The following is a 262010-nucleotide window of genomic DNA, read 5'->3' on the forward strand; positions in this document are numbered from 1 at the left end:
GAAGTCATACAAACTATTGCACGCATTGAGGGCGCAGTGTCCGTGTAGTCCAAGACACACACGCGCGTCGCCACGGAAACCGCGGAGACGCGACGTGTAATACACGTGACACATGTGCGCGCCGCGCTGGAACGCAGACCAGCGAACCGGCCAATAGCAGGGAAGACAACCCGGCCAATCACAGGAGAGGTCAGCATAATGTGTATACAGGTCGGCGTCGTGATGTCATCACGCTGCGCCCTCACAGTGCGTTCCATGTATGCCATTGGCCCGCATAAGCAGATCAAAGCAATCGTGGACATCCGACCTACAGTTTGAAGGGAAATGACCTACGCGTGCCCAGGCCAATTAAAGCTGGGTACATAAAGGCTGTGCGGCATCATTGCTATTATTAACAATCTATATATAATACAATAATTAAAACCTTTGTAAATAAACAAAAACTGTAAATAAAAAGGTAAATAATAAAACCATACATCGACTTACTATGCAAATGCAGGGGGATGGATGACTAAACTTATACACTAGGGGAAATGTGAAACCATACCCTAGTCAAAAAAAGGGGATAAGAATACAGTGCAAAACTATGATTTATTAATAAAGGCATTGATATCCCACTCTATATTGAGTCCATGGGGGAAAAAACAACGTAACTGATATATCCAGAACATCTCGAGCTGGGACACGCCCCTGATCTTGGATTCGCCCCTCCAATGGGGGGTAAATTTTCCAATAATCTGGAAGCTTGTCCCCTCTGGTTTTTTGTGGTGATGTTCCAGGTAATGTTTGGGCACACTGTGATTAGTTTTACCTAATCTAATCCGTGTTATATGTTCGTTTACTATATTAGCAAACGTACGTATAGTCCTGCCCACGTATTGTTTCTTACATGGACAAGTAAGAAGGTAAACGACATAACGTGTGTCGCAGGTTACAAAATCCCTCATGTGATAAATGGTGGATGTCACCGTAGATGTAAAACTGTCTATCCTTCTGCTGGTAAACGCATTCAAAAGGCAGACATTGCATCTCCTACATGCATGAAAACCTTTCATTTCTGGAAAGAATGATGGTTTAGTGGGAGGGTCTGATACATTAGGGGCAAGCTTGTTCCTCAATGCCATGGCTCCTCTAAATACTACTCCAGGTCTATCAGGAAGTGCAGGCCCTAAAAGGGAATCGCTCTTTAATACATTCCAATGTTGGTTAAGTATACTCTTAATCCGTTTATGTTGAACCGAATACTGGGTGGCAAAAGCCCATTTGAATCTGTCATCTGGGGGGCGTTTCGGTTTTTCTACAATTAGAGAATTTCTATCAGTCTTAAAGACTCGATCGATATCCTCATCCACTTTGGCCGATGAATAGCCTTTTTCATAAGCAGATAAGCAAATTTGACCTTTAGGGACTCGGCTTGTGTGACAAAATCAGACAAGTTGGTGCAGTTCCTTCTAATACGAAGCAATTGGCTGAAGGGTATAGACTTCAGCCAAGAGCTGTAGTGGCAGCTGTCGGTGGGGATATACCCATTCCGATCCGTTGGCTTGAAAAATGTTTTAGTAACCAATTGGTTGTTGTCCACTGAAATTTCAAGGTCAAGGAAGTGTATAAGGCTGTGGCTGAGATCGTATGTGAGAACAATGCCCATCCCATTGTCATTAATGGTGACCATGAATTCATGGAGGGATTCCTCGTCACCATGCCACAGGAGGAGGATGTCGTCTATGTACCTGGCCCATAACAGGACCTCGGGGCGGTGGAGGGCATAGACGACATCCTCCTCCCATTGGGCCATGTACAAGTTCGCCAAACTAGGGGCAAACTTGGCCCCCATTGCAACCCCCTTGGTTTGAAGAAAAAAGAGCTGGTCATACCAGAAATAGTTGCCCTGTGTGGCAAATTGTAATAAGTCCATGATAAAATTCTGCTGTACAACCGGGAGTGTACTGTCCCTGGAGAGGGACAGTTCTACAGATTTAAATCCTAACTTGTGTGGTATGCATGTATATAAGGACATAACATCCGCAGTTACAAGTAAACAACCCTCGGGAAAATCCACTGCCTGTAGTTTGCGAATGGTGTCACCTGTGTCCTTGAGAAAAGACGGCACAGCACGCACCAGGGGTTGTAGGAAGAAATCTATATACCTCCCGATACGGGAGGTTACAGAATTGGCCTGGGCACGCGTAGGTCATTTCCCTTCAAACTGTAGGTCGGATGTCCACGATTGCTTTGATCTGCTTATGCGGGCCAATGGCATACATGGAACGCACTGTGAGGGCGCAGCGTGATGACATCACGACGCCGACCTGTATACACATTATGCTGACCTCTCCTGTGATTGGCCGGGTTGTCTTCCCTGCCATTGGCCGGTTCGCTGGTCTGCGTTCCAGCGCGGCGCGCACATGTGTCACGTGTATTACACGTCGCGTCTCCGCGGTTTCTGTGGCGACGCGCATGTGTGTCTTGGACTACACGGACACTGCGCCCTCAATGCGTGCAATAGTTTGTATGACTTCCTGATTGCCGCATTCCCAGCTCCATCAAGGGCAGACATGATGCGGTTATGACGAGCCAGGTGCTGTGTTATGGGCGGAAGTGACAGACGCTATGTGCTGTGTTGGGGGCGGAAATGACATGCAACGTGCCCCGCCTGGATGCTTGGGCAACCAATGGTGGTTCACTATAGTCATACAGGAAACAGCTCTGCACACTGCATAACGTCCTTTGCTGACAGCAGTGGGCGGTATTAGATGAAGAGGTCTGTGATTGGTTACACCCCCCCCCCAGCAGTCTCAGCTGTTCCAGGCATGGTGTCATCATTGCTTATTTTGTAAGGCATAAATAGATGGCGTTGGGCACATGTATGGGATATGCCCCAGTTGAAGAGCTCGTTTGCTCGAAACATGTCGGGTACATAGCCCATACGCTATCAACTCAAGACGCCGTTTTTTAAATACGTGATCACTTGTACTTGTCCTTGACCCGGCTTGTACTATTTTTTATCTACCAATTTTTATATGTTTTGTATCCAGTTTTCTGTTTATTTGCTTGCCTTCAATGTCTAAATAAAAGGCTTTTTTAAGGATTTACCGCACCATGTGAGTCACTTTTTTCTTTACATGATTCCGTGACGGCTTTGCTCACTGCATATTTATGCTTGTGAACTCCTCCTGCAAGATTTGTTTGTGAATCTCTCCTGCAAGATTTGTTTTCTGCCGCTTGGATTCTACCGACTCCCGGGGATTAAAGTTTGACATATTGGAACGTTTCCCATCAACACCATCTTTGCCTAGGAGTTCGTGCATGCCTGATCGACATACCGTCGCTGACGTGTATGTCCACATATTCTGGTAAGAGTATCCATTTATTTATCTTTTTGGATATCACTGTGAATCGTCGATGAGGTTTTCACCATCTACACTGATCGTCTGATCGGCATACCAGAGAGTACAATCTTACATCAGTTCTTTTTGAGTGGCCGTTTTGTTTTTCCTTCATAAGAATTTCCGACCAATTCCATCTCTCAAAGACTGTACATATCAGTCCGATATCGGATTGCCATATATATACATTTTTTGCTTGGACTTTGTGGTTCACCCCATTTGTTATCACCCACAGGTGTCACATCACCCACTTTAGTGTGTTGCACACATTTCCTACAGGAACACCACCTCCTAGTGGCTTTCCACACTATTACATTGTTTCAGATATTTTTTTCCCTTTTTTCACTCACCATATCATCTGGTGAATGTCTCCTGGGTCCAATTCTATTTGAATTGTTTCATCGAATTGTACTACTTACCGTATTGTTTGAATCCCTTCACTCAATATTTAGCGCTGCACTTTTTCTTTCTCACCTTTCGTACACAACATTGTTTTTTGTTGGTGCTGTCCGCTACAGGTTTCACATTATTTATGTTTAGCGCAATTTTTCCACCAATTTTCATTTTTTCTGTATGACATCATTGTTGCAGCTTAACAGTAATTTTTCACTATTCACCATTTATTTGGTTGTTTATAGTATTCACTATGGATGTCTTCTACTATAGATCCACCCGCTCTTTAAACACTGAGGGTGTTTTTACAGTTACTGGCACCAGTGTAGAAATTAGTGGGGTTTTCATGAGACTTAAAAATCTCATGACCACCGAAATCCACTTACAATGGGACATAGCCTTCTTGGATCAATACCAAAAAGAGAAGATAGTCCCGAGAGGATTAAGGTGGGATATTCACCCACAACAAGGAGACGAAGAAACCCCGACGTGGTCCAGTTATTTTAATGAGGCTGGTCTGAATCTTCTAAATTTCCTTACAGGGAAAAAGAAGGATAAACTAAAGGCCATAGACGTAGAGATCAAGGCCCTTCGTGAACAACTCCTCCCACATAAAACATCCTCGGATTATATTTCCCTCTCCTCTAACCTCCAAAGTGTTTTGGAAAAGGAGGAGAGAGACCAACGTCTTAAAAAACAAAAAAAATATATCCGGGATACCAACGATTATAAAGTTGGTTCAGTCTTTAAATGGCAAAAGAACGAGTCACTTGTGCCATCAATTGAGGTGATCTCGACAGAGATGGACACAACGGCTCCTCAGACTAACGTCTCTAGAGTTTTGGCTCCTGTTTCCATCCCTCAGGCTCCTCCGCTTAAGAAATCAGACCCTCCCGGCAAGTTTTCCATCCCTAGTAATCACATCAAAGGTCAATCCAGGGGGAGGGGTGGACGTGGGAAAGAAAGGGGCAGCTACCAAGCTCCCAATGATCAGGGTTCTGCCTACTACCATAATAGAGACAGATCCCCTCAAGACTTATACGCTAGAGATAGATCTCCCCATCAGTCCAACACGAGAGACAGATCCCCCCGTGACTCTTATGATAACCGTGGCAGCGGGTACCATGATCGGTCTTACAGAGATCATACCCCGGTATATACCCACAACAGGTTCTCCCCATTGGGGGACTCACGACCCCATGGTGGGTCCAGGGGATACTATCCCTACAGTGAGGGGGATCAAGACTCCTATAATAGGTCGCCCTATTCCTACAATCACCCACATCCTGAACCCTCCCGTGAGGGGGATTTTCCCAGGGTCCGCACGGGCTCCAAAAGGGGCATAGAACAAAACGGGGCACCTGAGGGGGGAGGAGGGCAAGGAAAAAGAGGCAGACGGTGAAAGGTAGTGGCATTTTCCAATTTGAGCAAAGTGGAGTTCTCTAAAGCAGAACTTACTACTTTGGACAAAGGATTAAAGTTCGTGCCATCGAAACAACTTAATAAATTCGACACCTTTGTCGATATCCACAAATTCACCCGAAAATTAAACATCCAAAGATATTTTTTGTCTAACCCCTACAAGCCCAAAAATTCCTACACACCCCTTGGAGAGGTAGTTCACTCAGGAATGTCCAACCCGTCATTGTTCAATCCTCCAACCACTACAGCATCTTCCATCAAGGTGTTCCGAGACCTTGTACTTAAGGATCTTGAATCTATACCCAAAAAACGCACCTACGATCACCCCAACATCAAGTCAGGCCTCAGGTCCCTCTGTGAGAGAAAGGACTTAATAATCCGGCCTGCGGATAAAGGGGGTGGTTTGGTCATCATGGATAAGGCTGACTACCACTTGGAGATGTGCCGCATCCTAGATGACACAAGCACCTATTCCCAGTTGACTTCCGATCCCACAAAGACACTTCAGAAATCTCTTTTGGGTTTAATCAACAAGGGTTTTACAAACGGAATCCTGGATAAAAAAGAAAAAGATTATCTTATACCCACCGTTCCTCGCATCCCAGTTATGTATTTCCTCCCTAAAATACACAAAAGTGTCACCAAGCCCCCAGGTAGACCCATCGTTAGTGGGATAAATTCTGTAACCTCCCGTATCGGGAGGTATATAGATTTCTTCCTACAACCCCTGGTGCGTGCTGTGCCGTCTTTTCTCAAGGACACAGGTGACACCATTCGCAAACTACAGGCAGTGGATTTTCCCGAGGGTTGTTTACTTGTAACTGCGGATGTTACGTCCTTATATACATGCATACCACACAAGTTAGGATTTAAATCTGTAGAACTGTCCCTCTCCAGGGACAGTACACTCCCGGTTGTACAGCAGAATTTTATCATGGACTTATTACAATTTGCCACACAGGGCAACTATTTCTGGTATGACCAGCGCTTTTTTCTTCAAACCAAGGGGGTTGCAATGGGGGCCAAGTTTGCCCCTAGTTTGGCGAACTTGTACATGGCCCAATGGGAGGAGGATGTCGTCTATGCCCTCCACCGCCCCGAGGTCCTGTTATGGGCCAGGTACATAGACGACATCCTCCTCCTGTGGCATGGTGACGAGGAATCCCTCCATGAATTCATGGTCACCATTAATGACAATGGGATGGGCATTGTTCTCACATACGATCTCAGCCACAGCCTTATACACTTCCTTGACCTTGAAATTTCAGTGGACAACAACCAATTGGTTACTAAAACATTTTTCAAGCCAACGGATCGGAATGGGTATATCCCCACCGACAGCTGCCACTACAGCTCTTGGCTGAAGTCTATACCCTTCAGCCAATTGCTTCGTATTAGAAGGAACTGCACCAACTTGTCTGATTTTGTCACACAAGCCGAGTCCCTAAAGGTCAAATTTGTTGAAAAAGGCTATTCACCGGCCAAAGTGGATGAGGATATCGATCGAGTCTTTAAGACTGATAGAAATTCTCTCATTGTAGAAAAACCGAAACGCCCCCCAGATGACAGATTCAAATGGGCTTTTACCACCCAGTATTCGGTTCAACATAAACGGATTAAGAGTATACTTAACCAACATTGGAATGTATTGAAGAGCGATTCCCTTTTAGGGCCTGCACTTCCTGATAGACCTGGAGTAGTATTTAGAGGAGCCATGGCATTGAGGAACAAGCTTGCCCCTAATGTATCAGACCCTCCCACTAAACCATCATTCTTTCCAGAAATGAAAGGTTTTCATGCATGTAGGAGATGCAATGTCTGCCTTTTGAATGCGTTTACCAGCAGAAGGATAGACAGTTTTACATCTACGGTGACATCCACCATTTATCACATGAGGGATTTTGTAACCTGCGACACACGTTATGTCGTTTACCTTCTTACTTGTCCATGTAAGAAACAATACGTGGGCAGGACTATACGTACGTTTGCTATTAGAGTAAACGAACATATAACACGGATTAGATTAGGTAAAACTAATCACAGTGTGCCCAAACATTACCTGGAACATCACCACAAAAAAACAGAGGGGACAAGCTTCCAGATCATTGGAAAATGTACCCCCCATTGGAGGGGCGAATCCAAGATCAGGGGCGTGTCCCAGCTCGAGATGTTCTGGATATATCAGTTACGTTGTTTTTTCCCCCATGGACTCAATATAGAGTGGGATATCAATGCCTTTATTAATAAATCATAGTTTTGCACTGTATTCTTATCCCCTTTTTTTGACTAGGGTATGGTTTCACATTTCCCCTAGTGTATAAGTTTAGTCATCCATCCCCCTGCATTTGCATAGTAAGTCGATGTATGGTTTTATTATTTACCTTTTTATTTACAGTGTTTGTTTATTTACAAAGGTTTTAATTATTGTATTATATATAGATTGTTAATAATAGCAATGATGCCGCACAGCCTTTATGTACCCAGCTTTAATTGGCCTGGGCACGCATAGGTCATTTCCCTTCAAACTGTAGGTCGGATGTCCACGATTGCTTTGATCTGCTTATGCGGGCCAATGGCATACATGGAACGCACTGTGAGGGCGCAGCGTGATGACATCACGACGCCGACCTGTATACACATTATGCTGACCTCTCCTGTGATTGGCCGGGTTGTCTTCCCTGCCATTGGCCGGTTCGCTGGTCTGCGTTCCAGCGCGGCGCGCACATGTGTCACGTGTATTAGACAACGCGTCTCTGCGGTTTCCGTGGCGACGCGCGTGTGTGTCTTGGACTACACGGACACTGCGCCCTCAATGCGTGCAATAGTTTGTATGACTTCCTGATTGCCGCATTCCCAGCTCCATCAAGGGCGGACATGACGCGGTTATGACGCGCCAGGTGCTGTGTTATGGGCGGAAGTGACAGACGCTATGTGCTGTGCTGGGGGCGGAAATGACATGCAACGTGCCCCGCCTGGACGCTTGGACAACCAATGGTGGTTCACTATAGTCATACAGGAAACAGCTCTGCACACTGCATAACGTCCTTTGCTGACAGCAGTGGGCGGTATTAGATGAAGAGGTCTGTGATTGGTTACACCCCCCCCCCAGCGGTCTCAGCTGTTCCAGGCATGGTGTCATCATTGCTTATTTTGTAAGGCATAAATAGATGGAGTTGGGCACATGTATGGGATATGCCCCAGTTGAAGAGCTCGTTTGCTCGAAACATGTCGGGTACATAGCCCATACGCTATCTGCTCAAGACGCCATTTTTTAAATACGTGATCACTTGTACTTGTCCTTGACCCGGCTTGTACTATTTTTTATCTACCAATTTTTATATGTTTTGTATCCAGTTTTCTGTTTATTTGCTTGCCTTCCATGCCTAAATAAAAGGCTTTTTTAAGGATTTACCGCACCATGTGAGTCACTTTTTTCTTTACATGATTCCGTGACGGCTTCGCTCACTGCATATTTATGCTTGTGAACTCCTCCTGCAAGATTTGTTTGTGAATCTCTCCTGCAAGATTTGTTTTCTGCCGCTTGGATTCTACCGACTCCCGGGGATTAAAGTTTGACATATTGGAACGTTTCCCATCAACACCATCTTTGCCTAGGAGTTCATGCATGCCTGATCGACATACCGTCGCTGACGTGTATGTCCACATATTCTGGTAAGAGTGTCCATTATATATACATTTTTTGCTTGGACTTTGTGATTGGTACACCCCATTTGTTATCACCCACAGGTGTCACATCACCCACTTTAGTGTGTTGCACACATTTCCTACAGGAACACCACCTCCTAGTGGCTTTCCACACTATTACATTGTTTCAGATATTTTTTTCCCTTTTTTCACTCACCATATCATCTGGTGAATGTCTCCTGGGTCCAATTCTATTTGAATTGTTTCATCGAATTGTACTACTTACCACATTGTTTGAATCCCTTCACTCAATATTTAGCGCTGCACTTTTTCTTTCTCACCTTTCGTACACAACATTGTTTTTTGTTGGTGCTGGCCGCTACAGGTTTCACATTATTTATGTTTAGCGCAATTTTTCCACCAATTTTCAAGTGGAACGGAGACCACAGAGATGCTCCTCTAATGCAGGAATACTCTGCAGGAACAAACGAGTCAGGCAACATGGAAGGTTGGAATCCATAGTTCACCATAAACGGGAACAATTGGGAAGCAGAATTCAAGGCACTCTTGTGAGCAAACTCCGCCCACAATAATAGGTCTGGCCAGTTGTCATGATGGTCAGAAATATAGCAATGTAGGAATTGCTCCAAGGACTGATTAGCTTGTTCTGCAGCCCTATTAGACTGTGGGTGGTACGCAGAGGAGAAAGCAAGCTGATTTCTCAACTGTGCACAAAAGGCTCACCAAAACTGGGACACAAACTGACTACCCCTGTCTGAGACAATCACCTTGGGTAGCCCATGTAAGCGAAAGATCTCCCAAGGAAAATTGGAAGCCAGTTCCTTAGAAGTGGGCAACTTCTTAAGTGGAATACAATGAGACCATTTCGAGAATCGGTCAACCACCATAAAGATAACTGTGTTGCCCTGGGAGTTGGGTAACTTCACAATGAAATCCATAGACAGGTGGGTCCAGGGCCTCTCTCCATTGGGTATGGGTTGTAGGAGGCCCACTGGAAGGTGTCGTGGAGTCTTACTCTGAGCACACACGGAACAGGCAGCTACGAAGACGGTTACATCAGCACGTAGACTAGGCCACCAGAATTGTTGGGAAATGGCCCAAAAGAGTTAATTCTTCCCAGGGTGGCCAGCAGCCTTGGAAGAATGGTAAGTCTGGAGCACGACAGTATGGAGACTCTCTGGGATGAAGCAGCGGTCACAAGGTTTCTCAGGAGGAGCATCGACCTGAGCAGCAAGAATTTTGTCACCCAAAGGAGACTGGTGCAATCTGTAGCCAGAATACGATCAGGAGGAATCACAGGAACCGGAACCGACTCCATTTTGGAAGTGGAGGAAAATTGTCGTGACAAAGTGTCAGCCCTTACATTCTTAGTACTGGGTAAGAATGAGACAATGTAGTTAGAACTTCAAAGAAAAGAGCCCATCGCACCCTTCTGGGAGAGAGGCGTTTAGCCTCAGACAAGAATGAGAGATTCTTATGGTCAGTAAGAATGAGAACTGGCACAGTGGTACCTTCAAGGAGATGTCTCCATTCTTTCAGGGCTAAAATGATCGCCAACAGCTCTGTCACAAATCTCGTAAGTGCACTCCGCCGGTGACACTTTCTTGGAAAAGTAGCCACACGGATGCATAGCGCTCTCAGAGCTAGGACGTTGAGACAGAAGGGTGCCAACTCCAGTCTCAGAAGCATCAACTTCAAGGATAAAAGGCAACGTAGGATCAGTGTGTGCTAATACAGGAGCAGAAACAAAGGCAACCTTGAGACTCTCAAAGGCCTTAATGCACTCCGGAGACCAACTCTGTTGGTTACCATCCTTTCTGGTTATATCAGTCAGGGGCTTGACCAGTGACGAGAAGTTACGAATAAACTTCCGATAATAGTTGGCAAAGCCAAGAAAACGCTGCAGAGGATGTTAACCAACAGGTCAAGGCCACTGTAGGACTGCTGAAAGTTTGTCTGGGTCCATCGAAAAAAACAGCAGTGGAAATGACAGGAATGACAGGAATTTAACCTGTTCAAGATGGAATTCGCACCAATTTACAATAGAGATTGTTCTCTCTTAGTTTCTGAAGCACATGCCAGTGTGGTGGCTCTCCATGAACTTGGAAAATATGAGGATATCATTGAGATAAACCACCAAACATAACTGCAACAAATCTCGAAGGACATTGTTAATAAACTCCTGGAAAACTGCCGGAGTGTTACAAAGGCCAAAAGGCATTACGAGATACTCATAATGACCTGTTCTGGTATTAAACGCTGGTTTTCACTCATCACCCTCCTTAATCCTCAGGAGATTGTATGCCCCTCTCAAATCAAGCTTCACCTAGGCAGGATTCTTCATTTGAGTATCCTCTTTTTCTTTACACACACAAATAAGGTACCCACGTGTCCCGGATTGCCCGGGATTATCCCGTAATTAACATCTTTGTCCCGTGTCCCGGGCACCTTCATTTCAGGACAATACAGTGTCCTGGAATTAAACTGACAGTCTGGGAACAGGGGTGGACCGAGCCGCCAAAGCGCTGGCTCTGGCTCCACCTACTCCTGATCACTGGTTACTATAGCCGCTTGGCGTCTGGCACAGTGTTGCCAACCGTCAGTATTTTTACTGGCAGCCAGTAAAAAATGGGCACTTTTCTCCTGCCAGTAAATGCCAGTAAGAGGAAAAGTAAAAAATATGGCTGTGACGCTCAGCTCGGAACTGCGCATGCGAAGCTCAGGCCTGGAGCCGACCGAGACCATCCAAGTGCCTGCTACAGTGTGTTTGGGCGGAGCCGTCAGGGCGGGTCTGGTGGAAGCGGTGTCTGAGCATGTCGTGTGATGTCATGGCACAAGGGAGTGGCTGGATGCCTCATGTGCAGGTCTGCATGATGGGATTAAGGCAACCCGGGAGCGGGACTGATAGTGCTGTTTGGACTGGAGGGGACTGAAGGGACCACCTGGCATGGAGAGAGACTTTGGCCCAGATTCACAAAGAAGTTACGCCGGCGTATCTCGAGATGCGCGGCGTAAGTGTATATATATGCCGGCGTATCTATGCGCCGTACCCACAGAACCAGATACGCCTGAAAATAGGCTTCTTCCGACCGACGTAACTTTTCTACGCCGGCGTAGCTTGGGCGCATATTTACGCTGGGCGCATCTGGCGCTCACATTGATTTTGTATTCAAATATGCAAATGAGGGAGATACGCCGATTCCCGAATGTACATACGCCCAACGCAGGCTACTCGCGGTGCGTGTAAGCTGTACATCCGGCCTAAAGTTACCCCTCATAAAGCAGGGGTAACTTTGCACCAGACGTGTGCAGGTCAGCTGGAGAGCAGCTTGAGCAGCACCGTTACGGACGAGCTGAGCAACCACACTTGCAGGACAACACATACGTATGCCAACATGCCAGGGGCAGGCATGGTCATAGCACTACTAGTGTGTGCCCAGGCGCGTAGGAGGGCACAGGAGAGGATATACCGAACGCGCATGAACGTCTTTGGCATGGGGGATTCGGAGGTGTATCGCATCTTACGTATGTGATCGGGATGGATCCTGAGGGGCTGGAAGAGATGGGGCTTGACGTCCGCGGCGGCTCAGCCGAGAGAGAGGATTCCTCCAAATAGAGGCACACCTCCTGACCCATATGGACCGCATCATCCTCAACCACCTCTTCATTTTGGAGGTCTGGGCACTCCCCTTCACCAATGTCTCTTGGCTTCCCAGGGGGTCAGGGGCATGATGCTCAGGGGATGATGGTGTGGGACGGGCAGAGGCAGATAATGGCCCAGCTTCCTCCTGGACATCTGTGGATGACACAAAACATTCACATGTTGGAGGACCCACACACTTGTCACATGTTCCCTTCCACCCCCTCACATGCTACACACCAGATAGGAGAAAAAACACACTTACCTGTCCTCAAGGCCGGCTCAACCTAATAGTAGAGGCTGGTCCACCTCCAGTGGCGCTGGCATGCCTCCTCATCTTGCCCAGCTTCTCCTTGACCTTCCTACGCAGGTCGTTCATTTTTTTTAACAATGTCCTTGGGCCTCCTCACCTCATTCCCAAGGGTATTGACCTGGGTGGTGATCCTCATCAGGATCTCATCCCTATTCCCCTTGCTGGTGTCTTTACTTTGTGCCCCATGGAGGCAAGCATCATACCTCTCCATGGCCGATATGATAATGGCCCTCTCCTCTGGGGAGAAGTTTTTCTTCCTCCTATCACTGCGACGAGCAGATATGGCACAAAGGAAGACAGCAAAAGCACTTACACCACTAACAAACAGACAGGTGTACTTTTGCACTCAACGAGCGCATGTCTGGGCGTATTTATGCCCTGGGCGTAAATGGTGGGCCGGCGTATCTCAGGGTTTACGCCGGGCGTAGTTGTGAGCATGCGCAGAGGGGCACGGGACATACGATCACGTCACGTTCGTTCGGCCCTTCATTTGCATGGGGTCACGCTTCATTTAAATGGATCACGCCCACTTCCTTCCTACTTTGATATACGCCAGCTTACGCCATCGAATTTGCGTTACGCCGGCGCAAAATTGGACGCATTTGCTATGAGAATACGGATCTTACCTCTCTAAGTTAAGTCGGCGTAACGCATATGAGATGCGCTACACCCGCATAAAGATGCGCCGATCTACGTGAATCTGGGCCTGTGTAACTCAGGAGGGGGCGTTTCGTGTTGCTGATCTGTACTGCTGCTCACTTCTGTCAGTATCACTGTGAGAGTGAATTGTTATGTCTGCATCACCCATTCTAATGTATTGCCCTCCGGACCTGGAGGGCCTGGTAATTGAATTTGGGGGGACCCCCACGCATTTTTTTTTTTTATGAATGACTTTTCTCTGTATTGCTGGGAGCCGACAATTCATTGTAGCCGCGAGTGATTTTAAATAACTTTTTTTCCTTCAGAAGTGACACTTTGTGCAGGGACAGGTCTAAGCATGGGAAACAAGCGCTGCTTTACAGGCATACTATACACTCAGGTGATGAGCGCAGACTGCAAATTTAACGGTGAATAACAAGACAGTCCATAGGGACTGATGACAATCTATTTATAAACCAAATCAAAAAGCTGTGTATCAAGGTGAAAAAACACCCAAATAAAAAACTAAATTCAATAATAAAGTCCAAAATTTAAAGTGAATAAAAGTGCTATATCAAAGATGGACAAGTCTTCTGTCCTTGGATCATCAATGTGAAAAATCTGGATACACTTCGCTAAGCCTGGGCTCACAGAGCGCTTACCTCCAGTCACTTGGTAATGTGCATCAACGAAATCCTCCAAGGCATGGGGCAGGATCCAAACAGTGGGTAACTCGTATTCCACAGAGTCTTCCAAGTGCTGAGGTGAAATCCAGGAACGTTCTCTGTGTCTACTGCCAGTACAGGTCCAGGCTAAAAGCGAAGTCAACTCAGCAGGATAGCCACACCATATATCAGGAGCAAATATGGAAATAAAAAGCTCTCATAGTGAAGTATGTAAGCACTTGTATGTTTAATAAAGGTAAAAATGTGCTTACATCAAGAAAAACAGGTAAAAACGCCAAACAGCAGCACTTCCGGTGGACGGTCAGGGTATTGCGTCACTTCCGGTCACGTCTAACCTTACGCGTTACGTCACGTCACGTGACTTCATCAGAGGTTACTGAGTGACTATCGAATGCTGTCTTTTATAGGTACAAAGAGGAAATGGATCCGCGGCCATTTTGGATTACAAAACGCCATATGAACAATACTAAAATGCGGCCATTTTAAAGAAGGGCAAAGAGAAGGGAAAGGATTTAATCCATATTTAAATCGGTTACCGTAAAATTAATACGGACCAGAAAATATTAGATTAAACGAGCAATCATCAAAATAATTAAATAGAATATCAAAATGCCAAAATGTGTATTGAATGTATAAAACATATTAAAAACTTGTCAACATAAAAATATTAATATGACAAGATAACAGACTACGGATAATTGCAATTAATTAATAAAGGTAACTAAACCAATAATTGACAGTATCCTAAAAGTATGTGTATAATTAATTAATAGTCTGAATTTTAGTAACCTTTCAAGATAAAATTTAAAACATTAAAATGTTAAAAAATTTTATAAAATTAATGAATGTGACCAAATTAGGTACTGGACTAGACTGGAGTGAGTGATATCCCTTACGTTTACATCACAAATCAAAACCCCTCCAATCCATTAGTCATACAAATTCATTATATATCAACACATAGAACATTAAAACACTAAAAATTGCTTAAAAAACAGTTCACGTCGAACTCTACATTTAACCCATTGGGCACTAATGTGTTTAAGGAGTGGATCCACTGAGATTCCTTCTGGCTAATAGTCCTAACCAGATGGGCTCCTCTCCAGGGTTTTTTAAATGTATCCCCAAGAAGAACAACGGAATACCAAAGATCCCCAAGAAGACCTCACAACGAAAAGGAAACCCGAATTCCCAAAGAAAACAGGGTTGTAGAGGAGGAAAGAGATCCAAAAAGGAAAAGAGTGGAAAAGGGGAGGGGGTCTTCAACCTAAGTGGCAAGGAACTCACTCCAGAAGAAAAAATGGTACTAGAGGGTGGCCTCAAACATGCACCTGTGAAGAACCTAAATAAATTTGAAACCTTTATAGGCATACAAAAATATATTAGGAAAATGAACATTAAAAAGCACTTTTTAGGTAATCCAATCAAACATGGATCTTCCACATTGACATCCATAAATCCCATTCAACATAGTACACTGCGCAACAACTCTGTGTTTAATCCACAGGTCAGCAATAATCCAAATATTGAAGTTTTTAAAAAACTAGTCTTACAGGACCTTGATGGACTAAAGCTGAAAAAAGCAAGTGACCCCATACATCTCAAAAAGGGAATGCAGTCCCTGAAAAAACGCAAAGACATTGTAATTAGACCTGCCGATAAGGGAGGAGGAGTTGTGGTTCTATCCAAAGAACAATGCAATACAGAACTCCTGAGACAATTGGAAGATACTGAGACCTACACTAAACTATTAGGAAACCCCACCTCCAAATACAAAGAACAATTGAAACAGCTTATCCATTTGGGGGTCAAAAGTGATATCTTGAACAAAAAGGAATCCGTATTCCTTTTGCCGGAAGTCTGTAGAATACCGATAATATATATTATTCCGAAAATACATAAGGACAAGGTCAACCCTCCTGGTAGACCCATAGTCAATGGTATTGACTCATTTACAGCTAGGATGGGTCAATACCTTGACCAATTTTTGCAACCAGCCATCCAGCAAACCAAAGCCTACTTAAGAGACACCAAACATGTTTTGCAACTATTGGAAGAGGTACCCGTTGTGGAGGGACAAACGTGGATTGCCACGGCGGATGTATCCTCTTTATACACAATAGTAAAACATCACCAAGCTTGTAGTGCCACTAAGTGGCTTCTAAGGAACTATACTATGCTGATCTGCAAGCAACGCAAGTTCCTCATCAAATGCTTGGAATTCTGTTTGAAGTCTAACTATTTCTGGTACAATCAATCGTATTATAACCAAAGAACTGGCATAGCCATGGGCGCAAAATTTGCGCCCTCAGTTGCTAATGCCTTTATGGCACAGTGGGAGGAGAGTGTTATATATTCAAACACCCCCACTCAATTAGTATTCTACAAAAGATACATTGACGATGTGCTCATGGTTTGGAAAGGTACCAAGGAAACTTTTGAAGATTTCTGTGCAGAATTAAACAAGAACGATCAAAACATTAATTTGGTGTTTAGTATTAGTGATCAACCAGTAAACTTTCTAGATCTTGATATTAATATATCATCTAATAAATTGATTACTAAAACACACTTTAAAAGTGTTGATTCTAACAGCTATTTGTCAGTAAATAGCTGTCACCATAAATCATGGTTGCTTAATATCCCTAAGGGGCAGCTGGTTTGTATTAAACGGAATTGCACAAATAATACAGATTTTTTGACTCAGGCAGAATTTATAGGTGCAAGATTCAAAAATAAAGGTTACTCAGATAACTTTATCGATGAACAAATCCAATCTGTTGCGGGTCTAGATCGAAACATGATGCTACAGGGAAACATGAAGAAACAGCGGGATATGATGGCCCCTGCCATCATTTTGGATTATAATATTCAGCATAAGGATGTGGAAAAACTAATTAAAAGACACTGGCATATTCTGAAAGGAGATAGGCATTTAAAATCTATACTGCCAGAAAAACCTAATATTGTGTATAAAAGGGCTCCCACTATAAGAGACATCTTGGTAAAGAATGTGGTTGACCCTCCACCCAAGAGTGGTTATAAGTTTTTTAACACTAAGGGTTTCGTTCCCTGTAAATATTGTTATGCCTGTAAACATTCTAAAGGTCCTCAAAAGAAAAGGACTGAGTTAATTTCTACCCACACAAATGAATGTCACACTATAAATGACTTCATCAGTTGTCATACTGAAGGGGTGGTTTATGTTCTGCAGTGTTCCTGCAATTTACAGTATGTAGGAAGAACTAAGAGAGCCTTAATGGTTCGAATAAAGGAACATGTTGTCAATATTGAAAATGGCTTTCCTAAGCACAACGTGAGTAGGCACTTTGTGGAGAAACACAATAAAGATCCTAAACAGTTATCGTTTTGGGGGATAGATAAATTTAAAAAACCCTGGAGACCAGTGGATCCACTCCTTAAACACATTAGTGCCCAATGGGTTAAATGTAGAGTTCGACGTGAACTGTTTTTTAAGCAATTTTTAGTGTTTTAATGTTCTATGTGTTGATATATAATGAATTTGTATGACTAATGGATTGGAGGGGTTTTGATTTGTGATGTAAACGTAAGGGATATCACTCACTCCAGTCTAGTCCAGTACCTAATTTGGTCACATTCATTAATTTTATATAATTTTTTAACATTTTAATGTTTTAAATTTTATCTTGAAAGGTTACTAAAATTCAGACTATTAATTAATTATACACATACTTTTAGGATACTGTCAATTATTGGTTTAGTTACCTTTATTAATTAATTGCAATTATCCGTAGTCTGTTATCTTGTCATATTAATATTTTTATGTTGACAAGTTTTTAATATGTTTTATACATTCAATACACATTTTGGCATTTTGATATTCTATTTAATTATGTTGATGATTGCTCGTTTAATCTAATATTTTCTGGTCCGTATTAATTTTACGGTAACCGATTTAAATATAGATTAAATCCTTTCCCTTCTCTTTGCCCTTCTTTAAAATGGCCGCATTTTAGTATTGTTCATATGGCGTTTTGTAATCCAAAATGGCCGCGGATCCATTTCCTCTTTGTACCTATAAAAGACAGCATTCGATAGTCACTCAGTAACCTCTGATGAAGTCACGTGACGTGACGTAACGCGTAAGGTTAGACGTGACCGGAAGTGACGCGATACCCTGACCGTCCACCGGAAGTGCTGCTGTTTGGCGTTTTTACCTGTTTTTCTTAAAGTAAGCACATTTTTACCTTTATTAAACATACAAGTGCTTACATACTTCACTATGAGAGCTTTTTATTTCCATATTTCCAAGGACAGAAGACTTGTCCATCTTTGATATAGCACTTTTATTCACTTTAAATTTTGGACTTTATTATTGAATTTCGTTTTTTATTTGGGTGTTTTTTCACCTTGATACACAGCTTTTTGATTTGGTTTATAAATAGATTGTCATCAGTCCCTATGGACTGTCTTGTTATTCACCGTTAAATTTGCAGTCTGCGCTCATCACCTTTTATTCATACCTTTATTTGTTGTTAGCACATTTTAGATTTGAGCAGCATTTTGTTTTTATTTGTTCACTGGTTATATATTAATTTTCACGGTTGGCTAGCGCTTTAGTTCACCCCCTTTTTTCTATATACTATACACTCAGGTGTGAAATTTCAAGGAATATTTTACTTTTATTGTTTCACTTTAAGCATTATTAAAATCACTGCTCCCAAAAAAACTGGAGTTTTTAAAACTTTTTTTTGCATTGATACATGTTACCTGGGGCAGGACCCGGGTCCCCAAACACTTTTTAGGACAATAACTTGCATATTAGCCTTTAAAATTATCACTTTAGATTTCAAACATTCGAGTCCTATAGACTTTAACAGGGTTCTAAAGTTCACACAAACTTTTGGTCTGTTCACAGGTTCTGGTGCAAACCGAACAGGGGGGTGTTCAACTCATCCCTAGTTGAGAGCAATGGCCGATGCAATATTCAAAAAAATGCAAAAGGGTATATACCGGTCCGTGGCTAAATGGAGGGGCTATGTGACGGGATCAAAACAGATTATAGCACACACATGCAAAAATGACATTTATCCTGCAAGGCATTAAAAAAGAGAGAGGCCCAGATTCTCAACCGACATACGACGGCGTATCTCCAGATACGCTGTCGTATCTCTGCGTTGAGCCGTCGTATCTATGCGACTGATTCGTAGAATCAGTTACGCATAGATATCCATTAGATCCGACAGGCGTAAGTCTCTTACGCCGTCGGATCTTAAGTGCATATTTTTTTTGGCCCGCTAGGTGGCGCTTCTGTCGAAATCCACGTTGAGTATGCAAATTAGCTAGATACGCGAATTCCCGAACGTACGCGCGGCCGACGCAGTAAAGTTACGACGTTTACGTTAAGCTTTTCCCGGCGTAAAGTTGCCCCTGGGTCTATGAGGCGCAGCCGATGTTACGTATGGCCGTCGTTCCAGCATCGAAATTTTTAAAAATTACGTCGTTTGCGTAAGTCGTCCGTGAATGGGGCTGGAGGTCATTTACGTTCACGTCGAAACCAATGACGTACTTGCGACGTCATTTGGAGCAATGCACACTGGGATATTTTACGGACGGCGCATGCGCCATTCGTTCGGCGTGGGGACGCGCTTCATTTAAATGATACACGCCCCCTATCCGCCCAATTTGAATTTACGCTACGCTGCCGCAACTTTACAGGCAAGTGCTTTGTGAATAAAGCACTTGCCTGAAAAACTTGCGGCAGCTTAACGTAAATGATATATGTTACGCCCACACAATTTTGCGCCGATCTACGTGAATCTGGGCGGGGGGCTCCATATTTACCTTTCGGCAGCCCCTGTTTTGAAATGCCAGTGCAATGCTTCTCTTTTAGATAGATAAAATATCTTCACCTTTTGCTGCCTGCTGTAGTTAATCCCAACATCTTGTACATCATGTAGCAACATACAAACCAGTGGAAGAAACCATTGCATGCAGCGTTATTTTAAACATCAGAAGTGTGGAACTAATACAGCCCTTGGTATTGTGGTATTTCAACACACATGTAGTTGGAAAAGAGTATAAAAAAGTATAGAAAAGCATAGAGCCTCTAGAGCCTTTTCTTGTGAAGGCTCTCTAAAGTTAAAGTGATTGTAAAGTCTTTTTTTAAAAATAACAAACATGTTATACTTACCTCCTCTGTGCAGTTGGTTTTGCACAGAGCAGCCCAGATCCTTCCCTTCTCAGGTCCCTCTTTGCTGCTCCTGGCCCCTCCCCCTATCGAGTGCCCCCTCAGCCAGCAGCTCTCTATGGGGCACCTGAGCCGAGTCAGAGCTGTGTGTCCATTCAGACAGGGAACCCCTGACCCAGTCCAACCCCCTCTTTCCCCTGATTGGCTGACTGACTTTGATTGACAGCCGCAGATTCCAATGGCGACATTGCTGTGTCTCAGCCAATCAGGAGGAGTGTCTCGGATGGCTTAGGCACTCGTGGACATCGCTGGAGAGAGAAGGGGCTCAGGTAAGCAATTCAGGGGCTCAGGTAAGCATAACCTGCATTGAATACATGAAGGCTGACAGTGATTGAATTAACCATGAATGTGCTACATTGTTGCATCTCAATATTCAATATCAGATGCTTGATATTTTATTGAACCATTGGAAAACCTTGGGCTAAGCGCTCTATTTCAGCGGTGCTATATGGCTATAATAGGATGGATTTTTTACAGTTCTCTGCATGAATGATATGTTTATGGACTGACAGTTTTGACCTACAGCTGTATGCAAAAATTTAGGAATCCTGATAATTTCCATGATTGTCATTTATAAATATTTGGGTGTTTGGATCAGCAATTTTATTTTGTTCTATCAAATAACTGAAGGACACAGTAATATTTTAGTAGTGAAATTAGGTTTATTGGATTAACAGAAAATGCGCAATATGCATCAAAACGAAATTAGACAGGTGAATAAATTTGGGCACCCCAAAGGAAAAATCACATCACTATTTAGTAGAGCCTCCTTTAGCAGAAATAACAACCTCTAGACGTTTCCTATAGTCTGCAATGAGTGTCTGGATTCTGGATGAATGTATTTTGGACCATTCCTCCTTACAAAACATCTCCAGTTCAGTTAGGTTTGATGGTTGCCGTGCATGGGCAGCCCTCTTCAAAATCACCCCACAGATGTTCAATGATATTCAGGTCTTGGAACTAGGATGGCCATTCCAGTTCATTGTACTTGTTCCTCTGCATAAATGCCCAAGTAGATTTTGAGCAGTTTTGGGTCATTGTCTTGTTGAAATATCCAGCCCCAGCATAACTTCAACTTTGTGACTGATTCCTCAACATTATTCTCAAGAATCTGCTGATTTTGAGTGGAATCCATGCGACCCTCAACTTTAACCCAGTACCAGCTCTGGCCACACAGCCCCACAGCATGATGGAACCTCCTCCAAATTTAACTGTGGGTAGCAAGTGTTTTTCTTGGAATGCTGTGTTCTTTTGCCGCCATACGCCATAACGCCCCTTGTTATGACCGAATAACTCAATCTTTGTTTCATCAGTCCACAGCACCTTATTCCAAAATGAAGCTGGCTTGTCCAAATGTGCATTTGCATACCTCAAGTGACTCTGTTTGTGGCGTGTGTGCAGAAAAGGCTTCTTTCGCATCACTCTCCCATACAACTTTTTCCTGTGCAAAGTGCGCTGAATTGTTGAAGGATGCACAGTGACACCATCTGCAGCAAGTTGATGTTGTAGGTCTTTGGAGGTGGTCCATGGGCTGTTTTTTTTTTTAAAGGGTACATTTTATTGTACATATTATCAGTATCATACATTGACATATTACAGTACACATTTTTGTACATTATATTTCACTTACATCAGCAAACAAATTCAGGATTATGCAATTTCAGCATGTATCTGACATCAAACTACACATCCAGAAACCGTTAACAATAAACAGAAACAATAATGAAGAACTATCACCCATCTCTTATAGGGATGAGCCGAACACCCCCCCCCCCCCCGTTCGGTTCGCACCAGAACCTTAGAACGGACCGAACGTTCGCGCGAACATTTAGAACCCCATTGACATCTATGGGACTTGAACGTTTGAATTCAAAAGTGCTCATTTTAAAGCCTAATATGCAAGTTATTGTTGTAAAACATCTTTGAGAACCCGGGTCTTGCCCCAGGGAACATGTATCAATGGAAAAAGAGTTTTAAAAATGGTCGTTTTTTCAGGAGCAGTGATTTTAATGATGCTTAAATAAAAAAAATAAAAAATATGAAAAATTTCTTTAAATATTGTACCTGCTGGGTTTCTATAGTATGCCTGTGAAAACGTCTTTGAGAACCCGGGTCTTGCCCCAGGGAACATGTATCAATGGAAAAAAAGTTTTAAAAACTCGTTTTTTTCAGGACTCTTGAAAAAATGACCGTTTTTAAAACTTTTTTTCCATTGATACATGTTCCCTGGGGCAAGACCCGGGTTCTCAAAGACGTTTTCACAGGCATACTATAGACACCCAGCAGGTACAATATTTAAAGGAATTTTTTTTTTTTTAAGCATCATTAAAATCACTGCTCCTGAATCTTTAGGTGCAAACTACAGAGCACATGGCCAGTACACACCAAGTAGCTTTAGGTGCAAACTACAGAGGACACAGGCAATAAACCACGTAAGAATACTGCAACTAGCACAATCACCTGCCTGCCAGTAAATTAGGAAGAACTGATCTAGCTAAACTATACAGTGTATAAATATGCTGTATGTACAACACCTGGGATGTATATATATCCTCTACACAATAACATTAACTGACTAGCCTACCTGCCTGCCTGCCTGCACTATCTACCTGCAAAAAATTACACTCTCTCTGTCTAGTGTGGGGTGTGTACTAAACCCCCTGAGCCATAATTGGCCAAAGCCACCCTGGCTTTGGCCAATTATGGCTCTCCGTTTTTTGCAAGCTGTGATTGGCCAAGCATGCGGGTCATAGTGCATGCTTGGCCAATCATCAGCCAGTGATGCAGCAGTGAATTATTGTCTGTGAAACGTAACTCGAATTTGGCGCGAACGACCCGTTTTGTTTGTATTTCGACGAACGATCGAACATACGATGTTCGAGGCGAACATGAGTTTGACTCGAATACGAAGCTCATCCCTAGTCTCTTATGTCACCTCCGGTGTTCAACCTAATTTAACAGCCCCTCGTCCAACTCGACAGCATATCTCTACCCACAACTCTTGTCGCATCTGATCTGTTGTCCCTTACTTCACCGCCTCTTCTACCGATACTCTCTCCACCCATCTGGCCCATACTTTATCAAATATTTTAGGACACCCTCTAGCTATGTAGGTTAGTTTATACATTGGTAAGGCCCTGTTCACTAGTTCCACCCAACCTTGCAGAGATGGGGGTGATGGATTCCGCCATTTAAGGGCCAGCGCCTTCTTAGCATAACAGAACAGTACTCTGAGCAAAGTCTTCTGTGAAGTCAAGATTTCCTCCTCTTCCAGGTCTCCCAAGAGACATCTGGCTGGGGAGTAAATATTCGGAAGCTCCAGGGTGTCCTCCAGAAATTTTAGTATTGCCCTCCAGAAGCTCTCCACCCGGGGACATAGCCACACCATATGGAAAAAGTCACCCTCCGCTGCGTGGCAGCGAGGGCATTCTGATGATTCCCTTCTCCCCATTTTATGTAATCGCTTGGGAGTATAATATATTCTATGAAGATAGTTAAACTGAGTCAACTTGTCTCTGGCTGAGATCATTGAGGGCACCAGTGTATCCAGAGCCTCTGACTAAGTGTCCTACGCGAGGGATGGTATATCAGCCTGCCACTGTGCCGAAACCCTCCCCATTCTAGGACAAGAAACTGTTAACAGCATGAAATAGTATTTGGAAATCAGCTGTGAATGATCCCCATCAGTTATTTCCTTTTCCATACTGGAGGGGGAGAGCGCCACCACCCCCCTGGAGATAACGAAAAAAGAACGTCTTGGGGATTCCATATTCAGACTTTAAATCTACGAAGGTCCTAAAGACCCCATCCCTAAACATTTGATGAGTGAATCGCCTCTGGAGGCTCTCATGTCATACTCAGACATAGAGAAATTGGTCACAGTGTTCTATACACGCCTACAGTCTGTGGGGGTTGAACCATTTCAAATTGCCCAAAGAAAGTGGGAGGTGGATATTCCGGGGCTGTCCGAGGAGGGATGGGAGGAGGCCTCGGAGGCGTGCTTCCTTGATCTCATAGGCTCTAATGATCAATACATACAATTTAAGTTCATCCACCAGTTGCACTATACCCCTGCCAGGTTGGCCCGTATGGGTCTGAATCCCAGTGCTTCCTGCCCCAGGTGTGACTCCACGGAGGCCAACTATTCACATATGTTTTGGTCATGTCCAGCTGTTTCACTATATTGGAAGGAACTATTTTCTTTTTTTAAGGACACTTTACACATCTCTGTTCCCCTCGCCCCGGAGACCGGATTGTTGGGGGTGCTAAATGACTCTGTACCTACCACCCATGCTCGAACTTTAATACGAACTGTTCTATTCTATGCCAGGAAACTGATTTTGTTACATTGGAAAAGTGCCTCTGCCCCGAATACCCAAATGTTGTATCGTATGGTGAATAAGGTATTACCTATGTTTAAGTGTATATATAAGGGAAGGGCCTGTCCCAAGAAGTTTTACAAGATTTGGCAGCCCTGGTTGGACATAGCGGACTCCTTTTGGGGGGACACCCCTCTCTCTCAGCCATAACTGGCTGTGGGCGGGGGGGGGGCTCCGGGCGGCCTGGGCTGGGGTGTATGGGCGTGGGGGGTGAGGGGCTACGAGGTCAGTATGGATGAATGTGGGTGTGAGTTGGAGTGAATGTCGGAGGTGTATGACATGTTACGTTTCTATCTGTTCCTTTGGCTGACTGCCAAATGTTTGTGCCGGTGTACCAGCTTGGGCTCAGGCTGGGTCACCTGGCGACAAAGTACCCCTCCGTTGAGGGATTGGTGCAGCTATGCTCCGGGAGGGGATGGGGCATGGGGGTTTGGAATGTTTGTTTCTATGCCACCTCATGCTGACTTTGTGACATCTAATGTTCCCTTTCTTCCTTTCCGGAAGTGTATGTCAATGTAAAACCAATAAAAATTGTTTTAAAAAAAAAAAAAAAACATTTGATGAGTGTACTTAACCCCATATGCTGCCCAGCATGACCTGTCCGGTACCTTGAATATCTCGCAAAGTTGGGGATTATGCCACAAAGGGGCATTGGGGGAGGTCGCCAGATCAGTCCCGCCCACCTTGGCGTTACAGGTATGGAATATTTTGTACGACAATTTCAATAATCCTGCTCCCCTCTCCGGGTAGGGTCCATTCCTATAAAGGACATTAATCAGTCCCTCATATGACTGGAGCTGGACCGCCTGGGTTGCTATAGATGCAAAGTTCAGGTTAGGGAAACCCCACCAGTGTATATGTGTCAGTTGGGCAGCCATGTAATAGCATTGCAGGTTTGGTAGGGCCAGTCCACCCGCTTGCACAGGCAAATAAAGTGTGTCCAAAGTCACTCTAGCGGGTGACCATGGGCTGTTTTTGACCGTTCTCACCATCCTTCGCCTTTGCCTCTCCAATATTTTATGTGGCCTGCCACTTCTGGCCTAACAAGAACTGTGCCTGTGGTCTTCCATTTCCTTACTATGTTTCTCACAGTGGACACTGACAACTTATATCTCTGCGATAACTTTTTGTAGCCTTCCCCTAAACCATAATGTAGAACAATCTTTGTTTTCAGGTCATTTGAGAGCTGTTTTGAGGCCCCCATGTTGCCACTCTTCAGAGGAGAGTCAAAGAGAACAACAACTTGCAATTGGCCACCTTAAATACCTTTTCTCATGATTGGATGCACTTGTCTATGAAGTTCACGGCTTAATGAGCTCACCAAACCAATTGTGTGTTCCAATTAATCAGTGGTAAGTAGTTACAGGTATTCAAATCAACAAAATGACAAGGGTGCCCAAATGTATGCACCTGTCTAATTTTGTTTTGATGCATAGTGCGCATTTACTGTTAATCCAATAAACCTCATTTCACTACTGAATTATTACTGAAAGTCTTGTAGTTATTTGAAAGATTAAAATGAAATTGCTGATCCAAACACCCAAATATTTATAAATGCCAATCATGGAAATTGTCAGGGGTTCCTAAACTTTTGCATACAACTGTATATTCATTAGCTGTGCACTGCATCCAATGGTGCTATATTATTACTAAGGGCAGTAAGGCATTAGTCATGATATTGAAGGGTATATTCTACCATAGACTATTGCATATCCTTTTGCTGTATGCTTTACTTAGTGGTAACATACCACAACTGCTGACAGTTGCTGATTAGCTGCATATACACACCTTGGAGACAATCCAGCCCACAGTCCTCACTAGGACGGGATTTATACATGTGATCTGTTGCAGCCAACAGCTTTTATTTATCAGGACTGCTTCTATTTCCATACACTGGGCGTTCCACTTTCCTAGACAAAGAGGGGTCTATATTTGAGTTTTCATTCAGGTATAGAGGGGCATTCATCTCATGTCCACTTTTTAACATAACAACATTGTTCTTTTCATTGTATGCAATGTTTTAATAGATAATTGATACTCTGGAGGAACGTGTCTCATCTGGGGGGGTCTGAGTACTGCCCCAGTGGGATTTATTTATATTTTGTGTGCATTCATCAATAAAGTCTATTCATATTTCTGAATTATACTGTGGTTGATTCTCCCTTAGACTATAATTTGAGACTCCTTTTTATCTCAAATCTCCCCTCTTTTTCATTAGTTCCTATTGTCATTAGGGAGGTATCCCGTCTTATGTTATATCATCGAAGCTTGGATTCCAGTATTTTTATTATATTTAAAACAATTCAGGGGTGTAGGGGGGGGGGGGCAGCTGCTACACACAAAAGTTTTTGTTTATCTTAATGCTTTAGGATTAAAAAAAACTTCTGCCTTTACAACCCCTTTCATTTACTTTTCTGTTTTCATCTTGTAGTGACACTGTGACAGGGTCACTTTGAGATGAAGAAAGATTTCCACATAAGAGCCAATTCTGGAAAGTGCTGACAAGGCCTAGATCCATATCTTCAGAATAAAATTAGGTAAGATTCTGTAATAAAGTTTGTTGTTAATTAACAATACATATTGTTTAGCCGGAAGAGAATGGTTTTCCCACCAAAGCTAGAATTTTGCTTTAAAGTGCATCTGCAACCAAGTCAGAATGTTCTCTTCTCACTCCCTGTTGGGTCTTAAAGTGGAGTTCCAACCACAATTAGCATTTTTTAAATGTATGTCCTTTCATCCTGCATTTTTATAATATAAATCCGGTCACTTACTATTTTACAATCCGCCGCCGATCCGCATAGATATTCAAAAAAGACAGGCCCAGATTCAAGTAGAATTGCGCGATATTTGCGGGGGAGCAGGGCAACGATTTTGCCCTGCGCCCCCGCAAATATTTTGCGCTGCCCTCGATTCACGGAGCAGTAGCTCCGTGAATTGCGAGGGCGCGCCGGCAAATTTGCCCGGCGTAAGCGCGCGCAAGTTAAATGATCCCGCCGGGGGCGGGAATCATTTAATTTAGGCACGCTCCCGCGCCGAGCGTACAGCGCATGCTCCGTCGGGAAACTTTCCCGACGTGCATTGCGGCAAATGACGTCGCAAGGACGTCATTTGCTTCTAAGTGAACGTGAATGGCGTCCAGCGCCATTCACGTTTCACTTACGCAAACGCCGTGAAATTCAAATTTCACGGCGCGGGAAGGCCGGCTATACTTTAGCATTGGCTGCCCCTACTATTAGAAGGGGCAGCCTTGCGCAAAAAGTAGCCGTACGGAAACTCCGTACCTGGCTTGCGCGGGCCCGCGCAAGCTTGTGAATCAGTGGTAGTATGCAATTTGCATACTACACGCTGATACACAATGGGAGCGCCCCCTAGCGGCCCCCGCAAGAATGCAGCCTAAAATCTGCGAGGCATAAGAGCCTTATGCCGCGCAGATTTTAGCCTGCAGTCGGTGCAACAAGGTTCCTGAATCAGGAGCACTCGTTACACCGGAGCAAGTAAGCACTTGCGCTGCGTAACCTATGGTTGCGTGGGCACAAGTGCTTCTTGAATCTGGGCCATAGTTTATAAAACTATGCCTACACCGTTGTCATTTTGCTTGTGGGCATTGTGAATCCTACAAGCACTTACTTTCTGGAAGTCTTGGCTGGGGAGTGATAATTGGACAGTGCACTGCATCCTGGGAAATGATGACACACATTTCCCAGGAGCATTAGAGGGAGATGATGTCAGAATCCTAGGTGGTTTCAAAGGCAGATTTCGTGGGACTGCATAGCAACAGGCATTTCCAGATGAGTAAAAAAAAATGTTTTATTTTTTTTACTTTTTTAGGTCTAATGAGCACAATAATGAAAAAAAATATTTGGGATGGAAACTCCACTTTAAGGATAAGGAGTGAAGGGAAATCTCTGTGAATGCACACAGACAGCAATAAAAAAAAGTTCCTCAATCAGCCATTTGTAATTGTTTATGGTCATGGATGTAAAAAAAAAAAAAAAAAGTTTTTTTTTTTTTTAAAGTCTGACTTTTCATTTAAACCAATTAGTATTTCATATTTATAGATCCTTTAAAACAAAGATACTTTGTGGACATGTAGGCAATATTCCATAGACACGAGTATTATATTTGTATTTTCTACATAATAGTTCTTATGAGTCGTGAAAGGCCATATCTATTCTTGTTTGTCAACACCTCCAAAAATAATGAATATTTTTATTTGTATTATTAGTTTTCTTTCACCTCAGGGTACTGACTCATGCCCTTCACCATACTGACTATTCCATTTTCCGCTTTATTTATCATTTGACCATTTAATAATCCACATTATCTACTTTGCTTTTCACAGAATTCTACAATATAATTAATGTGTTTGCATTGACTCTGAACCTGAATTTCTTGTAAACATTTTCTAGAAAGCAGTGTGCAGTACACTGGAAGCAGAAGTCTCACCAGTAGTCTTGTTCCTTCTGTTGTTGTTCAGATGTGAATTAGTCAACTTTTTATGTGTCATCCCACTAATTAAGATGGCTCCTAGTCAGAGATCAGTAAATTTTCCCTACAAAAAGGAACATGCTGTCTTTCTAAATATATAAGACACTTGAGCTTTGTGGGAGTTTGGACTCATAGCTGGGAATAAACCCAGAACATTTACAATTCCAAGAAGCCTATATTAACATACTGGTTGACTAAGACTCCCCTCTGTTCATATAAGAGCAGATGGTGGTGGCACTCTCCTTGTTATCTCTCCATATACATTTGTTGTGTTCTCATTTAAAGAATTGTTCTGATCTCTCCATATACATTTGTTGTGTTCTCATTTAAAGAATTGTTCTGATCTCTTCATATACATTTGTTGTGTTCTCATTTAAAGAATTGTTCTGATCTCTCCATATACATTTTTTGTGTTCTCATTTAAAGAATTGTTCTGATCTCTTCATATACATTTGTTGTGTTCTCATTTAAAGAATTGTTCTGATCTCTCCATATACATTTGTTGTGTTCTCATTTAAAGAATTGTTCTGATCTCTCCATATACATTTTTTGTGTTCTCATTTAAAGAATTGTTCTGATCTCTTCATATACATTTGTTGTGTTCTCATTTAAAGAATTGTTCTGATCTCTCCATATACATTTGTTGTGTTCTCATTTAAAGAATTGTTCTGATCTCTCCATATACATTTTTTGTGTTCTCATTTAAAGAATTGTTCTGATCTCTCCATATACATTTTTTGTGTTCTCATTTAAAGAATTGTTCTGATCTCTTCATATACATTTGTTGTGTTCTCATTTAAAGAATTGTTCTGATCTCTCCATATACAATTTTTGTGTTCTCATTTAAAGAATTGTTCTGATCTCTTCATATACATTTGGTCTGTTCTCATTTAGGGCCAGTTCACACCAGCCGTGAAGCCGAAAGCTGTCACGGCCGGGTGCCCACAGAGTGAATGGAGGCGCCGGCAAAGAAGGGGGAGAGAACCGGAGCTCCGGATGGCCACGTCGCTGGACCGTGGAGCAGGTAAGTGTCTGTTTATTAAAAGTCAGCAGCTACACTTTTTGTAGCTGCTGACTTTTAATAAACCTAAAAAAAAGTCTGGAACTCAGCTTTAAAGAGTACCACACTTTTGTTGACCTTTGTACATTGCAAGGGTTTTAACAAACTTTGTTGCAGAATCCTACCTTTTGTTATTCTGAAGAAATCCCTGTGTGTTTGTCTGAGTCCATGTGGAAACTGAATCTACTAGGACGTGGTTTCATAATTAGCAATCAGCTTGTGCATCTGCAGGGCTCCAACGAGGAAAATCGCTGGGTTTGCATCCCTTTAGACGTGATTTCCTACTCTGAGTATCTCACCAAAAATGACATTTTTGTTAGAGTGGAGGCCTGAAATCTGACTTGTATTTTAGTGCAGACGTCTGCGAAAATCAGTGAGCCAATCACATAAACAGGAAATTATGTTTTTGTGTACAGAACACCTCCAGGTAGCCATATTGCATTGCATTTTACAGAAAATTACAGAGCTGCAGCTTGAAAAGGAAAAGTATTTTTTAATAACATTCAATTACAATATGACTTGTGTCACAATTGTATATGCTATATTATTCTTTTTTTTATCCATTTTTTCCAATGAAAGTGGAGTTACCCTTTAACTGTATAAAGCTCTGCTTTATAAGAGTTTATTGTCTTACCTGACACTGTGTTACAATGTAAAGTAGTGAATGTACAGCTTGTGTAAATTTGCTGTCCCCTCAAAATAACTCAACACACAAGTGAGTACGCCCGTAAGTGAAAATGTCCAAATTGGGCCCAAAGTGTCACTGCCTTAACCCTCTTGGGCATGGAGTTCACCAGAGCTTCACTGGTTGCCACTGGAGTCCTCTTTCAATCCTCCATGATGACATCACAGAGCTTGTGGATGTTAAAGACCTTGCGCTCCTCCACCTTCCTTGAGGATGCCCCACAGATGCTCAATAGGGTTTAGGTCTGGAGACATTCTTGGCAGTCCATCACCTTTAACCTCCTTCTTTAGCAAGGCAGTGGTCATCTTGGAGGTGTGTTTGGGGTCATTATTATATTGGAATACTGCCCTGTGGCTCAGTCTCTGAAGGGAGAGGATCACGCTCTGCTTTAGTATGTCACAGTACATGTTGGCATTCATGGTTCCCTCAATAAACTGTAGGTCCCCAGTGACGGCAGCACTCATGCAGCCACAGACCATGTCACTCCCACCACCAAGCTTGACTGGAGGCAAGACACACTTGTCTTTGTACTCCTCATCTGGTTGCCGCCACACACGCTTGACACCATCTTAACCAAATAAGTTTATCTTTGTCTCATTAGACCAGAGGACATGGTTCCAGTAATCCATGTCCTTAGTGTGTTTGTCTTAAGCAAACTGATTGCAGGCTTTTTTGTTCATCTTTAGAAGAGGCTTCCTCCTGGGATGACAGCCATGCAGACCAATTTGATGCAGTGTGCGGCGTACGGTCTGAGCACTGACAGGCTGACCCCCTTCAACCTCTGCAGCAAAACTGAAAGCATACTTCAATTTCCCAAAGACAACCTCTGGATATGACGCTGAGCATGTGCACTCAACTTCTTTGGTTGACCATGGCAAGGCTTGTTTTGAGTGGAACCTGTCCTGTTAAACCACTGTAGGGTCTTGGCCCCCATGCTGCACCTCAGTTTCAGGGTCTTGGCAATCTTCTTATATCCTAGGCCAGTGATGGCGAACCTATGTCACGCGTGCCACAGCCGGCATGCCAAGCCCTCTCTGTGGACACGCCTGCAAGAAGCATACAATGACCCCCATCAAACTAGATCTCCCACAGGCTTCTAGGGCCAGAGGGGATGTGTCCGAGGTGGGCGTGGCTGAGAAAAAGCAGCATCCACAAGGCTCTGGGGCAAGGGGTGACGTGCGGGTGGGAATCCATTCACAAGCTGTCTCATCCACACCGCAACCCCCCCCCCCCATATCAAACTACATCTCCTACAAGTCTCTTGGGCCAGCGGTAAAGTGTCTGGGGTGGGCATGACTGAGAGAACACACGGTTGCGAACAGGGGTGATGTGCAGGTGCGAATGAGCTGCTGGATTGGGAGACACACAGACACTGCAGACAGGTGAGATGTTTAATATGGACATTATGGGGTTGATTTACTAAAGTCAAATAGAATGTACACTTTGCAAAGTGCAGTTGCTCCGAAGCTTAGTAAATGAGGTAAAGCTTCACTTTGCAAAGAATACCCAATCACATGCAAGGAATATAGAAAAAATAAAAAAATTTCTTGCACATGATTGGATGATGGAAGTCAGCAGAGCTTCTGCTCATTTACTAAGCTCTGGGGCAACTGCTCTTGCAGAGTGCAACTGCAACTTTGCAAAGTGCAGTTTATTAGCCTTTAGTAAAGCAACCCCTATGTGTTATCGTTATCTCATCGCCGCGTACACACGATAATTTTTCGGGTTGTAAAAAAACGACGTTTTAAAAAAATGTTATTTAAAATGATTGTGTGTGGGCTTCAGAGCATTTTTCGGGTTCTGAAAAATGACCAAACAAAAATTCGAACATGCTCTATTTTTTCACAACGTTTTAAATAATGTAATTTTTCGGGTTGTAAAAAATGATCGTGTGTAGGCTTTAACGACGTGAAAAATCCGCGCATGCTCAGAAGCAAGTTATAAGATGGGAGCGCTCGTTCTGGTAAAACTACCGTTCGTAATGGAGTAAGCACATTCATCACGCTGTAACAGACAGAAATGCGCGAATCGTCTTTTACTAACACAAAATCAGCTAAAGCAGCCCAAAGGATGGCGTCATCTGCATGGAACTTCCCCTTTATAGTGCCGTCGTACGTGTTGTACGTCACCGCGCTTTGATAGAGCATTTTTTTTAAACGATCGTGTGTGGGCAACGTCGTTTTAATGATGAAGTTGGAAAAAACTTTGGGCCAGATTCACAGAAGAAATACGCCGAAGTATCTACTGATACTCCGGCGTATTTTCAAATTTGCCGCGTCGTATCTTTAGTTTGAATCCTCAAACCAAGATACAACGGCTTTTGGCTTCGATCCGACAGGCGTACGGCTTCGTACGCCTTCGGATCGTAGGTGTAATACTTCGGCGCCCACTGGGTGGAGTTTGTGTCGTTTTCCGCGTCGGGTATGCTAATTAGCTGTTTATGGCGATTCACGAAGGTACGCGCGCAGCCGTCGCATTCTCTTACGTCGTCGCTAGTCGGCTTTTCCCGGCGTATGGTTAAAGCTGCAATTTCTTGGCCTATCTTTAGACTTGCCATGTTAAAGTATGGCCGTCGTTCCCGCGTCAAATTTTAATTTTTTTTTTTTTGCGTCGTCCGTGAATAGGAAAGGACGTAACTCACGTCAACGTTCAAAAAATGACATCGGTGCGATGTCATTTCGCGCAAAGCACGGCGGGAAATTTCAAAACGGAGCATGCGCAGTACGTTCGGCGCGGGAACGCGCCTAATTTAAATTATACACGCCCCATTTTAATTAGGCGGGCTTGCGCCGGACGGATTTACGCTACGCCGCCGCAAGTTTACAGGCAAGTGCTTTGTGAATCAAGCACTTGCCCGTAAAACTTGCGGCGGTGTAACGTAAATGCAATACGTTACGCCGCCGGAATACTACCTGAATCTGGCCCTTTTTTCTAGAGGCTGAAAAACAACGTTTTTTTACAAGCCGAAAAATTATCGTGTGTACGCGGCATAATACTTATGACAGTGTGAAAATGTAAAGCTAGTTGACATAGACTCTCTCTCTCTACTTTTGGAAGTTTACAGTATTTCATTAAACAGATACTACTTCAGACTAAAATCTGGTGACTGACCAAGTCATTGCATTTAGGAGAATTTACTGTTGTGGTACTTAAATCATTCCAGACACCTTGACGCATATAGGGCATAAAGTACATCAGTGTTAAATAGGCATTTTACTAGTAAGGTTACAGAATATCACTTGAAGGATGGCAAACAGTTAAATATCAAGAGAATTAAGGTTCATAACTTCCTACTCTTATTGTTCTGAAACCACGTAAAAAAAATACTTATTGGAGCACAGGGTCGGTTTGGTGATGGCCTATATACAGAGCTGGTTGCTAAGGGCCCAGAGTACAACAGTTTTGCAGGGTATGGAGAGGGGATATGATATGGTTATTAAAACCATAGTTCATTTTATTATTATCGTAATGTGCACATTTTGACTTGTGGCTTTTCTAAAAATGATTTATTTATGTTTGTATGATTAAATATGAAATGCCTCAATGTATTTTTATTGTTTTTAATAAACATGGTCCCTCTGCCGGATGTTTTCCTATAGTCACAGTATGACAAGGTGTCGTTCTCCTTTTTTAATTCTTCTGCACCCCCTGTACTGCTTCTTTCATCTACATCCAAGGCCTCCATTCTCTTCTCTGCTCCCCCCTTCTCTCATCTGCAGCTACAGTAGTTCGTCCTATACTTCTCTCATTTACCTTGGGTGCACCTCCTCCCCATATTACTTCTTTCTGCTTGTGCCCCCCTGTTCTGCCAATATTCTCCTCATCCAGCACCACCTCAATCATCTCAGTACTGTACCTCTCGTGACTTTTTTCCTTCCCCTATCCCTAACTGTGCTTCTCCTTCCACTTTAGTGCCCTGCCAGGGAAAAGGCAAATTGAAAACCACAAGACAAGAAGACTGATCCCCCGTACACACGATCGGGATTCCCAGCAGTAAAAAGTCAGCCGGGAATCCTGGGGGGGAAAACCGAGAACCTGCTCGGTCTCTTTCCCTGTGTACTCACCAGAGGTTTTTCCATCTGGAAAACTGCGATGAGAGCTTTGGCCGGGAATCCCGACCGTGTGTATGCTCCACCGCAGTGTTTCCCATAGGGAAACTGCCGGGAAAAAGACTACCGGGAATCACAGCAGGAAAAAAGAGAACATGTTCTCATTTTTCCTGCCGCGATTCCCGGCATTTTCCTGTCCGGAAAACTGCCATGGAGCATACACAGGGCCAGTTTTCCCGGCCAAAAGCTGTCATGGCAGTTTCCCCGACGTGTGTACGAGGCATTAGAGGTTTTCTTGGCAGCAAGTAGAAGTATAACATGAAACATCTAAATGATGCATCAATATCAGGTTTACTGGTGCTAATAACTATTTTTTAAGGTCAGGATATTTCATGACCCTGAAAAATATAGTTATTACCACGTGAGGGCAACTTATGGTATCTTGTCAGTATCAGCTAAGTGAGTCAATTTTTTAAATCTTACACATTATTCAACTTGTATTCGGTGCAATATACTGCAGTAATATTTATTTTGTTGGTAGAATGATTTCAAGTGTTTTAATGTGGGTATTATGTGTCAATTTTTTTAAATGGCTCTGTGGAGGAGGTGGATGGCCTTGTTGACTGGACATTTTGAGAGGTCTGTCATGGACATGCAATAATGTCTGGCAGCTTACCTTCTCCTCATGTGTCCATTAGAGGCCTGACCCTCTTCTGGCTGCCATTTTATCATCTCTCCTTCCTGTATGGCCCTACCCCAGGCCATCCCAGGAAGTCTATATTAACTGTTGCACTGCAGGTCTGCTTTGCTGTTCAACCTTGTTGTTAGCTTAAGTTCCTGTCTGCAGTGTGCTACGTTACCTTCCTGTGTACCGTTTTTGGCTCGTCCCTGACTTCTCCTGTTTGCCTGTGATCCTGACCTTTTGCCTGTCCCTCGGTTACCCTTGTCTGTTTCCCTGACCTCGGCTTACCCATCACTATCGCTTGTCCTGGTTGCTGCTTCCCCTCGCTCCCTGCGGAGCGTGACCTAGGGGATCCCAGGGGTTGCGACCTAGATCCAGCTGCAGCGAAGGTCATCCTCACCACTAGAGGCTCTGGTGAACACAAAGCTGGGTCTTAGACTCCGCGCCCTGGGGAATCTTGGGCTCACGCTTCCTCTCTGATTGCAGCAATCGGCTATAGGGTTCACTACCCTGTGGTGCATCCCTGACCCCAACGGGGTGCACTTGTCACCTGGCCACAGGTGACCTGACAAGGTCCTTATTATGTGATTCTGAAATTATTGTGGCCCCTGTTAACATGCTCCTCATCTTGGAAGAATCACTCTTCATCTTGCTTCTTGCATGTGGCTTTTTGGTATTACAATTTTGTCAAATAAAAATGTTGTATGTAGACAGTGACAAAAAGATTATTTCATCAAGTGGTAAAAGTATAATTTTGAATGGAATCCAATTTGCTCTATTTGCTGGAGGACCACAAGTAAGCCTTTTAGCCAGATTCACGTACGGCGGCTTAAAGTTATGCGGGCGTAGCGTATGTAATTTACGTTACACCGCCGCAAGTTAGAGAGGCAAGTGCTGTATTCACAAAGCACTTGCGTCCTAAGTTACGGCGGCGTAGCGTAAATGTGCCGGCGTAAGCGTGCCTAATTCAAATTGTGAAGAGGTGGGCGTGTTTTATGTAAATAAAGCATGACCCCACATAAATGACGTTTATGGACGTCCGTGGACGTATCCCAGTGCACATGCTCCAAATTACGCCGCAAAGACTCATTGGTTTCGACGTGAACGTAAATTACGCCCAGCCCCATTCACGGACGACATACGCAAACGACGTAAAAATTAAAAAATTTGACGCGGTTCCGACGTCCATACTTAACATTGGCTGCGCCATCTTTTTGGTGGTTTATCTTTACGCCTGAAAACGCCTTACGTAAACGGCGTATCTTTACTGCGACGGCCGTGCGTACGTTCGTGAATAGGCGTATCACGCTGATTTACATATTCTAGGCGTAAATCAGCGTACACGCCCCTTGCGGCCAGGGTAAATAGACAGCTAAGATCTAAGATACGACAGCGTAGGAAGACTTATGCCGCTCGTATCTTAGCAACATTTAAGCGTATCTCAGTTTGAGAATACGCTTAAATATACGACGGCGCAGATTCAGAGTTACGACAGCGCCCTACTGATACCCCGTCGTATCTCTACCTGAATCTGGCTATTTGTCTCATTCTGCTTAAGGCTCCAAGCACACTAGCATTTTATTAAGCTCCTAGAGCAGGGGTGCAAAACCTTTTGAGGAGTGAGGGCCACTTTAGCGACTTTGTAACCGGTCGTGGGCCACAATGAGCATAGCGGGCAGGTGGCAGGTATGTGTCCACTCTGCATATGTAGAGCAGACACAGACGTAGCCCGCTCTACCCTAAGGGCCCTCCACTCCACCCAGACAGAAGGGGACAGATCCCCTTCTGTTTTTTTAAGCAGATCAGAATGCAGATAGGCGGGTGTAAACAGACACAAGTCTGTTTACATCTGCCACTCTATAGAGGTGAATGGAGTGTCCGATTGGGTCCTGTAGACAGTCAGCAGGCACATTGGTCTATCAGACGGACGTGTGCCTGAGAGCTCCTCTCACCTGACCTCCAGTGACTCATCCTCCTCGCACAGCAGACAGCTAGGCAGGCAGGCAGGTGTTTCTTTTCTCCTCCAGGACTACGTGAAACAACTCCAGCTTCCAGCTCCCAGGATTAACCACTCGTTTTCTCCTCCCTTTGGACCCCTTCTTCTCCACAGTCTCCAGGGAGACTAAACAGGTAGGCTCCTGTTGCTCAGGGCCATCCACCTCCCCTGAACCGTTTGGCGGCCGTCCTTTTCAGGACAAGCTGCCGGATCGGCGAAAAACACTGCGGATCTCCCCCCTCTTTTCTCACCCTTACATCACCATCCCTGACCACAATCGAGGCATCCTCCCTTCGCCAGCCTTGCCAGATTTGCGGCAGCCACGCCTTAGGAAAGACCGCGGCTTCATCCGCGGCCTAGCGGCACACCACACCCACACCCAGCAACACCCCCAGAACTGCCCACTATACCCCCCTCACCCCTGGAGGACCCCATCCACCCCCGGCTTATCAAACCAGTCGCTTCTCTGGTGCCAATCCACCCAGCTGATAGCCCCCAGCCTGGGTTCTGTGTTTCGGTCGGCGGTCGGTCGGCGGCCATCTTGGTACACCCCCCAGCAACAGAGATATCTCTCACCCCCCATTCCCTCACAATCCACAGTTACTTGATCCAGGGTCTCGACCGATCGCCTTCAGGGATCAGGAAGGAATTTTTTTCCCTGCCCAGCACATTGGCCTAGCTCGGTCAGGGTTTTTTTGCCTTCCTCTGGACCAAGCCTGGCAGTAATCCACAAGACTCACCTTGCAATCACCAAACCAGCCCTTCAAAACCCTCTTCCATTCATGGAAACCCTTACTCTGCAACTGCAAACAAATCCCCAGCAGACTGTTCGCATTCTTCTCTGCTATAGACCACCCGGGCCAAAATCACAGCTTCTACCATCATTGACGGAGTTTATCTCCACCTACACCCTTAACAGCAAACATCTTTTGCTGCTCGGGGACTTCAATCTCTGGGCCAACTCCTCACAGGATCCCGTGGCCGACGCTTGCATTGACCACCTGGAAGGATTAGGGCTACAGCAACTAGTATGCGGGCCCACGCATGCTTCAGGTGACACGCTTGACCTAATTTTCAGACAAGATATGGAAATAAGCATTTTGGAAAATGAACCATTGCCATGGACAGATCACCATGCAATTAAATTCATAATTTCCAAAATCCCCCCATTGATAAAAACACCTAAGTCGGTGACAACACACTGGACTAGATCTCAGAAGAAGCTCCACTCGGAACTCTTCAAATCTACCTTAGGAAATAAAATGAAAACAATTCAACCACTTCTAACAGCCTCAGAAACACTGGATGCCATAAATGCAGCCCTATTACAGTCAGCCGACTTAGTAGCACCGAAACGCAAAGTCCGTATACGGAAAAATAAGTCCAGCTGGTTCAACAACCAGCTGTCGTTGCTGAAGCAAGAGCGCAGAAGGGCGGAAGCCGCCTGGAAAAGAAGCGCTTCAGAGGAGAACCTCATCATCTACAAAGAAATAACAAGAAAATACCATAAAGAAATTTTCAAAGCCAAGAAATATCATTTTTCCAAGGCTATCAACAGCGCCCTAAATCGCCCCCGCAAACTCTTCAAGCTGGTCACTCAGACCATGAATCCAGGCTGTCTTGAAGCCCCAATTCAGACACCCAAGATTTCTTCATCAATAAAATTGAGAGAATCCGGGAAAGCATTCAGCAAAACAATACCCCCCTCAATCTTTCACACAACACCCAGAGAAATTTTCTACAATCAACAAAGTTCACTCTGGAACCCATCTCCATCGATGCCACTAAAAATGTCATCGGTACCTTGCGAAACAGGCATAGTGCCCTCCCTGCTGAAAGAGGGCACAATCCAGCCCATCTTGAAGAAACCCACCCTTGACCCCAAGGACCCAACTCACCGCCGTCCCATAACAGGCCTAAACACTCTCTCCAAGGTAATGGAGAAAGTAGTGGTACAACAGCTGCAACAGCATCTGGATACCTATAATCTACTTGACCCATTTCAATCAGGTTTCCGTCCCGGACACGGGACAAAGACAGCATTGCTCAAAATATGGGACGACGCCCTTGAGGCCGCAGACGAAGGAGAATCTTGTCTCCTGGTTCTGTTGGACCTAAGCACAGCCTTCGACATGGTAGACCACAAACTGTTACTGACTCGGCTGGCTGAGGTAGCCAGAGTCGCAGAAGGTGAGTTATCATGGTTCTCCTCCTTTATGGAAAACCGATCACAAACAGTGAAATTCGGACCTTTCACTTCTGAAAAATGCACGGTATCATGCGGAGTCCCTCAAGGATCTCCCCTGTCACCGGTACTTTTCAACATCTATCTTCGCCCTCTTTTTAAAATCATTAGTAGCGAAAAACTACTTTATCACTCATATGCAGACGACACGCAACTGTATTTTCGCATCTGCAACAAAAAGGATCATCATCTCAGTTTAGAGAAATGTCTCTCTTCGATGGAAAACTGGATGACAAAGAGTTATCTTAAACTCAATAGTTCCAAAACAGAACTTCTTCTGTTTCACGCCAGTCGTAAGAATCAACTGGCAACAACCTGGACACCTCCGCCCATACTGAGCCAAACCATCACCCCTAGCTCCAAAGTCAAAAGTCTCTGTGTCATTTTCGACACCTACATGACAATGGACGCACAAATAGGGTCAGTAGTCAGCAGATCTCACCATCTGCTGTGCCTACTACGCAGACTTATTCCATTTATTCCTAAAGAAGACGTAGCAGTAGTGGTAGGAACAATTGTGAACTCCAGACTGGACTATGCAAATGCCCTTTACCTCGGACTCCCAAAGTACCAGATTGCTCGTCTGCAAGTCGTTCAGAACACGGCCGCCAGACTTGTGACTGGAAAAAAAACATGGGAATCAATCTCACCTTCGTTGAGAACCCTTCACTGGCTGCCAGTAAAGGACAGAATTGCTTTTAAAGCACTCTGTCTGACGCATAAGTGCATCCATGGGAAGGCTCCGCAATATCTATGCGAAAAAATAAAAGCCCACAATTCCAATCGCGTTCTGCGATCCACCGACCAAAATCTGCTCCAGATACCCAAAGCCAGATACAAGTCCAAAGGAGAAAGAAGGTTTGCGGTACAAGGTCCTAGACTATGGAACGCTTTACCAGCCAGCATTCGGTTGGAGGAAAACCACCTAACCTTCAGAAGACAGATCAAAACTCTGCTCTTTTGATGTCTAGAAAGATAGAAACAACGAGCGCCCAGAGGCGATTTAGTTCGCATGCGCCGCGCTATATAAGTTTTTCATTCATTCATTCATTCACCTGAAAAACACAGGCAGACCCAAACAGACCGATCTTGTGAAAGAGGCCTAAGGCTGCTTTCACACTGATGCACAGCGCTTTACCTGCACCTCAAATGACCTCGAACTTCACTTCTTCCTCAGGATTCCTGCAGCTTGTTGCTGCTGTCCCCCAGGCGGATATGACTGGTGGCTGCTGCTGGCTGTCCTCCAGGGCTGGTACTGCTGTTGGGTACTGCTGACAGGTACTGCTGTTGGGTACTACCTGCTGGTACTGCTGGCTGGTACTGGTACTACTGGCTGGTACTGGTACTTCTGTTGGGTACTGATACTGCTGGCGGTTACTGGTATCGGTGACTGATACTGATGGCTGGGGCTGGTACTGCTGGTGGGTACTGGTACTGCTGGCGGGTACTGCTGGCTGGTACTGGTACTGCTGGCTGGTGCTGGTGGGTACTGGCACTGCTGTCTGGTACTGGTACTGCTGGTGGGTATTGGTACTGCTGGCGGGTACTGCTGTCTGGTACTGGTACTACTGGTGGGTACTGATACTGATTGAGGGTACTGATGACTGGTACTAGTGACTGGTACTGCTGGTGGGTACTGATGACTGGTACTGCTGAGGGGTACTGGTGGCTGGTACTGATACTGCTGGCTGGTGCTGGCCGGTACTTGTACTGCTGGCTGGTACTGGTACTGCTGGTGGTACTGGTACTACTGGTGGGTACTGATACTGCTGACTAGTACTGCTGGCGGGTACTGGTACTGTTACTGATACTGCTGTTATTGGTGTCAGTGAATGCAATAATATTAACCCACCCCACATTGATGGTCACGAACACTAAAAGTTAACCCTCCTCTCCCTCCCAGCATTAGTGGTCATGGCAATAAAAATGTATTTTCCGTCACCCTCCCCATTGGTGATTATGGCAGTAAAGATTAACCCCCGCATTGGTGGTCATGGCAGAAAAAGTAACCCCCTTCCTTGCATTGGCGATCAAGGCAGTTAACGTTAGCCCCTCTATTGTCCTTCCTGCATTGGTGGTCATGGAAGGTAAAGTTGAACCCTTCCCATTGGTGGGCATGGCAGTGAAAGGTAACCTCCCATTTCCCCTAATTGGTGATCACTTACCTTTCACAGGCACCTGTTCCGCTTTCTCCCTCTCCCCAGACCGGGACTTTACTTGCCCTGCAGGTGCAACTCCACTCGCAGTAAAGCCTATCTTTCTGTGTTGGGTGCTGTAACACCTTGCCACCACTCTGCTATAGATATGGTGCCAAACAGGTCACACACCAAATGACAGAGGGTCACAAACGGCCTGTAGGTCTCCAACATTTTATTAATTGTCTTCTGGTCCAAAACTCTGTATTGTAAATTTTATGGTAGCACAAGCAGAATTAAACCACTGTAAGTCACCATGTATTATTTTTTACATTTGTGGTCCTTCACTCTGCATAAATCAAGGAGGTACAGGGTGTTTTAAATTGTAGATGCAGTAACATTTTTCAATTAAACAATCACACAGCAGTTAATAAAAGGATACGGTTTGTGGCAAATTTGTTATCTAAGGAAGATACACAAAGCTTCAGCTATGAAATAACTGAGCTAGCTACAAGTGTAGGGCGGGGTATTTTCAATTCAAATTTTTTTTAGGAATGAATGAGCAACCAAATGGCTATTCAGAAAATTTTGTTTTATTATTATTCTTTGGTGATTGTTTTTTGGAGACACTGCCATATAATGCATTCATTTTTTTGTTTCTCCTTTTCTTCCAGTTCAATGTTCCCTGAAGCCCTACAAGTTATAATGGGTTTATAAAACACAATAGCAATAGCCCAAATCAAGAGTCTCTTATCTTGAGCTTGAACCTTGAAGCTGTTAGCTGTTTATCAACAAGATGCACACTAAAGCCATGAGTATAAAAATAGCTCTGCTTTGAAGCATTTCAGAGCTGAGGCAGTATATAGTTAATTCTGCTGTATACTAAGCTCTTACCAAATATGGATAAAACGCAGAGAGTATGCAAAGAAGCAGCCGTCATTCACAAAACACAGTGTCGTCATTCCAACCTACATCTAATTATCCTTTCAACAATAAAAGGGAGAGAGGGAGATGGAGGCATAAATATATAGAAAGACAGGAAAATCAGGATCAGATACCTATTTACAGCTGGTGGAGAAAAGCAGGGGGTGAAACACTGCTAAATTAATCATATCCTATGAAAATATGCTTCTTATAACCAAATCTGGAAAGCGTGGGCTGCAAGATAAGACAGAACTCAAAGCCAGTGTTATTCAAATGAGGAATACTCATTCTTTAAAAAAAGGAAAAAATATGAATTTTCGGCAGATCTATCAATAGGCAATTCAACTCACCATCCTGTCTGATTCTATTCAGTTTTCAGGCACATTATTCACGTTAAGACAGCCTACTGAAATCCCCAGACTCAATCTAAAATCTGCAAGATTTATTAGAGGATTCTCATACAGAGCTTTAATTTTGAATGCATAGCTACAGCAGTGATACGTTACTAGTGTTGGTGTTTTACTATGCCCTGTGATGGCATCTTTATGGGAATATAAGGTGCTCTCTATTCTTATAATGGATAGTTCATATAGAAAAACATATACAACATGAATTCTGTGTGATATAAATCTAAATTGTCTACAGAATTTGAGGAAAATTTAGTATTTTCAAGCTCATATCTGCAGCTCCCTGCAAATTGGGTACAGAATGTGATATTTGGCACTTTGCAGAAATCGCTCTCTCCAGCTCCCCCTCCCTATACTCTACCCCTCCTTCCCTTTCTCTCCCGTGGCTCAGCGTCATCAGTAAGAGTTGATGACGCTTGCCTGTAACAGCAGAGAAAGGCAGTTCCCTAACCATGCAACCCATTGATGATAAACTCCACTCTCCCCTCACCCCCCCCTGCATCTCACCTGCCCACACACTCTTCAGTTACTATATAAAGAGAGCCACAAGCTACAGTTCTTTAAATCAGAACCCAGAGACAGTCATCAGGAGAACAGAACAGGAATACCACATTATTTGGGAAAAGAAGACCTCCAGTAGATTGGAAGACGAAGACGAGAAGAGGAAAGAAGAACGGGGCTCTCTGGACTGACTTATTCAGCACCCCAGGGACCCCATCCAAAATGTATCGGTCTACGAAAGGTGCTTCAAAAGCCAGAAGGGACCAGATTAATGCAGAGATTCGAAACTTGAAAGATCTTCTTCCTATCTCTGAAGGAGACAAAGTGCGACTATCTTATCTCCACATTATGTCACTTGCCTGCATTTACACCAGGAAGTCTGTTTTCTTCTCAAGAGGTAAGATCAGAAAGATGTTGAATTTCTGATTTAGTAGGTTCTAGTGGTATGGTCTTGATGTTGCCATAATGCCATATTTAGAACAGCTTCCTTTCTTTGGAAACTTCCCCTCTTTTCAGTTATATCTTTGTATTTAAGAACAGTTTTTTTTTTATGAACTTTGTGTTTCACTACAATGCTGTTCGTGTTTGTATTTGTTACTAATATATTTCTTGCTACTAATACCCATTGTGATGTAGGTATATACTAATTTAGTTAAGCAGTATTTGAGCCATCTAGCTGCTGTCCATGGTGCTGAATCATAACATAGTTTGTTCAGTCATTCTCCAAGGTCCTGCACAATGATTCTAGATGATTCTTAGTTCTGTGTAAAACCCTTTAGCCCTTAGTAATGTTACAGTGTAACTAAAGGCTCAAATAATTAAAATTTACCAATATCCAATTTATTTATCAGCTCAACAGATGCATGAGTTAGAAGGTCTTCTGTCCAACCAAGACATACAAGATTTTGTCCACAACCTTCCAGGATTTCTACTAACCTATACAAGTGAAGGAAAGCTGATATACGTGTCAGAAAACGTGACTGATCACCTAGGACATTCAATGGTGAGTTAACACTGCCTATCAATGTACACTTCTTACTGGTACATCTTGTGCTCTTTAATACATTACACACTAAGGAAACAAAATACAGAAAACATTATTTAAGGTTAATATATAATTTAGCCTTTATTTTAATAACTTAAAAGCTTCTTCGTCTGAAATGTAACAGACTACAAATATGTTATATTCCAATGTTTTTATATTTATAATTCAAGCTGTAACTACACTTTGGAACTGACTAGTGTCTACACATTTCATACATACAGTACATATTCGGTATATCTTAATGAAGCCTCAGAATGTACTAGTGCTCATGATGTAACTAATACATCCTTGTTTGCTTTCAAACAGGTTGATCTGGTTGCTCAAGGAGACAGCATATATGACATAATTGACCCCTCAGATCATTTTGTTATGAGGAATCAGCTGGCTCTCCCATCATCTCTTGATAGTGGTAAGTTTTTAAATTGGCAAAATAACAGATCTTAGAGTACTCTGATTTTACCAGTTTATTAGCTTAGTTTCCAAGACCTAAACATTAGAAATGGGTCGTATGCATTTTCTTTGAGCTTGATGGTTATATCGATTTACTTTTCATTGTTAAAGTGCCTCTAAACCAAAGAACAAAAATGTAGTATATTGTAGCTTATCAGTCCTTAGATGTGGTGACTGTTCTAGTTTGCTTTTTTCAGACCTTTTTTCCTTTAATTTTCACCCAGTGATCCTGCCAGTAACACACCTCATGTCCTAGGGTGACAACACTCTGTATCAGTGGAGGAGCAGTGTTATCACCCTAGGACACAACTACAGAACACCCCGCTCCTCATCTTTATAACACAGAGGGATGTGTTCTCCAGTGTAAAGAATTAACTGGGCAGGGTTAACAACACCTCTAACTGATAACACTGCAGAGACCATAGAAAGTTACAAGCTGAGAGGATTTCTGGCAGGATCAACATATATTTTCTTATATGTCAATTCCACAATAATTTTAGTTTAATTAGTATTATGCATTGAGGTTTATATGGTGTACCTTTTATTTTTTCAGAGAGAATGTTCAGGTGTAGATTCAATACCTCAAAGACAGCCAGAAGGCAGAGTGCAAGTAACAAGCTCGTCTTGATACGAGGAAGATTTCAGCCATCCCCACCTGGCACCTACTGGTCTTCAAATCCTGTCTTTACAGCCTTCTGCATTCCTCTTGACCCAAAGCCCAGAGTAACAAATAACTATTTCTTAATGGACTTTTTTGAGAGCCGCCATGCCAAGAATCTTTCCCTGCTGGATGTTTCAGAGAGGTAAATATTATATATGCCCTCAATTCTATACCATCCTCAAGTGTAACCAGTTTAATTATGTTTAATCAGAACTATGGAAAGAAGACAGTGATAACTAAAATGTTATTGTTTTTTCCTCCTAGTTCAGAGCTGCACTTAGGCTATGACAAGAATGATATGATCTGCAAGTCGTGGTACAACATCATTCATCCTGAAGACCTCACCCAGCTGTCTACACAACATTACAAGCTATGTAAGTTGGCATAATTGAATGCATAAGCACAAAGGGGAATTGTGTTAGCTTACTTCATCACTGAGGTGTTAATAAATATATCAGGTAGAGATACAGTAAATCATTTTTGCAAAAAATCTAAAGTGACAATAGAATTGCATTTATGAAGCAAAATTCACTGAAAAGGCTAAAAAAAAGAAAACATATGACATTATGAAATGGGGAAAATATAGAAAACAACAAAAAAGGGATGTATATAGAATAAGTAGAAGATAAAATAAACCATAGCTGAGGAAGCACATAAAGATATATTCTTGCCTTTTCTGTAGTTTAACTAACTTTCTCTTCTTTCTCTTTGTAGTAAATGACACAAGTGAATGCAGAGCAGAAGTGGTGTTACGTCTGCAGAGAAAAGATCTTCAGTGGATATGGGTGTATTCTCTTATGCTTCTTGAAAACACAGAGGCTCCAATCACATCCTATAATTATATTATAAGGTAAGGATTTATAGATAAACATACAATGTAATGTAGTAAATAATCACATACGTCCTTTTGCGAGAATTCTAAAGCAAAGTTTGTACTCTTTCCACAGTGAGGCAGAAGCCTGGTGCCTGAAACAACAGCTAACTACAGAGGAGTCTCCACTTTCCTTCTCAGTGAGTGGCCCTCCATCATATCAAGAGACCCTCCTCTCCCCAGGAGACCTTTCCAGCCCTGATCAAGTGTTCACTCCCCTTGCGAACACACCTACAAGTATTAGTCAAACCTTTGAGTTTTCAGAGCCTGTTCCAGTCAGTCCTGAAGACCCTGTTTTGTGCCAGAATACTGCACCAATTATGGAAGACTCTGTTGCGACTGACAGCCAAGTAGAAAATCAATCTCTTTTTAGCCTTTATCAGTCAACACCATATGATCAAAGCTTTAGAAGTGAACAAGCTGGAACAACACTTCCCAAAGACTTTACCTGTACTCCTCCATATACCCCACATCAGAACTGTAGTTTCCTATTTGGGGTTCCAGAAAGTGCTCCACAAACATCTTCTGAACAGGACTCAACTACCTTAAATCCAGAAGTGTACTACTCCTACTGCAGCTCCCTCTATGAGAAGCTGCCCCCAACTCCAGATAGTCCTGGGGAAGGTGGAGACTGCACAGTTATGACAGTACCAGAAATCCCAGGCCCTCTTTTTGTGGATCTGCCAATGCTTCCTGAGGGGTTAGTGACTCCTGAAACTTCACCAATTAATCAAGTCATCTTCAGGTATTCAGAGCAAGAGAAGAATGAGATAGACTTGTTGGTCAAACAGATTGGCTCCTTAGCCAATGTGTTCAGTAATGTGGCTAATAAGGAACTCCCGTGCTCTGAGAGCATGATTTTGAGTGGCCATGGACTGGCATACCGAAGTATTTCTCTCCCTGCCAGTCTTCCAGAAGCTGATTCTACTCCTAACTTTCCTCGATCCTGGAAGAGCATAGACCTCTCTCTTTTCTTGACATGTCAAGAACAACCTCTCTCTACTGCTAATCATACAGTTTGCAGCCTTTTCAAAGACTTTCCTGACTCTCCACCCTTTGCACCCATGGGGTCTCCTTGCAGCCCCTTGGAGGAGGATGAAATACAAGGGGACCTCTCTGTATCTCCATCCATGATTTCAAACGCGACAACTGATCTGTCGCCAGAAGAATGTAACTTCTTAGAGGAACTGATGTCCTACAAAACAGACCTTGAGGCAGGTGCCTCAGAGATTCAATGTGACCGGTATAATGATGAGTTGTATCAACTCCAGCTTCAGCTACAAGACGGCTTCCAGCAAGGTATGTTACTAATGATAGTGCTAAAGAAAATTGATGGACAATTAATGCATGCAAACCAAACACAGTTAAAAGCCTAAACAATTAGATAATATACAAATCTCACACCCTCATCTGCATAATAGATTGAATAACCTACCCATTGAATGACACTATAGTGGGCAAACAAAATGATAAGCTAAGAAAACATTGAATCTGCTGTTGTTACCTGATGTCGTTGAAAGTGTGTACTAATTATTGCTTTTAATTTTTCCCCTACAGATGGAAGTGGAAAACCTTCGTTTTAAAATAAGTCTGTGACTTGCTTCGATATGTATGGCATATTGTCATATCCTGAGCAGAATTTTTCTGCCTTATTATGAACAAAAGAAGACGCACAAAATGGGGGAGAAAACGACTTTCTGCGTCGTCAATCTCTCCTGTTCATCGCATATCTGTTTTGTTCCCTTTTTCTCTTTCATTCCGCTACTCTCTTTTTTATGGAATTTGTGCACGTTTACATAATGCAAGAGACCTCTTTTGTTCTCATTTGAAAATAACATTGAAAATAATGGCCCATCCTTTGAAGTTACCTTTGTGTATTAAGCCTGGACACAGAACACATATACAGATAAAAACGATCCTGATACTTTTCTTTAGTATTTAAACACATGTAAAGAAAATATTTTCTTGCTAAAAGCATTTGTTTAAACTTAGAAATGGGATGGGCCATTGTTACAAAAACTTTGTACAACCTGTCAATTTATACAAAAAAAAAGGGTTTGCAGAACTGAATAGAAAGAGAAAACAGGAGGGTATTGTGTAAGGAAGTTGTAAGTAGTCTTACATAAAACAAAAATGTATTCACTCGTAGTGAAACTAAAAAACAATATATGGTATTTATTTTTGCCTAAATTGCGACCAGTTCAAAGGTTTATTTCCTGTCTAGCATTCAAAACCCTTTAACCATGAATGTGGAACTATGCCCTAAAGATTCTATATAACAAGCATCTGTAAAAACATTTAAGACATTTACTGTACCAAAACCCTGCAAAATGTCAATTTTTAACGTGATTGTGCTGTAATCCAAAGCAACTAAATCAGTTAGCAGCTTTCATCAGTCTCATCATAATAGGCTCTTAAAAGCTGATTAGTGCTGTGAATTATAGACCTTCTTGCATTACCACTTAGGAGCTTATTTTTTTTTCTCTTAAATTAAAAGAGAATTAAATATGTCTTAAAGTTATCTCAAATCACATCTGATAACTTATGAAAAGTGTTCTATCTAGAAAAGTCAACATAGGCATGCCAGTATGTATTACCTTTGCTGTTTTTTTTACATTGCAAGAACTAGGTTTGATGGCAGCCAGTCCCTAATAAGCAACTGAATCTATGACATATTTTACCAAGTAAGGTAGTATTAATGTATATATATATATATATATATATATATATATATATATATATATATATATATATATATATATATATATATATATATATATATATAAAAGTTTCAATGCCCCAAAAGTGTTGGAGATATTTCACATTGTTTTAACATTTACTGTGCTGGTAGGGACTAATTATTTTCTAATCTAAGTATCAAACTTTTCAGCATAGGGCAAAGATAACTGCAGTGTCTTTTAGATCAGATAACTGGCAATAAATCAGTTATGTGTGGGAATTTATTGCCCATATTATAACTTTATTTCTGATATCTGCAGTTGTCCTAGCAACTTTTATATATGACACACAGCTCTTTTATAAATAAATATATATATATATATATATATATATATATATATATATATATATATATATATATTGTTTAGGGTTTACCAGTCTTTTCATCCCAGTTGCATTCTATGCAAAGGAGGATGCTACATGTTTAACATGTCTTTTGTTATTACAGATTTAGTTATTCATACTGCACCATTTTGCTTTTGTGCAATATTATTCAGTTAAGGTATAAATGTACAAAAAAAATATTTCTACAAAATAGAAAGCTACAATTCCTACTCACTGGTACAGACTGGGATTACATTAATCCCCTATATTTATTAAATGCAAAATGTTAAATATATTGGGTTATATTGCTATTAATATCCCCTGTATGTTTCAGATGTAATATAAAAGACCAACATTATTCCACAGATAATAGCAGTATGTCCCTAAAATGTATATGCATTGCATAGAACAGTGCTGATTCAAATTTTTTTGATAACTACCAGTTATAACTTTCTTTATCGGATGCATTTGGTAGTAAAAAAAAGAACATACATTAACCCAAAATTATGGTATTATGGCTAAATAGTCCATATTGAAAATATTGGTACACAGCTAAACTGTGCCTTTTTATTTAAAATATATATATATTTTTGGGGTTATTGCACCTTTGAAAAAGAAGGGATTGTATTTAAAACACAGTCTCTGAATTAAATGTGATAACAGTGCTTACTAAGAAGCAAAGTAAAATAAACTATATATGTTTCAAAATTATGGTGCTGTGGAGTGCCATAAAAGATGACGTAGGATTTTGCTACGATTTAAGTATAAGGATATTTTTTCCTGAACTGCTGTTTTTCAAATGTTTGAGAGAAATGGTGAAAAAGTAAAAAAAAATAAAAAATAATATATGAAATGTACATTTATAAATATACATATTTATAATTTTTTAATGTGTATGCAAACTGACTTGTGTTGGGCTGGTGATGTAAAGTCCTGGTCTTGTATAAAGTGTTTTTTATTAATATCATAAAGAGATATATGAACAAAAACGTGTTTGAGTTTCATTCCAAGATTGGAAAACAACAGCTCTATTGAGTAGTTCAGTTCTGGCAAGAAAATGGGATGGCTCCTTTGGATTACTTAGCCTTAGACGGCTCTTCAAAACATAGATATAAACCCTGTATCCTGTGCATATAATGCACTTCTAAGCACACTGAATACAAAACGGATACCATATATCCTGGGTTTTATTGACCAAGGCATTTTACTCAAGTGCTGGTTAAGAAGGAGCAGGGCCAAAACTCAAAATGTATGCTTGCTGATCCATGACAAGTATGTAAATTAGCATACTTTCCTAATCTTCGTGCTTGTCCTGGGTCTTTGTAAGTATTAAGTTGTTAAGTGCCAATACTTTGACAGAGAGGCCAGAAAAAGCGACCCCCATATTTATTTTAGCACATATTTCCCTTAACTGCTTTGTTGAAATAAAGCCCATTGTTAACAGAGTTAAAAAGCTAAAGCTCAAAATCAAACACATAGCTTTACAAATCAGTCAGAGGAGTGACCCCTGCTCTGTAGGGCTCTGTAATGAATTTAAATTAAAGCCAGTGATAAGTGAAGAAACTACTGCTCTTTAGAGGTTCAAGCATCTCTCATATGGAGGAACTCACTTCCACCATTTAGAAAGCAATGATTTCACTGGACAGAATTCCATTATTCTGGAGAAGGTGGGGCCATCCTGAGACCTGATTACATTTGGAACTCATACAACCCCAAACAGAAACCTTTGTTGCTGATTTAGAAGATAGGTAGAGAGACTAGCAAACCAACCCCCTTCATCCTAAACTTATGCTGGCCATACACTCCACGAAAAATCGTCCGAACGAACTTTCGAAAAACAAAAGTTCGGTCGTGAGCGCAAACGATAGTGCCATCATGTAATGACCGATAAATTGTTCAGTGGACATAAATTTAAAAAACATTTTTTTTTTTTTACATATACCTAGTGCAGAAAGTTCGGACGGGAAACACATTAACCTTCCGATATATCGTTTGTTCGGCAGAAAATTTCCAAACTTGTCCTTCGTTTTTTTGGCTAAAAAATGTCCAAACGATTATCAATTTTGTGCTCATTAACTGTTCGAAAAACTGAAAGATCTTTCTTAACGACCGAATGTCGGCCGAATTTTCGTATAGTGTATGGCCAGCATTAGTCCTATCATTTTTTGTCTTGCCTAGTACCCCTACTCCTTCCCTGACCCACATCCCCCTCCTTTTCTTTTTCGTGATCACCTAATTTCAATAATCAGCTTTTGGGAAACATAAAAGGCTATGCATGTAAGTAATAAATATATAAATTTAATGACACAGAATGTAAATGTCTTGGTTAAATCAGATGCTTACAATTGTTAGCTTTTATTCATTTATATAAAACCTTTATCCCAAAAGGAAAATAAAATTGTTGCTGCAACTGTCTAAGGCTTAGTATACACATGTGTTGAAATAAAGTAGTTGAGGAGCAGTAACTTTGTTACATGTCACCCATTCAAGGGAATGGGGCATGCTGCAACTGCAAGGAAAATAGTGGACTCGTGGCTGCATTGTGGTATTTCCATTCAAAAACCCTGTGTGGCTGTCAAAAAAAAAACAGGCATTCATGAGGTGTCAATATCACCCCCTAAATGCCTGCCAGCTGCTCTTGTATCCCTCTCTGAAATGCCCTTTTTAGAGAATGCCACAAGATTAAATGAGCCCTTAAATTGTTAGCTGGAGTTCAGCTTGGTTAGAAAAGTCTATCTAAATTTGCTAGCACACCTATCACTATCTCCACAGGTTGACAATGCCGCTGTGAAATAAATCATGAAGCCTGGATCTACAGCTAACCTGATATTCAGTAAATGTCCACTAAAATAATTGCACAACCAATAACCATATGAATACACATATGGCGCACTCCGCGTGACCAAAAACTACATGAACAAAAGGAAGGAAATAGATCCTGCCAAGAAGGTCGCATCTGCAGAACATCACATAAAATTATATTTAATGTAGAAAAAGCACCATAATTGATAAACAGCAAGAAAATCCAACAAAAACTTCCAGTGAAGATATCCTCCAAAACTACGGTAAGTAAATTAAAAAGACAACGTTGTCTAGGGAAAGGTTGCAGCTGTACTCGCATCCATTCAGCCCAGCAGTCACACTAATAAATTATCTTCAGAACTCAATATTAATTATATTCTCTACAGTCCAAAGAGGATTCCATGGGACCACTATTAATGGTATGTATATCCACTGGTATGGGTGCAGGGACTAAAAATGTGGCTTCCATATTAGAGAACAGTCCAGAATTGATATAGATTGGGTAGTAGGTTCATACAGATACTTCCTACTGTCCTGGAGCTATACTCTTGAAGGCGTTTAGGCAATGAATACAGGCCATGCCTGATGGATCAGAGTTAAGCACGGTAAGATCACCATGGCGCATGAAAGTTCCTTGAGGATAGTTGAAGGGAGGATGGTGGGAAATTTAGAGGTCTTGTAACGTGAGGGGGAGAAGAAAACAAGACCATTCTGATTTACAGCATAATAGCCTCTAATAACATCCTAGATTGTGCATATAGGAATTCACTGACATCTTACCTCCTCTGCTGTCTCCATTTGATCATCCACCTGTCACTCCCAGCTCCTCTATGTAGATTGCAGATAGACATTAAAGGGTTAGTTAAGGTTTTTTTTTTTTTAAATAACAAATATGTCATACTTACTTCCACTGTGCAGTTCGTTTTGCACAGTGTGGCCCCGATCCTCGTCTTCTGGGGTCCCTCGGCATCTATCTCGGCTCCTCCTTGCAAGAGTTTTTTTTTTTTTTTTTTTTTTTTTTTCCGCCTCAGAGAACTATCAGGATATTCAATCAGTTTGCGTTCAGTTCGCAGTCTCCTTAGTTCGCATCATGGTTGGAAAATTTATTTATCTATCCATTTCATTCCCCTCTTTTTTTTTTTTTTTTTTTTTTCCTCCTTAAACATATATCAGTAAATATACAGAAGCAGAAAAAGGAAAAATGCTTAAATACATAAATAGATACATTGGTTTCCCCTAGCCGAACCGCCCCTCATCCCACCCTCAAGCCACCCCCAGCCCTTTTCCCCTCCTTCCCACCTTCCCCTATCTCCGGAAATCTGTCTCATATTGAATCACTCTTTGCCCATTAACCTTACTACTCTATATCAATCATCCTATCTATATACCTTGGTGCAAGTTTAAAATTAGCCCAGTCCTGCCATTTCCGTTTAAATCCGCCTTCTCCTTCCTCTCCCATGTACCTGAGCTGTTCAGCATAATATATATCATTGATTCTGCGAAACCAGCTCTTCTCTGTCGGGCTCATAGGGTCCTTCCATTGTTTGGGAATCAAGCTCTTTGCTGCATCTAGTACGTGAGGAAGTAAAGTTCTCATGTACTGTTTAGTAGACATTTCTGTCCCATGGAACAAGCAGACCCATGGGTCAGGAAGTATTTTAATTCCGGTTATCTCCTCAATTACCAATAAAACGTTATTCCAGTATGTTTTAATTTTTGGGCAGGTCCACCATATATGTGACATAGTTCCAACTTCAAGACAGCCCCTCCAGCAATATTTGGAGGTGTCGTCTTGATAACGGTATGCTATGGCCGGAGTTATATACCATCGTGCTAAACACTTAAAGTTCATTTCAATCAATGCACAATTAAATGAAGTCGTATGCGTCCTTTCTAATATTTTCCTGACCTCTGTCTCGGTTTTACCCGTTCCCAATTCCTCTTCCCATTTATTAATATAAGGGGGGAAACCGGGGTCTTTCAATCCCATCAATATCTTATATATTGCGGCAATCGCTCCCCTTCCCTCTGGAGCCAGACACAGACGCTCCAAAGGAAGCAAGTGTCTATCTGACCTCAGGGGGGAGGGGAGGGAATCTACAAAATGCGTCAACTGCAAATATCGCCACCTGTTCAAATCAAACAATTCTTTTTTTTTACTTAGTTCCTGGTAGGTAAGAATTTTGCCATCTTTTAATATGTCTTTTAGTTGTGCATCTGGTTTTTTAATCCAGTTACCAAACAGGTCCATTTTCCCTGGTGCAAAAAAATTTGTGTCAAATAAAGGGATTAGTGGGGAGTTATAGCCCCATCTATGTTTTTTGTGTGCCCTATCCCATATAGATATGGATGCCAATGTGATTTTGTGCATGTGCAGATTTATTTGTCTAAAATGTGGCGGTATCCAGATCTCTTTTCCTAACCGTGATTTATTTGAACAACTTTCTATTCTCACCCACCTTTTCTCTTTGTTATCTCTGACCCAATCAATCACCCGTGCCATGTGAATAGCCCTATAGTATGTGTAAATATCCGGTACCCCCAAACCACCTTGTTTCTTATCTCTAGTTAACACCTCCATACTTATGCGCGTTTTTTTATTCCGCCATATAAACCTATTTAGTAACTGTTTTAGTATTTTAAAATAAACACCCGGTAATACGATAGGTAACATTTGCATTATATATAATATCTTAGGGAGAGTAAACATTTTAAAACAATTTATTCTCCCTAGTAGGGATCTTTGTCTCAATGCAATTCTCTTTAAATCTTTTTTAATATCGTTTAATAATGGTATATAATTCTGCAGGTAAATTAGGTCAGGGGATGATGTGATATTGACTCCCAAATATTTTATCTCGGTATCTTTCCAAATAAATGGGAACTCTTGCTTATATCTCCGTACGTCCTGTGCGTTCACGCTAATATTGAGGATTTCTGATTTTAGAGGATTGATTTTAAAATTAGAGACGTCTCCATACAGTTTGAGGGTTTTTAATAGGTTCGGGAGTGTTATAGTTGGATTCGTTATAAATAATAAGATATCGTCGGCGAACGCTGCAAGTTTATGTTCTCCATCATTTGTTTGAATCCCCCTGATGTCGGGGTTATTTCTAATCCCGGCCAGCAATGGTTCCAAAGATAAAATAAATAGTAGAGGGGACAGGGGGCATCCCTGTCTAGTCCCATTGAACATTTCGAATGTCCCTGACAATGTCCCGTTCACCTTAACTCTTGCCGTTGGGTGTTTATACAGAGCACTTATCCACCCCATCATTTTTGGACCGATCCCAATAAACTCCAATGTGTTCAATAGAAATCCCCAGTCTACCCTGTCGAAAGCCTTTTCGGCGTCTATAGACAGGAGTAGGCCTGGGGATTTACTATCTTTTATTATCTGTGTCAACAGAAGTGTTCTGATGCTATTGTCCCTACCTTCCCTCCCGGGGACAAAACCTACTTGGTCAGTATGTACTAAATCTTTCATGATTGTTTTCATTCTCCCTGCTAAGATTTTGGCAAATAATTTTACGTCTGCATTTAATAGCGAAATGGGTCTGAAACTAGAACATAAGGAGGGATCTTTACCTATCTTGGGGATTACTGTAATTGCAGCCTCCAAAGCCTCTTGACGAATATCCCAATTTAAACCGATACCATTTATATAGGAGCACATCCTGGGGATCAGAATGTCACTGAACTTTTGATAGTATGCAATTGTTAACCCATCGGGGCCTGGGCTTTTCCCCTTTGGCAACTCCTTTAAATTATTACGGATTTCCACTTCCGTTATAGGTTCTTCTAAAAAACTAATTTTGTCATCTGGTATTTTATTTAGACATGTGTTACTTAAAAAATTTTTTGTATTAACACTTCTCCTTTTTGTTTTTTCTGTGGTGTCCCCTTGCGATATCGAATACAACTTCCCATAGTATTCTTGAAATACTCTTGCAATTTCTGATGTTGTATGTACCTTACTCCCTTTGCCTGTTTGAATACTTTCTATAAAATTACCCTTAAATTTGTTTTGAAACACTTTTGCTAGGTATTTACCCGACAAGTCGCCCCATTGATAGTTCTCTTTCTTACGTCTGTAAGATGCCGCTCTATTATCATATTCAATGAGATCTCTTAATTCCTCTCTTTTTAAGATAACGGTGCGCTCCGCTTCCTGCTCTCCTGTTAATTTATGGGTCTGTTCAAGATCCAAGATAGTTTTATATAACTCATCATATTTTTTCTTAGTTTCTTTTTTTTTTGCTGAACCTATTGCAATCAGTATGCCCCTGATATAGGCCTTGTGAGCCTCCCAAACTAATGATTCCGACATGTGTTCGGAACAGTTGGTCTTGAAATACCATTCCAATTCCTGTTTTATCCTTACTACAACCTCTTCGTCTTGTATTAAGTCCTCGTTAAATCTCCATTTGATATTGCTTTTGGGAGCTCCCTCGTTTTTTAAGTTGATTGAAACTGGCGCATGATCCGACAGGGTGGTTATCCCAATTCCCGAACTTGTCACCACATCTAGTGAGCTATGATCCACTAAAAAAAAGTCGATCCTAGAGTACGTCCCGTGCACAGCGGAGTAGAATGAGTAATCTCGTGTTTTCGGATGCTGAATTCTCCAAACGTCTATCAATTGGAGTTGGTGTAATTTTTTTTTAAGTGATTTTCTTTGTGCATCTCCGGTCCGCTGTGCACGGGACGTACAATCAAGGTCCAGGTCCAGGCAGAGATTCATATCGCCCGCCACAACTGCCCTGCCTATCCTAAAGTCCATAAACATCTCGATGACCCCCTTAAGAAATCTCATGGAGTTCTTATTTGGACAGTAAATGTTTGCAATAGAATAGTCTACTTCGTTTATTTTTCCTCTAAGTAGGAGATACCGCCCCTCGGGATCTACTTTTCTCTCTACCAGGACGAATCTCACTTCCTTGGCAAACCCTATGGCAACCCCCTTTGCCAGTTTAGTCGGTGAATCTCCATAGTACCATAGTGGGTATTCCGGTGAGCTTATTTTAAGATTTGATTCCTGCGAGATATGTGTCTCTTGTATGAGTACTATATCTGCTTTAAGATGTTTGATTTCTCTTAAAATATTACCCCTTTTTAACGGGGAATTTAATCCCCTTACATTATATGAGAGTATTTTTAAGGTTCCCATAGTTCTACCAAGTGATCCCTCGCCCCCGGACCACTCCCGTTACCTTGTTATTATTATATTCGGTTGTTATGGATTGATTCATATCGCTCATCATCTTACATAGACAGGATTTCCAATAAGCATCAGGGCAAAGCCAAAACAGGCAGCTTATTTCTGATACTGATAACCAGAGATACTCCCCCCCAAACCCTCTCCCACTCCCACCCTCCACCCCCCATCTACTCTGTACTATGACCCCTGTATTCTCCCTAACCCTCCCTCCCTTCCCCCACCGATAGGGGCAATGCGGCCTAGAAATAGGCACCTGGATCCGTGGCCAACCTGCTCCACCCGGCCCACGGTTCTCGCCCCAGAGGTTGAGCTCTGCAAGTGTGACTACATCCCGAACTGCCCCCGCCCCCCCCCCCCCAACCGAAGGCTGAGGGTGGGTGAGTAGCCCCGGGACTCCAGGACTCCCCAGGCTCCCACCAGCCGCTCTCCCCCCCATCCCCCCCCCCCGTCACCCCCCCTTTTATTCATCTTATGTGGATTTTTTCTTAATTATTTTCCTCTTTTATTTCCTGGGATGAGGTTCCATGTCTGATGGCCCGGTATAGGTGTTATCTTCTCTTGTGGTTCATTCCATCCAGGTATCTCTATCAATGGGATGTCCAGTCTCTTACAGAACTTAGTCATCTCTTCAGGGAACCTTAAGGTCGCGGACCTGCCCTCCTTCTTCCCGATTAAACACGCTGGGTAACCCCAGGAGTATTGGATACCATGTATTTTTAAATGTTCGAGTAGCGGTTTTAATAATCTCCTTCTAGAGAGGGTCTCGGTGGCAAGGTCCGGAAAAATCTGTAATTCAGTCTCATTGAATGTAACCGGTCTGATGGTTTTAAGACGCTGCCATATCTGTTCTTTATCTTGGAAATTATGAAATCTTGCGATCACGTCTCTGGGTATTCCAGCTGCCAATTCCGCCGGTTTTCTAATCCGGTGAATTCTTTCAAATTTAATTTTTTCCGTTTCTGTTTTACACAAAATGGGGCCGAATAATTTATCGAGTTTTACTTGGAGGTCTTCTCCTTCCAGGTCTGGTAGACCCCGGATCCTCAAATTTTTCCTCCGGTTCCGATTTTCTTGATCTTCCATACGATACCTCAAATTCCTTTGTTCTATTTGTAATTCCTTCATTTGCATTTTTAACTCTGACACCTCAGCTGCTTGGCTGTCCAGTTTTTCTTCAGTTTCTTCCACTCTTCTCAATAAATGACTCATGTCTTCGTGTACAATCGTTATCTCATTTTTTAACGAGAGCTCCATTCGTGAGATTGATAATTCTAGTCGCGAAAACATCTCTAATAGCTCTGTTTTTGATGGGGGTAAGTCTTTATGGGTGGCACCGTGTGGTTCCGCAACATCCTCCTCAGACTCTCTGATTGTCACTGATTCAGAGTACCTTCTCTGTCCATTTTTATGTTGCCCCAATGATAGTCTACTTTTGGCCCCAGATGTTTCGCTAGGACAATCTTTGGAAGTGTCTTGTGTCATGTATTTTTTTATGGTGCCAGGGCTGGCACTTATTTTGGGGGCGTTAGCCACAGCGCCCCTTACTGGGCGGCCTCTCATTTCCTGTATTATGTTAATCACAAAACAAAAAACACAAAAAAGAAAAAATAATGATCGGGGGACTCCCCAAATACCCTTATCACTTCCAATTGATCAACAATAAAGGCTTTCAATTCTGAATAGTTTTCCACTAATGACCCCTCAAACAACTCAACCGTTGGATAGCGGATAGGAGGTGGGGCTGTTGTATCACTTCGCTTGTTGCAATCGGTTACTGGAGCATTTGCCAGAACTAACGTTAAGACTATAGTTACCAGTTGATGAGCCTCTGAAGGTAGAAAGGTGTCCTTTGTTTTCTTTAATTTTTCTCTTTCTCCTTTATCTCATGTCTCCTGCTCAGTCGTCTCCCATCCTTGTATAATTAAAGTGTGGTGAGAACCTGCGGTCTGTGAGAGCAATGTGAGTTGGTAGGTGAGCTTGAACTTGAGCTAAATGGTAGTAGGGGGCAGGGAAAGAAAACCACGCTTCCCCGCACACAATTTTGGCACGCTATTCCCCGCACCCCCCACGCCCCTTGTAATCCCTTAAGATGGCGATCCACTATCCGCTATCCGCTTTCAGCTTCAGCCTCGCTCACTAACGTGCCCTGTAGTGCGCTGTCCCCTAACACGCTAATCACAACTACATCGCCTATGGTTGTAATCATTTGTGATGACTTATAGTTACTTATAGCTACATACAGTTACTATATGATTAGCTTATAATTAGCTGATAATTAGTATTTATTTAGAATTATTTAGCATTTAGTTAGTGACAGTTCTCAATCGGCCAACCGCTTCAACACTTATCATCACTTGCTGTGGTGAAATTTTATAATTGACTGATGGTTAGCGTTTAGATAGCAATAGATAGCGTTAGATAGTGTTGGGACAGTAACAGTCTTCTATCGATCCTCCTCTACCAGTAATCTGCTGCCGCTGTAGCCACATTCACTGAGGTGTCTTTATAAAAGCCTTATATGCCTTATATGCCTTTGTATATTTAGCTGATGCCTTTGTATATTTAGCTGATGGTGAATGACATTAGGTAGCATGTAGGTAGCATATAGGTAGCATATAGGTTTTATCAATGAAAAAAAAATGATAGTGGTAATGAAGATCACAGTCTTTCTGTTAGACTACCACTAGATTATTGATTGTGGTCTATCAGTCAATCAGTCCAACAGTCTAACAGTAGTCAGCCGTCAGCTGCAGCCTCATTCACCGAGGCGCTCTGCAAGCTGGACCGTGCCGACACGCCGACACGCCGACCACTCACACCGCCCAAGACAAGACACACGAATCTGACCGCTCCTCTGCTCCTCGGCACCGCTCTGCGCAGCGCGCCCAGCACACAGCACACAGAACCCGAGCCCCTCTGCTCCTCCAGCTCCTGCGAGCGTCGGGGCTCCGTCAACTCACGTATCCACGAGATCCTCGCGACCACTCTCCACAGCGCGGCTCCAAGGTACCGAGGCAGCACGGCGGCAGCACGGCGGGACGAGAGGTGGTGGATGGGGGGAGCGGGGGAAGAAGCACAACGGGGGGGAAGGGAAGGGAAGAGACGCAGCCTAGTGCTCGCCCGAGAGATCCATGGAGCCCACGGAGCTCCTCACAGCTAGCAGCGTGTCGTGACGAGCACCCTCATCAGGCCCCTCCTTGCAAGAGTTAACCCCCTTCTGGGAAGCGCTCTCCCAAGGGAGTTAGCTTGCGGGCATGCTGCCGTGTAATACAGTGGCTGCTATAGCCGCCAAGTGTATCACTCGACCCCGCCCCCGGCGAGCCACTTCATTGATTTGATTGACAGCAGAGGGAGCAAATGGCTGCACTGCTATCAATCATCCAATGAAGAGCTGAGAACAGCTGAGAAGACCGGGCCGAGAACCCATCGCGTTCACGGGCTCAGGTAAGTAAACAAAAGGGCTGGGGGGCTTGTAAGTGTGTCACTTACTGGATAGATCACCAGGTGAAAATAAAGGGGGGAAAAAAATGTAAAAAAGGATTAGTAAGCTGCAATATATTACACTTTGTTTTTTGGTTTACATATGTTTTTAGCTCACAAAATAAATCAACTTACAAAAATACAATTCTATGAATTAGATTTTGCAAGTGTGAATGTTCATTTTAGTTTTTCATTTGCAATTCTATACAAGCACACCCTAAACTCGTTACATTTGTATGCCAAACTTGGATTACACTGACCTTTGATACAGTGTTGAAATCACATTACACCAGAGAGTAATACACAGCGCTATCATCATAAAGCAAGGAAAACATATACCTTTGCTACATGGAACAAATCCAGCACACTCACTGAAATACTTTCCATTGTACAGACCACTGCAGCGATAAAACTGGCATAAACACATATTCCATCCAGTGTATGCTAACACATTCTCATGTTTAATCTGCCTACACATGCTAAAGTAATTCAACTTATTATAAATATTAAGCTGAAAGCAGTGCTGGCTTATGAAATAGGTAGGGTAGGAACTGGCCTATGGACCCCGTGCTGTTTAAGGGCCCTGCAACAACAAATTAAAATAATATTGATTTAAACTAGAAAAAAATTAGCAATGAAGCTTATCTAAATAGTGTACAAAAGAGGAAAAAGAAATGAAGACTTTACATTAAAACCTCTATAGAGAATATACTGTATTAATGTAATGTACCCAATAACAATTAAAAGTAGATAAACCATAGACATCAGGTTCACGTTCAGAGGCTTAACTAGAAACTTCTGGGCCCCGGTGCAAGAAGTCCCCGGTGCAAGAAGGCCCCCCCCCCCGAAAAAAAGAATGATTTTGATACTTTTTTTTGAGGGGGGTGGCAGCAGTGATGTTTAAGGGGGATGGCAGCGGTGTTACTTGAGAGGGAGGTGACAGTGGTACTTGAGGGGGGTGGCTACGGTGGCAGTGGTGGTGCCATCCTCTCCCACCACCATCTGTGCCTCTTACTGATCCCATCCTCCCACCACTGATCTCATCCCTATCCCCCCATCACCTCTGTTGTAGAATTAATGGGGGGGGGGGGGGTAGGGGTGAGATCAGTGGTGGGGGGATGGGATCAGTAAGAGGCACAGGTGGTGGAGGTTGGCATCGATTGCTCAGCTCTGCAAAATGTCACTTACCGTTAATCAATCGATTCCCCGGGAATTCCGTTTTAAGGGTCATGGTCACCGTGCCTTCTAATCTCCCACCAGGATGCCTTCTTGCCTCATGGATAGACGGTACAGGTACTCCGTGCAGAGAGGAAAGCTCCTCCCCCACCTTCTCTCATTGGTGTCAGCAGGTCTGCTGACTTAATTTTTCAGTGTCCGCCCTTAGTCTCAGCGCTGCCTCTGTTCAGGCCCAGATTTACTCCCTTTGCCGCCCCGAGGCCAGGTCCTTCAATGCCACCGCCCCCCACACACACACACACCATCACACCTTACACCGGGGCCCCAAGAGAGCCTATCCTTACACCGGGGTCCCCAGAGAGCCTATCCTTACACCGGGGTCCCCAGAGAGCCTATCCTTACACCGGGGTCCCCAGAGATCCTCCCCTTACATCAGGGTCCCCAGAGAGTCTCCCCCTACATTAGGTTCCCCAGAGAGCCTCACCTTACATCAGGATCCCCAGAGAGCCTCACCTTACACCAGGGTCCCCAGAGAGCCCCTCGCTTACACCAGGGTCCCCAGAGAGCCTCCCTTACACCAGGGTCCCCAGAGAGCCTCCCTTACACCAGGGTCCCCAGAGAGCCTCCCCTTACACCGGGGTCCCCAGAGAGTCTCCCCTTACACCGGGGTCCCCAGAGAGCCTCCCCTTACACCAGGGTCCCCAGAGAGCCTCCCCTTACACCGGGGTCCCCAGAGAGCCTCACCTTACATCAGGGTCCCCAGAGAGCCTCACCTTACACCAGGGTCCCCAGAGAGCCTCCCTTACACCAGGGTCCCCAGAGAGCCTCCCCTTACACCAGGGTCCCCAGAGAGCCTCCCCTTACACCAGGGTCCCCAGAGAGCCTCCCTTACACCAGGGTCCCCAGAGAGCCTCCCTTACACCAGGGTCCCCAGAGAGCCTCCCTTACACCGGGGTCCCCAGTAAACCTCCCTTACACCGGGGTCCCCAGAGAGCCTCCCCTTACACCGGGGTCCACAGAGAACCTCCCCTTACACCGGGGTCCCCAGAGAGCCTCCCCTTACACCGGGGTCCCCAGAGAGCCTCCCCTTACACCAGGGTCCCCAGAGAGCCACTCCTAAACATAGATCCCCCTCTCCATAAGCATAGATCCCCCTCAGTGCAGCCCCCCTCCATAAACATAGATCCCCCTCAGTGCAAGCCCCCTCTCCATAAGCATAGACCCCCTGAATGCAGGCCCCCTCCATAAACATAGATCCCCCTCAGTGCAGCCCCCCTCCATAAACATAGATCCCTCTTAGTGAAGACCCCCCTCTCCTTAAGCATAGACCCCCCTCAATGCAGGCCCCCTCTCCATAAGTATAGACCCCCCCTCAATGCAGGACTCCTCTCCATAAGCATAGACCCCCCCCCCCTCAGTGCAGAACCCCCTTCTCACCTCCCATAGCAGCCCCAGGCTAAATATATATATCTACATATATATTATCTACATATATATCTACATATATGGTCCACCCCCCCCCCCCCCCCAGACCAGCACAGGCTATGCACTGTGGCGTACCGACACCATGGCAATCTCCCCCTCCTCTCACCTCTGGTCGGCGGCGGTCACCCCTTAACATTCGCTGACACCCTCCTGGCGCTCCCGCCCATTACAGCAGCAGCTTGGGTCCACGCAGACACACGTCCCGGGCGGCAGCTGGAGAGATGAGAACTGTGTGCAGCCGCGCCGCCCGGTGTACAGGCACACGTGAGACAGGCTTAGCAGGGAAGTTGGAGGCACCAAGACAGGAAGGACACGCAGACAAGGAAAACGCGGCTGCGGCGATATAGATGTTTGGCCAGGACCGTCACCCTCCTCACCATCAGAAGAGTCAAGATGGTGTCACCCGGTGCGGAGCGCACCCCGCTAGCAAAGCCGCTGACTGTATACAGGGGGCCCTCGAGGGCCCCCTGCAGCAAGGGGCCCGGTCGCCATGGCGACCTCAGCGACCCCTATAATTCCGCCACTGTTCACGTTACAGTATGTGTCTTAAAAGCTCATCTTTTCTCAGATGTCAGTTTGTAAAAAAAAAAAACTTTGGTGAAATCTATAAACGAATAATGTACAAGTGATAGTCATCTTCACCTAGCGGACAATGTGCACCCTACTTAGTTTAATGTTGTTTCACTCCATAAACCTGCAATGGGGGCCCAAGGTTTCCACCCCATAGGTGCCTCCAGAGAGTTTAATCTGGCACTACCTTAAGTCCTAAGTAAAAATGTCACACATTTAGCCTGTGGCTACACAGGCTACTGATGAAAGGAAGCATATGATTCACACATGTAACCAACTGGGATATGTTCAAATGATTTCCTAAAAAAAATCTACACTTTATATTTTAATATTAGACCTAGAAGCTATGTAAATCTTATGGGCCAGATCCACATAGAAATAGATAGGCGCAGCGTATCAGAGATGCGCTACGCCGCCGTATCTTACCTGGCTTTAAGTCGAATCCTGGAAGAATTTGCGCCGAAAGTTACGGCGGCGTAGTGTATTTCTGGCAGCGGAATTCAAATCGGCGATTAGGGGGCGTGATTCATTTAAATTGCATGCTCCGTTTCGAAATTTCCCGCCGTGCTTTGCGCGAAATGACGTCGCAACAACGTAATTTTTTTAACTTAGACGTCAGTTACGTCCATCCCTATTCACGGACGACTTACGCAAAAAAAAAAAAAATTAAATTTCGACGCGGGAACGACGGCCATACTTAACATGGCAAGTCTATCTATACGCCGCAAAATACCAGCTTTAACTATACGCCGGAAAAAGCAGACTAGAGACGACGTAAGAGAATGCGACGGCCTCGCGTACGTTCGTGGATCGTCGGAAAAAGCTCATTTGCATACCCGACTCGGAAAACGACGCAAACTCCACCCAGCGGATGCCGAAGTATTGCATCTTCGATCCGAAGGCGTACAAAGCCGTACGCCTGTCGGATCGAACCCAGATGCCGTCGTATCTTGGTTTGAGGATTCAAACTGAAGATACGACGCAGGAAATTTGAAAGTACGCCGGCGTATCAGTGTATACGCCGGCGTACTCTCTCTCTGGATCTGGCCCTATGTTTTTAAAGTATACGTAACTGGCAACATATCGAATTGTGTTTTTTTACAGCAAAGTGGTTCCTAAAACCATGCAAGTTGTACTACAAATAGTGCAAAAATGTTGATGGGCCTTTTAAGGTGCCAATATAAATTTAGACCACAGAAAACATATAAAAACAAATCTTAAAAACTCACTTGATCTTTAAAACACATTAATTTTAAGCCTTCACAAAGCTGTTATTATATTACAGCACAGGTTCTTCAACGCATACATTTATAACTTCACAATCTGACATACTGCATGTCCATATAGTTTCACAGAGCCTGAAGAAGTGGGCTTCATGGCCCATGAAACACGTTGTGTATAATTATATTATAAGACTATTTATAATACGTGTAAAAATGTTGAAGGTAATCATGGCAGGCTGCAAAGTTTTATATCTATATACAGTGAGGTTAGCTGCTTCCAGGTAAACGGGCTGTCAGGACCTGGGTCTGAACATGCAAACTCTGCTGTGTCTGGCGATATCTTTTCTGGTTGAGCCACCTGGGATGCTGAACAGCTCCCTAGACAATTCCTTTAATGATCTTGCCTTAAACCCTGTTTTCTTGAACCTTGAACTTTTTGCTTCTCCCATGAACTTCCTGATTTAAGTCATGTCTCTGCACTTCCTGTTTGCCAGATCATTGTGCTCTCTCCAGCCATTATCTCACTCTTGCTACTCCTACTGTCATTCATATCTTTTCTACCTACTCTTTACTGACATTTGGCTTGTTCCTTGACTACGCTTCTGCTTGATCCCAAACTGCAACCACTTGTTATTGACCTTTGGCTTGTTTAATGACTATGCTTCTGCCTATCCCTACCTGCTACCTATAGTTCCTTTTAGGGTACTTCTGAGGACCGCAACCTGGTACTAACATGCAGACAAAACCATCTCCACCATCAGGAGCTTTGGTGAACATCTGTTAGTACTTAGACTCTGCACCTCAGGTGAGTCTGTGTCATCTGCCTTGGTAACCTGCTTCTGTACTTATCCAGCTGGTCAGTGGGTGCCTATCTATTGCTATAGCTAATGGCTGACTCCAGACCTTGACACGGACTCTCAATTCATGCACTGCTGTATATGATCCATAATTGAGCAATACATTTGGTATATGTATTTACTCTCGTTTAGATAAGATACAGTCGTATGCAAAAGTTTGAGCACCCCTGACAATTTCCATGATTATCATTTATAAATATTTGGGTGTTTGGATCAGCAATTTTATTTTGATCTATCAAATACCTGAAGGACACAGTAATATTTCAGTAGTGAAATTAGGTTTATTGGATTAACAGAAAATGCGCAATATGCATCAAAACGAAATTAGACAGGTGCATAAATTTGGGCACCCCAACAGAAAAATCACATCATTATTTAGTAGAGCAGAAACAACAGCCTCTAGACGCTTCCTATAGCCTGTAATGAGTGTCTGGATTCTGGATGAATGTATTTTGGACCATTCCTTCTTACAAAACATCTCCAGTTCAGTTAGGTTTGATGGTTGCATGGACAGCCCCCTTCAAATCACCCCACAGATGTTCAATGATATTCAGGTCTGGGGACTGAGGTGGCCATCCCAGAACATTGTACTTGTTCCTCTGCATAAATGCCCGAGTAGATTTTGAGCAGTGTTTTGGGTCGTTGTCTTGTTGAAATATCCAGCCCCGACGTAACTTCAACTTTTTGACTGATTCCTCAACATTATTCTCAATAATCTGGTGACATTGCGTGGAATCCATGTGACCCTCAACTTTAACCAGATTCCCAGTACAGGTACTGGCCACACAGCCCCACAGCATGATGGAAATTCCACCAAATTTTACTGTGGATAACGAGTGTTTTGGAATGCTGTGTTCTTTTGCCACCATGCATAACGCTTCTTGTTATGACCGAATAACTCAATATTTGTTTCATCTGGCCACAGCACCTTATTCCAAAATGAAGCTGGTTTGTCCAAATGTGTTTTGGCATACCTCAAGCGACTCCGTTTGTGGCATGTGTGCAGAAAAGGCTTCTTTTGCATCACTCTCCCATACAGCTTCTCCCTGTGCAACGTGCATGGAATTGTTGAAGGATGCACATTGACACCATCTGCAGCAAGTTGATGTTTTAGCTCTTTGGAGGTGGTCCGTGGGCTGTTTTTGACCATTCTCACCATCCTTTGCCTTTGCCTCTCCAATATTTTATGTGGCCTGACACTTCTGGCCTTAACAAGAACTGTGCCTGTGGTCTTCCATTTCCTCACTATGTTCCTCACAGTGGACACTGAAAGCTCATATGTCTTTCCTAACTTTTTGTAGCCTTCTCCTAACCCATAATGTAGAACAAGCTTTGTTTTCAGGTCATTTGAGAGTTGTTTTGAGGCCCCCAGGTTGCCACTCTTCAGAGAAGAGTCAAAGAGAACAACAACTTGCAAATGGCCACCTTAAATACCCTTTCTCATGATTGGATCCACCTGTCTATGAAGTTCACGGCTTAATGAGCTCACCAAACCCATTGTGTGTTCCAATTAATCAGTGCTAAGTAGTTACAGGTATTTGAATCAAGAAAATGACAAGGGTGCCCAAATGTATGCATCTGTCTTATTTCGTTTTGATGCATATTGCTCATTTTCTGTTAATCCAATAAACCTATTTTCACTACTGAAATATTACTGTGCCCTTCAGTTATTTGAGAGATCAAAATGAAATTGCTGACCCAAACACCCAAATATTTATAAATGATAATCATGGAAATTGTCAGGGGTGCCTAAACGTTTGCATATGACTGTATTTGTACATATATGAGCAAGGATGTTTTTATAATGGTTTTTTTATTCGCTTAATATCTGGAGACTTTTTTTGTCACAACTTAGCCAGGAATAGTCCCTGCCTGTGCAATTCCTTATCTCCTTTGGTGCTCCTTAGTCCTCTGATTTCTTTGCATGTGTTGTTGGCTTCTGCGCTCACCTATGAGAATTACCTGCTATTCTCTAGGGGGGTAATCCACAAAGATCCGGCGTCACGTAAATTTTCCCATTTAAGTTACACTGCCTTAAAATTTCTACCCAAGTGCCCGATCTACAAAGCACTTACCTAGAAATATTTGGCTGTGTAACTTAAATTCCGCCGGCGCAAGGTGTTCCTCTTTTCATGGGGGCGATTCCCATTTAAATTAGGCGCGCTCCCGCGCCGGCCATACTACGCATGCTCGTGACGTCATTTTCCCCGACGTGCATAGCGCAAAATTACGTTACGCCAAGCTTTGTGGATCGCGACGGGTCAATAAAGTTGCGTCGGGAAAAAAAAAAGATACGGCGAAAAAAAAAAATTCAAAACAAAAAAAAAAAAACGCGTCGCTGGACAGAAGAGTCTGCTTTTACATGGTGTAAACAGTTTACACTTTGTAAAAGCAGCCCTAATTTTGCGTTTGCAAACTAAAACTTACGGAGAAAAAACGAAGCTGAAAAGCTTCGTGGATCTCCGTAAGTGCTAATTTGCATACCCGAGGCGGCATTTCGACACAAAATGCCCCCAGCGGCGGATGTGGTACTGCATCCTAAGATCTGGCAGTGTAAGTCCCTTACACATGTCGGATCTTCTGCCTAACTATGGAAAACTGATTCTGTGGATCAGTTCCATAGTTAGAAACAGGGATACGACGGCGTAACAGCAGTTACGCCGGCGTATCCCTTTTGAGGATCTGGCCCTAGGTTTTTATTTACATGCCTTCCATCCCTTCATGGCACACCTCCCAGTTTGCTTCCCTATATACACATGTGCTCAGTCCAGCCCACATTGCCTGAGCAACTTCACAGATCTCTGAGCTCCCTTCTGGGTCCTTCTTATGTTTCTTATCTGACTACCGGTGTTCTGATTCCAGCTTTGTCTACTGTCTAGGTTTACCTGCCACCCACCATGGCCTTGGCTTGTTTCACAGTTTTCCCTTCAGTCTCCTTGCTGATGTACTCTGGACTCGCTAAGTGGTCTCCGCATTCTCAGCTGGGCGTACCTGAGTGCAACAACCTGGTTCCAACTTGCTGTAAGGCCATTACCACTATCAGGGGCCCTTGTGAAGAAGCAGGGTGGGGTTTAGACTCTGCACCCTGGGGAACTGCGAGTTGGTGAACTACAAGGGCTCGCTATCACAGACGCCTGAAATTTTATCCTTTGGCAAGGCTTATGCCTCGTACACACGACCATTTTTCTCGACCGTTTTTCACGGCCAATATAAAAAATGGCAGTTTCCTCGTCGTGAAAAACAGTCGTGTGTACAAGGCATAACAGTCGGTATGATATCTGCTTAGTTTTGTGGCCCCAGAGAAATCGAGTAAATTACACATTTGCAGCTCGTAGGAAGGTTTGCGGCACAGCCACCAAAAGGGTCTGCAGGAGGTAAAGCAGCCCTAGCAGAACTGTAATGTTCAAAATACTGTTCCTCTTGAACCATGTTGATTGTTGATACCAACATTTAAGATCTGACCTTGTTAAAGGTAATCAGTGGGGAAAATACCCAGTTAAACATTTGGAAGAGACAGAGTTAAGTATATGCCCAGATATTTGATTTATTTATTTGTTTGTGCCTAGGAGAAAGGGAAATAAGTCTTAATGCATACATACAGTATGAATCTCCTTCAACAGAAACATTTTCTGCCAAGATGTGGTCATCATCACATCATAAAGGGAGATTTTAATAATTTAATATGAGAGTTGTCCCACCACTTTTAAAATGGGAGTTTATTCTTCAAAAACATAATTTTTTAACATGGTGAATGTTGAGTGTAATTGATGTTTGGAGTCTATTCCACCCTATAGAGGGGGAATTTACACATTTTTCTCACATTCATGAATCACTGTCCAAGTCCACTGTCCTGTGTACATCTCAATGTTATTCAGAGTGGGAACAACCAAAATTCACAAGATGGTAATATCTGACCATGCACCCGTTTCCTTGATATTCTCAGATATGGTACCTAGAGGCAACATTAGAACGTGGTATGTCCCATTTTATTTGTCTCAAAGTAAAGGTTTTCAACAAATAGCAAAGGAAGCATGCTCAGACTGTTCAATACAGTGTCAAAAAAAGTCAAATTTTCTGTGGTCTCTATTTTGTTCTGTATTATTTAGGGATGAGGCATTGTGTATCACTTTTTATGTCCATGATAGCCATGTCATGGTGACATTGTTTATTAATGGTCAGACTATAAACACTGTACTGTAGCTTATATGGATCCCAACTTATTTTGGGAGATAGGAAAGGCATTTATTAGAGGCAGAGTTATTTCATAAGTGACAGCATATAAGAACAGTTTTAATTACATGAAGCTCAAGGTAGGCTAAATTAACCGCTTGCCGACCGCTGTACGACTATTTACATCGGCAGAATGGCGCAGCTGTGCATATGGACATACATGTGCGTCCCCTTTAAATCAAGTGATTGTGGTGGCGCAAGCTCCGTGAGAGTGACTGTGGGTCCCGCAGACTCGATGTCCATTGGGTGCCTGTGACCATGTAACAGAGCTGCAGAACAGGGGGATGCTTGTGTAAACAATAGGGTTGTCCCGATACCGATACTAGTATCGGTATCGGGACCGATTCCGAGTTTTTTCGGCGGTACTCAGACGCCGATACCCCGCCCCGATACATAAATAGAATACTTGCCGCCGAACGCCGCCCGCCGCCGAACAGCGCCCGCCGCCACGAAACGCCGTAATCCGCCGCTTCCCCGCTGCCGCCGACTGTGTAATACGGGCGGGAACATTACAGTTTTGAATAGCTGTAATGATTCGCACCACGCATAGACACTCCCCCTCGCTCGGGTGAACTGTCCAATCCCGAGCGAGGGGGAGTGTCTATACGCAGCGCGGCGCCAATCATAACAGAGATTCAAAGTTGTAATGTTCCCGCCCGTATTACACAGTCGGCGGCAGCGGGGATGCAGGTAAGCGTGACATGGCTGGATGGGGGGAGACGCTGGATGGGGGGAGACGCTGGTTGGATGGGGGGACGCTGGCTGGATGGGGGGACGCTGGCTGGATGGGGGGTGATGCTGGCTGCATGGGGGGACGCTGGCTGGATGGGATGTGACGCTGGCTGCATGGGGGGACGCTGGCTGGATGGGGGTGACGCTGGCTGCATGGGGGGTGACGCTGGCTGCATGGGGGGTGACGCTGGCTGCATGGAGGGTGACGCTGGCTGCATGGAGGGTGACGCTGGCTGCATGGAGGGTGACGCTGGCTGCATGGAGGGTGACGCTGGCTGCATGGGGGGTGACAATGGCTGGGGGAATACATTGCTGGATGGGGGGTGACAATGGCTGGATGGGGGGATACATTGCTGGATGGGGGGTGACGCTGGCTGCATGGGGGGTGACGCTGGCTGCATGGGGGTGACGCTGGCTGCATGGGGGGTGACACTGGCTGCATGGGGGGTGACAATGGCTGGGGGAATACATTGCTGGATGGGGGGTGACAATGGCTGGATGGGGGGTGACAATGGCTGCATGGGGGGTGACAATGGCTGGGGGAATACATTGCTGGATGGGGGGCGACAATGGCTGCATGGGGGGAGACAATGGCTGGTTGGGGGGTGACGCTGGCTGGTTGGGGGGTGACGCTGGCTGGATGGGGGATGACGCTGGCTGGATGGGGGGTGACGCTGGCTGGATGGGGGGTGACGCTGGCTGGATGGGGGGTGACGCTGGCTGGATGGGGGGTGACAATGGCTGGATGGGGGGTGACAATGGCTGCATGGGGGGTGACAATGGCTGGGGGAATACATTGCTGGATGGGGGGAGACAATGGCTGGATGGGGGGATACATGGCTGCATGGGGGGAGACAATGGCTGCATGGGGGGTGACAATGGCTGGGGGAATACATTGCTGGATGGGGGGTGACAATGGCTGGATGGGGGGATACATTGCTGCATGGGGGGAGACAATGGCTGGGGGAATACATTGCTGGATGGGGGGTGACAATGGCTGGATGGGGGGATACATTGCTGCATGGGGGGAGACAATGGCTGGGGGAATACATTGCTGGATGGGGGGTGACGCTGGCTGGATGGGGGGTGACGCTGGCTGGATGGGGGGTGACGCTGGCTGGATGGGGGGTGACAATGGCTGGGGGAATACATTGCTGGATGGCGGGTGACAATGGCTGGATGGGGGGATACATGGCTGCATGGGGGGAGACAATGGCTGCATGGGGGGAGACAATGGCTGCATGGGGGGAGACAATGGCTGCATGGGGGGAGACAATGGCTGCATGGGGGGTGACAATGGCTGCATGGGGGGAGACAATGGCTGCATGGGGGGAGACAATGGCTGCATGGGGGGAGACAATGGCTGCATGGGGGGAGACAATGGCTGGATGGGGGGATACATGGCTGCATCTGTGGGGGGACATCGCTGCATTTGGGGACACATTTTAAAAAAAGTATCGGTATTCGGTATCGGCGACTACTTGAAAAAAAGTATCGGTACTTGTCCTAAAAAAGTGGTATCGGGACAACCCTAGTAAACAAGGCATTTCCCTGTTCTGCCTTGTGACAGGACACTGATCTACTTCTCCCTGTCATCTGGAGCAGTGATTAGTGCCATGTCACATGTAGCCCAGCCCCCCCACAGTTAGAATCATTCCCTAGAACACACTTAACCCCTTCCTCACAGTAATCAGTGTGTTTATATAGCACTGATCGCTGTGTAAATGACAATGGTCCCAAGATAGCATCAAAAGTAGGGGTGCAACGGATCGTCACCGATCCGTGATCCGAACGGGTCACCCCGTTCGGATCGGCACACCCTGCGATCCGGAGCCTCGGCCTAGGAAAGTCCCCGGCTTCGGACGGACTGTTTTAAAAGCCGCAGCAAACCTGCTGACCTTACATGGTTGCTAATGTGACAGAACAACTCTGATATTCACATTTAACTAAATCTGAAAATCAGAGGTGTTCTGTCACATTAGCAAATAGCAAAAATGTAAGGTTTGCTGCTGCTTTTAAAATTTAACATGTAAACAGTCCGTCAGATTTACATATACTGTATTTAACCACTAGCTGACGGCCGTACGACTTTGTACGGCCTCAGCGCGGCTCCCAAACTCTAGCAGGCCGTCTTTTTACGGCCGCCCCTTTGCACGTTCCCCGCACGCGCTCCCGAGCGCGCAGCGGGGAACTGCTGTGCTGGCCGTGTCCCTTGGACACAGCCAGTCACAGATCGCCGTGAACGGCCAATCGGAGCGGCCGTTTCCTAGGCGATCTGTGCGGCCAATGAGAGATGATCTCATATGTTTACATATGAGATCATCTCTCATTCCCGGCTCTCGCAGACAGCGGTGCTGTCAGGGGAGAGAGGAGACGGATCTGTGTCTCTTGTACATAGAGACACAGATCGGTCACCCCCCCCCCAGTCACCCCCCTTCCCCCACAGTTAGAACACTAATTAGGGTACACATTTAACCCCTTCCTCACCCCCTAGTGTTAACCCCTTCCCTGCCAGTCACATTTATACAGTAATTAGTGCATATTTATAGCACTGATTGCAGTATGAATGTGAATGGCGCCAAAAATGTGTCGAAAGTGTCCGCCATAACGTCGCAGTCCCAATAAAAATCGCAGATCACCGCCATTACTAGTAAAAAAAAAAAATAATAATAATAATAATTCTGTCCCTTATTTTGTAGGCGCTATAACTTTTGCGCAAACCAGTCGCTTATTGCGATTTTTTTTTTTTTTTTTACTAAAAATATGTAGAATACGTATCGTCCTAGACTTAGGATAAAAAAAAAACGTAAAAAAAAAATTTAGCTATTTATTATAGCAACAAGTAAAAAAATGTTTTTTTTTTTTCAAAATTGTCGCTCTATTTTTGTTTATAGCGCAAAAAATAAAAACCGCAGAGGTGATCAAATACCACCAAAAGAAAGCTCTATTTGTGGGGAAAAAAGGACGTTAATTTTGTTTGGGAGCCACGTCGCACGACCGCGCAATTGTCAGTTAAAGCGACGCAGTGCCGAATCGCAAAAAGTCCTCTGGTCAGGAAGGGGTTTAAGTGCCCAGTAAGGAAGTGGTTAAGCAAATAAGCTCCGTTTTGTGATGAAAATAACTGAATCTAAAACTCTGTTGGATGTAACAAGATTAGTCTTTTTTTTTCTTTATTGCTGATCCGAAAAATGATCCGATCCGTGACTCCTGATCCGAGGATCGATCCGATCTGTGAGTTTTTTGATCCGTTGCACCCCTAATCAAAAGTGTCCAATGTATCCGCCATAATGTCGCATTCACAATAAAAAAAAAATCGCAGATCACTGCCATTACTAATACAAAAAAATATATAACAAAAATGCTATAATTCTATCCCCTATTTTGTAGACGCTATAACTTTTGCAAAATCCATTCAATATATGTTTATTGCAATTTTTGACCGAAAATATGTAGAAGAATACATATCTGCCTAAACTGAGGAAAAACATTTTTTTTTTATATATATTTTTGGGGGATATTTATTATAGCAAAATTGTCGCTCTTTTTTTATTTATAGCGAGAGAAAAAAAACGCAGAGGTGATGAAATACCACCAAAAGAAAGCTCTATTTGTGGGGAAAAAAAGACGTCAAATTTGTTTGGCTGCAATGTCGCACGACCTTCGCAATTGTCAGTTAAAGCGACGCAGTGCCTAATCACAAAAAATGGCCCGGTCATTGGGCAGCCAAATCCTCAGGGGCTGAAGTGGTTAAAGCGGAGGTCTGCCTAAAAAAAATATTTTAAAAGCCAGCAGCTACAAATACTGCAGCTGCTGACTTTGAATAAATGGACACTTGCCTGTTCAGGGTACCCGCGATGTCAGCAGCCGAAGCCGAGCAATCGCTAGGCTCTCTGCTTCCCCCGCCGCCATCCTTGGTGAGGGAATCAGGAAGTGAAGCATTGCGGCTTCATTTTCCGATTCCCTACTGCGCATGCACGAGTTGCGCTGCGCGTTCTCACTGGTCCCCGCTCTCTTCTGGGACCTGTGTGTTTCCCAGAAGACAGTGGGGGGGGGGGGGGTGACGTAGACCCCCACAGATTCTGTGGGGGTCTGTGCCCGGAAGTGGGTGCAAATACCTGTATTACCTTCCCCCTTAAAGGTGCCAAATGTGGAGGGGCGGGGAGGGTTACGAAAAGCGGAGGTTCACTTTTTGTGTGGTCCTCCGCTTTAAGCAATTACACTGGAAAAGAAGAATAAATATCTTTCTTCCAAAAGATAGTTTGATATCTGGGCAGATTGTCTGGAGCAACTGCATACTGTATATATGAATGTGCAGTATCATGTAAGGATGCTAGCTAGTCTGTGTAAGTGGGTTGGTCATTTCACTTGTATATCTAAACTGAAGGAGGACTCAGGTACCTATTCAAACTCCCCTAAAAAGATTATGCATATTCTAGAAAAGTATTATACCTCACAATATTCACAAGATGAGTTAGAGCAGTGGTCTCCAATCTGTGACCCTTTGCTTGCTTTCATCTGGCCCCTGAAGGGGGAAGGGCCAGATGTCCACTGAGGGGTGCAATTTCTCCCAATGACACCAACTATTGGGCCCAATGACGGCGTACAATTCCTCCCAATGACACCATCGATGTGGCACAGTTCCTCTCACTGACACCAAAGACAGAGCATTGTTTACTCCCACTGATGCAGGGACATTTTCTACTCCCGATAGCCATGGTCCACCCCCTCATGTCTGAAGGACAGTAAACTGGCCCTTTGTTTGGAGATCTTTGAGTATAAAATAGGGGAATATTTGGCAAATATACCATTGTCAAGGGTTCACCCCTCTAAACTGGAAAGATTAAATAGCAAAAGGAGTAGGAAGCAGAAGTTAAGAGTACACTTAAATATATGTTTTTTCTCTTGAATTTTTTAAGACGATTCTAGAAAATATTGTTCCAGTCTTTACTCTTCTGTATACTATGTGGGAGGGGCTCCATATTTGCATTCTAGATTGGAAGCCTTCATACTTCATACATCATGTGTAACTCACCTTAGAACAAAGCTGGTCTTCCTTCCCGGGTTCGCGGACCCCAGCCATGTGAGTGGCCGAGCCATGATGACATCACTCCTGTGCATGTGTGCGGGAGCCGCAGTTTACGGCATAGGACTCTGAAGGAACTGTCTCGGTGGTTGTTCCTTCAAAGTGCCTATGCCGGTGACCTTACCGGCTGCATGTACAGTAAATATCTCCTAAACAGTGCACATGTAAGAGATACTTACAGTACCTGAAATTAAGCCTATAGGTAAAGTTCATGTATGGGAGTTTACTCCCACTTTAAATGTTTGTGCAAAGTTATGGCTACTATGGGCTTTTCTGGTAATACCTTGGATTTCATAAAAAAAAATGTATTTCCCCTCAGCTATGATGTACACTATGAATTATCACAAGCACTTCATCACTTTTATTTTACATTGCTATTGAACCCCATATAAATATCTACATCTCTAAAGATAATAAAAATAGGAAAAATATAGATTAAAACTGCACTATTCACAAATAATTTATTAATTTTCCCATCACAGTATAAATTTTCCCCTATACATCTATACGTTATAGAAATTGGGTACAAAATACTCCTTTCACAGTAGTGAAGGAATATATTACATATTTAGGGATAAAAATTGGTAATACTTCATCCTCATTGTATGCGTTGAACTATCCACCATTCATAAGTAAAATAGTTAAAGAATTGGAAATGTGGGAAGATCTTCCCCCTTTTTTTGGGGGAGAAGCCATCTTATTAAGATGGTGAGTTTAGCTCATCTTCTCTATCCCTTACAAACATTACCAATTCTTCCTAAAGTTATTGTAACGTCTTGTTTTTTTCCCCTATCAAAACAACAAACATGTTATCCTTACTGGCTCCTCCCTCCTGTTCAGTGCCCCCACAGAAAGCAGCTTGCTATGGGGATACCTGAGCCAAGTCACAGCTCCATGTGTCCATTCAGACAAGGACCCCTGACCCGGCCCCGCCCCTCATCCCTGATTGGATGACTTACTTTGATTGACAGTGTTATGGGTTGTGAAGAAATTAATTCAACTACAGTGGAACCTCTGTTTAAGAGTAACTTGGTTTAAGAGCATTTTGATTTGCGAGCAACTTTTTTTTAAAATTCTGACTCGCAAGACAAGCAGAATTTAAGCAAAGTAAGCCTGCAGTACCTCATTTGGCCTGAGGTACAGGGCGCAGAAGCCAAGCAGAGCCGAAAATAGGCCTGCAGTACCTCATTTGGCCTGAGGTACGGGGGCACAGGAGCAGAGAAAAGCCGAATATTGACCTGCAGTACCTCATTTGGCCTGAGGTACGGGGATGCAGGAAACAAGCTGAAGTGTCCTCAGGCCTTTACAGACGTTTTCGGCACTCTCTGGCGCCCCCACCTCTGCCCGCATTCGGTATTGCATCTCATTGAAGTCAATGCGGAACAAATTATCTTCATTTTCATTGACTTCAATGGGGAAACTCGATTTGATATGCGAGTACTTTGGATAACGAGCATACTCCTGGAAAGGAATATGCTCGTATTTAGAGGTTCAACTGTATTGCTCTTTTGAAAACACGAGCTCATGTTTTTCCAAGTCCTCAATGCATAAACCACTAAAACCTTTACAAGCCTTTTTTTGAGACTACTGGAACAATGGTAACTTTCGTCACCAAACAAGAAGATTTGTACTTATCTTTGCTGGATAAACAGTAGTGACAAATACAGCCATCGAGACAAAAAGTTATACAGGCTGCTATCACATAGAACAAACCTTATCTAGCGAACCCCATTGTTATGAAAGTATAGGATTTATATGAACAAGCTGAGTCATCTTCAAAACATCCATTGGACTGCTCAAAGTCCATCTCAACACATGGTGTAAAAGATTTGAAGTTATGCAAGCCAGAAACATTTTAAAAATACCTACATGTTATTTATAAATCATTCAAATTATCTATGATATTTTCGGTCACAGAGATGATTATAATTTTAGTATCTGATGACCTAAGAACTTTGTTATAAGAAAGAAATTATATATATATACAGTACAGACCAAAAGTTTGGACACACCTTCTCATTCAAAAAGTTTTCTTTATTTTCATGACTATGTAAATTGTAGATTCACACTGAAGGCATAAAAACTATGAATTAACACATGTGGAATTATACATAACAAAAAAGTGTGAAACAACTGAAAATATATTTCATATTCTAGGTTCTTCAAAGTAGCCACCTTTTGCTTTGATTACTGCTTGGCACACTCTTGGCATTCTCTTGGTGAGCTTCAAGAGGTAGTCACCTGGCGCAGCACCCCATCACTCTCCTTCTTGGTCAAATAGCCCTTACACAGCCTGGAGGTGTGTTTGGGGTCATTGTCCTGTTGAAAAATAAATGATGGCCCAACTAAACTCAAACCGGATGGAATAGCATGCCGCTGCAAGATGCTGTGGTAGCCATGCTGGTTCAGTATGCCTTCAATTTTGAATAAATCCCCAACAGTGTCACCAGCAAAGCACCCCCACACCATCACACCTCCTCCTCCATGCTTCACGGTGGGAACCAGGCATGTAGAGTCCATCCGTTCACCTTTTCTGCGTCGCACAAAGACACGGGGGTTGGAACCAAAGATCTCAAGTTTGGACTCATCAGACCAAAGCACAGATTTCCACTGGTCTAATGTCCATTCCTTGTGTTCTTTAGCCCAAACAAGTCTCTTCTGCTTGTTGCCTTTCTTTAGCAGTGGTTTCCTAGCAGATATTCTACCATGAAGGCCTGATTCACACAGTCTCCTCCTAACAGTTCTAGAGATGTGTCTGCTGCAAAAGCTGGCTACTTTGAAGAACCTAGAATATGAAATATATTTTCAGTTGTTTCACTTTTTTGTTATGTATAATTCCACATGTGTTAATTCAAAGTTTTGATGCCTTCAGTGTGAATCTACAATTTTCATAGTCATGAAAATAAAGAAAACTCTTTGAATGAGAAGGTGTGTCCAAACTTTTAGTCTGTACTGTATATATATATATATATATATAACCTGTGTCATTCCTAGACAACCAGTTTAAAAGATAAACACTTATACACAAAAAAACATTGTTATGTTATGTCTATAAATCAAAATTATACTGAGCGTATTTTATAGGTTATTCTTCTCACCATTATATAAAATAATACACATTATGAAAAATAAAATATTAATTAAAGCGATAAACTCAAAACACATGTGAGACCCCTGGTGGTTAAAGGTGATATTACCTGAAAAAACATTGGGCTCCCGGAAAAAGTTAATGATTAGGTCCTGCTTACCAATGAAGAAGGAACACATACAAAAATGAGATAGACACGAGCAGGGACACACCCTGGGGGGAGGACACTGGGAGATGCACACACTCCCAGACAAACTGACACTCGCACCCTGAGATACACATGCACCATTACATATCTCTACATTCATGAAGATTCTTAACCACTTAACGACCCGCCCATAGACAAAAGATGTCTACAGGGCAGTTTGTTAATCGCGCTCCCACTCGCCCCCTTTACCGTCAAATGACAGAGCGATCACTTGTAAACAAACCGGCGTCATTTGATGACGCCGTTCCTCCCTCCCCTCTCTGTACTGATCGGTCAGTCGTATCTTGGACAAATTCTTGCGTATCTGATTCTTTGAATCAGGCGCATAGATACGACGCCTCACATTCGGACTTACGACGGCATATCTGGAGATACGCCGTCGTAAATCCTTTGTGAATCTGGCCCATTCTGTTTAAATTGTCATTTTCACAAGGTTATTGATTGTACCGAGAATTATCACAGTGATATTAAGTCACCGGTACTACATGCCCATTTTCCTTTTTTTTTTTTATGGATTTTCAAGACATTCATGTAAGGCAATCAGTATTTTAAATTTCATGTAAATATTTGTTTTTTGTCAACCAATAAATGTAACTATTTCATATGATCACAGGTCACCGTGGATAAGTTTCAAATGTATGTATGTGTCATATAGATGGTTTTGTATCTTAAAAATATCCTTGTTAAAAAATACTCAATAATAAAATACTGTGCAGGAAAACCATCCTTAAAAAGCACAACAGCAATGGGAGCCAATGGTGCCGCTGCTGTGTCTCAGTCAATCAGGAAGGAGAGTCTCGGACGGCTTAGACACTCGTGGACAGCGCTGGACAGATTAGGGGGGCTTCATAGAATGCCTTAACATAAAAAAATCTTCTGCCTTTACAACCCCTTTAAGCATAAAAATGTGAGTCTGATCATGAAGGCTGTGACTAGGTTTTTGTGGCATGGGAAGAGACCACAAGTGTCAATATTTACTCTCTAGTTGCCGAAGAATAAAGGTGGTCTTGGTCTTTCGAATACTGGACTTTACAATCTGGCTTACTTATTGAAACATGCCTCGGATTGGCTAACATAGTCATCAAGGTATTCTAATTTAGATATACAGTGGGGATCGAAAGTTTGGGCACCCCAGGTAAAAATTTGTATTAATGTGCATAACGAAGCCAAGGAAAGATGGAAAAATCTCCAAAAGGCATCAAATACCAGATTAGACATTCTTATATGTCAAAAAAAAGTTAGATTTTATTTCCATCATTTACACTTTCAAAAGTTACAGAAAAAAAAATGGCGTCTGCAAAAGTTTGGGCACCCTGCAGAATTTATAGCATGCACTGCCCCCTTGGAAAGCTGAGACCTGCCAGTGTCATGGATTGTTCTCAATCATCGTCTGGGAAGACCAGGTGATGTCAATCTCAAAGGTTTTAAATGCCCAGACTCATCTGACCTTGCCCCAACAATCAGCACCATGGGTTCTTCTAAGCAGTTGTCTAGAAAACTGAAACTGAAAATAGTTGACGCTCACAAAGCTGGAGAAGGCTATAAGAAGATAGCAAAGCGTTTTTAGATGTCAATATCCTCTGTTCGGAATGTAATTAAGAAATGGCAGTCATCAGGAACAGTGGAAGTTAAAGCAAGATCTGGAAAACCAAGAAAAATATCAGACAGAACAGCTCGCAGGATTGTGAGAAAAGCAATTCAAAACCCACGTTTGACTGCACGATCCCTCCAGAAAGGTCTGGCAGACACTGGAGTTGTGGTACACTATTCCACTATAAAGAGATACTTGTACAAATATGGTCTTCATGGAAGAGTCATCAGAAGAAAACCTCTTCTACGTCACCACAAAAATCAGCGTTTGAACTTTGCAAATGAACATATAGACAAGCCTGATGCATTTTGGAAACAAGTTCTGTGGACCGATGAGGTTAAAATAGAACTTTTTGGCCGGAATGAGCAAAGGTACGTTTGGAGAAGAAAGGGCACAGAATTTAATGAAAAGAACCTCTGTCCAACTGTTAAGCATGGGGGTGGATCAATCATGCTTAAGGGTTGTATTGCAGCCAGTGGCACAGGGAACATTTCACGAGTAGAAGGAAAAATGGATTCAATAACATTTTAGCAAATTTTGGATGGTAACTTGATGCCATCTGTGAAAAAGCTGAAGTTGGAGAGGATGGCTTCTACAAATGAATAATGATCCTAAACATACCTCAAAATCCACGGGGGATTACATCAAGAGGCGTAAACTGGAGGTTTTGCCATGGCCTTCACAATCTCCTGACCTCAATATAATTGAAAATCTATGGATAGACCTTAAAAGAGCAGTGCGTGACAGACAGCCCAGAAATCTCAAAGAACTGGAAGACTTTTGTAAGGAAGAATGGGCAAAGATACCTCAAAAAATAATTGAAAGACTCATGGCTGGCTACAAAAAGCGTTTACAAGCTGTGATACTTGCCAAAGGGGGCAGTACAAGATATTAACTCTGCAGGGTGCCCAAACTTTTGCAGACGCCATTTTTTGTTTTCTGTAATTTTGAAAGTGTAAATGATGGAAATAAAATTTAACTTTTTTTTGACATATTATAAGAATGTCCAATCTGTAATTTGATGCCTTTTGGAGATTCTTCCATCTTTCCTTAGCTTCGTTATGCACATTAAAACCAATTTTTACCTGGGGTGCCCAAACGTTCGATCCCCACTGTAGAGACATAACAAGCCTCCCCCTAAAGTCTTTCTGCCTTAGGCAGGCCATACGTTCTTCATTTTCTTTCGTACAACCAACGGGTTGAAGGAAAAAATAAATAAATAAATACATTGATTCCCACAACCACACATTTGAGGTGGATGGGGGAATCCCTCCTGCAGAGCTATTGTGTTCTAACAGTAGGGAGGCTTCCCCACCATCAGAATACACTCATAAGCATCACAGGCTATATATCAGGCGGCACCAATCAATCGAAAAATTTCAGGCTTGATGTACAGAAGTCGATTGAGAGATCGATTTCTATACATCCAGCCTTCCCATAGTTGAATCGAAATTCACCCGGTCTCTTCTGAACCAGCCAAATTTTGTTTCATCTATGGCCGGCTTTAACCACTTGCCGACCTCCTCATGTACATATACGTCGGCAGAATGGCACGGACAGGCACATGTACGTACCTGTACGTGCTCTGCTTGACGTGGGTCGGGGGTCCGATCGGGACCCCCCCCCCCCGGTACATGCGGCGGTCGGTAAGCCTCGGGGAGCGATCCGGGACGACGGCGCGGCTATTCGTTTATAGCCGCCCCGTCGCGATCGCTCCCCGGAGCTGAAGAACGGGGAGAGCCGTGTGTAAACACGGCTTCCCCGTGCTTCACTATGGCGGCGCATCGATCGAGTGATCCCTTTTATTAGGGAGACTCAATCGATGATGTCAGTCCTACAGCCACACCCCCTACAGTTGTAAACACACACACACAGTGAACCCTAAATGTTACAGCGCCCCCTGTGGTTAACTCCCAAACTGCAGCTGTCATTTTCACAATAAAGAATGCAATTTAAATGCATTTTTTGCTGTGAAAATGACAATGGTCCCAAAAATTTGTCAAAATTGTCCGAAGTGTCCGCCATAATGTCGCAGTCACAAAAAAAAAAAAAAAATCGCTGATCGCCGCCATTAGTAGTAAAAAAATAAAAATGCAATAAAACTATCCCCTATTTTGTAAACGCTATAAATTTTGCGCAAACCAACCGATAAACGATTATTGCGATTTTTTTTACCAAAAATAGGTAGAAGAATACGTATCGGCCTAAACTGAGGGAAAAAAAATGTTATATATGTTTTTGGGGGATATTTATTACAGCAAAAAGTAAAAAATATTGAATTTTTTTCTAAATTGTCGCTCTATTTTTGTTTATAGCGCAGAAAATAAAAACCGCAGAGGTGATCAAATACCACCAAAAGAAAGCTCCATTTGTGGGGAAAAAAGGACGCCAATTTTGTTTGGGAGCCACGTCGCACGACCGCGCAATTGTCTGTTAAAGCGACGCAGTGCCGAATCGCAAAACCTGGCCTGGGCATTTAGCTGCCTAAAGGTCCGGGGCTTAAGTGGTTAATAGATGTTTGTCACCAGGTATGAAAACAAATCTTTCTAGGAATTGGGGGGGGGGGGGTGGGGGAGAAACACAAGGTACATCTCCATATGTTTCAAAGTATTTTTCAAAATCCACGATAATCCATGACTCCTACATCTTGCCCCCCCTGCGCCAAAGTACCCCCCATTTTCCTGACATGCATGCTTGGATAAGGGTCTGATATGGATTTTGGGGAGGACCCCACAGCCTTTTTTATTTAATTTTGGCATGGGTTCTCCTCAAAATCCATACCGGACCCGAAGGGTTTTTTTTTTTTTTTTACATTCAGCTGTCAGCAGGGAGAACTCATTGGTTGTCAAGGACGTGGTGGGCTGCTTCCCATCCCACTCTTTAGCAACTCGCTATTTACACAAAATGCATAAAACAGCATGCAAAAAAAGCACCTGAAAACAGCATCAACCACATAGATGTGAACCTAGACTTAGGGTCTTGTTTTAGTTACAGGAATTATGTTTTAGACGCACTTGACAGGAAGTGGCGAGTACTCTATGGTGTTGATTTAATAGAACTGCAGAGTGGAAAATGTAGTGCCGCTCTGTCTAGAAACAAATCAGCTTCCAGGCTTTTGTTTGTCAAAGTCAAATTGAACAAGAATTTAGAAGCCGACTGGCTACCATCCATGCCCAGTTGCACCAGATTTTGTACTCTCCAGTGTTAGTCAATCAACCCCTATTTTGGATATACATCGGCGACACTTTTTCTTAGGCACTTTACACTGTGATTGGACACAGCTGATCACATGGTGTAAACAGGAAAAGCCATGTATCAGCTTTTCCTCCACTCGCACTAACAGGTGCGAGTAGAGGCGAGCCGATTGGCTGCTCTCCTGACAGGAATTATCAGTGCAGCGCCCCTGAGGATGCTCACCCATGGCCACCAGGGATGCCAATCAGTGTCCATTAGGGATGGCACTGTACCCAGTGATCCCAGCCAGTGCCTCCTGATCAGTGCTGCCTATCAGTGCCAAATCAGTACTGCCTCATCAGTGAAGGAGAAAATGTACTTCTTTCAAAAGTTTTGCAACAGAACCAAAAGAAAAAAAAATTATATTTTTATTTGTAGTGAAAAAAATAAGACTCCAGTGGTGACCAAATACCACCAAAAGCTCTCCTCCCCCACCTATACAGTCTCCCTGATCCTGCGTTGTGGGCGAAAAAAGGAATCCTCACCCTCCGGCACGTGATGCCGAACGGCAAGGTGATGACGTTCCAGGAGCTGAAGGCGGCCTACCGCCTTCCAATTTAGATACTGCCAGCTCAGGCATGCCCTCGCCTCACAGTTCACGGCTCCTGTGACCCTCGAGCCTGATTCAATTGAGCGCCTCTTGATCTCGGGGGTGATGGGGAGTCCTTTGTCCTCCCTTTACCTCCGACTCACGGTGGCTCATGATGTGGACACAGCTGGGGCTTTGGGCAAGTGGAGTGCGGACATCCCTGATATTGACGAAGAGGTGTGGGAGGATTGTGTCTCCTCTTATATCCCCTCTATGACAGCTTCCAGAGACCGTTTCATCCAGCTGAAGTTTTTGCATAGAGCATACTACACACCGCAGAGGTTGGCTGGAATGTTTCCCTCTAGGAGTCCGCTTTGTACCCGATGTCTGACTGACACTGGGACGTTTTTCCATATGGTTTGGTCCTGTCCGAAACTACACACGTTTTGGAGAGAAGTGGCTGACACTCTGTCCGAACTCTGTGGGGTGGACTTGGCTATGGATCCTCGCATATTCCTGCTTAGCTATTTGGGTGAGATTGAGGGCGATAGGTACGTCAAGCTTTGTATTACTTTTGCTTTATTTTATGCTAGGAGGGAGATTCTTCTACGTTGGAGAGGCCCGGAGCTCCCCACAGTGTCTTCATGGCAGGCAGCGATTGAACGGGTCCTCCCGCTATACAAGATTACATATGAAAGCAGAAACTGTCCAGCGAAGTTTGATAAAATCTGGTCCAACTGGGTCGATGCCTCTGGCTAGATGCCCTCCTCCACCCCCCCCCCCCATGGTGATGGTGTCCCATTCCCCCCCCCCTACATGTGTGGGTGTATCCCCCTTTTCCCCGGCTCCTATCCCCTCCTTGTGGGTGGCTCTCCTCCTGGTTGGTCCCCCCCCCAGGGGGTGGGGGTACGTAAGCTCGTGAAACGACGACTGGGGTGATCTGTTGACTTGAACCCCCCCCCTGCTTGATCCTACTGCTTTGTTGATTTAGGTTCGGCTCACCTCTCTATTGGTCTGTGGCCCTTACTATTGCATCTGCCTCTGATTCCCCTACTTGAATTGTTAATGCAATCTTGACTGACTGTGTTCATGATGCTTTCAACTGTCATTGCTTCCTGTCACTTGTTAATTTTTCAATAAAGAGAAAACTTTTTACTGTCAAAAAAAAAAAATACCACCAAAAGTAAACTCCATTTGTGGGAAAAAATAAATGATAAAAATGTAGTTTGGGTACAGTGTTGCACGACCGCGCAATTATCATTCAAAACGTTATGCCACTGAAAGCTGAAAATTGGTCTGGGCCCTGTAGTAAAGTGGTACAAAAAAAAAAAAACACCACGCCTCTAACTGAACAGGGTTACATGATCTCGTGAACACCATCCAGCCTCTTGCAGTTGCTATACTAGTGGTTTTAGTTTACTTTTATTAAAACAGCACAAGTAACAATTTTTAGGACATAGCAAAGGTTCGCAGCATATGATGCCTCTTTTTATTACACTAGAAATTAAGTATTAATACCGGTTTCATGCCATCTTCTTTACAATATAATGCTGTACAGACACTAGGCTGCAATTTGTACAAAATTATTCACAGCAGCAGGGAACATAACACAGTACTTGAGTTCAACTTCTCTGGTCACATCACTTCTTCTTTGTTGCCACAGCTTCCGCTAGTCGAGCTTCTGCAGCAGCTTGATGGACAGCTCGACGCTCCTCTAGAAACTTTCCATACTCTTCTGGGCACAGGCTGTGGAGGCAAACATCAAATGAAAGACTGATATAAAAATGTCTGAATAATAATTTTACATATTTGTTTCAGATTAAAAGTATTGAAGCAAGTCAAAGTGTGGCAGGCACCTAGAATTTTCAAAAGGAAAGGTAAGCAATGACAGCCTTCATGTTTCTTCAATGAAAGTTTTTTTTTTTCCCCTTCTTCTTTTAAACAAATGGGATTAACAAATATATCACTGATTCCCTTACTCCTTATCCAACCATACCTTTAGCATTACCTACAATTCTACTCCCTCCTCTCATTTTTTTTTCTCTCTCGGGGTCCCTCAAGATTCTGTTCTTGATAGTGAAACATGTTTTTATTTATATTAGTTAATTATATGTGTGTGCAGCCATCACTATTTAGTCATTTAGGCCCCATGCACACGAGAGGCTATTACAAACGCCTCTAATCTCAGCTTTTCAAAGGCAAAAACCGGCATTTAAAACGCCCGTTTTTGCCACGAATTGCGCGGCGATTTGCCGCGATTTGCAGCGTTTTACCGTGATTTGCGGCTGTCAGCATTTATCCCCAAAACACTGTAGACCCTCCCCAAGCTCAGAATCAAACTATTTGTGCCGTGTTTTGCCGCGATTTTCGTCTAAAACGCAAAAGCTGAAAGCTTCTGAACCCAAAATTTTGGGTTTGGAAAAACGGCCCTAAACCCAACTGCTTTGAAACGCCAAAAAACGTGATCGTGTGCATGGACACATAGGATAACATTAAATGTGTTCAGGGGCAGTTGAAAAAAAATGCCCAAATGCCTCTGAACTCGAGTTTACCAGCGTCTCGTGTGCATGGGGCCTTATATTATCATATTTTTCTGACACTTAGCACAACCATTTTTGTTCTTTAACAAAATGAGTTTAATTTAAAGCTGAATTCCGAGATTTTTTTTCTACATCGTTTTTTTGGTCCAGCTTGGACTCATCACATGACCCAGGAAACAGAGGCTCACTGTAGTAGCGCTGGCTACTACAGTGGTTCTCTGCTTCCACAAGAAAAAAAATAGGTGTGAAATATTTATACTTACCAATGGACCAATAGAAATACGTGGACATTTTTTTTAAATAAGAAAATACCTGCAATTTAGCTTTGTACGTGTTTGTTTACGTTTACAGAAAATCTGTAAAGGTGACCTAGCACCAGACCCTCTACTCACCCCCCAATCCCTGCTGTACTTACCTCTTGAGATCCTGAGCAGTAAAGGCTCCCGCAACGCGCTCCAACTGGAATTTTAAATCCTTGCAGATTTCTCTCCTCTCCGTCAATCACTGCCAGTACAGACCAGAGGAATTCTAATTTGTCAGCATAGTCACGTGGACAGCGCTGGCCAATCAGAATCCATATGGTCCATACTGGCAAAAGAACACGTTGACCTGTAGATGTAGCAGTTATAGGCCTGAGACAAACCGTTTACTACTGACAGGGGTGTTTACAATGCTCAACTTTTATGTAAAATCTTTATCCCAAAAGAAAAAAGTTTGTTGTAACCGATTCCAAAGTGCTAGCTAAAGTTTTGCCCATCCATCAGTTCACTCTCCATTGGGGGAAAGCCAAAAATCAGAGCTGTGGAAAGTCTGTCAGGAGAACTACAATTCACATCAGATGAAATAGTTTTTTCAGTCTGTAAATCTTGCCTTTTCCATGCTTTATTACAGTAGCAGAGTGTTGCCGCTCTAAATTTATATTTGGGGTACAATGTTTGTATAAAGAATATCAATACTATATGTTTACACATTGTTTTGGTATTATTTTTACCCCTCTTGTTTTACTGAAATTTTATTAAAAGTTTTTAATATAAGAAATATGCATTTCAGGTACAGTAATAATAAATTGAGGGTTAGAGATCCGGGCTCGAAGCGTAGTGCAAAGGACAGCCAGGATAGGTCTCTGCCCTGTAGTACCTAGCTTTCCACAGCCATGCCGTTAGAGCCAGCGATTATAAAGCAGGGTAAAAATTGGACCTTGGTAAAGAATGTCAAGGTGAGGAGGGAGACTTGGCATGTGGGCTCCAGTGGTGGAGGGGGATCATGAGAGAGGTAGCCGTTAGAATGGATAAATCTCCAATCAACATCCTTACATCCTGATGACTGCTTGCACCTGCTCAAGTGACCCAGGAAATGGCAGCCATGGAGTAAGGGAAATCCCCCAGGGACATCACTCACAGACTGCAGCAAAGGCAAGCTGTCTCCAGGTGATGCAAATGCCTAAGATGTTGATTTGGGCATCACTGGCAAAGCTATGGCTCCATAACCGATCCATTATACAAATCCACTGGGGGAGCAAAACCCTCCAGGCTCCGCCATTACCAGCAGAGTAGTTGCAGCTGATCCTGCTGAGGAAGAAAAGTGCAGTGCTGGGAAGATTACCAGGATCTGGCCCGTCACCCAGCACCACAGTTACAAAAAAAAAAAACCCACACACATTGGCCCAGATTCAAGAAGCGGTTGCGCGGCGCAAGGGCTTACTTGCTCCGGTGTAACGAGTGCTCCTGATTCAGGAACCTCGTTACACCGACTGCAGCCTAGGATGTGACAGACATAAGCCTCCTTATGCCTTCACATCCCAGGCTGCATTCTTGCGTTGGCCGCTAGGGGGCGCGGCCATTGTGATCGGCGTATAGTATGCAAATTGCATACTACCACCGATTCACAAAAGTTGCGCGGGCCCTGCGCACGCAAGGTACGGAGTTTCCGTACGGCCACTTTAGCATAAGGCTGCTCCTGCTAATAGCAGGCGCAGCCAATGCTAAAGTATAGCTGCGCTTCCCGCTCGTGAAATTTAAATTTCACGTCGTTTACGTAAGTGAACCGTGAATGGCGCTGGACGCCATTCACGTTCACTTAGAAGCAAATGACGTCCTTGCGACGTCATTTGCCGCAATGCACGTCGGGAAAGTTTCCCGACGGAGCATGCGCTGTTCGCTCGGCGCGGGAGCGCGCCTAATTTAAATGATTCCCGCCCCCGGCGGGATCATTTACATTAGGCGCCCTTACGCAGGGCTATTTAGCATATCGCCCGCGCAATTTACGGAGCAACTGCTCCGTGAATCACGGGCAAAGCGCAATATTTGCGTGGGCGCAGAGAAAAATTTTTGCTCTTTGCCCACGCAAATATTGCGCGATTCTACCTGAATCTGGGCCATTGCTGGTATTATCATCTTTACTGGCCAAATGTCGTGGCCACTCTAAGAGCCGGTACACACAGGGGAGGCACGACTTTTGAGATCGCCTTACCGAGTCGACTTCAGAGGCGACTTGCAAAATGACTTCTGTATCGAAGTTAATGCAAGCCGCCCCAAAGTCGTACATGAACCTTTTTCTAAGTCGGAGTGACTTAAGTCGCTCCTATTAGTACGGTTCCATTGAATGGATCAAAGCGCGACTTGTCAGGCGGCTGAGTCGCCCCTGTGTGAACCAGCTCTTATTGTCAAATTGCATTCCCACATAAAAAAAAAAAAATTAAGAAAAAATAAAAGTAGCAAGAAAATTTCTCTGTCCTACTTTTTGAGCATTAGACAAATAACTGAGAGGTGTATTGCACATAGGGATGAATAGCAAAACCTGGAGTGCGTTTTAATCTTTTGCTTGTCCCTAGAGTCCAACTCCTGCAGGTTGCACAATACTCATTGGTCTGATCTAGCTGTGTCCTTCAACAAAATAACAATAAAACCATTTCATTTGTAGCCTGGAAAAGCCTAAAGAAATATTTTGTGTTCCAGCAACAAAGGGAAGTACAGCAGTTCTTCTCCATGTCAGTTTGCTCAACACCAGGGCCTTTCCTCTCTTGTGCCACGTACACTTGTTAAAGTGTCATATGCCTGCCCCCTTCACTGGTTAATAAAAAGTGTAATGAAACACACTGATATTCCTGCATACCTGAGACAGCCCCCGAGAGTAGATAAAAAGAAAATAGCGCAAAATAATATGCAACAGTGCCTAAGCAAAAAGGTTTTGGTTAGTCTTTATTATCTTCTATATCCGGTTCTGAGCGATAGGTACACAAGCCTGTCCTCCTGCCTAGGCTGTGATATGACGGTCTGCCTTCTGAATGCCTTAAGCACTTCCCTACCGGCCCATAGTAAAATGACGTCCACAAAGAACCTCTGCCGTTCAGAGTGGACGTCATATGACATCCTGGGCTTTGCAGGGGGATATCTGAATGATGCCTGCAGATAGAGGCATCATTCAGATATCCTTCTCTTGTGCCGACGATTCTGCACAACGTAAGAACGATCATAGCGGCGGTTCCGCCGCTAGATCGTTCTTACAGGCGGTGGGAGGGGACATCCCCCCCCCTCCCGCCGCCATCCGGTGCTTCTCCGGGCTCTCCCGTGCCATCGGGGGCCCGGAGAACGAATCGTCCGGCTCTCGCAGGAAGCATAGAGATGACTGGTGACCAGATGGTCACCAGTCATCTCTATGACCGTCGAGGACCCGGGCGCGATGTGATGACGTCACGCCCGGGTCCCCGTAAGTAAACAAAGCCGCGATTGCGGCTGCTAAGCAACAGCAAGCATGAGATCGGTGAATTTTTTTTCACCGATTTCATGCTTTCCAGCCTGGAGGAGAGATGTGGGGTCTTATTGACCCCGCATCTCTCCATAAAAGAGTACCTGTCACACACATTCCTATTACAAGGGATGTTTACATTCCTTGTAATAGGAATAAAAGTGATCAAAAAAAAAAAATTAAAAAAAAAAAAAAGTGTAAAAAAAGAAATAAATATATATATATATATAAAAAAAAAAGAAATAAAATAATTTTTTTTAACGCCCCTGTCCCCGGTAGCTTGCGCGCAGAAGCGAACGCACACGCAAGTCCCGCCGACATATGTAAACGCCGTTTAAACCACATATGTGAGGTATCGCCGCGTGCGTTAGAGTGCCAGCAACAATTCTAGCACTAGATCTCCTCTGTAAATCTAAACTGGTAACCTGTAAAAATTTTCAAATCGTTGCCTATGGAGATTTTTAAGTACCGAAGTTTGGCACCATTCCATGAGTGTGCGCAATTTTAAAGCGTGACATGTTAGGTATCTATTTACTCGGTGTAACATCATCTTTCCTATTTTACAAAAAAATTGGGCTAACTTTACTGTTTTTTAATTCATGAAACAATTTTTTTCCCAAAAAAAGGCGTTTGAAAAATTATTGCGCAAATACCGTGCAAGATAAAAGGTTTCAATGACCGTCGTTTTATTCCCTAGGGTGTCTGCTAAAAAAAACATATATAATGTTTGGGGGTTCTGCGTAATTTTCTAGCAAAAAAATTATGATTTGTACATGTAGGAGAGAAGTGCCAGAATAGGCCTGGTATGGAAGTGTGTATAACTGCCCTGTATGGAAGAGGTTAAAGCAAATTTTTCATGTCCGAAATATGTTAAAAATGCTGCCATCTCCTTAAATGAGACTTGCTTGGCCGTCAGTCAGATTTCCGCTTTCACAACTTTGAGTCGCTGACACTGAACAAGCACATAGATGTTGAATTCCAACTTTTGATTCTGCAGACAGTTTTTTGCCCATGACCAGAAGCTACACACTGCCCTCTAGTATTTGCAGAAGGTGTTTAGCAACAACAGTCTTTGTATGCCTATCCTGACAGATATGCATTGACTTTCTGCCTGCAATATGATTCTACCTGAATTCTGCTTTTTTTAATCATCTGCCAATTTTTCTTTTGCAAAGGTCACAACCTGAAAGTATCACACAGTAAGATGCAGCCTGCTTTCAGGGATTATGGGGAAGAAAGGGCACTTCTTATGCCTCGTACACACGACCATTTTTCTCGGCAAAGAAAATAAATAAAAACACATTTTTCCCAACGCGATTCCTCTCCAGCCTGACTTGCATACACACGTTCATGCAAAAAAACTTCCAACCAAAGCGCGGTGATGTACAACGATACTATAAAGGGGACGTTCCTTTCAAATGGCGCCACCCTTTGGGCTGCTTTTGCTGATCCTCGTGTTGATAAAAGTTTGGTGAGAGACGATTCGTGCTTTTCAGTCCGTTACAGCGTGACGAATGTGATATCTCCATACCAAATGCTAGTTTTACCAGAACGGAGCGCTCCCGTCTCATAGTTGATTTTGAGCTTGCGCGTTCCCCCCCCCCCCTCAGAAAAGCATACACTCGACCGTTTTTCGCAACGAGAAAAAGACTGACGGGAAACACGACGAGAAAAAAAAGAGAGCTGGTTTAAATTGTTTTGCGGGCAGTTTTGTCGTCAAGAAAACTGCTAGGGAGCATACACATGACCGGTTTTCATGACCAACATAAAAAAATGGCAGTTTTCTCATCGTGAAAACCAGTCATGTGTACAAGGCACTAGGCTTCACATCTTGGGGTCACGTAGGGCGGCTTTACGTTGTGCGGGCGTAGCGTACTTATTTACACTACGCCGCCACTACTTAGAGAGGCAAGTGCTGTATTCACAAAGCACTTGCGTCGTAAGTTACGACGGCGTAGCGTAAATCGGCCGGCGTAAGCGCGCGTAATTCAAAGTAGGCAGGTCGTGGGCGTGTTGCATTTAAATTAAGCGTGTCCCCATGTGGATGCATGGCCGAACGGCGCATGCTCAGCATTTACGCCCAAAGATACGCCGGCTCAATGCCTGTGACGTCAAAGGAACCTACGCACAGCCCCATTCACGTACGACTTGCGTAAAAAGATACGCTTGTTCCGACGTCCATGCCTTGCACGGGCTGCGCCACCTAGAGACCTGCTTTATCTTTACGCCGGCCTTTGTCTTACGTAACTAATTGCGACGGGCGTACGTACGTTTGTGAATCGGCGTATCTTGCTCATTTGAATATTCAACGCGGAAAACAACGGAAGCGCCACCTAGCGGCCAGCGTAAATATGCGCCCTAAGATACGACAACGTAGGAGACTTACGCCGCTCGTATCTTAGCCAAATTTAAGCGTATCTGGTTTCCAGAATACGCTTAAATATACGACAGCGCAGATTCAGACTTACGACGGCGTGTCTACTGATACGCCGACGTAAGTCTCTGAGAATCTGGCCCTTGGTGTTCTTTCATAAAACATACCATGCAGGAAAATCACACTGCATCACCGACATATGTGACATCCCTTCTACTACTTTTTTTTAGAATTGTGTTTTTCAAACTCTAGTAAACTAGCTGGCTACTAACATCTTCAATTTGTATCTGGTACTTGTATACTCTTGTGTTTGCATGTTGCTAGTTTTTGCAGCTGTACAATGTATGAAGGAGAAAAAAAAAAAGAAGAAACCACACAGAAAATACAACCAATCTACCTCTCCATTATTTGTTCCTAGAGAATATACTTACTCCCTGACGACTTTGATTCCCAGTGAACAGGCACTGCCATGGAGACACTTTACCACTTCTATCAGTGGCATATCCCGGAGAATAAAGGATTCATCTTTAGATTTCACCAGTGCTATTTCATATAACTGCTTCAAGGTCAACATCCCTGCAACTTCATGACCTAATGACACATGAGAAGAAAATAAATTAAAATTTCTGTACTCACCAAAAAATCCTTCACAATGCCAGTAACCATTTAAGCAGCAATAACAGCGTGTAGCCTTAGTACCAAACAGGGGAAACCTCAACCTAGCAAAGGTCTTCTATGTACTCTTGCAACAATGAGGCTTCAAAGAGTGGGTCTCAGCTCTGGTCCCGATAACTCCATAAGGATACCCTGTACTGGCCTGACTGGAAGTGGAGTCTAATCAGAACACAGAGATTGGTCCTGCCGACAGCAGGACCATCGCTGAAAGACCACATTATATTAAACAACTGGAAAACTTGCACTTCCAAACTGACTGGAGAATCAAAGAACTCAGGACTGTCCCAGAGAAAGACACTAGTAGTAATGGATTGGAAAAACATGCGATTGTTCGCCGACAGCAGAGACTTGCAGCATTTTTCCAATCCAGCATGAATCTACAAGCAGTTGTCGATCATTTGCAAAAATCTTCCAAAACTTAAGCTGGCCATACATTAGAGCTGCACGATTCTGGCAAAAATTATTTTGCTTAAAATGAAGATCACGATTCTCTAAAAAAAAAACGTTTTTATTAGAAAAATTGACAATGTGTGTGTGTGTGTGTGTGTGTGTGTGTACGTACGTCCCCTTTAAGAGCCCAGCCGTGGGTCGTGCGCACAGGACCCGGTCCGAAGCTCCTTGACATTGCTCCCGTGGGACCCGATCGTCACCGGTGTCCCGTGATCGGTCACAGGAACTGAAGAACGGGGAGAGGTGTGTGTGTGTGAACAAACCTTCCCCGTTCTTCACTGTGAAAATATCAGTGATCGTTTGTTTCCCGATATAGGGAACGACGATCACCGACGTCACAGGTCCAGCCCCGCCCCCCCACAGTTAGAAACACACATGAGGTCACACTTAACCCCTAGTGATTAATTTCTTCACTGCTATTTTCACAGTAAACAGTGCATTTGTATAGCACTTTTCGCTGTGAAAATGACAATGGTCCCAAAAATGTGTCAAAATTGTCCGATGTGTCTGACGAAAGAAAGAAAAAGAAAGAAAGATTTAAAAAGAAAGAAAAATCGCTGGTCGCCGCCATTAGTAGAATATTTTTTTTTTATTATAAAGATTCCATAAAAACGACCTATTTTGTAAATGCTATAAATTTTCCACAAACCAAATCGATAAACGCTTATTGCGATTTTTTTTACCAAAAATAGGTAGGAGAATAGGTAGGAGAATACGTATCGGCCTAAGCTGAGGAAAAAAAAAAAAAAAAAAATTTTTTTACATACGCCCGACTCCGTAAAGATACGCCGTTAAGAAAGAAAGAAAGAAAGAAAGAAAGAAAGAAAGAAAGAAAGAAAGAAAGAAAGAAAGAAAGAAAGAAAGAAAGAAAGAAAGAAAGAAAGAAAGAAAGAAAGAAAGAAAGAAAGAAAGAAAGAAAGAAAGAAAGAAAGAAAGAAAGAAAGAAAGAAAGAAATCCCCCCCCCCCCCCCAGGAAAAATCCTAGCGGAAACCGTTCGTCTGTAATGCGCATGCTCAGAAGCATTGAACTTAATTTTCTTGGCTCGACGTAGTGTTGTACGTCACCGCATTCTTGACAGTCAAAAGTTCACCAAACTTGTGTGACCGTGTGTATGCAAGGCAGGCTTAAGAGGAATTCCGTCGGATTTGTGGGGAGTTCCACCACCAATAGTACTAAATATCTCCATACAAAGAAGACAGAATTTGTTCACAAAATCAAAGCCGTTTTAAGACTGAACTAGAAATTACATTTTATACAGATTATTTAATTACAATAGAGCTTATGTAGCAATTACTGTTAAATGTAGAACATGTACAAGAGTGGAAGCTCAAGAAAAATATAGCAAATGACAGTTATAGATTCTCCTTGTTGTTGATTGTCCCATTGGGAAAGTTTTTGGGGATCACTTCCCTATAAGGAGGGAGGGGTGGGGGGGGGGGGGAGAAGATTTCTTCTACCTGGTTTAACAGCATCTCCCAGCGATAATATGACTCCAGGCTCTCCCTGTGTGTCATCTCAAGTGGGCGGGGGCCGAGATTACCCTGCCGACATCAGCTAGGGATGCGAGGAGCATAGAGTCACGTGATCGCTGGGAGATGCTGTTTTTTTTTTTTTTTTTTTTAAATTTTTTATTTATACAAAATAGAAGACCGGCCCACAAGGACCACAGCAAATAAACAGTACAACAGTTGTCATATGGAGGCATACATATAAGACATGGCAGTTACATGAGAGGAAAGTTTCGTAAATACTCTAAAACTGTCCGTGGAAACATCTCCCCCGGCTGGGTGTGGCAGCGCACGGCACGGAAGGCTATATGCCACCCGCCCCGTATCACCGCCCCCAGTTCCAAAGCTAGCCCCCCATCTCCTTCTGTGCTTTCGTGGTGTCTTTCTGCTGCCGGGAACTATGGAACCGTGTGCCAGTCCTCCACCATTTCCGTTTTCTAAGTGTAGTAAAGCATAGGAAAATAGAAATAGAGATCTGGGTGCTGCTCAGCGAGCAGTCCCGAGACAAAGAAGGGAGAGATAGAAAAGTACAGGGGTAGAGGGTGAAGAGAGGTATAAGGATAGGTATTTCAGTATTGGATCAGGGAGTGTGGGGGGGGGGGGGGGGGGGGGGGAGGTTCGCGAGCATGGACCAGCATCTCTGTCCATCGGTTTCTTTTTGTCTTGGCGGTTTTTGCCGTCAGGGTCGCGTGTCCAGGTGTGAGGGCAGGCTCTGATCAGGGGGTGACAGCGGTTCTCCTCTGAGGGCCTGGCCCTCTTCGGAGTATTTAAATATAGCCCATAATTGCCAGGTCTGGGAGTAGAGTTCACCCCTATCTTGTTTTGACAGGACTAGATCTTCCATCCGCCCTATCTCATCTACCTTCCGCAGCCACATGGCAACCGTCGGTGGATTGGAGGATTTCCAGCATAGGGGGACACAGGCCTTAGCTGCGTCTAGTAGGTGGCGCACCACCGACTTTTTGTATACCTTCGCTGGGGTAGAGGTTGCATGGAGTAGGAAGTACGCTGGGTCATCTGGGACCTCGCGTTCCGTGAATCTTTGTGTAATTCGTCTTACTCCCTCCCAGAACGACTTGAGGAGTGGGCAAGACCAAAAGATATGCATTAGTGTCCCCTTGTCTGATCGGCACCTCCAGCAGAGGTCCGATGTGTCCGGGAAGAGTTTGTGCAGTAGGTCTGGTGTTCTGTACCACCTTGTCAGCAGTTTATAATTGGTCTCCTGGACTTTGGTGCAAATTGATGACTTATGTGTAAATGTGAGTATCTGCTGTCTCTTAGCGGGTGTTAGCTGATAGCCCAAGTCTTGTTCCCATCTGTCAAGGCTAGGAACCTGATACCCTTCTACGGGGGTCACCAGCAGCGTATGTAGTAAGGACAGGGCGTGGGGTAACACTCCTGACTCCTCGCACAACTCCTCCAAAGTCGTAAGAGTCTGTCCGGTGGGTGGTGGGGGGATGGTTCTGAGGAAGTGGTCCAGCTGGCCTGCTCTCATAAAGTCCAGCTGATATTGACCAAACTGGTCCATCAGCTGGGTTGACGACTTCCACCTACCCATCTCACTGAAGTGTGCGGCCTGAAAAGTCCCCGAGTCGCGGAGTGCAACAAATTTGGCGTCTCTAAGTCCCGGTGTAAAGTTTGGGCTGCCCAAAATTGGGCGTAGCAGTGAGGTCTCCGTTGTCAGGTGGTACTGCTCTAACAGCCTCGCGCATACCTTGATGGTATTCCCTATCAGTGGATGATGCTGTATGTCGGTTTGTTGTTGGGCACGGCACCACGGAGCACGTCGTAGCATGATGCTACTTTGTGCCTGCTCTAATTGTGGCCACAGTTTGAGCGAGCTGTGTCGGTTCCAGTCTATAAGACGGTTTAACTGTGCTGCATGATAATACGTACGTATGTTTGGCATGGCAAGGCCACCACATAATTTAGGTAATGAGAGGACAGCTTTGTTTACTCGGGAACGCTTCCCTGCCCATAAGAAAGTCCCAAACGCGGCCTGTGTTTGCTTAAAAAACTCTGAGGGGACATGCACAGGTAGGGCTTGCAATAAGTACACAAATTTGGGCAGAATGGACATCTTCAGAATGTTGCACCTACCGAACCAGGAATGTAATCCAACGGTCCAGCGGTTCAACAGTTGTTGGACTGTCTTAAGTAAAGGAGGGAAATTAAGTTGGAATATGTTAGATAGTCGTGGCGGGATCCTTGTTCCTAAGTACGTTAGTGCTATGTCCGTCCATTTTAGGTGAAAGCTTTGTTTGAGTCGGGTCAGTAGTGGTTGAGAAATTCCCACCCCCATCGCCTCTGACTTTGACAGGTTAATTTTTAGGTTCGACAGCTTGCCATATGATTCAAATTCACACATCAAATTTGGAAGGGACGTCGACGGGTTAGTCAGGGAGAACAGCATGTCATCAGCATAGGCTGAGACTTTGTATTGGTTGTTTCCAATCTCTATTCCCGTGATATTTGGGTTCCGCCGTATTTGCCGTAGGAAGGGTTCCAGCGTCAGGGCGAATAGAAGGGGTGACAGCGGGCATCCCTGTCTGGTCCCATTCGCGATCGGAAACGGGTCCGACTGCGTTCCATTTGCTCTTACCCTGGCCGTTGGTTTTGTATAGGCCGCTGTAATCCATCTCATCATTTTCTGGAGATGCTGTTTTTTATATAGATATTATATATGGCACTAGCACACAGAGAAGAGAGAAGGAGGAAGGGAGGAAGGACAGAGGGAGACAGTGGAGATCTGCAGATAGCAGCGTATGACAGAGGCATGTGCGCCGACAATGGTGTCAGGGCTCAGCAGCCCTGATATAGCAGAGTCAGCGTACAGAGGGGAGGATAGAAACTGGCAGGGTCAGCCAGGTATTTCAGGTGCTATAGGGGGGAAAAATAAAGGAACAGGATCTTAAATTTTTGGGGGTTAAAACGCCATTTTCCGTCCAAATTAGTCAATTCAGCCACCCCCCCCCCCCCCAAAAAAAAAAAAAAGGGAGCACAGACAGCATTCGGGCTCGTTCACACTAGTGCGATGACTGGCATTTTTTTTTCCACTGGAAGACGCCAGGTCACCATTAGGGCACATAGGAGACAACTGTTTTCTACATGCACTTTCCCGCAGGCGCATTAGAGTCTACTGTGAAAAAAACAAAGAAACAGACAGGAGCTCACATTTCTCTACTCTCAGAGGGGAAAAGAAAACTTATTTAACTGCAGATTTAATCCTATATCAAAGTCATCTCTGACTCCCCTCTTCCTGGCTCAAGTTAAAGGGTCACTAAAGGGAAAAAAAAATTATATAGTATAGAGACATAAAAGTTAACTGATTCCTTTAAAAAATGATTAAAAATAGATAAAAATCAATCATATAATGTGCCTCTAATTTCACTTTAGTTTTTAAACTGGTTTCATGTTTCTGTGAAGTAAAGAGACCCACAGAACAAAAACAAACAAATCCAGGGCAGTGTTTTGTTTTTAAAATGAATCTGATTGGTTCTGAGGAGTTTTAGACACACAGCTTGGACCACAGTGAAAAGCTGCCATGAGATTTTTCATAAGGAGCCAGACAAGCAGGAAGTGTGGAGATCAGAGCAGAATTACAGCTACTTCAAAGCAAAAACGAACAATGAGGACATGAAACCAGGACTGCAGTAAGGTAAAGGAAGCTATTAAGCTAAAAAAATATTTTCCTTTAGTGATCCTTTAATCTACATTTTTACAATCACTATAGATTTGTAGTCATCACAAACCTGTCTGTGAAGCACCCTTTTCAACGCCAGCAGCAGCTTTGAGGAAGTAGGACGTAGGTGGCAGCCCAATCTTTATTTGGTATGTTCGATCAGGCTAAAAAAAATAAAAAAAGGTCACAATAGGTTTTTATTACCTTAACCACTTACCCCCCGGACCATATTGCTGCCCAAAGACCAGAGACCTTTTTGCGATTCGGGACTGCGTCGCTTTAACAGACAATTGCGCGGTCGTGCGACGTGGCTCCCAAACAAAATTGGCGTCCTTTTTTTCCCACAAATAGAGCTTTCTTTTGGTGGTATTTGATCACCTCTGCGGTTTTTATTTTTTGCGTTATAAACAAAAATATAGCGTCAATTTTGAAAAAAAATAATATTTTTTACTTTTTGCCATAATAAATATCCCCCAAAAATATATAAAAAAACATTTTTTTTCCTCAGTTTAGGCCGATACGTATTCTTCTATATATTTTTCGTAAAAAAAAAAAAAAAAACGCAATAAGCGTTGATTGGTTTGCGCAAAAGTTATAGCGTTTACAAAATAGGGGGTATTTTTATGGCATTTTTATTAATATTTTTTTTTACTAGCAATGGCGGCGATCAGCGATTTTTTTTTTCGGTACTGCGACATTATGGCGGACACTTTTGACACATTTTTGGGACCATTGGCATTTTTATAGCGATCAGTGCTATAAAAATGCATTGGATTACTATAAAAATGCCACTGGCAGTGAAGGGGTTAACACTAGGGGGCAGGGAAGGGGTTAAGTATACCTGGGTGTGTTCTTACTGTGGGGGGGGGGGGTGGACTCACTAGGGGAAACACTGATCCTCTGTTCATACATAGTGGCGGCTCAAAGTGCCGACGTAGAGCGGCTCTCGCCCAGGAGAGCCGACCTACCGCCGTAGAATGACGGCGGCTGGTCGGCAAGCAGTTAAAGTGATTGTAGACACAGATGAGCAAATTTCACAATATCATTCGTATTAATCAGCTCTCATGCCTGTGTAGTTATTTTTTTTTTAAAAAACGAAAGTACCTCTTTGGTTGCCGATGTACAGCCGTCATGTGACATTTTCTACTTGCTAGCGTTCGCTCAGGGAGACATCTGGGAAGTGCTTCTGATCCTCTCTGACGCATGTTCTTTACATCAGCAGAGGGAAGCATTAACAAAAAGGAGGGGAGGAGTTGCAGGGGAATTCCCTGCGATTCAAGGCAGAAGGGATGGGTAAAGGCTGTGGTTTTGTACAGGCCATGGAACTACACAGGCATGCACAATTACAATACGAGCAGGGCCCTCCTGTCCCTACTGTATAGCTTAAAATCAGGGGAGAGGTAGTATGAAACGTAATAGCTGCGGGGGGATGGTCTGGTGGAGGTGGCTCAGGTACAGTTCTTAGGTGGGTGTGGGGAATCCTTCCCTGAATAAATGCCTTTTCTGGGATCACCTAAAGGCGGACAGGGTAGGGGCTGACCGGACATCCCAGGGCAGGGAGTTCCAGAGGCTCTAGAGAAGTCCTGAAGGCGAGCATGGGAGGAGGCAACAAATGAGCTAGAGAGCAGGAGGTCTTGGGAGGAGTGGAGGGAACGATTGCAAAGTACATGGATAGTAAAGTAGTAAAATGTATGTCAAAAAGATTTACATTAACAAAGATCTTCACACGCAAAGGGACTCCTTCAATTAAGTCTTTGGTCTTCTCATTAAACTCTTTACAAAACTGTCCAATTGGTATGCCTCTCTGGAAAACAAAGGAATACAAAGTCAAGAATTTCAGAGACATTTGAAAAAGTTTCGTAAATGAGCATTAAGGCCTCATTCACACTATACACACAGAAAAAAAACTGATGGAAACTGATGTGCAGAGTTCACTTGCAGAGAACTTTTATTAAAAGTCAGCAGCTACACTTTTTGTAGATGCTGACTTTTAATAAACATTAAAAGGCTGGAACTCCCCTTTAAGCTTAGTCAAACTGCCACATGCATCCCTGCAACACTATGGGCCAGATCCACATAGAAATGGATAGGCGCAGCGTATCAGAGATACGCTACGCCGCATCTTACCTGGCTTTAAGTCGAATCCAGGAAGATTTTGTGCCGTAAGTTACGGCGGCGTATTGCATTTCTGCCAGCGGAATTCAAATTGGTGATTAGGGGGTGCGATTCATTTAAATGTAGCGCGTCCCCGCGCCAATTGAACTGCGCATGCTCCGTTTCGAAATTTCCCGCCGAGCTTTGCGCGAAATGACGTTGCAACAACGTAATTTTTTGAACTTAGACGTGACTTGCGTCCATCCCTATTCACGGACGACTTACGCAAAAAAAAAAAAAAAAAAAAAAAATTCAAATTTCGACGCGGGAACGACGGCCATACTTAACATGGCAAGTCTATCTATACGCCGCAAAATAGCAGCTTTAACTATACGCCGGAAAAAGCCGACTAGAGACGACGTAAGAGAATGCGACGGCCGCGCGTACGTTCGTGGATCGTCGGAAAAAGCTCATTTGCATACCCGACGCGGAAAACGACGCAAACTCCACCCAGCGGACGCCGAAGTATTGCATCTACGATCCGAAGGCGTACGAAGCCGTACGCCTGTCGGATCGAACCCAGATACGCGGGTAATTTGAAAGTACGCCGGCGTAATCAGTAGATACGCCGGCGTACTCTCTCTCTCTCTCTCTCTGGATCTGGCCCTTAGTATTCAAATAGAGAACCAAAATTAGATAACCAGCATCATTATTGTTCATAGTAATCCCCATACCACCAGATACACAACCTTGATAGAAATGCTAGAGGAGTTCTATAGTCACAGCATAGACTTTCATTTCATAACTTCATTCTCTGCACGCTTTGAGGCTCCTATTCTGCCGTTTCCTTTCAATTTCTAAGGACTACATATCCCATGGTACCTTGCTGCCTGCAAGCAGTGCTTCCTGTACTGACTTTACCTCCTGATACTCCTCTCAGCCCCACTGTAGTTCAGGAGGCAGGCTCTGTGAAATGTGTGACACAGCAGTGCCTGCTCACAGGCCATAGTGAATATGTGCATTTTAAGAAAGTGGCGGAACGAAAACAAAATCACCAAAATAATAGCCCAGGGCATAATCCCATGTACTCAACTAATATATATATATATATATATATATATATATATATATATATATATATATATATATATATATATATATATATATATATATATATATATATATTACACACCGTATACAGCCCACTTCCTGTTTCTTGTCTGGTAAAAATCTTAGGCTTATGACATTATGCACAGCTCTCTCTCACTTACTCTTGTGAGAGTTTACCAGGAAGGGGGGGTGGGGTCATAAGTGGGCCAACAAGAGCTGGAGGTGTGCGTCCACACCACAGCATCTTGCAGCGGCATGCTATTCCATCCGGTTTGCATTTAGTTGGACCATCATTTATTTTTCAACAGGACAATGACCCCAAACACACCTCCAGGCTGTGTAAGGGCTATTTGACCAAGAAGGAGAGTGATGGGGTGCTGCGCCAGGTGACTACCTCTTGAAGCTCATCAAGAGAATGCCAAGAGTGTGCCAAGCAGTAATCAAAGCAAAAGGTGGCTACTTTGAAGAACCTAGAATATGAAATATATTTTCAGTTGTTTCACACTTTTTTGTTATGTATAATTCCAAATGTGTTAATTCATAGTTTTTATGCCTTCAGTGTGAATCTACAATTTTCATAGTCCTGAAAATAAAAACTCTTTGAATAAGAAGGTGTGTCCAAACTTTTGGTCTGTACTGTATGTAAACTAATAAGTAAAAGAGGAGTTCCGCCTGGGAAATAAAATAAATAAATGTCAGCAGCTACAAATACTGTAGCTGCTGACTTTTAATATATGGACACTTTCTTGTCCAGGAAGTCCGCGATGTTAGAACCCCAGCTGATCGCCTGTCCGGTGCTGCCGCCACCATCTCCACTAAGGAGATGGCTGGCTACGCTTTCTAATCGGCCAGGCAGCAGAGGAAGGGAAATGGGGGGCGAATTTCCGAGGAGGGGAGGCTGTCTCCTGGAAGTGGGGACTGAGACCCATCAGGAACAAGTTCCCGTTCCCTCTTCTCCCCCCTAAAGGGTGCCAAAAGTGGCACCGAATGGGGGGATGGAAACAATAAATAGAAGTTCCACTCTTGGGTGGAGCTCCGCTTTAACTTGGGTTTATGCATTTTGTGGACGACACCACTTAGTCAGGACCTAAAACACTGGGATGTCCGCACATCCCAGTCTTGTGACAGGGCTTTCCAAATCCAGAAAATTTTCCCGGTTTTACCATCGTAGTAAATAAACCATGCCTACGATCTTAAAATTTACAAAAAGGCGTGGTAAAAACTATATTCAATTAGGCAAGACTATCTGCTTCCTTCCATCAATATTTACACCGCAAGCTATGCAGTACAGCGTGTGGATTTTTTTCGAATTATTTTGAAGCGGTAGTAACCCGCTGGCTTTTTACTTTATTTAAGCCCACAAGGCAATGTCATAATTTTATAACATTAAGTGAAACTTACTTTAGAACAAAGCCCTCTAGTGGCCCGCTATCACTGCTGAAGGCACTTCCATCTTCACAGACTCTGGTTGTGAGAGTGGCCGGAGCTGTGATGATGTCACTCCTGCGCATGTGTGTGGGAGCCGCTGTTCATGGCACAAAACTCCGAAGGAACGACACGGATATGCCATTCCTTTAGAGTGCATGTGCCGGTGAGGCCACCAGCTGCATCTACAGTAAAATGCATACATGGGAGTATACTCCTACTTTAAGCTAAATACTTTATTTCACAACGCCGCTGTGCAGTCACATGACCTCCTGGCTTACATCAGAGGGGAATCTTAGCCCCTCCCGCTGTAGTCCTTAGATCAAGGAAGGAGAGTGGTGGGAGGTCATGTGACCACACAGCTACACTGTGAAATAAGGTATTTAGCTTTATAATTAAAAAGACAAAAAAAAAAAAATGGAGTTACTTACCGGTAACGTCCTTTTCCAGGAGTCTTTCAGGACAGCACCTTAGAGAGATCCTGGCTCCTCCCCTTCTAGGAAACACCGCCTTCCTTCAGACTTTAAAGCCTCATCCTCCCTCTGGCCCTTCAGTTCTTCAAGAGTACCTCCGGCCAACTGGGGAGACACAAGACAACGTCATACAACAATATCTTATCTTACCTGACGTCCTTATGTGATGAGTTCTCCAATCTTCAAACCCTGGGTGGGTAACGGTGCTGTCCTGAAAGACTCCTGGAAAAGGACGTTACCGGTAAGTAACTCCATTTTTCCCTAGGTCGTCTTTCAGGACAGCACCTTAGAGAGGATAAGCGAGCACCTTACCTTAGGGTGGGACTACTGCCTGTAACACTTTACGACCAAAGGCTTGGTCTTGTGCTGACAGCAGGTCTAGTCTGTAGTGCTTTACGAATGTAGCAAAACTTGACCAAGTCGCTGCTCTACAGATCTGCTCCGGAGAAGCACCAGCCCATTCCGCTTGCGAAGTCGCAACTGCTCTGGTAGAATGTGCCCTGACTCCCACTGGAGGCTCTAATCCCCCTATCACATAAGCCTGACTAATAGCTGCTCTAATCCAACTTGCTATAGTACGTCTGGAGGCTCTAGAACCCTTTCTGGCCCCTGAAAATAAAACAAAAAGGGAGTCCGACTTCCTAAACTGTTTGGTGCACTCCAAATATTGAAGGACGCACCTCCTTACATCTAAGTTGTGAAAAACAAATTCTTTTTCCCTCACCGGGTTTGAACAAAATGTAGGTAGAATAATTTCCTGGCCTCTGTGAAATTTTGAGGCCACCTTTGGCAAAAAGGCCGGATCTGTCTTAAAAACAATACGATCCGGAAAAACTTGAAAAAACGGAGTTCTAATTGAGAGGGCCTCGAGTTCACTTACTCGTCGTGCCGTCGTAATTGCTACTAAAAAAGCCGTCTTGAGAGTGATCAACCTCAAGGTGCAGGATCCCAATGGTTCAAAAGGATCACCTGTAAGGGCCTGCAAAACTAAGGAGAGATCCCACACGGGAAAAGAGGCAACACCAACTGGCCTCTGCCTACTCAAAGCTTTAAAAAATCTCACTATCCAGGGATCCGCTGCAAGATTTTTCTCCAAAAAGACACTCAGGGCCGACACCTGTCCCTTTAAGGTACTGAGAGCTAATCCCTTATCCGCCCCAGCCTGAAGGAATTCTAGTACCGCTACAGAACTGTGAACACTAAAGGAGCTTTCTGAGCACCAGGAGTTGAACCGACTCCACACCTTACGATAGATGTTTTGCGTTTCTTTTTTCCTACAATTTAGGAGAGTCGCAACCAGGCGATCTGAAAACCCTTTGCCCCTTAGCAGTTCCTCCTCAGAAACCAGGCTGCAAGGTTCCACCTGTCCACATGAGGGCAGCAGACTGGACCCTGAGTGAGAAGGTCGTCTCGAACTGGTAGAAGCCAGGGGGGTTCTACAGCCAAGTTCTTTAGAATTGAAAACCACGGTCTCCTGGGCCAATGTGGGGCAATTAGAATTAAGGTTGTGTTCTCTTGTTGAAACTTCCTCAACACAGCAGGAATTAGAACCAGAGGGGGGAAAGCATAGCACCTGGAAAATGTCCATTTCTGAGCTAGTGCATCTATCCCTAAAGCTCCATCGTACCTGCTTAGAGAAAAGAAGAGGTCCACTTTGGCATTCTGTTTGGAGGCAAATAGGTCCACGCATGGTAACCCCCACCTCTGGACTATCACCCTGAAAATCTCCTGATTCAGGGACCAATCGCCCTCCCTCAGCGTTGTCCTGCTGAGGAAATCTGCCAACAGATTTTGATCCCCCTTTAGATGCAAGGCTGTCAGGGACAGGACATTGATCTCGGCCCACCTGAGAATGGTTTCCGCCAACAGCCAAAGGGAGCAGCACCTTGTACCCCCCTGTCTGTTGACGTAGGCCACTGCCGAGGAGTTGTCTGTACGAATTCGTACATGGTGACCCTGAAGTTCTTTCTGGAACGAGACCAGGGCCAGAGAAACTGCCCTCAACTCTCTCCAATTGGAGGACTTCACTGCGTCCACTGTTTCCCAGGTGCCCTGCACCCAGCGGGAACCCAGGTGTGCTCCCCAACCTGTGCTGCTGGCATCGGTTGTGACTGTTCTGGAAATTGGTAGCACCCACTCCAGGCCCTGGGATAAGTTTGCTCCCCTTCTCCACCACCAGAGAGACCGCTTGACCTGACTTGGAACCGACACTAGGGAATCCAGTGACTCCTGACTGTGGTCCCAGACCTTCAAGATAAAAAGTTGAAGAGGACGGAAATAAAGACCCGCCCACTGCACTGCTGGAAGAGTGGAGGTCAGCAACCCCAGGGCGGACATGGCCTTCCTTATAGAGACCTGGCCGCTGCCCTGCAAAAACAGCATGGCCTTGTCCACCTTTTGAACTTTTTCTGGAGGAAGGAAAACCCTCTGTTCTGTCGAATCCAAAACAAATCCCAGGAAGGACACCCTCTGTGACGGGATTAGGTTGGATTTCTCTGAATTTATGAGCCAACCTAAGTCCTCCAGAATGTCTCTGGTTGACTGCAAGTCCCGGTTCAATTGCTCTGGGGAAGGAGCGAATAAGAGTAGGTCGTCCAGATATGCGACTATTAGGATTCCCCTGAGTCGCAGGAAAGCCAAGACCTCTGCCATCACCTTGGTGAATATGCGGGGGGAAGATGACAAGCCGAAGGGAAGGGCTTTGAATTGTAGGTGCAGTACCTCTTCCCCTGTGTTTATAGCTAGCCTCAGGAACCTCTGATGATCCTCCGCTATATGGATGTGCAGGTACGCATCCTTTAAATCTATCGAAGCCATGAAGCAGTTTGGCGGGAGAAGAGTTTTTACCGAATAGATCGAATCCATTCGGAATCTCTTGTACCTGATCGAGACATTTAGGGGTTTCAGGTTGAGGATAAGCCTGAACTTCCCCGAGGGCTTGCGGACCACAAAGATGTGGGAGTAAAAGCCCCCGCCTATTTCTTTGGTCGGTACTTGTACCACCACCTGCTGCTCTTCCAATTCCTGAAGGGAAGAGAGGAGGGCCGAAGATTTTTCCGCGCACTTTGGAAGATTGGTAACCAACAGTCTGAGGGGGGGAGGGGTCGAGAATTCCAGCCTGTAACCCCTTCGGATGATTCCCAAGATGTACTGATTGGAGGAAATCATCTCCCATTGCGGGAGGAAGACCCCCAATCTTCCTCCCACTTTTGGGTTGTCACTGGGTCTTTTTGGGGGGTTCAGGAGGGCGAAAAATAGCCCCTCCTCGGCCCTTCCCTCTCTGACCCCAACCTCTCTTTTGGAAAGATGACCTGGGTGTTTCTTGTTTCCCTCGAAAACGAAACTTCTTTTTAGATTGTTCCCCAAATTTCTTTTTAACGGGGAACGCCTTCTTTTTGTCGGCAGTCCGGTCTAGGACTGCCTCCAAGCCAGGCCCAAACAGCAAATCCCCTGTAAGGGGGATACCACAAAGCTTGACTTTGGAAGCACTGTCTCCCTGCCACGTTTTGAGCCATAAGGCTCTTCTAGCAGAGTTGCACAGTGCTGCAGACCTTGCGGACATATGTATAGATTCCGCCGAGGCGTCTGCCAAATAAGCCACCCCCATTAGGATAGTGGGGAAAGAGGAAAGAATCGTCTCCTTTGCTGTACCCGCCTCGATGTGCGCCTTGATTTGAGTCAGCCAATACTCCAAATTGCGGGCTACCACTGTAGCCGCCATAGCGGGCTTAAGATTACCCTGAGAAGAATCCCAGGTCTTCTTTAAAAGGGAATCCATCCTCTTATCCATAGGATCAGAGAGTACCCCCATATCCTCAAAGGCCAGGTCCGTATGTCTAGAGACCTGGGAAAAAGCCGCATCAAGTTTAGGTGACTTGTTCCAAATTAGAGTTTCTCCCTCTTCAAAAGGAAATCTTCTTTTTAAAACCTTTGAGAAAAAAGGTTTCCTTTCTGGGTCTTGCCATTCCCTCTTGATGGCGTCGACCAGAACGTCATGGACTGGGAACACTTTTCTTTTTTGTTCCCCCAAGCCCCTGTACATTTGATCGTGCAGGGACAGCGTTTTCCTTTCCTCCTGAATCCCTAGGGTGGTGTGGATAGCTCCTAAGAGCTCCTCCACCTCCTCCAGAGATAGCTTGTAACGAGAGGATTTTGTGGACTCCCCGTCCATCCCCTCTCCATCCGATTCTTCTTGAGAATCAGAAGGAGCGCTGCCTGCTTCTTCCTCCTCAACTTCCTCTGCAGACCCTACCGGTTTCTCCGCACTAATGGTGAGGGTTTCCGGTGGATCAGGTGAAACCGCCTGTTGCACTGGGGGAGGGGTGCTCTGGGGCAACTGCAAATTAGTAAACAGGGATTTGAACGATTGAAAGGTGCTTGAAAGCTCCTTAACTGAGGCCGCCAGATCTACCCCCTGTTCTGCTGCCTGCTCTCTCATTACTGTATCCATACACCCCCTACAGAGAGTTTTGTCCCAAGTCTCCCCTAATGTGGTTCTGCAGACAGGGCACTTTTTCCTGCCATGGAGCGATTTGCTGGTGTATTTCTGAAACCAGAGAAAAAGAAAAAACAGAGAGCAGCAGCGTTAGTCAGAACCCCCCAGCTAAAATAACAGGGGACACCAGGAGTGCCTAATCCCCAGGACCGACCACCACCAGGGACCCACTCCACCCCCACCGACCACCAGGCAGGGAAAAAACACCTCTGTGGAGCTAACAGGGGTTTTGTGAGTCAGGGAGCACCACCCGAGGGATCCACTGACCTTAGCTTGGCTGGTGTCCTTTTCTCCAGGAGCGGTTTTAGAAGCCTCTGCCTCCGACATCCTCCCGCAAAGCAAACGGTGGCCTCCGGTCTGATAAGCGCTGTCCCTACAGCAGAATCGGTGACCGCACCAGCCAAGTGCGCGGTCCACCTTTCTAGGCCGCGTCCGGAACCGGAAGACGCGGCCTCGTGTGTCAGACCCGCCTCCTCCGCCGGAACTGACGTCACCCGCCGTCCGTCGCAGCCACTGAGCTCCAGGCTGAAGTGGAGGAGGAGTGGATCCAGCACACAGCGCCACCCTAGGCGCGCGAAAAAGCGGACCTCCCAGCTGCCATCTTTCCCCAAAGTGCGCTTGGGATGCACGGCGCCTCTACAGGTAAGCAAACACACTTGTTTCTACCTGGCGCCAAATTCGAAAAAAAAGGATGTTTAAAAAAATGAGAATATAGAGCATAAATACCAGGCACCTCCTGGATCCTGCCCTTCTCTGAAAAACTGCCTTAGCCTCCCCAGCTAACAGCCCTGGTTCCCCAGCGGTGTCTCCCCACCGGAGGAAACACCATAACTGAAGGGCCAGAGGGAGGATGAGGCTTTAAAGTCTGAAGGAAGGCGGTGTTTCCTAGAAGGGGAGGAGCCAGGATCTCTCTAAGGTGCTGTCCTGAAAGACGACCTAGGGAAAAACACACACACACCATTGTGCAACAGTGAACTGCCGTCAATATTTGAAGTTAAGTCATTGTGTCCATTGGTAGAATTATGGGGTTATGTACAAAATTATCCTATGCAATGAACAACTCTCATCTGAGCTGTACTTACCTGTCCCAAGATGGGTCCTAGAGGGGGTCCTGGTGCAGCCTGTCCAGCACCTAGGACTGCTCGAATCACACCAGAAACATCTATTTTCTTTACAGATTTAACAGCCCGGGAAGCTTTAGACATGGCTATGAAAATAAACAAAACGGGAGATAAGTCAGCTGTGTCCTCCTATAATGTTACCTGCCTTGTTAAATTAGTAAATGTATATGCAAACCTCAGAGGACAACCTCATTTACCTGTCACTGCCACTGTTGGGAAAAAATAATCCTTTACTACCTGCTGTACAGGTAATGGTCAGCAAGCAGGCTACAAAAAAAAAAAAAAAATGCCCCACCCTGGACAGGCTGGAACAAACAGGTGAAGACTACATCCATCTAAAATCTGTATTTATCATTCACGAACAAGAAATAAAAATGTATCATATGTATATTTTTATAAGAACTACTCCCAGGTATGGCATTTTTCACATAGTTACATTGCTCTAGCTTACACACCATACCTGTGAGATCGCTCTAGAAGCGGAGAATCACTGTAGTAGACGCCACTACTCCAGTGATCTCCATTCGTTTCTGAGTTCTATGCTGAGCAACCTCCCTGTAGCATTGTGAACAAAGGGTATGATATATGCATAGGGGTTGATTTACTAAAACTGAAGAGAAGAAAATCTGGTCCAGCTCTACATAGAAGCCAGCCAGCTTTAAGGTTTTTTATTTTGTCAAAGCTTAAATGAACAAGCTGAAGGCCCCTTTCACATTGAGTGGGCTGTGTCCGTGTTGGCTTTGCATATGCAAAGTAGGCACGGATCCGTCATCCGCCCACTCCATTCATTGTGGACCGCAACTGGTTACCAACCGCTCTTCAAAAGGTTGGGCACTCCTGCGCTAAACATTGCCTCAATGTATACCATCTGAGATTCACTAATAGGATATTACTTTTGAAGGAATCAAAATGTACAAAGGGCTTAGCATTTGTCCCCAATGTGTTAGTTTGAAACCTGATTTTGGCTGCGCAGGTAGAGTAAAAACAGTTTCAGCACTATGGAGAGCTCCAGCCCGCACATTCACCGGATTAGCATCTTACTGAAAATGACACATTTGCTACCTCTCACATCCTCCATGTGCCCCGATAATGTGCAGTGAATGCTTTTGTGCTACAAAGCAATTACCAAAAAAAGTGCCATTGAACACTCTATAAATATGCCCCCATACCACACCGCAAAAAGTATTATAAAAAACAAAAAACACACGTCAGAGCTTTTGCAGGACCTTTCCATGCGACAGGGAAGTGCTGAACTGTGGAAGCAAGTGGTAATATCTCACATTCCTGCATAAGAAGTACTAACATTTCCGATGCCAAGCAAAGAAAGTAAGAACAGGTAACTAACAAATTTGGTCATAGATGGGCGAGTGTAAGACAGGCAGGGGGGCTGGCATCTATCTATATATCTATATATCTATATATATATATATATATATATATATATATATATATATATATATATATATATATATATATATATATATATATATATATATATATATATATATATATATATATATATATATATATATATATATATATATATTCCACTATAAGTTATGGTGAAGTCAAAAGTAGTAGGGAATTGGAAACTGTCATAGAATTTAGGGGTCCTGGCTACATGCAAGCAATGTTCTAGCAAACCAGGGTCATGCACTGGGCCCTTGGATTAAAAGTCAAAGTAAAGAGCAGGCTTTTTATTAAGTGACAACATTCTTAGGAATATGCCTCCTGTTTGGGGAAAACAAATTATCAGGGCTTAACTTTTTATCTGGGGGGGAACCTGGATGCAAAGATCAAATTCTTAATAAATATTAAAACCTTGTGGTACTTTCTTATGACTAGAGTACGTCAAGATGATGCACATTATCCTGTCCAGGGCATCCCAGTGATGCACATTATCCAAAATAGGGGATAGATTCATAGCTTTTTTTTTTTTACTAGTAATGGCGGCGATCAGCGATTTTTTTCATGACTGCGATATTGTGGTGGACATATCGGACACTATTTTGTCACAATTCACATTTATACAGCGAACAATGTGACTGCCAGGGAAGGGGTTAACACTAGGGGTGATCAAGGGGTTAAACGTGTTCCCTGGGGAGTGATTCTAACTGTAGGTGGAGGGGACTGACCGGGGGAGGTGACCGATCGGTGTCCCTATGTACAAGGGACACACCATCGGTCTCCTCTCCCTGCCAGGAAGTGGATCTGTGTGTTTACACACACAGATCCACAGTCCTGTTCAGTTACTGGGCAATCGCGGGTGCCCGGCAGACATCGCGGCCACCTGGCACGCGCATCGGGTCCCCAGTGACGTGGCGGGTGCGCACCCCCTAGTGCATGGGTCTTCAAACTACGGCCCTCCAGTTGTTCAGGAACTACAATTCCCATCATGCCTAAACATGTCTGTGAATGTCAGAGTTTTACAATGCCTCATGGGATGTGTAGTTCTACAACAGCTGGAGGGCCGTAGTTTGAGGATCCCTGCCCTAGTGGCTCGGGAAGGTAAAGACGTCATATGACGTCCACCCAGAACCAGAGCATTATCGTCCCGCCGTCAGGCTAGTGGTTAAAGTGATTGTAAACCCTTTTTTGTTACATCTACCTATAGGTAAGCCTAAAATAAGGCTTACCTATAGGTAGTGGAAATATCTCCTAAATGTGCGCCATTTAGGAGATATTTCAATTGTAGTCCGCCGAAAATGTTCACGGCGCATTCGCTGGGAAGAAATTAAACTCCGTGACATTTCTTCTCTAGCTTTTGCCGTTATCGTGCACATGCGCGGGAGTGACATCACGCGGCTCCGACGAATCACAGAGCCGGTCCAGAAGGAAGAGGGGCGAGAATATGAACGCAGCCTACACAGGGGACAGCGCTGGATTCTTTTGCAGGCAAGTGTCACATAATGGGCTAGTATGTGATGCATTCTAGCCCATTATGCTTTTAATTTGCAGGCTTTGAAGGGAGCAAAAGAGGAAGTAAAACCCATCAGGGTTCTCTTTCTCTTTAAAAAGCAGTCCTTTGGTTTTAAAGAGATGCTAAATAGGAAATCTACAGAAGTGGTGGCTACCTTAATAATAGAGGGCCTCAAGCGTCAGACAGCCCATTTAAAGATGGATGGACTATTCTGACAATTTTGGTCCTGCTGCATTTTTTGCAGTGTACAGCAATACACAATAGATAGAAAATTTGAGTGATCATTGGTGTCAGTGGGTACAATACCCCCCAGCATTGATGTCAGTGGGTGCAACAACAACTCCCAGCATTGGTGCAAGTGGGTGAAATAATAACTTCCAACATTGGGTCAGTGACCTCAGTAATGAGATTCAGCACAGGTGTTGGTGACTACAATAATAATCTGTCAAATTGCATGAAAAGTAGCACCGGTGTAACCGGGGGCCCAACAGGGATAACTGTCTGACAATTTATTTAAGTATTGGGTGTAGGAATGCAGAGAGCGTTTCAGTGCCCGGCACTCTCCTGTCACTCTGCAAAGTCTGTAAAGATGTCAAAACCCACATAGAGAGCCAGTGGGTGGCATGTGGCCTGCGTGTTGGGTTCCAAGGATCTATATGCTATGTCTGTTCTTGCCAATCCAATACAAAAAAACATAGTATCAAGCGCTCTCCCCATTAATATCTCTATAGACCATAAACAAAGGATAAAGGTTGGGAACGATAGAACTTCAAACTAATTATGTGGAAATTAAAAAATGAAGAATATATAGTGCTCATATGGAATTACTATAGTCCATCAATTAAAAAGTCCACAGCACTGAATAATAAAACGATGCTTTGCTTAGATGGCTGCCAGCTGACAGATGAAGCGATCTGTGAAGCAACAAGAAAAGAGACACAAAGCAGCGCCCTCTGAGCGTAGCAAGTGTGTTTAATATTGGGAATGTTTAAAAAACATATGAATCACCTACTCACATGTCTGATGTAGGTAAACAGCATAGTACATTGTAAGGGGTTCATCCGCGGGGGTCCCGGAGAAGACGAGATGTCCTCACGCTGACATGTGGTGTCCTGATCCGTACTGCAGCGTCGATGGGAACCAAAAGAGCCCTCGGAACTGAAGTGCGCAGTGCAGGTCTCCACTGTGTGCAGCTGTGGCTGCCGACTTCACATCCGGGCGCGGGAGGTGCACGCGTTCGAGGCTTTCCAGTCTCTTCTTCAGGCATAGTAGTGGCCATCTTTCCGGAGCTCAATATGTATACAAGGGAAAGACCGCCCTGAGTACTCCGATTGGCCAGATCTTGATTACGGAACATCTAATACCCCCCACGAGACTTATATACAAAAGTACCATTAAAAACAGCATTTATATAAAAACATTTATACGAAAAATATATATATATATATCTCTCAGTTGATTAAGACAGCGGCGGTTTGCCTAAGTAGTCATAAAATTAAAATTAAGAAGGCTTTATATTAATACGGTAATAATATGATGGAAATTAATAAATAATATAATATAATAATAAGAAATATATATAAGTAAATAAGTAGAAACAAATACAAATTGCTGCACAAAAATGCTGCACAGAAGTGCTGCACAACAACTACCGCTGTGTTAACCTCCCTCATACACACGGCATATAATATATATACTGCCTAACTGGGGGTTACATATAGTAATTAATATACATATATAAAGAATATATATATATATATATATATATATATATATATATATATATATATATATATATATATATATATATATATATATATATATAAAAAATATATACATATATAAAAAGAAAAGATTATTAAAATATATTAAAATATTAATATCTAAAAATGTTCTAAAGTGAGGAGGGGGGAGGGAAAAGGAAGAGGGAACTATGGCGTTGACGTCACCTATAATCACTCTTAAAGTTTTATCTGAATCAGGTATATTCTGATGGACTTTATATATTATCAGCTATATTGTATTGATAGAATATTGTAATCACATTCTAGATCACACTACCCCAGCATCACAATACCCCAGCAAAATATATTCATAATAGAATATTAATCTCTATACCCTCGTTTAAGCCTCCAGGTGAGAGGCTATCGAGGGTAAATATCCAGAAATTCTCCCTCTCACATAGACGCTTATAGCGTTCAGCTGGGGGGAGGAGTCTGGATATTGCCTCAAGGACCCATACACGGAGTCCCTCAGGAGATTGTTCATGATGTTCCTTAAAGTGGCGGGCTACACTGTACTTATCCAAGCCTTTTTCTACGGTGTTTCTATGTTCACCAAACCTCTTTCGTAGGGTGCGTATAGTACGTCCTACATAAAACAGCCCACAAGGGCAAGTTAGACAATATACAACGAATTCTGAGCCACAATTGAAGAATTCGGGTATAGTGTATATTTTACCTTTACATGTAAATTGTTTTTGTCTATGGTTTACAAACTGGCATGTGAGGCACCGTGGTTTTTTACACTGGTACATCCCTTTGATTTGGAAGAACGTCAGTGGGGCACTAGCTTGGGGTTTTTGTTTTTTCATTATTTTGCTCGGGGCTATCAATGTCTTGATGTTCCTGGCTCGTCTATAGCTCACCAAAGGTCTATCGGAAATGGCCGATTTTAAATGGGGGTCTTCCCTCAAAATGGGCCAGTGCTTCCGTAAAATTTGTTCCATTCTACGATATTGGTTGTGGAACTGGGTGGTAAATCTCACTGGTTGTTGTTGATTATGATGCTTTTTGTCACTTTTTTGTAGAACTTCTGTATGCAGATATCTCTGGAAAGCTTCTTCAACTAGGGGTTCCGGATAATCCTTGTCCACAAATTTATTTTTGAGAAGGCACCCATGTGTAATATAATCCTCCGTACGGGTACAATTATGTTTCAGTCTACAAAATTGACTCTTGGGAATATTGTTTACCCAACTCGGGTGATGACAACTTTGATAGTGCAGGTAAGAATTACCTGCCATGGGTTTAATGTAATTTTGGGAATGAATAACATGATTGGAGTCATGGGATAGTTCAAGGTCAAGAAACACTAGGGACTCTGTGTCTGTGACAAAGGTAAAGGATAGTCCCATCGTATTGGAGTTGCAGTGCTCCACAAAGGGTAAAATGGAGCATTCCGGGCCATCCCAAATAATAATAATGTCGTCTATATAACGACCAAAGAAAATTAGATGTTTCGCAAATGGGTTGTTATTCCAAATATTTTGTTTTTCCCAGTAGCCCATAGTAAGGTTTGCATAACTGGGGGCAAAATTAGCCCCCATAGCAGTCCCTTGTGTCTGGATGAAGAATTCCTTGTCTAATTCAAAATAATTGTGGGTAAGACAGAATCTGAGGAGATCAACAAGAAAATAAGCTTGTCGTCCATTTAATATAGGGTCCTCATTAAGGTAGTATTGGGTGGCAGAAAGGCCTATGTCGTGTGGAATTGACGTGTATAACGATACAACGTCTAGTGAGAGCCATCTATAGGTGTCTTCCCATCTATAGTTCTTAAGCGTGTCAAGTAATTGAATTCCATCCTTAATATGTGATGGAAGGTTTGTAACAAGAGGTTGCAGAAAGTGGTCAATATAAATAGACAAGTAACTAGTCACACTTTCCATGGCCGCAACAATTGGTCTACCTGGTGGATTTTCAGAGTTCTTATGAATCTTGGGCAGGTGGTAAAAATATGGGGTTTTGTAAAAATCATGAACTAAAAATGCGAACTCGGTTTTGGTGATCAGACCATCTATTTTGGCTTTACCAACTAGTTCACGTACTTCCTGGGAAAAGTCAGGGAGGGGATCCTTTTTTAATTTTTGGTAGGTATTGCTATCAGATAACAACCGTTTGCTTTCTTTGATGTAATCTATCGAGTTCTGGACTACTATGCCACCCCCCTTATCAGCCAATCTAATGACTATATTGATGTTGTCGGTAAGTTTTTTCAGGGCTATCGACTCAGCTGAAGTTAGATTGGACGAAGGTTTATGTAATGACACCTCCTGACACATTCGCTGGATCTCGGTATGTACTACCTGATAAACGTTTTTATCAGGTAGTACATACCGAGATCCAGCGAATGTGTCAGGAGGTGTCATTACATAAACCTTCGTCCAATCTAACTTCAGCTGAGTCGATAGCCCTGAAAAAACTTACCGACAACATCAATATAGTCATTAGATTGGCTGATAAGGGGGGTGGCATAGTAGTCCAGAACTCGATAGATTACATCAAAGAAAGCAAACGGTTGTTATCTGATAGCAATACCTACCAAAAATTAAAAAAGGATCCCCTCCCTGACTTTTCCCAGGAAGTACGTGAACTAGTTGGTAAAGCCAAAATAGATGGTCTGATCACCAAAACCGAGTTCGCATTTTTAGTTCATGATTTTTACAAAACCCCATATTTTTACCACCTGCCCAAGATTCATAAGAACTCTGAAAATCCACCAGGTAGACCAATTGTTGCGGCCATGGAAAGTGTGACTAGTTACTTGTCTATTTATATTGACCACTTTCTGCAACCTCTTGTTACAAACCTTCCATCACATATTAAGGATGGAATTCAATTACTTGACACGCTTAAGAACTATAGATGGGAAGACACCTATAGATGGCTCTCACTAGACGTTGTATCGTTATACACGTCAATTCCACACGACATAGGCCTTTCTGCCACCCAATACTACCTTAATGAGGACCCTATATTAAATGGACGACAAGCTTATTTTCTTGTTGATCTCCTCAGATTCTGTCTTACCCACAATTATTTTGAATTAGACAAGGAATTCTTCATCCAGACACAAGGGACTGCTATGGGGGCTAATTTTGCCCCCAGTTATGCAAACCTTACTATGGGCTACTGGGAAAAACAAAATATTTGGAATAACAACCCATTTGCGAAACATCTAATTTTCTTTGGTCGTTATATAGACGACATTATTATTATTTGGGATGGCCCGGAATGCTCCATTTTACCCTTTGTGGAGCACTGCAACTCCAATACGATGGGACTATCCTTTACCTTTGTCACAGACACAGAGTCCCTAGTGTTTCTTGACCTTGAACTATCCCATGACTCCAATCATGTTATTCATTCCCAAAATTACATTAAACCCATGGCAGGTAATTCTTACCTGCACTATCAAAGTTGTCATCACCCGAGTTGGGTAAACAATATTCCCAAGAGTCAATTTTGTAGACTGAAACATAATTGTACCCGTACGGAGGATTATATTACACATGGGTGCCTTCTCAAAAATAAATTTGTGGACAAGGATTATCCGGAACCCCTAGTTGAAGAAGCTTTCCAGAGATATCTGCATACAGAAGTTCTACAAAAAAGTGACAAAAAGCATCATAATCAACAACAACCAGTGAGATTTACCACCCAGTTCCACAACCAATATCGTAGAATGGAACAAATTTTACGGAAGCACTGGCCCATTTTGAGGGAAGACCCCCATTTAAAATCGGCCATTTCCGATAGACCTTTGGTGAGCTATAGACGAGCCAGGAACATCAAGACATTGATAGCCCCGAGCAAAATAATGAAAAAACAAAAACCCCAAGCTAGTGCCCCACTGACGTTCTTCCAAATCAAAGGGATGTACCAGTGTAAAAAACCACGGTGCCTCACATGCCAGTTTGTAAACCATAGACAAAAACAATTTACATGTAAAGGTAAAATATACACTATACCCGAATTCTTCAATTGTGGCTCAGAATTCGTTGTATATTGTCTAACTTGCCCTTGTGGGCTGTTTTATGTAGGACGTACTATACGCACCCTACGAAAGAGGTTTGGTGAACATAGAAACACCGTAGAAAAAGGCTTGGATAAGTACAGTGTAGCCCGCCACTTTAAGGAACATCATGAACAATCTCCTGAGGGACTCCGTGTATGGGTCCTTGAGGCAATATCCAGACTCCTCCCCCCAGCTGAACGCTATAAGCGTCTATGTGAGAGGGAGAATTTCTGGATATTTACCCTCGATAGCCTCTCACCTGGAGGCTTAAACGAGGGTATAGAGATTAATATTCTATTATGAATATATTTTGCTGGGGTATTGTGATGCTGGGGTAGTGTGATCTAGAATGTGATTACAATATTCTATCAATACAATATAGCTGATAATATATAAAGTCCATCAGAATATACCTGATTCAGATAAAACTTTAAGAGTGATTATAGGTGACGTCAACGCCATAGTTCCCTCTTCCTTTTCCCTCCCCCCTCCTCACTTTAGAACATTTTTAGATATTAATATTTTAATATATTTTAATAATCTTTTCTTTTTATATATGTATATATTTTTTATATATATATATATATATATATATATATATATATATATATATATTCTTTATATATGTATATTAATTACTATATGTAACCCCCAGTTAGGCAGTATATATATTATATGCCGTGTGTATGAGGGAGGTTAACACAGCGGTAGTTGTTGTGCAGCACTTCTGTGCAGCATTTTTCTGCAGCAATTTGTATTTGTTTCTACTTATTTACTTATATATATTTCTTATTATTATATTATATTATTTATTAATTTCCATCATATTATTACCGTATTAATATAAAGCCTTCTTAATTTTAATTTTATGACTACTTAGGCAAACCGCCGCTGTCTTAATCAACTGAGAGATATATATATATATATTTTTCGTATAAATGTTTTTATATAAATGCTGTTTTTAATGGTACTTTTGTATATAAGTCTCGTGGGGGGTATTAGATGTTCCGTAATCAAGATCTGGCCAATCGGAGTACTCAGGGCGGTCTTTCCCTTGTATACATATTGAGCTCCGGAAAGATGGCCACTACTATGCCTGAAGAAGAGACTGGAAAGCCTCGAACGCGTGCACCTCCCGCGCCCGGATGTGAAGTCGGCAGCCACAGCTGCACACAGTGGAGACCTGCACTGCGCACTTCAGTTCCGAGGGCTCTTTTGGTTCCCATCGACGCTGCAGTACGGATCAGGACACCACATGTCAGCGTGAGGACATCTCGTCTTCTCCGGGACCCCCGCGGATGAACCCCTTACAATGTACTATGCTGTTTACCTACATCAGACATGTGAGTAGGTGATTCATATGTTTTTTAAACATTCCCAATATTAAAACACACTTGCTACGCTCAGAGGGCGCTGCTTTGTGTCTCTTTTCTTCTTGCCAATCCAATATAACCTTACTTGAAAATCTCATTCCATGCTGCGAGTACTGCCTGTCAGCTGGCTTTCTCTGTCTACAACTTTATGGATTCTCTGCATGCTTTGCAGCTTTTTCTCTGCCGTTTCCTTTCAATTTCTAAATACTACATTTCTAAGGACTCCGCACCTCTGTAGTTCAGAAAGCAGGTTCTATGAAATGTGTGACACAGCAGTGCCTACTCACAGAGCATAGTGAATATGTGTCTCAAGATTACAGGTAAATGTGTGGTGATCTTCACAAACCAATTTTACAAACTTCAAGATTGTTCAGAATAGAAGTTGGCTAGTAATAACAAATAAAATGTAAAAAGTAAAATGGATTTTACATTTTGACCATAGATGCTTTATTTCCAAGACATACCTGTAGGGTGTGTGCAGCCTCACCCCAGCCTGTGCACAAAACTCCTAGAGTGGGCAACCCTTCCTCTGCTACCTGTTGGAGGCACGGCCCCATTAGTGCACAAATAAGAACTCTAATGCCTGCGTACACACGGTCGGATTTTTCGATGAAAAAAGTCAGATGGACTTGTTTCATCGGAAATTCCGATCGTGTGTGGGCCCCATTGTAAAAAAATAGAACATGTTTAACCACTTGCTTACTGGGCACATATACCCCCCTCCTGCCCAGGTGAAATTTCAGCTTTCGGCACTGCGTCGCTTTAACTAACAATTGCGCGGTCGTGCGACGTGGCTCCCAAACAAAATTGACGTCCTTTTTTCCCCACAAGTAGAGCTTTCTTTTGGTGGTATTTGATCGCCTGTGCGGTTTTTATTTCTTGCGCTATAAACAAAAAAGTGCGAAAGTTTTGAAAAAATACAATATTTTTTACTTCTTGCTATAATAAATATCCCAATTTAAAAAAAAAAAAACATTTTTTTTTTCTCAGTTTAGGCCGATGCGTATTCTTCTACATATTTTTGGTAAAAAAAAAAAAAAAACGCAATAAGCGACTGGTTTGCGCAAAAGTTATAGCGCTTACAAAATAGGGGACAGAATTATTTTTTATTATTTTTTTTTTTTTACTAGAAATGGCGACAATCTGCGATTTTTATTGAGACTGCGACGTTATGGCGGACACATCGGACACATTTTTGGCGCCATTCACATTTATACTGCGATCAGTGCTATAAATATGCACTAATTACAGTATAAATGTGACTGGCATTGAAGGGGTTAACACTAGGGGGTGAGGAAGGGGTTAAATATGTTAGCTATCAAGTGTTAAAACTGTAGGTGGAGGAGGGGTGACCGATCTGTGTCTCTATGTACAAGAGACACAGATCGGTCTCCTCTCCAGAGACAGCACCGCTGTCTCTGTGTAAAACGGCAATGAGAGATGATCTCATATGTTTACATATGAGATCATCTCTCATTGGCCGCACAGATCGCATCGCAAACGGCCACTCTGATTGGCCGTTCGCGGCGATCTGTAATTGGCTGTGTCCAAGGGACACGGCCAACACAGATTTTCCCCACTTGGCTTTTGGGATCCGCGCTGTAGCCGTCAATTGACAACAGGCGGATCCCAAGTAGTTAAAATTCTCCGATGGAAAAAAATCAGATGGGAAATTCCGATCATCTGTGTGGAATTCAGTCAGAGAAAAATCCACAAAAGCTCAGAAGCATTGAACTTCATTTTTTTTCTGCTCGTCGTAGTGTTTTACGTCACCACGTTTTGGACGGTCGGAATTTAGTCTGACAGTGTGTATGCAAGACAGCTTGAACGGAATTCCAATGAAAAAATCTATCGGATTTTAGACCATCGGATACTCCGATCGTGTGTACATGGCATAACTCGCTCAAGACCTGCACTTTGTGAGCTCAGTGTTGTGCGACAGGGTAGGGTGCACTGCACAGGTTTTGAACAAGCTAAAGCACCCAATCTTGGGCTGATTGGGCCGTGTGTGTCCAAAGGCAGGATGGGAAGGGTCGCCCACTCTAGGTACACATTAATGTGGTGCACTTTTGGCATGTCGTGTTAAGTGGGCTACCATTGAACTCTATAGAATGCAAGTGCATCAAAGATGCACATGCAGGACTTTCATCAAAGCATGCATTCAATAGAAGTCAAAAACACGTGTAAAAACGCACCTCACGAAAAACGCATGGCACAGATGTGAACCAGTCCTAAGAACTGGGGAGAGGCCGTACACTGCCTGCAGCTTTACCTTGAAAATTCAAGCAGAAGTGCACGCAAAAGGGGAAGTTGACTTTTCTGCCTCCTCCTTTTTGACAATTTTTTGGGGGTTTTGGAGAGATTTGCCATACCTAGTTTTGATAGGTACCCACTCCTGCTTGGATCGCCTAGTCCAGGCATGTCCAAAGTCAGGCCCGAGGGCCAATTGCGGCCCCCTGGTGATTTAATATGGCCCCCCTGGGGATTTGAAGATAGATAAATAGATAGTTAGATATTCAATGCAGCCTCACATGTGCCCTGTGGGCCACAAAAGATATATACCGTATTTATCGGCACCGCTTCAGAGGGGACAGGATGTGCGCCGGTTTACTTAGCGGCATCTGTAATAGGAAGTCCCGTTTCCTGGGATGCCATTGGATGACTTATGTTTATCATAGAAGGCTAGACTTTGTATTAAAGAGGCCACGAGTAAACAAGAAATTGTCCTGTTTGTAATCTGACGGCACTTGTCTGTCCCCTCCGAGGCTGCAGATGGGCATCAATCAGGCTGCACTGATGGCAATGGTAAGGCTGCATTCAGGGCACATGTGAAGCTGCATTGATTGCAATGGTAAGGCTGCATTCATGGCAATGGTAAGCCTGTGCGTGTTATACGCCGATAAATACGGTATATCCACATAACACGCCCAAGCTCATCCTTAGTCCTGAGCAGCCACAAGAGATATATAGAGTGGGGTAGATTCAGAAAGAGATACGACGGCGTATCAGGAGATACGCTGTCATATCTCTGAGATCCGACGGTCGGATCTATGCGACTGATTCATAAGAATCAGTTACGCATAGATCTCCCTTAGATTCGACAGGTGTAAGTGACTTACACGGTCGGATCTTAGGCTGCAATCTTCCGCTGGCCGCTAGGTGGCGTTTCGTGTTTTACTTGCGACGAATTTGCAAATGAGTAGATACGCCGATTCAGAAACGAATGCCCGTCGCTTTTTTTTTTACGTCGTTTGCGTTCGGCTTTTTCCGGCGGATAGTTACCCCTGCTATATGAGGGGTAGCTAATGTTAAGTATGGCCGTCGTTCCCGCGCCAAGTTTTTAATTTTTACGTAATTTGCGTAAGTCGGTCGCGAATACGGATGGACGTAATTTACGTTCACGACGAAACCAATGACGTCCTAGCGACGTCATTGGGAGCAATGCATGTTGGGAAATTTAGCCGGCAGCGCATGCGCATTTAAATTGGCGCGGGGACGCGCCTGATTTAAATACTACACTCCCCCTAGCCGCGGAATTTGAATTCCGCCGGGGGATTTACGATCCGCCGGCGCAAGTTTCGAGGTAAGTGCTTTGTGAATACTGCACTAGCCTCTCAAAATTGCGCCGGCGGATCGTAAATCAGATAGATTACGCGGATCTAAAGATCCGCTAATCTATCTGAATCTACCCCAGTATATCCAAATAACACGCCCAAGCTCATCTTTTCACCACACACAGCCACAAATGCAAGAGAATTCTTGTTAGGCAGTGTATTGGTGCTCGGACGAACACACTTAAACCAAATTTTAATGGTTCAAAGACTGTCAGGTAAAACGGTCGGACCTCACGCATCTTCACTTTATCAAATGTGGCCCTCTTTAAAAAAAGTTTGGTACTCAACCCATGGCCTTCTAGCTGTTGTAGAACTACCAGTCCCATCATGTCTCCGCCTTTGGGTGTCAAGCTTATAATGGTCAGTCTTGCATTGCCTCGTGGGACTTGTAATTACACAAAAACAGCTGGAGGGCCACGGGTTGAACACTCATGGCTCAGGCAATCCAAGCAGAAGTTTGCCGCTCCCCTTGCCCGTAGCTTTCTGGGACACATCACAGGTCAAGTGCAGTGCAACGCCCCAAGGAATTACAGCCGGCATTCTGTAGATTAATGCAGATCATCGGATAATGCCTCCGACGGATAGGCGCATGCTCAGTAGTGATGTCACTCCAGCTCATGTGACATTAACACTGCGCATGCACAGATCATCAGGGGCATTATCAGCAAAGCACGGAGGCAGAACCTGATATAGTCAGATTCTGCCTCGCTCTCTCTACGAGAGCTGTGTTGCAGGATTTGACAGAACACTGGCCAGAACTGATACAATATTTCAGAATGGAGAGAAGCCTCGTAGTGAGGGCATGGGAGCAACGTGCCAAGTTTTGAAGTATAACGAACCCGGCCAACACGGTTCACGTGTCATCACTCAACCAGTCCTAATATATACTGGCCTCCAGCACCATGTATATACACAATAATATTAATAAAAAGGACCTTATAAACAGCAAACACACCACTCAGAGAGAGCGGGACAGAATCGAACTATCAGATTCTGCCTCCACGCTTTGCTGATCATTGGAGAATGCCTCTGACAAGCTGTGCATGCGCAGTGTTGACGTCACGCTAGCTGATCAGCTGGAGTGACGTCCCTACAGCACCGATTGTTGGAGGCATTATCCGACGATCTTCATTAGAACAGAACACCGGCTTCCCAAAGTAAACATGTCGCCACCAGTAGGGTTGCCACCTCATCCCTTTAAAAATGAACACATATTAATTACACAGGTTCTGTGGCTGATTAACCACTTCCATAGTGGGCACATATACCCCTTCCTGACCAGGTGAAATTTCAGCTTGTGGCACTGCGTCACTTTAACTGACAATTGCGCGGTCGTGCGACGTGGCTCCCAAACAAAATTGACGTCCTTTTTTCCCCACAAATAGAGCTTTCTTTTGGTGGTATTTGATCGCCTCTGCGGTTTTTATTTTTTGCGCTATAAACAAAAATAGAGCGACAATTTTGAAAAAAAAACAATATTTTTTACTTGTTGCTATAATAAATAGCCCAATTTTTTTTAAAAAACATTTTTTATCTCAGTCTAGGCGATACGTATTCTTCTACATATTTTTGGGGAAAAAAAAAATAAAAAATCGCAAGAAGCGTCTGGTTTGCGCAAAAGTTATTGCGCTTACAAAATAGGGGACAGAATTATTATTATATTTTTTTTACTACTAATGGCGGCGATCAGCATTTTTTTCGACATTATGGCGGACACATCGGACACTTTTGACACATTTTTGGCGCCATTCACATTTATACAGCGATCAGTGCTATAAATATGCACTAATTACTGTATAAATGTGACTGGCATTGAAGGGGTTAACACTAGGGGGTGAGGAAGGAGTTAAATGTGTACCCTAAATTGTGTTCTAACTGTAGGTGGAGGGGGGGTGACTGGGGGAGGTGACCGATCTGTGTCCCTATGTACAAGGGACACAGATCGGTCTCCTCTGTCCCCTGACAGGACATGGATCTCTGTGTTTACACACAGAGCTCCACGTCTTGTCCCTGTAGCCGCCGATCCCGAGTCCCTGGCGGACATCACGGCCGCCAGGCACGCGCATCGGCATCTCAGCGATGCGGCGAGCGCGCGCAGGCCGTGTTTTTACGGCCTGTTAGAGATTCAGAACCACCCCACGGCCGTATAAAGTCGTACGGCCGTCCGGTAGTGGTTAAGGAGGTAAATAAACTCACTTGGTGCCTTATCTGCATTAAATTAGCCCCAGAACCTGTGTAATTTGTTTGGGTTTAAAGGGATGAGGTGGCAACCCTAGCCACCAGGGACCCCAAGACCAGTGGTGAACTGTCCCAGACTAGGAAAGCGCTGGTTCCCTGGACAGGTAAGTGTCCTTTTATTAAAAAAAAATCAGCAGCTGCTGACTTTGTTTGTTGAGGTGGGAGACTGAAGATCACTACCTGAGATCTGCTATTTAGTATACAAAAAGAAGCTAGAATGCATAGGTGAGTATAAAGGCGAACCAACCCCGAATTAAACATGCACCTAAATATATTTCATTGGGTGTTTCCATCATCTTTACCTGTGGAACTTTGATGCGGTGACATATCTTCTTAGCATTACATACAGTTGGTACATTATCAGTCTGTAGACTGCTTTTCATGTAATGGACTCGATTCTGCGCTGTAAAAGAAAACATTTTTCCTAAACGTGACCTACCTTAGTTCTAAAAGCCCGGGTCTTGAGTAGGACCCCCCGCCGCTTCCCTATCCAAACTTAGGCTGACACCTCTCCGACCTTCACCGGCATATGCCACAGAGAGCCAGCGCTGAGGGGACCGGAAACCAGCATGAGAACGCGGCTCACTCGCTCTCTAGGAAAGGTGTACGGAGGCGGGGCTCGCACACTTAACTCCGATAGGACGATCCATCCATCATTCAAACCTCTAGCGCCGCGCCTCTGATTCATGGTATCTCATATCAGAGTGTTGATTGGTCATGGGATGTCACAGGAGGATGTGACTCAGATTGTGAGGGAAGGATATTTGGTATTTTTGTGTCTTCAATAGAGGCGCCATATTGTCGAAGCCTAGCCAGCTTTTCTGTGTATAGATCAGGAACCATGAGGCTTTACTGCATTTTACAAAGTTAAGTGTATTATCAACAGCAAGCAATTAGTGCTTTTGCACACAACAGCAAGCAATTAGGGCTTTTGCACACGGACTAGCTGAGTAAGTTCAGTGTAATAATTGTAGAGATAGCCCTGGTGAAGCATGCAGCCTGCAATTGGCATGAATAGCTGTGCAATAGGGTTGCCACCTCATCTTTTTAAACCCAAACATACATCAATTACACAGGTTCTCTGGCTGATTAAAGCACAACGGCTGGACTTTTTCTTTTAAACCCTGCAATGTAAAGGCATAATGTGCTAGTATGCATTGCATACTAGCACATTATGTTAAACTTACCTTTAAGGGAAACTCTCCCATGCCGAGATCTCAGAGCTGCAGTGGGCTCCCATCTTCGCCCAACTTGCTTCCGGCTTTGCGGACTCCAGGTCTGTGACTGGCTGCAGCCGCGATGACGTCACCAATTACGGCACAGGGCTCGGCTGGCCGTTTCTTCAGAGCATGTGCGCCAGTGATGTCACTTGCTGCCTGTAATGTAAATATCTCTTAAACGATGCCCATTTAGGAGTTATTTACACTACCTATAGGTAAGCCTTATTATAGGCTTACCTATAGGTAAAAGTAATGTGTGGAACTTTACATTTAGGTGGATTCAGAAAGACTTAGGCCGGCGCATCAGTAGATACGCCGGCCTAAGTCTGAATTTGCACCGGCGCTAATTTAAGCGTATTCTGGAAACCAGATACGCTTAAATTAGGCTCAGATACGAGCGGCGTAAGTGTCTTACACCGTCGTATTCTAAAGTGTAATTTTTAGGCTGACCGCTAGGTGGCGCTTCCATTGCGGTCGGCGTAGAATATGTAAATCACTAGATATGCCTATTCACGAACGTAAGCCCGGCCGACGCAGTACAGATACGCCGTTTACGTAACGCATTATCAGGCCTAAAGTTATTCCATCGAATAGCTGGAATAGTAATGTTAAGTATGGCCGTCGTTCCCGCGTTGAAATTCGAAAATTTTACTTCGTTTGCATAAGTCGTCCGTGAATAGGGATTAACGTCATTTACGTCCACGTCGAAACCAATAGGACTGTGCGGCGTACTTTGCCGCAATGCACACTGGGATATGTAGGCGGACGCCGCATGCGCCGTTTGTAAAATACGTCAATCACGTAAGGTCACCCCCATTGCCATAAAACACGCCCCCTCAGCTAAATTTGAATTAGGCGCCATTACGCCCGCCCGATTTACGCTACGCCGCCGTAACTTAGCGGGCAAGTACTTTGTGAATCATGTACTTGCCTCGCTAACTTACGGCGGCATAGTGTAAACATGATACACTACGCCGCCGCAAAGTTAGGGTGGGCTTTCTGAATCCAGCTATTAGACTTTAAGGTGGTAATTAAACTCACTTAGGCCCATTTCACATTGGGGCGGGAGGTGCGGTGGCGGTAAAGCGGCGCTATTTTTAGAGCCGCTTTACCGTCGGAATTGCGGCGGTATTCGGCTGCTAGCGGTGCTGTTTTACCCACCGCTAGCGTCTGAAAAAGGGTTAATACCCGCCGGCAATGTGCCTCGGCAGAGGCGCATTGCCGGCGGTATAGCCGCGGTTTCCCATTGCTTTCAATGGGAAGGAGCGGTGGAGGAGCGGTAAACACCACTCCAAAGATGCGGCCCGAAGATTTTTTCTCAACGTTTTTCACATCGTGAAAAACGGTCGTGTGTAGGCTTTAACGATGGGGAAAAAAACGTGCATGCTCAGAAGCAAGTTATGAGAAGGGAAACTTGCATAATCAGCCCAAAGGGTGGCGCCTTTCGAATGGAACTTCCCCTTTATAGTGCCGTTGTACGTGTTGTACATCACCGCGCTTTGCTCAAGCATTTTTTTTCACGATCGTGTGTATGCAAGGCAGGCTTGACAAGAATCACGTCGACAAAAACGTTGTTTTTTTCCATGACAATAAAAACAGTCGTGTGTACGCGGCATTAGAGCTGGTTCACATTAGAACCTGGTGCAGGAACGGTGCATTTCCCACACTGCACATGAACACACCGCACTTACAAGACATGCATGCGTACCATTCATTTTTACGAACCATGTGGTTGGGTGTGGCGTGATTTAGAGCTGCAATCATTATCGCGATTTTTTCACCGTTGCAATCGTGACACAGTATTTCACGATCTTTCTATGCAGAGAATTCTCTCTGCTCAAGAAAGGAAGAAAAAATCAGAGCAGTCTGCCAAGAATCAGAACATTCTTTAGCAGTGGAACGTTAAGGTCTCTTTCACACTGGGGCGTTTTTCGAGCGTTATTCGAGCGAAGCCTCATCTGCAATCCCAATGTGCTGGTAAAGCACCGCTAAGACCCTAACGTTTTAGGGCGTTTTTGCAGTGCTTCAGTATGAAAGGGTAAGGCGTTTTTACAGCGCTTTCAATTCATTTCAATGGAGAGGGGCGTTTTTGGCGCTTTTTTTTCAGTGCCCAAAAGCTGCTCCAAAGATGCTGCTTGCAGGACTCATTTTAAAAGGGTCCATTGAGATGCATGGAGAGCGTTGTATGAGCGTTATAATCGCGCTATTTTTAACGCTAAACCGCTGTAAAAACGCTTCAGTGTGAAAGAGGTCTTAGTCTAAACATTGTATCAATTTGTCTTTTACATCAAAGGAATAGACTTCTGTTTGTAAATTAGGAAAGTTTAAACACTAATCCTTTTTTTGACATTTTTTTTTTTAAGTTAAAATCATTGGGGCAGATCCACAGAGCGAGTACGCCGGCGTATCTACTGATACGCCGGCGTACTTTCAAATTACCCGCGTCGTATCTTTAGTTTGAATCCTCAAACCAAGATACAACGGCATCTGGGTAAGATCCGACAGGCGTACGGCTTCGTACGCCTTCGGATCGTAGATGCAATACTTCGGCGTTCGCTGGGTGGAGTTTGCGTCGTTTTCCGCGTCGGGTATGCAAATTAGCTATTTCCGACGATTCACGAACGTACGCGCGGCCGTCGCATTCTTTTACGTCGTCTCTAGTCTGCTTTTTCCGGCGTATAGTTAAAGCTGCTGTTTTGCGGCGTATAGTTAGATTTGCGATGTTAAGTATGGCCGTCGTTCCCGCGTTTAATTTGATTTTTTTTTGCGTAAGTCGTCCGTGAATCGGGATGGATGTAATTCACGTCTAAGTAAAAAAAATGCGACGTCATTTAGCGCAATGCACGGCGGGAAATTTTGAAACGGAGCATGCGCAGTTCATTCGGCGCGGGGACGTGCTTTAAATGAAACACGCCCCCTAATCGCCAATTTGAATTCCGCCGCCAGAGATAGACTACGCCGCCGTAACTTACGGCGCGAATTCTTTGGGGATTCGAACTGGGCAAAAGTAAGTTACAGCGGCGTAGCGTATCTCACATACGCTGCGCCCATCTATTTCTATGTGGATCTGCCCCAATTTTTTTGCTAGAAAATTACTTAGAACCCCCAAACATTATATATATATATATATATATATATATAAATATATTTTAGTAGAGACCCTAGAGAAAAAAATGGTGGTTGTTGCAATATTTTATGCAGCAGTCTTTCAAATGCAATTTTTTGGGAAAAAAATACTTTAATGAATTTAAAGAAAAAACTGACCATTAAAGTTAGCCCATTTTTTTTTATTTTTTTTTTGTATAATGTGAAAGATTTTACGCCGCGAGAATCGTGATCTTTATTCTAAGCAAAAAAAAATTCTTATTTTGTCCAGAATCGTGCAGCTCTAGTGTGATTTATAAAAGTCATGCTTGCGCAACTTTTTGAATGTTGCCGTGCGTTTGCCGACCCATTTCAATAATTGGTGCTGCAAAAAAACATCCCATTTAAATGGTCTGCATAATGTACCAAATAAAAAAAAAAGCTGCATGCCGTGTTATCACAGCTCACAACACAAATTTTGGCTGGAGATCAGAAACACTGAGACACAATACGAGTCAAAGGGTGAAGAAAAAATGTTCTGATAGAATAAAAACTATGATTATAATACGCAATGCTTTAGATAACTGAATGTCATCCAATCAGGGATTAGATCGTCTCGTCCCATTGTATCACACAAGTGTACTGCCACTTCCTGCTCACTACTAGCCAATTCCCCTCTACACTGACAAAGACGCTCATTGGATCCTGTCTATAAATTTCCAATTCCACAATAGGTAGCAAAAACTGTCAGTCTCACGCAACTCTCACTCATTGGCTGAACGCAACCTGCCTCGCCCCCTAGATACTCTTTCTCCTATATGGCTACGGAACACCACGCCCCTTTACTTTCATTGACTGGGACGATCTCTCTGGTGCCGCTGGTTGGTTGGAGTGTAGAGCTTGGTATGGGGGCGTGGCGCCGATTGAATAGCGGCGTAACCCGGATGTGGCTTTACTTTAGCAGCCTCATCTGGGACAACAGCAGGTGAGTGAGAGAGTATTGTGAATGGAGCGATGGAGGAGATCTCGTGGAGCATGTGCTATACAAAGCATCGTATCGTCCTAGCAGGACAGGAGTGCCAACGATTTGTAATATTATGCTAGAGATCTGACAACATGGTTCCATTCATAAGCAGGGTGATGGGGGGATGGTTTTCAGCGCTGTGTTATTGGAATGTCGTTTTATATTTGGTGCTTATCTATCAGGACTTTACCACTTGCCTACTGGGCACTTAAACCCTCTTCCTGCCCAGGACAATTTTCAGCTCTCGCACACTTTGGATCACAATTGCGCGGCCGTGCAATGCTGTACGCAAATTAAAATTGTATCACTTTATTCACACAAATATAGATTTCTTTTGCTGGTATTTTAATTACTGATGTTTTTTTTTTATTATTTGCTAAAATTAACTGAAAAAAAAAACGGTTTCAAAGTTTGTTATAACATTTTAAAATACATTTTTCTCCTTCATTGATGTACTGATGGTTGGCACTAATGGTGGCACTGGTAGGGGACACTGATAGGCAGCACTGGTGGGCACAGATGAGGCAGTTGTGGTGTCCTATTATTATGGTAGTATTATCAGATAGTGCCCGGGCTGGACTGCGCATGCGCAATCAGAGATCACGGAAATCTCTGAGAATGAGCATCTGTTCCATCAGCTGTAGTTGGAGCATGCGCAGTTAACACGTTGGTCGCTCCCGATGCTTATTAGATGGAGGGGATCCATGAAGATAGAACAGCGCTGCCCGCGCTCAAATACAGCAAGGGGCGGATGTTTTTTTCTAAGGGGCGGGTGTATTATGCTTATCCACACCGCTCGCTGATAGAACAGCGCTGCCCGCGCTCAAATACAGCAAGGAGCGGATGTTTTTTTTTCTAAGGGGCGGGTGTATTATGCTTATCCTCACCGCTTGCTGATAGAACAGCGCTGGCCGCGCATTTCAGAAAAGCACCCGCCCCTTTTAGGCTGGACATCATAATTTTTTTTCTATTCAGTGAGCGTGGCCTCTTATAATCATATCCGCACTGTTGATAAAAACCATCCGCCCCTTGCTGTATTGAGTGAACGCGGTCAGCGCTGCTCTATCAGCGAGCGGCGTGGATAAGCATAATACACCCACCCCTTGGAAAAAAACATCTGCCCCCTTGCTGTATTTGAGCGCGGGCAGCGCTGTTCTATCTTGATGGGTCTCCCGTCTAATAAGCAGCGGGGGCGACCTAAGTGTTAACTGCGCATGCTCCAACTACAGCTGATGGAACAGATGTTCAGTCTTGGAGATTTCCGTGATCTCCAATTGCGCAGTCCAGGCTGGGCACTATCTGATAGGGGACCCATATTGTTAGAACAGGCTCTCTGTGTGAGGGACCGATGCCCGGCTTCTGCCAGGAGGGACAATCTGCTTTTTTTTTTTTTTTATCCTCACGCTGACCGCATGAGGGAAAAAAAAAAGATTAGCGATCTTCTGTTTACATCACATGATCACTAAGGATGAGCTCAGGCGTGTTCACACAGTCCACCTGCAGAGCCCGACAGGAAGTCAGCGCTGCGCTAATCACAGGCAGGGAGACATTGTCCCGATGCTCGGCTGCCAGGCCCATTACTCCGATCTGTGATCAGCCCAGTCTCAGACTCTGTGTTCAGCCCAGTCTCAGACTCTGTGTTCAGCCCAGTCTCAGACTCTGTGTTCAGCCCAGTCTCAGACTCTGTGATCACAGGGCGCGCAGGCAGCTCATATGCACAGGAGGACATCATGACGGCCTACCAGAAATTAAGGCCTGCCCTGTGGCCGTCATTCGGCTATAGCACAGGCACGAGGTGGTTAATCAAAGTGACCCTAGGTTTTACCTGTGCAGGGCTGGGAGCCGATGTCACAAGGTGCCCACTCTTACCTACATTAATCGCTTGCCATCTGGGGCAATGTTGACATTTCTCGCTTACACGTTCACATCTTCATTTTCTTGCTAGAAAATTACTTGGAACCCCCAAACATTATATATTTTATAAAGGCAAAGGCCCTGGAAAAATAAATGGTGGCTCTTGCAATTTTTTTTTTTTTTGCCACACAATGTTGGTGCATTTTCAGGGAAAAAAATACAGTTTTATTTTATGGCCTAAAAAACGCAATATAATACCCAAGTTTTGGTGAAATGTCAAAGATGATGTTGGGCCGAGTAAACAAATATCAAACATGTCAAGATTTTAAAATTGTGCACACCTGTGAAATGGCAACAAACATCGGTACCCAAAATGATCAATAGGTGCTGCTTTAAAAGCCTTTACCCTTTTACCCAAAAGTAGAACTTCTGCTTTAAGGCCTACTCCTGTTTGGGAAACTGAGCTTTTGGGGAGGGGAGGGCAGGTACCCAAATTTGACAGGTACCTGATCCCACTTCTGTCCTGGTCGCCTAGGCGACTGGAAGCAGAAGCTCTCCCTCTCAAAGTCTTCTGGGACAGATCCTAGAAGAATTCGGGGGCAGTCAGAGTGCAGCGCCGCTCGCGCATGCGCAGTGGGCACCCAGCTGTGAAGCCGCAAGCTGCCCATATTAGAGATGCCGGCGTCCCCAAGACAGGACACGGGAAGAACGTGGCTGTGGCGAGTACACCACTGGACCACGAGACGGGTAAGTGGCTGTTTATTAAAAGTCAGCAGCTACGCTTTTTGTAGCTGCTGACTTTTAATAAACAAACAAATGACTGGAAGTCCACTTTAATGTAGAACTATAGGCAACAAATGAAGAGAGACTCAACTACTCACACTATGTATGAAAGTGTGGAGTGAGATAAGGGACTTTAAATGTGCTGTATGTTTACATAACAGAAAAAAACTGTTGTAAAAATATAAGCTTTAGGACTATTGGATCCCGTGATGATCCGTTCCTTAAATATCCGCTTGCTCAGTGGGGATCGCTCTGTTGATCCCCGCTGAGCCGGCAGATGACAGTGTGGTCCCCGCACTCCTCTATGGGGGGATCGGATGAACACGGACTGTCTGTCCGTGTTATCCGATCCGCAGACGGATGGAAAAATCGGGTTTTCCTCCATCTGCAGAATCGGACCATAGCGTGGACTGATGAGATCGGGTGTCAGTAGATGTTCATCCGCCGACACCTGCTATCCCATACAGATTAATGTATGTCCGTATTTAATCCGAAAATGGATGGATGAAATACGGACATACTGTCCGCATGTGTGAAAGGGCCCTTATTCTATTACATAATAAAATCTAAAGATTAAAAAAACACAATCTCAAGTAATGTTCACAAAAAATAGGCATGCAGGATTGACGTGTTTCGCTTTTCAGTGCTTCATCAAAATCAATGCCAGCGATAAGAAAAAGGTGCAGCCAAATATAATGGCATCAATAACCACTAGGGTAACCGAGAGCAATGTTATAGGGGTCGCTTCACAGGCAAGCAGTTAATTGTTAAGAGATCAAAGCTATGATATTTTTACCTATAGAGCCCACACATTTTAATGGTCAGAGTTCAGAGAAAATTACCCTGCAGATTATAGCTGGAATCCAATGGATCAACAACTGGAAAAGGCACCCCGCTGTCCACGCTCCACTACGTCTGTTGTAATTGGACGATGGAGCATGGACAGCAGGGTGCCATTTCCAGTGGCCCTTGTAACATTGCTTTCGTCTACCCTAGTGGGGTTATTGATGTTATTTTATTTGGCTGTACTGATCCTTATCACTGGCATGGATTTTGATGAAGCACTGAAAAGCGAAACACGTCAATTCTGCATGTGTTTTTTGTGAACATTACTTGAGCTTGTGTTACACATTGTAATGTGGTGTTTGAAAGTACTGAGTCCTGTATTTATCAAACTCTATGCTGATATTTTTAATCTTTAGATTTTTATATGTAATAGAATAAAGCTTATATGTTTTATAATTGTTTTTTTTCTGTAATGTAAACATGCAGCACATTTAGGCCCAGTTTAAAATCGGGCGGCTTCAAAGTCGCCCAACTCTGAAGCTGCCATGCACAGTGTGACCTCAGCGTTGACTTTAATAGAAGTCAATGCAAGCTGCTCCCAAGGAACTCTTTCCTTGGACCCCTTTCACACTGCCGACGCCCATAGCGTCGGCGGTAAAATAGAGGTAAAATGCTGCTGTTTTACCGTCGGATTTGCGGTGCATTTTGGCCACTAGCGGGGCGCTTTTAACCCCCACTAGCGGCTGAGAAAGGGTTAATACCACTGGCAATGCACTGCGGGGGTGCTCATTGATTTCAGTGGGCAGGAGCGCATTAGCAGCGGTGAGTTCACTGCTACTAATGCGCTCCAAAGAAGAAGCTGGCAGGACTTTTTCTGATGCCCTGCTAGCCCACTGCTCCAGTGTGAAAGCCCTTGGACTTTCATACTGGAGACAATAGAGCAGGGGTCGACAAATCCCGGGAGCCAGGTCGCCATGGCGACTAGAAATAGGGTCCTGGCGACTTGGCTTGGAAGGGGGGGCAAAAAAAAAAAAATTTTTATTTTTTTTTTGTGAGCTGGCACCATCTGGTGGTGAGCCGTTGGTATTACAAGTTATTACCACCAGATGTGTAAGCTGGCGCCATCTGGTGGTGGCCGTTGGTATTACAAGTTAAGCATTACAAGTTAAACAGCAATTCTAATGTAATTTTTCACTATTTTCACTGCCATCTTCTTCCCTCTAATTAGAACCCCCAAACATTATATATATTTTTTATCCTAACACCCTAGAGAATAAAATGGCGATCGTTGCAATACTTTCTGTCATGCCGTATTTGCGCAGCGGTCTTGCAAGCGCACTTTTTTGGGGAAAAAATTACACTTTTTTTAATAAAAAAATAAGACAAACAGTAAAATTATCCCCATTTTTTTTAATATTATGAAAGATAATGTTACGCCGAGTAAATTGATGCCCAACATGTCACGCTTCAAAATTACGTCCGCTCGTGGAATGGCGTCAAACTTTTACCCTTTAAAATCTCCATAGGCAACGTTTAAAAAACTCTACAGGTTGCATGTTTTGAGTTAGAGGAGGTCTAGGGCTAGAATTATTGCTCTCGCTCTACCAATCGCGGCGATACCTCACATGTGTGGTCTGAACACCGTTTACATGTGCGGTCGCTGCTCACGTATGTGTTCACTTCTGCGCGCAAGCTTGTCGCGACGGGGCACGTTTTCTGGCTCCTAACTTTTTTAGCTGGCTCCTAGATTCCAAGCAAATTTGTCAACCCCTGCAATAGAGCAGCAGTTTAAGGTCGGATTGCAGGCACTATTTTTGGGGAGATTTACTTTCACTTCCTGTTTCATAGCCAAAATCAGAAGTCAGGGGAAATCCATGCAAATTAAAGTGGTTGTTAACCCACCACTGTCACTTTTCACAATCCTCTCTTTATTCCTGTAATGGCCCCCTGTGACTGTGCTATATGAAAATAACGCTGTATATACCTTGTATATTGAGCGCTGATCAATGCTGATTGACCCGCCACTTTTCTTCTCTCTCTTCCTGACACAAGCAGTGGGCGGGGCCAGGGATTCCCTGCTGATGTCAGTCAGGAGGGGAGGAGGAGAGAGCCCGTACACTGCATCTGTCGGACTGTAAGAGGAGAGAAGCGGCCGGTCAATCAGTGCTGATCAGCTCTCAATATACAAGACATTAATTTGAGCAGCAGGACAGAAGGGGGCGGTGCGGCCAGGGAGCTGTCAGGCAGGGGAGGGGAAGAGTATACAGGAGAGCGCGCTGCGTATGACGGAGACACGCACAGACTACGGTGTCAGGATTCTAAAGCCCTGCTACAAGGGAGTCGGCACAGAGAGGGGAGGGTAGAAACTGGCAGGATCAGCCAGGTATTTCAGGTGATACGGGGGGCCAAATGACACATTAAGGTAAAAAAACACCTCACAGTGTTCGGCCCCTCCGTTTTACTTACCTGAGCCCCGAATTTCCATGGGCGCTATCCCGCTTCGCTATCTCCATGGGTTCTCAGCTCTGCATTGGATAGATTGATAGCAGTGCAGCTATTGGCTCCCATTGCTGTCACTTAAATCCAATGCCCCGGGCGCCTCTGGATGCAGAGTGTATGACTCGGGAGCACACCCGCAAGGTAACTCCCTCGGGAGAGCGCTTCCCAGAGGGGGCGATTTAATGCGGGGAGGAGCCGCGAGAGCCACCGTGGGACCCCAGAACAGGTGGATCGGGGCCACTCTGAAAAATGAACTGCACAGTGGAGGTAAGTATGACATGTTTAAAAAACAAAACAAAAAACGGGAATCTTTAAAGTGGATGTAAACCCATCCCCCCCCCATACACTCAGTAAAGTGAACAGCCTCAGATGATACACAGAGATTAACCAAATCTCCCTACATAGGCCCGGATTCACATACATTGGCGCATATTTATGCCGGCATAGCACATCTAATATACGCTACGCCGACATAGCGCAGAGAGGCAAGCACCGAATTCACAAAGCACTTGCCTCCCAAACTGTGTTGGGTTCCCTCGGCGTAAGCCATCATAGGTGGAAGTGGGCGTGAGCCATGCTAATGAGGCGTGACCCCATGCAAATGATGGGCCGAGTACCATACAAGTACTTAAAACGAACGGCGCATGCGCTGTCCCGTGGACGTATCCCAGTGCGCGTGCTCAGAATCACGTCGGAACTACTCCCTAAGATACAATGGATCACTGCCTACGACGTGAAGGTAACCTACGCCCAGCCCTATTCACGTACTACGTAAACGATGTAAAATACGACGGCTGTGTTCCCTGGTCCATACCTTAGCATAAGTTGCGCCTCATATATGGGGAATAACTTTACGCCTGACGTACGACTTACGCAAACCGCGTATATTATGCGCCGGGCGCAAGTACGTTCGTGAATCGGCGTAGCTCCCTCATTTGCATATGTGCATAGAAAATCAATGGGAGCGGCAAATGCGCCCAGCGTAAATATGCGCCCACGATACGACGGTGTAGGCAAGTTACGTTGGTCGGATGAAGCCTATTTTTAGGCGTATCTCAGTTTGTGGGCATGGCGCATGGATACGACGGCGCATATTTACACTTGCGCGGCGTATCTCGAGATACGTCGGTGTAAGTACTTTGTGAATCCGGGCCCCAGTGTATATCTGCTGTCTTCACATTTATATACTGTTTTGAAAGTTGAGATCCTGTTAGGAGATTTTCTCCTCCTGGTTAACAGTGTGTGATGTCTGGGCATACAGCCAAGATGGCTAATATTGCTGATTGGAGGAAAGGCACACACCCCCCTCTCATTATAGGCAGAGACTCTCAGAGCTGTTTTGTAATAGGAGCTGCTCTCTGCTACTCTATTTTAGCAACCTCCTTTGACAAAAGATTCAGGCTGCTTTTGTCTAAAAAGTAAAAAAATATGTCGGGAGTTCTCATGTTGATAACAGATGAACCGTTCAGAAGAGAGCTATAAGACTTGGCTCTTTGAAAAGAGATAACAAAATGGTGCAGATATATGTGCCCAGCTCAAATTTCATGAATCGGGTTTACATCCACTTTAATATCACTTTAAGGGAATCTCTTGGGAACCCCCAGGTCACCAGAGCTAGTGTCCCCATTTTGAAGTTTTCCCCTCTATTACTTTTCCGGGGACAATCCTAAATCTGTGTTTTACTTTAAACGATAATAGTAAATAGGACAAATAGAGAGGGTGAATCTCCCTAACCAGGACACAGACGGCATTTAAAGCACTGGCTAGGTGTTTGAAAACAAAAGAAGGAGGGGGGTGGGAAGGGAAGGAAAAACACAAAACTAGGGATGATCAGAAAGGAAAAGACAAAGGAAAGAGGGAGAGGGAGGGAGGACAAGATACACAAGGAAAGCACTCACATTAGCCGCATCCATAATGATAAGAATATAGAACAGTACCCCTTCAAGAAGAGTGGGCAAAATCGGACTTTGAGGCTCGTGGAAGTATAAAAAATATATATTTTCTTACATAAAATTACAAAATGTACACTAACAATGGTATAATGGAAAGCAACTGATAACAATCACAATACAACCATTCAGAACAAGAGAATAGTGAAAGAATCCTATTGAAGTCGCCTACGCGTTTCACCGTGGGGCTTCTTCAGGACGAAATGAACAGGATTATTGCTACTATGTAGCCATGCTTTTCACAATCTGTGAATAGTACACATCATATTAGTACAGCATAAAAAATGATAATGATGATATTTACATAAAAGAAAAAATTCCTAAAACATATATCTTTATCAATTGATTAAAACCAGTGAAAAAACACACACATTTTTGCAATACATATGGGTTACAACATGTGGCTACATCACCTGATACACAGCGGTGGATATAATCATCCAGGAAGATTCCAATGATGGATGAAATATATACCGATGGTAGTAGATAGTACAAAAAATATGTTTAGAGATCGATGATCTGATAAAGAGGGGGAGGAAAAAAGCAATAAGCGCATATTTACGCTAACAATATATGTATATGTGTATAACCCTAAGCATTATAATATACGCCTATATATATATGTCTACATGCGTATATATGTCCATGGAGAAAAAAGAGAAGTAAAGAAAATAAATTGCAAAGTCTTACATCCTATAATATATAATAGGGCAACAAGTAAACCATGTTGATTGGAAACATACCGCAGGTCCAGGCCAAATATGTCAATAATGACATGAGCAAATAAACATTACAGTCCCCAGGCAAAAGAAGACGTGTCGGGGATAGAGATGCAGGTAACCGAATCCCTATTCAGAGTGGAAAGGCAACACATGGATGCACATGGATCCTTTTTTCTTTGCATCCATGTGTTGCCTTTCCACTCTGAATAGGGATTCGGTGAAACGCGTAGGCGACTTCAATAGGATTCTTTCACTATTCTCTTGTTCTGAATGGTTGTATTGTGATTGTTATCAGTTGCTTTCCATTATACCATTGTTAGTGTACATTTTGTAATTTTATGTAATAAAATATATATTTTTTATACTTCCACGAGCCTCAAAGTCCGATTTTGCCCACTCTTCTTGAAGGGGTACTCCCTTCAAGAAGAGTGGGCAAAATCGGACTTTGAATAATTTTAGCGCCAGAGCTCACGTTTAAAGTATAATTTTTTTTTTTTACATTTTGGATGGAGTGGAGAGGGATTAGAACACCTAGCCAGAATATAGAACAATATGTTCTATATTCTGGCTAGGTGTTCTAATCCCTCTCCACTCCATCCAAAATGTAAAAAAAAAAAATTATACTTTAAACGTGAGCTCTGGCGCTAAAATTATTGCTTTTACTCTGACAGTTGTGGTGATACCTCAGATGTGTGGTGCAAGCGCATTTGTGAGGTCAGGCACTGATGTACGAAAACGCCTGGCTCACAGTCTGCGCTCTAATTCATCCCAAAGGTGTTCTATCGAGTTGAGTTGAGGTCAGGACTCTGTGCAGGCCAGTCAAGTTCCTCCACCCCAAACTCGCTCATCCATGTCTTTATGGACCTTGCTTTGTGCACTGGTGTGCAGTCATGTTGATTTAGGAAGGGGCCATCCCCAAACTGTTCCCACAAAGTTGGGATCATGAAATTGTATATTGTCATGTCTTGGTATGTGAACACCCATGTGATCCGATTTCTGCACCATTTGACAGTTCACACTGCGATCTGCGGGTGTCATTAACTTTGTATTGACAACCACGGCGGTTTGCATAGGGCAGTGTGAACTGCTTGCCAGAGACATGCGATGCAGGAACACGCACTGGAATCGCACTTATTCCCACATCACAATAGTGTGAACCTAGCCTTGGGGCTGGTTCACACCACAAAAACACACTCCAGATCTGTTCCGGATGCTTTTCTGCGTGTGCATTTTTGACGCACTGGTGCATTTGATGCATTCCGGATGCTTTTTTGTTCTTTTTTTTCCTGGTTTTCTTTTCACTGTACTAGGGTCCGGTGCATTTTTGGTGTGTTTTTTGATGCGTTCCAGTGCATTCTGGTACGATCGGATTCCAGTGCGGACCAAAAAAGGGTCCTGCACCATTTTGGTCAGAATGCTAATTCAGCCATACAATCTGAATTTGCATCGCACAGACATTGCATGTGATCTGCACAGCAAAACGATGCATATCACATGCGATATCTGACATCGCTATATTGGGAATCCAGCCGAAATAAAAATAAAAAGAAGACCTTAGTATCACTTTAAGACTTGGGACTGTTGAGCAAGAGAGGAGAGGGCGTCCCTACACAGAAGATTTTACAGGATCTAGCTGCTTGCACAACATGGGACATACTTTATTATAGGTAAGTTTGGTCGATAAAGCTATATAGATTTTTTTTTTTTTTTTTTTTTTAACCTAAACTTCAGCCGTGGTTGTAAAGCTTAAACATTTTTTACGTTTATGCATTCCTTGCATTAAAGTGTATGTAAACTCTCACATATACCCAGCGAAGTGAACAGCCTTGGATGATGATACACAGAGATGAAACAAATCTCTTTACATAAGTTTTTCATGTATATCTGCTGTCTTCAGCTGTATATATCCTTTAGAAAGTGCACATGGTGTTACAGATTTTTCAGTACACAATCCCACTCCACACAGGCAAAGGAAGAAAGGAATGTGCAGAGCTGTGCTCTGACAAGTCAAGCTGTCTGTTAAAGGGGTTGTAAAGGTAAATGTTTTTTCACCTCAATGCATCCTATGCATTAAGGTGAAAAAACATCCGATGGTACTGGACCCCCCCCCCCCCTGAACCCCCGTCTTACCTCACCCCTCGAAAGTCCCGCGCGCGTCCTCGTGATGCTCTTCGGTTCCCAGCATGGCTGTTGATTGGCTAGGCTGGACGGATTGATAGCAGCGCAGCCATTGGCTGGCACTGCTGTCAATCACATCAGATGACGCGGCGTGCCAGGGGGCGTGGCCGAGTGCCCCCGGGCAATAGGAGATTATGGGGCCACACAGTATACACACACACAGTATACACACACAGTATACATACACACAGAATACACATACACACACTGAAAAGGTACTGGAGAGGCGGGGCAGCTATAATCTTTTTTTTTTTTTTTTTTTTTTTTTAAACCACAGATTTTTACATACTGTCCCTGGTTTTACTGAGGCTGGCAACCCTGATGGGGGGGGGCCCCCTAGTGTCATGGGGCCCTCGGGCAGTGCCCGAATGGTCAGTCCGCCCCTGCTCAGCACACAACGTCAGTCTGCCATGGACATGTGTGGCAGCTGAACGTTGAAGCCCACCTTTTTCTGCTGTGGCATACATGCATTATGTGACCTGCAAGAGTTTAAGACTCCTGACAAATAAACTAGACAAGACAGTTAGGAAAAGTTACTGTAGTTGACTGACTGCACCTCAAAAACCTACAAGGTAGCAGAAAGCAGGTAAAAACCCAAATTGAGTTGAGAAATATGGGCCAGATTCACGTAGAAGTGCGGCGGCGTAACGTATCGTATCGTAGATACGTTACACCGCCACAAGTTTTCATCGCAAGTGCCTGATTCACAAAGCACTTGCAATGAAAACCTACGCCGGCGGCCTCCGGCGTAAGCCCGCGTAATTCAAAGGGGCGTGTGCCATTTAAATTAGGCGCGCTCCCGCGCCGGACCTACTGCGCATGCTCCCTTTTGAATTTCCCGCCGTGCTTTGCACGAAGTGACGTCATTTTTTCGAACGGCGACGTGCGTAGCGTACTTCCGTATTCCCGGACGTCTTACGCAAGAAGGAAACATTTTTACATTTCGACGCGGGAACGACGGCCATACTTTATACAGCACATACGTGTGCTGTGTAAAGTTAGGGCACCAAAAACGACGACTAACTTTGCGACGGGAAACTAGACTAGCAGCGACGTAGCGAACGCGAAAAACCGATGTGGATCGCCGTAACTCCTAATTTGCATACCCGACGCTGGTTTACGACGCGAACTCCCCCCAGCGGCGGCCGCGGTATTGCATCCTAAGATCCGACAGTGTAAAACTATTACACCTGTCGGATCTAAGGGCTATCTATGCGTAACTGATTCTATGAATCAGTCGCATAGATACTCTGAGATACTCCGTCGTATCTCTTTTGTGAATCTGGGCCTATGTCTTTTACATATACACAGATTGGATACTGCAATCTGCAATTTTTAGAGAAAAGTCTGTTTGGGCTTGTTTGTTGCCTATCGAGTAGTACCAGGTTTTCCAGTCTTTAAAAATGGATTGAACAGAAGGCAGTAATGTGTTTGTGAATTTGAAGTACACTCCTAGTTACCCAATACATGGCACGCAGTTACTGGCAGTATCCACCCTTTGCCCAGACTAAGTGGATAATTGGGTGGCGTTTGCATGGGTGCTGTTGTACGAGGCACAACTGATTAGCAAATCGGATGTTTCAGCAGCCCTTCTTAAATTTCCCTAAAATATCTGTGAGGGATCATACAGGATTCCTGGTCAGTGTGCTGGGAGAACGCAGTACAGTAAGTACACTCTCAGCAGACAACCTCAGTCTGCCATGGACATGCGGCAGCTGAGTGTTAAAGCCCACTTCTTCTGCTGTTGCATACATGCGTTATGTGATCGGCAAGCGTTTAAGACTCCTGGCAAATAGGCGAGACAAGACCGTTAGTAAAAGTTACCGTAGTTGAATGTACCGTATTTATCGGCGTATACCGCGCACTTTTTTGCCCTGAAAATCCGGGCAAAATCGTGGGTGCGCGGTATACGCCGATACCCGCTTTCTCGCGCCAAGTTTTGAATACTGTGCCGACATATACCGAGCGCAGTACACTCGGGTATAGTTGGCCAGTCTCGGCTCCTTCCGCGCTCACGTCCTTAGATGTACATGACGTCAGCGCAGGTAGCCGAGCATTGCCGACAATACACGAGTGTACGGCGCTCTGTATATGTCGGCGCAGTATTCAAAACTCGGAGCGGCCAGGACGCCGGACCCGCCGAAGAAGACACCGGACCCGCCGCAGAAGGGCACCCGAAGCCGCAGAAGGACGCCGGACCCGACGAGGCCGCCGATGGACGCCGCGCAAGACGCACAAACTGTAAGTACAAAAAAAACTTTTTTTCCACAGGAAAAAGGGGGTGCGCGTTATACCGCGATAAATACGGTACTTGAACAACCTACAAGGTAGCAAAAAGCAGGTGAATATCCAAATATCCGAATTGTCTTTTACATATAAGATTGGAGACTGCAATTTTTAGGGAAAAGTCAGAGACTTTAAACCAGATTGTGTATGAAAACTCTAACAATACATTTCAATTTTTTTGGTCTGTTATACATACCATTGAAAGCATTTTAAAGTGATTGTAAAGGCTTGTCCCCCCCCCCCCCCCCCCCCCGCCCCCCATAAAAATAGCAAACATGTTATACTTGCCTGCTCTGTTGCAGGTGGATTTGCACAAAGCAGCCCGGATCCTCCTCTTCTCAGGTCCCTCTTCCTTGATTCTGGCCCTTCTTTCCTATTCAGTGCCCCCACAGCAAGCAGCTTGCTATGGAGGCACCCAAGCTGAGTTGCAGCTCTCTGTGTCCATTCAGACATGGAGCCCCAACCTGGCCCTTCCCCTCTCCCTTTATTGGCTAGCTGACTTTGACGTCAGTGGGAACCAATGGTGCCGCTGCTGTCTCAGCCAATCTGAAAGGAAAATCTTGGACGGCCAAGGTACTCGTGGACATCGCTGGATTGATAGGGACCTCAGGTAAGTGTCGGGGGGGGACTGCTGCACACAGAAGGCTTTTTATCTTAAAGGGGTTGTAAAGGTTTGTTTTTTTATTTTCTAAATAGGTTCCTTTAAGCTAGTGTATTGTTGGTTCACTTACCTTTTCCTTCGATTTCCCTTCTAAATGTTTTTTTCTTTGTCTGAATTTCTCATCTCCTGTATCTCCTCAGTAAGCTTGCCCCCATCATCTGAGCCGTTCTGGCTTTAGAGCTGTTATTTATTTCAAAAGTTTTATGTCTGTAATGTGGTTATGACTAAGGCCTTTTAGGCTGAAACGCGTCAACCGTTTTCACCTGCGTTTGTTAATAAAAACAAAGATATTTTTAACCGCTTAAGGACCGCCGCACAATCATTTACATAGACAGAATGGCACGGCTAGGCAAATGGGCGTACAGGTATGTCCCCTTTAATTTGCTGCCGTGTAGTCGCACGCGCTTGGGACCATGCCCGCGGACTCGATGTTCGCCAGTGTTCCACAATCATGTCACAGAGCTGAAGAACGGGGAGATGATCAGTGTAAACACAACATCTCCCCGTTCTTCATAGTGACATGTCACTGATCAAATGCTCCCTCTCATCGGGAGCAGCGATCAGTGACGTGTCACTCATAGCCATGCCCCCTAACAGTTAGAATCACTCCTTGGGACACACTTAACCCCTTCAACACCGCTACAGGTTAACCCCTTCACTGCCAATGTCATTTTTATAGCACTGATTGCTGTAAAAATGACAATGATGTCAAAAGTGTCTGATGTGTTTGCCATAATGTCGCAGTCACAATAAAAATCGCTGATCGCCACCATTAGTAATAGAAAAAAAAATTATTAATGAAAATGCCATAAAACTCCCCTATTTTGTAGACGCTATAACTTTTGTGCAAACAAATCAAACGCTTATTGCGATTTTTATTTTTGGTAAGAAAAAAAAAATGTAGAATAATGCGTATCGACCTAAACTGAGGAAAAAAAATGTTTTTATATATTTTTTTTTTGGGCATATTTATTATAGCAACAAGTTAAAAATATAGCTTTTTTTTTTTAAATTTGTCACTCTATTTTTGTTTATAGCGAAAAAAAATAAAAACTGCAGAGGTGACCAAATACCACCAAAAGAAATCTCTCTTTGTGGGGGGAATAAAGGACGTCAATTTTGTTTGGGAGCCATGTCGCACGACTGCACAATTGTCGGTTAAATCGACGAAGTGCCGAATCGCAAAAAGTTGCCTGGTCTTTGGCCAGCCAAATAGTCCGGGGCTTAAGTGGTTAAGAGTGCGGATCACTTTTCCTACATTACTTTACTCAGCCAGCGACACTGGATCGAGCACCCGGGAGCTCTGCTATCTATGTGTTGTATGGGTAGTAGCACTGACTTTTCTGTTTTATAATAAGTGTATTCATGTACCAGAGGAAAATAAATGCAGTTTCCAATTCTTGAAATTGGTTCTTTATATAAACTTAAAAGTCATGGTTTGATTTGGATGCCCCTCATACATACCTGGGCTGTTCTGGGGATGGGGGGGATCTTTAATCCTTGACTCCCCATACACACACTTTTCTTGATCCCGGTCTTCATTATCCCTTATTTATTTTCCCTCTCCGTTCCTTTTCCCTTTTTCTTTCTTTCCATTTCCTTTCCTTTCTTTTTCCTTTTTTTTTCCTTTTCCTTTTTCCCCATCTTGAATCTATGTTCATTTCCTAGTCTACCAGCCATAAGAGACCGTATACATATGGATCCTTTAGTATCAATTCACAGGCTTGAGCACCTTGCCAGAATACACTGATATGTATATTGATGTATGGTCTAAAACAGGGTTCGACAAATTTCCGGACGCCAGGTCGCAATTGCGACTAGAATTAGCGCCCGGGGGAACCTGTGTCTCTGTGCGTCCCCCCGCGCAATCGCATCAGGCCGCTAATTAAGGCCACGGCCTATGCTTCCCAAGGGCGTACCAAGGGGACTGGAGCCCAGCGAGCTGCCGGCCGGGATGGATCGGATCATCTTCGGATGAGAGAGCATGCAGACTGTCTGTCGTGGAGCCGCCGCCATCAGCTGTGCCTATCTGTGTGAGGGTCGAGGATGATGGCAGCAGAGAGCACAGACATAGGTGGCAGGTACTTTTGCCTCCGGCCGCCTCTCGCCCTGGGGATTGGGGAATTCTGCTGAGGGGGCGGGGCCACCTACGTCGCTGCCACAGGGAGTCACTCGGTAAAGGAGCTGCCTGGAGGCTGTAGACAGTGCAGAGTGCACACGTCAGTCACGTGACATCACACACAGAGCGCGAACAGCGGTCTTAAGGTAAGAGAGAGTGGCAAAATGCAGCCACTAACCATTAGTGTTGGAATGTTGGCGTCTATAGATGCAGGGATATTAGTTTTAGCATGGACTTCCATTTTAATGGTGTGCTGGGTCTTTCACCAATACCAAGCTCCATGTTTTAACGCCATCAATACCAGCATATTTTTTTTCCCATTTCCCAAAAAACTTCTGAAAAAATTGCACCTTGGGGTGTCCACTTTGCAAAAAAGGGATCATTTTTGGGTGTTTATACTGTCCACTCTTTTCGATATAAGGGAAACATTTTCAAAGTTGTAGTCCTTTTTCTGTTCAGTAGTAAAAATAAAAACCCAACCGGTATTCATTTGTGTACAGTGTTGCATGACCCGAGTAATTTCCAAACCATGACCGCACTGAAAACAGACATAACGGCCTGGTAATGAAGCGTCATATACAGGGGAAGTACTGAAGTGGTTAAACATCAAACGCAACCACTGTGCCCCATCAAACGCAACCACTGTGCCCCATCAAACACAGTGTACCAACAGTGCCGCCTGTCAGTGCCCATTAGTGCAGCCTATCAGCGCACATAAGTGAAGGAGAAAAATAACTTATTTGCAAAATTTTATAACAAATAAAAACAAATTTTGTCTTTTGAAATATTCTGTCTTTTTTTTCTGCTTAGGATCAGGCGTGAGCAATTCTTATTGCCCAACGACCCAGATATGCAGTTCTGGGCGCTGGGCAGCAGATTTAAAAAACTGGCTCCTAACTTTTTCAGTTGGCTCCTAGATTCTAAGCAAATTTGTCAACCCCTGGCTCTAAAATATATATTCCTTTTATAATTTTAGCAGATTTTTGCCTTTATGTTTGTTTGTTATGAATCTGTGTACAACTATTTCTGGGTGTACCTTTTTTTTAAAAAAAAAAAAAAACCTTCGATAAAAACATTGAACAGGAAATTATGTTATACACCAAATTAACCAAACTGTAATGGGCACATTTTTTCTAGTCTATATATGAAGATTTTAGTATGCTGTATTCAGTGGCACATTTTGATATTATTTAGTTTTGGTGTTCTGAAAGAAGAATTGTCATACACCTTCTGTATTGCTCCATAGCAACAAAATATATTTCCTCTTTGAACCTATTGTGAAATTTCATATTTTGTAATATTTATGGTAACCAACATGGGTTGTTCCTCAGAAATTAAAAACAAAATGTCGTCATTTGTAGGATGCTCAGTATAGCCTTGCCTATAAGAAAATAATATAGTGAATCTTTTTTATTATTTTTGCTGGCCTGAGATTCTTTTAAAAAAAATAAAATTAGACATGTGAAGCAGGGTTTTATTCAATAAACTGTAATATGTGCCCGATCTTTACACAATGGCAGATCCATGTGTGTGTTTTTTGCTTAAAAATGCAACAATGGTTTACTAATGCAAAACAAAGTATAAGAGCCGGTTCACACTGGGGCGACTCGTCAGGCGACACAGCCGCCTGACAAGTCGCGTCCCATTGTAGTGAATGGAACCGTTCTAATAGGAGCGACGCAAGTCGCTCCGACTTAGAAAAAGGTTCCTGTACTACTTTGGGGGCGATTCGGGGCGACTTGCATTGACTTCAATACTGAAGTAATTTTGCAAGTTGCCTCTCAAGACGCCTTGAGATCGCCTTGCCGAATCGCCTCCAAAGTCGGGTCGCCTGTGTGTGAACCGGCTCTAAGAAATCCTATTAAAATTTGCAATAATCCTTAAGGCCCAACTCCATGAAACCTAATAAACCCTACCTTGCATTGGGGCTGCACCCGCACTGCAAGAGTTAACTGCTCATTTTAGTGTAAGGGGGTGAAAATAACTTTTACCTGATCCTTTGCCCTGGCAGTCGGGGGAACTACACTTTAGCAGTGGATTGTCGCGCTTCTTCCTCACTTTCAGTACAGGGCTATGATCCCTGGCATCAGTCCCGATGATGTAAGAAGATTTTAGACCGCCAGAGCATAGGGAAGGAGAGGCTGTGGGGACCGATCTAATGGTGCAGGAGCAGAGGCTCAAGTAAGTAAGGGGTCGAATTTCTAAATAATTTTCTTTCGAAAATCTTATCTTAGAATTTTCGTTCGTATTTCGCACCATTAATGGGCTGCAGCAACACCAGATTTTGGTACAGCCATCAAATTTGAGTAATCGGCCATTTTGGAACTTTTTTGAAAAAGGATAAATTTTTTAATCGATGATGGGAGAATCGTGCGAGAAATGTAATAGAAAAAGAAATGCACATGTGCAAGAAAAGAAAATTCCCGGAAAGAAAAGAAGATTCCCAGCCACAAAAATTATTTTCTGTAGCAACAGGAGGTGAAATTGGAAAAATTTGAAAGGCTTGGTTGGCCGAATTTCGAAATCGATGGTGGCGTCATCGGATTTTCTGACTTTCAACTGAATTATTTTGAAATTCGATCATGTATGGCTGCCTAGTTTTTAAAATAGGTTCCTTTAAGCTAGTGTTGGAGTCGCCAAACTTTCTAAGCAAAGGGCCAGTTTACCGTCCTTCAGAGTTTACGAGGGCCGGACTGTGGTCAGTGGAAGTCGAAAAGGTCCCGACGTCAATGGGGAAAAATTAACACCCATTGTTTGTTTCAGTGGGAGTAATTGTGCCCCGTCATTGGGTCCCATTGTTGGTGTCATCACTGATGTCATTTTGCCCCATTGTTGGTGTCATTGAGAGAAACTGTGCCCCACTGTTGGCGTCACTGAGAGGAATTGTCCCTTATCTTTGTCATTGTAAGGAATTGTGCCCTGTTTTTAGTGTCATGAGGATTTGTGTCCCATAGTAGGTGTCATTGGGCCTCATTGTTGGTGTCATCACTGATGTCATTTTGCCCCATCGTTGGTGTCATTGGCCCCATTGTTGGTGCCATTGAGAGAAACTGTGCCCCATTGTTGGTGTCAGTAGGAGAAATGATGCCACATTGTTGGTATCCGTGGATGAAATGGTGCCCCAAGGCCCGCATAAAAGTAAGCAAAGGGCCGCAGTTTGGAGACCACTGAGCTAGTGCATTGTTGGTTCATTTACCTTTTCCTTCGATTTCCCTTCTAAATGTTTTTTCTTTGTCTGAATTTCTGACTTCCTGTTTCTCCTCAGTAAACTTGCCCCCATCATCCAAGCTGTTCTGGCTGGGGGTTAGTCAGCCAGAACTGCTTACTGAGGAGGAACAGGAAGTGATAAATTCAGACAAGGGGGGGGGGGACATTTAGAAGGGAAATCGAAGGAAAAGGTAAGTGAACCAACAATGCACTAGCTTAAAGGAACCTATTTAACAAACCTTTACAACCCCTTTAAGAGTGCTTTACCATGGAGGGGCGCGGCATGCGAGAAGAGTGCTTTTACCATATCACCCTGACCTAAACAAATAGTTAACTGGTACACTGCAGGTGCAAACCCTATGCAAGAGAAGATATTTTTAGATTTCCTCATGAAGTTCAGCTTTAAAAATGCTTCCATGTACTTTATTGTTACTATGTACAATAATTATTCCTTCTTTTACTTCAGGAAGAACATCTACAAGCAACATGGCGCCCCCATCTCAATATGTCCTCCCTAACGATCTGCCAGTTGCTTTGTTGGATTGCGAGGAGGCCTTCTCACTCCTTTCATCAGAGGAAAAGCTTTATACCCATTTCATGTCTCGGGCATCATTTTATGGTGGTTTAATAGTTTTGTTTCAGACGTCGCCAGAATCCCCAGCCATATATATTCTGCTGAATAGGATTTTCAGGGCTCAGAAGCCTTCAGCACTGCATGAAGTGGCTCTCGCCCAGGGACTAACTGAGGATGAATTCCAGGTATACTAATGTTGTGCACTGCCTGATTAAGCAATCATTTCTGTGACTTGACTTTTTTCTTAATGGGTATGCCTGACCAGACTTGAGGGATAAATGAAAATACATTTGGGAACAGTCATAACTTCAGAGATCCTTTAACTACTACTACACATGTACGTGCAATATTCTTGCAAGTCGATCAAACGATCAACTTGTTTCCCATAGGAAAGCAGTAAGCAAATAATACATTATATTCAAGATAAGCACATCTATAATTGATTTTAAATTGTGTGTGTGATTATATATTTTCTGATGATTAAAATAGGGTTTAGAAAGAGCAAATTTAGAGTGTAAGTAGATCTTTAAACTATAGCACTTGTAAGATAATATGCAGTTAAATCTAAATCCTATTTTTTTTCTTATATATAACTGCATACATATATACTTTTTTTTTTTTATCCTTCTTCTTTTTTTCTTTTTTTTTTTAACAGTCACGTTTTTATTTATCTCCAAAAGGAGAAATAATCAGTGTACACAAAATATAACTTGAAAATTTAACATTACTGAGTACAACAAGGCACGTAGTTCTATTTAGTACAAAAAAAAATCTTATTATACTTGCATCAGTATTAGATGCAATAGTTCTAGAAGAATTTTCCAATAGCTTAGTAATTTAGTTCTTTCTTTTATCTGGAATAAATTGACCTAATCATGTACCCCTGGAGTGTGAGAGGAGAGGGGAGAGAAAGGGAAGAGGAGTAGGGGAAGGGGGGGGGTACAAAAAGTGGGGGGAGCCAGGCATGTGTTAATAAAGGGGATAGATAAGTATAGTTATCTCTCCTCATATATTCACTTTCTTGGTCAGAGGTCCTCAGTTTTTCAAACCTTTAACTCTTAGGCCTCGTACACACGTTAGGTTAACCGATGAAGCTGACTGACGGTCCGTCGTGCTTACACACCATCAGTTAAAAAAACGATCGTGTCAGAACGCGGTGACGTAAAACACGACGACGTGCTGAAAAAACAAAGTTCAATGCTTCCAAGCATGCGTCGACTTGATTCTAAGCATGCATGGATTTTTAACCGATGCAAGTGCCTACTAACGATTGTTTTCTTCCCATCGGTTAGGAATCCATAGGTTAATTTTAAAGCAAGTTGGCTTTTTTTTATCCTAAGGTTAAACAACCTATGGGCTTACACACGATCGGTTTGGACCGATGAAAACGGTCCATCAGACCGTTGTCCTCTGGTTAACCTATCGTGTGTACGAGGCCTTAGACCCAATCACCCCATATTTTTTGAAGACATTTGCGGCTCATGTATGTACGTGTTTTTAAAGTGGTAGGATAGAATCAATCATAGCTCTCCACTGCGAAACCATGGGAGGCTCGGACTGCTTCCATTTAATCAGGAAGGCCTTCCTGGCATAAAATATAAACAACCGCTTGCATGTATTTGGTGTGATAGTATCACAAATACACAGAAGAAGGGTAATAGGGTCCATACCCACTGAGTTTGTGGTAACCACTTCTGTCCAAAACTGCTGGATGAAGGAGCAGGGCCACACGACATGTAAGAATGTACCCAATTCATTAGCACACTTGGGGCATCTATCAGTTTGAGTTGGGTACATCCTTAAGAGTCTCTGAGGAGTATAGTATGCTCTGTGGAGAAACTTGAGTTGGATATATCTGTCCCTAGCCTATATCCTCAATGGGATATATTGTTAGATCCCCTCCTCCCAGTCTTCATCAGCAAGGCAAGTATATCCTCCTTCCATTTATAAAAACAATTTAGTCCCTCTGCCTGAATCCTCACAAGATATCTGAAGATATAGCGAAGAAAGGATTATTTCCGCACTATTGGAAAAAGAACTACATACACATACTCAAAGTGATTGTAAAGGTTTTTTTTTTATAACCACTTGCTTACTGGGCACTACCTACCCAGACCAATGTTCAGCTTTTAGCACTCACTCTTTGAATGACAATTGCGTGGTCATGCAGCGTTGTTACCAAATAACATTTTTATCATTTTTTAGAGCTTTTTTTTTTGGTGGTATTTAACTGTTTCATAGTTTGTAACATTTTTGAAAACAGGTAATTTTATTTTTTCTCCTTCATTGATGTGGCACTGATAAGGTGGCACTGATGGGCGTCACTAATGGGTGGCACTGAAGGGCACTGGTGGGTACTGGTAGGTGGCACTGGTGGGCACAGATGAGGCAACCACAACTCTATATGAGGGACCGATGTCCTTCTGACAGAAACCGGTGATCATGAGGGGGGGAAAAAATAATTACCGATCTTTTGTTTACATCACGTGATCAGTTGTCATTGGCTGACAGCTGATCATGTGGTAAGGGGGTGGGATCGGCCCCTTACTCCGATCTGTGATTAGCAGTGTCTCATGCACAGGAGAATGTCATTTGATGGCCTCCCGGCAATTAACCACTTGCTTACCGGGCACATATACCCCCCTCCTGCCCAGGTGAAATTTCAGCTTCCGGCACTGCGTCGCTTTAACTGACAATTGCGCGGTCGTGCGACGTGGCTCCCAAACAAAATTGACGTCCTTTTTTTCCCACAAATAGAGCTTTCTTTTGGTGGTATTTGATCACCTCTGCGGTTTTTATTTTTTGCACTATAAACAAACAAAAGCAACAATTTTGAAAAAAAAAATCAATATTTTTTACTTGTTGCTATAATAAATAGCCTAATTTTTTTTCCAAAATTTTTTTTTTCTCAGTTTAGGTCGATACGTATTCTTCTACATATTTTTGGTAAAAAAATTTTTAAAAAAATCGCAATAAGCGCTTACAAAATATGGGACAGAATTATTATTATTATTATTATTATTTTTTTATTTTTTTATTTATTTTTTTACTAGTAATGGCGGCGATCTGCGATTTTTTTTTTTTTTTTTTTATTGGGACTGCGACATTATAGCGGACACATTTGACACATTTTTGGCGCCATTCACATTTATACAGCGATCAGTGCGATAAATATGCACTAATTACTGTATAAATGTGACTGGCATTCAAGGGGTTAACACAAGGGGGTGAGGAAGGGGTTAAATGTGTGCCTGTATTGTGTTCTCACTGTGTGTGGAGGGGGGGTGACTGGGGGAGGTGACCGATCTATGTCCCTATGTACAAGGGACACAGATCGGTCTCCTCTCTCCCCTGACAGGACGTGGAGCTCTGTGTTTACACACAGAGCTCCACGTCCCTGCTGTCACCGCCGATCGCGGGTACCTGGCGGACATCGCGACCGCCAGGCACGCGCATCGGCATCTCGGGGACGCGCCGGGCGGCCGCGCCGGCACGCTTGCGCGCCCCCCAGTGGCCGGAGGAATCCAGGATGTCAATTGACGTCCTGTTGGATATTTGGAGCCACCGTGAGGCCGTCATTTGACGATGGCCCGGGGCTCAAGTGGTTAAGGTCTGCGCTGTAGCCATCATGCGGGAAAAGGTTACATAACAAACATGTCATACTTACAAAACCCTTGCACAAAGCAGCCCCAATCCTCCTTACTTTGTCAATACTTTGTAAAACCCCCTTTCGCTGCAATTACAGATGCAAGTCTTTTTGGGGATGTCTCTACCAGCTTTGCACATCTAGAGAGTGAATTGTTTGCCCATTTTCTTTGCAAAATAGCTCATGCTCTATCAGACTGGATGGAGAGCGTCTATGAACAGCAATTTTCAAGTCTTGCTACAGATTTTTTCAATCTGATTTTTATTGAAATTTTCATAGTTTTGCAATATAAAATGAACCCAATTTGAACATATCTGGAGAGATCTGAAAATGGCTGTGCACTGACACTCCCCATCCAACCTGATGGAGCTTGAGAGGTCCTGCAAAGCAGAATGGGAGAAACTACCCAGAAATAGTTGTGCCATAACTTGTAGCATCATTCTCAAAAAAAGGCTTGAGGCTGTAATTTGGGCCAAAGGTGTTTAAACAAAGTATTGAGCAAAGACTGTGAATACTTATGTACATGGGATTTTTTATATATATATTATTATAAACGTTTGCAAAGATTTTAAACAAACTCCTTTCACATTGTCAATTTGGTGTATTGCTTGTAGAATTTTTAGGAAAATAATTAATTTATTCAATTTTGGAATAAAAGGCTGTAACATAAAATGTGGGAAAAGTGAAGCGCTGGGAATACTTTCTGGAGGCACTGTGTGTGTGTGTGTGTGTGTATGAGATTATATATATATAATATATATATATATATATATATATATATATATATATATATATATATTATTGTATATGTTTTGTATTCACTTACATTTTTACCATTAATTCCACAGGCTCTGTTGGTATATGCTGCTGGATTCTTTGCAAACATGGGAAACTACAAGTCCTTTGGCGATACTAAGTTTGTCCCCAACGTCTCCAAAGTAAGTTCTTGTTTCATTTTATGTTAATCATAAGTTTTCCACAGACTATGAAAAATGTATATTTTTTTTCAACTTTTATAATTGACTGTTATTTGCCCTCAGGACAAATTGGAGAAGTTACTACGGGCAAGTGATGCTTTTGCTAAGGATCCGGAGGGAATTGAAAGCCTTTGGAAAATTGTTGAAGAACATATGTACTCACTAGAACCACGTGAGAGGCAGCTAGGACTGGGAGACCAGGTTAGTACCAGGATAAAGCACAGCAATATAGTGTGTGCATTTTCTTCTCTGTCTTGTTAAAAAATAAATTTCTTGTGATGTGTAGTGAGTGATATAATGTATAGTGTCCAGTATATAATTGATATTTAGATATTAGTATGATGACTATAAATTATGTTCCGCAGCAATACCCACGTTCTCCAGAGTGCATTTGATTTGACTTCCAATACAGAACAAAGTCCACAGACGATACAAATCGTGTGTGACAAGACTGACCTCCAAAATTATATTGCCTATCCACTGAATGGCTGAGCAATTTGATTGGCCGTCTTTGATCTACATCCTGTCTTTCAGAGTGACAGATAATGACCCCAGCCGGACACATGCCCTAATTTGCATTCTTGCATATTAACAATCTTCCTCTGATATATGTAATTAGATTACAGATCTGTCCCCTCTGATATGTCTAGTAAATCTTGTTTGGCCACTAACCCCTTTTGATATGTGTAATTAGATTACAGATACCAAATGTGGCCTGAGTACAGGTTTGATGTGTAAAATGGACTTATCCTGGATCTTTGCATATTGACAATCGACAAGCCTCTTTTGATATGTGTAATATGTAATTATTTTAACAGGTACCAAATGTCAACTGAAATCTAGCCTGGTCAATTTTGGACTTATAATATAATATCCCACATAAATCGGCCAACATATTACAACATGATGGACGATATTTTTGGTGTGTGGAAACATACTTGTGTTTCAATGCTTGGGGATGTCATTGCATCCATTTTCTGCATGGCCTAAATAGCCATGCTCTGTACCTATGTCAAATATGTTGGAGAGATGGTGTGCTGGCTCTTCAATATGGGTCGATGAGGCTTCAAAGTACATTTTTTAGACAATGGTAAGGTGTGGACCAAAGCCCCATTGAATTTATGGCTCCTTGTGCAACTCAGGGGACTGCTTAAGTGTGTACATTAGCAATTTAAAATGTCATAGCTCACTACAGTTTATTATTCATATAATTTTGAGATCATTTGCTGATAAAATGTGTTCATTCTAGCCCCTAAGTTGAAAAAAAAGTCTAGATCAGTTTTGGAAATGTAGGATAGTTACAATTTCAGGTTTTAGACTAAGCATGAAGGGCATGACTTAACTGCAACTATTGGTAGATTATATTGTAGGGAATATGAAATTCCATCTACAAGGTTTAAAAAAGCTTTTATAGTGTGTGTGTGTAAAATATATATATTATATATATATATACACACACACTATAATGTATGTATGTTGCTTACTTATAATTGCAGTATCCCTGAAAAGTTTTTTTCATTTCATAACAATGGAAATGATGGACCCAGGACTGTATTTCTGTAGTTGTATTTAACCCTTCTACTTTTTTTTTGTGGCTCTTGTACCAGTGGAATTTACTAACTTTAAAGTGCAACTTTTGTTTGAAAATTTAGTCCTGCTAGATCACTTCAGGCTGGCCCCTTTTGCAGGTACAGTACAACCTTGGTTTGAGAGTAACTTGGTTTGAGAGCGTTTTGCAAGATGAGCAAAATGTTTTATTAAATTTTGCCTTGATATACAAGCGATGTCTTGATATAATTGTAGCGTCATGTCACAACTGAGTATAAAAGAGAAGAGAGGAGCCTCTAAGTGTAGCAATATGGTTACATTTAATGATGGTACAACATTTAGCAACTTATTGCTACACTTAGAGGTGTCTCTCTTTTATGCCCAGTAAAAAAAATGCTTTGATATACAAGTGCTTAGGATTACAAGCACTATTCTGGAACAAATTATGCTCGCAATCCAAGGTTTTGCTGTATAGCTATGTAGCATGGTTTTGTGAGAGTAGGTCAATTTCCAGGCTTGGCTGGCAGCCAAGCCTGGGTGTGTTTTGATCTGGGTTGGGAGTGACTCAAAGTAGAGCTGGTTGACTAATAGGCAGCATCACAAGATCTCCCACTTCTTTCCAGAATGTTCTGGCGTTTTCTGGAAAGAGGTGGCGAGGTGGAGCTGCTTGGGGTGTTCTGAGGAGCTCTGACCAATCCCAATCTGGCAGAGAGGCAGGCCTATCTAAATACCCAGGGTCAGCCCAGCCGGGGAGGAGTTGTTCGAGAGGAAGCTGGAGATGGAGTGCTAGGCTGTTGCTGCCTTGGAGGGAGCTCCCCAATCTGGGGGGAGGGGGGTAGGCCTTGAGCCTGGAGCTCGGGTGCAGACAGGTCCCTTCTCATGACACACGGAGGTGTCCTGGACAGGTAGCACTGGAGCAAGAGAGGACCAAGGAACAGGTCGCAGCCAAGAGGGCTGGTGAGTGACACAGAGTTGTGAGAGGACTGGGGAGGTGTGCCTGAAAGGGAGGGAGGTGCGCATGCGTGGAAGCATTGAACTCGCGCGATAGAGAACGTCGGTGTCGTCTACGTCACCGCGTTCTCTGTCCGTGCGGATTTCGGTTTGATGGTGTGTACAGCCATCAGACCGAAATCTCCCAGCGGACATGTCCGATGGAAACGGTCCGGCGGACCGTTTTCATCGGACTGTCCGCTCGTCTGTACGGGGCCTTAGACCACGTATCATTTTTGCTACACTAAAGGGACCCGTGGTCCCTGCCTGCAAAGGGCATCTGCTTTAGGCCTGTATACCAGAGTTGTATATACCGTAGGTGTATATAGTCTGTCCCATTATATATTGTTCTTCAATCAGTTTGGGCTCATGAGTATCCCATCCAAGTTTATTCCCCTCAGTAAAAATACAAAACAAAGTTCAAGGGCTGGTTTTCTGCCTGAGGGTAATTGAGAATTGTGTGCCTGGCAGAGCAGGGTGGCAGACGGACCACAACACTCAGTAGCCCCTACACGGGTAAGGCTACAGCTATATAAAACATAAAAAATAAGTACCTATACGGTTTAAAATGCAATAATACACTGTCTCACCCTGCTCTGCACATGCTCATCTGCTGTCTGCCTTAAAACCAAATTCAACTCTCCTATGCTTTACAGCCAAGGAAGCTGATTCTATTTGATCTGCAACTACTATGGTGCTGCACATGTGATCAGTTATGACGCCAGCCATTTGGTGGTTTGACAGTTTGGTTGAGGAAACAAGCAAATATGACAGTTGGTAATCCCGACATTCCAGGAATATGTAGCTGTTTTGTGAAACTGTTGAATCGATGGGTTTAGTTCCACTTTATGATTTATTTCTGCTCAGGGGCTGTGGGCTTCAGCAAAATGGCAGCCTCCAGCAGGAAGAAACAGAAGCAATGCTGATGGAAATTTGTAGCATATATGAATTTTTGGTAGCATAATTATTAATGTGGAATGTATGTTCCTTGCTGAAGAACTTTACCCATAACAACCCGATAAAAAAATAAAGTTCCACTTTGAACGCTTACCTATAATTATTGAGATAATATTGGAGTGGAGTATTTATACAGTGTGTATCCCTGACTGGTTTGTGCCTAGTTCACACTGGCAACGAAAGCAGGCATTTTCAGACAATATAGATACAATAGTTTTTATATTAACAAGTGGGAATGTACAAGAAGTCCAGCGCTGCCAAGAGTTGCTCATATCATTGTGGACTGGGCAGAAATTACTCTGGCCTCTCTCAGCAAATCACCGGAAAGGAACAAGGAATACCCCAGCGGACTTCCTCCAGTCTTCTTCGGATGTTGCAGGACAAATGGTCTGGTTCCTCAATCCAGAGGTTTTCTCCTTTCTGGTTGATCTATGAGGGCAGCCAGAAGTAGATCTTTGCCTCCAAAAAAATCAGGAAGACAGGAGAGAGAAAACAGCCTTTCTCCCCGTATAGACTAATTCCAAAACTAATACAGAAGTTTCTGCAGGAAAGAACAAATCTCATCCTGATAAAGCCTTTTTGGCCAAAGAGACCATGGTTTTCCCTTCTTCAGGCCATAGCCACAGTTCATCTGGTATTCCCTTCCTTTAAAGCGAGGACATGTTCTCTCAAGAACAAATAGCCACCTTAAAGCTGGGGGTGTGGTTTCTGAGGAACAAATTTTAAAGTCTCAGGCTCGTTGCACACCTGATTGAGGGTGGAATCGCCACTATTCTGCCCATTATTTCCAATTGCTGCAAAACGCGGGATATGTTTGTGATACCATTACATTTAAATTAGTTTATTTTGGGCGCAAGTGTCATGCGTTGCGACTTGCAATGCGACAATCGCATTAGAAGTGATGGCACCACAAACGCGTCCCATGTTTGCTGCGATTTTAAATTGCGGGCAATATCGTGTCGATCCCGCCTGCGATCAGGTGTGAATGTAGTGCCAAGGTTTTTCAGGTAGCGAAATTAAAGACGCTGTTGAACTATTGTCAGCCGGTCACTATGATCTTCTATAAAAAGGTTTGGGACAGATTGAATTTTGTGGCTGGCAGAACACCATTTTTAGTTGGCTTCCATTTAATCTATCCTGAAATTTTTAGACGATGGTGTGGAGCCAGGTCTAACCCTCAGCATCTTGAAAGTACAGGCAGCGGCTCTCTGTGATTTTTCCACAACGCTCCCTGTTGGAGGATCCAAAAATTTCCAGATTTTTCTGAGCTGTCTCGAGAAAGAGACCAGTAGTTCCTAGGACTTGTTTTGCCTGGGATCCATCCTTGGTCCTTGAGACTTATTTCCTTGCCCCTTGTAAGCCTTTTTGAGATTCCTCAGTTAAAGTGGAGGTTCACCCTTTAAAAAAATTTCTGACATCACACGGAGTCGCGCCATCCTACCGACAGAATGCCGGTGTTTTTTTTTTTTTTTTTTTTTTTTCTCAGCACATACCTCTTAATCCCGATTTTCACCTCACGGCAATCCCGCGGGAGTGGGCGTTCCCAAGCACTGCCTGTGATTGACAGGCTTCCGAACGGCGCATACTGCGCGTCACAGGTTGCCGACAGAACCCGAACGTCGGTGCGCAGGCGCCGTATAGAGCAGCACAGACGTTCGGGTTTTTTCGGCAACCTGTGACACGCAGTATGCGCCGTTCGGAAGCCTGTCAATCACAGGCAGTGCTTGGGAACGCCCACTCCCGCGGGATTGCTGTGAGGTGAAAATCGGGATTAAGAGGTATGTGCTGAGAAAAAAAAAAACCCACCGGCATTCTGTCGGTAGGATGGCGCGACTCTGTGTGATGTCAGAACTTTTTTGAGGGTGAACCTCCACTTTAAGCTTCTTATCTTGAAGACATTTTTTTACTAGCACCATTACTTTGGTCCAGAGTAATGTGGATTACAGACTCTTTATATTACAGAACACTTTCTCCATATTTTTAATCGTTCTAAAAACTGACCCTGATTTTCTACCCAAGGTTGCTTCTTCTTTTCATAGATTTTAGGATATTGTATTACGACTTTCTGCAATTCTTCTTCTGGAGACCGACAAGGGTTTTAACTTGATAAATGTTCAGAGATGTCTTCTAGCTTATCATGACACTACTAGTCATTTCAGGAGATCGGAAGCCCTTTTTGTTTGCTTTGCTGGTGCCAATGAGGGGATCCAAGCCTCTAAATCCTCTATAGCGAGATGGATCAGACAGGACATATGCAAAGCATACCGGATTATGCAGCCAGCATTTCTGTTAATTAAGGCTCCTTCAACTAGAGCCTTGTCCACCTCCTGGTTAGAGAGCGCTAGTGTCACACCAGAATAGATTTGTAAAGTGGCAATTTAGTCCCAAGTTCTTCACCTTTGTGAAACTACAATTTTTGGACCCATCATCAAGTGGGGCAATGCGTTTCCTGTCCCGGAGGGAAGAGCTTTATTTCCAGGACTGTTGTGGAAGACTACTGGAAATACTTACTGGTAGGTTCCTTGTCCCATGAGGTAAATCACATGGGGGTTGATTTACTTAAACTGAAGATTGGGAGATCTGGTGCAGATATGTATGGTAGCCAATCACATTCCAAGTTTCTTTGTAATAGCTTAACCACTTAAGACCCAGACCAAAATGCTGCTAAAGGACCCGGCCAGGTTTTGCGATTCGGGACTGCGTCGGTTTAACAGACAATTGCGCGGTCGTGCGACGTGGCTCCCAAACAAAATTGGCGTCCTTTTTTTCCCACAAATAGAGCTTTCTTTTGGTGGTATTTGATCACCTCTGCGGTTTTTATTTTTTGCGCTATAAACAAAAATAGAGCGACAATTTTGAAAAAAATTCAATATTTTTTACTTTTTGCTATAATAAATATCCCCCAAAAATATATATATATATATATATATATATATATATATATATATATATATATATATAAAAAAAAAAATTCCTCAGTTTAGGCCGATACGTATTCTATCTATTTTTGGTAAAAAAAAAATCGCAATTAGCTTTTATCGGTTGGTTTGCGCAAAATTTATAGCGTTTACAAAATGGGATAGTTTTATTGCATTTTTATAAATGAATTTTTTTTTGTTTTTTACTACTTATGGCGGCGATCAGCAATTTTTATTTTTATTTTTTTTTTTTTTTTTTTTTTCATGACTGCGACATTATGGCGGACACTTCGGACAATTTTGACACATTTTTGGGACCATTGTCATTTTCACAGCAAAAAATGCATTTAAAATGCATTGTTTATTGTGAAAATGACAGTTGCAGTTTGGGAGTTAACCCTGTGGGGGCGCTGTAGGGGTTATGTGTGACCTCATATGTGTTTACAACTGTAGGGGGTGTGGCTGTAGGTGTGACATCATCGATTATGTATCCCTATAAAAGGGATCACACGATCGATGACGCCGCCACAGTGAAGAACGGGGAAGCCGTGTTTACACACGGCTTTCCCTGCTCTTCAGCTCCGGGGATCGATCGCGGGACTCCAGCGGCAATCGGGTCCGCGGGTCCCGGAGCTTCGGACTAGGTCGTGGGCACGTGCCCGCGACCCACGGCTGGACAACAGCACAAACAGGTACGTGCATGTGCCCAGCCTTGCCATTCTGCCGGTCCTTAAGTGGTTAATTGAACGAGCTGAAGTAAGAAGCTGAACTGTGCTGTATCACATGGAGTTGCCTTTTAATCCCTGTGTAGCCAGGATGCATGGTAATATTTTTTTTTATTTGTCATAGGGAATTTCCACCTACTTCTCTGGAAATTGCACTATAGAAGATGCAAAGCTGATTCAGAGTTTCCTCGACTCAAAGGTATACAGTTACAATTGTGCTTTTTTTTTTTTTAGTTGATGCCAATCCAGCTCACATTACCATTTTTCTGTGGGTAGGTTTTTAAAATTCATTCTGTTCATTTTTCTTTTTCTCTCCAGAATCTTAGTGCCTACAACACTAGACTATTTAAAAATCAAGATGAAGGAGGCAGGACTAAGTATGAAGTTCGACTGGCATCTGTTACCAAAGAAGGTGGGAGTTTCATGAATATTGTTATATTGTTTACTCTAGCTGCTGAATAGAAATCCTCTTGATTTCAAGATATCCAAACATGGTGCAGCATTGCTACATAATTGATCAATACTTTTCCAGGCATAGTGTGGATGACCAACATGTTTTATTTGTACTTTACTACATTTTTCTTTGTACAAACTCACATTATCCTTATGTCATAAACCAGGAACTGCAGATAAGTCTTCTGATCTATCAAGCCTTTTGGGATCATTTGAGTTTGAGGGCCATGAGATTGTTGTCACAAGGGGCGATTACTCTGCCTTACTACTTCGAGTGAGGGAAAACCTGGAAAAGGCAAAGGTAATCACTATTATTTCTGTGTAAAAAGGGTGTGAACTGTGGAATTTTAAAGGATAATCTTTTAAATGTAAACAGACTAAATAAAAGTTGCATTATAACTGTCAACATATTGTAGAAGTACAACTATCTTGCTGCCAAATTTAATTTGTGATCCTTTTCCAAAAGAATGGTCCATATCTATATACTTGTCCTCAAGTACCCCCAACAGGCCATGTTTGCAGGTTATAAACCCTTTAAGGATAATTGACCAAAAAAAAAGGTTAATTATATCCACAAGGACTTTTTTTTTAACCACTACTATTCCTTTATATTCCAGATATAGATCAGACCAAAATGAGGGACAAATTAGGGGTGAAGAGGACATTTCTCCAAATCAAGGACAGTCCCTCGAAATCGGGGACAGTTGAGAGCTATGTAATTAGCAGTATAAGAACTAGAAATTCCTATTAGAGGTTGACCGATATTTGGCCATTTTGGAGAAATTGGCATCGGCCGATTTATTATCAAAATTAGGCCGATATTGAACACTGGCTGCACTTCTGCCAGCAGTGTGGAGAAGGAACGTGGGGTGGGGCTCCTCCCTTCTCCACGATCTGTTGGCAGAGCAGCGCCACGGCGTGTGAAACTGTATGTGTGAGATACTGTATGGAAAGAGAGAGAGGAGCTGTCATAATTTAAATTGGATGTCGGGGGTGGGCGGGACCCAGCTATCCAACACCAGCCAATAGGATGGTATCTGGGCGGGCTGCTAAGTGTATGTGGCCCCGTCCCTTTCTTAAATAGCTGGATAGAAGCTGGGTCCCTCCGACATCACGCTGAATTTGTCAGTCTCTCTCTCTCTCTCTCTCTTCACGCGCTGCAGAGAGCTATCGGCTGTGAAACCTGCCAATCGGTGCCATCCAGTGCCACTTGTCAGTGCCTGCCCCTGCTACCTGGCAAAAATCGGCATCATATATCGGCCGCCCCGATTGCTAAATTTTGGCCTGAGAAAATTCCATATCGGTCGACCTCTAGCTCCTATCCCTGTAAAAGACCATTAGCTGGAGGTATAAAGGTCCTTTGGCTGGATAGCAAATAGATTTCTCACTGAGCTGGCTAGTTCCTATCCTTTAACACAACGGTAGGCAACCCATGGCCCTCCAGCTGTTGCAGAACTACAAGTTCCATCATGCCTCTGGAAGTAATTGTATCTTCCAGCCTTGCAATGCCTCATGGCAAATGTAGTTCCACAAAAGCTGGAGGGCCCCAGGTTGCCTACCCCTGCTTTAACAGGACCTGATAACTATGGAGCAAATGATAGTTTCGCAGAATAGGAACTAGCTCCCCCACTGTGAACAGTCTAGTAGTTCCTATCCCTGTAAAGCAGTAGTTCTCAACCCTGTCCTCAAGTACCACCAACGGGCCATGTTTGTAGGTTTTCCTTTATCTTGCACAGGTGCTTTAAATCAGAGTAAATGGCTTGGTATTTTGGACAGCTATTTAATCTCAGTGAAATACCCAAACCATGGCCTGTTGGGGGTACTTGAGGACAGGGTTGAGAACCACTGGTCTATATGATTATAAGATAAAATGTCTGTGTCTACTGTGAAATCCAGTCCTAAAATCATTATTAATCTTAATAAAATGCAACAGACTATATGTGGCTAGCCTAGCTAGTTCCTTCTTTTATGGTGCCCCCCCTCGAAACAAGTATATTCATTTTGCACACCTTACTGAAAATGACCAAATGGTTAAAGGGGTGCTGCAATGACTCCTGATTGGTCATGGTTAATGACATAGATAAGATATGTTGTTTGCACACCAACAAGGTTGTTTCTTCTTTATTACATGATCACATATAAAGACGTTTTGGGACCTCACGAGACCCTTTATCAGGAAATAAAGATTGTCACGCATGGTTGGAAACTTTTCAATCATCTGCGCACTTTGGTGTGTCATTTGGCTTTTGCAATCCTCATTATTTCAGGTTTTCTTTTTAATTCAAAATCCTTAGGCTTATGCTTCCAATGATAACCAGAGAAAGATGCTGGAGGAATATGGACGCAGTTTTCAGGAAGGATCCATCCAAGCTCATAAGGAAGGGTCCAAACACTGGGTGCAGGACAAAGGACCAATAGTGGAGAGGTGGGTACCTGAGGGCCAAGTAGACTGAGGGCTGAAAGGTCGCAAATGGTCATTAAAGGCCATCTTTGGTTAATTGTGCGAGTTTTAAAGTATATGTATAGTTAGGTTTTTTTCTGTCAAGGTATTATTTGTCTTGAAGACACAACAGGGGTTGAGAGGAAGTCTCCCCCCCAAATGCAGCCATGTCTCCCCCCCAAATGCAGCCATGTCTCCCCCCCCCCCCAAATGCAGCCATGTCTCCCCCCCCCCAAATGCAGCCATGTCTCCCCCACCCCAAATGCAGCCATGTCTCCCCCCCCCCCCCCAAATGCAGCCATGTCTCCCCCCCCAAATGCAGCCATGTCTCCCCCCCCAAATGCAGCCATGTCTCCCCCCCCCAAATGCAGCCATGTCTTCCCCCCCAAATGCAGCCGTGTCTCCCCCCAAATGCAGCCGTGTCTCCCCCCAAATGCAGCATTGTGTCCCCCAAATGCAGCCTTGTGTCTCCCCCCCAAATGCAGCCTTGTGTCTTCCCCCCAAATGCAGCCTTGTATCTTCCCTCCCCAAATGCAGCCTTGTATCTTCCCCCCCCCAAATGCAGCCTTGTGTCTCCCAAATACTCGCGCAAATGCTCTGTATCGATACCGATACTAGTATCGGTATCGGGACAACCCTAATAATAACTCGGCAGAGCTCTATTTTTTTTCCGCTTGAATGCACAACCTGCAAGCTGTAAATATGAATGTGCAGTGTTTCATATTTTCCTGATTAAAACAAATACAACAATTTTTGAAAAATGTTTCTTAAAAAAAAAAAAAGTTTTCAAGAGGTTTACATGTAAAGTACACCAGTGACAAACCATCAAAGCCAATGCCTATATGAGATTTGCGTGTTCCATAAAATGATACACCTAGGATAAAATGTGGAGTAGTTCTGTCTCGTTGGCAATACTATGATCTAAATACATTTATCCTCAGTCATACAGGGTGTGGAAGTATAGGTCACTGTGACCATATGGATCGCTAACTATTTACAGCAGGGGTCTCCAAACTTTTGAAACAAAGGGCCAGTTTACTTCCCTTCAAATTTTATTGGGGCCGGATTGTGGCTAGTTGGAGTAAGAAAATGCCAAAGGCTTGGTGGTCAGTGGGGGGAAAAAATTCCAGATAAAGGCAAGCAAAGGGCCATATTTGGGCCACAGTTTGGAGACTCCGATTTGGAGGGTAGAAAGTGAGGAAGTGATGGTTACATTATTGACTACAACAATAAAGAGGGAAACGTAGGCTCCACCGCAGTTTTTCCCATAGGAAAACTGCCGGGAAAAAGACCGCTGGGAATCCCGGCAGGAAAAAAGAAAACATGTTCTAATTTTTCCCGCCGGGATTCCTGGCTGTTTTCCTGGCCGGAAAACTGCCATGGCGCATACAGACGGACAGTTTTCCGGCCAAAAGCTGTCATGGCAGTTTCCTTGATGGGAAAACTGGTCGTGTGTACGAGGCATCAGGCTAGGAAAATGGAGGCCTGGATGGGCAAAAATAGAAATTCTTTTGCAAAAACAACTCTTAAATGCGTATTTTGATCATGTGTTTAGCTATTTGGTTTGCCTAAACTTTGGCTGTAAACTTGCTTTTATATAGAAATTATAAGTGTGAGCTTCTAACCCACAGTCGGTATTTCTTGGAAAATTTGTGTTTTCACAGTACATTTTTCTTTTCAGTTACATTGGGTTCATTGAGAGCTATAGAGATCCATTTGGTTCCCGTGGAGAATTTGAAGGTGAGTTTGCAGAAGGGCCCCCGGATAACATACCGCTTAGTAGAACATTGGTGATTTTCTTAAATAATTGGGATTAGCCAAATAGAGGCAAATACCATTTGCTTCAGTAGGCTGTAACTGTCAGTCATAGGTTTGCAGGTTTACACCAACACAATAAAGGCTAAAATGGATTACAACACTCCAGTTGTATAGTAAAGGAAATGCAGGAATGATTTGGTGAATGGAAATATTTAGTATAGTCTTGCATCAAATAAGCACCTTCAGTCACAAATCTGCTGCTCAGGAAATGTATCTGCTAGAGCAGTGCTCCCTAAATCCGTCCTGTCCCACAATTGGATAATGTTTTTTGGACAGCAACATGGTTATAGCATATACCATGGGTATCTAATTAAAATGAATGGAGGTTCGGACAGTAAAAAAAAAATCCAACAGAGGTCAGAATCACATTTTTCTGTGATGATCCTTAGCATTACAGACCTCTCTTCATATATCATAATCCCGTTCATACATTAGTGTCCTCAGCCCCTCGCATACCAGTCCCCCACTCCACATGACATTTTCCCTTTCACAGTACTGTTCTCAGGCCCCCTTTGCACCCTCCCACACCCCTTTCACAGTAGTAGAAGTTGGAAGGATGGACAGCTGCACCTCCAAAAAAAACCTTAGGTTGTCCTTATTTAAATAATAGGTGGAAAATGCACTACAAATAACAGCAAAGGGTGGAATACAGCCTACGTGTTTTGCACTGCGTTCAGTGCTTAGTCCTGACTAAGCACTGATCGCAGTGTGAAACGCGTAGGCTGTATTCCACCCTTTGCTGTTATTTGTAGTGCATTTTCCACCTATTTTTAAATAAAGACAACCTAAGTTTTTTTTTTTTCAAGGTGCGGCTGTCCATCCTTTCAACTTCTACATTTTGCCTCATGCATTGCCGGCACTCCTGGCCTCCTGAGCAGCTACTGATTGTCCAGCAGACCCACCTTGAGCGGTAATTTCTCTTTCCCTTTCACAGTAGTGTTGTGAACCTCCTTTATTCACAGCAGTGTCCTTAATCCCCTTCAATCAATCATTACCCCCACCACAGTAGTGTTCTCTGCCCCCTTCACATCTTGCCCCCACAGTACTCTCCTCTGCCACACACACACACACACATATATACATACATACATACATACATACATACATACATACATACAGTAGTGTCTTCTGCCCCCATTTACATCATCCTCCTCCCGCCACAGTACTGCCCTTACCCCCCCCTTCACCTCACCCCCACAGTAGTGCCCTTTGCCCCTTCAAATCACTCCACCCCCCGCCACTGCCCTCCTTTGACATCACCCCTCCCCCCACAGCTACCTTCCATATCACTGCCTGTCCCCCTTTCACATTATCCCCACCCACCCAACAGTTGTGTGCTCTGCCCCTTCACATCACCCCCACCCCCCACCCCGTCCACAGCACTGCCCCCCTCCAAAGCCCTACAGCCTAGCAACCAATCACCTGCTGGTTAACTTTAAAAGTTAACTCAGGTAGCTCCCGCTCTATGTTCAGTGCTGCTGGGCTTTCCACTTTTGATTTTGAATTGTCCTGCCACCTGCTCTCCACTCTGTGGTGATGATAACCGTGGTGGCGGCTGGGGGAAACGGCTCCTAAATGGCGCAAACGCAGGTCCAGATGGGACAGTGGCTCAGTCCGGATCTGGACCATGGTCCGCTTTTTAAAGTGGTTGTAAAAGCAGAGGGTTTATCTTAAAGCGGTTGTAAACCGCATATATAATTTTTTTTTTCTTTTTTTTTAAACCTGCAAGGCAAAAGGCATAATCAGCTAGTATGCACCGCATAATAGCTGATTATGAAATACTTACCTCGGAACGAGGTGAAGAACACTTACCTGGTTCACGCCGAGCGAGATGTCATCTTGCTCCGGCGTGTCTTCCGGGTATTGCCGCTCCAGCGCTGTGATTGGCTGGAGCGGCGATGACGTCACTCCCGCGCGTGGGAGATTTAAAATCGGCAAGGTCCGGCGGCTGCCGGATCTTTCGCCGTGGATTCCCCCTGCGCATGCGCCACTGCAATCAGCGGTGCATTGCAAGGGGAATATCTCCTAAACCGTACAGGTTTAGGAGATATTCTTTATACCTACAGGTAAGCCTTATTATAGGCTTACCTGTAGTTAAAAGTGAAAAATAAGGGTTTACAACCGCTTTAATGCATTCTATGCATTATGATAAAAAGCCTTCTGTGTGCCGCAGCCCCCCTCAGCCCCGCTGATGTGTACCTGAGGTCCCTGTAGATCCATTGGTTTTGCAGGAATGTCTCGGCTACTCTGGACTCCCCTCCTCATCGGCTGAGGCAGCAGCGCAGTGCCATTGGCTCCCACTGCTGTCCTTAAAAGTATGACGTGTTTGGTATTTAATTTTTTTTTTTATGAGACTATACAATCGTGCAATGATGGAGTGTCGTGCTCGCCCCCTCCCTTGGACTACAGGAGAGTCAGGACGCTCTCTACATTGCAGATAAAGGAGCTGTGTGTTAGTGGGCGTCCTGACTCTCCTGTAGTCCAATGGAGGGGGCGAGCATGACACTCCACACCAGGGAGAAAGCCTTGCATTACTGTGTGGAGTTACAGAAGAACAGGAAGTGTGGATTTCTCAGAAGAAATAAGTACATTTAAAAGCAAAATGGAAGGATGAGGTAAGTGAAGGAGGACTGCACTAAGGTAAAGGAAGCTATTTAGGGGAAAATGATTTACCTTTACAGCCCCTTTTAAATTTGGAAGGGAATCCTTTTATTGTGCAACGTTTATTTATTTCTTCCTTGTTGGTAACAAACACTTTTCTGTATTCACAGGCTTTGTAGCAGTAGTTAACAAATTGGTAAGCGCTCGCTTTGCTCAGCTTGTGTCGGCAGCAGAGAGCCTTGTGGCAAGCCTTCCATGGCCATCTCCATATGAGAAGGATGCTTTCCTCCGTCCAGACTTCACCTCCTTGGATGTTGTAACATTCAGTGGAAGTGGCATCCCAGCTGGAATCAACATACCCAATTGTGAGTTTCTAAACTTCTGCCAACAGTATCTGCTTAGACCTCAGAGCATTATATGGTGAATTAAAGATGGACAGAAATTGTTAGTAAGTTGGTTTTCAGTGCTGAAAACCTGCTTTTGCGGCATGCTTTAACCCCTACCCTTTACTCTTCAACTGACCTTAAAGAATAAGTTTGCCTTTCTGAACATGTTACACCTGTATTTGGGGTGTAACATGTTCAGCACCCCCCTCTCTGCACCCACTGTCACTATTTAAAGTGGTTCTAACCCCAAATTCAAGAATGTAATATATTGCAGCTTACCAATAATTAGATGTGGTGGCTGCATTCTTTTTTCTTATTTTAGTATTTTTTCCTCCTGTTGATCTGGCCAGTAACGCACCCCCTGTATTGGTGTGCCTCCACTCTGGATGAAGGAGCACAGGAGGGGGCACCTTTGAATAGAAGTATTGTCAGTCTGGGGGGAGAGGAGTGTTGGATATACTGGCAGATTGGTTCCACTAATACAGGAGTCTCCAAGCTTTCTAAAAAAAAGGGTCAGTTTACGGTCCTTCAGACTTTAGGGGGGCCAGACTAGGGCCATTGGGAGTAGAAAATGTCCAAGTGTCCAGTGGGAGTAAATAATACCATATCTTGGTGTCAGTGGGAGGACTAGTGCCCCATCGTTTGTGTCAATGGAAATAATTGATGGTGTCAGTTGGAGGAGTAGTGCCCTATTGTTGTCAGCTTTAAGAATTATGCCCCATTGGAGCTGGATGGAATAGTGTCCCAAGTGCGGCATTAAGACACGCAAAGGGCCGCATCTGGCCCCAGGGCCACAGTTTGGAGACCCCTGCACTAAGAGATTAAAGCCAAACTTCAGACAGCACTTTATAAGAAGTTGCAGTTAAATTTTTACATAAATAAAAGCTGATCATTGTACGCACCCCTGTCGGTGGTAAATGGTTTGTCTCATCTCTATAACTGATACATTCTTTTGGAGAGCTTGTTCTTTTGAAAAAACAACAAGCTGACTGGATCTTCAGATGAAAATAGAAGGAAAGAGGCCTAAAAATGAAAATAAATGCATCAAACGTAAAGTGCAATTTAAATGTTTGCTTTTGGGTTTAACACCACTTTAAAAACAGCATGGCTACAGCCCCAACGTCGGAAGCTTGGAAAGTTTTTTGATTAATAGGTCTCTTCCCTTTTATAAAGCAACTTATTCCAATAGAGGTGTACCCCATAAGTTTGATGTGTGTGTGAGGGGGTCCTCTCACCGCCTCTGACTTTGTTCTTCCTTTACCACTCAAAGTTTATTGAATATTTATTTGAACTAAAAATGTGTTTTTTCCTTTTTACCGCCTGGATTATCCAACTGTATTCGTTTTTTGTTTTTCTCCATTTATCATCATAAGAGCTAATGTGTGGAGTGTATCATTATGTTGCCTCTGTCTTTTGTATCCTGGATTCTCCTTGTATGTAGAGAATGCTGTCTTGGTCACAGGCAATGTTTTTTTGTTTGTTTTTTTTTCTCGGTTTTTCTTAGTGAAATGCTGTTTTGTTTTTGTTTGTTTTTTGTTTTATACTGCCTGTAGTGTTTTGTATTCAGTTGCTGTTTTTGTGCCTTTATTGCTAAATCTGAATAAAAAGAATATTCAAAAAAAAAGAACAGCATGGCTGTGCAGGGTTCCGCACAGAGTCCTATGAATGAATGAACTACAAGTCCTGTTTCCACCACTGCAGACAGTTTGTAGTTTGCGAATTGCAAAGGCGCTGGTGAGCGCTCTCGTAGTTCACTGATTCCTCCCCAGCTTTAGTAACTGTCTTGTCCGTATGGGAGGTACAGACAGACAGCTGCACTGTGAGCTTGCAGGAGCCTGATATGCTCTACAGGCTCCTAAGAAAATAAATAGGCATTTTATTACTTGCAAAAAATGTGCATTTATTTATTTTTAAAGTGAACTTATCCTTTAACACACAGCCCTCCTCTTTTCCCAGCCCTAAAACATAACCACATCATTTTAGAATTAACAGTTAATATCTCTCTAACACTTAGAGCCCTTTCACTCGGGAGCGTTTTGCATGCGCTATAGCGTTAAAAATAGCGCCTGCAAAACGCCCTTAGACCCCTTTCATACTGAGCCGCCCATAGCGTCGGCGGTAAAACTCCTCTATTTTTTTACCGCTGACACTATGGGCGGATTTCGGCCACTAGCGGGGCGGTTTTACCCCTGCTAGCGGCTGAGCAAGGGTATAGCCGCGCTGTCTTATTGATTTCAATGGGCAGCAGCGGTGAAGGAGCGGTAAACACACCGCTCCAAGGATGTGGCTAGCAGGTCCTGCTAGCGCAAGGGCTTTCACACTGAAAACAATGGAGCAGCTGTTTGAGGGCAGATTCCAGACGCTATTTTTAATGCCATAGCGTTAAACAGCTGCACCATTCATTCCCGTGTGAAAGTTTTTATACTGGAGCGGTGCGCTAGCAGGATAGTTAAAAAAAGTCCTGCTAGCCGCATCTTTGGAGCGGTGAAGGAGTAATGTGTTTATTGCTCCTCCACCGCTCCTGCCCATTGAAATCAATGGGACAGTGCAGCTATACACAGAAGTTCCTAGTTGTGATTTACTACACTGACGTTTTGGGAATCCTTACAGTGACGCCAGTGCAGGTCTCCCCATTGCCTGGGTGCTGCACTCCCGATTGGCCACCAGTGTCACATGAGTATTGAAGGACGGCGTCTGGACACCGCTTCCTTCCTCCTCTGTGACGCTGCGGAGATCCCGCCCTTCATTGCCTTGACAGACGCGGCTGTGTCATCGGCTCGGCTGCGTCGTATCCAGGCTTCCTCGCCGCTCCTCATCGCGGCTGTGAGGAGGATCCCGCCCTCATTGGCCCTTTACCACCATCTGGGTGAATTTGCAACCCCTCTTGCATCGGAGCCGCACTACATCACAGCGCTACTGACAGCTCCCAGCGTGGAAGTGCTTCTTCAATTGCCTGAACCATCTCCTTGTATGGATTCATGAGAGCCGCTGTGGAGGTATTGTACCATCTCCCTACACTACAGTGTGCTCACTACTTGGAAGTACATTTAGTCATCTCCCCACAGTGATTTTTGGTTCCAACTATACCATCACTATGCCACTTCTGTGCATGCATTGTGGACTGTAATCAGATTTTACCCATTCATTTAACTCTTTGCTATTATTGTGACATTTTTATCTGTTTATGTTCATCCTTTCGTTTTTAATATTTCCAGACTATAAAGTGCCATCAACTTACCTCTGTGCGCTGTATTCTTTGTTTCTTTATCGTACATCACGGGACACAGAGAAGCATAGTAATTACTATGTGGGTTATAGAGAGTACCTTCAGGTGTGGACACTGGCACGCCCTTAAGGCAAGAAGTTCCCTCCCCTATATAACCCCTCCCATACCGGGAGTACCTCAGTTTTTTGCCAGTGTCTAAGGTGTTGGTCACGAGTGAACATGTGCTCCAAGGAGCTCCACTGGAGGGATCCATATTGGATGTAAAAAGCCTCCATGAAATCCGGATCCGTCCAAAGTGCTTCTGAGCCAAAGTGGACGGTACCCGGGCCCCGGTTAAGAAGAACGGGGTTTGGCCTGTAATGCTTCTCTTTGAGAGCTGGATCCTGGTTATTCAGTACTTTGGTCAATTTCCTAATACCAAAAGTTTACTGACAGGGTGCGATATGGGTCCAGGGGTGTGGTGTTCCTGTCCATGGACCCCGGTCCCTGAAGGTCTATAGACGCTGCTCTCCGTGATGGGTGAAGATTGGACTGTCTGTTTATGCAGAGTCCTGCAGCGTTGGATCAGGTAAGTGAAGGTGCTTCAGGACTTGGTCCTAGGAGTAACCTTCCTTTATTTGAGCCATTATGTTTGCCTAAAGCTATCTGTCTGTGCTTCTCCTATATGGTCCTGTGTGTTGTGGGGAGGAGGGGTATCTCTAGTCAGGTAGTTAGCCCCTCCTGTGCAGGTTAAAAGCAGAAAAAAGTTGTCCAAAATGTTTGGCTTCACTTGGCTTACCTGGTCCTCACATGGAGCTGTGGTGTTCCATCCTCATGCATGAGCGCGTAGCGTCATGCGCGCGCGACATTGATGTGTCTTAGGCGCGCGCGCAAATGAATTTTTTGTACGCTGCTTCGGTGCGCACGAATGTGCGCGGCGTGCTCCGTGAGATGCGTGTGACGACATGTGCGCGCGTGCGGCTACGCGTGCGCGCGTAGCCTCGTGGTGCACGCCTAACAGCGGCGCGCGCATGCGCGCAGGGGGTCTATCTCAGCTGTTCTCTATGAGACTTGAGATTACAGGACAGAGCAGGTCAGGTGATTACACCTAGTCCTTATATGCTCCAGTCCACCTAACTGGTTCTGGCTGACGGTGGACACAGAGATCTTGTGCACATACTTTCAGTATTTAGTACTGGTGGTGGACAGTGACATCTGCTTAAGGCGCATAGTGGGCTCTGCACCTTGCCAACCATCAAATAGCAGCGTCAGTGCTGGTCTATAGGTTCGCAAGTAGTTGCAACTATTGTGAGTACCTCAGCTTTATCATGGCTAAAGGCTCAAGGACTAGAAGCAAAAAAGCAAAGGGATCGCCATCTGGCTCAGAGGATCTCGGGCATGCTCCTGCGGCTGCTTCCTCTCCTGAAAAATTGAAGGAGGCCCAGGGTGAACCATCAGGGCTGTCAGATGCCTGTTCTGCCCTTGTCCCACCTGCTCCAGTTTTTGTGACACAGGAGGCTCTGGCCTCAGCTATGGGGGGTCTGGAGCAGAGATTAGCGACCTTGATTGCATCCTCTCTCTCAAGGGAAAATCGCACAAGGTCCCCCTCTCCCTCTGAGGAGTCCCTCGATTTGGGGCATGCATCCTCAGAAGAGGTTGATTTACCCTCTGGAGATCTGGCAGAAGGTCAGCTGGAAGTAGTGCACTCTGAGGATTCCACTTTGGGAGAACCCTTTTCGGCGTCGCAATCCGAAAAATTGTTGGTCCAGTCCCTCACTGAGATGGGCTGTTCGGCCTTCAAGTTGCCACTTTCAGAGCCAGCTTCAAGTGCAGTCTCATCTTTAGGCTCCTTAAAAGCTCCTCAAGCTAATTATTCCTTCCCGGTTCACCCCCTGCTGGAAGGGCTTATCTACAAGGATTGGGAACATCCAGATAGATATTTTCTTCCTCCTAAGAAGTTTTCGGTTTTATACCCCATGGAGGAACAATTCACTAAAAAATGGGGCATCCCCAAGGTTGACGCAGCTGTGTCCTGCGTAAACAAATCTTTGACCTGTCCAGTAGACAACGTTCTGGTATTCAAAGATCCGACAGACAAGAGATTAGAGACTTTATTAAAAACCTCTTTTGCTTCGGCGAGAGGAATAACCCAGCCTGCAATTGCGGCTATTGGGATTTGCCAGGCCTTGAAAGACCAGTTTAAAGGGGTCTTAAAGGAATTGCCGGCACAACAGGCCCAGAATTTGGCTGAGTTTCCCAGAGCATTATGTTTTGCCATAGATGCTATTAAGGACTCCATTCAGCAGTCCTCACGTCTCACTCTCTCGCTAGTTCATATGCGCAGGTTACTCTGGCTGAAGAACTGGTCTGCTGAAGCCCCGTGTAAAAAATTACTGGCGGGGTTTCCCTTTCATGGAGAGCGTTTGTTTGGGGAAGATCTGGATGCTTATATTCAGAAAATTTCCAGTGGCAAAAGTACACTGTTGCCAGTAAAGAAAAGGTTTAGGGGTTCCCCCTCCTTTAAGAGATCCTCCTCTCCTATCCCTAGTACTTCCGGTACCAGGCAGTTCCGACGGCCTCCTGGACGATTCAATGCAGGTGGGAAGCCACAGGGCCAGCCTCAGGCTTCCAAAAAGCCTTGGAACCGTAAGCCACAGGCCAAGCCAGCATCTAAGTCAGCATTATGAAGGTTCTCCCCCACTCAGCCGGGTGGGGGGAAGGCTTTAGCTGTTTGCGGAGGCTTGGCTAGACAGGATCCAAGACAGGTGGGTCCTCTCTACGGTCTCCGGGGGCTACAAGCTGGAGTTGAGCGAATTTCCTCCACCGCGCTTCTTAACCTCGAACGTCCCAAAGGACCTCGGCAAAAGAAGGTCCTTAGCATTGGCCTTAGATCATTTGTTATCCCAAGGGGTAATCAGAGAACTGCCAGTGGAAGGACAAGGTTTGGGGTTTTATTCCAATCTCTTCACCGTCCCCAAACCAAACGGGGATGTAAGACCCATCCTGGACCTCAAGGCCTTAAACAAGTTCCTAAAGGTCCAATCATTCCGGATGGAATCGATCAGGTCAGTGGTGGCCTCCCTGCAAGGAGGGGAACTACTAGCGTTCATCGATATAAAGGACGCATACTTGCACGTTCCTATCTTTCTCGACCATCAGAAGCTGCTTCGCTTCGCGGTAAATCAGCGCCACTTCCAGTTCGTGGCCTTACCTTTTGGTCTGGCCACCGCTCCTCGTGTTTTCACGAAAGTATTGGCTCCACTGTTAGCCTATCTAAGGTCTCAAGGCATATCCATAGTAGCCTATCTAGACGACCTATTGGTAGTAGACCGGTCAGTGGCCGATCTAAACTCAGCGGTACACAGAACCGTAAAATTTCTGGAATCCATGGGTTGGGTTCTCAACCTGGACAAGTCAGCCTTAATGCCTGTGCAAAGGCTCGAATATTTGGGTCTACTCATAGACACAAAGCTAAAAAGGGTCTTCCTGCCCCAAAGGAAGTTCGAGGCTCTAAGAGAACTAGTTCAACTAGTCAAAGCAAAGCGTCAGCCTCCCATTCGCCTCTGTATGAGGTTACTGGGAAAGATGGTAGCCTCGTTCGAGGCCGTCCCATTTGCGCAGTTCCACTCAAGGGAGCTTCAACATGCCATTCTGTCCGCTTGGAACAAAAAGGTTCAAGCCTTGGATCTCCCTATGTCTCTCTCCCGGTCAGTCCGGCAGAGCCTTTGTTGGTGGCTGGTTCCCCGGAACCTGCTAAAGGGGAAGTCCTTTGTTCCCGTGACATGGCAGGTTGTGACCACGGACGCCAGTCTGCTAGGCTGGGGTGCAGTCCTGGGAGGTTTATCTCTCCAGGGGAAATGGTCAGCCTCCGAGAGGTCTCTACCCATAAATCTGCTGGAAATTCGAGCAGTCTATCTAGCCCTGTCAGCTTGGTCAGACAGGTTGAAGGGTCTTCCAGTCAGGGTTCAATCAGACAATGTCACTTGCGTGGCATACATAAATCACCAGGGGGGCACAAGAAGTCGTGCAGCCCAAAGAGAGGTGAATCGAATCCTGACCTGGGCAGAGAAATATGTCCCATGCATATCTGCAGTGTTCATTCCGGGAATAGACAATTGGCGAGCAGACTACCTAAGCCGCCAACAGGTGCTTCCAGGGGAATGGACTCTTCACCCCGACATCTTCCAGAGCATTTGTCAGAGGTGGGGAACACCAGATGTCGATCTCTTTGCATCGAGGTTCAATGCAAGGGTGGGCAACTTTCTGTCCCAGACAAGGGATCCACTTGCTTACAGCACGGATGCACTGGTGTTCCCATGGGACCAGTTCTCCCTAATGTATGCGATCCTCCGCTGCAATTATTACCCCGTCTTCTTCGCAGGGTGAAGTCGGAAGGAAGACCAGTGATTCTGGTGGCTCCAGCGTGGCCCAGAAGGGCCTAGTTCGCGGACATTGTAAGGATGTCCGTGGGGCAACCGTGGTCCCTTCCGCTTCGGCCGGACCTATTGTCCCAGGGGCCTATATTCCATCCTTCCTTACCGTCTCTCAATTTGACGGTTTGGCTATTGAGTCCCATATCTTAAAGAAAAGGGGTCTCTCTAATGCGGCGGCATCTACTTTGATTAATGCCAGAAAACCGGCATCCAGACTCATTTATTACAGAGTCTGGAAATCTTATGTGGCCTGGTGCGAGACCCTGGTGGGGTTGGCATCCCCGGAGGTATCTCATTGGCAGAATTCTGGAGTTTCTGCAGTTAGGGGCAGACATGAAGTTGGCCCTAAGCACCATTAAGGGCCAGATCTCAGCCTTATCGATTTTTTTCCAAAGGCCACTAGCTACACATTCCCTGATCAAAACCTTTTTGCAAGGTGTGATCCGGCTTAGTCCACCAGTCAAGATTCCCTTGTGTCCATGGGATCTGAATCTGGTCCTTTCTGTCTTACAGAAACAACCATTTGAGCCCTTGGCTCATATTCCTTTGGTCCTTCTGACCAGGAAGGTGATATTTTTGGTAGCCATAACCTCCGCCAGGAGGGTTTCGGAGTTGGCGGCCTTGTCTTGTAAGGAACCGTACCTTATATTCCATAAGGATAGAGTGGTCCTACGGCCCCACCCGGCTTTCCTACCTAAAGTTGTTTCAAAATTTCATTTGAATCAGGATCTTGTTCTCCCGTCTTTTTTCTCAGAATATAGTTCTGCAAGGGAGAAGTCTTTACATACGCTAGACGTATTAAGAGCAGTTAAGATCTATCTTAAGGCTACTGCTCAGGTCCGGAAAACTGATACATTGTTTATCCTGCCAGAAGGTCCCAGATGTGGGCAGGCAGCGTCGAAGTCCACTATCTCCAAATGGATTCGGCAGGTCATTACTCAAGCCTATGGCTTGAGGGGAAAGGTTCCCCCGTTTAAGGTTAAAGCACATTCCACTAGAGCGGTGGGTACTTCCTGGGCAGTGCATCATCAAGCCTCCATGGCTCAAGTCTGCAAGGCCGCGACATGGTCGTCTGTCCATACTTTCACTAAATTTTATCAATTGGACATAAGAAAGAATGAGGAGAGCGCCTTTGGGCGCAGTGTGCTGCAGGCTGCAGTTTGATTCCTCATGTCTGATGGCGCCCGGCTTATTTCTTGGGGTCTCCCTCCCCTCATAGCATTGCTTTAGGACGTCCCACATAGTAATTACTATGCTTCTCTGTGTCCCGTGATGTACGATAAAGAAAATAGGATTTTTATAACAATGCACTGCTGCAGCAACGTATTGGCAGTAGTATAGAAAAAAATAGGATTTTTATAACAGCTTACCTGTAAAATCCTTTTCTTGAAGTACATCACGGGACACAGAGCACCCGCCCCTCTTTTTGGGGTATTTGGGACACTTATTGCTTGCTACATAACTGAGGTACTCCCGGTATGGGAGGGGTTATATAGGGGAGGGAACTTCTTGCCTTAAGGGCGTGCCAGTGTCCACACCTGAAGGTACTCTCTATAACCCACATAGTAATTACTATGCTTCTCTGTGTCCCGTGATGTACTTCAAGAAAAGGATTTTACAGGTAAGCTGTTATAAAAATCCTATTTTTTTCTATACTACTGCCAATACGTTGCTGCAGCAGTGCATTGTGGGTGGTTTTAACCCTTTATCGGCCGCTAGCTTTTACCGCTTTTACCGTGTGAAGGGGGTCTTAGGAGTGTATTTATATAAAAAAAAAAATCTCTTAGTTTGAAATGGTTTGTTTGTTATAATATGCTGAATGTCATGGGTGCTATTCCTTTTTTTGTTTCAGATGATGATATCAGGCAGAGTGTTGGATTTAAGAATGTCTCTTTGGGAAATGTTTTATCAGTTGGATCAATTACTCAGCGCGAAAAGCTAACGTTTTTATCAGAGGAAGACAAGGTGCAGTATACAGACATATTGATTTCAAATGGGAAACAGTCTAGAGTTCTGCTTTTATTTGTATGTTAAATGTGTATGTATTTTGTGTAAGGTGAAAGCTATACTGATAAGGCCTCATACTCACTGAATGTTTTTACAGCTGCTGTTTTTGGCTTCAGGGTTTTTTTTTTTTTTTCTGCAGCCAATCAACTCCCCAGCATGTTATCCTATGTGTCTATGTACACATAGGCTGTTATCAGCTTTTTTGGGCAGGGGCATTTTCTGCCTGGGGGGAAAAAACAGAACTAGTGGGTTTTGAGAGAAAAATGCTCTAACTCTGAAAAACGCTGAACGCGGCTTTTCTGTGTTTGAGTCTTTTTGAATAATAAGCTTTTGTGGGAATATAGTTTTGCTAAAAAATTGCTGCTGCAAAACTCACTCTACAGCTTTCTACAGCTAACTCTACTGGCATAAAGTCCTGTGTGCATGAGGCCTCAAGGATACCCAAGAGAGATGGTTGGTGTACCCAAGAAGTGTAGTCTGACGGCCAGTTCTCTGTAGAGTCTGGGCATCATGGGGCAGACCAGACCTGGGAATTTAATCTGCAGAACTGGAACCACGCTGAAGGACTCTGAGAGAAGTTGGTCCATTGTAAAAGCAGGTGACCCAGGATTGCCCAGGGCTTGAAGTCAAAGGGTAGCCTGTTGAGGCTACCCTCAGGTTCACCCTAATTTAAAGGCTAAGTTCACCTTTTGGAACATGTTACATGTGCCACCTATATTTATGGTGGAACTTGTAAAAGGTTCCAGCTTCTGCCTCCTCTCCCCCTGATTCCTCTGTGTTGACCCTTCTCATGACAAGCTAAATGGAAGCTTTCCTGGTTTGCTTCTGAATGAGCTATGTTGTCAAGTAACATAATCTAGTAGAGGAATTGAGCTAAGAGATATCACTTGTAAGGGCTTGTGTCAATGGGAAAATGGCAGCTTTCTTTAGATATCAGGGTGAAATGCTTCTGATATGATTTCCGAATTAGTTTATATGGCTGATTTAACTGCCTTTTAACCTGCATTTGACATGTTTGAGCTGCATCTGCACTGCATTCCAGTAGACTTTTTTGTGGAAAGAAACAGTGCTGATGTGAACAAAAGCCCATTGACACAGGTCCTAAGGGTGTTTAAACGCTACAGTTTGTATATTGTTGCTATCTCATTGCAATACAAATAAGGAACATTAAGGTAAAAGTGTAATATTTTGTATTATAAAAAATGGTGGTATTTAGTTTAGCAGTTTCCATTTTACCATTATACAGTACCTTGCTTTTTACCTGGACTGGAATTACAGTCTTTAAAATGTTGCATCATAGTGGTGTATTGTAAATCATATTGGGTGAGAGAGGCAGGTCTCCCTCCTGAACACGTTTTGTGGAGAAATGTCACCCTGCCTTTGTTGATACGCCTGCTGCTTGTGCTGTGTAACATGCTTTAATTGCACCAATGTACCATACCTGTGAAGGCTTTAATTGTGTGTCCAGTATCTTTCCTGCACTATATATTATAGCTGGTATGTTGACCAGTCAGGGGTCAACTCACTAAAGGATATCGCATTTTATATTTGAGTCATGTATCCAAATATTGCATGGAAAAATGTTAATTCATTACAGGTTCATGCAGTATTTACAGCAAACCTAAGAAATGTTCGGTAAATATCACCTATTAATACAGGGATCGACAAATCCCGGGCGCCAGGTCGCCATGGCGACTAGAAATAGTGTCCTGGCGACTTGGTTTGGAAGGTGGGCAAAAAAAAAAAAAAAATTTTTTTTTTTTTGTGAGCTGGTGCCATCTGGTGGTGAGCCGTTGGTATTACATGTTATTATCACCAGATGTGAGCTGGCGCCATCTGGTGGTGAGCCGTTGGTATTACATGTTATTATCACCAGATGTAAGCTGGCGCCATCTGGTGGTGGCCGTTGGTATTACAAGTTAAGCATTACAAGTTAAACAGCAATTCTAATGTAATTTTTCACTATTTTCACTGCCATCTTCTTCCCTCTAATTAGAACCCCCAAACATTATATATATTTTTTATCCTAACACCCTAGAGAATAAAATGGCGATCGTTGCAATACTTTCTGTCACGCCGTATTTGCGCAGCGGTCTTACAATCGCACTTTTTTGGGAAAAAATTACACTTTTTTTAATTAAAAAATAATACAACAGTAAAGTTATCCCCATTTTTTTTTAATGTTATGAAAGATAATGTTACGCCGAGTAAATCCATACCCAACATGTCACTCTTCAAAATTGCGTTTGAACACCGTTTACATATGCGGGCGCTGCTCACGTATGTGTTCGCTTCTGCGCGCAAGCTCGTCGGGACGGGGCGCGTTTTCTGGCTCTTAACTTTTTTAGCTGGCTCCTAGATTCCAAGCAAATTTGTCAACCCCTGTATTAATAGATAATCCTATCTAAAAGTCTAGCCACGCACTATTTAACAAATATACTCAATTACTTGCTGGTTAAAGCGGAGTTCCACCAAAATTATATATATATATATATATATATATATATATATATATATATATATATATATATATATATAATATTTTTTTTTTTTTTTAAGTCAACAGCTACAAATACTGCAGCTGCTGACTTTTTTAAAATATGGACACTTGCCTGTCCAGGGCACCCGCAATGTCGGCACCCGAAGCCGATCTATCCCTCGGCTCTTGGGTGCTGTCGCTGCCATCTTCGGTAGCTTCATTTCCTGGTTCCTTACTGCGCATTCGCGAGTCCTCCTGTCTTCTGGGACTCGCGTGGCTCTGTGTCTGAATGGACACATACAGGAGTAGAGGGTCGGCTCAGGTGCCCTCATAGCAAGCTGCTTGCTGTGGGAGCAGGAGGGAGGGGCCAGGCATGCCAGTGAGGGACTCGAGAAAGGGGGGGGTCCTGGGCTGCTGTTTGCAAAACCACTGCACAGATCCGGTAAATATAACTTGTTTAATACTTTTTTCTTTGATTTAAAAAATATATATATATTGTTTCTTTATTGAAAATCAAAACTGAAATGTATCCATTCACAGATCATGTGCAGCAATAAATTCCATTACAGTTGGGGATATAATGTATAATGTATATACCTCACGAACAGTTTAAGGATATTATCATACCGAGTGTGCATACTGACACTTCGTTACCTGATGCTGCATAGTTTTACATCATTAATGTATAACTATTCTAACCTGTACGTCTGTAACTGTAAAGTGTACAGGGGGAATTATAAAAATGACCACGGGAAAGAGATAAAGCAAACATATTCTATACCCAGGTATAGCAGAAGTTTCTATTATTCTGTTATCCACCACGTCTACCCCGGCAATTCCTGCATCGGCCAACAAGTTTTCCTTCTACCTCTACTTCCACTAGTTCACATTTGCAATAGTCTGTCTTTCACGAACTGGGTTGGGCCTAGTCTAGGAGTGTCGAGCCATGGTTGCCACAGGGAGTAGATTTTTTTTTAAGGACATTTCTTTGTTAAGTACGTTTCTTTATTTTTTTTTTTCGCGTATCAGCGTGCTGTTTACCACCTCCACCCATTATTCTTCTGTTGGTAACCTCGGAGTTATCCAGTGCTGTGCGATTATTTTGCGAGCTATGTACAATAGATGCTGTAACGCAGTATGGCTGTTCGGCGAAAGTGAGGGTATCTCCAAGCAGGCACACAAATGTAATACTTTAATTAATTCTCTGCATTAAGGTAAAAAAAAACGTCTAATATTAGACACACATGTGCCCTCCTCGGAGATGGAGGAATATCTATCGCCACCACACACTTAGTACAGATGGGTACTCGGGCAGACACCAGGTGTGCGAGAGATACTGGATTGACACATTACAATGCTTGTGCCCCCCCCCCCCCCCAATGATGCTCCCTGTGGCCAGAAATGCTGTTCAGTTTGATATGACATTTTGTATCCTGTTCTGTTTTTTGCGACGGCCCATGTGAGCCTCTTCCCTGCTATAAATAAACAATAAAAACAAACAAAAAACTTCTATTGTCAGCCCTAGTCCCCTAAAAACGTACCCGAGCCCGGTCTCGATTCAGCGCTGTGCCCGAGAACAATGTCCCCCTCTCCCTCCCTGGACTCGGTGAGAGCAATGGAAACCATTGGCTCCTGCTGTTAATCAAATTCAGTGATGAGGAAGTGGGGGACGGGGCTGAGCCGCACAGTGTGTGTCTATAGAAATACACAGCCTGGCTCAGGATTAAGCCTGCTCATGTGCCACCATAGGAAGCTGTTTCCTATGGTGGCACACGGAGAGGAGGAGGAGCTAGGAGCCCCTATGGGGGGACTCGAAAAGAGGAGGATTGGGGCTGCTCTGTGCAAAACCACTGCACAGGGCAGGTTAATAGAACATGTTTATTATGTTAAAAAAAAAAAAATACTTTTTAATCTCAACTCTTAGTAAATAAAGTCCTCAGTCTGACTCTCAAAATAGTATACAGATCACAATAGGTATGATACCAAATCCTCTATGCAAGATGTAGCCTATTAAAACTCCCCCGTAACACCACAGAAAACCGCCGGAAATCCCTGTTGCATCATAGGGGGCAGGGTCACCCATCCACGTCACGGGTGGCCCCGCCCTCGGTTATATAAGAACTGTCAGACGGGTAGCGTGTCATTTGGCTGGGAGCCTCGGAGGAGGCTGTATCGTTTATAGCGGCGGGTCCGGGTCGTAGAAGGATTTACAGTGCTGGAATTTTTTTTGTTTTATTAAAGGACTTAAAGGTCCCAAGCTGTGTGTATGTGTTTTTTTTTTTTTATCCTTTTTTGTCTTTTTTGGGTGAAATGATAGGGGTACAATGTACCCCGTTACCAATTCACATAGGGGGGGCCGGCATCTGGGGGTCCCCTTTGTTAAAGGGGGCTTCCAGATTCCGATAAGCCCCCCGCCCGCAGACCCCCACAACCACCGGGCAAGGGTTGTGGGGATGAGGCCCTTGTCCCCATCAACATGAGGACATCCTCCCCATGTTGAAGGCATGTGGTCTGGTACGGTTCAGGAGGGAGGGGCGCCCTCTCGTCCCCCTCTTTTTCTGCGGCCCGCCAGGTTGCGTGCTCGGATAAGGTTCTGGTATGGATTTTTGGGGGGAAACCCCACACAATTTTTTTTTTTTTTTTTTTTTTTTTTTTTTTTTCCATTTTGGTACGGGTTCCCCTTAATATGGAATCTGGAGGGTACCCCCACGCTTTTTTTTTTTTTTTTTGGTTCAGGGTTCCCCTTAATATTCATACCAGACCCAAAGAGTCACAGGGGGAACTCCTGCTGTTTTTTTTCCCGTGACTTTAATCTGTATTGCCGGGACCCGACAATTCATGAATAGTCGCGAGTAGTTTTTAAATAACTTTTTCTCTTGTGTTCATGGACGGACACAGCAGCATATTCTTGACAGTAGGGTATTGGCATTCTATTAGAAGAGGACTAGGCAGAAACATGTTAAAGTGTTAAATCAACATTAAACTGTACAGTACTGCCCAGGGGGAAGTCCCTCTGGGTACAACCCCTCTCCCTGCATCTGGTAGCTCAGTTTTTTTTTTTTCTGCCTAGCATAGGAGAAGGACCTGGCTCCCTGGGGGCCCATTAGGTCCTGGAGATTTTTTTTCTTCCCACTTTGATCCTGTGATCTACTTTCAACTGCCGACTAGGCGACGGGCTGGATGTCCTAGATCCTTGTAGTCTCCCTAGTTTTGGCCATCGAGCGTGTGCAGACCTTTAGCTACGCGCTGGGTCGGCCACGACATGCCCCGTTTGCTCCAGGGGTGGCCGGTGAGCTATACGCCCCCCGGGGCACACATATGACCGGGCTAATTTCTGTCCGTGTCAGTGTGCCGGGCCGGCAGCAACCCCGCACTACTCGGGTGGTGGATCTGTCAGGGATGCTCCAGCTATCCACGCAGGACGGGTAAGTAGCAGTTCCCCCCTGCTTCGGCAGGTTGGCATGGCTGGGCATTCCCGAAGAGGTCGACTAGGATTTTTCTTCCCACCCTTCCTTTCTTCTCTCCCCTCCTTCCCTCCTTCCTATGCTCTGGGAGCTAGGCTTGCTGTGTGTGGCTGGGGGTCTGCCTGGGGGGGGGGGGCTCCATTCTCTAGTGGGGGGCTGTGCTGTGGGTCCGCTCTCCTGGGGGTGCTGTCCGGCTGTCATGTGTGGGGAGGCCTCCGTTCGGGGGTCTCGGGTGTTCGCTGCCTGTTTTGTGTACTTTCTTTTTTATTCCATGTTTACGGCAGCCATTTTGGCGGTGTCCGCCGCTATATTACTGGTTCTCTCGGCGGCGATTTTCTTGTAGCCCGCGTGCTCTTTTTACAGGGAGGCCGACTGGGGGCCATCTTGTTGTGGATTTTGACCTCTAGCGGTGGCATAGGTATCTGAACTGCGCAAACAGCCTATTACACACCTCAGGGAGAGAGTGACTTGTGCGGGGAGAGCACCTCTAGAGAGACCTTGCGGACAGCAGCTGTACAGCACCTGGCTTGCATGGTGAGTCTTCTGGGGGGGCCTCGGCATCTGTAGCAGCTAGGAGGGTGGGCTGTGTGCCTTGCTTTACGTCCCTAAGGGTGTCAGGCGCGTGGGTCAGCATGGTGTCGGAAGCTAATGCTTCTTCCCCAGACATACCTGTGTTAGCAACTGGTGTGCCCCTGCACCTGCTGTTTCTGTGGACTCTATGTCGGCGGTCCTGGAGGCTTTCGTTGCCAGCAGTGTGTGGGCAAAAGGGGGGTAAAAAGTGCCCCCTCCCCCCACCATCTTCCTGGGGCATCAGACTCGGATTCGGGCCCGGCTGCTGCTCCAGGTACTGGGTTGAAGTGTCAGAGGATGGAGACCATGACCGTTCGGACAGGGAGGATGACTCCCTGTCCGGGTCAGCGCATGATAGGGCACTTGTTGGAGCACTTATCACCGCGGCGTGGGATACTCTTAAATGGAGGATAAGGCGACGCATCTACAGAGATGTTGGTCCCTTTTGGGTTCCGTAAGCCGACCCGCACTGAGGTGTTTCTTTGTGTACCATAGCTTGATAAACTTTTGTACAAGGAATGGGAACGACCGCAAAGGGTCTTTTCGGTCCCAAATGTATAGCGGTCCATTACCCTTTTGAGGAGAGTTTCCTGAAGAAATTGACTTCTTCCCCCATAGTGGACCCTCCTTTGTCCAGATTGAACAAAGTGACTACGCTTCCGGTGGGGGGGGGGGGGGCTCCTGCTTTTAAGGACCCTGCGTATAGGAGGGCTGAGGCTGTGGCTCGCTCCCTGTTCACGGTGGTGGGGTCAGCAGTGCATCCGGCTGTGGCTGGGGCCTTGGTATCAGACACTGAATAGGCAAAAATGTTGCACCATGAGCTGAAAGAGCAACAGGCTCCCCCAGCCTGTGTGGAACTTACCGACCAGTTGGTGCAGGGTCTTAAGTTGGTTTGCGAGTCGGCTTTGGATACGATTCCCTTGTTGTCCAGGGCCTTGGTCTGTGCGGTGGTACTGTGCCACCTGATCTGGCTGAAATGTTGGTCCGCAGACCAAGCTTCTAAGAAGGCTTTGCTTGATTTGCCTTTTAAGGGTGAGAGGCTTTTTGGAGCCTCACCGAAAGACCTTATCAAGGATGCCAGTGGAGGTAAGAGTACTCTGCTCCCGCAATACAAGAAGGTTAAGGAGCCACGTCATAGGCATGGGCCCTCCTCCGCTCATAAGCAGTTTTTTCGTCCGCCCGGAGCTGCAGGTAAGCACTCCCAGGCCGATGAGGCACCTGCTGAGGGACAAAAATGTCCCTGGTTTCGCAAGCCCAACAAGCCCGCGAACAAATCTGCTCTCCAACCGGTGAGTTTGTGAAGTAGTTTCCTCAGGGTACAAGATAGTTTCTATCTTGCCCACCGAACAGATTTTTTCTCTCCAACCTTCAGCTTCCTCCGACTCATCGAGATGCCCTGTTTTGGGCAGTGCAGGATTTGCTGGTGCGCGGGGTGATCATACCCGTGCCATTGCAGGAAAGGTTTCCAGGGTTTTTATTCAAATTTGTTGGAAGTCCCAAAGAAGGAGGGGGTCCGACCAATCCTGGATCTCAAGGCCCTCAACTGCTTTGTAAAGGTTCAGGATGGAATCGGTGCGCTCTGTAGTCACGGCACTCCATCCGGGGGATTTTCTGGTGTCCTTGGACATCAAGGACGCATACTTTCATGTCCCTATATTTGTCAGGCATCAGAGGTTTCTGCTCTTTGCGGTCAGAGATGACTACTACCAGTTTGTGGCTCTCCCTTTCGGCCTGGCATCGGCACCAAGGGTTTTCACCAAGGTTCTCACCCCGATTTTGGACTTATTGAGAGGGTGAGGAATTGCTATCTTGGGCCACCTGGACGACCTTCTTCTGAGAGCTGTTTCAGATTTAGAATTAGAGGGGGATGTGGCGATTGCCAGCCAGACCCTTCAAGAATTTGATTGGGGGCTGAACTTCCAGAAGTCGGTGTTGGTGCTGACTCGGCGCCTGGAATACCTGGGCCTGGTTCTAGACGCCTTAAAGCGTGAGTTTTCTTCCAGTGGACAGATTGCAGACTCTTCTGATGGCGGTGAAGCTGTTGGCATCCCGCAGATGGTCATCACTACGCTTTTGCACGCGAGTACTGGGTCTCATGGTAGCCTCCTTCGAGGCGGTACCGTATGCTCAATTCCACACTCGAGTCTTGCAGAAGGAGATCCTGTCCAAATGGGACAAATCTCCATTGTCCCTGGATTGTCAGATCCGGGTGAGCCAACTAGTCAGGGCTTCCCTGGTCTGGTGGCTGAGATCTCCAGCCCTGCAGTCCGGGAAGTCGTTCCTTCCCTTTCACTGGGCGGTGATCACGACGGACGCCAGCCTGACCGGTTGGGGCAGAGTTTGGGGTGTTCGGTCGACACAAGGTCACTGGACGCAGGAAGAATCCCGCCTGCCGATCAATTTGCTGGAGCTTCGGGTAATCGGGCATTGCCTCTCCACATGGTCACAGAGGCTACAGGGGCTTCCAGTCAGGATCCAGTCGGACAACGCCACGGCAGTGGCATGTGTCAACTATCAAGGGGGAACGAGAAGCTTGGCTGCAGCTTCGGAGGTCGCTCACATCCTGCGGTGGGCAGAGCGGAGCGTGCCGGCTCTGTCGGCCGTATACATTCTGGGCATAGAAAACTGGCAAGCGGATTACCTGAGTCACCAGATGCTGGACCAGGGAGAGTGGTCACTACAGGAAAAAACAACAAAGGCGCACCAGCCTAGTGTATTACCGTTTTGACAGATTTTATTAAATTCAATATAAATAAACCTACTCACAATTGTGGTAGAAAGGTTCGCAGTAAGGAAGTCTTTCAATAAATGGCTGCAGTATATAGAACCCGAACTGCACTCTAAATGGTCATGGAGGAAGTGAAGAGGGTCACTATCAGCTGACTCGTTTCAAAGCACTAAACTTCTTCATCAGAGCCCAGCCGAGTGGTCGCTACACCCAGATGTGTTTCAACTAATTTGCCAAAGATGGGGCATGCCAGACGTTGATCTCCTGGCTTTTCGACTCAATCGGAAGGTGTTGAAGTTTGTGGCCAGGTCAAAAGACCCCTGGGCAGACGCGACAGATGCATTGATAGCTCCGTGGGGGCAGTATCGGCTACTTTATGACTCCTGCCCCCCCCCTCTAAAGCTTCTCCCTCGTCTACTTCGCAGGGTGTGGACCTGGGGATTCCGATGATCCTAATTGCTCCAGATTGGCCGCGGCCCTGATACGCCGACCTAGTGCATCTGGTGGAGGATCCTCCTTGGCGACTACCGATGCGAGAAGACCTTCTGTTGCAAGGTCTCATACTTCATTCTGCTTTACAGTCGCTGGCTTTAACGGCATGGCTATTGAAAGCCATATGTTGAGGGACCGAGGCCTGTCTGATTCGGTGATTTCTACCATGCTGAGGGCATTGAAATCCTCCTCTCAGAAGATTTATCATCAAACGTGGAAGGCTTACATCTCCATGTGTGAGGAGATGCGGTTGTGTCCATGTGCTTATTTGGTTTCCAGGATCCTGCTGTTTTTTGCAGCGTGGAGTGGACCAACAGCTTGCCTTAGGTACTATTTTTAAGGGGCAGATTTCAGCCTTGGCTGTCTTCTTTCAATGACATTTGACACTGGTGAGTACGTTTGTGCAAGGGGTTTGACATGTGGCCCCTCCGGTACTTCAGGAACCGCCGTTTGAACACAGAGAGATTCCCTTATTGACGCTCTCTCAGAAAGTAGCCTTTTTAGTGGCTATTACTTCGGTCAGATGGGTTTTTTAGCTGGCGGCCTTTTCTTGCAAGGCTCACAAGGATAAGGCGGTGCTGCTCCCGCAGCCTTCGTTTCTTCCTAAGGTAGTTTCGGCTTTTCATATCAATGAGGACATTGTACTTCCGTCCTTGCGTCCTCGCCCGTCACACCCTAAGGATTCAGGCTTATGCCCTACGAGGGCGGGCGCCTCCCTTTCCTGTCACGGCGCATTCCACCAGGGCAATAGGTGCCTCTTGGGCTTTCCGACATCAAGCGTCTGTTTCCCAGGTGTGTAAGGCGGCGACCTGGTCGTCCGTTCACACCTTCACTACATTTTACAAGGTTGACGTGAGTGCATCTTCGGATGCTTGCTTCAGCCGCAAGGTTTTGCAGGCGGCTGTTTAAGGTTGTAACTCCTTCATTGAGAACCTCTGGTTGTGTTTGGGGTGAAGTTTGTTTGATGCTGTCCCCACCCTTCGTTTTTTTTTTTTTTTAACACTGCTTGGGGCGTCCCTACTGTCCGTCCATGAACACAAGAGAAAATAGGATTTTTGTACTCACCGTAAAATCCTTTTCTCTGTAGTTCATGGACGGACACGGCACCCACCCCTCCTTGTTTTTATGTTTGTACTGCTTTTTGACGAACTGAGCTACTAGATGCAGGGAGAGGGGTTGTACCCAGAGGGACCGTCCCCTGGGTGGTACTGTACAGTTTAATGTTGATTTAACATGTTTCTGCCTAGTCCTCTCCTAATAGAAGGCTAATACCCTACTGTCAAGATAATCCTGCTGTGTCCGTCCATGAACTACAGAGAAAAGGATTTTACGGTGAGTACAAAAATCCAATTTTTTTTTCCTTTTAGAAATGACATTTTGTGCAGAGACAGTTCTAAACACTGGAAACATGCGCTACTTTACAGGCATACTATAGACACCCCAGGTACGAAATTTAAAGGAATATTTCACTTTTATTATTTCATTTTAAGCATTATTTAAAACCATTGCTCCCGGAAAAAAAAACTGCAGTTTTTAAAACTTTTTTTTTTTTTTTGCATTGATACATGTCCCCTGGGGCAGGACCCGGGTCCCCAAACACGTTTATGACAATAGCTTACATATTAACCTTTAAAATTGTGACTTTTGAGTTTCCCATAGACTTTAACAATGTTCACGTATTCTTAAAAAATGTTTTGCCTGTTGCACCCCGCGGTGCGAACCGAACCGCGGGGTGTTCAGCCCATCCCTAGGGGTGTCTGTTAAAAAAAAAAAAACATTCTCTTGATCTACATTTCCAGTCCCCACTCTTTGCTTTCACACTCCTTTTTCTGCAATGCAATGGGATAGTGACAGAGTATTTTTTCTTTACAGGATGTTTTCATCGAGTATCGTGGACCATCTTTTGAAGTTCAAGTTGGTCTGCATGAATTACTCGGTCATGGCAGTGGGAAGCTTTTTGTTCAGGTATGTAAATAAAGGCATATTCTTCATGGTCTCACACACCACATGTGTTCATCTAGTACATGAATCCTGTAAGCAAATTACATGTGATATAATCAATAATACCGCCTAAAAGATTTGATTAAATTACACATAAATTAGTACTTGTAATTAGTATTGAAATCGTTGTAGGAACTGCTACAAAATGTTAAACCGTTTCTTTACATTGCACATGATTTATAGTACATTCAGGGGCACAGGACTGTAGCATTCTTTGAACGTGCGAGTTATACTGTTGCTTTCAAGAGGTTTGGACACAGAAAAAAAAACCCTACTTGTAGTCCACTGGACTGGTAAGTGGTATGTGACCTTCACTCACTGATTTCTTAATTTTAGCACTTCCTAGACCTCTGTGTACTGTTGGCTGCAGGGTGCTCTCAAAGTATAGAGCTATGGCATAACCTACCCTGTTACTTATTTGGCATCAACAAAAACTATTCCGAAACCTGTGTTCACTTGCCACTAAAATTCAGTACATACGTAGCTCTTATTTTTCTCCAGAATAACAAGTCCAAAGTAGAGACCTTCTTTGAAAAATGTTCTTAATAAATACTCCCGTGCTCTATCCCTAGACATTTTTACAAAGCCTAACTCCATGTGTACTTACACTTTAAATAGGTTGCTTGGGCCGAGTTGTCCGTTCTCTAAAAACTGCATGTAGCCTGAGCTACACTCAGTATGCAGTGCTGTGCTTGGACAGTGGTATACAGGCACTTCTGTCTGATGCCAGAACAAAACTAAGCACATCAAGGCTTCCTCTAATTGGCTGAGGTAGAGATTGTCATCCTCCTGCCTCTCCACTTCAGCCAACCAAAAGAAGCCTTGTATTCATTGATAGAAAATACAAGGCTTCTCATGAATGGCTGAGCAGTGTTATTTTTATTTTTTTCCTGCAGCAGAGAGGAAGGCCAACACACATCCGTCACATACTGTATGTAGCTGATGCTATAATCCATTTATACAGAACTGGCAGAAGCCCCATCAATTAGTAAGGGAAATATTTCCCTTACTAAGTTCCTTTTCCAGTGTGGCCCAAAAGATATATTTAAAGTGAAAGTAAACCAGGAGTTAGGCTTTGAGGCCTGAACCCTAGGGTTCCTCCAAAGGTTGCAAGGGGTTTGTTGAGCCAAGTAACCACTGACCCCAAAAAGCGTTTTACCTGTCTGTAAAGAGACCTAATCCCACTAATGTAAGGAGCACTCTTTTTATTGACCGCCAGTGTAATGGGGACCTTGCCTCACAGGTTCTTCCTTTTGACCACCAATTTATAGAGGCTGTTCTCTCATTGATCACCAGTCTTAACAAGGTCCTTCTCAATTGACCTCCAAAGTATTTCATTGTCTATTAATGTATGGCACTACACTGACTAGTAATGTACGGGACCATTTCACTGACCATAAATGTAAAGGGTTACTTTTACATTGGCTTTCATAGTAAGTTAACATTTCTCTCCGACCACTGATGTGAACAAACATTACAAATTTCAGCATTTATTTAAGCCACAGTAGAGAACCAATTGTCAGAAGTAATGGTTCACTGCTACAGAACACCACCTCTCCTTATATCTTCATAATTTACAGGGGGGTTGTTCTCTAACCCATAAGAGAGCTGTTAATAATGCAGGCAGTGAGCGCAGGAAGTTATAAATTAAGATTTCTAGCTAAATCAACATTTTTTTTTTTTTTTTTTTTGCACTTATTGAACAGACATATCAAAACACTTTCAATGGTATATTTAACAAACCAAATGCGAGCAATCTGAGTTAATTTTTAGGCTTGATATTTTGCAGGATACAAAAGGAGGATTCAACTTTGATAAAGATCATGTTATCAACCCAGAAACTGGGGAATTGGTAAGTATAAGGTTTGAGAAACTTTTTTTATTTTTTTAAATGCTAAATGCAGTTGAATTTTAGTTTGTGTGAATGTTCCAGCTCATCTCCAGCAGTGCCTTGAGTCTTACACAGTTGTACAGGTTCATCTCCTGTACTGAAATTGAGATTTCACTGCAGAAAGTGGAATATGGCCCTCCCTGTTTATAGGTTGGTGGACTTCCAACAGTGTCAAGCTCTTTCCTCCCCAGCCTTACTGTCCCTGGCCCATCCCATTTATTGGATTTTATTGAAGGCCCAATATCACAAATGGATCAGGATTGACATCTGTAAATCAAGGGTTTTTTATATTTGTAAAATTCCTCCCAAGAGCTAACTCACTGTTTGCATCAGGGCTCAGAGCTCTTGAAAGGTGTAACATGGAAGGGTGCTGTTTTCAGAAAACTATTTACAGCACCTTCCCTACCAGCTAAGATATGCCTGCATTGTATAGAGAACCACAAAGATCCAGTAATGTCTAAAATAAGGTATGTTTTATTTTAAAACTTTTGTGGATGTAAACCCTCACATATAACCAGTGAAGTGAACAGCCTCAGATGAATCGGAGATGAAACAAATCTCCCTACATAAGTTTTACATGTATATCTGCTGTCTTTACCATTTATATATTCTTTAGACTGTTCACTTAGGCCCCGTACACATGACCAAACATGTATGCTGAAACTGGTCCGCGGGCCAGTTTCAGCATACATGTTCGGTTGTGTGTAGGCGCGAGCGGGCCGAATTCCAGCAAACATTTGCCCGCCGGGCCTTTTCCCAGCAGACAAATATTCCTGGACGTGTTTTAAAACCGTCCGCTGGAATCCTGACCGCTCGGACATGTACGGTCGTCAGTACAGACCTACCGTACATGTCCGAGCGCCCGCCGTCCCTCGCATGCGTCGAATGACTTCGACGCATGCGTGGAAGCCTTTAAATGGCAGGCCCACCCACGTCGCCACGGCGATGACGCTGACACGCCCCGCGTAGTGTTTACGCGCGGACTTCTGTACGATGGTTAGTACAACCATCGTACAGAAGCCCTCTGGCAGGCATGTACGGTGAAAACGGTCCGACGGACCGCTTTCATCGTACATGTTTGCTCGTTAGTACCCGGCCTTAGAGTTAGAGATTTTCTCTTCCTGTTCAGCAGAGTGTGAAGTCTGGGCAGAGACTCTTGGAGCTGTTCTGTGAATAGTTTAGCTCTCTGCTAATCTATTTTATAGCAGGATCCTCTACAGAAATGTGCAGGGACCGCCCTGTCATCCGCCAGCTCAGCGGGGATCAACGGAGCGATCCCCGCTGAGCAAGCGGGGGTTCACGGGGCAGATCATTACTTATCCGCCCCATGTGAAAGGGCCCTAACAGTGTTTCTGAGAAAAATGCAACAAACATTGAGTAGGCAGAGGGATTTGGCAAACATACAAGTGTCAAGCTGTATAGTTGGGTATCCTCAAAGTGCAAAAACTGTTACCTTACCGCACTTCTTTTTCGGTCATCATGTTTTTTGTTAAAATTGGAAAATAGGAAAGAAGATAACTGGGCAATACTGTGTAAAAAAATAAAATAAAAAAAAATTAGATGGAAGAGGAAAATTTAAAAGTATAAAAAAACAAGGTGCATTAGGGACCCCATGCGGTCTGATAACAGCAAAGAGTGAAATCTTGGCAAGCTTCCACCCAGGTGCTGCTCCTGTACGCCACTCCAGCCATCAGCCCTTTGTCCTCCTTCGAGAATAGAAACACATATGCCAGAGCTGCCAAGTTTTGAACAAGGCTTAGGAAGCAAAACATGACTCCAGCCCTCTTACACCATCACTCACACAGTAAAACTCGAAAAAGAAAATATGGACGACCACACACCACAAAACATTTGAAAGGTAGCCTTTAATGGTAAAAAAGGAAAAAGAGCAGTGGGTTCAGTGCTTAGTCATAGCTATTTTTCGAGTTTTGCTTCGTGCATTGCCGGCACCCACGGTTTCGGAGAGGACATTGATTGCTTAGTGCACTCACCTGGAGTGGCAGTTTCTCCTTTCTCATCACTCACACAGTAGCAAGTGCTGGCCCTATCCGCAGTAATCTTCATGTAACAAAAAAAAATATGGTAGTCCACACATCCAATAAATTCACGTCTATTTAATGATGAAAAAATACTTCCACGATGAGAAATACAGCAACTCCCGCTAAGGCGCTTCATTAGTGCTTGGTCAGAGCTATAGTTGGAGTTGCTGTATTTTCCATCATGTTTTTTAAGTGTTTTTACATGAAGAATCATTTAATAAAGGAGATTTTAATGGATGTGCGGCCAACTATATATTTTTCTTTGTTTTTGAACAAGGATTCCTGTGTTCTTTTAAGAGTGAGTCAGCTTTTTCATTCTCCTAATGTTCTTGACCCACTGAAGCCACATTTAGATGGAGATTTAGGTGGAGATTCTGATTTCCAGCACGCAGGAATGGATAGAATCATTCTCCAGTATCTTTTCACTGGGATGGAGTTGTAATGAAGGAGGAAAATAGCTGGATCTTTGGGTAGTGTGAAGTATGTAAAACAATTGCTGTTTTTTTGTACCCCATCCCAAAAAGCTGTGAGTTGGGGGGGCAGTCCCAAAAAATATGTAGTAGGGTTCCATTAGCAGGTCTACATCTCCAACAGTACTCTGGAATAGAGGACCTACATTTTATGAAGTAGAGATGGTGTCCTATACCACCTAGTATTAATTTTTCAATTGCTTTCCTGTATTTTGGTACAAATCAATGATTTCAAGATATATTTTAGATATATTTTATGGAGTTGGTCTGAAAACAGGGAGATATTCAGATCAGGTTCCCATGTATCAATGAAGGAAGGTCATCAGAGTGTGGCATCATCAGGGAGGAGTAAATATGCGATCAAGAATTAAAAAGGGGGGAAAGGGTTGGGACTTTGAATGAGGCATATGATAGACACTACCACAGGTCTTCATCCCTGTAAATGTATAAAAAGGGAGGAGAGTTGGGACTTTGAATGAGATGTGTTTTTAGCAGTATGCGATTTAAATAAATATATATATATATATATATATATATATATATATATATATATATATATATATATATATATATATATATAGAATATAAAACATGTTTCCATAGTAGCCAGGCTATAAGAGCACTGGAAAAACAAAAAGGAATGCAGGAGTGGAACCAAACATGCCTACCAAACCAAAATACCACCAGACTAAGTGCGGACCACATCAAACTGGGTCAGCTAGTCAAAAAATGACAATGCATAAGTTAACTGTTGGTGGTAGATCTGTGGAGGCACTCTATTCCACTCCTGAAAACGCATCTCCATCCCTGAATAGTATTAAAAAGGGGGGATAGCATTTCTTTTGTTTTTCCAGTGCTCTTTTTTGCCAGACCAACTATAGGTAGGGGCGGGTTTAGGTTATCACCTGCCCCCTATCTATTGATTAGCATGCCTGTGCTCCTTTTTAGGAGACTTAGAAAATTTATAGCTAAGACTGCAGTACACTGAGTGCCTTGACGTTGGCCTGCAGCTTACACAGGTATTTGCAAATACATGCAACTAAATCTCTGTTTTTAATTACATACAGTTAGACAGATTAATTTGGTTTAGTGCTCTTTTGGTTGGCAACTTTGAGCCTGGCTACTATGGAAAAATGTTTTATATTCCATATATGTATTTAATTGCATACTGCTAAAAACGCATCTAATTCAAAGTCCCAACTCTCCCCCCTTTTTATACATTTACAGGGATGGAGGCCTGTGGTAGTGTCTATCATATGCCTCATTCAAAGTCCCACCCCCCCCCCCCCCCTTTTTAATACTTTTCAGGGATGGAGATGCGTTTTCAGGAGTGGAATAGAGTGCCTCCACCGATCTACCACCAACAGTTAACTTAACATCTCATTCAAAGTCCCAACTCTCCCCCCTTTTTATATATGCGATCAAGAATGCCTAAGCGTGCCCTCCCCAGTGCTCATAAGTTCAAAATCAGTGAGCCTACGGCAAATTCAGTCGGACGTGGCAGGAAAGGAGAAATTGGTGTAGTTGGAAGGCATTCCAGAGTGGAAGGAAGAATCTGTCCTTTGAGGACTTCAAGTGAAACTGGGTGGGCCAATCTGAATCCACCAAAGTGCACATTTCCCTGAGTATGTTTAAAGTGCTAAAGAGTTTGCAATTCTGTACAACCAATGCTGTGATTTACACACACTTTTCCACACTACCCAGCCAACACATGTAGTTCCTAATTAGTAAATTTGTCTTGCAATTTCAGAATTTCAGCTTCCTATGTCACCTTTCTGCTATGAGTCTCCTTATTGACCAGTGAATCAGTATGATAACCTCTGTCCTGGAAGTTGACACAAATAGCAGAGGGGACTTACTAGTAAACAGGTGTGTGTAACACACAAATTACAAATCATGTGGCAGCTCAAACAGTAAACTCACATAGACTTTACAACCATTTAATTTCTATATCCTTTTTTTGTGTCTCTAATATTGCCTTTCTACCTTCAGGTGAAGAGTTGGTATAAGCCAGGTGAAACTTGGGATGGCAAATTCTCAACAATTGCCTCTTCCTATGAGGAATGCAGAGCAGAATGTGTTGGCCTTTATCTGTGTGTCAATGAAGAGGTGCTGCGGTAAGGAAGTGGACCACTATAGTGAATTTTAAATGTGACCCCCCCCTACTCCAACCGCATTGATGTGCTGCTTGCACGTGATAAAGCTTTAGCTTGCTTTCATGCTCATGACAAATATCCATGTAAAGGTTCCTTTAAACATTTTGCACCAACAATAATCCTAAAATACATACATTGCAAAAAAAATTACATTTCTGGCCTATTTTAACCAACATAATTTTATTTATTTTTTACATACAAATAGGATACATCATTTTTATTTTATAAACCTGATTTACAGCTATTGTATTCCAACACACCCTGATCAATATCACTTGCATTCTCTATTCTTGTTGGAACTCAATAATACAATTCAAGATGGCTCTGGCAGGGTGAGATGAAATGCAAAAGCTGTGAAATAAGTTTATGAAAAGAAAATTGTGTATCCTAGTAACAAAATAATTATGTTGGTTGAAATAGACCAGAAATGTTATTGTTTTTATGAATACAATAAACTTATGTATTGAGGAGTATTGCTGGTGTATAATGTTTTTATAGGCATCTTTACTAAGGCTGCATTGACACCTGAGCGTAGCATTTTGTGGCGTTTTTTGCCGCGTTTTGTTGCGAATTTGGACAGGTCTAGTGTCACCAATGTTAAAAATAGAACAACGCCCAAATCTGCCTAAATAAAAGTCCCAGAACTTGTTTGAGCTTCAGGCGTTTTTGAACTTCTGGCTTCAGGCGTTTTGTAGTGGACATGTGAACCATCTGCATAGAGAATAATAGATTTTTTCCCCGCCAGAGTTTTGTAGCTTGAGGCTTCAAGCTACAAAACGCTCAGGTGTGAATGGGGTCTTAAGGCCCATATGCAAGGTATTGGTTGGTTGTTTGCTCATCACCAACAATAGTCATATTGTGCCAAACATATTCATGCTTGCATTGCCAGTAGGGATGAGCCCGATGTTCGCAGAATAGCGAACAATTTGGGGTGTTCGCGGCAAATTTGAAAGCCGTGGAACACCTTTTAAAAGTCTATGGGAGAAATCAAAAGTGCTAACTTTAAAGGCTTATATGCATGGTATTGTCATAAAAAAGTGTTTGGGGACCCGGGTCCTGCCCCAAGGGGACATGTATCAATGCAAAACAAAGTTTTAAAAAGTCAGTTTTTTCGGGAGCAGTGATTTTAATAATGCTTAAAGTGAAACAATAAAATCAATGAAATACTATAGACACCCCCCAGGTATGAAATTTAAAGGAATATTTCACTTTTATTGTTTCACTTTAATCATTATTAAAATCACTGCACCTGAAAAATGGCTGTTTTTAAAAGGTTTTTTTTTTTTTTGCATTGATGCAGGACCCGGGTCTCCAAACAATTTTTTTGACAATAAATTGCATATTAACCTTTTAAAATGAGCACTTTTTTCATGTTTGTGTCCCATAGACTTTAACGGTGTTTGAACAAATTGTTTACCTGTTCGCATGTTCTGCTGTGAACCGAACCGGGGATGTTCAGCTCATCCCTAATTGTTCCACACACTAGCACCCGCACATTCAGTACTGAAACTGCCCAGATCTGAATCGTACACCACAAAGCTGCTATATAGTGCATGCATACATGTGGTGCCAGGCAAACCATCCCAAAAGTTCTAGTGCCCTAAAACTCTTGATTAACTCTCTGCACACTGCTTAGCACCTTATGTATTGGATTCTTGATTTGTATACATTGCACTACATGTTCAGGCTGACCAACTGCATCAGTGATCTTTTTCTGGCCTTACTGCAAAATCCAAAATGCATACTTGCTCAAAGCATGCTTTAATGGACATATAGGGGTTAAATGATTAAAACTTCAGAGTGCAAAATCTGGTGCGGCTCTGCATGGATACCAATCCGCTTCCTGTTTTTTCTTGTCAGAGCTTAATTAAACAAGCTGAAGTTAGAAGATGATTGGCTACCATACACAACTGCACCAGATTTTTCACTCTCCAGTTTTAGTAAATCAACCCCGTAGTGTCCATATACGATAAACTGGCACACTTGGAGAAGAGCTACAGACCCATCTGTTAACAATATTGTTTGTGCAAACCACAGGATATTCGGCCATGAATCTCAGGAGGCACAAGATGTTCTGTATGTTAACTGGCTTAACATGGTGCGGGCTGGATTGATGGGACTGGAATTCTACACACCAGAGACTGGGCGTTGGAGACAGGTAAATACATTCTTACTGGGAAAAAAATCACATAATGGGGGAAAGAAATATCACAGGCAGCTTGCAATATTTGCCCATCTTAAAATAAAAGGGTGCGTCTTACTCATTCCGATTATGCATAGTTTTGGACAGTCTGGTTCTATTCTTTCTGCAGTCTTTGTGAAGCCAGGAGGTGGCCAGACTGATGAGCAAAAAGGTAGTTTTGCTCTGAAGCCTTCTAAAAACCCTGATGAGCTGTCTACAAATGGGTCACTGGAAAATTGAATTTTTTTTAATTAGTTTTGTGATCCAGACAACATGGCCAAGTCCCACGTTCCTTAACCACTTCCTTACTGGGCACTTAAACCCCCTTCCTGCCCAGACCAGCTTTCAGCGCTGTTGCATTGTGAATGACAATTGCGCGGTCATACAACACTGTACCCAAATTATATGTTTATAATTTTTTTTCCCAACAAATAGAGATTTCTTTTGGTGATATTTGATCACCTCTGCGGTTTTTATTTTTTTGCACTATAAACAAAAAAGACAGAAATTAAAAAAAAAAATTTTTTTTTTACTTTTTGTTATAATATCCCATTTTTTAAAAAAAAATATATATATTTTTTTCCTCAGTTTAGGCCGATACGTATTCTTCTACATATTTTTGGTTAAAAAAAAAAATAGCAATAAGCGTTTATTGATTGGTTTGCGCAAAAGTTATAGCGCCTACAAAATAGGGGATAGATTTATGATTTTTTTTTTTCTAGTAATAGCGACGATCTGCGATTTTTGTCAGGCCTGCGATATTGCGGCGGACACTTTTGACACCATTTTGGAACCATTCACATTTACACAGCGAACAGTGCTATAGTAATGCACTGATTACTGTATAAATGTGACTAGCAGGGAAGGGGTTAACACTAGGGGGCGAGGAAGGGGTTAAATGTATTCCCTGGGAGTGATTCTTACTGTGGGGGGAGGGGATTGACTGGGGGAGGTTACCGATTGGTGTCCCTATGTCTCCTCTCTCCCTGACAGGACGTGGAGCTCTGTGTTTACACACAGAGCTCCACGTCACTGCCGATCGCGGGTACCTGCCGGACATCACAGCCGCGCTCATCGGCATCTCAGCGATGCGCCGGGCACAGTTTTTCCCTGCTGCGCGCCCCCAGCGGCGCGCGCGGGGAATGAAAATAAAAGGACGTCCAGGGGCGTCCACCCGGCAGTTGAGAGCCGCGCTGTGGACGTCCTTCTTCTACTTTCACACTGAGGCGTTTTTGTGCTAAATTTTTTTCCTGAAAAGCACCTGTAAACTGCTTCTTCTGTAGTCCCAGTGTAAGAGCCCAAGTGCTTTCACATTGGGACGGTGCGCTTGCAGGACAGGAAAAAAAAGTCCTGCAAGCAGCATCTTTGGGGCATTTTAGGAGCGGTAAATACAGCACTCCCAAAATGCCCCTGCAATTGAAATCAATGGCCAGCGCTTCGGCAGCAGCGCTTTTAACTCTTTATCGGCCGTTAGCGGGAGTTAAAAGCGCCCCACTAGCGGCCGCAAACACTAAGGTAAATCGCCACTAAAACTAGCAGCGCTTTACCGCTAACATGGCCGCCGCTTCAGTGTAAAAGTGGCCCAAAACTTTTCTGTAGACTAAGGCTGGCCATAGACAGTTTGAATCTTGGCCGGTTCAGCAGGAACCAGCAGAGATTTATACAGTGTATGTGCAGGCTGAATGTACCAAGTTGATCGATCAACTTGGGTACAACCAGCCTGCTGGATTATACTTGCAATTATCACTAGCAGCTGCTATATCCGCTTGCAATAATCACTGTCTTCCTCCAACGGGGACGGCTTCCACCGATATTGCAAAGAGCAGGCAAGTATAACTTTTTGTATTTTAAGCAGGACTTTTTTTCCATGGGGAACTTGGGGGAACTCAGTTCCACCACCTCAGGTTCAGACCCTTTGGTGCCTGCTCACCACAATTACTTGTAAACACAGAAGTCTGGTTTCTGTGTTTACAAGTGACAGCTCTGCACTTTGTGTGTAACCAACTGAACTCTGCATTCTGTATGTAATGCAATCCTGGTATTTAATGCCCCTTTAAGACCCTTCTACTGTTTGTGAAATCTGAACGGGGTCGAGGTTGAGTTCCTGCACCTATTTTCTGAGAAAAAAAGCTCTGATTAAGTAAAAGAAAATCTTGCCTTTTACAATAAATTACAATTTGTTTCACCCATTAATCAAACTAACAATGGGCCATTCAAGCACACATGCAAACTTCTTATATACCACAGTATCTGTCAGGGATGACAAACTGTGCACTTCAATATACAGAAAAACACTGACCAATGCAACTATGTTCGCAGTTCCTGCCAGATCACCAGATACATCCGCATATGCTCTGACCCAGAAGTCATTAATGAACATCTTACTAACAGAATTCTGAGTGCAACAGATATGAAGAACAGCGAGCGCATCTGAGTGTAGTGGCTATTAAAAACATTGATTTAAGTAGACAATTGGCAACTTGCACGATACACATGGTGATAACAGGCATGTAAGTGTAAGCACACATATATCAGCCGCTGGGGATGAATCTTCTCACAGCAGGACTCTTGGCTCCTCCGGGAACAAGAAGGGCAGGCTGGGTTCCACAGCGGCTAGGTTCCTGTAGATCAGTGGAAGCCTTGGAGAGCAAAGGACAACCAGAAGTTGGCTGGTGGTGGAACGAACATTGCTCTGGAAGTGACGTCATTTGGTGGGGGCTTGGTTACGTGTTTTAGGGTGTGCCGACTCTTTCTTAAACCAATGGGACCTCAATGATGAGACCGACTCATCCATTTTACCACAAGAAACCTAGCTGCATTGTTTTCATTGTATAAATAGATCTTCAAGATCTATGTTATGACCTTTATTTGAAGTTCAGAAAAAGGTATTGACGGTAAGTACAGAAAAACTGTTTATGCACAATGTAGTGTATACTCCTGGCTCCATGTGCAGGAATTAAATTGTGTTTCCAACCAATGACCATAGAGCAAAGATGCCAGCAATAAAAATACCAACCGAAGGCTGCAGCAGCATTGACGAGAGTGCATTATTGTACAGAATCAGTTAGTTCTTTTTAGATCCTCTTGTCTCCACTAGTCTTTCATGTCTGATTTCAGAAATGAAGCAAAGATAAAATAGAGAGAGGTTGGTGCTCTTATCCTTTTGTAAAGAGGTCCTTGTTTTTCAGTAAAATGTAAGGTATGTTAATTTTTCTGGAAGCCTGGCATGGCTAGATTTAGGGCCCTTTCACATGTACGGACAAACGGTCCGTTTTTTACAAGTGCGTTTACGGACTTGTAATGTATCCCTATGGGATTGCAGACGTTAGCGGATGATGCATCTGCTAACGTCCGCAAAGATCCGCTTTTGCGGACGGAAGAAAACACTATTTTTCTTCCGGCGGAACGGATCGGATGAATACAGACACACGGTCCGTATTCATCCGATTTCCCATAGGGGAGAGCGGAGGAAAGACAGGGCGGTCTCTGCACAGTGTGCGGGGACCGCCCTGTCCGCTGACAGCTCAGCGGGGATTTACGGATGATCCCCGCTGAGCCGACGGACACACACGGGGCGGATCAATACGGATCCGCTCTGTGTGAAAGGGCCCTTAAGGTCATTACTGTACACAATTTAAATCAAGCACCACTGTTGGTAACTGTGTCGGTCAGGAAAATGATATGTGTCACAGCTTGTTGTTTAACTTTTCCAGGCTCACATGCAGGCTCGGTTTGTCATTCTTCGTGTCCTCTTAGAAGCTGGAGAAAATTTTGTCACGCTCACCCAGAAAGTTGGGAGTGATGGACGACCAGATGTACAGGTGACACTGGACAGAAGCAAGATTATGAGTGTGGGCCGACCGGCAATCCAGAAATTTTTGCAGCGTTTGCAGGTGTGTGTGTATATATTATCACAGTATGAAAACGAATAACTGTAAGCGTGCCCAAAACCATAGAGAACATTCCTCTCCATTGAGTTGGAGAAGAGACCAGCCCTGCTGGGAGGCACTGTTTGTCAGGACAGAACACTGGGGTAGATTCAGGTAGATTTGCGCAGTTTTTACGTAGGTGATCATTTAAATTAGGCGCGTTCCCGCGCCGAGCGTAGTGCGCATGCTCCGTCGGGAAAATTTCCCGACGTGCATTGCGGTAAATGACGTCGCAAGGACATCATTTGCTTCAAAGTGAATGTGAATGGCATCCAGCGCCATTCACGATTCACTTACGCAAACAACGTAAATTTCAAATTTCGCGACGCGGGAATGACGGGTATACGTAGCATTGGCTGCCCCTGCTATTAGCAGGGGCAGCCTTATGCAAAAACCGACGTACGCAAATGACGTAAACTGCGTACGCAGGGCCCGCGTAGGGTTGTGAATCGGCGTTAGTATGCAATTTGCATACTATACGCTGACCACAACGGGAACGCCACCTAGCGGCCTGCGTAAGAATGCAGCCTAAGATATGACGGCATAAGGAGCCTTATGCCAGTCATTTCTTAGGCTGCAGTCAGCGTAACGAGGTTCCTGAATCAGGAGCATTCGTAACGCCGGCGCAGGTAAGCAATTGCGCTGCGTAACTATGGTTACGCAGACGCAATTGCTCTTTGAATCTACCCCACTGAAGACTAGGGCAGATTTCTAACCTCTTGAACAGTTGTTTCCAAGTCCGCAATTAACAAGTGAGTTCAGGGAAATTCCGTGGATATCTTATTTAATTTCCGTTAACAGCAAAACTATCTTGTGTCTGCTGTTCTTACAATAAATATTTTGTTTCACTGGTGTGACCCAGCATCTGAAGACTCGCTTTGGGAGCAAGGCGGGTTGGGCTAATGCACCAGGAGCTACCTCACTGTGGCACTGTTGCACACCGCGACTGGTTTTATCCTGGTAAGATTGAAGGCTTATGCCCTGTACACACAACGGTTTCCTGATATGCCAAAAGCCGACGTTTTTCGGGACGTGATTCCTCTCAAGCCTGCCTTTGCATACACACGTTCAATCAAAAAAAACGCTTGACCAAAGCGCGGTGACGTCCAACATGTACAACGGCACTATAAAGGGCACCACCCTTTGGGCTGCTTTTGCTGACACACAGTCTACTCCTGTAAAAGCTGTTTGAGTCACCTGCAGATTACTCAGGTTTACAAGGGTTTGTTTCTTACCTGACTTATGCAGTATGCATTACCCTTCATATAGTACAAGGATCTGCAAACTATGGCCCTCCAGTTGTTCAGGAACTACAATTCCCATCATGGCTAGTCGTGTGTGAATGTAAGAGTTTTACGATGCCTCATGGGACGTGTAGTTCCGCCAACAGCTGGAGGGCCGTAGTTTGAAGATCCCTGATATAGAAGATCAGCCTGCTGTTTCACATTCAAGGTGTTTTAGAGCTCCTACAAATTCAAAGATCTTTTTGCTTTATTTTATATTCAAGCCATTCCTCTGTGAGAACTGGAAACAACCTGTAGAATCCTGGGGCCCTTAGAATGTTTTAGAGTTTTGCTAAGTGGTCATTGCACAATGTAGACGTTCCAGTGAGCCACCTTAACCACTTCATCCCCGGAAAAAAATTTTTTGTTATTCGGCACTGCGTCGCTTTAACTGACAATTGCGCGGTCATGCGGCGTGGCTCCGAAAAAAAAAAATGATGTCCTTTTTTTTCCACAAATAGAGCTTTCTTTTGGTGGTATTTAATCACCTCTGCGATTTTTATTTTTTGCGCTATAAACAAAAATAGAGCGACAATTTTGAAAAAAATTCAGTATATTTAACTTTTTGCTGTAATAAATAGCCCCAAAAAATCTATAAAAAAAAAAAAAATTCCCTTAGTTTAGGCCGATACGTATTCTTCTACATATTTTTGGTAAAAATAATCGCAATAAGCGTTTGGTTTACGCAAAAGTTATAGCATCTACAAAATAGGGGATAGTATGTGTATGTATACATATATATGTGTGTGTGTGTGTGTGTGTGTGTGTGTGTATGTATGTGTGTATATATATATATATATATATATATATATATATATATGTATGTGTGTGTGTGTGTGTGTGTGTGTGTGTGTGTATATATATATATATATATATATATATATATATATATATATATATATATATATAAAAATTAGTCTTGTCATAAATGATGTAAGAAAATGACCGGACCCCAGTGCAGCTGCCAACTTCTGGAGAAAAGTAGACAAAATGGCTACAAAGAGCTACAACCTGGCGTCCTGGATGGCACTCTGAGTGACGTGCACTAATTCCAAAAACCGGAAGCGGAGGTCAGGGCCGGAAGCAAAGAGTACCCAGGTGATGGCCGGATCGCAGGCTCGTTGTTGCGGTGGCGACCGTGACTCGACCTTGGCAGCAATGCTGGCAGCACTCGTATGTCTGTCTATTTCCCAAAGACAACTTCTGAATATGACGCAGAGAACATGCACTCAACTTCTTTGGTAGACCATGGCGAGGCCTGTTCTGAGTGGAACCTGTCCTGTTAAACTGCTGTATGGTATTGCCCACCATGCTGCAGCTCAGTTTCAGGGTCTTGGCAATCTTTATGTAGAGCAACAATTCTTTTTTCAGATCCTCAGAGAGTTCTTTGCCATGAGGTGTCATGTTGAACTTCCAGTGACCAGTATGTGAGAGTGATGACACCAAATTTAACACACCTAAGACCTTGTAACACTAATGAGTCACATGACACCGGGGAGGGAAAATGGCTAATTGGGCCCAATTTGGACATTTTCACTTAGGAGTGTACTCGCTTTTGTTGCCAGGGGTATTTAAACATAAATGGCTGTGTGTTGAGCCATTTATAGTGGGACAGCAAATTTACAATGTTATATAAGCTACACTCACTACTTTACATTGTAGCAAAGTGTAATTTCTTCAGTGATGTCACATGAAAAGATATAATAAAATATTTACAAAAATGTGAGGGCTGTACTCACTTTTGTGAGATACTGTATCAGTAGTTCAGTTCCCCTTTATAATATTCGATATACACAACAAAGAGTAGCCATTTGTAAACATGTTTGCACCAAATCTATCTTTTTTTCTATTATAGACAGAACTAAACTAGACATGCATAATTTGAAAACACTTTAAATCAGAGGTAGGCAACAATCCTGTAAGCTAATTGGTTTCTATACAAAGCTTCACTAGATTTATTTTGCACTCTCAAATTTTAGTAAATCAACCCCAAAATCTGCATTTGAGCATTTTATATGTTCATAAGGAGCATGTTGGCATCAATCTAATGTATAAGCAGCAAAGATGCAGGCATTGAGGGCTGTTGAGGCAATTTGTAAACACACTGGGGTTGATTTACTACAGGCAAAAAAGGCTGTTGACTTTTCAAGGGAGGCTGCCTTTTGCCAGGGAGTTTTCCATAGAGCTTACTTAAAGCGGGGTTCCGGGCATCATTTTTTTTATTTTTTTTGCAAGCTAAAATTAATCACATTAAATAGTCCCTAAAACATATTAATAGCTCCCCAATCGTTCCAGAAATCATTGCAAACACTTGCCTTATATCCTCCAGCTCATGTTGTGGCCGTATCCATCATATGTGTGGGCATGTGAAGCCCAGTTCCTTTTACTTCCTGGTTTTCAGGGAGAGGTGCATGCTGGGCGATTTTTAGGCATAGCAATGTCCAGAGACTCCTGGGAAATGAGTGTCATCATTTCCCAGGAGGTAATGGTGTCTTAGGACAGGAAGTTGAACCACCTAGGACCAGGTACTACGCAGATTACAAAATCCGCCTAGTAACAGCCAGATAGACGTGAGTAAAAAAAATGTAAAACATTTTTTTTAGGGTGGAACTCCGCTTTAATGTGGTGAAATTTAACTATGCAAAGAATACTCAATCATGTGCAAGGAAAATAAAAAAAAACTGCGTTTTTCCTTGTACATGATTTGGATGATGACGGTCAGCAAAACTTAACCTTATTAACTTGCCAGGTGCAACCTCCCTTGCAAAGTGAACAGTCTATTTCTCTTTAGTAAACTCTGCTGTCTCTAAAATGGAGCAACAGAGGAGCTGATACAATTGATGATAACCTTCTTCTGAAAGAGCTCACATATTCAAGATCATCATACTTTTTTATCTCACATGAACTTCTATATAAATGTTGGTCACATTTTGTTGCCTTTTTACCCACATTATAATTATGTTGGCTTCAAAAACCTTGTCTAGCTGGCAGATGTCGTGTCTCTTATGCCACCTCAGAACTGCCACAACTGCCTTGCTTATGGGTATTTCCCTGGTGACACAGTAATACATATTCTGGTATACTGGTATCCGCGTTACCACAATGGTTGTTTTCTTTAATATTTTTTTTAAATAAAAAAAGGCACATAAATAAAATGGGTTATAGTTTACATCTATATTAATGTCTATTATTCCACATTACCTCTGATTTTCATAGGTATATAAATCGACAGCCGACGTAGACCGGGCACGTGAGATGTATGATGGATACTCCAAAGTTACAGACTCCAAACCCTATGAGTTTCTTACACTGCGAGACATTGTAATCTTAAGAAAAGAGGAGCGCAAATCATTTGTACAGATAAACACACGGTTGACAGGTGAGTAATGCTAGGGCTGTAAACTCCTGGACACAATAGAAATGCCTGCAGGCTTATTAAATAGAATAAAGTGCAGTCAGCCATTGCAATCAGCTAGATATCAAATAACCATTGTGAGATAAAAATTGTTATTAATTCTCATAGGGGGTGATTTACGAAAGGCAAATCCACTTTCCACTACAAGTGAAAACTACACTTGGAAGTGCAGTCGCTGTAGTTCTGAGGGGGACATGCAAGGAAAATAAAAAACAGCATTTTTAGCTTGCATATGATTGGATGATAAAATCAGCAGAGCTTCCCCCTCATTTCAGATCTACCCGTCAGATTTACAGTGACTGAAATTTCAAGTGCACTTTTTACTTGCACAAAGTGGATTTGCCCTTCGTAAATAACCCCTATTGTCTTGTTATCTGCACCACAGTAAGAGCTTCCCACCAGAGTTCCAGGCTTCAGCACCTGCTTCAACAACCGGTTTCTGCCAAAAACTGAGATGTCAGTATTGAGCGGATTCACCTTTAACCACTTCAGCTCCGGAAAGAATTTACCCCCTACCTGATCGGGCCCATTTTTTGCGATGCGGGACTGTGTCGCTTTAACTGACTATTGCGTGGTCGTGCGACGTTGTACCCAAACAAAATTGATGTCCTTTTTTTTTTGCCCGCAAATAGAACTTTATTTTGGTGGTATTTGATCATATCTGCGGTTTTTATTTTTTGAGCTATAAACAAAAAAAGAGCGACAATTTAAAAAAAAAGAAACACTATTTTTCTACTTTCTGCTATAATACATATCCCAATAAAATATATATATAAAAAAAAAAAGGAATTCATCAATTTAGGCCAATATGAATTCTGCTGCATATTTTTGGTCTCTTTCCCATGCGTGCGCCCGCAGTACCACATGTACAGGTACGTCGGTTTGCGCAGCCGAGCCGCAGTATATTTGCAGAAGGTGGTCGGCAAGTGGTTAAATGTCTACCGCTTTTAGAATATTCTGATAGCGGTAGAGACTGATGTAAGTGTTAGCACTGGTTTATATGCGCCCCCTGCTGCTTGATAAGCTCTTAAGGTTAAGATCAATGCACCTGACACCGAGTCCTCTGTGGGTAATGTTATATTTTTGGCTAAATGGACCACTGCTACAACAACTACAGGTGGTGTGTCCAAAGTTGTAGAATCTGCCTCAGCCAGTGGATAGAATTTGTTCCGTCGATTTAGAGAAAATCTTCCTCCTCTATTAGTTCTTTGAGGAGAAAAAAGGAGTGATGCTTTTTCAAAAAGGGGAAAGTATCCTCTGGTCTTCTTGGGGGACTATTCAGTCTCCTCCCAACCACTGGTATGTTTTACTGCCTGAACATAAAGCTGCACCAGGGAGAAAAAAAAAGCAATTTTAACTTATTTTTTTAATAACAATAATGGCATACTTGCCTGCTCTCTGCAAATGTTTTGCACAGGGCAGCCCCGGTCATCCTCTTTTGGGTCCCTCGCTGGCGCTCCTGGCTCCAGCCACACTAAGGCGAGCCACACTAAGGGAGTTTTTTACTAAAGGCAAATCCACTTTGCACTATAAGTGCACTTGAAATTGCACTGAAAGTTCACTTGGAAGTGCAGTCGCTGTAGATCTGAGGGGGACATGCAAGGAAAATAAACGGCATTTTAGCTTGCACATGATTGGATAATAAAATCAGCAGAGCTTCCCTCATTTCAGATCTACCCGTCAGATTTACAGCGACTTGTCAGTTTATTTTTCTATGTTTGAGTGTATTGCCTAACGTTTATGACCAGGTTGTCTGGAGTGTTTTTTTTGTTTTTTTTTTTGTATGTTTTTCTGTTTGTTGGTTTGTCTTAAACCTAATAAAAATATAAAAAAAAAAAAAAAGATTTACAGCGACTGCACTTCCAAGTGCACTTTGCACTTGTAGTGCAAAGTGGATTTGCCTTTAGTAAATAACTCTCTTAGGCCCCTTAAACACTGGGGCGGGAGCCGCGGTGGCTGTATAGCGCCGCTAAAAATAGCGGAGTTATACCGTCGGATTTGCCGCGGGATTCGGCCGCTAGCAGTGTGGTATTAACCCCCGCTAGCGGCCGATAAAGGGTTAATGCAGAGGCGCATTGCGGGCGGTATTGCCGCGGTTTCCCATTGTTTTAAATGGGAAGGAGCGGTATACATACCGCTCCTCTCACCGCTCCAAAGATGCTGTTTGCAGGAGATTTTTTTTTCTCCTGCCAGCGCATCGCCTCAGTGTGAAAGCCCTCCGGCTTTCACATTGAGGTTGCTGGGCAGTAGTTTTTCAGGCGGTATAGCAGTGCTATTTTTAGCGCTGTACCACCTGAACAACTCCTCAGTGTGAAAGGGGTCTTAGTGTGGCTCACCCCTGCCCTCACCTCATGGTCTGTATTTGACAGCAGACGCCATGTCCAGTAAGGAGAGAGAGCGGAAAGAGACACTGCTCTTGGGCACAGCGCTGGATCAAGATCAGGCACTGATACGTATTTAGGGTGGCTGGGGAGCTGGACAAGGACGTTTTTTTTTACATTTAGTGCATAAAAAGCATTAAGGTAAAAAAAAACTTCTAACGGTTCCTAGTTGTTTTTGTTTTACTTCCTTTTATACTTTTATAAAGCAGTATGTGACTCCCTGTGTTTCTCAGTGCACTCTAAGAAAATAATTTTATTGTCGGTACAAAAATGCTTTTTTATTTTTTTCTACAGGGGCAGCTGTAGAAGCCCTGCGGTATGACAGCAGTCCTTCCGGTCTGATCCAGTCTGTTATAGAGCGATTCCCTGATGATGAAGAGGAGCTGGAGTCCTTAATGCTAGCAATGAGCTGTGCAGATGCCCATTTCTGGGGGAAGGAGTGCAGTAGATGATTACTGTGGCTTCTAGATCACATTCTGCAGGGCTTTGTCATGGATGGATTAGGCAGTACTCTGCAGGTGTTCAGCTTGGATTGGGTGTAATTGGCAATATGGCAGATCAATGCAGGGAATGGGTTTGTGAATACTCATTTTAATGATTATGGGGGAAAAAAAATTCAGGATTTTAATTACTAAAAGTTCCTTAACCACTTAAGCCCCGGACCAATATGCAGCCTAAAGACCCAAGGGGTTTTTACAGTTCGGGACTGCGTCGCTTTAACAGACAATTGCGCGGTCGTGCGACGTGGCTCCCAAACAAAATTGGCGTCCTTTTTTCCCCACAAATAGAGCTTTCTTTTGGTGGTATTTGATCACATCTGCGGTTTTTAGTTTTTGCGCTATAAACAAAAATAGAGCAACAATTTTGAAAAAAAAGCAATATTTTTTACTTTTTGCTGTAATAAATATCCCCCAAAAACATATATAAAAACATTTTTTTTCCTCAGTTTAGGCCGATACGTATTCTTCTACCTATTTTTAGTAAAAAAAATCGCAATAAGCGTTTATCGATTGGTTTGCGCAAAATTTATAGTGTTTACAAAATAGGGGATAGTTTTATTGCATTTTTATTTTTTTTTATTTTTTTACTACTAATGGCGGCGATCAGCAATTTTTTTCGTGACTGCGACATTATGGCGGACACTTCGGACAATTTTGACACATTTTTGGGACCATTGTCATTTTCACAGCAAAAAATGCATTTAAATTGCATTCTTTATTGTGAAAATGACAGTTGCAGTTTGGGAGTTAACCACAGGCGGCGCTGTAGGAGTTAGGGATCACTGTGTATGTGTTTACAACTGTTTGGGGGTGTGGCTGTAGGAATGACGTCATCGATCGTGTCTTCCCTATAAAGGGAATGACGCGATCGATGCGCCGCCATAGTGAAGGACGGGGAAGCCGTGTTTACACACGGCTCTCCTCGTTCTTCAGCTCCGGGGAGCGATCGCGACGGAGCGGCTATAAACAAATAGCCGCGCCGTGGTCCCGGATCGCTCCCCGAGCGGACCCGACCTCCGCATGTAGCGGGGGGGGTCCCGATCGGACCCCCCACCCGCTAATAGGGGAGGACGTACCCATACGCCCATGTGCCTGTACGTGCCATATTGTGGACGTATATGTACATGGGCTGGTCCTTAAGTGGTTAAGGAAAGAGTGACAAGGACATTCTATGCGTTGCAAGTGGGTCATGTAGGTCTGAAAAGTACAGGTTTTTGTGGCTCAAAGGTGAGATAAGAACTAAAACTGAATGCATTAAAAAATTAAAATAATTTTACCAAACCCGACTCTGTTATTTTTTTTTATTATTATTGCTTGCTAATAGTTGCTGTGACCTTCTTGGTAAACAAGGTGATGCAACAGAAATAATCCTTTTATGTTTAAAGGCCTCTGCTCTGTGAATCGAGCACTTTTAATACACATAGCAAGACTAGCTGAGATAGCCATGACCTGCATATTACATTGAGAGGGCGCCTCTCTCTGTGTAATCTTCCCAGTTTGGCTAGCTGTTTTACACCTAGTCCAGCTCTTTGAATAAGTCAGAATTCATCTTTATAATACTGAACCCTTCTATGCTATGAACTAGCATACCAAAATAAAACCCCAACAGCTGCAGTACTAAAGTACCCATAAAAAAAAATTGAAAAGTGAAGATAGTGGAACTCCAAAATCATCAACCAGTACAGCCCCATTTTGGAAAGCAAACACCCCAACATATATTCTATTAGGCATTATGAGTCTTTTGAACATGTCTTTGTCTTTTTTTTTTTTCACAAGTTTTTGGAAAATGTGGAAAGGAAATTTAAAACTTTTTTTTTTTTTTTTTTACACAATTATCTGAAATTTCTAACACATAGCATGTACATGGCAAAATCGCACCCCAAAATTCATTCTGCTACTCTTCTACTTCTCCTGAGTATGTCACTACCACATATATAAGACTTTTACACAGCCTGGCCACACACAGAGGCCCAAAATCCAAGTAGCACCCTTAGGCGTTCTAGGAGCATAAATTACACATCTAATTTTTTGGCTACCTATCACACTTTTGAAGTCCCTGGAGCACCAGGACAATGGAAACACCCACATTTTGGAAAAGAAGCACCCCCAATGTACACGGAGCAAAATTATAAACGCAACACTTTTGTGTTTGCCCCTATTTATCATGAGCTGAAGGTCTACGAGTTTTTCTATCTACACAAAAGGCCTGTTTCTCTCAAATATTGTTTGCAAATCTGTGTTAGTGAGCACTTCTCCTTTGCCAAGAAATGCCAGGTGGATGAATTATCAAGATGCTGATTAGACAGCATGTTTATTGCACAGATGTGGGGGGGGGGGGGGGGAAAAACCAATCCGTATCTGGTGTGACCACCATTTTTCTCACGCAATGCAGCACATCTCCTTCGCATTGAGTTGATCAGGTTGTTAATTGTGGTCTGTGGAATGATGGTCAGTCCAAGCAGCAGGCAAAAAACATAGTCGATTTTAACAGGCTGAGGTCAGTGCACGTGGAAGGCAGAAACGTGGTTTAGAAACAATCCATACAGCAGGCAGAGGCTCAATAGAGAGCCGGTCACATTCTTCTGCTATGCAAATCCGCATGCAATTTACATAGGTGTGAACCCAGCCTAAAGGTGTTTGGGTATCTATGCGAAGAACCGATGGGTGTAATGGGATTAGCAACAATTTATCCCAATTAATGAAGATACTGGAGTATCGATTGAACTGATCAAAAAGGGCCAACGCTGCTCGAAAAGATGAGGAGCCGTCCGCGAGATAAAGCAGGGAGTTATCGGCATACAGTGACAACTTTTCTTTCAACGGTCCCACCACTATGCCTTTAACCTCCGGGTCTGCCTTTAGGAGAATAGCCAATTATTCCAGGGCCAAGGCGAATAGTCCCAGAGAAAGTTTACAGCCTTGGCATGTCCAACATCCTAGGGGGAAATATTCAGAGAGGGTGACTAGCAGGAACTCACGCCTAAAGACTAGCATAAAGTAGCCACAACCATGACAGAAACCGGAGTCCGAACCCAAATTTTGCCAGAACCGCCCATAAATATTCCCACTCAACAGTGTCAAAGGCCTTCTTGGTGTCGGGAGGCCAAGAGGAGCAGCCAAAGCAATGTGAGTGTAGAGACGTTGGCTGTTGATGTCTGTGCCATGTCCAGGCATAAACCCTGTCTGATCGGGATGAATCAGTGCTGTTCTAACCACATTTAAACAGTTGGCTAGGATTCTGGCTAGCAGTTTGGCATACCCCTTTAAAAGGGAAATAGGATGATAAGATGAACAGTTAAAGGGGTCCTTCTCCAGCTTGGGGATCACCAATTTTACTGCTTCACTCATGGAGTCAGGTAACCTCTCTGCCTCCAATGATCTCGCCAGCACTGCCTGCAGTCTAGGAGCCAGATTTTCCACATATATCCTAGAGTTTTACCAGGCTGTAACATCACTAGAGCCCTCTATATCTCTTTTAGTGTGATGGGCAAATCTAGTTTTGTTTCGGTAGGTCGAGGGAGCGGTATAGAGTGTGATAGTAGTAAACAAAGCACTTGTTTATCTCGGCAGCAGCAGAGAGATGAGTCCCTGAGGAACAAAGGATATGTGGGATGCGAATTCCACCCGTCTGCTCCCTAGAGAGCCAGGCCAACAGTCTCCCCATCCTCTCCCCCTGCTCAAGACTGGTAGAGTAATTTTTTTCTCATCAATGCTGTTCTCAAGAGGAGCACTTCTTTAGTCAATGATTGTAATTGGGTGCATTGCTGAGGGTCTTGGGACCTGATATAAAGGGCTTCCTGCCTAACTGCCCTTGCCTCCACCTCATTCAATTCCACCTTCCGCTTCCTTCGAAACCCTGGCAATAATGGTCTAGTATTGCCCACGGGTTAATTACTTAAATGCATCCCACACTGCCATCACTGAGGCTGATCCTGGGTTTACACTCCAATAGGTTGCTGACTCCCCTGAAAACCGAGACCCCACCGCCTCATCTGAGACCCAAAATCTAGAAAGCCTCCAGAGTTTGTCTGAGGGGCCAGCGGAGACGTCCAGACTTAATAGCATCAGGGCATGATCTGATATACCCCTTGGCAAACTCCTAATGTCCCTGACTCTAGGCCAGACCCCCCCCCCCCTGCATAAATTAAATTGATGCGAGAGAAGGTCTTATGGGATGCTGAGTGGCAAGTGAAAGCATAAGAATAAGGGTGTCTCCACTTCCACACATCCGTCAGAGCATATGTCTGAGCCCAGGCCGCTAGATTAAAGTCTGAAGCTCCATCTGACATTAGTCTATCCATACCCAAGTCAGGAACCAAATTAAAATCTCCCAGGTGGACAATGTTATTAGATGCAAATCTGGTTCAATAGTCTTATCGAGGCAGGTGTGGACATATAAAGGCCAACTATAACCATTGTCAACTAGTGGATCTGCACATGTATGACAACATAACGGCCATCCGGGTCTAGAGCCAAATCCAGCAGTTTGAAGGGAAGTGACTTGAGCACCAGAACACTCACACCCCTAGCAAAATTTGAGTAGGTGGAGTGGTAGTGGTATCCAACCCACGTTTTTTTAAGACTAAAGCCTTGTACTTTTTCATGGATTTTTGTCTGAAGGGAGTTGGCCAGACACACCCATAGCCTACACACGGCAGGACTTTCCCGCAAACTTTCCCAACATCACGTGGTTTTTCTGCTCTTAACCGCCACCCTTTGGTCAACTTCTGCTATTGTTGGTTGATTTTAACATTGGTTCTGGACATGCGTATTTGTACTTCGGACAAAAGTCCGATGGATTTCTGTACACACGGTCGGACTTTGCACCATCGGACTTTTGTTGCCGAAAACTTTGTCTGTTTGCAGAACAAACTTTTGTCCGATGAAAAGCGAAAAAGTTTGTCCGATGGAGCATACACACGGTCGGATTTTGAAGTTTGTTGGCATAAAGTCCGACCGTGTGTATGGGCCTAAAGAGTTCTGCTGCCTATTAGATGTGTCTCTTGAGGTATGCAAATATGGGGGTTAGGACACTCTATATCTTGCTGAATATTCTCCACTCCAGACACCCACCTCTCCAACTCTGTGACCTGCTCTCGGAAGTGATCCATATCTCGGAGAATAAGCTCGACATCAGCCTGCACAGGTCGATTTTCATAGTGCGAGTTCCCTGCATAAGGGTACCAAATCAAGCTTCGGCAGCCAGAGCCTCGTCACTCACAGGAGGATCTGTCTGAGATGTCATGTCTTTGGCGGGAGGACAAGAAGGCCCAGGCTTATCCGGAGATCTTGTAGCATCTGTATTACAAAATTTTGAGCTGGCGTTTCTGCCCCTTGTCACCAACTGGGCAAACGAAAGGAGGTTGGGCGTATGGAGCATCGAAAAAGAAGGGTCCTGCACCTGGATATACACAGGATAAAGTACCGGAATCAAGAGCTCCTCTATAACGCGTTTGCTCCCAGTGCCATCTCGGACATGCCCCCACCCAGTCTAGCCTTTAGTCTTTGTTTTTTTCTGAGCTTTCAGGGTTTCGTAACTCTTGCCTAATAGGCTAGGCGATGACTCCAGCTTAATATTTATCGATGTGGTTGTAAAAACAGATTTTTCTAAAAATGTTATAATGCAGAAGTAAGACTGATACTATGGGACGTGGCCTTTGGATTACCTTGAGAAGGCGTTGTAGTTTGCAAGTTTGTGTTTTCTCGCTAGTTCAACAATATTTGGGTGTTATACCCCCAATCAATTCCTTATGTATTTTATTGGTAAACCATTGACTATCAATTCAATGCGGTTTTGCGTAGAAGCCTTAGCATTACGTCTAGATCACTTGCATATTTCTTCACACTCTAGAGACCTAATTCTCTTATTTAATTTACAGGTACATTATGCAACATCTGGATTATTGGCCACTCGTATGTCTTTTAGGCTCAACGAAGAGCAAAGTATAGAATATATGGTCCCAATCTGGGTTTTTGCCAAATTTAAAGTTCATTGGTACAGTAGAAGAGGTATGAGATGGAGTGAATTACGTCAGACTTTGTTGGTTCTATCTGATCGTTGGCCTATTCCACGAGTAATTCTAGTTTATTTAGCAGGAAATTACATCAGTCAGCGTAATACATTGGAACTGATTTCTCAAATAAAATTAGATATTTTATGTCTTCATACAATTCTACTATAGTTTTTTCGGGGGTAATCCCTCGCCTTACCTGGCTATTGTGCCCTGATATTAAATATATTGAAAAAAAAAATGAAAACTTGTTAATAGGACAATCGCTAACTTTATGCCATTAGTCCATGGATTGTCTTTGATAGGTGGACCATGAAGGCAAATTGTCAGGTTTTTACGGACCTGACAATGTGTACCTGACACATATAGCCCTTGATATATTTAATTAAAATTTACAAACCTGTGTTAAATTGACTGTTGTTCTGTAGGGGTGCCAGGCTAGTTAAAAAGAGCCTGGTATGTTAAAGCTTATGTGAAATGGTTAGCTTGATCTTAAATAGCTGAGCTATTTGATTATGAATAACATTATATAGCTATGTTTTGAGTATTTTTGGATTTATCTGTGGTCATATATAATTTTTTTTATTTAATACCTATAATAAAGGCCCACGGCCTATTCAATCCACAGTTTTTTTTGGTCATGTGTGATCATTTATTAGTAATTATAAATTCTGCATACAATCCTATACCTGTCATGCTGGTCATACACTAGGTAATTGTAATAAAAAAAAAAAAAAATCAAACCATTTTGAACCAGCTTTCAATCACAAAAACGAACCCTGGCACCCTATCAATAGTTTTGATCAGTTTTCAATTTCTTTACAAAGCCGTGGTGGTTGCAGCTGGAAGCTCGTTAAATTGCCACACTATTATACAGTGCTGGCAACACACTAAACATAATGGAACTGGACTGCTTTCTTTCTCGTTTCCATTCGCTAAAAAACACAGAATAAATGCAGGAATTACTAGTTTCACGAATAAAGTTATTGGAGAAAAAAATAAACAAGATGAGTCGTTTTGGGACGTGACGTTAACGTTTATCTGTCAGGACTGTCCAATCACCGTTCTGCAGTGGGCGTGTATATGAGGGCTTGATGATGGCTTAACCGTTGTCATGGCAACCGCAGCGCGGGCAAGTGAGAGTACAGTTATTAGTAAACCGGAAGGATTTTATTGATGTAACAGGTGAACGTATTTTAAAACGTACAGCATGCGAATGTTGCTATTAGTCTGGGAGTGTATGTAGTCTGGCATTCTGGGAGAATATAACGATCCTCACTCAGCGACAAGAGCAAGCATCTTCTACTTCTTAGCGCCCTATAGCTGGACGGTCACGACTATTTCCTATTTAGTAGAAGGACCCTTTCCTTTCTCTGGATAGGAAATAGCTTGCCGAGTGTGAGTGAACTTTCTCTTACCCTACTAAAAGGACCTTTTAGCCTCCTTGTGGTCAGGTCCTGTTAAAGAATAGGAACTAGTCAGCTCACAGTAAGAAATCTAGTTCCCATCCAGCCAAAGGGCCCTTTATACCTCCAGCCAACAATGCTCCTTTAGAGGGATAATAACTAGACCGTTCACAGTGATAAAGTTAGTTCCCATCCAGCCAAAGGACCTTTATACCTCCAGATAGCAATGGTCCTTTACAGGGATAGTAATCCCTCTTCTAAAGGACCTCGTTAGCTTCAGCTCACACGGGTCCTTTACAGGGATTAGGGATAGGAACTAGAAGGTTCACAAGTGGCAAACCTAGTTCCCCATCCAGCCAAAGTACTTTTATACCTCCAGCTAACAGTGGTCCTTTACAGGGATAGTACCTAGCCAGCTCACAGTGAGAGAGCTAGTTTCTATCCTACTAAAGGACCTTTTGCTCCATAGTGGTCAGGTCCTGCTAAAGGATAGGAGTTGGCCAGCTCACAGTGAGAAATCTAGGGCCTGATTCTCAAAAGAGATACGCAGACTTAACTGCTGTTCAGCCTGCGTATCCCTGTGCCTAACTTTGGAAACGATTCTCAAAAGGCTTTTTCCAAAGTTAGGCAGAAAATCTGACATGTGTAAGACACTTACACGGTCAGATTTTAGGATGCAGTACCGCATCCGCCACTGGGGGCATTTCTCATTGAAATGCAGCTTTGCGTATGCAAATGAGGACTTAAGCAGATTTTCAAAGCATTTCAGCACTGTGATTTCTGCGTAAGTTCCGAATTTGCCTGCGCAAAACTAGGGCTGGTTTTATAATGTGGAAAGTTAGTCACACATTGTAAAGGCCCATTCCAGCGACGGCATTTGGTATGCATTCCTGAGGGAGAACTCCACGGCAATTTTTAAATTCAAAACCGGCATGGGTTCCCCCCCAGGAGCATACCAGGCCCTTAGGTCTGGTATGGGTTGTAAGGAGACCCCCCCACGCCGAAAAATTGACGTAGGGGGTCCCCCTACAATCCATACCAGACCCGTATCCAAAGCACGCTACCCGGCCGGTCAGGAATGGGAGTGGGGACGAGCGAGCGTCCCCCCCCCTCCTGAGCCGTGCCAGGCCGCATGCCCTCAACATGGGGGGGATGCGTGCTCTGGGGCAGGGGGGCGCACTGCGGGCCCCCCCACCCCAGAGCACCCTGTCCCCATGTTGATGAGGACAGGACCTCTTCCCGACAACCCTTGCCATTGGTTGTCGGGGTCTGCGGGCGGGGGCTTATCGGAATCTGGGAGTCCCCTTTAATAAGGGGGCCCCCAGATACCGGCCCCCCACCCTAAGTGAATGGATATGGGGTACATCGTACCCCTATCCATTCACCTGGAGGCAAAAAGTAAAAGTTAGTAAACACACAACACAAGGCTTTTTAAAATAATTTATTATTCTGCTCCGGATGCCCCCCCTGTCTTCGTTATTAGCTCAATTACCAGGGGGGGCTTCTTCTTCCGCTCTCCGGGGGTCTTCTCCGCTCTCCGGGGGGGGTTTCTTCTTCCGCTCTCCGGGGGGGCTTCTCCGGACTCCGGGGGGCTTCTTCCATCTTCTCCCCTCTTCCGCTGTTGACTCGGCGAACCCCGGTTCTTCTGCAGCTCTCCGGTGCCTTCTTCTTCAGCGCTGGCTGCCTGCTATGTTTGTGTGTTAGCTCAATTAGTAACAGGCAGCCGGCGCGGTCTTCTGTGACGTCAGGGTCTTCTGTTCTTCTCCCCTCTTCCGATGTTGACTCGTCGCCTGTTGTCGCTGTAATGATGGAAGCGCGCCTTGCATCACATTTATATAGGCATCACCGTCCCATCATGCTCCGGCAGGTACCCACGTGGTGGGTGCCTACCCACGTGCACCCACCACGTGGGTACCTACCGGAGCATGATGGGACGGTGATGCCTATATAAATGGGATGCAAGGCGCGCTTCCATCATTACAGCGACAACAGGCGACGAGTCAACATCGGAAGAGGGGAGAAGAAGATGACGTCACAGAAGACCGCGCCGGCTGCCTGTTACTAATTGAGCTAACACACAAACATAGCAGGCAGCCAGCGCTGAAGAAGAAGGCACCGGAGAGCTGCAGAAGAACCGGGGTTCGCCGAGTCAACAGAGGAAGAGGGGAGAAGATGGAAGAAGCCCCCCGCGGAGTCCGGAGAAGCCCCCCCCGGAGAGCGGAGAAGACCCCCGGAGAGCGGAAGAAGAAGCCCCCCCTGGTAATTGAGCTAATAACGAAGACAGGGGGGGCATCCGGAGCAGAATAATAAATTATTTTAAAAAGCCTTGTGTTGTGTGTTTACTAACTTTTACTTTTTGCCTCCAGGTGAATGGATAGGGGTACGATGTACCCCATATCCATTCACTTAGGGTGGGGGGCCGGTATCTGGGGGCCCCCTTATTAAAGGGGACTCCCAGATTCCGATAAGCCCCCGCCCGCAGACCCCGACAACCAATGGCAAGGGTTGTCGGGAAGAGGTCCTGTCCTCATCAACATGGGGACAGGGTGCTCTGGGGTGGGGGGGCCCGCAGTGCGCCCCCCTGCCCCAGAGCACCCAACCCCCCCATGTTGAGGGCATGCGGCCTGGCACGGCTCAGGAGGGGGGGGGACGCTCGCTCGTCCCCACTCCCATTCCTGACCGGCCGGGTAGCGTGCTTTGGATACGGGTCTGGTATGGATTGTAGGGGGACCCCCTACGTCAATTTTTCGGCGTGGGGGGGGTCTCCTTACAACCCATACCAGACCTAAGGGCCTGGTATGCTCCTGGGGGGGGGGACCCATGCCGTTTTTTTCTTTGAAAATTGGCATGGAGTTCTCCCTCTCAGGAATGCATGCTGAGCGACGCTGTCATTTTTTTTTATAATTATTTGTTTTCCCGGCGCGTCTTTTTTTTTCACCCGTCGCAACTTTAGTGTCCCGTCGAAATTCTCAAAGCCGCCCGGCGTTAATTACGTTCGCGCGCTGCACGTCGGGAAAATTACGTCACACGCATGCGCAGTACGGCCGGCGCGGGAGCGCGCCTCATTTAAATTTAAAACGCCCCCAGGAGAGGAGGACCGCCTTACGACGGCGGCACTTAAGTTACACGGCCTGAAATTTCTACCTAAGTGCTTTGACGATCGGGCACTTAGGTAGAAATTTTAAGTCAGTGTAACTTAACTGCTGAAATTTAAGTTAGGCAGACTTTTTGAGAATTTGGCCCCTAGTTCCCATCCAGCCAAAGGACCTTTATACTCTCCACAAACAATGATCCTTTACAGGGATAGGAACTAGACTGTTTACAGTGAGAAAGCTAGTTCCCATCCTGCCAAAGGACCTTTAAATCTCCAGATAGCAACGGTCCTTTACAGGGATAGTAATTTCTCTTCTAATGGATCTTTATACCTCCCAAGTCACTTTACAGGGATAGAAACTAGACAGTTGACAGTGGGAAATCTAGTGGTTAAAGGACTCCAATATTCTTCCATCTGTCCCAGACTCCTAGTGTACTCTCACCTTTAACCTGTGTGGTCTGTGAACAGCAACGCAGAAAAAAAATATATAGCCATTTGACCATTTTTTTTATATTCTACCTTGCAGGACATTTAAAAATACAAAACGGTACTGGTTCCCACTACTTTTGGACTTGTCCACGCCACCACTGATTCTCAACACAGTCCTCAAGGACCACCAAACAGTCCAGCATTTAAGCTAAGGTGTTTTTTGTTTTTTTTTTACAAACAACGTGGTGCTTTATTGAGAAGGGTAAAGGCAGTGGACAGTATTTGCAGTTGCAGACTCGTAACATGACAAAAAAAAGGTACATGAATGGGTCATACATGAGATATAAAAGTATTGGTGTTCCATACACATTACTACCATACAGGGGTTAAGTGGGTGAGTACACAAAACAAAACATTATGGGAGCATAGTCTAACGAGCTTGTAGGCCCAGCTTAATATGAGGAGGGAATATAAAAACGGTGTTTTTAAAAAAAAAATATTAAAATAAAACATACACAACTTAGACACAACTGGGTAATCCCTAAATCCTGGACTGGTGGTCCTTGAGGACAGTGTTGGGAACCAGTGCACTACACAATTCTCAGCGGGCAACATCTTATGCCTGTGCTCTTATTTAAATAACCACATCCACTACTATGTGGACTTAATCTTTTCAACAAATCTACCTATGTGATTAAAAAGCTATTGTTTGGTTGTAAAAATGAAATAGGCCAGTGGCGGCTAGTGACATTTTTTTGGGGGGGCGGCAATCCGTCTGCCGACACATCCCCCCCAGTTGATACCCACACCTACCCTTATGTAGGTCACAGGCTTCACCCTGCGTCTCCTCCTTCCACGGCTTCACAGCGCAGTTTCCCCTGCCATCTGCTCCCTCATTGGTGGTCAATAGGATCACTTCTCCTCTCGGCCAATCAAGTCTCAGAACCAGCTTCCTGAGTCGGCTTTTTTTGAGCTCTAACCATCTGCTTTGAAAAAAAAAAAACATTGTAATCCAATGCATCAAATGACCCTCATGTTGATTAGTGGGCTGGACGCATGGATGGGGGGGGTGTGAGTGTTACATGTGTACCCTGCATTACAGGCCGCCACTAAGCGAGACACGGTTTCCCACAGGAGGAGAAAACAGTAAAAGCATTAAGTTAGATGAACAGGTTTTATTTCAAATTGTATTAAAAGTGAGCATGGGACTGAGAGGAGGCTAGGGAAGGAGGGAGGAAGAAAAAAAAATAGAATTTTTTGTACTCACCGTAAAATCATTTTCTCCGAGTTCATTAACGCAGGGGTCGACAAATCCCGGGCGCCAGGTCGCCATGGCGACTAGAAATAGGGTCCTGGCGACTTGGCTTGGAAGGGGGGGCAAAAAAAAAAAAAATTTTTTTTTTTTTTTTTTTTTGGTGAGCTGGCACCATCTGGTGGTGAGCCGTTGGTATTACAAGTTATTACCACCAGATGTGTAAGCTGGCGCCATCTGGTGGTGGCTGTTGGTATTACAAGTTAAGCATTACAAGTTAAACAGCAATTCTAATGTAATTTTTCAATATTTTCACTGCCATCTTCTTCCCTCTAGCTAGAACCCCCAAACATTATATATATTTTTTATCCTAACACCCTAGAGAATAAAATGGCGATCGTTGCAATACTTTCTGTCATGCCGTATTTGCGCAGCGGTCTTGCAAGCGCACTTTTTTGGGGAAAAAATTACACTTTTTTTAATTAAAAAATAAGACAACAGTAAAATTATCCCCATTTTATTTTTATATTATGAAAGATAATGTTACGTCGAGTAAATTGATACCCAACATGTCACGCTTCAAAATTACGTCCGCTCGTGGAATGGCGTCAAACTTTTACCCTTTAAAATCTCCATAGGCGACGTTTAAAAAAATCTACAGGTTGCATGTTTTGAGTTAGAGGAGGTCTAGGGCTACAATTATTTCTCTCGCTCCACCAATCGCGGCGATACCTTACATGTGTGGTTTGAACACCGTTTACATATGCGGTCGCTGCTCATGTATGTGTTCGCTTCTGCGCGCAAGCTCGTCGCGACGGGGCGCGTTTTCTGGCTCCTAACTTTTTTAGCTGGCTCCTAGATTCCAAGCAAATTTGTCAACCCCTGCCCTATATATATATATATACATATAATACACCCCTCATACCCCCTAATTATACATATAAGTCACACCCACTGCTACATACACTAACCACTCCCTGCCAACAGATCAAAAACAAACAGGCATAGCTTTCAGCACAGGCCTGCCTAAATTTACCTGCACCGACAGAGCCTCAAACACTACACATCTAGCACCTACCTATGGTTAGGGTTGCCACCTGTCCAGGATTCACCCGGACAGTTCGGTTTTGGAATCATGTGTCCGGGTTTCAAACTGCCTGAAACCCGGACACATTATTCAGACTAGACTATGGCTTCCCAGCAGGGTTGATGGCTGCAGTTGTCTAACCTGAGAGTGTCTGTAACACTCTCTTTCACACTGCCTAAAGCCAACACTAACAACCCCCCCACATACAGACAGGAGAGGAGAGAGGGCTCGATCTGTTCCTCTTCCTCCTGCCCCTACCCCTCTGTGTCTGCCCACCTTCCAATCCCCAGTGCTGTGCCTCAGAAAAGTAAAGTGGGGGCCGGAAATTTGAAGTCCAGCAGCTTCAGATACATCTGGATGAGAGGTGCTGACTGCCAAGGGGTGAGTGAGCTCACCATCCATCCCTGTCTGTGACTGAAGACTCCCACTTACCTCTTCTGTCTCTGAGTGAGTACACTAAGGTAAATCAGGGTTCTCAGAGCATCCCTTATGTCAGAGTCCCCAGAGTTCTCCCTTATCAGAGTCTGCAGAGTCCCCCCTTACAGTGTAAGGGAACTCCGGGGATTTAGATGTAAAGGGGAACTCTTGTTATTAACTTCATATGATTAGAAATGTTATTTAATTGCAAAATCTATGTATAGTTTATTCTATAATAATAATTGTTGTGCGCCGCTAAAGTTTTCGGGATTAACTTGAAGAAAAGGTATCAACTCTACCTATAGTAGAGGGTGCTACATACATATAATACACCCCCCCATATATACATATAATACACCCCCCCCCCCATATATACATATAATACACCCCGCCAATATATACATATAATACACCCCCCCATATATACATATAATACACCCCCCATATATATATACATATAATACACCCCCCCCCATATATCCATATAATACACCCCCCATATATATACATATAATAAACCCCCCATATATATATACATATAATACACCCTACACCCCCCCCCATATATCCATATAATACACCCCCCCATATATATACATATAATACACCCCCCATATATACATATAATACACCCCCCCATATATACATATAATACACCCCCCCATATATACATATAATACACCCCCCCATATATATACATATAATACACCCCCCCCCATATATACATATAATACACCCCTCCCCCCCCCATATATCCATATAATACACCCCCCCATATATATATACATATAATACACCCCCCCATATATACATATAATACACCCCCCCATATATACATATAATACACCCCCCCCCCATATATACATATAATACACCCCCCATATATACATATAATACACCCCCCCATATATATACATATAATACACCCCCCCCCCCATATATCCATATAATACACCCCCCCCATATATCCATATAATACACCCCCCATATATATACATATAATACACCCCCCCCCCCATATATACATATAATACACCCCCCATATATATATATACATATAATACACCCCCCCATATATATATACATATAATACTCCCCCCCATATATATATACATATAATACACCCCCCCCCCCAAATATACATATAGTACTCCCCCCCAAATATATACATATAATACTCCCCCCCATATATATACATATAATACACCCCCCCCCCATATATACATATAATACACCCCTCCCCCCCCCATATATACATATAATACACCCCCCATATATACATATAATACACCCCCCCATATATATATACATATAATACACCCCCCCATATATACATATAATACACCCCCCCCATATATACATATAATACACCCCTCCCCCCCCATATATACATATAATACACCCCCCATATATATATACATATAATACACCCCCCCATATATACATATAATACACCCCCCCCCCCATATATACATATAATACACCCCCCCATATATACATATAATACACCCCCCATATATATATATATATATATATATATATATACATATAATACACCCCCCCATATATACATATAATACACCCCCCCCCCATATATACATATGATACACCCCCCATATATCCATATAATACACCTATCTATCTATCTATCTATATCTCCAGAAGGTAAAAAAAAAAAAAAATTATATATTTATTATATATATATATATATATATATATATATATATATATATATATATATATATATATAATTTACCTCCTGAAGATAGATCGATAGCTATCTATCTTCAGGAGGTAAACAAAATATATTATATATATATATATATATATATATATATATATATATATATATATATATATATATATATATATATATATATATATATATATATTTTACCTCCTGTAGATATATATCTCTATCTCCAGGAGGTAAAAAAAATGTAAATAATATATAATGTGTGTATATATATATATATATATATATATATATTTATAAATTATATATATATTTTTTTACCTCCTGGAGAATATATATATATATATATATATATATATATATATATATACACACATACACTGATTCAGTCACTAAGGGGTTAATAAACAAAGTGACAGTTAGGTCAAGTGAGCTGGAATGTTCTGTTGCCATGGCGACCTATCTGAGCTGTGTTGTGTAACGGCTGTTGTTGCCATGGTGGCATATCTGCCACTGTCTGTGACTTTGTGACATCATCATCTGAGCCTTTATAAAGAACTCGCAGAGAGGATCTGTCATTTGAGATCAAGACTCTGAGAAGATCAGAAGTGTTCTGACTGCTCTGAGAATTCTCATTCGATTTAGAAGCGATTTATTCAGATCTATCTGATTAGATAAGCGAATAATAATAATAATATATTCATTTCCTTGTCACATTTCTATATATCTTTTCGTGACAAATTTTGGAAAAATGAGCCTTTGGAAAACGCTTGCCGTTTTCTGCCTTCTTCTGGCTCTGGGTGTAGAATATTCTCACGCCCGGCCAGCGTACACCCGTCTGGATGCTACAGTTGGCTCTAATGTAGCGATCCCATGTAAGGTCCGCACCGATCTTCTATCTGGTGCAAGCAGTGTTAAGTTGGAGTGGGGAATGACTCCGGACGCAGGAGGTCTCTACACCCCTCTAATGTACGAAGATGTGAAAAACCTGCAGAAGGATTATGTGGATTGTTCTATTATCATCGACTCGATCCGGTATAGAGACAGCGGAACCTACGAGGGCAGATTCATCATGGACAACGTCCCGTATCAGCCATTCAAGGTGGTCATCATTCATGTGACTGGTGAGTGTTACAGCTTTTGGTTTATTGTTCATTCTATGGGGGGGTCTACTGTGGGGGGGATCTACCATGGGGGGGGTCTACTGTGGGGGTGGGACAGGACCAGGCTGGCCAGGTCCAGCTCAGAGGGACTTGTGGGCTTCTGGGTAATTTGTTTAACCCTTTCCTTGCCAGTTTTTTCCCCACACAATACGAAATCTTATACCCAGAAATCCCCCCACACAGGAGACATCTGGTGATTACAATGTGATGTATTGTATCTCATCATCACTTCTCACACTATACAATGATATTACATTTAAAGCGGAGCTCCACCCACTTTTATAACTCCTCCTCCTCCTCACCCCTCACTAATCTGTGCACTGGAAACAAATTGGATACTTTTTTTTCCAGCACTTTCTGTGTAAATTGAGTATTTTTGTTTTTTCCCTTCCTCCTCCTCCTCCTCTCGCCATCATTTCCGGTTTGCAATGCCTCCTGGGAGATCATGTGTGTCATCAATGGGGCGCCGCGTTTTTTTTCTGTGAACCAGAAATGACGCGATGCACATCCGGCACCATGTTTGAAAAGGGCAGCCAGGCTTTTGTTGCCATTGTTACACAAAACTTCTTATTCACAGTGATGGGCGATGGGGGGCTGGAGAATCTCAGCTCTGATTACATACAGAGCCCGGGGGAGGGGACACACACACTTATTTACAGTAGAGGAATATAATTGGGAACATTTTGATTGGGCAGTTTAATAGGGGCAAATTTGATAGGAGCAGTTTGCTGGGGACAGTTTTGATGGGGGCAGAGGGACATTTGGAATGGATTTATAGTCATGAATGTAAACTGGTTTGTTGAACATTATAGCTCATTATTTGGACATTTAAATTAATTTCCTTTGTTTTTATTTCATCAGATCCCACGTCCACGGAGACCGCTGATACCGAGACATTCAAGAAGCACCAAACAAACCTGAAAACACAATGGAAGATTCCTTCAGTCGCTTCCACTGAGACCGCTGATACCAAGACGGTCAGGAAGCAACAAAGAAACCTGGAAACACAAAGGGGGACCCCTTCATACGCTTCCTCTGAGACCGCTGATACTGAGCCGGTCAGGGAGGACCAAAGCCACCAAGAACCACAATGGGAGACCCCTCCAGTCACTTCCCCTGAGACCGTTGATACCGAGACGGTCAGGGAGGATCAAAGCCACCAAGAACCACACTGGGAGACCCCTCCAGTCACTTCCCCTGAGACCGCTGATACCGAGACGGTCAGGGAGGACCAAAGCCACCAAGAACCACAATGGGAGACCCCTCCAGTCACTTCCCCTGAGACCGCTGATACCGAGACGGTCAGGGAGGACCAAAGCCACCAAGAACCACAATGGGAGACCCCTCCAGTCACTTCCCCTGAGACCGCTGATACCGAGACGGTCAGGGAGGACCAAAGCCACCAAGAACCACAATGGGAGACCCCTCCAGTCACTTCCCCTGAGACCGCTGATACCGAGACGGTCAGGGAGGACCAAAGACACCAAGAACCACAATGGGAGACCCCTCCAGTCACTTCCCCTGAGACCGCTGATACCGAGACGGTCAGGGAGGACCAAAGCAACCTGCAAATACAGACGGAGACCCCTCCAGTAATTTCCACTGAAACCGCCTATACCGAGACGGTCAGCGAGGACCAAAGCAATGTGGAGATACAGAGAGAGACCCCTTCAGTCACTTCCACTGAGGAGGTCCCCATGATGTCTCCAACAATGACAATGACAACAACAACAACAACAGAGACCAGTACTTATGATACAGGATTAGTATTCATCGATTTATGTGTTGAACTTATCACAAAGACCTTCTATCAACTGAAGAGAAATGGCTACCTTCCATTAGCATTCATCTTAGCTGGAGTCGGTCTTCTAGTACTCATCGTCATCATTTCGATAGTTATGTAAGTTATTGCAAATTCTTCATAGGTTTTCTCCATTACACTTCATGCTATCACCCACTGTATGAGCCCTCCCCCTCCCAATATTTACCACTTTTCCTATAGGCGAGCAGTTGATCAGACCGAAGCGGTGTGTTTTCTGTACTTATTTTCCGGGGTTTAGCAGCACAAGCCCCTCACTGGTCATAATGCACCTCTTATGCCCCATACACATGATCGGATTTTCCGCCAGCAAAAGTCCGATGTGAGCTTTTGGTCGGAAATTCCGACCACGTGTATGTTCTTTCGGACTTTTGCTGGTGGAATTTCCGCCAGCAAAAGATTGAGAGCAGGTTCTCTATCTTTTCGACGGAAAAATTCAGATCGTCTGTGGCAATTCCGACGTGCAAAATTCTGACGCATGCTCGGAAACAATTTGACGCATGCTCGGAAGCATTGAACTTACTTTTCTCGGCTCATCGTAGTGTTGTACGTCGCCATGTTCTTGACAGTCAAAAGTTCAGAGAACTTGTGTGACCGTGTGTATTCAAGCCAAGCTTGAGGGGAATTCCGTCGGAAAATTTGATTGTGTGTACGGGGCATAACATTTTGTTCTATGGGGGAGGGGTGAATGAACGGAGGCTGCTGGTAACAGTAACAAATGGGGTGATGGCGTGTGACTATTTGTTTTCGATCAAACACAGATTTAAGTGGCATCAGCTATTAATTCTGAAAATTTCTGCTGGTTTATGGAAACATTTTTATATTTTTTATTTTTACATTTTCTTTCTTTATCTCCACAGAATTTGTTACTGCAAGAAAAGACGCATCATGATGGAGCAAAGCAGAGATGTGGAAAAAGGAATCACTGAGAGGAACAAAACGCAAACACAGCTGACTGAAGTGTGCATAATAAAGGAAAAAAGACACACATTGACGGAAGAAGTTTCAGCGATGGAAGAAGAACTCTCAGTGACTAAACAAAAACTTGCAGAGGTGCAAGAACTCGCAGTGAGGAAAAAAGAACAACTCGCAGCGAGGGAAGAACAACTTGCAAAGATGCAAGAAAAACTTGCAGAGACGCAAAGACTCGCAGCGAGCAAAGAAGAACTCGCAGTTAGGGAACAACAACTTGCAAAGACGCAAGAAAAATTTGCAGAGACGCAAGAACTGACAGTGAGGAAAGAAGAACAACTTGCGGTTAGGGAAAAACAACTCGCAATTAGGGAAGAACGACTCGCAGTGTGGGAAGAACGACTTTCAAAGATGCAAGAAAAATTTGCAGAGATTCAAGAACTTGCAGTGAGGAAAGAACAACTCACAGTTAGGGAAGAACAGGGCTGGCTGTCCTGGCTTTTCAGCGGCCCTGTTGACGAACAACCACAATGGGAGACCCCTCCAGTCACTTCCACTGAGACCGCTGATACCGAGGCGGTCAGGGAGGACCAAACCCACCTGGAACCAGTGAGGGAAGAACAACTTGCAAAGATGCAAGAAAAACTTGCAGAGACACAAGGAGAACTGTCAGTGAGGGAAAAACTTGCAGAGACGCAAGGAGAACTGTCAGAAACTAAAAATGAACTGGCAGTGAAGGAAAAAAAACTTACAGAGACAAAAGAAAGATTGTCAGGCCTACAAAAAAATCATCTAGAAACACTCATGGAGATGGAAGAAAAAGTCACAGCCATGGAAGGAGAACTCGCAGTGACGAAAGAACAACTATCAGCGACTAAAAAAAGGTGTGGTAAGGGAACAAGAACTCGCAGTTCAAAGATGCAAGAGAAATCTGCACAGACAAAAAATAAAAAAAAAGAACTGCCAGTGAAAAAAGAACTCGCAGTGAGCAAGAAGAAGAGGGAAGAAGACCAAGACTAAAGCGGATGCCCGCCAAATTTTTTTTTTTAAAGTCAGCAGCCACAAATACTGCTGCTGACTTTTTAAAAATAAGGACACTTACCTGTCCAGGGCGCCCGCAATGTCGGATGCCGCCGCCATCTTCGGAAAGGGAAGCGGCTTCATTTGCTGGTTCCCTGCTGTGCATGCGCGACTCGTGCTGAGCGATGTCACTGGTCCCTGCTGTCTTCTGGGACCTGTGTGTCCTAACAACTAATGACTCATCAGCTGTCGGCAGGTTTCCCGCTGACATCTGAATGAAAACCAAAGAATTGCCAGCAATACAATTTTAAGATAAATCAGCATGGGGTTCCCCCCAATCCATACTATGTCCATCAGGTCTGGTATGGATTTTAAGGGCAACCACACGCCAAAATAAAAAAAAAATAATGGTTTTGGGGTCCAAAATCCGACCTTTATCCGAGTATGCAGCCTGGTAGTCCAGGAAAGGGGGGGAGGGGGACGAGTGAGCGTCCTTTCCCACCTACCTCCTGAACCATACCAGGCCACATGCCCTCAACATGGGGGGGTGCTTTGGAGTAGGGGGCTCCCCTCCCCCAGAGTGCCTTGTCCGCATCAACATGGGGACAAGGTGCTTTGGGGGAGGGGGAGGGGAGCCCCTCTACCCCAAAGCACCCTCCATGTTGAGGACATGTGGCCTGGTATGGTTGGGGGTGGGGGACTGGGCGCTCGCTCGCCCCTCCCTTTCCTAGCCTGCCAGGTTGCATGCTTTGATAAATCTCTGGTATTCATTTTGGTGGAACCCACATAATTATTTTTTACATTTTGGCGTGAGGTTCTCCTTCGAATCCATACCAGACCTGATGGGCATAGTATGGATTGGGGGGAACCCCATGCTGATATATCTTCAAATTTTATTGCTGGCAATTCTTTTGTTTACATTCATTTAGGCATGCACCAATACCATTTTTTAGGAGGTCACAGAACAGGGGGTTAGGAGAGCACAGTAAGGGGGTAGGAGGGCACAAATGGACAGAGCATGCAATTCCTTCATCCTCAAATCGGGAGGACCGAAATTTTTGACCGAAGGCAAGATGAGTTTGGCTACGTGCCCCGGTAAAAACAGGGGGGGGGGGGGGGGGGGGGTTGAACCGAAAACCCATCCCCCCTCAACAACTTTAATGGCATGGAAAAATAAATTGAATGAATGTCCCACGGTTGCATTTTGAAAAGTTGGGAGGTATGGGACAGAGCATGTGATTCCTTCATCCTCAAATCGTTTTTTTTTACCAGAAGGCAAGATGAGTTTGGCCACCTTCTCCGCATGCTACGTAGACTCATCCCCTTCATCCCGGAAGAGGATAAAGCAGTAGTGGTTGGTACAATCATCAATTCCCGACTCGACTATGCAAACTCCCTCTACTTAGGACTACCCAAATACCAGATTTCGCGTCTACAAGTCATCCAGAACACGGCAGCCAGACTGGTAACAGGTAAAAAAAACGTGGAAATCTATCGCCCCGGTCTTGAGGTCCCTCCACTGGCTAGCCGTAAAGGATCACATTCAAGACACTCTGCCTCACTCCCAAATGCGCACAAGGAAGCGCTCTGCAATACTTAAACGAGAGAATTAAATCCTACGTCACCAATCGGGTGCTCCGATCAACTAACCAAAACCTTCTTGAAATCCCCACAGCCCGCTACAAATCTAAGGGAGAACGTAGATTTTCAGTCCAAGGACCTCGGCTTTGGAATGCTCTACCCACGACCATTCGCATGGAAGAAAACCATCAGGCTTTTAGGAAAAAAACTAAAGACCCATCTCTTCTTAAGAATCAGCACGACTCTGGATACAAGCGCCTTGAGGCGATTCGGTTCGCATTTGTCAGCGCTATACAAGTTACTTACTCACTCACTCACATGCCCAGATAAAAACAGGACAAACATTTATTTACTGACACACACTGGACAACATACAATGACTGGCATGCACTGACCTACACAAACAGAGGACGTCCAGATGTACATAAACTGACCGCTCCATGCTTTAGACAGATGCACACGCACACACAACCAAATAAGGAGAGATTATAGGATGAGGCCGTACTACAAACATACACCCAACATTAGAAAAAGGATGACTAGCATCCAGTAGGGTAGCTTAGTGTAGGTCCTGCCCTAGAAGAGTCTACCTTGCCGTGGTGGGCAGGCTTGGAATCTCTTGGTCAAAAGTGTGTCAGTGAATGGGCGAGACGATCACTAGATCTTCACTTCTGGCCAATTGATTTTACTAAAGGACTCTTGGTTTAATCAGAGTATATATAGTTGGAAAAGGAAAAAAATGTGTTTAGGTCCATAATTATACTTTCATAGAACACCCAATAAAAATTTGGTATATTTACATTTGAATTGCTTCCTCTTTTATTTAATCCTTTCATGACCGGAGGTCATTACCACTTGGATGCACAGGCCACATTTGCAAGGCTGGAAGGGGCTCTATGGCTTCTTCTATTAGGGGTGCGCATCTTCACTGGTCTCACGATTCAATTCGATTACGATTATCCTGTCCACAATTCGATTCCATTCCGCGATGCATCACGATTAGTACCCAAGTGCCCGTGGTTTTCAACTTTTCATCAAAAAATGTATTCAAGCATTTAGAAAATGAAGAAAGATGTTTATTTTTATCTGCTATTTAAAAAAAATTACACCGTATTTGTGAAAAGATCACTAAAGCCCTGTACACACAACCGGGATTCCCAGAGGTAAAAAGGGGGAAAAAAACGAGAACCTGCTCAGTAACTTTCCCCCTGTACACACCAGAGGTTTTCCCGTCTGGAAAACTGCGGTGAGAGCTCTGGCCGGGAATCACGGCCGTGTGTATGCTCCATCGCAGTGTTTGCCATAAGAAAACTGCCGGGTTAAAAACCGCTTTGAATCCCGGTGGGGAAAAAAAGAGAACCGGCTCTCTTTTTTTCCTGCCGCGATTCCCAGCGGTTTTCCCGTCAGGAAAACTGCCATGGAGCATACACACGAGCAGTTTTCACGGCCAAAAGCTGTCATGGAAGTTTTCCCGACGGGAAAACTGGTCGTGTGTACGAGGCATAAGACAAGACATAAACCATTAAAAACTAAAAAAAAGGTATTGTAATGTAAAATTAATTTTATAGAATGAAATATATTATTATTATAATTGCATTCACTTACTGAATAAAATATATGTGCGCCTGCGCTGCCGCCAACCTGAGCCAATATATTATTGACACAAATGAAATGACAATGTATTCCATTTATTATGATTTTATGACTATATGTCATTGTCTTAGTGATTGATTGACATCAAACAACTTAATTGATACCTTTTTGTATGATTTTAGCTATGGTTTTGCTCACCATCACACTGCCTCACACATGCACAGGGCTGGACTGAGACAAAAAATTGGCCCTGGACTTCATCCAGAGCGGCCCACTTAAAGTTTGAGTGTCCCCATCAGCAGCCCCCTTACATTAGAGTGCCCCATCAGCAGTTCCTTACATCAGAGTGTCCCCATCAGCAGCCCCCTTACATCAGAGTGTCCCCATCAGCAGCCCCCTTACATCAGAGTGTCCCCATCAGCAGCCCCCTTACATCAGAGTGTCCCCATCAGCAGCCCCCTTACATCAGAGTGCCCCATCAGCAGCCCCCTTACATCAGAGTGTCCCCATCAGCAGCCCCCTTACATCAGTGTCCCCATCAGCAGCCCCCTTACATCAGAGTGTCCCCATCAGCAGCCCCCTTACATCAGTGTCCCCATCAGCAGCCCCCTTACATCAGAGTGTCACCATCAGCAGCCTCCTTACATCAGTGTCCCAATCAGCAGCCCCCTTAAATCAGAGTGTCCCCATTAGCAGCTCCTTACATCAGAGTAATGTTAAATTGTGACTGTATAGAGCGGAATGTACAGCGGTGGGTAGTATGTACAGGAGAGGAGTGTATGGCAGTGGGTAGTATGTACAGGAGAGGAGTGCTGAGTGTTTGGCAGTGGGTAGAATGTACAGGAGAGGAGTGCTGAGTGTATGGCAGTGGGTGGTATATGCAGGAAAGAAGTGCGGAGTGTATGGCGGTGAGTAGTATGTACAGGAGAGGGGTGTGGAGTGTATGGTGGTGGGTAGTATGTACAGGAGAGGGGTGTGGAGTGTATGGCGGTGGGTAGTATTTGCAGGAGAAAAGTGTGGAGTGGATGGCAGTGGGTAGTATTTGCAGGAGAGAAGTGTGGAGTGGATGGTGGTGAGTAGTATGTACAGGAGAGGGGTGCGGAGTGGATGGCGGTGGGTAGTATGTACAGGAGAGGAGTGTATGGCAGTGGGTGGTATATGCAGGAGAGGACTGCAGAGTATATGGCAGTGGGTAGTATTTGCAGGAGAGAAGTGCAGAGTGTATGGTGGTGAGTAGTATGTACAGGAGAGGGGTGTGGAGTGTATGGTGGTGAGTAGTATGTGCAGGAGAGGGGTGTGGAGTGTATGCTGGTGGGTAGTATTTGCAGGAAAGGAGTGCGGAGTGTATGGTGGTGAGTACTACGCCAGGGGTGTGGCGTGTATTGTGGTGGGTAGTATGTACAGGAAAGAAGTGCGGAGTGTATGGTGGTGAGTAGTATGTACAGGAGAGGTGTGCAGAGTGTATGGCAGTGGGTAGTATGTACAGGAGAGAAGTGCGGAGTGTATGGTGGTGAGTAGTATGTACAGGAGAGGTGTGCAGAGTGTATGGTGGTGGGTAGTATGTACAGGAGAGAAGTGCGGAGTGTATGGTGGTGGGTAGTATGTACAGGAGAGGTGTGCAGAGTGTATGGTGGTGGGTAGTATGTACAGGAGAGAAGTGCGGAGTGTATGGCGGTGGGTAGTATGTGCAGGAGAGGAGTGCGGAGTGTATGGTGGTGGGTAGTATGTGCAGGCGAGGAGTGTGGAGTGTATGGTGGTGGGTAGTACGTACAGGAGAGGAGTGTATGGCAGTGGGTGGTATATGCTGGAGAGAACTACGGAGTATATGGTGGTGGGTAGTATGTACAGGAGAGGAGTGTGGAGTGTATGGTGGTGGGTAGTATGTACAGTAGAGGAGTGTGGAGTGTATTGCTGTGGGTATGTGCAGGAGAGGAGTGCAGAGTGTATGGTGGTGGGTAGTATGTACAGGAGAGGAGTGTATGGCGGTGGGTAATATTTGCAGGAGAGGAGTGTATGGCGGTGGGACAGGAGGGAGGTAATGAGACTGGAGGAGGGGCAGTGAGACTGGAGGAGGGGCAGTGGACAGGAGAGAATGTGCATGATGGTGAGGTGACAGGACAGTTAGTAGTGATAGAAGTAAATGGAGATGGAAAGGGTGGCTCCCAGCTGATGGTGGCTCACTTGTGGATTTTCTGAACAGAAGTGGATTCTTTGAACAAAAGTGGTTGAGTTAAAAAACAGGAGTTTTAAACAGGAGTTAAGACAGGAGTTTTCATTATTTTTATCAATCACTGACCCAGAACAAGCTTGCAGCTAGTAAAGTCAGAACTCTTGATATATAGATTCAGCGGTGCAGCAGACGCTCTCACCTTAGTCTGCTCACCCCAGGGACAGTGAGAGCAGGACGCTCTCAAACGAGTCGGCTCTCCCCAAGGATAAAGCAGCCAGGCAGGGTCCTCCCAGCTCTCGGCTGCTGCAGACACAGCACAAATAACCAGGACTCCCATAGTTTAACACAGGGGTACGTATAATATGCGCTTTGGTCAACACAAGATCGGCAGTAAAACACTGACTTCTTGTCTATGATTTCATCCTTCAACACGATCTAGACTGCCTCTTCATCACAGAAAGCTGGCTCACAGCTGACTGCAACACCATTCTAACAGAATTGGTGCCAGCAAACTATGCAAAACAAAGTGAGGCAAAGGGGGGGGGGCCTGGCGGTAATCCACAAGACTCACCTCTCGATCACCAAACCAGTCCTTCAAAACTCGCTTCCATTCATGGAAACCCTCACTCTGCAGCTGCAAACAAATCCCCAAGATACGGTCCATATGCTACTTTGCTATAGACCACCAAGCCCAAAAATGCACCTTCTCACGTCGTTGACAGAAATTATTTGTCAACCTCTGGGCCAACTCCTCGCTGGACCCCGTCGCCGACGCCTGCATCGTAGGGTGACCACATTTCCATACAGCCATTCAGGGACACCCCCCCCAGCAAGCAGCGGTCGGTGACATCACAAGGAGACAGTGCCGCCATATGACGTGGCCGAGAGGCCCCGCCCCTTACCTATTTAAGCATTTGTTTCATGTATGGAAGACCAACATTGCAGCTGCAGGCAGCCACTTAGATTCACAGAGTGTAATTGTTCTTGCGATGTTGGGCTAACATACATGAAACAAATGCAGTTTATCTCTAAGGAACTAAAGTTGTATATAAAACCCAGTACTTTATACCACAAATGAAATACAAATGACACAAGGGATCTGGGGTAAGAACTGCACATACACTGACCTACCCGACTACTACACTGACCTACTGTACCTGATCCCTACACTGACCTACCTGACCACTACACTGACCTTCCTGATCCCTACACTGACCTAATTGATTGCTCCATTGAAATACCTGACCACTACACTAACCTGATTCCTACACTGACCTACCTGATCATTACACTGACCTACCCGATTCCCACCCCGTCCATTGGGGGAGCATGTCAGATCCCTGAGCTCTAAGGGACTAATGCTGGGACCTGTAGTCAGTGAGGGTGAGAGAAGGGGTGAGAGAGAGAGAGAGAAGGGGTGAGAGAGAGAGAGAGAAGGGGTGAAAGAGAGAGAGAAGGGGTGGGAGAGAGAGAGAGAGAGAGAGAGAAGGGGTGAGAGAGAGAGAGAGAGAGAGAAGGGGTGGGGGAGAGAGAGAGAGAGAGATAGAAGGGGTGGGGGAGAGAGAGAGAGAGAGAGAGAGAAGGGGTGGGAGAGAGAGAGAGAGAGAAGGGGTGGGAGAGAGAAGGGGTGGGAGAGAGAGAGAAGTGGTGGGGGAGAGAGAGAGAGAGAAGGGGTGAGGGAGAGAGAGAGAGAGAGAGAAGGGGTGGGAGAGAGAGAGAAGGGGTGAGGGAGAGAGAGAGAGAGAGAGAAGGGGTGAGGGAGAGAGAGAAGGGGTGGGAGAGAGAAGGGGTGGGAGAGAGAGAGAGAGAGAGAAGGGGTGAGGGAGAGAGAGAAGGGGTGCGGGAGAGAGAGAGAGAAGGGGTGCGAGAGAGAGAAGGGGTGAGGGAGAGAGAGAAGGGGTGCGGGAGAGAGAGAGAGAGAAGGGGTGCGAGAGAGAGAAGGGGTGAGGGAGAGAGAGAAGGGGTGGGAGAGAAAGAGAGAGAGAGAGAAGGGGTGGGAGAGAGAGAGAGAGAGAGAAGGGGTGGGAGAAAGAGAGAGAAGGGGTGAGGGAGAGAGAGAGAGAAGGGGTGGGAGAGAGAGAAGGGGTGGAAGAGAGAGAGAGAGAGAGAGAGAGAGAGAAGGGGTGAGGGAGAGAGAGAAGGGGTGGGAGAGAGAGAAGGGGTGAGGGAGAGAGAGAAGGGGTGCGGGAGAGAGAGAGAGAAGGGGTGCGAGAGAGAGAGAGAAGGGGGGGAGGGAGAGAGAGAAGGGGTGGGAGAGAGAGAGAGAGAGAGAGAGAGAGAGAAGGGGTGGGAGAGAGAGAGAGAGAAGGGATGGGAGAGAGAGAAGGGATGGGAGAGAGAGAGAAAAAGGGTGAGGGAGAGCGATAAGGGGTGCGAGAGAGAGAGAGAGAAGGGGTGGGAGAGAGAGAGAGAAGGGGTGAGAGAGAGAGAGAAGGGGTGAGAGAGAGAAGGGGTGAGAGAGAGAGAGAAGGGGTGAGAGAGAGAGAGAAGGGGTGAGAGAGAGAGAGAAGGGGTGAGAGAGAGAGAGAGAGAGAGAGAAGGGGTGGGAGAGAGAAGGGGTGGGAGAGAGAGAAGGGGTGAGAGAGAGAGAGAAGGGGTGCGGGAGAGAGAGAGAGAAGGGGTGCGGGAGAGAGAGAGAGAAGGGGTGGGAGAGAGAGAGAGAGAAGGGGTGCGAGAGAGAGAGAGAGAGAGAGAGAGAGAAGGGGTGGGAGAGAGAGAGAGAAGGGGTGGGAGAGAGAGAGAGAGAGAAGGGGTGAGGGAGAGAGAGAAGGGGTGGGAGAGAGAAGGGGTGGGAGAGAGAGAGAGAGAGAAGGGGTGCGGGAGAGAGAGAGAGAGAAGGGGTGCGGGAGAGAGAGAGAGAAGGGGTGCGGGAGAGAGAGAAGGGGTGAGGGAGAGAGAGAAGGGGTGAGGGAGAGAGAGAAGGGGTGAGGGAGAGAGAGAAGGGGTGAGGGAGAGAGAGAAGGGGTGAGGGAGAGAGAGAAGGGGTGAGGGAGAGAGAGAGAGAGAGAGAAGGGATGGGAGAGAGAGAGAGAAGGGGTGGGAGAGAGAGAGAGAAGGGGTGGGAGAGAGAGAGAAGGGGTGCGGGAGAGAGAGAAGGGGTGGGAGAGAGAGAGAAGGGGTGAGGGAGAGAGAGAAGGGGTGAGGGAGAGAGAGAAGGGGTGGGAGAGAGAAGGGGTGGGAGAGAGAGAGAGAAAGGGTGAGGGAGAGAGAGAAGGGGTGCGGGAGAGAGAGAAGGGGTGCGAGAGAGAGAGGGGAGAGAGAGAGAAGGGGTGAGGGAGAGAGAGAAGGGTGCGGGAGAGAGAGAGAGAGAAGGGGTGCGGGAGAGAGAGAGAGAAGGGGTGCGAGAGAGAGAGAAGGGGGGGGAGAGAGAGAGAAGGGGTGAGAGAGAGAGAGAGAGAGAGAGAGAAGGGGTGGGAGAGAGAGAAGGGGTGGGAGAGAGAGAGAAGGGATGGGAGAGAGAGAGAGAAGGGGTGGGAGAGAGAGAAGGGGTGGGGGAGAGAGAGAGAGAGAGAGAGAGAGAGAGAAGGGGTGGGAGAGAGAGAGAGAGAGAAGGGGTAAGAGAGAGAGAGAGAGAGAGAGAGAGAGAGAGAGAGAGAAGGGGTGGGAGAGAGAGAGAGAAGGGTGGGAGAGAGAGAGAGAGAAGGGGTGGGAGAGAGAGAGAAGGGGGAGAGAGAGAGAAGGGGGAGAGAGAGAGAAGGGGGAGAGAGAGAGAGGGGTGGATGAGAGAGAGAGGGAGATGGAAGAGAGAGGGGGATGGAAGATGAGAGAGAGAGAGGGGTAGATGAGAGAGAGAGAGAGAGGTAGATGAGAGAGAGAGAGGGGTAGATGAGAGAGAGAGGGATGAGAGAGAGAGAGGGGGATGGAAGAGAGAGAGGGGTAGATGTGAGAGGGAGGGATGAGAGAGAGAGGGGGATGGAAGAGAGAGAGGGGGATGGAAGAGAGAGAGGGGGATGGAAGAGAGAGAGGGGGATGGGAGAGAGAGAGAGGTGGATGAGAGAGGGGGATGGGAGAGAGAGAGGGGGGGGGGTGGTGAGTGAAATTGACCCCCTAAGCTGGCCTGCAGTCCTTCCTGTACACCCTGTCCCAGCCCCTGTCTGTGGGTAGGTGTGTGTGATGCACCTACCTCCAGACTTTCCTCTGTCAGCCTGTGTTTCTTGTTGATGATAGGCACAGCTGGAGCAGACGTTGGGAGAAGGTGTGCAGGCTCTGGGAGGATGTCACTGCTGGAGCAGACGTTGGGGGAAGGTGTGCAGGCTCTGGGAGGATGTCACTGCTGGAGCAGACGTTGGGGGAAGGTGTGCAGGCTCTGGGAGGATGTCACTGCTGCTCAGGTCTTCTCTCACTCCCTCTCGTGCTGTTCCTTCCAGTCAGCCTCCTGCTTCTCCCCGGGGCCCCCACTCTCTGTTCTTCTCAGATGATGCTGCTGCTCTCCCTCTCAGATCAGAAGCTGTGTCCCTTTCTGGTATAAAGGGCAGCCTCGGAGCTCAGCTGCTTTGGGTCCCAGGAGGCAGACAGAGCAGAAGCGCGGAGGTTGGAGGAGGAAGTGAAATCCTCCCGCGCTTTCAGCTCTGAACAGAGGGGGTGCACTGCAGCCGTGATGTCACTGGTTGCTACACGCCAAGCGGCTGTAACAACCAGTGAGCACAATTAAAATCAGGTGGAGGTGGTTCTGCATGCTGCAGACAGCGCTACCGCGGCTCAGACTCTGCTGAATTCATAATGACTTTACCCAGTGCTTCATTCCGGGACATTGTATTGTCCCGCAATGAAGGCATCCGGGACCAGGGACACAGATGCCAATTAAGGGACAGTCCCGGGCAATCCGGGACACGTGGGCACCCTACTGCATCGACCATCTGGAAGGATTAGGTCTGCAGCAACTAATACAAGGCCCCACTCATGCCTCAGGCCATACGCTCAATCTCATTTTCAAACAAGATTTGGAAATTGACGTCCTGGAAAATGAACCGCAACCATGGACCGATCACCATGCCATTAAATTCACAATCACCAAAAACGCCAGCCCAAAAAAAACTAGAAAACCGGTGACAACTTACTGGACTAGATCTTAGAAGAAGCTCCACTCGGAACTCTTCAAAACACTAGGGAACAAAATAAAAACAACCCAACAAAAAACAAACAGCCACAGAAACACTTGACGCCATCAACAAGGCGCTACTACAGTCAGCTGACTTAGTAGCACCAAAACGCAAAACTTGCATCCGGAAAAACAACTCCAGCTGGTTTAATGACCAGCTGACGTTGCTAAAGCAAGAGCGGAGAAGAGCAGAAGCTGCGTGGAAAAGATGCTCTTCAGATAAAAACCTCACCATTTACAAGATAATGAGGGTGCGCTAAATAAATATAATAATAGTATTAAACAGTATTAAAAACTAGATATAAATACTAGACATCAAAAAGAAACAATGCATCGTGATAAATCAATATATCCAGTCCCTGGATATTATTGGTATTATAGTGATAATCAAAAGTGAGTCCACAAAAATGGTGATAAACAAAAATGAGTCCACAATCAGAAAAGTCCAGTGATGACGTTTTTAAAGCTGGAAAATTGAATTCCCATAGGTGATTTCTTAATTGAAAGAAGTATTGTGTTTACAATCAAAGTTAGTATGATCCACCTTCACCGTGATTTTGTCAAAACACCCAATGTGAATGAATAGGCAGGCTCCTTACCAGATGGAATTGCCCCCAATTTTGATATCAAAAAGGGAGGACAATTAAGGCTTTGACAGGATCACCTGTATATGAATGGGATACGTCCTGACAGCAGTGATGGAAACAGTCATGGATTCTCGGATATGTGCATGGAAAATAAATGGTGGCAAAACATAGTGTAATTCGTTTTAATATGGTATAAAAACATATACTTAAGGGAGCCAAGTGGCCGCTTACTTTGTGAGTGCCTTGGACCCGGCACTGAGGCTATAGTGATTTGAAATCAGCTAAGGAAGATCCTGGATGCTGTGAGCTGCGAGATGTCCGAATCCCCGGAGCGTGCGTTCCACGGCCGCAGCAGTGTGGAGCCAACAATGCAGGAAGTGACAGGGTACTGGAGCGTACAATTGCGTGGTTGGGTGCCGCCCCGACGTACGTTTCGGAAAGATCGTCTTCCTGAAGACGATCTTTCAGAAACGTACGTCGGGGCGGCACCCAACCACGCAATTGTACGCTCCAGTACCCTGTCACTTCCTGCATTGTTGGCTCCACACTGCTGCGGCCGTGGAACGCACGCTCCGGGGATCCGGACATCTCGCAGCTCACAGCATCCAGGATCTTCCTTAGCTGATTTCAAATCACTATAGCCTCAGTGCCGGGTCCAAGGCACTCACAAAGTAAGCGGCCACTTGGCTCCCTTTCCGTGCAGGAAGTGACAGGGTACTGGAGCGTACAATTGCGTGGTTGGGTGCCGCCCCGACGTACGTTTCGGAAAGATCGTCTTCCTGAAGACGATCTTTCCGAAACGTACGTCGGGGCGGCACCCAACCACGCAATTGTACGCTCCAGTACCCTGTCACTTCCTGCATTGTTGGCTCCACACTGCTGCGGCCGTGGAACGCACGCTCCGGGGATCCGGACATCTCGCAGCTCACAGCATCCAGGATCTTCCTTAGCTGATTTCAAATCACTATAGCCTCAGTGCCGGGTCCAAGGCACTCACAAAGTAAGCGGCCACTTGGCTCCCTTAAGTATATGTTTTTATACCATATTAAAACGAATTACACTATGTTTTGCCACCATTTATTTTCCATGCACATATCCGAGAATCCATGACTGTTTCCATCACTGCTGTCAGGACGTATCCCATTCATATACAGGTGATCCTGTCAAAGCCTTAATTGTCCTCCCTTTTTGATATCAAAATTGGGGGCAATTCCATCTGGTAAGGAGCCTGCCTATTCATTCACATTGGGTGTTTTGACAAAATCACGGTGAAGGTGGATCATACTAACTTTGATTGTAAACACAATACTTCTTTCAATTAAGAAATCACCTATGGGAATTCAATTTTCCAGCTTTAAAAACGTCATCACTGGACTTTTCTCATTGTGGACTCATTTTTGTTTATCACCATTTTTGTGGACTCACTTTTGATTATCACTATAATACCAATAATATCCAGGGACTGGATATATTGATTTATCACGATACATTGTTTCTTTTTGATGTCTAGTATTTATATCTAGTTTTTAATACTGTTTAATACTATTATTATATTTATTTAGCGCACCCTCTTTTTACACATACACTGCATAATCTTTGATTATTTTGGGTAGCAGCTCACTTTTAGTTTAATACTTTTGGCGCGTAGTATTCCCATTCCATTTACAAGATAATAACAAAGAAATATCACAAAGAAATCTTCACGGCCAAAAAAAAATATTTTCTCCAACATGATCGCAAATGCCCTAAACCGCCCCCGAGAACTCTTCAAGCTGGTTACTCAGACTATGAATCCTGCTTGTTTAGAGGCCCCCAATTCTGATTCACAAGAATTTTGCAATGAATTATCGGATTATTTCATTAATAAAATTTAAAAAATCCGTGAAAGTATTCAGCAAAATGGAACCGTCACCAACTCCCCCCAAATCACAAATCAAATACCCACTTAAATCCGCCGCAATCACCAAAATTCACTCTAAAACCCATTTCCATCGATGCCACTAAAAATATCATCGGGACTCTGCGTAATAGCACAGCACCCAATGATATCATCCCCACTAAACTGCTGAAAGAAAGTGCCGATATACTGGCACCAGCTATCACGCAGCTCATAAACCAATCATTCAAGGAGGGCATGGTGCCCACCTTGCTGAAACAAGGTACAATAAAACCAATTCTAAAAAAAAAACACCCTTGGCCCCAAAGACCCAAACAACCGGAGGCCCATAACAGGTCTAAATGTTTTCTCCAAGGTAATGGAGAAAGTAGTTGTACAACAGCTGCAACTGCATTTAGACACCCATAAATTACTCGACCCGTTTCAATCAGGCTTTCGTCCGGGTCACGGAACAGAAACGGCGCTGCTCAAAATATGGGATGACGTTCTAGAGGCCGCAGACGAAGGAGAATCTAGTCTCCTGATACTGCTGGACCTAAGCGCGGCTTTTGACACTGTAGGCCACGGACTACTACTGGCTAGGCTAGCTGAAGTAGCCGGAGTCGCTGAAGGTGTTTTACCCTGGTTCTCCTCCTTCTTGGAAAACCGATCACAAATAGTGAAACTGGGATCTTTCACTTCTGAAAAACGTACGGTATCATGCGGAGTCCCTCAGGGATCTCCCTTGTCGCCCGTATTGTTTAATATCTATCTCCGCCCTCTCTTTGAAATCATCAGTAACCAGAAGTTACTTTACCACTCCTATGCAGACGACACACAACTGTATTTCCGCATCTGCAACAAAAAGGATCATTCTCTTGGACTAGAGAAATGCCTTACTTTAATAGATAACTGGATGACAAACAGTTATCTTAAACTCAACGGTTCGAAGACAGAACTTCTCCTGTTTCACGATAACCGGAAAAATCACCCCGCGTCAACATGGACTCCCCCGCCCATTCTGGGTAAAATCCTCACCCCTAGCACCAAAGTCAAAACTCTCGGAGTCCTTTTCGACTTCTACATGACAATGGATGCACAAATAGGGTCAGTAGTCAGCGGATCGTACCATCTGCTGCGCCTACTACGCAGACTCACCCCCTTTATCCCGAAAGAGGACATTGCAGTCGTGGTGGGAACAATCATCAATTCCAGACTTGACTACGCAAATGCCCTCTATCTAGGACTCCCCAAATAACAAATCATTCGCCTGCAAGTCGTTCAAAATACGGCCGCTTGACTTGTGACTGGAGAAAAACATGGGAATCAATCTCACCTTCGCTGAGATCCCTTCATTGGTTGCCAGTAAGAGACAGAATCACTTTCAAGGCACTCTGCCTAATACATAAGTGTATTCACGGCAACGCCCCCCAATATCTATGCGAAAAAATAAAAGCCCATAACCCCAATCGCATTCTGCGAACCACCAATCAAAACCTACTCCAGATACCCAAAGCCAGATACAAGTCCAAAGGACAGAGGCGGCTCTCTAATTAGGCATGTTAGGCGATTGCCTAAGGCCCCGCGATGACAGGGGCCTCGCCTAATTGAAAAGCCGACTCTGCTGGAAACAATGCGGCTGCGGCTGCGCTGCGCACCAACGATCAGAGGGTTATTGTTGCTGCTGCCTGTGAGCTCTATTGCCAGGCAGTGGAGACTGGAGAGAGGACAGGGCCGTGGCTCTGTATGTGTCCTGGGGAGGAGGCGGGGCCAGTGCTGTGTTGTCCGGGGGAGAAGAAGGTGAGGAGACTCATTCCAGCAGCAAAATGTTAATACAGTGAGTGATTCCCGCTACTCTGGGGACGCAATCCCCGCACACCCGGAGGAGGCGCACAGCATCTGGTAAGCAGAGGGGGGGAGGGCCCCCGCCGGGGAGGAAGCCTCACCAGGGCTGTATGAAGCCGATGGGAGGTAGGAGAAAAGAGGTGTCATGCCACAACCTCCTTCTGCAGCCAGCTACCACCATCATCAGAGAGAGCCAGCCCCCACCCCTGCTCCTCCAGCATCCCTCAGCCATTGGTCTTTATATCCACCTCTGCCCCATCCCCCCACTCCCTTCCTCCTGATCATCAGTGCCACACTCAGGGCAGCTCAGTTATGTGCCAGTGTGCCAACCTGTGCTTGACAGCCCCTGACCCCTCCACCCTGCCCTTACCCCCACCTATGCAGGGCACCACTGGGGGTCGGGAGGTCCCAACACAGTCCAGTGCTGATGCTCGGTTGTGGTGGGCCGGGGGCGCTCTGCATCCTATGCTGGCACTGCCTGCTGATTGGCTACCTCCCTCACTGGCACCATCACCGCGATAGAACACTGACACCAGCACCCAGATAGTGCTCTGTATCTCGGTGCTGGTGTCAGTGTTCTCTATCTGGGTGCTGGTGTCAGTGTTCTCTGTCTGGGTGCTGGTGTCAGTCCCTCTATCTGGGTGCTGGTGTCAGTGTTCTCTGTCTGGGTGCTGGTGTCAGTCCCTCTATCTGGGTGCTGGTGTCAGTGTTCTCTATATGGGTGCTGGTGTCAGTCCCTCTATCTGGGTGCTGGAGTCAGTCCCTCTATCTGGGTGCTGGTGTCAGTGTTCTCTATCTGGGTGCCGGTGTCAGTGTTCTCTGTCTGGGTGCTGGTGTCAGTGTTCTCTATCTGGGTGCTGGTGTCAGTCCCTCTATCTGGGTGATGGTGTCAGTCCCTCTATCTGGGTGCTGGTGTCAGTCCCTCTATCTGGGTGATGGTGTCAGTCCCTCTATCTGGGTGCTGGTGTCAGTGTTCTCTATCTGGGTGCCGGTGTCAGTGTTCTCTGTCTGGGTGCTGGTGTCAGTGTTCTCTATCTGGGTGCTGGTGTCAGTCCCTCTATCTGGGTGATGGTGTCAGTCCCTCTATCTGGGTGCTGGTGTCAGTCCCTCTATCTGGGTGATGGTGTCAGTCCCTCTATCTGGGTGCTGGTGTCAGTGTTCTCTATCTCGGTGCTGGTGTCAGTCCCTCTAGCTCTGTGCTGGTGTCAGTCTCTCTATCTCGGTGCTGGTGTCAGTCCCTCTAGCTCTGTGCTGGTGTCAGTGTTCTCTATCTGGGTGCTGGTGTCAGTCCCTCTATCTGGGTGCTGGTGTCAGTCCCTCTATCTGGTTGTTGGTGTCAGTCCCTCTATCTGGTTGTTGGTGTCAGTCCCTCTATCTGGGTGCTGGTGTCAGTCCCTCTATCTGGTTGTTGGTGTCAGTCCCTCTATCTGGGTGCTAGTGGCAGTGTTCTCTTTCTGGGTGTTGGTGTCAGTCCCTCTATCTGGGTGCTGGTGTCAGTCCCTCTATGTGGGTGCTCGGTTGTGGTGGGCCGGGGGCGCTCTGCATCCTATGCTGGCACTGCCTGCTGATTGGCTACCTCCCTCACTGGCACCATCACCGCGATAGAACACTGACACCAGCACCCAGATAGTGCTCTGTATCTCGGTGCTGGTGTCAGTGTTCTCTATCTGGGTGCTGGTGTCAGTGTTCTCTGTCTGGGTGCTGGTGTCAGTCCCTCTATCTGGGTGCTGGTGTCAGTGTTCTCTGTCTGGGTGCTGGTGTCAGTCCCTCTATCTGGGTGCTGGTGTCAGTGTTCTCTATCTGAGTGCTGGTGTCAGTCCCTCTATCTGGGTGCTGGAGTCAGTCCCTCTATCTGGGTGCTGGTGTCAGTGTTCTCTATCTGGGTGCCGGTGTCAGTGTTCTCTGTCTGGGTGCTGGTGTCAGTGTTCTCTATCTGGGTGCTGGTGTCAGTCCCTCTATCTGGGTGATGGTGTCAGTCCCTCTATCTGGGTGCTGGTGTCAGTCCCTCTATCTGGGTGATGGTGTCAGTCCCTCTATCTGGGTGCTGGTGTCAGTGTTCTCTATCTCGGTGCTGGTGTCAGTCCCTCTAGCTCTGTGCTGGTGTCAGTCTCTCTATCTCGGTGCTGGTGTCAGTCCCTCTAGCTCTGTGCTGGTGTCAGTGTTCTCTATCTGGGTGCTGGTGTCAGTCCCTCTATCTGGGTGCTGGTGTCAGTCCCTCTATCTGGTTGTTGGTGTCAGTCCCTCTATCTGGTTGTTGGTGTCAGTCCCTCTATCTGGGTGCTGGTGTCAGTCCCTCTATCTGGTTGTTGGTGTCAGTCCCTCTATCTGGGTGCTAGTGGCAGTGTTCTCTTTCTGGGTGTTGGTGTCAGTCCCTCTATCTGGGTGCTGGTGTCAGTCCCTCTATGTGGGTGCTGGTGTCAGTGTTCTCTATCTCGGTGCTGGTGTCAGTCCCTCTAGCTCTGTGCTGGTGTCAGTGTTCTCTATCTCGGTGCTGGTGTCAGTCCCTCTAGCTCTGTGCTGGTGTCAGTGTTCTCTATCTGGGTGCTGGTGTCAGTCCCTCTAGCTCTGTGCTGGTGTCAGTGTTCTCTATCTGGGTGCTGGTGTCAGTCCCTCTATCTGGGTGCTGGTGTCAGTCCCTCTATCTGGTTGTTGGTGTCAGTCCCTCTATCTGGTTGTTGGTGTCAGTCCCTCTATCTGGGTGCTGGTGTCAGTCCCTCTATCTGGTTGTTGGTGTCAGTCCCTCTATCTGGGTGCTGGTGGCAGTGTTCTCTTTCTGGGTGTTGGTGTCAGTCCCTCTATCTGGGTGCTGGTGTCAGTCCCTCTATCTGGGTGCTGGTGTCAGTCCCTCTATCTGGGTGCTGGTGTCAGTCCCTCTTTCTGGGTGCCGGTGTCAGTTTTCTCTGTCTGGGTGCTGGTGTCAGTCCCTCTATCTGGGTGCTGGTGTCAGTCCCTCTTTCTGGGTGTTGGTGTCAGTCCCTCTATCTGGGTGTTGGTGTCAGTCCCTCTATCTGGGTGCTGGTGTCAGTCCCTCTATCTGGGTGATGGTGTCAGTCCCTCTATCTGGGTGCTGGTGTCAGTCCCTCTTTCTGGGTGCTGGTGTCAGTGTTCTCTGTCTGGGTGCTGGTGTCAGTGTTCTCTGTCTGGGTGCTGGTGTCAGTCCCTCTATCTGGGTGCTGGTGTCAGTCCCTCTTCCTGGGTGTTGGTGTCAGTCCCTCTATCTGGGTGCTGGTGTCAGTCCCTCTATCTGGGTGCTGGTGTCAGTCCCTATATCTCGGTGCTGGTGTCAGTGCTCTCTATCTCGGTGCTGGTGTCAGTCCCTCTATCTAAATGTTGGTGTCAGTGTTCTCTATCTGGGTGCTGGTGTCAGTGTTCTCTATCTGGGTGCTGGTGTCAGTCTCTCTATCTCGGTGCTGGTGTCAGTCCCTCTATCTGGGTGCTGGTGTCAGTGTTCTCTATCTGGGTGCTGGTGTCAGTGTTCTGTATCTGGGTGCTGGTGTCAGTGCTCTGTATCTGGGTGCTGGTGTCAGTCCCTCTATCTGGGTGCTGGTGTCAGTCCCTCTATCTGGGTGCTGGTGTCAGTGCTCTGTATCTGGGTGCTGGTGTCAGTCCCTCTATCTGGGTGCTGGTGTCAGTCCCTCTATCTGGGTGCTGGTGTCAGTGTTCTCTATCTGGGTGCTGGTGTCAGTGTTCTGTATCTGGGTGCTGGTGTCAGTGCTCTGTATCTGGGTGCTGGTGTCAGTGCTCTGTATCTGGGTGCTGGTGTCAGTCCCTCTATCTGGGTGCTGGTGTCAGTGCTCTGTATCTGGGTGCTGGTGTCAGTCCCTCTATCTGGGTGTTGGTGTCAGTCCCTCTATCTGGGTGCTGGTGTCAGTGTTCTGTATCTGGGTGCTGGTGTCAGTGCTCTGTATCTGGGTGCTGGTGTCAGTCCCTCTATCTGGGTGCTGGTGTCAGTCCCTCTTCCTGGGTGTTGGTGTCAGTCCCTCTATCTGGGTGCTGGTGTCAGTCCCTCTATCTGGGTGCTGGTGTCAGTCCCTATATCTCGGTGCTGGTGTCAGTGCTCTCTATCTTGGTGCTGGTGTCAGTCCCTCTATCTAAATGTTGGTGTCAGTGTTCTCTATCTGGGTGCTGGTGTCAGTGTTCTCTATCTGGGTGCTGGTGTCAGTCTCTCTATCTCGGTGCTGGTGTCAGTCCCTCTATCTGGGTGCTGGTGTCAGTGTTCTCTATCTGGGTGCTGGTGTCAGTGCTCTGTATCTGGGTGCTGGTGTCAGTCCCTCTATCTGGGTGCTGGTGTCAGTACCTCTATCTGGGTGCTGGTGTCAGTGCTCTGTATCTGGGTGCTGGTGTCAGTCCCTCTATCTGGGTGCTGGTGTCAGTCCCTCTATCTGGGTGCTGGTGTCAGTGTTCTCTATCTGGGTGCTGGTGTCAGTGCTCTGTATCTGGGTGCTGGTGTCAGTCCCTCTATCTGGGTGTTGGTGTCAGTCCCTCTATCTGGGTGCTGGTGTCAGTGTTCTGTATCTGGGTGCTGGTGTCAGTGCTCTGTATCTGGGTGCTGGTGTCAGTCCCTCTATCTGGGTGCTGGTGTCAGTGTTCTCTATCTGGGTGCTGGTGTCAGTGCTCTGTATCTGGGTGCTGGTGTCAGTCCCTCTATCTGGGTGTTGGTGTCAGTCCCTCTATCTGGGTGCTGGTGTCAGTGTTCTGTATCTGGGTGCTGGTGTCAGTGCTCTGTATCTGGGTGCTGGTGTCAGTCCCTCTATCTGGGTGTTGGTGTCAGTGCTCTGTATCTGGGTGCTGGTGTCAGTGTTCTCTTTCTGGGTGTTGGTGTCAGTGTTCTCTATCTGGGTGTTGGTGTCAGTGCTCTGTATCTGGGTGCTGGTGTCAGTGCTCTTTGACACCAGCACCGAGATACAGAGCACTGACACCAGCACCCAGATAGAGAACACTGACACCAGTACCCAGATACAGAGCACTGACACCAGTACTTTAAAGCTCTTAAAGCAATTTATATAGTTACATTTTTTATCGCTTTAATTATTTTTCCCAGAGTGGGGCCTCATGTCACCTGTGCCGGGTTAGCCCCCCCATATAAAAAATGTTGATTGTTGAATTTTTATGCAGTTTGTTAGATCTTTGTTAGATCAGGTTAGATCAATCATTGTTTGCGTTAGATCTCACACAGAAGAAGCAATATTAACAGTTATTTTCTGGGGGGGGCTAACCTGTCATCAGCCCCCCCTTATCAAATTTTTTGGCCAAAAATCATTCAGGCTAATAGATATTCGTTAGATCCGGTAAGATCAACTGGTTTTAACGTTAGATCTCACATAATTAGAGACTTATTAAGTGATTAATGAGGGGGGCTGGCCCCCCCCTTATCAATTTTTTGAGCCAAAAATCATTCAGGCTAATAGATATTCGTTAGATCCGGTAAGATCAACTGGTTTTAACGTTAGATCTCACATAATTAGAGACTTATTAAGTGATCAATTTTTTTGGCTAAAAATCATTCAGGCTAATAGATATTTGTTAGATCCGGTAAGATCAACTGGTTTTAACATTAGATCTCACATAATTTCCGAGATATTCCACATACAAATACAGATATTGGGTGTACATATGGATGGGTTGGCCCCCCCTTATCAAATTTTCTGGCCAAAAATCATTCAGGCTAATAGATATTCAGCTAGAATAAGGCTTACCTATAGGTAGTGGAAATATCTCCTAAACGTGCGCCGTTTAGGAGTTATTTCACTTGTAGTCCGCCACAAATGTTAACGGCGCATACGCAGGGAAGAAACTAAACTTAAGCCTCGTACACACGCATGGTTTTCTCAGAAAGAACCAGCAAGAAAACTGCTGGCAGAGCTTTTTTGCCGAGTAAACATTAGCGTGTGTACGAGGCTTTGCGGTTTCTCGTCAAGAAAACTGCCCAGAATCTAGACGAGAAAACTAGAGAACCTGCTCCCTTGTCGTGAGATTCTCTGCAGTGTTTTTGTGCTGAGAAACCCGAGTGTGTGTATACTTACCTCTCCATGGAAACCCGCCCATGCTCGAAATGACTTTGACGCATGTGCGGTAGCTTCCAAGGCATAGGCAGGGTGAAGCAAAATGGCGGCGACGGCATCGAATGTGACAAGCGCATGCTCGTCGTAGTCAATGATGTCACCGCGTTCGTGCCATTCAAAAGAACGGCAGTTCTTTTGACTGGTGTCTGTACACTGTTTTTTTCCTGGCGAGAATCTGGGCCATGTGTACAGGACTTAAGTGCCGTTTCTTCCCCAGCCTGTGCTATGAATTGCAGCTCTCGTGCGCATGCGCAGGAGTGACATCATGCAGCTCCGGCGGATCACAGCGCCGGAGACCGCAGCCCGGAAGTAAGAGGAGACAGAAGATGGACGCTTCCTGCAGTGGGGACATCGCTTCTCTACAGAGACTTCTATGACAGGCACCTCAAGCACCTGCCATTGCAGAAGTTGTAAGAGCTGGAGATATGGAGCAATGTGACTCAGAACTCCCCCTATGATGGCTATCTACTGGTCAAGCTGACCTTCGATCCCTCCTTGGCTGGGAAAGCCAAGACTTTTGACACTCTGGCAGTGGTCTGTCCTCGCCCACCAGGGGCCAGTAAGAGTTCTCTTGTCATAGGGACCAATACTGAACTTCTCAGAAGGCTGTTGACACCTCTTTGTCTGGAGCCGAGCACTTCAACTACAAGTGTGCACCCCATGCTGAGACAAGCCTACCAGCGCCTGGTAGAAGAACAGAAGGCCCCAGTTAAAAGAGTGGGAAAGATCTGGCACTTGTGATGTGGGGTGTGCAAAAAGTGCCCAATACCGGATCCAATTAGCTGTTCAGAGAAAGAGTTTGATATATTCCTTTAGGGGACTTGGAGGATCTGCATGAACAACTGGCAGTTGAAGAGGGCAGGTATCGTCCAAGAGTCCCAGAATACATATGCTTCCCCAATAGTGGTGGTACGGAGGAAGAATGGGTCACTGAGGCTGTGTATTGACTATCGGACACTAAACTAAAGGCCCATTCATGACCAATATACCACCTCAAGGATAGAAGATGCCATGTCAGGAGCGATATGGTTTAGCATGCTGGATTTAAAGAGTCGGTATTTCCAAATTCCCATGCACCCTGAGGATTGGGAGAAGACCATTTTCATTACCCCAGAGGGGATCTTTAAATTCTACTGTATGCATCAAGGCCTGTTTGGTGCCCCAGCCACCTTCCAAAGGCTAATGGAGAAGATCGTGGGTGACATGAAACTGATCGAGGTGTTGGTGTACTTAGACGACATCATTGATTTCGGCAAGACCCTGGAAGAGCACGGAGAGCATCTGGAGAAGGTCCTGAAGAGACTGCATGATGAGGGGGTTGAAGCTGTCTCTGGAAAAGTCCCAGTTTTATCAACACTCAGTCAACTACCATGGCCACATTGTGTCTGTCGACGATGTGGCCACCGACCCGAGGCCTACCAGCGTGACTGAGCTTAGGTCATTTCTATGATTCTGCTCTTATTAGAGAAGATTTGTCAAGGGATTTGCTGAAATGTTGACCTTGATCTGGTGAAGTCTGTCAGACCAACTGGAGGACCCAGAAAACCCAGAGAGTCCATTCAGTAACAATGGACTCCGAAGTGTGAAGAGGTTTTAGGCAGCTGAAGTGAAGCCTAACAACCGCTCCAGTCCTGGTCTATGCAGATCCAACCAAGCCGTACAAACTACACTTTGACGCCCAGGGCCATCTTTACCACAGGGCAAACGGGGCAGCTACCCAGGGCCCTGTCACTGTTTGAGGCCCAAAGCAGAGCTGTCCGTTAAGCCCGCATGCTGCCTGCAAATCGGCCTTGATCCCCACACACAGCCATACAGTCTGTCACTTAGTAATCAGCGTCGCATTCACAGTTTAACAGTGTTAGTGCCCCTTGCTATGCGTACACTGTGTGCGTTTGATGGTCACAGTGGCTGTGTTTGATGGGCACAGTGGCTGCGTTTTATGGGCACAGTGGCTGCAATTGATGTGTTTTTTTTTTTCAGTTTGTTTGCGCCCCCCCCCAAAAAAAAATGTGAGCACCAGCCTCCACTGCATACAGGAAATGCAGGACGCTATTAATGTAAAGTTAGTTGTTGGGCTTACAAACACTTTAATGCTGCTGCAAATGAAAAAATATTGTTTTCAATGTCAGCTTCCCTGCCCTCTTGCTGCTACTGGTGCAAGCAATACATTGCTACTCCACCATAAAAAAATGCCTAAATAGGAAAATAAGCAAAACAATAGCAATCCTCTTACTAAAGAATACTTTCACCCTATGTTGGGGTGAAGAGCAAAATTACATTGGGGGGGGGGGGCAAAAAATGTTTGCCCAGGGTCCAAACCATATTAAAGACGGCCCTGTTGACGCCAGTCAAGATGGGTTAGGGGGGTTTTATGTCAAGAGCATGATGGCCATCTACGGCCTGTTGCCTACATGAGTCGGAACGAGAAGAACTACCCCATGCACAAACTTGAGTTCCTGGCCTTGAAGAGGGCGGTGGTGGATAAGCTGAGGGATTACCTGTATGGAGCGGAGTTTGTGATCAAGACCGACAATAATCCTTTCACCTACATCCTCACTACCACCAAGTTGGACACCACGGGTCACAAATGATTAGCTACTCTATCAGGGTTTATTTTCAGCCTTAAATAAGACGCGGATGCTTTGTCAAGAAGGCCCCATTGTTCCAGAGACCCTCCAGAAGAATAGGCTCATCTGACAGTGGTACGAGCCTTATGTCAAGGAGCAGAACATCAAGCTGGAGGAGGATCCAGGGCCGAAGTCGTTGGAGTGTCAGCCGCTGGTGTCCCCAGATGTTATTGCAATGTCAGAGATGAAGGTCTGCTCGAAGCTGTCAAAGACCTGCGGAGGGACCAGTTGGAGGACTGTCCCTGTAGCTTGGCATTGAAGGCCTCGGAGAACCAACGCCCTGACTTGCTCCTCACTGACTCCCCAAAGGAAACCCGTCTGCTACACAGAGAGTGGGAACGGTTTCTGGTGCACCAAGGGTTGGTCTACCGAAGGGGCCTCTCTGATGATTCTGAAGAAAAATTGCAGCTATTCCAACCTGAAAAACATAGGGCAGTATTAACTGCCCTACCCGACAACTATAGCCACCTAAGGCCCAAGAGGACTTTTCACCTGGTGAGGGACCGGTTCTACTGGCTCTGCATGCGGGCTGAAGTTGAGGACTATTGCCACTCCTGGTTCAGATTTATCCAAAGAAAGACTTTGCCTCACCGAGCTAGCCCAACGGGCCATCTTCAGAGTCAGGGACCCATGGAGCTTTGTGTGCATTGACATTCTGTTCTTGGAGCCTGATCTTAGCCGGCAGAGAAATATCCTGGTAGTGACTGACCATTACACTCGGTATGCCCTGGCGTTTTCCACGAGGGACCAACAAGCATCGGCCATGGCCAAGATCTTCGTGGAGAAATTCTTTGTGCACTAGGGTCTGTCCTAACGCATCCACTCTGATCAAGGGAGAGGTTTTGAGAGTAGTCTTATCAAGAGACTTTTAGTCCTGTTGGGCATCAGGAAGTCTAAAACCACCCCGTTTAATCCTCAAGGAGATCCTCAACCAGAGAGATTCAATCGAACCCTCCTGGATATGCTCGGAACTCTAAATTCAGAACAAAAGCAGCACTGGAGCAAGCATATAGTGGCTATTGTGCATGCTTATACCAATGCCAGGGCTCCAGTCCTGCGGGAACGCATGGGAACGGAGTTCCTGCACTTTTTTCACAGCAGGAACTCAGTTCCCTTTGCAGAAGATAACTTGCGGCAGACCTCCTCAATGTCTCCTGGGAACAATGACAAAAGCTCCCAGGAGACATTGCGGCATCGAGGAAGTGACAGAATACCTGCACACTACCCTATGAATCCATATACAAGAAGCGGCCAGTAACATAAAGGATTACTAAGGTACAGTGGATCGGAAAAAAAACATGCGGTTTAGTAATTATGCATATGAGCGTATAATTTTTTTTTCTTGGTGGGGGAGTGGATCTTGGGTGGGAGTTCCCACACTTTTTTTCCCCAGGACATGACCCCTGAACAACGCCAATTAAAGGGGTTGTAAAGGTTTGTTTTTTATTTTCTAAATAGGTTCCTTTAAGCCAGTGCATTGTTGGTTCACTTACCTTTTCCTTCCATTTCCCTTCTAAATGTTTTTTTTCTTTGTTTTCTTTGTCTGAATTTCTCACTTCCTGTTACTCCTCAATAAGCTGTTCTGAATGACTTTCCACCGCTCGGATGATGGTAGAAAGCTTACTGAGGAGAAACAGGAAGTGGGAAATTCAAACAAAGAAAAAAACCATTTAGAAGGGAAATTGAAGGAAAAGGTAAGTGAACCAACAATGCACTAGCTTAAAGGAACCAATTTAGAAAATAAAAGACGAACCTTTACAACCCCTTTAAGCCACAGGTTACTCTCCCTATAGTTTGATGTTCGGACGGTGGGCCCGGCTGCCAGTAGACTTTGACCTCAAGGTACGAGTGCAGGACCTACAGCCGAATGACAAGGTACTGCTAAGAAACCTGGGTGTCTGTATCCTTCAACTAGTAGTCAGTGCTGGAGATGCGTATTCTCTCCAGCGGATTCAGAACACATCTTTTGGAAATGTCCTCACATTCAAACCTTTTGGTCGGAGGTGGTGGAATGTTTAACAGAAGTACTTAGCGTTCCGGTCCCCCTGACAGCTAGGGTATGCCTTCTTGGGTTGATTGAGGAGGTTGTTCCCTCCTTGTCACATCGTACCCTATTGAATATAGGACTGTTCTATGGCAGAAAGGCTATCCTGCTAAATTGGAAGAAAACTGCCGCTCCCACAGTGTCATACTGGAAGGGGCTGATCAATTCGGTATTACACTTATACAAGGCCACGTATAAATCTAGGGGCTGTGGTAAAAAGTTTTATAAAGTGTGGCAAGCATGGCTTGACAATTCAGAAACGGTGGGATAAATTCCTAGGTCACCGAAACTGAGTGTCGAGATTCCAGTTATGCATAGTGCTTTACCTTGAGTGCATTTAATGTCACGTGTGTCAAATACCTTTATGATGGGATTGTGGGGTAGGGTGTTGGTCGGGATTGGGTGGGGGGGGGGGAGGGGGTTAAGGAGTTGTGCAGAGGGTGGTTTTTTACCTCTGTTTTGTGTGTGTTGGCCCTGCGTGGCCACTGTCGTGGTGGGTATGTTGCCTGCCTGTACTGTTTTTTTTTTGTGCAAAAAACTAATAAAAAGAATTTATAAAAAAAAAAAAAAAAAAAAAAAAAAAAAACCTGGGTGTCCATGGTTGGCTGACCACTGGAAGTCACAGCCCTATGTCATTTGCAAGCATCTGCCAGGATTCCCAGTATATCAAAGCCGGCCAGAGGGAAGCACAGGCCCGCTGAAGACTTGGCATCGCAATCATCTGTTGCCTCTGTCAGAAGCAGTTCATGTGCCACCACAGACAGATTTACAGTCCACACCAACGGCCCCTCAAAGATCACAGCCAGTTACTAGATCTCAGTCTGTACCCCATGCTGAAGATGAAAACAGAGAGGCAGGACAACCTCCCCTCCTATAGTAATTAGTGTGATGTTTCTCTGCCAGGTGCAAATTGTATGGTTTCCTGTGCACACTAAACTTTTTTTTTTTTCGTGTGTATATCAAAAGCATGTAACACGTCATAGACTCTTTTCCTCCTTCAGTGGACCAAAGGTTCTTTGGTGGGTGGAGTGTGTAGCGGGGGCTGCTCTGTCACCCATGGTCCTGCTCCTCCCGCCAGCAACCGTCGGACTGAATAGACACTGACACAGGCACTCACTGAGGGAGATCATGCCTGTCAGTCCCTGTGGGGGATTTCTCCCCCTCCCTCTCCTCTTCCTTGAGTGACGAGCGGCGCTCATTCACCGGCATCCCGCCCACTATGCTCTCTTCTCTGTGTCCATATTGGCAGGGTGAGGGAGCCAATCAAGCGGCAGCAGAGGACCACAGGACTTGAAGTCTCATCCCAAAATGGCACCACTGATTTCTACAGGGGGCGGAGCTACTACTTTTGCTTTGCAAGAAGGGGGGCTAGCTAAAGACTTAAGCTTGTTGGTCTGAGGGGAGATCACCATGAGGCAGGAAGATGAACAGAGGTGTGAGGAGAGACTATAGGCATTTGCTAGAGAACCATCCAAAGACGGTTCCAGAGACCCTCCAGAGACAGTTGCAGATATATGTACCTTCTGTACCACCTAATATCCCTATTTCTATGTGGAATATCTCTGAAATTATGTGAGATTGAACGTTAAAACCACTTGATCTTACCGGATCTAACGAATATCTATTAGCCTGAATGATTTTTGGCCAGAAAATTTGATTAGGGGGGGCCAACCCGTCCATATGTACACCCAATATCTGTATTTGTATGTGGAATATCTTGGAAATTATGTGAGATCTAACGTTAAAACCACTTGATCTTACCGGATCTAACGAATATCTATTAGCCTGAATGATTTTTGACCAAAAAAAATTATAAGGGGGGGGGGGGGCAGCCCCCCTCATTAATCACTTAATAAGTGCCTAATTATGTGAGATCTAACGTTAAAAACCAGTTGATCTTACCGGATCTAACGAATATCTATTAGCCTGAATGATTTTTGGCCAAAAAAAATTATAAGGGGGGGCCAGCCCCCCTCATTAATCACTTAAAGTGGAGTTCCACCCATAAATATAACATTACATCAGTAGTTTTAAAAAAATGTCATTAGTCCTTTACAATTTTTTTTTTTTTTTTTTAGATGCCTTCAAAGTGTTGTTGCTAGGCAGAATAGTTAATCTTCCCACTTCCTGCACCTAGGTGCTTAAGCTTCCTAACCTACACCGCACAGACTCCTGGGAATGTAGTGGGTGTAACTTTCCAGGAGTCTGTGCACTCCCCAGTCTCAAAGAATCATGTGACTTGGACAGCACAGGTGCTGAAACCTGATCTGACACTGCTTGTGCAGCACTGAGCGTGTGCGAGATCTGCAAGGCTGAAATCCAGGAAGTCATACAGTCTGGCTTCATGATGCCCACACTTAAGATGGCCCCAGTCAATTTCTATTTTATAAAGTGTCTAAATGCTGTAACAACCTAACAAAACGGACCTTAGTTTACAGACTAACTTTACTAGAATACATTAAGCTTGTGTATTACAGGGGTATTTATATATAAAAAGTGAAATTGAGGCCGGAACTCCGCTTTAATAAGTGCCTAATTATGTGAGATCTAACGTTAAAACTACTTGATCTTACCGGATCTAACGAATATCTATTAGCCTGAATGATTTTTGGCCAAAAAATTTGATAAGGGGGGGCCAACCCGTCCATATGTCCATGCATATGTACCACCTAAAATCTATTTTTTTATGTGGAATATCTCGGAAATTATGTGAGGTCTAACGTTAAAACCACTTGATCTTACCGGATCCAACGAATATCTATTAGCCTGAATGATTTTTGGCCAGAAAATTTGATAAGGGGGGGCTGATGACGGGTTAGCCCCCCCAGCAAATAACTGTTAATATTGCTTGCTTCTTCTAACGCTTCTTCTAACGCAAACAATGATTGATCTAACCTGATCTAACAAAGATCTAACAAACTGCATAAAAAAAATCATTTTTTTTCTATATGGGGGGGGGGGGGGGGGGTTTTAACCCGGCACAGGTGCCTATTTTTCACAGCGCAGACACTTTTCACCTGTTTATTAT

At 44.5% G+C, this 262010-nt stretch overlaps 4 protein-coding genes across 6 annotated transcripts; 3 read left to right on the top strand and 1 right to left on the bottom strand.

Annotated features, from left to right (window-relative positions):
• Positions 1 to 43785: 43785 nt before the first annotated feature.
• NPAS4 (neuronal PAS domain protein 4) lies at positions 43786 to 49643 on the top strand. Of its 3 annotated transcripts, XM_040328885.1 has the most exons (8): positions 43788 to 44325; positions 44780 to 44931; positions 45280 to 45382; positions 45977 to 46226; positions 46349 to 46458; positions 46799 to 46934; positions 47032 to 48254; positions 48513 to 49643. In XM_040328885.1, the coding sequence occupies exons 1-8, from the start codon at positions 44151 to 44153 to the stop codon at positions 48536 to 48538; spliced, it is 2175 nt and encodes a 724-aa protein (XP_040184819.1). In that variant the 5' UTR covers positions 43788 to 44150; the 3' UTR covers positions 48539 to 49643. The 3 variants fall into 3 exon arrangements, with proteins under 3 accessions (XP_040184818.1, XP_040184819.1, XP_040184820.1); XM_040328884.1 differs by having other exon boundaries at positions 43786 to 44325; positions 47032 to 49643; XM_040328886.1 differs by lacking the exons at positions 43788 to 44325; positions 45280 to 45382 and having other exon boundaries at positions 44872 to 44931; positions 47032 to 49643.
• A 37287-nt stretch (positions 49644 to 86930) lies between these two features.
• On the bottom strand, positions 86931 to 127749 carry MRPL11 (mitochondrial ribosomal protein L11). The gene is made up of 6 exons (XM_040328887.1): positions 127603 to 127749; positions 111181 to 111305; positions 102210 to 102305; positions 100572 to 100665; positions 94617 to 94776; positions 86931 to 87273 (listed from the first exon to the last, which is right to left on the bottom strand). The coding sequence occupies exons 2-6, from the start codon at positions 111301 to 111303 to the stop codon at positions 87168 to 87170; spliced, it is 579 nt and encodes a 192-aa protein (XP_040184821.1). The 5' UTR covers positions 111304 to 111305; positions 127603 to 127749; the 3' UTR covers positions 86931 to 87167.
• Positions 127750 to 132355: 4606 nt separating this feature from the next.
• Positions 132356 to 213308, top strand: DPP3 (dipeptidyl peptidase 3). The gene is made up of 18 exons (XM_040328888.1): positions 132356 to 132452; positions 152002 to 152294; positions 156604 to 156693; positions 156796 to 156933; positions 163995 to 164069; positions 164189 to 164282; positions 164491 to 164624; positions 166618 to 166748; positions 168445 to 168503; positions 171353 to 171547; positions 181059 to 181171; positions 192819 to 192911; positions 194737 to 194799; positions 199340 to 199464; positions 201541 to 201661; positions 205399 to 205578; positions 210114 to 210276; positions 212988 to 213308. The coding sequence occupies exons 2-18, from the start codon at positions 152022 to 152024 to the stop codon at positions 213143 to 213145; spliced, it is 2205 nt and encodes a 734-aa protein (XP_040184822.1). The 5' UTR covers positions 132356 to 132452; positions 152002 to 152021; the 3' UTR covers positions 213146 to 213308.
• Positions 213309 to 229038: 15730 nt separating this feature from the next.
• LOC120916821 lies at positions 229039 to 233499 on the top strand. The gene is made up of 3 exons (XM_040327763.1): positions 229039 to 229709; positions 230610 to 231648; positions 232428 to 233499. The coding sequence occupies exons 1-3, from the start codon at positions 229337 to 229339 to the stop codon at positions 233497 to 233499; spliced, it is 2484 nt and encodes an 827-aa protein (XP_040183697.1). The 5' UTR covers positions 229039 to 229336.
• The last annotated feature ends 28511 nt before the right edge of the window (positions 233500 to 262010 follow it).

The sequence above is a fragment of the Rana temporaria genome, chromosome 11 (assembly GCF_905171775.1).
Source record: "Rana temporaria chromosome 11, aRanTem1.1, whole genome shotgun sequence".
Lineage (NCBI taxonomy): Eukaryota > Metazoa > Chordata > Amphibia > Anura > Ranidae > Rana > Rana temporaria.

Excerpts from the sequence above, each read along its gene's own strand:
- NPAS4 (XM_040328884.1), top strand. The coding sequence starts at position 44,151 with ATGTATCGGTCTACGAAAGGTGCTTCAAAAGCCAGAAGGGACCAGATT. Across the intron at positions 44,932-45,279 it reads ATCACCTAGGACATTCAATG|GTTGATCTGGTTGCTCAAGG; the intron begins GTGAGTTAACAC and ends GCTTTCAAACAG. Across the intron at positions 46,227-46,348 it reads CTGCTGGATGTTTCAGAGAG|TTCAGAGCTGCACTTAGGCT; the intron begins GTAAATATTATA and ends TTTTCCTCCTAG.
- MRPL11 (XM_040328887.1), bottom strand. The coding sequence starts at position 111,303 with ATGTCTAAAGCTTCCCGGGCTGTTAAATCTGTAAAGAAAATAGATGTT. Across the intron at positions 102,306-111,180 it reads TAGGACCCATCTTGGGACAG|AGAGGCATACCAATTGGACA; the intron begins GTAAGTACAGCT and ends TTTGTTTTCCAG. Across the intron at positions 87,274-94,616 it reads GGAATCAAAGTCGTCAGGGA|CCTGTGCCCAGAAGAGTATG; the intron begins GTAAGTATATTC and ends TTGCCTCCACAG.
- DPP3 (XM_040328888.1), top strand. The coding sequence starts at position 152,022 with ATGGCGCCCCCATCTCAATATGTCCTCCCTAACGATCTGCCAGTTGCT. Across the intron at positions 164,625-166,617 it reads AAAACCTGGAAAAGGCAAAG|GCTTATGCTTCCAATGATAA; the intron begins GTAATCACTATT and ends CAAAATCCTTAG. Across the intron at positions 166,749-168,444 it reads AAAGGACCAATAGTGGAGAG|TTACATTGGGTTCATTGAGA; the intron begins GTGGGTACCTGA and ends TTTTCTTTTCAG.
- LOC120916821 (XM_040327763.1), top strand. The coding sequence starts at position 229,337 with ATGAGCCTTTGGAAAACGCTTGCCGTTTTCTGCCTTCTTCTGGCTCTG. Across the intron at positions 229,710-230,609 it reads GGTCATCATTCATGTGACTG|ATCCCACGTCCACGGAGACC; the intron begins GTGAGTGTTACA and ends TTATTTCATCAG. Across the intron at positions 231,649-232,427 it reads GTCATCATTTCGATAGTTAT|AATTTGTTACTGCAAGAAAA; the intron begins GTAAGTTATTGC and ends TTATCTCCACAG.